Raw genomic sequence first — 288,358 nt, forward strand, 5'->3', positions numbered from 1 at the left:
TAAAATGCGACATATAACTGCAAGTATCTATTTCGCCACCTCTACAGCAATTGATTTTTGCTACTTATTACATCAACAACCAACCAGGTCTGACTTATGTTTGCCCACATAATCATTTGCTTGGTTGATGGCTAAAATTTACAGGAACAAAAAAATAAGAGATATTGCACTTTTAGTGATTGGTTGTACTATAGCCGTGATGGTGAACCAATGGCACATGTGTCAGAAGTGGCACGCAGAGCCATATCTCCAGACACACTAGCCATTGCCCATTGCTCTTCCGGGTTCCAGCACGCACATGCCAACTGGTCTTCGCGTGCGCAGGAGCACCAGAAACTGGAAGAGCAGCTTCCTGGTGTGCATGCGCATGCCTGGAAGCTGAGCTTCCGGTTTCTGGTGTGCGCAGACCAGCTGGTCTTTGCACACAATGTACAACAGAAACTGGAAGACATGCATGTTGGAAACTGGGAACTCAGTTTTCCGGGACGCACATGTGCGTCAGAAACTGCTGTTCCAGTTTCCTGTGCTCCTGCACACGCGCGCAAAGGATCTGCTCTTCCGGTTTCTGGTTCTCCCCTGTGCACGCTCCCATTTCAGCATTCGGTGCCAAAAAGGTTCGCCAACGCTGTACTATATTATAAAATCCAAGTTTTAAAACCACTAACCATGTAGTGCAACTGTTCTTAGAACTAGAACAGGCCTGGTCTTCAACAAAGAAAGGCCTAAAGCCACTGAAATTTAAAAGTCTAATTTTATTATACAGCAGCATTTTATAACAGATATTATATCTAAGTTTGTCTTCTTAGCAAACTGAGAGATTGAATTCGCCATGATTCTTCTCAGTTTTTTAAGTACAAAACATACATTATTTGATCTACATAATGCATGTATTTTCCCACAGTGCTTATACCGTATTGAAGATACACCTAGAATACTGTGTGTTTCCATTTAAATGGAGTGTTAGATTAAGGATCCATGAAAATGCACACTGAATACAGAGAAGATCTAACTGTAGCTGGAGAGACTGAACAATGGATTCTACAGAAGTGCTCAGTTGTAACTGCCTCTGCATATCAATTACAATTACTTGAAGTCCACGCACAAATATTTATATGCCAAGAAGTAGAATTCCATACGGAGTGATCATTGAAAGATGGTGTTCCACAACTATTCTCCAGTAGAATCAGAGAATAGCTACTCTTTTAAAAAAAAGAGCAGAGAACAGATACAGCACATTATAAACAAGATCAAAATCAACAACATAAAATTCTTATTCCCATTTTACAGATGCTTAGTTAGCTTCTTCTGCTTGGATTGGAGGAATCTTGTTAGACACCAAAGTATAAACATAGGGCCAGATTTTGTTGGTCTCTGTTCCAGAGAATGAGTGAAGAATCCCTCTGTTTCTGAAATAGAGATTAGACATTCGTGTTAGCAAATGAATAAGTTTAAGGAAACCAGTATTGCAGGTTCTACTGGGTTCTTTAGTAAAAGCCAAAAGGATTAGATAACAATATAAAACAGGACTGAATGTTTTATATTTGTCAGTGTGCATACCTTTATTGATAAGTAATTTTACTTATGACTTTAGGCAACTAGTTCTGAATTCCAGGAATCATAGCTATCAATAGAATGCCAATAAACAGGCTCATTAAAAGGACATTTATTTAATAACCAAGTTGCAATTTGCTTTATTAAATAAACAGAAAAAGTAATATATGCATAAACATCTTTTAAATCAATTGGTCAACCAAACTTACATTAATTTTAATATGTAGTAATTGTAATATCTCTTCCATTAGTTCATTGTCATATGCAGATTATATCTAAGCCTAAAATCACACATCTCTCAGGATAATTTTAAAAACCAGTCCCTTTCCTGCAGCTTGATGCTTACAGACTGAGAAGCCATCAAAAACAGAATGAGAGACTAACTGATAGAAAAGAAAATGCATCAGTAAAGGCATCTCATCTATTTTTGACTCTGCCCCCTGTTGCATTCTTTAGCTTTCTCTACCATATAGCAGTATCTTTATTCTGGTCATCAATCACCCTAAAATATCACTCAATGATAAAACTACCGCAATCCCATTGTGATAGAAATGCAGTCTTATGCATTGTGAGAAATGTACAAGCCAAAATATAAAATCATTATAAGGAAGGTGCACTATGGGGTTATGTTATTTAAACATCAACATATAAAACTATGGAATAAAGAAAAAAACAATTAAAAATAGTTAACCAAATGTAAAATCACTACTCACTAAAATATAAGTAAAACTGTGTTTAGTATTTATATTGTAACCTCACAATTGAATGTAAAATCAGGTAATACATGGAAAGGGATATGAGCTATGGTGGCGCAGGGGTTAGAATGCAGTATTGCAGGCTAACTCAGTGCTCACTGCCAGGAGTTTGGACCTGACTGGCTCAAGGTTGACTCAGTCATCCATCCTTCCAAGGTTGATAAAAAGAGGAGCCATCTTGTTGTGGGTACTGACTCGGTAAACTGCTTAGACAGGGCTGTAAAGCACTACAAAGTGATACATAAGTCTATTGCTAGTATCATTAAGAGGCTAAAGAATTAAAAATAACCAACAGAAAAAAATGTATGAGTATAGTCTTTGTCAATCTGTGTTTTAATTGCATATGTTATGTCTGAATTCCTTACTGAAATTCCTTACAGATGATGATGATGAACCAGGCTTTTGAAGCAGTGGTGAAATTATTTTATTTTACTACCATTCTGTGGGCATGGCTTGGTGGGTGTTGCAGAGGAAGGATGCTGCAAAATCTCAATTCCCACCTCAATCGAGGGGAAGGATACTGCAAAATCCCCATTCTGTCCCCACTCCTGGGGGAAGGATATTGCAAAATCTCCATTCCCACCCCACTCTGGGACCAGCCAGAGGTAGTATTTGCTGGTTCTCTGGACTACTCAAAATTTCCACTACCGGTTCTCCAGAACCTGTCAGAACCTGCTGAAATTCACTCCTGACCTGGCGGTTCAGAAATATTAATATATTAAACAAAATTGCAAAGAATTAGAATGCATCAATTTGTGAAGAACTCTGAATAAAGTCTGACTACTGTTGTAAAGAAAGTGATACTGTCCCCCAGGAAATATGCCTGTGCACTAGTTTCTTGTTATTTACTAATTTATTGGTTCTATTATACTGGTCAACTCTGTTTTGCAATTAGTTTTGTTTCAGCAGAGAGTCAAGTTCTAACAATATGATTTTATTATCTAAGTTTAGCTTAGTGTTTAAGATATGAATAGTAATCATTTAAATAAATTCATAAAATCTTTACATTGGACAAGTAGTCATATTTCAAACCTTATTTTTTGTTTTTTTAAATTTCTATCTTTTTTCAGTTAGTTTTGCTTAGATTTTTTCTTTTATGATACATGCCATTTCCAACTTTACATATAAGTTTGTGTTATAAATTTTAATATTTTTACAAACCTAAAAATAGGTAATAAAAAAGACACTACACACTAAACTGTTAATTCGTATTTCCTTTATCTTCTCAGATACTTAACTTGATCGTCAAAAAAATCTTGCATTACTTACACCATTTTAAATCAGCAAAAGTTATATGGTAGGATTTGAGAATACGGTAGATACTTAGGATCAATCTCAATCTATTAGGAGGACCGCAAAAGATATCCAGGCTAATTTTTATTCCACTTCCTTTAAAATGTGGTAATACACATTACTGTATACTCTAAAGACGGAACATGGAAGCAATCAATCCAGAATCTTAAAACTGCATTAACTGAAACTTTTATTTAAGTACTTCAATTAGCACAAGATCACATTTTAGAATCAATTGAAATATAGTTGAATGATCAACTGCTAATTTTCATTTTAGTTGTATTAATTATGTAAGTCATTTAGCAATTGTTGGATACAAATCGTGTGTAATCATGATTAAGCCATTAGCTATATTCCCAGAGGTTTTTTAGATTGTGAAAGGGATACTTCAGTTTGTAACTGAACGAAGAAAATAAAAGGCATGTCTAATAAGATACTTTATGCCCCATCTGGGCATACATTCACATGTCAATTGGTGTAGGATAACAGAACAGAGGGAAAATATTCAGTAAAGTTTGTGTTATCCAAAACTATTTGTATTGTATCCCATGATTTTCATCATTTGAACTTTTAATTTTACTTTTATATTTTTCTAAGATGATGTCAGTTTTTTATATCTATATCTGTAAAACTTTAATAAAATATCATTTAAAAAATAAAAGACTATTGACACATTCCATTTTCTTGTATTGCTTTAAAAATAGCTAGTATGGTGTTTGGATTCCAACTCACTTGTATAATTCCATTACAGGCTTTGCAGCATCTTTGTATTTTCTTAGTCTAGCAGCAACAGCTTCGGGTATATCATCTTCCCGTTGAATTAATGGTTCACCAGTAATGTCATCAATACCCTGTTTAAAATATGGTGTGAATTACACTGTGTGGGAAACAGTAAATTTTAAAAGCCTGCAAGTTGAAAAATTTCTTGAAATACCTTTCAAGAAAAAAAACACCATATCCTAATTTACACCATTTGCTAGGCTGCAATATGATTAATAGCTCATCTCCCCAGATGTGAAGGTCACAATTCCCTATATATTTTTGACTGAAATGTTATCCTGTTTTTCTGCATTTGAGTCTATGGGGATGACATGTATAGATATTCTTGAATGTAAGTTTTGGAATCTCTTTTTAACTCTATCAAAGGCAAGCTGTTTAGGAAATATATAAAGGTAAAGCTTCCCATTGCAGATATGTGTTAGTCAGGGGGTGGTGCTCATCTCCGTTTCAAAGCCAAAGAGCCGAAGATATCTCTGTGATTATGTGGCCAGCATGACTAAGTGGTAAAGGTGCACAGATCGCTGTTACCTTCTCACCAAAGTGGTCCTATTTTTCTACTTGCATTTTTTACATGCTTTCGAACTACTAGGTTGACAGAAGCTGGGACAAGTAACGGGAGCTCACTCTGTTACGCGGTGCTAGGGATTTGAACTGCTGAACTGCCAACCTTTCTGATCGACAAGCTCAGCTATCTTAGCCACTGAGCCACCGTGTCCCTTTGACGGATGCAGTCAAAGGAATTATATGTAGGAAATACATACAGGGATTCAAACCATTTCCAATGATTAGAATTTATATTTGGCTGACTTGTGTGGCTTTGGGTAAAGATAGTCCTAGAATAGCCTGCTGAAACCAACAATGTAGTCCCATAAGACAGTCTTTAGGATCTAGGCATCCAAGGGTGCACAGATAGATAAATTCAGTTAACCTGCTACCCATCAACAGGCTGTGGCAGTCAGTACTTCCTGAGTGCTGCTGAAGTCTGAGGTCTCTTTTCTATCACCAGGATGATTTATGTCTCTTGTAATCTAAGAGTCTTTGATCCAAGGCTGAATGTTCGTCTGCATAATAGAAATCAGCAGCATACTGCCAGCTAATCATTAAGTAGTACAGATTGTCCTTGCTTAATTCACTGGCAATTCCCTCACTAAATAACATGGAAAGACTGGTGATCATTAAACAAATCATCCATCGGCATTAAGTAAGACATCATGTGACCACAACTTGTGATTTTTATAGTATTGCTGGCTAGTCCCTTAAATCTGCTTGACATTAGCTGGATATGAAGCATAAAAATGGCAACCATGTGACTGTGGAATGTTGCGACAATTATAAATGCACACTGGTTACTAAGCATCCAAATCATGATCATGTGACTGTGGGGATGCTATGATGGTCATAAGTGTGTGGACCTGTCATAAAATTATTTTTAAGTAACTAGCTAACTTTAAACGGTTGCTAAACAGAACAGTAATTAAGTAAAGAACTGCCTGTATTTCAAAATCATTTCTGGGAAAGAGCTGGACATTCAGCCAGCCATACTTATTCTCCCTGCTCTCCCTTCCTCCCGCAGTTGAGTTTCCCATTGTTTTTGCTCCTCTTTCATTTCCCCAATATCAGTGTGAGTCTATCTAGAAAATACAAGTTATAGGATACTGAATTATCTGCATGCCTACCCTTCCTCTTATCAAATCACAGTTCATTATCTTACATGGGTTTGAGGTGGATTGAATTCCATATTATATACTCTGCCACTTGCTGGGTGAATCCAACGAGCACTAAGTCGGTCTTTAAGAGTCTCAAATGGGATATTCAAACTTATCACTAGATCCAGTTCACATATCCTGTCAAGTGCTTCAGCTTGACCCAATGTCCTTGGAAAACCTATATGAAAAAGTGAATAAAAAATAAAAAATTGTGGAATGAACTCAGAATGTTAACAAAAAAAACCCTTATTTTATAGCCTTAAAATAGCAATTCCAGTTATTTATTACCATGTATTTACAATGTTTATATATCACACACAAAGCTGCTCCAAAATGGCCACAGCATAAATACACCCAATAAAACCTACAATAAAATATATAAAATAACAATTTAAATAATCACAGAAGCAAAGGAGGAGGAGGGGGGAGGAGAAGAAGAAGAAGAAAGAAGACGAATGGAAACTGAGAAATAGTTATGGAGAACCTATCAAGAGATCGTTTCAGTCTCCTTTACGGAAGTTCCTTTAAAGAAGCAAGAAAGTATTAACAATCTCATGGATTCAATTCATCACTTCTCCACCCACTTCTTGGCAGCAGCCTGCATGAGTAAAATCCAAACTGCATGTGGAAGAGAACAACCTAGATTGTACCTGTTCTACTTCCCTCAAAGTTCCCAAGGCAGAAAGATCCCCACATAAGATGACAAAATGATGATCAAATTACCACAAAAGAATCAGTAGTCAGAAGTTCAACAAATCTGAGCACTTCTGACAGCCACATGCTTTACAAATTGATCACAATGGCCAAGTAGTTAAATATTTGCAATGACACCTCCCTAAAAATAGTCAATTGCTTTAGGCTCTTCATTCTTCAGAGAAAGGGCAAAAATAACTTATGGTTCTGCATTCAATCAAGCAAATTGTGTTGCATAAATTCAAAGGTTGTAATCTTACACTGGCTTATATTTTATGTTGAATTTAGTGACATGTTTTTGAGTTCTAGAACATCCAGAATCCAGATATTTTAGAGCATACACAGCCAGAAGATTGCCTTTTTTTCTATGAGTGTAAAATGGCCCATTCATCTACGTACACATAAAGAAGGCAACTATTGAAAGAACCAGGATGGCAAAAAAATATGAAACAGAATAAACATGTTTTTTTTCTCCTATAAATACACAAAACAGATTTCTTTTTCTGTAAGCTTGTTTAACTCATTAATGCCTTTTCTTAAAACGGTGAGAATTACTATATAGAGAAATTGTGTATTAATCTAAGTCATTCATAAGGAAACAACACCTCCTTTCACAAAAATGCCACAAACCATGTACATCAGTTCCCAGGGCCTCAACCCCACACTAGTTTCATTATATAGCAAGGTGGCACCATGGGAACATTTCCCATCCCATCAGATACTATATTTCCCTGATGGCAGGATGATTCAAGCCAAATATTATTTTAATATTTTATTTCAATCTGCTTAAGATTTATAATTTTCATATGAATTTATGTGTTGTTTCAATGCCTGATTGAGAGCCACCCAAAGTTGGTTGAAAGTTGAGTGGCAATGTTTTAAATAAAATAAATAATCTGTATTTTAATTTTAAAAAATGGGAAAGGCAGCTGCTTATTAACCATAAGCATGCACAAAACATATTAATGCTCATAGCTTTCTCTCATTTATAAGCCACTTCGATAGAAGTATCATTTCACCAGCTGATATTAGTTTTAAAGTCAAGAACCAACTCTTACTTGGATACCTGTTTCCAGGTCTCTGCTTATATTTTTAAAACTATTTCTTTAGGGCAGTTGGGAACCTCACTCTTGCTTACAAGTCTCCTCATTATCCATTAATTATCCTGAGCTTCACATGGTAATTTCTACTGTCTTTCCCAGAAATGAAAGAAAATCAACTATTTTCTCCAAACCGCACTCTGAAGCTATTATTACCCATGTCTTAGTTAAAGAGTGCACAGGTTTCTTTAACAGTACCAGATAGCCTTTCATTAATATTTTAAAGTGCTATGAGGACTTACCATTTGAGAATGAATTGGTATTACATCAGCTCATTTGATTGAATCGAGTGAGAATCTGCTTCATATACCTGTGAAGATTTTCCTTCTACATGACAAGCAGCTCTTATACCCCTTCTCTAAATATGTATGGAAGGAATCTTCCCATTAAGACACCAGGGGTTCTCATTTTTAATTGGCTTAGGTAGCCTGAGACAGCAAAAGTTATTCAACTTACTTTTTTTTAATTTAAAGTTGCTTCTATTCTATACAAGGGCAAATACTACTCTTCAAAAATAAATTTATTCCATTATTTTAGAACTCTTTTTAAACAAAGACAGAATCAGGATTCTGAAATCCAGTTTGTCCAATTTTCCTACAGCCATTTATGGAAGCTTCAAATTATCTATACTCAAATAAGGTTGTGTTGTTGTTGTTTTTTTAAAGAAAATACAATACAATAGCAGAGTTGGAAGGGACATTGGAAGTCATCTAGTCCAACCCCCTGCCTAGGCAGGAAACCTTATACCGTTTCAGACAAATGGCTGTCCAACATCTCCTTAAAGACTTCCAGTGTTGGGGCAATCACAACATCTGGAGGCAAGCTGTTCCACTGATTAATTGTTCTAACTGTCAGGAAATTTCTCCTCAATTCTAAATTGCTTCTCTCCTTGATTAGTTTCCACCCATTGCTTCTTGTTCTACCCTCAGGTGCCTTGGAGAATAGCTTGACTTCCTCTTCTTTGTGGCAACCCCTGAGATATTGAAACATTGCTATCATGCCTCCCCTAGTCCTTCTTTTCATTAAACTAGACATCCCCAGTTCCTGCAACCTTTCTTCATGTTTTAGTCTCCAGTCCCCTAATCATCTTTGTTGCTCTTCTCTGCACACTTTCTAGAGTCTCCACCTCTTTTCTACATCGTGGCGACCAAAAATGGGTGAGGCTTCTTTTTTTTAAAGTTTAATATGCAAATTAGCCAAAATGAGCTATCACTAACAATGTTGATAGCATAAAATGATATAATTATGAGCAATGCATCTTGGCTCTGTTCTCTCCTCCCACCTACCAGTTGCTACTTGTCACGCTCTAGGAACACATTAAGGGTGCACTGTTTCATGTTACAGAAGGCAGATCAAGGAATTTGACAGCTTACAGTAGTCACATTCCCAAGCACTGGGGATAAACAAGATACTGATATACCACTTCTGGGTGGAAGAGAAGACAGCTAACATGATTTAGTGGTTAAAAACACTAGGACAGTGTTTTTCAAAATGTGATCTGGGGACACTTGGGGGTCCGTAAGAGTCTTTCAGAGTCTCCACAAAATCAAATATTTAAAAATTTCTCAATTTAATTTATAATAAGGTGCCATAAATATCAATAGATATGGTTTACATAAACCAAAGCACTTTGGAGTCAAAAGCCAAACTATTAATCTTTGGTTCCTAGACACTCTCAATATGTTTTTGTCTATTTTATTACCAGCTACTAAAAATATTGGTTCAATCTAATTCTGTATCAGTGTAGTATCAACTATTGGCACTACGTGAAGATATAGATATAGATATAGATATAGAGATAGAGATAGAGATAGAGAGATAGAGAGATAGAGAGATAGAGAGAGAGATAGAGATAGAGATAGAGATAGAGATAGATATAGATATAGATATATAGATATATAGATATATAGATATATAGATATAATTTATCAGCACAAATAAAACACACACACACACATACACACACACACACACACATATACACACATATACTATATATATATATATATATATATATATATATATATATATATATATATATATATATATATATATATATATATATATATATATATATATATATATATATATATATATATATATATATATATATACTATATATATGAAATGTTTAAGGATTTGTTGCAGAAAAAGGATTTTTTTCTTTTAACCTTAAAAATTAAACAAGATAATCACTTACCATCTAGTAACCAAGGCTGAGTTTGCATTTTTTCCAGTTCTGTCATCATTACGCGTGTAATTACATGATCTGGTACCAAAAGACCTTTCTCAAGATACTGCTTTGCCATTAAACCGATATCTGTTTGTGGGTGGAAAAAAGCCTATGAGCATTTAACCAAAGTATTTTAATGATCCTTTTGCATTTGAATAGGATATTCTCTCCTATTCTCTCCAATATCATCTCTTACCTATTAAAAAAATCTATAAAACTTCCCTCATTTCAAATCCAACGTCATCAAAGCAATCCAGCAAGATTGTCACCAGAGATAACATACCTATTTAGCCTTGTTCAAATAAACCAACTTAATTTCCCCCCCTTTTGTTAATCTTGACATTTACTTCCTTCAAGTAATGTTGTAAATCTTGATTTCACTTTTTTAATTCCTTCCTACAAAATTCTTCAAAGCTTCAACAAGCCTCTTTTGTAAACCCAACACAGGAAAATTATCTAAGTCACTCTCTTGGTTTATTTGTTTCCATATCCTTTTTAGTTAATTAATTAATGCTTAATTACATTTAAGACATCAGCCAATTAATTTTGTATGTCTAGTACAACATTTTCCTATGTCATTCTTGTAGTCATTTTAAAATCCATTTTCAATGCAGTCTCAATCTTGTCAGGTAGGGTATTGTTCCCCCTCAATAACATCATTTAGACATAGTCTATCTACAGAGTCAGACACTATTAAAATAAACTTCTGGGACCACTGTTCAAAGATATTCAATATGTCCAATGTTAAAACATTTTGCTTCATTTTGTAACTTTAAGTCAAGTTTGAATGTTCTTCTCTTTTAATTGTAATCTTTCTAGTTCCCTCTAGCCTTCAATTTTTAAAATCTTGTTTTTTAAAATAAATAAATAAATAAATAAATGAATGAATGAATGAATGAATGAATGAATGAATGAATGAATAAATAAATAAATAAATAAATAAATAAATAAATAAATAAATAAATAAGCAAGCATTTTCCCACAGGAAAGATTCTTTATAATTAATTCCAAAATCTTATTTCTGGGCCCTTAGACCAGTGGTTCCCAAACTTGGCAACTTTAAGACTTGTGGACTTCAACTCAGAAGAGCTGGCTGGAGAATTCTGGAAGTTGAAGTCCACAAGTCTTAAAGTTGCCAAGTTTGGGAACCACTGCCTTAGACCATTTGTTACTTTCTAAAAACAACCATCCCCATCCCCACATAAGGCAAGTATAATTGCTGCTTTTCTTAACGCTAGGAGAGACATTACAGTGGGCCTTGTTTCAGGCCATAATTATGACCGGCAACTTGGTCATTAACTGAACTGGTTGTTAAGTGGAAAATCATACGACCATGACCGTGCTTACAATTTTACTTCAGTTTTCCTTTGCTTTACAGCATCAGAAGGATACGATCCCAACCGCCTGAATGAATCCAAACAGCAAGAAAGGTTTCTGGAAATTGACTCAGGAGGAAGACAGCTAAAAGCCCCCCCCCAAAAAAAATCCCCATTGCCTTCCTAAGTATGTCTAGTTTAATGAAAGAAGGACTAGGGGAGACATGATAGCAGTGTTCCAATATTTCAGAGGTTGCCACAAAGAAGAGGGAGTCAAGCTATTCTCCAAAGCACCTGAGGCAATGGTGTGATTTAATTTTTTTTACTACTGGTTCTGTGGGCGTGGCTTGGTGGGCGTGGCAGGGGAAGGATATTGTATGGAAATCCCCATTTTCTCCCAATCAGCTGGGACTCGGGAGGCAGAGAATAGATGGGGGCGGGGCCAGTCAGAGGTGGTATTTACTGCTTCTCCGAACTACTCAAAATTTCCAGTTATCCAGAAGTGGTCAGAACCTGCTGAATACCACCTCTGACCGGAGGGTAGGACAAGAAGTAATGGGTGGAAACTAATCAAGGAGAGAAGCAATTTAGAATTAAGGAGAAATTTCCTGACAGTTAGAACAATTAATCTGTGGAACATCTTGCCTCCAGAACTTGTGAATGCTCCAACACTGGAAGTTTTTAAGAAGAGATTGGATAACCATTTGTCTGAAGTGGTGTAGGCCAGTGACTGCTAACCTTTTTGTTGAGGCGTGCCAAAAGTGGGGGGTTTCAGGTTGCCCATTGGGCCGTTTTTCTCCCTCAGGAGGCTTCCCTGAAGCCTCTGGAGAGCGAAAAACAGCCAAAAATCAAAGGTGAAAATCTGCTGGCCAGCGCACGCAGGCGCGCTGGAGCTGACAGGGCAACGCCTCGCATGCCCTCAGAAATGGCTCTGCGTGGCACCTGTGGCAAGCGTGTCATAGATTCACTATCACGGATATAGGGTTTCCTGCCTAAGCAGGGATTTGGAATAGAACTCTGTTATTCTATTCCATTTCTATTCCATTTCTATTCTTATTCTAATTCTATTCCCCACTGCCCTCCTTAGAATCCTCACCATAGTGCTAAGATAACTAGCAAGAAAAAAATTGTTTATATTTGCATTCACTGGAAAAGATAGGATTACAAAAAAGTAAAGCAGGCACACAATTGAGGATGCACATCAGAAAGAATGTGACATCATCAGCTGCTTGCTTAGCATACTGACACATGAAGGAGGCAAAAGAAAGTATTTAGTATGAAACTGATTAGGATCTTGTCAAATGCTGCCAGCAGCTGCCAATAGACTGGAGGGTTCTAATCAACTCATTAAAGTCACCGAGCCCAGACTGTTAACTTGCTGTTAGCACTTGTGCTACAGAGGGGTAAAACTCAGGAAGAGATAGCTTGTTTAGGCAATCTCTCCATTCTGTGAAGAGGGAAAGGGGGTGGGGAATGAGGGAGGTGGGAAGGGACAAGTTACTTTTTCACCATTGTCATAACTGCGAACAGTTACTATCCAAGCATTTGCTAAAAGGGTACTACTTGTACAAGGTGTCTTAGAATTGAAACCTTTGCTGACCAGAAAATTAGCAGGAGTGCCACAGAGAAGAAATAATCAGGGAGCGCCAATCAGACCTAAGGGGGAAAACCCCCCAAATCTTCCACAATTCTTTCAATATTAACCCCTGTTCCTTAGCTGTCAGAACAGAGAATTCTGGGATAAACTGAATATTTTACATCGGTCTGTGGACGTGCACCAGGCCACAGCATGCCAGAAACCAGGCCACACAAACAAGTGAAGCCATCTGCATTGGGGAGAGAGATAAATTGATATATGTGCCTAAGATCTGAAATTTATTTTATACTGTTTATCAGCTATTCTTTTAAATGCAACTGCTACATTTCTTGCATCATATTGGAACTATATTGTGGTTCCTGGAACTGCAGATTTTATGTTTCTTTGCCCATTTAATATTAATATTTCAAAAGCACCAATATTATCAGAAAATAAATGCATCCTTTCTTGTAGTAGTTCAGGCAATCGGATCTTCCAAAACAGACAGCTCTAACCTTGAGAAGCTAGATAAATTAAATATATTCTTATTTTACCGTAAGTAAGCCTGGGTTCCAGACAATATCTAAAATCCTCAAATAAAATAACAGTCCTAAAACAGCATTCACACTAGTCATGGATTGGATTATTTATTTACAGTATAAACTGGCAGTCTGATTCTGGATGACATGCAAATGCAACAATTAAAATGGAATGTTATACAGAACTGGACATTAAAAAAAAAGAAAGAAACATCCTACACGGGATCCACCAGTTTTCAAGTTACACATTACAAATTATACATAAAAGCTTTGAATAGAAAGTTATCAAAGTACACATCCAGAACGTACATCCAGAATGTTTTAGCAAGTCTTTTCCTGCAAAACGTAGCAGCCTATGAGCAACAAACCCACATAATTTATTATACATGTTAATTTGATGAGGGGGGGAATCATTTGATGAAAGGGAAACTTTAAGACAACATCTTATCTCCTACCAAGTCTACCTTTGTTAACATATAGGCAAAAAAGTGAATTACTGAATGTATTTGCAGCTAGACTAAACTTTGATTTCCGAGAAAAGATTTAATATGTTTTATAGCAAGAATAATGTACAAATGGGTAAACATGGTATTTTATTTATTGATCACGTCACCCATCTTACAAAAAGCAACTCCGCTCAGCATAATATGCAGGAAATACATTAAAACAGAGTTTTGCAAGGGGAACAAATCGTTTATTGCCAACAGCTTTTTCAAGTAACTTATGGACATCACTAGATGAACAGCATCACACACAAAAAAGGAAAATGGATTATATAATAGCAAAAAGAAGGTACACAACCCAATCAGTAGATTGTAGAACAGACTGCAATGTAGTGATATCGAATGTACAAGTGTTCAATTTAGAAAATTAAAAGAGAGTAAGCGTGACAAGGCAATTTCACCTGGAGTGTTTTTTTTTCCAGAAACTGGCAAAAAAATATCACAAATCATGGTCATGTAATCAAAAGATGCCACATCCAACCATAAAGGTGAACTATTTGCCCAGCTCCTGACATTTTATGATGGCCAGAAGTATATTCTTGGCTGTAAAGCACTTGTTCCAGGCCCACTGTAATTTTGAACACTTGTTAAGTAGGTCCTAAGTTGAGGACTATACCTGTATTAATTTATGAAAAAATATTGAAAAATACTTCATTTATGGAAACAAGGGCCTAGTTTGCTATTGGAAAACCACTATGGGCCACTATGAAGACCCAACAAAAAATATTATTTCCAAATTCCAAAAAGGAAAAGAAAGATGGAGGCCTCGGCAATGAGGACACTCAACTGATTGCAGACTTTCAGTGTAAAGCATGAAAAGAGGAAGCTGTAGGATTCAAGGGTAGCAACAAACAAAAAAAGGAATACAAAAATGAGAATGAGAATGCATCCATAACAGAATGTGACATGGATTAATGCTAATGGGTGTGTCAGAACATCTGATTAATCTTCTGAGAAACCTTTGTAATGAACAAGGAGCTACTGTAAGAACTCAGTTTGGAGAAAGTGGCTCAGAAGAGGGACAGATAGGAGTTATTTAACTCAAGCAGTGAATAAATTATAATACATCATAATATTATGCACACACACAAATACACACACACATATTACATATATATTACACACACACACGTGTGTGTTTGTGTGTATATAAATAATAAAATGCAAATGTAATATAATGGATCTAAGGGAGACAAAGCATGAATCAAAATTGGAGCATGAAATTCTAACAATCTAAGATAACAAAGCAGTGGCAGTTTGTTGGCTGAAAGATTCAGAATCGCTCATTAGTAAAGTAAAATGGAAAGGGAAAAATCTGGGTTAATATTAAACAGGCAGATGACAAAGATTTATCAACTAGAAAGCTTAATGAATTCACAGTTAATGGTGAAGAAAAGAATGTGGTAGATGGTTTTGTTCTTGTGAGGTCAAGAAAAGACACAGATTGTCAGTGGGCTAGAGAGGAGATTAACTCTATAAAGGAAGGAAATGAAACTTGGGCAGAGTCCTGAAGGACAGGATTATTTCTGACACCAATGAGCAGTCTGGTCATTAAATATTCTGTGAAAGAAACAGTTGCATATTCATTTTGGGATTCTGACAGCCTCCTTTATGAGTAGTTCTCACTCTCCTTTAAGAGTGGAGTAGTTCTCACTCTCCTTTATGAGTACGGTAGTTCTATTTATTCCTCTTTTAGCACCTTAATCCTTTGGGAAAACAATTATTCCAGTTTTCCATGATAGGCCCCCTGTTAAAAACTGCCCCCTTGTTACTGAAATAAAGGGAACTTGAGACTGCTCCAGAGACCCTGGGCTGTGGCCTGTTTTCAAAGTTTAACCAGCATGCTTAACATGTAGCCTTTAAGCATGGTTGGGGTTTGTTTTCAATACACAAACACAAAAAAGTAGATTTCAGTTCAACACCCCCTCTGCATTCATTTTTAATATAAGACATCCAAGTAAATGTTCTGAACTAGGCTTCCCAAAAGCATGAAACAAAGTCCTGGTCCCCCCCCAAAAAAACACCTTTTATTAATTTACTGTGAATTTTGCTCATTCACATACAGCAAAGTTTTTAAAGGGAGGATTTACAGTAAGGTGACCAGATTTTCAGATTGGAAAAGAGGGACGCCTTTGACCAGGAGGGGGGGGGGGGGCTCTTGATTTAAAAAAAAATTTTTTGTCAAAAGGTCACCCCAGGACACTGAAACCACTGAATCTGTTGCCAAACAAAATTTTGATCACGTGACCATGAGGATGCTGCAACGGTCGCTAAGTGTGAAAAATGGTCGCAACGGTCGCTAAGTGTGAAAAATGGTCATCAGTCACTTTTTTCAATGCCATTGTAACTTTGGTCACTAAATGTTTTCCCCCTCCTCGAGACTCCTCACTTCTTCCTTCATTCCTCTTGCTTATCTACCTTCACCTTATCTGTCTTCTGCTCTTTCCCTCTCTTCCTTCCTTTCTCCTTCCATCCTCTCTTCTTTCCTCACTCACTCCCTTCCTCCTTTTTTCTCTTCCTTCCTCCTTCCATTCTTTCAGCTTCATTTCTTTTGCCTATCTACCTTCTCTGTCTTTCTGCTCTTTCCATTTCTCTCTTCCTCTTCGCTTCTGTTCCTTCCTCCTTCCCTCCTTTCCTATTTCTTCCTTCCTTCTGCCTATCTACCTTCACCTTCTCTGTCTTTCTGCTCTTTCCCTGTCTTCCCCTTTCCTCCCTCCCTCCCTTCTTTCCTTTCTAATTCCATCTTTTCTTCTTTCCTCTCTCCCTCTTTTTCTTTTTTCCTTCCTTCCTCCTTCCTCTTGCCTATCAACTTCATCCTCTTTGTCTTTCTGCTCTTTCCCTCTCTTCCCCTTTTCTTCCTACCTCCTTCCCTCTTTTCTCCCTCCCTTCTTCTTTTTCTTCCTTTCTTCTTCCATCTTCCTCCTTCTCCTTCCATTCTTTCTCCTTCCATCCATCTTTTCTCCTTCCACCTTCTCCCCCCTCCCTTCTTCTTTTCCTTCCCCCCTCCCTCCTTCCTTCCCCTCCTTCCATTTCTCACACACAGGAAGGGGAGGGGGGCTTTCTAGTCGCTTTCACAGCATAATTTCTTTATCTAACTTTTAAAAAACAGTGTGCAAATCAAACTTGAGATTTTCGTAACCTGTGAAGCACCAAGTTAATCTTCTGTTGTTGTTACAAATTCGAAGCTACTCCATTCTTTCCGATAGGGAACTGCATTTCCCAAGATGCCTCAGGTCCTCAAAGCGCTGAACGCGGTTTTGCAATTGACTCCAGCGAGGCCCGGTAGCTGCCGGCTGGGGTGGCTGTCAAGGGGCTGACAGCGGAGCAGACGCGCCGTTTGTTACTGCTTCCAGCAACCGAGACAGACGAGGGAAGCGGCAGTGGCGGACGTCAGCAGTGACTGTAACGACCGCGCGGGCGAGGTGCGGAGGAAGAACGGAAGGTCCCTCCCGCCGCGATGACAGCTCCAGCCATGGACGAGCAGGCTGGCCCCGGCGTCTTCTTCTTCAACAACAACAACGCGCTGCTCTTGCCGCCACCTCCGGGTGGGAAGCAACCACGCCTTGCAGACTCGCTTCCCACCGCAGCACATGGGCCGCACAGGCGTGGTTGCTTGCCATCCGGCGGTGGCGGCAAGAGCAGTGCATTGTTGTTGTTGGGGCCAGCCTGCTCGTCCATGGCTGGAGCCGTCGTTGCGGGCGGGAGGGACCTTCGGTTCTTCCTCCGCACCTCGCCCAAGCAGTCGTTACAGTCGCTGCCGACGTCCGCCACTGCCGCTTCTAATTAATATAATTATTTCTCCCTCTCTTTTTCACTCTCTCTCCAGCACACAAATGCAAATGTATAGGGCAGCCCACCTCACACACAGGTAATTCCGGGCGGCTTACATTATGATGCACGTCTCCCCATAGGAGAGGAGATGGGGAAGCCGGGCGCCCGGAGATCACCCGGGGGATGCCGAGGATGCCTTAACCAATCGAAAGCCGGGGTACCTTGTCATAATGGGGGATGGATTTCTTGCCAGGAAACGTGAGGGTTGGACAACGGTGGAGGCTCGGGTTTGTTTTTTTCCCCGGGAATAAAAGTGAACATAAGACTTCTAAATCCCCAGCAAGAAAAGAAATGCAACTGTAGTGGTCTCCCCCCCCCCTTCCTCTAAAGAACAAACGTTATCCTGCCGCAGAAGCGAAGAAATCTCAGATTTCGCCCTTCTGCAACAGCCTCCCTCGGGATCCCGCTCCTCCGCTACAGATGCATCGCGTCCCAACAGTGGAACTTCACAGCCCCAAACCCAGTTTCGGGGTGACCCGTCGAGAGACTAATCACTTCTTCTCCCCACCCCAAAGACTGTATTTCCCCGCCGCTCCCTCCCCCCGCCCCGCAAAGCTCTCCACAGCCCTTCCGAGCCTACCCAGCACCAAGTCCTCCTCTCCAGCAAATCCTACACGCGCCCGACGCTCCTCAGTCACACGTCCCTTGCCAGCTCCGGGAGAGCTTTTTGGAAATGCCCGCATCTTGACAGCGTTGTTGGGATCTGCGGGTAAAATTACTTTAATCACTGGGGTAAAGTCCTTTCTCCCACCACCCCCCCAGCTCTGATGCGGGCGTAAGGAAAGTCCTCTCTTTCCCCCTCATCAGAGCTCGGGCGAGCGAAAGAAAGAACTTTACCCCATTGATTAAAGTAATTTCACCCGCAGATCTCTTGAATTAAATTCCGGCTGAGGGGCTGCGCTGGCGGGGACGGGCGGAGGGGATGGGACTTTGAGTCCTACGATCTTAGTGAGTGGGGAGTCCCATCCCCCCCGCCCGTCCCCGCCAGCGCAGCCCCTGCCGCATCAGCTGGAATCTAATTTGAGAGATTTGGGGGCGTTCTGCCGGGCGGCGGGAGCCCCGGAAGCGAGAGGAAGTTGTGTGCGGGCTGCTGCCAGCGCCCCAACCTCTCCTCCTGCCGCGGTGATCCATTTTGATTCACAAACGGACTCCGCGGCAGGAAAGCTGGGGGCGCTGGCTGGTAGCCGCCCGCAGACAACTTCCAAGTGGTTCAGGGGCTTCTGCCGCCTGGCAGAAGCCCCTGAACCGCTTGGAAGTTGTCTGCGGGCTGCTGCCAGCGCCCCAACCTCTCCTCCTGCTGCGGCGATCCATTTTGATTCACGAACGGACTCCGCGGCAGGAGAGCTGGGGGCGCTGGCTGGCAGCCGCCCGCAGACAACTTCCAAGCGGTTCAGGGGCTTCTGCCGCCCGGCAGAAGCCCCTGAACCGCTTGGAAGTTGTCTGCGGGCGGCTGCCAGCGCCCCCAGCTCTCCTCCTGCCACGGCGAGTGGAAAATTCGATTAGAATTAGATTACTCACCAGTCAGCGCAGCTGCAACCTCTTTCGTCTTTTGGCGAAAGGAAATGGAGACTCGCGCAGGCGTGCTAAAAATTTCCCATCCCAGCCAGCTCACTGATTGGCTGGAGTCCAGGCCAATCCAATCAGTGAGCGGCAGGCTGGGCTGGCTTAAATTTGTAGGTAGTAGGTAAAAGGCTAAAAGCACGCTTTTTTTGGCGCTCGCAGCTCCCGCCCATCAGCTGCTAGCTTGCTGGGCTGGCTCATCTGGTAGGATAGAGAACAGAACGATGAGCCAGCCCAGCAAGCTAGCAGCTGATGGGCGGGAGCTGCGAGCGCCAAAAAAAGCGTGCTTTTTAAAAAAGCGTGCGGGACGCGGGAAAACGCATTGGAAAGCGGGGGTGTCCCGCCAAAAGCGGGACGTCTGGTCACCTTAATTTACAGTCACAGATCTTATTTGGCTAGAGCAGTGGTTCCCAAACTTGGCAACTTTAAGACTTGTGGACTTCAACTCCCAGAGTTCTCCAGCCAGAAGAGCTAGCTGGAGAATTCTGGGAGTTGAAGTCCACAAGTCTTAAAGTTGCCAAGTTTGGGAACCACTGGGCTAGAGAGCTGACAGGCCAATATCTGCAGAACTTGGCAAGGAGTCTTGGAGAGTCACGAGCCAATTAAGCAAAGTAATTGTCTCCTGCAAACTCCATTCCCCTTTCGCTCCTCTTTTATTTCCTCTGGGAGGGGCCATTCATCAGCCACCTGTGCCTTGCTCCCAATTCGGCCCCTGTTCTTTATCTGGCAACTCTGCGCATGTGCACACTGGGAACAGGCTCCAGCTGTTTGTCTGCCTCACTGATGTCTGACTCTGAAGACATTTGATAACTGGCATATGGCTCCCTCTCTGCGTCCGACACAGAGCTCTTATCAGAGACTTCCCCAGACTCCAGGACTGGCCCATGTTCCTCCCCCCAATCTCCTCACTGTCTGAATCTGCTGCCAGCTCTGCTGACCACTGGCGGGCCACAACAGTAGAATCTCTGCCACTAAACCCACTCTTCCCAGTTATAGCTGGTTGTGTAACAGCAACTTAAACCTAGCAGGGATAACCTAGCTTGGTTAACCAGAGCCAATCAAAGTTCCTAAGGGATTTCTACAGTGTACCATACATGGAGCTACTCTTGTAAAAGAATTCGAACCTTCAACTCATACAAAAAGAGGGCTGCCAGAGTTGTTAACTGTAAATGAATCTGATCTGTTCATATCTTTTTGTTTTGGAAGCCTGAACTGGTTGTCTATGGTTTTTTATTCAATCCTTTCTTTCAAATCCCTAAATGGCTTGAGGCCTATGTAATCTCAAGGCCACTTAGTCCTATGCAAAATTGCTTATGTTTTTGAAAGGTTCTCATTATGGTTTTTTCCAAAGGCACCTTGCCAGGAAGTTGAGGTAAATTAAATCTAAGAAGGCTTTTAGACTCTTAAATTCTACTAAATAGAAGTATGAATACTATATATTCACGCTTCCCTTACAATGTTCAGGGAGAAGGTGCCTTAACATATTTATCAATCTATACATTTAATTATTAGTTTAGTTTTATTTGAACCGTTTATAGCCCCCCCCCCCACCCTTCCAGTATCTCTGGGCATCTTACAATTAAAATAGAGTAAAATATTACAAAAAGCAAAGAAGTAATCATGAACATTCCCCCAATCAATATATTAAATGAAACTTGTCTAACAAGAATGGCTCTTCATCCTGATCCAGAGCTTCTGAACTTCAATCTACATCTTCAATGATTGTTTTATGGCTGCATTCTAATTTATTATAAACATTATTGTTGTGGATGTCTTAGGAACTCATTTTAGTTACTATTTGAATAATAAAGAGTAAAGCCCAAATTTAAGACTGATAACAGTGATTAGGTTCTTTTATTAAGCACTAGTTTGTTTAAACACAGTTTGTTTTGGTTTATCTAACATGTTGACGCAACACAACACAGTAAGCAAGCAAGCCCCATTATAACCTACTGTGTTGTGTGAGCCGAACTAAAAGTGAGATGTGTGTTAACAGCATATTGGTAAGTCTTGTAAGAAGGTTCCCTTTAAAAAGAAGACACTTCAGAACATAAGGCAATCATTTGAAAGCAGTAACCACGACAACCAAATGAAGAAAAGTCACAAATCATTAATGTTAGTAACAATAAAAAGGCAGAAGCCACACACACACACACACACACACACACACTGAAAATACTATATTTCTTATTTGGAATTCTTATTTTAATACTTGTTGGATATAGGCAGGGATAAGAAATTAGGAGGAGGGAAATCAAGAATCCTATCAGTAAGCTTTAAAAAAATCAGTTCAGATCACTCTAAAATTACACTGTTTATGTGGGAAATGATATATCAGGAAAACTGGTAGCCAAGTGAATAACAGAAGAGTTAGTCATAGGTTAAATAAATAGGAGTGTCATTAAAATCAGGCCAAGAGGTGAGAGTGTATATTTTGTCACTGAAGAGCTATAGAGATTTTTTTAAAAAAAATAAAGAGCTAAATCCACACATTTGCACACATGCTTTAGCCTGTTTCTTATGGCAATCCAGGCCCTTCTTTGTAATCTTCCTACAAAGCTTGACTCAGATCACTAGAAATAACAAACAAAATACAGTTATGCAACAAGCGACTGCAATTGACCTATAGCAACACTTTGCACATGCATATTTTTTTCACAACAATGTATGTTGCAAGCCTGTTTTAAAATAGAATATGCATATGTTTATATATATATATACCCACAGACTTAAGTCTGGGAAATAGCTATGATCTGCTCACTGAGATCAAGTATTGCTTTCTTATTAAAATAAATACATCATAGTAATTATTTCTGATATTTTATTATGAAGGCCTTAGAGTTTATATATACATTTGATTATTTACTTCAAAGCACTTGGTCATAGCAATAGCAATAGCAATAGCAGTCATCACCTATTAGAGTATAATATCAGTCCTACTTCTATAGGGAAAAAAACTTTTACCTACATCCTAAAGACTTGGTTAAAAACAATGAGGTTGGAATAAGATCTCACCATGTTCATCTCACTATAAGCCTGGTAGGGGAAGCGAAGTGATTTTATTAAGAATGTAGGTTTTTTTTTAATACAGATTTCTTAACTATATTTATATGCGTAATGATTTTACAAAAGCAGAATGCACAGAACATAAATACATTTCATTCATTTAAAAAATAATTCAGCTCATCTCTTTGAGCAACTAAAAAATAGGGGTGGATATAATAGATTTGAAGACAGCCTGATGCTGTAGAGTATGATCAATGAATATGATAACCAAAGCGTAGGATTAAAAATGAACAAAAGGACTAAAATTACATCAGAAAGTAGTTTGCTGGGGGTGAATGACAGTTCAGAACAGACATGTTTCAAATTTCAATCCATTTTCAGATTGGAACAAAACATATATGTCTCAGCCTGGTCATAGACTCGCTAAAAGTATCCGTTTCTATTCATTCATGAGTTTGTGCATAAAATTTTCATAGTTCTTGTGGGCCTAAGAAAGTAGGTATTCAAAAGCGGTGGCAGTTCAGAGGTGGGGTGCTGCCGGTTCGGCAGAACCAGTAGTGGCGCCGGTGGTAGGCTCTACCTACCCACCTGGATGCTTCTGCACAAGCGAACCAGTAGTAAATGGCAGTTGCATGTTTCATTCTAGTGAATAGTGATAATGAAAATTTATAAATTCTTAGTAAAATGTTCTGTACAAATGTGATCAAGTAAAAAAGCTATGTCAGGTGATAAAAACAGATCCCTAGGTGAAAGCAGCAATCAGGTCATTTGGAAGTCCAAGAATGAATCACAATAACTGATGAGTATCTGCTTAGAAACAGTTCTGTTTAATGCATGGTTGAAGTATAAGTCTATTCATGCATAGCCATGGCAAAGGAATTAACGTACATCTAAAAACATGCTTGACTTTATTGTTTACAGTAAAGACTGAAGGATTTGGTGAAGGATTCAAGGGTCAGGAGAAGTTCTTGGCTTGAGGCGGACTATCAAAAGCAAAATTGGAGGAAAACAAACAAGAAAAGAGAAAAAGGAAAGAAATGCAACTGAAAGTAGAATGACTGTGAGAAGATAAAAGTCTGAGGCCTTAATGAAAAAGTATTAAGGGTAGATTAACACACATATATTCAGCAAATATATATATATATATATATATATATATATATATATATATATATATATATATATATATATATATATATATATATATATATATATATATATGGAGGGAGGGAGGGAGGGAGGGAGGGAGGGAGGGAGGGAGGGAGAGAGAGAGAGAGAGAGAGAGAGAGAGAGAGAGAGGGAGGGAGGGAGGGAGGGAGGGAGGGAGGGAGGGAGGGAGACAGACTAGTATAGATCTATTTCAAGCTATTTAGCTCTCATCAGCTAGCCATACCCTTACTGGGATTTGAACCGGGATTATATTACATATTAGGCAGACATCTTAGCCATTAGGCCACAGGCTTTTATCCGTTATCAGCCAGGTCAGGGTGAAAGGTATCTATTAGATTCTAATCTAAAGGTATCTTATTAGGTTTCTGCCTGGATGGTCTCTTGTGACGAGCCGAAGGACAGAGAATGGAAGTAGTGATCTTCCTCCCATATTTGGGCATACCGGGGGTTGTAAAATCTAATAGATACCTTTCACCCTGGCTTGGCTGATAATGGATAAGAGCCTGTGCCCTAATGGCTAAGATGTCTGCCTAACATGTAATATAGCCCAGGTTCAAATCCCAGTAAGGGTATGGCTAGCTGATGAGAGCTAAATAGCTTGAAATAGATCTATATATATTCACAATATTTATTTATCAGCACAAATGCAACACATACACATATATATACACACACACATACACACATACATACATACATACATACATATAAAAGGGAATGTAAGCTGTATGGAACAGAATAAAAGAGGATGATGATACAGTTTCACAGATATAGGCAGAGCAGTTTTTCTAAAACCTCTGGGAAATTCTGGGATTTAAAGTCCACCCATCTTAAAGCCACTGAAATTGGAAACGCTGCTGCTCTAAATACATCTATGGCCTATGAATAAAAATGCTCAGGAAGAAATAGTGAACTTGGTAGATTTACTTAATTTCCTTTTTTGCCATTTATCCTGTTTTTCTCTAAAGGTAAATGATGTGACAGATTCATCTTTAGATAAGAATGTAGTTCTTATACAATAACAACTATGTCTCTACTATGATGAGCAAAACAGCATTTCAGACAACTGCTATTTTAAAATAAAGTTAAAAACATTGTTACCAATTCTAGTTTTTTGTTTTAAATATATAATACAGTTTTGTCTCCATTGTGAAGTAGTCTAAAATCTTCAAGCTAAAACATCTTATTTCCTTTGGGAGATAGTTGATACTACACTGTACCAGGGGAAAGGTACCACTGTACCTTGGGGGGAAAAACTAGAGCAAGCTACTGATTTAACAAGCTTGTACATTAATAACCATACATGCACATTTGTTTTGGTTAATTCAATACCAGCCAAATTAAATAATGCACTAAGAATGTTATAGCTCAACTATCAAAATCAGCCACTCCTCCTGGAAGTCACAATAAAGATTCTTGATGATGTTTACCTGTAATGTTCTTTTGGGAGTAAAAGAAAATATTTTATAATGGTCATTTTAGATCTTACAATTTCAAAATGGTTTCATAATAAATCATTACTAGATGAGAATTTAAACACACACACACACACACACACAGACTGAAACTGCTTTTTTTTCCATTATGGTCACAAACCAGCAAAGAAATTACTAGTAGTCACCTTCTCTACATAGATGACATCTAGCTGTATGTTAAGAGTGAACAAGACATTGAGGGACTCGCTGATCCACTGACACAGATCAATAGTAAGGATATTTGGATGTGATTTGGACTAGAAAATGTGGTTGGAGGATAATGATGATGATGATGATGTTTGTCCATCATGTTCGAAGAGAACCTTGACATCTAATTGGTTGTGGGCCGGCCATGATGTGTCCGCAGGTGGCTGGTAAGGCCTATACGGGCACAAAATGTTCTGCCACAGAGATGTGTGGGCACCATTGCTGCAGCATTTTCAGCTCTGGTCGGATGATAGTATAGAGAAGAAAGGTAATTAAGACTATGGGGCAGATCTACCAGTGCACCAAATGTCTATGGAGATTCTCAGTCATCCAGGTCATGGTTGTCCCAAAGGAGCTTTTTCAAAAGGCAATTGGACTTTCTGATAAAAAAGAAAGAAAGTTCAGTTGCCTCTTGGATAAAACAGCTTTGAGACTACCATAAGCAGACATACAGACTAGCTACAAGTACCTTGGTATCCCACTGTCATATGTGAACCCCAATGAAGAGTCAATGAAGATAGCAACATCCAAGAACCACCAAAGAGTAAAACAGATCAAGAAAAAACACGTTTTTCCTCCCTAAGATCAGGCAGCAAACAACACAAAATACAAAACACTATCTCTAAGAAGTAGCTCCTTTCCAAAATAAATAATAAAAAAAGCCATATTAATCTCTTGTAGCAAGAGCAGCACCTTTATTCTAGCATCAATTTTTGTGTATCATAGCATACTGCCTCACTATATGAACTATAATCTTAAAAGTATAGATATACATAGCCAATGCTGAAAAGAGGAAAGGGGGGAATGAAAATGGAGAAATGAGAGACAGGACTACTGTATTGAAGGAGTTCACTAATTGAACATTAGATCTCCTTGATTTAAGCAGTTTTCCAAGTTTGCAAATACTTTGGCTATTAAATGGCACCGATGTTGAGATATATTCCATTTTATTATTGTGCTTATAGGACATCTTTAAACACAGATTTATAATGCATATATGTCCATATGCATGGACGTAGAAGAAATCAAGATTGAGCTTGGTATTATTATAAAATACCAAATGTCACTGCAACCAAAAGATAAAAATCAAATCATTTGCACACAGAGAGAAAGCGATTTATATCTTTTAGTTACAGTGACATTTGCTCTTTTACAATAATTTTTATATACAAAAAGAGAAAGAGAGAAGTCTACACAAATTTGGTTTGAGCAGAGAGGTATAATAAATCAAACAGCAGAGGCTATTCAGTCTCAACTTTTGGCTCTTTGGAAAAGGTCAAAAAGCCATGACATTAAAACTTTGGATGTTTTTATTAAATGAAGTCTGAATTTATTACCTCTCACTTCTATAATTCAAGGCCAACAATGTTCAACTATAGAATATTGGTATATGAAAAATTATGTAAAGTTTAAAAACAAATAGATCTCCTTCCAAGATACCTCACTGGTGGAAGGAATTTCAAGGAGAATCAAGTTATAATAGCAGCCCTGTCTGTCAGAATAGAAAATGGGATAGAATTATGGCTACTGAGGATGGTGTTAAAAGCAGTAGTAAAAGATTATCCTTTATTTAACCAGAGAAAATAATATATAGCATAACTTCTTGGTGTCTCAATGTCAATGTTTTATTTATTTCTAGTCCCAGTTCAATGAGAATTCTAGCATGCTTTTTTTCTGTTCCAGAAAGAATAGATGATAATGCAGCTTTCTATAAGTTGGGTGCACGATGTGATCTGAACGGCTGTGGTTTGTGTGTGAATTTGACCATTAAGACTTGAAAACTACCAGTTATAAACTTGGTGCAAAACCGGCCAATCGTGGTTTCTTCCAGTTTCAAGCAGGTCACCAGTTGGCCATGTGCAATAAGAATCTCTTCAAATATACATGATCATCCAAGTTCTCTGTATCACACAAATGCTTTTATCTGACCGATATAGCCAACACAGCTGGCTGGGGAATTCTGGGAGTTGAAGTCCACAGGACTTAAAGTTGCCAAGGTTGAGAAACACTGCTATAGACAGTCAAAATTACAGCAGTTGCAAGCCTAACAAAGCTTTGGGTGCAAAGCACAATTTTAGAAATACAGGTAGTCCTTGACTCAACAACAGTTCACATAGTGAATGTTCAAAATGACAACAGCACTGAAAAAAGTGACTTAAGACCACTTTTCACACTTATGAACCTGTGTAGCATCCCCATGGTCATGTTTACATTTGTATGCTTGACAACTGACTCACATCTATGACGACTGTCTGTGACCCCCTTTTGCAACCTCCTGACAAGCAAAGTCAATGGAAAAACCAGATTCACTTAACAACAGTGTTACTAATTTAACAACTGCAGTGATTCACTTAACAACTATGGCAAGAAAAGTTGTAAAATGGGGCAAAACTCACTTAACTAATGTCTCACATAGCAACATAAATTTTGGGCTCAATTGTGGCCATAAGTTGAAGACTACATGTACACATCACCATCACTGTATATAATTCTATATAATTCCATAGCAGTGGTTAAATGCAGCACTGCAGGCTACTTCAGCTGACTGCAGTTCTGCAGTTCGGCTGTTCAAATCTCACCGGCTCAGGGTTGACTCAGCCTTCCATCCTTCCGAGGTGGGTAAAATGAGGACCCGGATTGTTGTTGGGGGCAATATGCTGACTCTGTAAACCACTTAGAGAGGGCTGAAAGCCCTATGAAGCGGTATATAAGTCTAACTGCTATTGCTATTTCCAACAGAAGAAAGTGTCAAAATAATAGCTTCTTACAAACTAAATTAAATCTGTTGCCCAAGCAGCAAATCAAGGCTTGCATGAAGCTCTAAGGTAGTTATAAAATGCACAGTCATAATTATTTGTAACACAAGGACAGAAAAATGATTCATCACCCAGAGACTAATCATGTTAACTATATTAAATCAATTTGTTTCTGATTTAATCCAATACAGTGTTTCCCTTGTCCACCTATTTTCTTGAACACAATTTTTAAGATGGAACATAAAAAGCCAAGTAAGACTCCAGATTCCAAAGGGCTCTTTAACCAGATATTTGCAATAAGCACCTATATTTGCTTGTTGTATGGCTAATGCTACAGTGTTGCATAAATCCAAATTCCAAAGAAGAGCAGACACAAATCTGACAACTTTGACAGCCTGAAATATAACCCTACCCTTCACTAAAGGTAAAGGTTCCCCTCGCACATATGTGCTAGTTGTTCCCAACTCTAGGGGGCGGTGCTCATCTCCGGTTCAAAGCCGAAGAACCAGCACTGTCCCAAGACACCTCTGTGATCATACCTTCCTACCAAAGTGGTCCTTATTTTTCTACTTGCATTTTTACATGCTTCCAAACTGCTAGGTTGGCAGAAGCTGGGACAAGTAAGGCGCTAGGGATTGCCGAACTGCCAACCTTTCTAATCGACAAGCTCAGCATCTTAGCCACTGAGACACCACATCCCTTAACTATTCTCACTACTCAATAGTAAATCTTGCTGAAACAGTAGGGTCTACAGTAGTCCTCTCTAAATCACAACTGGGACCAACAACTTGGTCATTAAGTGAAGTGATCACTAAGTGAAATCATGACAGTACTTACAATCCTACTTCAACTTTACTTTACTTTATGCACCTACAAAGATTATAAACAGAATGATGGCCATAAAGTTACTTTTTTATATCAACAGTTGTTCAATGAGAACAACCTGTTGTTCTAACTCCTAGTTATTAGAAATACTAAATGCCTAATGCTAAATTTGCTGGAGTAACTACTGGATTACTCAGATTATTTCTTTCAAATTTCAAAAATACTTTGAGAAATATGCATATAGCATTATCTATTTTCAAAAAAAGTTCTTAAACTTACTTCATTTACACCACAATCTTACATGTGCATATACTAAGCTGTAGTATATGCACATGTACTGTACTAAGCCCTATTAAGTTTAGCGAAGTTCACTTTCAGAGAAATGGTGAAGGATTGTAGCTAATTCTAACAGTCCAATAACTTAAAAGCTCTCTGGAGATACTTACAAATTTATTTAAAAGACTGAAAGGATCAAGTAACACTGTGTTAGCAAGAAACACAGAACGCGTTGTTTTATTAGCCTATTACTAGATATACATGAATCAAATGCATCTGTATGAAGGAACAGATATATAACACACAATACAACTGATTCTACCCTGCTGTAAGGCAGGCACTTCGGATCAAAGCGTTTCAAAATGGACAGTCCAAGTGTTATTCCATTCCCCTTTACAAGTCCTTAAGAGTACCGTTTTTTAATCTTTATCTTGCCTGACTGGTATATTTGCCAATAGTCCTAATTTGTCAATACTCAAAAACACAGACCGTAAATAGCAGGCTCAAAACTCTTTAAAAACGGCACATGCCCGCGACTTCCCACCCCACATCCAAAAAAATAAACAGGCCAATCCGTTCACCCCTTCCAAGGGCTACAGATCCACACGCATTTTTTTAAAGAAGTCCGTGCAGATTCCATCTACCACTGGGGAGCCGATCTGGCCGAGATTCGCCTGCATGCAAAGAGACACGTACTGGAATATCTAAATAAATAAATAAAAGGCGAAAAGAAGCCCTCCCTCTCCCCCCCTCCCCGACTTACTTACCACTGTTCGCCCCGATATTCTCCCGCAAAAACTGCCCGCTGGAAAGATGCTTGAGGCCAAAGCTCTTGGCGATCCTCTCGCACACGGTCCCTTTGCCGGATCCCGGGGGACCCAAGACGACGGCTCGTAGAAGCTTGGAAGCCATTGCAATTCTACCTAAGGAGAGAAGAGTCCAAAGTCAAAGCGTCGGGATTCCGGTTAGAAAGGAAGACGGGGACCCCGCACCCGTGCCGACGGCGAGAGAAAAGCAGGACCCCTCTCTCCCACCCACCCCTCAAGACTCAGTTTCCCTAACTTCCCCCTTTATTCCAAGTCAGGGAGCCGTAAGACCACCCCGGCGGGTTTTAAGTCACCGCAAGGACTGGCATAGAAAGGAATCCGGATCGGAGCCCGCGGCGGATTGCTCCCGCGAGTATTATTTCGATGGCGTTGATGAAGCGAAAGTTTTCTTAACTCGCCACCTCCCTGTGTCACCCCTGGACACCGAAGAGGAATGCTTGCCCCTCAGCGGCGGGAGCGCGGAAGGCTGAATGGTGGGTTGTCACTTCCTCCGGATCCCTTTTCCCTCTCCAAAAGCCCAGCAAGATGCGAGTCTGGGAAAGGGCGAAGAACGAGATGGGAAAACGTTGCAAAGTTTAGGCAGAAGGGACCGCCGGGCACTTTCTCTTGAGTTGCACGTGAGCGAGGTCCCCCCCCCCCTTCCTTTCCCCAAAACGCCTCTGAGCGATCAGACGGGTTCCCTGGAATTCATAAGAAAACTTTATTCAGGCTGATTAAAAAAAAGTTAAAACGCCGAAGTTACAAGCATCGGGCTTCTTAAGTATCTCCGGACCGAGATGGTCAGATTTACGGCTCCTGTGCAAAACTTTTAATGACCGATTGCCATCTCATGGACTCGGCTCAGCCCTTCGGCAAAGGCACACACCCGATTGAAAGAGCTCTTCTGTTAAGCAGAAGTAACAAGCGACTCACCCCAGCTTCTCCGAACAACAGAAAGCAAGCGCACAAATCCTAAAGGAAGGGACGGGGGGGGGGGTATAAAAGAATAAGTCCGCAAAATGGCGTTTTTTAAAATAGTCGTCCGATTGTTTCACATATTCGCGATCTTCGTTCGATCCGAAAAGAAAATGCGAGACTCCACAGTTCCTCCTGCGCCTTTAAGAGAAGCGAGAGAGGAGAGAGTGTCTTCGCAAAGGCAAACCGTTTCCAAATTACTCTGCCCAATTGCGCACAGCACCAGCAGGAGCTTCGCTACATCGTAAGGAGGGGAGGAAATCCCACCAGTTGGAGTCAAGAGCCAAACCAACTCCGCCCCCTTCTAAAGCGAGGTGTCTTGGGTTTTGTAGTCCTGAACGGCGCTTTGTCGGGCGCCTTTCAATAAAACTTACCACTTCGTTCGACTACCAGTTCCAGAAAGCCTAACCTAGCTGAATCGCGATCCACCCTTTTCATCCACCTTGCCATAGGACTGGATAGAGAGACTGGAATGTAGGTGTAGTTGGGCCGTGCGGGAAGGGTGGGGCGGCGTCAAGATAGGTGCTGCTGTTTTATAATGTTGCAAACGTTGGAGGAGATGCGTATGTGGGAAGGGGAGAGGGGTTAGCCAGGCAGAATTGAATCAGACGTAACCCTCGTATTTTTTTAAAAAAACATATATATATTTAAAAACTTAACCCTAAAATGTTCTTCCTCAAATAGTTTTTTTTCCCTCCCTTCGTCATTTTTTCCCCTTTTTGGGTAGTCTCTGAAATACATTACTGTCCTGGCAAGGAAATGGAAGGAAGTGATGTTTAATAAGAATGAATAGGGAGTCCAGGATGATTGGTGGAAGCGTGTTTCTTAAGCGTGTTTCTTTAGAAGCCTGTTTAAACCTGTTTGCTTTTTCTGTAAGGTGATTTCCAAAGTTTGCAAAGGAATAAAAATGCAGGTGCTTGCTAGAGAATGTGAAGAAACTGTTTAACACTTTTATAGGCCAACCTCCAAATTTGTCTCTGAAAATACAATCCAGATTGGTTGTTCACCTCACCTTTATTAGTTTATAAGTAACTCAAGGCAGCAAACATGCATAAAATCTCTTCCTCCTTTTTTCCTCACACCAACACCCTAAGGTGGGTTGGGCTGAGATAAAGTAACTGGCCCAAAGTCACCTACCTGGCTTTCATGCCTAAAATGGGACTAGAACTCGGTCTCCTGGGTTCTAGGCCAGCACCTTAACCACCACACTAAATTTGTGCAAAAGAGAGATGTGTAACACTTGGTGGCCCAAAGTCTTTCAGAAAACAATAGGATGCCATGTCTAAAAAAAACCAATAGTGGCTAAATTGGCCCCACGATGTAAGAACAGATAAATTATTCTATGTAATAATTTCCATACACTATCATTAAAATCAGATTTTTAAAAACATGTTAGACTGAAGGGGTTTTTTGTTTCTGCAACTTTTACAGAAATAGTACTTATCCATTGCATGAAAATCTAACTCTCTTGAAAAATCTATAATGTGTGGGAGGGAGACACAGGGCAGAGAGCAGCATCTCTGGTCAGTGCAGGGGGCGTGGCCAACACTGACGTCTCGTGTACAGACACAGAGCTGCTCTCTCCTGCATGCCACACTTGTGCACAATTCATCATCAGGTTCTTGGTTCTAGGCTGTTCATACTTTTTCATTGCAATTCATGTTAGCTCGTCATTCTTCAACCGTTATGTTATGGCTCCGCGAAAGTGCATTAATTCGCCAGACAGTTTCTGTTTCATCTGTGGTGAATATACAGTGTTGAAGCAACAGCAGAATATTACAGAAAAAAGTATACTTTGCATACTTTGGACTAAAAATTGGAGATCAAGATAAAGTTTGGGCACCTCATAAAGTGTGCAAACGGTATGTTGATGACCTCTGAAACTGGTTCAAGGGTAAGAAAAAATCTTTCCGTTATGGAATTCCTATGGTATGGCGAGAGCAAAAGAACCATAGTGATGACTGTTACTTTTGTTCATGTGATGTGAAAGGGTTTAATTCCAAATGGAAGTATTCCATTTTATACCCCAATCTTCACTCAGCAATTCATCCCATCCCCCATGGTACAAGTATACCAGTACCCAAGCCCGCTGCTATCTTGGAAGAGATACCTAGCTCCAATGAAGGTGAAGTCATACCTGAACCAGATGACGAATCAAGTTCTGACTTTGAAGATGATACAAGACCAAAATTGTTTTCTCAGGAGGAGATGAATGATTTGGTAAGAGACTTGAATCTTCCCAAAGATGCCGCTGAGTTACTTGGATCAAGGCTGAAAAGCAGGAATTTATTGTTGCCAGGAGTGTCATCTTCATGATTCAGATATCGTGAAAAGGAGTTTGTTCCTTACTTCGCCCAGGAAGACAAGTTGGTTTATTGCATCGATGTTGAAGGTCTGATGGGTCAATTTAAAATCTAATATGATTCAGAGCAATGGCATCTTTTTATAGATTCTTCAAAAAGAAGTCTCAAAGCAGTTTTACTCCACAACAGTTTTTACACTCCCATACATGTAGGTCATTCCGTACACTTGAAGGAAACCTACAAGAACTTGGAATTGGTTCTTCATAAACTTAAATATGAAGACCATGGTTGGCAAGTGTGTGGGGACTTGAAGATCTTGTGCATGCTGCTCGGGCAACAAGCTGGGTATAACAAATACCCTTGTTTTCTGAGTCTATGGGACAGCCGAGACCTACAAAATCACTGGACCAAAAAGAATTGGCAGCCGAGGGTGCTAACAGTCGGTAAAAAAAATGTCCTCCAAGAAACTTTGGTACCTTCCCATAAAGTTATTCTACCATCTCTCCACATAAAATTGGGATTGATGAAGCAATTAGTAAAATCACTTCCAAGAGATGGAGAATGCTTCAAATATTTGGTCACCAAGTTTCCATGCCTGTCGGAGGCAAAATTGAAGGAAGGTGTCTTCGTCGGACCAGACATTAGAAGGCTTATAGTTGATCAAGAGTTTGTCAATACCATGACGGATCCTCAAAAAGAAGGATGGATTGCATTTAAAGAAGTCATACAGAAACTTTTAGGCAATAACAAAGATCCTCACTACAAAAAGATCGTTGGAAGAATGCTGAAAGCATTTCAAGCTTTAGGTTGCCTGATGAGTTTGAAAGTACATTTCCTCCAGTTACACCTTGACTACTTTCCTGAAAATTTGGGAGCTGTGAGTGAGGAACAAGGTGAACAATTCCACCAAGACATTAAAGAGATGGAAAGGAGATACCAGGGAAAATGGAGCATTACAATGATGGATGCTTCAGAGAGACATTCCAGATGCTACTCACAAGCGTAAATACACCAAGAGGAGCCTCACAAGGAAGAAGAGTTGAGTTTAGTGTGTGCAAGTGAGTTCATTTCAGTTCAAAAAAGGATTTTCATGAAAATATTGTAATAAAACTTTAATTTTATAAGTCTATTTCCATTTATTTTGAGGTATTGCCTTATTTAACATAGTTACCTAAATTGTCAGGAAACGTGATGTCCTATGACAAAATGGAGGTCATTTTCGGATTCAGCGCACCAAAAAACAAAGATTACATGGAATAACCAAAACAGCTCTCGAAAATTTTTTTTTTGCAGACCTGTCAATTAACTTTGACTACTCTTGAATTTAGGATGAAGTTCTTAGGTGCTGAGAGTTTTATTTCTGTAGTGACTGAACAGAGTCAAACCCAATGTATTAAAGGAAGAGCAAAAAGTTTTAAGATGCTTATCCTTGAAAACAACCATATGACTTCATGTTCAATCTTGTAGAACTATTGGTCATGTAAAAATGCGAGATTTTTTTCTATTTTTTAATTACTCTGAACAAAACAAAGGATTGCAGCCTTTTAAAAAGCGTTTATGTTTTTGTTATACAGGTAGTCCAACATTTCTGTTAATTGAGGCACATATTAAGTGAGTTTTGCACCACTTTACGACCTTTCTTGTCACAGTTGTTAAGTGCATCACTGCAGTTGATAAGTTAGTAACCCAATTGTTAAGTGAATCTGGCTTCCCCATTGACTTTCCTTGTTCGAAAGTGGCAAAAGGTGATTACATGACCTTGTAACAAGGCAACGGTCATAAATATGAACCAGTTGGCCAAGCATCTGAATTTTGATTGCATGATTATGGGGAAACTGCAAAGATCATAAGTGAAAAATGGTCATAAGTCACTTTTTTCTGGGTCATTGTAACTTTGAACAGTCATTAAATGGACTACCTGTAAATATAGTGTTTTTGATAAAGAGAATTTGGGCCTTGGAATGTAGGATTCACTCACGTATATTGTTCATAAAATAAACTTTGATAGTAAATAATGGTAGACCATGGAGCTGGAGCTGTAAACTGACAATCACAGTGGATATAGTGGGTTGATGATGCACACAAGTAGGGATGTAACTGAAGCTAAATTATAAAACCTCAGTTGTTCTTTTTTAATTCCACCTTTGTTATTTTTATGAATAATTCAAGGAGGCAAACACACACCTTTCACCTATTTTACCCACAACAACAACAACCCTCAATGTGAATTGAGTTGGACTAAGAGAGAGAGGGAGAGAGAGACTGGCCTAAAGTCACCTAACCAGCTTTCATGCCTAGGGCAGGATTTAGTCTCCTGGTTCCTAGTCCATAGCCGTAAATACAAAACCAAACTTATTCCAGAAATCATACTCACTTCATTTCTAGTCTGGTGACATAACCACTAGACCAAAGTGGCACTCTACAGTTCTTACTGTTGCTCTTTTCCTGTTACAATTCTTACTAGAAAGGTAGCACTTATAAGAGTTTATTGCTTTATGAACTTCTCTCATAAATTGATTATAAACATTTGGCAAGCTGACAAATGTCAAGTAGATTGCTGTCTAAACTTCCATTCATAAAATAAAAGAAAGTTCCATTAAGCCAAACAGGGTAGCCCTATGCGTGTTTGTTCCAATCAGAGCAGAACAGAATAACAAATTTGGAAGGGACCTTGGAGGTCTTATAATCCAACCTGCTACTCAAGCAGGAAATCCTATACCCATGATCCTATACCTGTGGCACGCAGAGCCCTCTCGGTGGGCTCATGAGCCATCGCCCCAGCTCACCTCCACTGCACATGCAGTGGAGCGCCTCCTGCCAGCCAGCTGGTTTTCGGGTCTCTGCTGTGCATGCACGGGGGAGGAGCACATGCGGGAGATGTGCCGCATGCATGGGGGTGCATGTACGGGGGTAATGCATGCGTGTGGTCGTGTGTGCATGTGCTGGGGATCCCACATGCATGCTTATGGAAGGGTTGCGCACGCATGCATGAGGGGCAGGAGGCATGGATGCAATGCATGCACGCTTTCAGCACACAGCAACAAAAAGCTTAGCCATCACTGTCCTATGCTGTGTCAGACAAATGGCTGTCCAATCTCCTTTTAAAACTCTCCAGTGATGGTGCACCCATAACTTCTGAAGTTCCCACATAATTCCCACTGATTGATTGATTCTTCCTAGAGACATGTACATTTGATACACTTCCATGTTTCTGATTTTTAAAAAGGCCCATTTGCTAAAGGTCTTATTCAATTTTTAAAAATATATGCTGCATTTATGAGTCTTTTTTTAAAGAAAATAGTTTAATAGTTTAAGTCCTGAGACCTAATGTTGAAACACTGCCCATTTCTGAGCTGGATATATAACAAAAAATATATAAAAATATTTTATAGCACCATAAACGTGCATGGTATTTCCCATTCACTCCAAAATATGTGTTTTTGCACTGAGAAGCTTATAGCTGAATTGTGGACTCTCCAAAGAAGAAACGTCAGTGAGCATGTCGGAATGAATTTTTCGTGCGTATGAAAGTTTTTTATACGTGTTAAAACAAGTGCTGGGCTGACCAATGTCTGTGATTTTTGTGTGAATAACCACTCGCGAAGAGCTTTCTATCTTCTGCCCTGTTGCTATGCTTTCTAGTAGCAACCATCCACTCTTCGGAGTATCCTATTGACAAACGCAGCGTATAACGCCAACCGGTTCAATATCTTCAAGATGCGAAGAAAAAGAAAACCCATTTTCTCTCTCAGGATCTGCAATTCAGAAAAACTGGCTTTTCGATATCACTCCCTCAATACGGTCCTGCTCCCAACACCGTGCGGGCGATTTCCCAACCAAGTCTCTTCTTCGATCGTCCGAATTCGTTACAAGTTTGCAGAACTCGCTCCGGATCGGAATGGGAACAAACAAAACAAAACGTCGGGTCAAGTCGAACCGGTTCTATTTCGAGGCCATCAGAAAACTGTCAAGCATCCGTGACAGTCACTGGGGGCAGAGGATGCAGACGATACCCTCCACGCGCGTTCTCTCCGCCGTCATCCGAAACTCTCCCGCTTGGGGAAAAGGAAAGCGAGACTTAAAGACGCGCCGTCTGCCTCGCCCAGAAGTTACTTCGCTCGCCCCCGCTCTCCGGCTTTCCTCTTTCTTTTATTCCCCCCCACACACCCCTCCCACAGTCACGGAACCCGGAAGTTTGTGTGTGAGCGCGTCTTTCTGCGTGGTGGTTGGCGTTTCGTTTCGTTTCTCTTTTTTTTTAATTTCTATCACATGGCAGCGTGCGAGAGAGATACAATAAAAACAGAAAAATGGCGACAGTCACGTTGTGGCGACTCTGTGCTGCGTCATTAGATAATCTTCGCGCAAAGAAAGCTAAAGAACAAAGACGAGAGAGAGCGCGAGGGGGGTGGAAAGCAGCGCATCTGGAAAGGTGGGTGGGCGAGAGGCAGAGGCTTGCCCAGAGCGCGCGGGGAGCCGACGGGCGGGCGGGAGCGCGCGGGGGGAGGGAGACGATTAGGGAGGGAGGGGGGAGGTGAGCGAGCGCGTTTATTGCAGGGCACCGGGGTTGGCATCCCAACTCTTTTATTTTTTTTCCCCCCCTCCATCCGCCCGCTCGCGAATTCGGCTTCACGGAGCCTCGGGGGAAAGTCCTGCGAGAGGTTGGTGGGTTTTGACGCGAGGGGGGCAAAAAGCTTGTATTTGTCTCGGGGAGGAGGGGCGGCGGCGGCAAGCTCCGGCGCGAGGTGTCGATGCCTGTCCCTCCTTTCCCCCCATCCTTCTGCTTTAATAAACGCGACCCGCAGCTGAGCGAGCAAGCGGGTTTTTGGCGAGCTGAGCGTTTCCCTTCGCAGTTGAGGATTCTGCGCTCTAACTACTAGGCGTCCGGGCGACCGCCGGCGCGCTTTGGCTAAAGGGAGCCCATGTTCGGTTTTTGCCTTTTCTTGGGATCGCGAATGGGGGGGGGGGTGTTAAAAGACCGAAGAGAGGCTCGGGCCCGGGACTGGAGGGGGACCCGTCCCATCCCTGGCATATGATATAACCCCTCGTCCTCGAATGGATGCTTCTGAGGAGAGAGGTTTGCTCGGCGACCGCTTGACCGGCGGGCTGGAGCGAGCGAGGAAAGGGAGGGCAGTGCGGGGAAAGGAAGGCGTCCACTCCGGAGGGCGTCGTGGTGCCTCTTAAAATGTGGCGCACTATTATTTTCCCTCAGATTCCTGGCCCGGTTCCTTTCCAAGTCAAGTGATTGTAAATATAGCCCGGGTGTTGTTTACATGAAACCATCCAGGGGGAGGAGCGCAGAGAGGAGGAAGAGGAAGGCGGAGGAGGCTTCCCAGGCTGGCAGGGGTGAGTTATCCCTAAAAGGAGGAGCTACCAGTTAACACTGAGGGCCGGAGGCTCGGACCATTGGTGTCGGTATGCGCGCTGGTGGCGAGCGCCTCCTTCGCCACTGGTGGCTGCCCTCCGCGCTCCTGCTGTGGTCGAAGTGCCTGCCTGGCGGGCGACTCCAGTTGCTGTGTCCGGGCTTGGCTTGTCCTCCAAAATGATCTCGGCCTTTTCTTTTTTTTTCCCCCCTCTAAGTCCGCTCATTTCGGTTTTGAACTGCTGAGGTATGGAATGGCTTAGCCGGGGCTTCCCACCAATAAAGCAGCTGCACCTGCCGGGTCTCTGGGTGTGATCAAATAGCAATAGCACTTAGACTTGTGTACCGCTTGGTAGTTTTTACAGCCCTCTCTAAGCGGTTTACAGAGTCAGCCTATTGCCCCCAACAGCCTGGGTCCTCATTTTCTCCCTTGGACCTTTCCAGATTTATGGACCTGCGGATTCCTGTGTTCCCAGCCAGCATGGTTTTCCCTAGTGCAGTGGTTGCCAACCAGTGGTCCGTGTACCACTGGTGGTCAAAAAATTTAGTGGTCCGCAGAAAAAATATGTGCATTTTGCACTAAACACTGTTTATCTTTTTTTAAAATTTCTATTAGTGGTCCACGGGATTTAAAATTATGAATTTAGTGGTCCCTGAGGTCCAAAAGGTTAGTGAGCCCTGCTCATAACAATTAAAATTTCCCAATGCATTCCTTTGGAAAAGGGCATGATTTTAGACTTTTACTGGTTGTTCCATCTTAAAATCCTTTCCCGCCTCCTTCCTGGCCTCATGACCCCAAAGTGAATGAAAAGAATTGGAATTGGCTTGGAAAGAATTACAGAAGTTGTGTTCTACATGGGTTCCCTACCTTGTTATTCTTTCCAGTCCAGCAAAATCCAGGAAAGAGATTACATAAAGAGACTAGGGACTTTGTTTATCAACAGGATAATATTTGGAAAACAAACTGGATTGGCAGGAAATTCCAATAGAAGAACTGAGAGTTTGAATAGGGACTGGATCTGGACAAGAACTGCAAATCCCTAATATATCCCAATGGAAGTAGTAGTTGGGCGCTGGGCTCAGAATGTGGTTGGCTCCTCATTCTAAGCCCCCTCCTTCCCAAAGTGTAGCTGTAATTTAAGGCCTTGGGAAGAATTCCAGAAGCCATGCTTTTCATGTTTCTCATAAATTTTGCCTTCGCAATACATTTTTACCATTAGCCTATCCTAGCAACCTAGTGAATGCATGATTGGGCTGTAATAAGTATCATTATGTCTCAGTAACTTTTTTTTTTCTGTATCGCACTTTCCTCACAATTGAGATGAAGTGCTAACTCACCCATTTTGGAATCCTCAAAGGGCTCTGTACAATAAGCATTAAAAACTACTATCCCCATACAGATCTCTAGCCTCATTGCCTGTGATTAAAATCATTGCCAATCATCTAACTTCCTGTAAGGAACTATGCAAGTTTTATATACCTTGAGACAGTCCTAGCTGATGTTAGAATGAGTGGAAATCTACTACTTAATCTACTACAGCTAATTTGCCTCACTCATGGGCAGAAATGAAGCGAAAGTGATATAACAAAAATGTAGCAAGCAAAGTGACTTTTGTCACTTACTCAGTTAACTATAAGTAGAGAAAGGACATAAAGTCTTGGCATGTTACAGAAAAAAACCTGACATGCTGACTGATCCTAGGTATATTTGCTCAGATTTCAATACAATAAGAGACCTATTTTTGTGTTTACAATTGCAGGCTTAACCCTAAACTTGTTTTAATCTGCGGCATCCCTGTAGTATCTTTCCATCACCCACTGATTTGGCATTGGTTTTTAGGCCTGAGCTGCTGCACCTTCTAGAAATCAACTACTATATCTAAACAAGTCTGAATTAATTAATACTTGTCGTTCTGATGTTAAAAAGTAAGGGATGTAAGTAGTCCCCAGAAATATTAACTCAAAAATCCAGTTGACATTTCCATTTTCTCTTACTATTCTGTTGCAGTTCATACTTCTATGCCTGACAACTTGCATCTCACTATCTTATGCATCTCATCTCTGTTATCTCTTCTGGTTACGTTTTGCTTTATAACATGGTTTTTAAAAAATAAATCTAGCAAAGAGAAGGATTGTCCAGGGCCTCCCTTGTTCATATCTCAAAGCAGAAGTGCTGGGATTGTAATGCTGGGATTGTTAGATCCAATTTTTCGCTTCACAATGATGGAATAGGTTATATTTTAACAAAATATAGGAGTGTTTGTTCTCTCTGGCCGGTAAGTAACAAAAGTCCAGGTCTATGACCTTGATTCTTTTATTGCAGCATCTGTGGTTTTGATGGAACTTTTTTGTAAATACAGAGAAGTTCTAAATGTATTTGCGAATAGAATTTGACTTCTCTATTAGTCTTATTTCTCCCTCCCTCTCTCTGTTACCCCCAATAGGCAGTGAAGAAGTAAAGATGCCTTATGCCTTTTTCTGAGGAATACAGCTCCTACTGTTGCCAGCGTCAAATCTGTAAGCATTTCTCTGTGGGCTTGTTTGTTTGGGCTATGAGGCTTTGATGGAAAAGAAACTAGGATTGCATGTCAGCTATGACTGACAGTAATAAGATGCTTGTGAGATGAATGTGTTGAATTATATATGTTTAGTAGTCTTGACAAGACAAGTATCATTTGGGGTAGATGAGACTTCTGTCTCTCACAGAATTCTTAAGCAAATATTAAAAATAATATAGTTGAAGACAGTGGTATTTTTAAAAGCAGAGTCTAGCAAGAAATATGTACAACATTTTGCAGATAGATGGTGCAGTTGAGATTTAGGATGTGAATATGATTTTGTGATTTATCCGTTTCCGTATGTTTTGCTCTTTATCTGCAAACAGTGGTCTTTTTAATTCTGCAGTCTAATGTGTACTTAACTTAAAGTATTTCTAAGTAAACATGCTAGGCTTGGCTTGTATGTTGTGGATCTTGAATGGGTAAGATGTAATCCATAGCTTGGTTACAGTCTTTCAAAAAAACACTTTTTATCTCCTTCAGCATCTATTGCCTAGAAAGAGAAGAGTGGAAATCAGATATGGGAAATCAGAGCAAACAAAAGACAACTAAGTAAAAATATAACAATATGTAAATATTTAGGTAAATATTTATAATTTAGATAAAATATTTATGTAAAAATATAGTAATAAGTAAATATTTAAAGGGACTTGGGGGCTCAGTAGCTAAGACGCTAAGCTTGCCGATCAGAAAGGTTGGCAGTTCAGTGGTTTGAATCCCTAGCACTGTGTAACAGGGTGAACTCCCATTCGAAGGCATGTAAAAATGCAAGTAGAAAAATAGGAACCACCATTGGTGGGAAGGTAACAGCGTTCTGTGCACCTTCGGCACTTAGTCATGACCACGGAGACGTCTTCGGACAGAGCTGGCTCTTCAGCTTTGAAACAGAGATGAGCACTACCCCCTGGAGTCGGAAACGACTAACACATATGTGTGAGGGGAACCTTTACCTTTACCTAAATATGAGAGCCATTTTGATCTAGTGGTTAAGGCACAAGGCTAGAAAGTGAGAGATGGTGAGTTCAAGTCCTGCCTCCACTGCACAGAGAGGTTGGTGTTCACCAGCTTGAGTTATTTGTAAAAATAATAAAGGTAGAATTGTGTGTGTGTGTGTAATGAAAATAAAAAATGTAGAATAAAGAAATCTTAATGACTGACTTATTTTAAGATGGAAATTTTTCAGAAATTAAATTGGCCAAAAGGATTTAATTTTTTTTTTGTAAACAGAAAACAATGGGAGAGATCTAGCTAATTAAGTTTATAGAAAAATGCATTGGCTTTGATTATGCTTACTTAATGCCTGTTCTTAAAACAATAATGTTGCAATGTGTACATCTGTATTTTTCACCCCTAATTAATTTACCAGCTTCAGATCTATAGATTTTCTTTTTCTTTTCTCTTTTCATAGCATCTACAGTGCTTTCAGGCCTTAATAATACTAAATAGCATAGGCATAGATGGTTAAATTACATAGCACAGGCATAGATGGTTAAATTGAGAACACCTTCTGCTCAAACTTCCCTGAAATGAGTCAATTATTTTAGTAGAGCTTGTACTCAAGTTCACAGTGGATAATGTTTCATATTTTGGTCAAGGTTACAGGGAATTCTTTCTAATCACACTCTAATGCATTTCCATCAATTTAAAAGTGGTTAAGTATAAAGATTGAAAAAGTTCATGCTGCTATGCAGAAGGTAAGACCTGTACTTCAGTGGAAATTTAAAAGAAAGATAAATTATGTATTTAAAGGCAGACATGGAATGTTTATTCAGTCGTATTATTGACACCTTTTGCAGCAGTTGAGGAAGAGACTATAGAATTTTAGTAGTATAAAGATTGCCTATCATAGCTTTTTTTGCATATAAATTTAGTCAGAGTAAACTACTTTACATTTCAGTGAGGCAGGACAAAGAGTTTAGGCAAAAGACGCAGTAAGATTTTCACCAAACTTTTTAAAAAATGTTTCCCAAATATACCAAATTAAATTGTTTGGCGGGGGGGGGAGGCGACCTTCAGGGCATTTTAACATTTGTTATTGTGGTTACTTTTTAATCTCTTAGAATCACTGTAGCAACCATATCAATGAATGCTACTCAAATATTTGAAGGACTTAGATTTGTCTTTGGCACGTGCCTCCAAATTTGCTTATTTATCTGTCTATCATAATAACACCCTTTGGGTACCTAGCTAGCAAAGATAGGAGGAACTTCTGGGAACTGAAGTCTTAAAGTTGCCAGGATTGAGAAACTGTTATACAGAGGAATGTGTGGTTTATAACTTGAGAAAGAAGAGGAAGCTTAGCTGCCCTTAAACTGTTTTCCTTAGGTAAGTTCCAGACATAACTACCACATACGCCATTGAGTCAGTCTTGACTTCTATGTCCCTGGGTGCCTTTGGACTAGCTCAGTTTAAACCTACCTCACAGGGTTGTTATGGTGACAGAATGGGGAAAAGGAGCACAGGGAATGTACCCACGAGCTTCTGAATGGAAAGCTGGGAATTAACTCACAAATAAAAATAGATCTAAGGCACACCCCAGGTTGTTGTGTCTGGGAATTCTGGCAGTTGCTCTCCTAAAACAACAGAGAGGTTACTGTGTTCAGAAAGCTTGCACTGAGCCATGATTTAATGTTATATGAATGAGTTCTCCAGTCCTTCATCATGACTAAATTGAAGACATCACCAGTTTTCAATTACATTTTTTAAATCAGAAACTATTTAATGATACATCCACACCTTAAATAAACTAGGTATATTAATGTTTGAACTTAAAATGCAAAATAATACTTTCATTTTTTATGCAGCCATGCTAAAGGAGGGTTAAGTAAACACATTCAAATCTGAGTGTGCTTTACATGATGTTGATCCATAATGTATCAGCATATTATTATAATATTATTAAGGCTAAGGTATATAAAGGAATGTAGCAAATTTCTTTACACCAAATAGATTACTAGTCTATTTATTCTAGCATTGTTTTGAATAGAATTTTCCAGGAACCTCCTTCAGTTCCATCTGAAGATCCACCACCAACTGGATATGGAATTAATGCATCTAAAAAAAGTAGGTTACAATGATATGTTTCATTGTAGATCAAAAATCTGCATCCGGTCCAAATGCTACAGTCTATTTTAAACTTTGGAATGCTATTTCTGAGCAGAGGAAAATAATAATCTCATCTTGTTATAATTATTTCCCCAACATGTCAGCATCGTCTGAAGAATTCAGAATTTATATGCACATCCTTAAGCAATAACACTTATTCATTTGGATGGTGGGGAATGGCCAGCTGTCTGCAAGGAATATAAATCCTTCCATTCCCCACCATCCTGTCAGAGCTGAAGAAGCTTCTTGCTTGAGAAGGAAATGTCTTCAAAAGAAAAAACAAAGTCCAGTTGCCTCTTGAAAAAGCACCTTTGGGACATCCGTGATCTGGATGACTGAGAATCTTCATAGACGTTTAGCTATGCATTTTGGGATGAACACCCTTCGAATAATAATAATACTCAAGAATGGATTTCCAGAAAAATTGCAGACTACATGAGCCATTTGCATTTCAGTTTGAGATGCAGACAATACAGATTCATCCCTAACAGCCTGCGCCTGTCCTCAAGAGTGAAGGGACACAGGGCAGAAAACATCCTGCAGCCAAGAAGGCTCCACAGCCATTTGCACTACTCAGCTGACCCTGAGGACACAGATAAACAAAAAAAGAATGTGAATGCGAAAGAATGCAAATGGCCAGCTGTCTACAAGGAATATAAATCTTTCCCTTCCCCACCATCTTGTCAAAGCTGAAGACGTTTCTTGAATGAGAAACAAAATGTCTTCAAAAGAAAAAAATAAGTTGCTTCCTGTAAAAGAACTTTTGGGACAACTGAATAAGTAAAGACAGCCTTTTATCAATAGTAGACTGTTGCTTCAGACTATCCCATAATCTCTTAAATGTGCTTTTTCCAAAAGGCAACTGGACTTCTTGGGGTTTTTTTTTCTTTGAAAATGTTTCTCCTCTTATCCAAGAAGCTTCTTCAGTAAACTGAAACATTTTTAAAGAAAAAAAACAAGGAAATCCAGTTGCCTTTTGGAAAAAAAAACATCTTTGAGACAACAATGACCTGGATGATTGATAATCCCCATAGATACAGTCTTCCTTGGTCTTAGGTGAAAAGCTGACTTAAAATCAACAAAAGTTATAAAAAATATAGTTTAGGGTTAGGCACAGATTGGCACAATAATAATTCCATTCCTGTGTAGAAGATACATTAAAGATCTTACAAAGATACTATATTCATTCAAGTAAACACGATTATACAGTTGATTCTATCTGTCTCTCTACAGCTACTGGTTGTCAAATGTCAGAGAAATCTTAGGTTCTAGGTATATTTACATATGTTTTAGTGAGGGCATCAGGCTAGTGAAATCAGTCTTTGTGCCGCACAGCGCAAATATAATTCCTAATGATTTGTAAATAATCCATAGATTATTTACTATAGAGACTCCTTGACCTTTACTTGAGTGTTTTGCCCACAGATTGTATGGGAATACAATAAGGGAAATCTCTGGCTCTAGTTTATTTACACATGTTGATTTTGTTTGAGCCCTTTACATGTCTGTCTCTGTTTGCACTAATATAGGTTTTGGGGAAGATACAGATAGATACAGATTAAAAGAGTTGGAAGGGACCTTGTAGGACCCTACAGCATTTCTGACAGATGGCAGTCCAGTCTCTTCTTGAAAGCCTCCAGTGATGAAGCTCCCACAACTTCTAAAGGCAACTTCTGTTCCATTGCTTGATTGTTCCCACTGCCAGGAAACGTCTCCATATTTCCAGGTTGAATATCTCCTTGATCAGTTTCCATCCATTATTCCTTGTCTGGCCTTCAGGTACTTTGGAAAATAGCTTGACCCTTCTCTTCTCTGTGGCAGCCCTTAAATATTGGAACATTGCTATCATGACTCCCCTGGTCCTTCTCTTCACTAGACTAGCCATGCCCAGTTCCTGTAACCATTCTTCATATGTTTTAGTCTCCAATCCCCTAATCATCCAGGTTGCTCTTCTCTGAACTTTTTCTAGAGTCTATATATTATTCTATATATTATTACTATTATTATATTATATAATATATAAGATGCACATGAGTTTACACAAATAAAATACAGATAATTCTCAACTCACACAAGTGAGACCAGAATCATCCTTCCTGAAATCCAAGCAGGATTTTGGCAGGGAGTATTTGCAGCATGGAGTGGCGGCAGCCAGCCCCCCCCAATCCCCCCTCAAAAAACCCTCAAAGAAGACTCATTTCTGGAGGCATGCTGTAAATGTCCCGTGCTGTAAAAACTTACTTTTGAATGGTCGCTGAATGAATGGTTGTAAAGGGAGGTTTTGAAGAGGCATTTTTTTAAAAAAAGTAGGTAGGTAGATAAAGGGAGAGAGAAATACAGTAGGTAGGTAGGGGGAGAGAGAGAGTAGGTAGGTAGGTAGATAAAGGGAGAGAAAGAGAAATACAGTAGATAGGTAGGGGGGAGAGAGAGAGAGTAGGTAGGTAGGTAGATAAAGGGATAGAGAGAAAGAACTAGAGATAGAGAAATACAATAGGTCGATAGAGAGTGTAGGTAGAGAGAGAAATAGAGAGAAATACAGTAGGTAGGAAGAGAGAGAGTAGGTAGGTAGGTAGGTAGATGCTTCCAGGTGTATTTATCCATGTGCTGGAGAAGGAAATCACTGACAATCTGCAGCACTTAAGACTTTGTTTCTGCTGGCACAGCACTTGATCAATCTAATTCTCATCAATCAGTTAAAGAGCTTTCCAAAAGGGAAAAAAAAGTGTTTGCAAACCTCCCAAAAATGGCCCGTTTTTTTTTCTTTTTCCAAAAAGCATGAATAGCCTTGCGGGGACCAAAAATGAGCAAAAAAACATTTTTCACAAAAATGGGTCCATTTTTGTCAAAAAAATTGCATGCATAGCTTATAGAGTGCTGCTGGGGGGCAAAAAATGGCCCTTTTTTGCTCATTTCTGCCCTCCCCAGCCCCCAGGAGCTCCTCCATAAGGGTATGCATGGCTATTTTGGTGAAGGGGGGCAAAAATGCTGTATTCGATGTGTAAGACACACCCAGATTTTCAGCCTCTTTTGAGGGAAAAAAGGTTCATCTTATACTCCGAAAAATACAATAATCAATTCAGTGGGTTGTCTCTGCTTTTTGTCCTAACTTTTTTTAAAGGGTTGAGCATTTATTGGATAGGTTTTCATCTCATTAGTGCCCTCTTGTGGTTTTCTTTAAAAAAATGTTTCTTTTCAGGTGTGCATCACATGGCAGCTTTCAGTCAGAACTCGAGAGGAGAGGTGAGTTTCCTGGACTCTGTCAAAAAGTCCAGTCCTGACAGCATAACTGGCCATAAAAATTATTTACTTTATAGCAGATAATTAGGAAAACCTTATGGATAATAAGAGCAGGTGTATGCAGTCTTTTGCTGTGTGGAACTGCACTCAAAACCATTAAGATACCACAGTAGAGTACCTACTGATGTAAGTAAGTGGTGGTGTCAGGCTTAGGGGAACCGTTTGACAGATAAAGTGTCTTTTTTTTCAACTTGGTAAACCTGTTTTAGCTTTTGGCAGGCTTCTGAGCTAAAAATCATAGGAGCCCCAAGTTTAGCACTAAACTGTATTTTTATTTGTAATGTGCCCTGGGGATTTCTTTTATGGGAAACCCTATACATCTGTTTTGTAAAACACAGGTCTGAGCAGAAGCCGCATGTGGCTCTTTCATCCCTCTGCTGCAGCTCCCTGTCGCTGGTCGGCTCCACAATTGATAGGGCTTTCGGTTAGGACAGATAGAGGAAAAAGGACGTCATGCTAGGAGGAGACTCCAGTCAGCTCCAGAAATGAACAGGGGGCTTGCGGTTAGAAGCTCTTTGTGGCTCTTTGAGTATTTAAGGTTGCCAATCCCTGAGTTAGTGCATCCTTAAGGGCACTAACTTTGCATCAATTTGAACAAAGTTGTGAAAAAAATATCTAGGGCCTATGTTATTGATATGGGTGGCCCAAAAATATAAGTTCCAGAGATATTTTCCTTTTTTCTCATCAGAAATCTATGTTGCAAGCACTAATTTGCATGCTTCAGTTATCATTTTATCAATAAATATACAAACAATATTTTGTTTAATAATTTTGTCTTTAGTTATGGATAATTAACTATAGTATATTCATTTGTTCAGCACAGTGAGCGAATGGATATACTATTCAGGCAAGGCTTCTGCTTATATGTATTTAATTGTCAGGTATGTCTGAAACAGCAACATAAAGCTTTCAGGAAGTTTGGAGTTCATCATAGTCTACTTTTTTTGAACCCACAGCTATGGATCAACTGATGGAACCTGACCTTGGGGTTATCTGATGGTATGAAGTCAGGCAATGATTGACAGGCTGCCCTGGCTCAGTTATCACTGTGCTGATGCTGTCTATACTAAAGGTACAGTACTGTGATAACTGAAGGATGGTAGCCATCTTAGCTTCAGAGGAATTCAACATGTGGCGATCAAAGTCATTACTTTATTCTGTAACACTTGTGATGTTTTATAGATGAAGATTAAAGAGAACACATCTGGATGCTGGAAAAACACATTTACAGTTAAATAAATAAAGTCCTAAGTACCATAAATTGTACTTAGGACTATTTTATGTTATATTTTTGAATTAATAATTAGCCCCATATTAAGCATTAATTGGTTTATCTTAACCACAGTTAAGGCTTGTAAATCCAGAGAGAATGACCCAAAAGAAAAACCCAGTATATGTTTGTTCTGCCTGCTAAGCTTTCCTTTGTGTATTTCAGAAGAAACATGGAAAGACAAGGCACTTTTCAAATCCCTGTTTAAAGGTGGGAGGGGGGAGTCTAAAACTGTTACCGGGTGCATATATATGAACTTTCTAAAAGGGTTTTTTTTTGGCCATCCAAACCTGTAGTGTTAAAAATGGACCACAAGAGGGGGTCCGAGCATTTGTGTTTCAACAAATTTACATTTTCCTCCGAAGAATCTGAAGAATGTTTAGCAGCTCCAGGGGACCACCAGCATGCTCCAGACACAAATAAAAACTCAAAACAGATATAACATTTCCATTCAATTATTATTTTATAAAGGGGCATAAACATAGGAAAGATGTTTTGTGGAGCTTAAGAGACATTCTTGAAATTTAACTTTAAAAATATGGGAAGATACTTGGTGAAAACTACAGGTGCATTACTCATAATTTGCAGGGTACACGAATTCCAGGCAGAAACTGGAAAGAAGCAAAAAAATGAAAACAGTGACTTTTACTACCTGACCTCAAGGATGCTTGTGCTCTCTGGCCAAAACATTCTACTCTAACCCCCTACCACTACCATCACCAATTTCAGAAGGAGCACTGTTTCAATTAATTTTCTATCCGCCTGAATGTAGTGTTATTCATTTTATGTATAGTTAGTCTATTAAATAAGATAGGGAATTTGGTCAGTTGCTTTGATGAAACTAATACACAGACAGAATTGCTATATACCACTAAGCTAGGATTCCAATTGAAAGAAGGCATATAGTAATGTTAGCACATTTACTCTTGTTTTCCTGCTGTTTACAAGGAGATACTTTATAAATTGTGATATAATGTTCTACATACAGATCAAATGGATTGAGTCTTTGATTTAGTCAAATGAATTTTATATAAAGAGCTTCTGTTTCCAATTAAAAGAAATTAAAAACAAGTTATTCCAAAAGGCATTCCAGGCCAATATATGTACTGATGAGTGTTGATCTTTCTGGGAGTATGCAGTAAACAAATACAATATATTAAAACATTAGCTTTATAGCACCTTAAACTAATGACTTCTTTATCACAGATAAGAGATTCAAAGCATTTATTGGGGAAATTGCTGATTCCAAAAATCAATATGATGAATTTTTTAGCTATTGCCATGACGGTTTCATTAGCAAGCTCATTAAGTATGGCTTGGATTGCAGGAGAGGTAAGTAGATTATAACTGGCAGAAAAATAATAAGAGTGCTCACATTGAAGAAAGTTGCCAAATGGAGTGCCCCCAGGAACCACCCTTGTGCAATTTTTATTTATTAATTTTATATCCAAATTCTTGGAGACGTGGGAGAATGTTAGGAATATGGAAACATAAAAGAAATGTGTGCTAATGGGTCTAACCTTGAAATCCTCAGTTCTCAGTACCTTTATCAAAATTGCTATGGCAACGGACATGATTTGTTCTCTCTTTACTAAGTAATAACTTCCTTGAGGATAGTCACAGTAGATATGTGGGAAAGCAAACTTGAAGTTTACTAATTATGAATATGTGTGCTTATATCATCTGTTATCCATGCACATATACAATTAGTATTTATCCTTATATGAAAAGTATAAATATGAGTGCATCCTTTTGTCTGTAGCAATGTTATTTTCTGGAGGGAATTCCTCCAATGTGTACTGAATAATTACTGCAGATTATTGATTATGGGTCTTGCATTTGATTTCACACTGTCAGGCAATTCTGGGTAACTATCCAATTTTTAAATATTTTAATACATGAATGGGGAGATGGAATGCTTAATTAATTTGTAGGTAACACAAAACTAGTACTACTAATACTTTGGAAGACAGAAATAGCAGAACAAAATTTAACAGAAACAAATGGAAAGTTGCATGGTTTGTCATCAGTACTTCTGTCAAAACCAATAGTCAATACTGTGAACATAACTACAAGTTGGCAAGTGCAATTTTAGGCTATTTCAACCAAAGTACCTTTTCTGGATAAGTGGAAATAACAATTTCACTTCATTGTACTTAACACTAGTCAGACTTCCTTAATTATTGTATCCAGCATTACACTTTAAGAAAAATTCAGACAAATGAAAACATTTACAGAGAGGAACAGCAACTATGAGGGTACTAAAAGATCAAGACAGCCTATGAAAACATCATTTAGCCGTGACCAAAAAAAAAAAAAAAAAAAAAGCTGCTGTCATTCCTTTCCAATTTTCAGTTACTTTAAAGTTCTTTTTCCAATTCTGTGGTCCTTTCAATTGAAGACAAAATTCAATTTCAAATTCTAAAGTGCTCCTCTCCTCATTTTTATATAAATAATAAAAATGAAAGCACAAAGAATTTACTACGTCTTGTGCAACTTTACCGAGACACTGTCTCGAGTTTCCTTTCTGCAATGAAGCACTTCCTTCCTGCTATGCTTCCTTTAAAACAAATAACATGATAAGAGTAAATTTGTTTCCATACTAAATTAAAGCAGTATCATAAAATCTTGCACTTTTTTTTGGCTAGAAAAACGCGGCCTCCATGTTGAAAACAGCTGACGTCCTTTACTTTTACAGTTGCTTTTAAGCATGGGAGGAGAATGTTTTAAAACTAAGCCATCAAAATACATTATTATTACTACTGAAAGCCAGAAATGGACTAAGCTACTGTACATGAAAGCTAATAAACTAAAGCTGAATCCTGATAAAATGGAGGAACTGCAGATTAGTGGCTTTCAGGAACTAGGGAGACAACCTGTTTAGCAACTGTAATACTCCCTGTAAGGGACCTGGGGAAAGCAGAACTGTTCAGGTGACACCCAACTATGACTTATTTTTAGTAGCTTTGTCAGGCCATGTCCTAATAATCTCACAATAGTGTTATTCCAATACATTCTGCGTGTATATACATATCTTATGCAGAATGCCTGAAGTACAGTTAGTCCTTGACTTATGACTGCAATTGAGCCCAACATTTCTGTTGTTAAGTGAAACAATTATGTGAATTTTTCCCCATTTTACGACCTTTCTTGCTACAGTTGTTAAGTGAATCTCTGTAGTTAGGAAATTAGTAATGCTGTTGTTAAATGAATCTGGCTTTCCAGTTGACTTTGCTTGTCAGAAGATCACAAAAGGTGATCACATGACCCTGTGCAGCTGCAACATATATGAGTCAGTTGTCAAATGCCTAAATTTTGGTCACATGACCATGGGGATGTTGCAACGGTTGTGTCAAAAATGGTCATAAGTCATTTTTTTCAGTGCCGTGTAGCTTTGAATGGTCACTAAATGAACTGTTGTAAATTGAGGGCCAGCTGTATGAAAATAGAATTACCCAGCCTGGATTAAGGCCAACTGATGTCCTAAACACAGGGTACTCCTAGGTTCTTCCATTGCTTTAGCTAAGTCTCAATAAGTGCTGAAAACTAAGGTTGACTGATTATGGTAGTAAAAGAATTAAGGCATGATCACTAGGGGAAAAACATTCTGGCTTCCCACTCCCTTGTTTGTCCCAAAGACATTTTTAATTTGCTTAATTGTTAATGCAGAACTGGAATTATCTAGCTAATTATTTCTGAAAGCACAGAATGGCTACCAGTTCAATTCAAGTGTTGATTCTAGTATATATTCTGTAGACTAGATTCACATATTTAAATGCATACTTGCCAGGGTTAGTCAAACTCCACTTTAAGTTTAGCTTGGTTGTAGCCTTTGTAATATGACTTTAAAGAAAATGCTTCCTAAAGACTGGTGAATCATTGACAAAACTTCTACTGTATGTGGTTAGTTCTGACTCCTTTTTCAATGCCACATGAAAATGCACTTATTTGCATTCCTGCCATACATTTATCCATGCTACTCTGTTTTTTTATGTTTGAATGCCTTATAGGCATTCTACTGTTATTGTATTATGGATTAGAAATCACTCTGGAAAGTGGTTAGAAAATTGTCTGGCACATCCATCTGCATATAAGACATCTGGAATGTTAATGTGTTGCATTTTTTTTTCAAGTTGAACCCTCTGGGTGACCACAGAAAATATTTGCTTATTTTTCCCATTTATTACTACATGCCTTTAAAGAACACATAAATGTAATACATGGTATGCTATTTCTTTTCAGGGTGAAAAATGCTATATAAAATACCAAAAAGGAACATGAAATATCAAACCAACAAAATTGAAATTGAGATGCAATCAAAAACAGGAGAAGTAAACATAACTCAGAATAGTCTTCTTTCTCCCCTTCTGTTCATGCATGTCAGATTCTGAGACTGCCTGGACAAATATTGGCAATTTTCCTGGCAAGGTTTTCCAGAAGTGGTTGCCATTGCCTCTTTCCTAGGGCTGAGAGAAAGTAATCAGCCCAAGATCACCCAGCTGGCTTTGTGCCTAATCTGGGACTAAAATTTACCGACTCCAGGATTCTAGCCCAATACCTTAACCATTATAACAGCCTGGCTCTTGTAAATGTAGTTTACACCAAGCCTATTCACCATATACAGTATCTTCATAGCTTTTGTCCTTCTATTTATAGCGCTTAGCAATAGACTTATATACTGCTTCATAATGCTTTACATCCCTCTCTAAGCAGCTTGCAGAGTCAGCATATTGCCCTCAACAACCTGGGTCCTCATTTTACCCACCTCAGAAGGATGGAAGGCTGAGTCAATTTCAATTTCAATTTCAATTTACTTTATTTGTATGCCGCCCTTTTCCCTGAGGGGACTCAGGGCGGCTCACAGTTCAAGGGGGGTTGGAAACAGACAAGTTACAAACATGAAAACCATACACCGTTAAAAAAACACAACAGTCATACCATTCGAGTGGGGTTGCAAGTCTTTTAGCCCCAGGCCTGTCGGAACAGCCAGGTTTTAAGGGCTATGCGGAAGGTCTGGAGGGTGGTGAGGGTACGAATCTCCACGGGGAGTTCGTTCCAGAGGGTTGGAGCAGCCACCGAGAAGGCTCTCCTCCTTGAGTCAACCTTGAGCCTGGTCAGATTCGATCTGCCAAGCTGCAGACAGCCGGTGATCAGCAGACATAGCCTGCAGTACTGCACTCTAACCACTGCACCACTGCGTCTCAATTTATGATATTTAGCATAAATATACAAAACTAAGTTTTAAAAAAATCACATCACAGAAATAAAGTGCATTTATTTCTGTGATGTGTGAATTAATAATAATATGTATTTTCTTCTATTTATTGTAATCTGGTATTTTTTGTTTGGCCATTCACTTCTACCGCTATGTCTCTTCATATGAGCTTAATCTGCAAACAATTTTGCTGATAACTATGCTATAATTTTTATTATTTTTTTTTGCAGTTCAACTGAAAAATACAGGAGCAAATAAATCCTCTTGTGTTGGAGAGAGGGATTAGAAATCCTCACCTGATTATCCCATTGGATTTATTCTTTTAAGTCAATATTCTTAACTTCTTAGAAGGAATGTCTAGAGGGAAGAAAGAATGGCCTTAAGAGATAGAAGGAAAAGCAACTACTAAGACAATAGCCAGATACAATTGGACTGATTATGGGGCAGAGATGTAACCTGACTAAACATCTCAGACAAGACTAATCTCTGTTTCTCATGAAGATTAAGGATAGGAGGAGGGAAGCATAATTAAATCAGCAAGACTATCCTATAGCTTTATCATGAAAGTAGTCAACCTATAGGACATTGGATTCCTAGTCTGATCTAGAAAAAAGACAAAAAGAGACATTTCCGAAGGAGATCCTGGTTACTATGTGCTATGTACAGTATTATATCAGATTGCATCCCTATGCTCACAATATCTTTGCATTAAGACATACTTATTATATTTGGTAGATGCTTGAAAGAGCCTATCAGTTATAGTACATCTTATTTCAAGCACAGGAAGTAAAAGTTGTTGGTTTTTAATTGCTTTTTTCCCCAGGATGGCCATATTGCTTTGCTCCTTATTGGCTACTCTTCAGCTTTAACTGAGTGTAAGCATGAGGGACACGTTAAATAATTCAAAACAGACAGAGGAAATAGAGGGTTATAAACATTTATACACAGCCAGATCCATTTAGATTTCATTTAAGCACAAAAGGGCAGGGTTCACAACAGACTCTATTTTACACTTCATAGGTTTCCCCATTTTCAATTTTTGAAATGATTTTATTAAAAACGTTTAAAATGAAGATTAAAACTAATAGAAAGTAAAGTAAAATAAAAAAGAACAAAAAAAAAGAAAATAGAAAAAGAAAGAAAAGAGATACAAAGTAGATTCTAATTTCCCTTATAGCAGTAAGAATGTAATTATAAATTTATATCTCTTTCTAATGTTACAACATATCTGTCTTCTTCCTCTAAACTGTCCTGTCCAGACATCAAAAACATTGTAAGGAGTTTCCAGTCAGCAATAAATGTAGATACCGACTTTTTTCTAATCAAATAAGTCGATTTGTTTTATATCAATAAATTTCATCATGTTTACTAACCATTCTTCAATTGCTAGTACTGTCAAATCTTTCTTCATACAATAATCTCACTGTATTTGTCACATACTAAAACAAAATTCCATTACTCCCCTGCCCCACTGTTTTGTCCATCAATCCTAAAAGAAAAATCTCTGGTCTCAATTGTATATCTGTATGCTGCTACAATTCTCATATTTGTCAATTTGTAATCTTCAATTTGATGAAATAATGCACCATAGGGCAACAATTTTTGAACGAAAGTATTTCAAATGGGCTAACTTACAGACTGCATACAAAATCTGGGACCCCGATTGTCCTGTGCAATTGAAATTTAGTAAAATTATGACTCTTTTAGCTCTGCTTGGCTGCTAAACCACTGAGGTTATATGATTGTCATTTCTAACACTCCCTGGCAATTTCCTCCAAGTCAATGAGAAAGCTAGCAGGACGTCTACACTTGATTGTCATCCTCAACACTGCCTTGTAGTGTCAATCAAACCAATCCATTACCCTCCATTTAAGGACAAACAACCTACTCTATAACAAGCAGTTTGGTTTCAGGAAAAAATTGTCCTGTCATCTGCAACTCCTACACTGCACAAAAACATATGGACTACACAACTTGACCAGGGTAAAGCAATAGACGCAATTTACATTGGCTTCTGCAAAGCCTTCGATTCAGTGGTTCATGACAAACTGCTGTTAAAACTAAACTATTACGGCATTTCCGGATCCATAAGTGGATAGCTGTGTTCTTGTCTAATAGACAACAACTAGTCAAAATATGGAACACTTCATCAAACCCTGCACCAGTTAACAGCGGTGTCCTCCAAGGCAGCGTTTTAGGACCCACACTCTTTATACTTTACATAAACCACCTTTGCAATCATATTATAAGCAGCTGCGTCCTCTTCACTGATGATGTAAAACTATTCAACACCACCGACAATGCTGTTGCCATACAAAGCAACTTTGACTAAGTGTCAGAATGGTCAAACAATTGGCAATCCCAAATCTCAACCAACAAATGCTCTGTCATACATTGGCAAAAACACCAAATACAGAACACCAAATACAAGCTGGGCGGATATGACCTCATAGACGGTCCTCACTCTGTCGAGGACCTTGGAGTACTCATCTCAAACAATTTAAGTGCCAGTACTCACTGAAACAGCATTGCCAAAAAGGCATTAAGAGTTATCAACCTAATCTTGCCTGAGAGATTCAATGGGGAGTGAGTCAGGAAGGGTGCTAGACAGTGCAGTTCAAATAGGGGAGGATGCATGAGGTGTAGGCTTGGGGAAGGTATGTGGGGATAGAGCATGGGCTGGGGAGGGTGCTTGTAAGTGTGTTGCATAGATCTGGGAGAGTGTATGGGGGTATGCAAATGGGCAGTGCAGTGCAACCACAGAAGGGCTGGGTTAGGATGAGTGACTTATGAAGATTTTAGCTAAGCAACACAATCTTACTTGCTTTTCTTACTTTGCAAGCTCCCCACAAGAAAAGTCAATGGGAAAGGCATCAGCAAGTCAGAAGTTCTTCTGTTTTTTGCCCACTTATGATCTATCAGTTGATCTGATTAGATGAGTAACTATCTCTAAATGGTGACATAAATGAAACAGCGATCCAATGAGTCAAAGATTAATTAATCTTTAAGATTCTCTGACCACTGTATCCATAATGTCTTTTCTTATTCACATTTCTAATATGAACTTGAAGTGCCTTTATACATTCAGGGGTGTCAAACAGGTGGCCGGTGGGTCGGATGCATCACATGCAGGCCACGCCCACCCCAACTCTGTGAATGGGAAAATCATTGCAAAACATCATGTGACAGCAATGTGACACCGCAAATTTGACACCCATGTTCTAGACAATTTTTCTGGTGACATAGATCAATGGTACATCATTTTATAAAAATTCTCTTTAAAATTATAACAATGTACATTCCAGTCCTTTCAACCATATCTTTTCACATTGATCCATCCCTATATTATAGAGATTTTAGCTCACTTCATCATAAACTATAAACTTTTAATCAAATCTGAAACACAAAAGCAAGTGAAGGTATTTTCACTTGTTTTTCTGTTTCAAATTTTATTAAAAGTTTCATTTGTATATAATTCCATTGTCAACTTAGACTTGGTTCAAAACCACATACCATTTTGTCTACTTTAAATCTTTCCAATAACTCTAAATTAAAAAAAAACTGGCACTATGTCCCCCTGCCAGTTCTTCTCTTGATTTTATTTTATATTTCCCTTAACAAAATTCTAATGTTTTATGATATCTTTGTATTTGCCTATTGTTTCTCCTCTATAAAATGTTTCTTGCTCTGAAAGCCACAAAAGTGTTTTTGTGTATAACCTGGATTTATATCTATTCTATATTTTCAATATGCTACAACTAACGTGATTATTTTTAAAACCCTCATTAACCATGACTGTGTCATATTGCAAATATCCACGCCACATAAATGTTCTTTTAAATGTACTTCTAGCTCTAAAAGCCTTCTGTTTCCCCAGCATCACCCACTCTTTCATCTGAACCAAACAAACTGCAAAACACAATTTTAAATCAGGTAAACCTAATCATCCTCTTTCATCTGCATCCTGTATCATCTTATATTTTATGGTTTTTTCCCTGCCACACACATTTAGATATACCCTTTTGCCACTGACTAAATGGTGTATCAGTTGTAAAAAAGACATTGTCTGACACAAACACATCATTCTAGGCAGTGGTGGTTTCCGGATCCTGGTGCAACTGTTACGGTGCAACGGGGCCCAGCATCCACCACATGAACGCGTGCAGCACACCCGCACACGTGCACAGCGTGTGCATGCATACTTACTGCCTGTGATGCTCCGCCACACCTCTGTGATGCTCCAGCTGCTCGGCAGAGTGTTGCGCTGGCACCGTACGCTCCGTGCACATGCGCGGAAGCCCCAAATAATTCAAATACCGGTAAGGAGCATGGGCAGATGGGCCATCTGGAGCACTATACCGGAACTGTACCCGGTGCTCCTGGCAGGCAATGGTACCCCCGTATTGGCATACCGGTCGTAACCCACCACTGATTCTAGGCCAGATGTTCATTTTTAATCACAGAAAGTCTTCCCAACAGTTTTAGTTTTTTCCCCATCTTAAACTATCCTTTTTAATTTCATTCCATGTCTTAACATGGTTGATCTGAAATAACCTAGAGTTCATATTTGTCATAATGATATCCAGATATTTCACTTTAATTTCATTCTTAAAACCAATTCTGATTCAATTCACCAATTCTGTTTGTGTTCTGTTTTTATATTCTTTGTTAACATCTTCACCTTCTGTTTGTTGATCTTAAAACCTGCTCTTACACACTATTCAGCTGAATCATAACCAGTTCTGAGTAACTAACTGAATAGTACAGGAAATCCTTCTTCACTGTTATAGCAAATGGTTTTCACAACTGCAACATACATTGCTGTATAGAAACAATTCCAACCATTTGAACACAATCTGAACAATTCTTCCTTAGAATTTGCTTTGGTTTTTGATATGTTTTGAGTAAAATTTGCACAATTCTGTCTTTCCTTGTAGTTCTTTGAATCAAGCATGATGGAAAACTTAGTAGTATATGCATTTTTTTCTTCATTTTCAATAAATGCTAGTTGAAATAACCTATTTAAACAGCCATTTAAATAACTGTTCTAGTAAATAAATATTATCAGAAACATTCTCCCGGCACAGTATAAATCCTGTTATCTTTACATTAACAATATATGTTAAGCAATTAGGTTTTACATTAGCCAGAGATACCCAATAAGAAGTTAATTAACCACTGTTAGTTTTTTTCTTAACTTATTAAATAATTATCAAACCACTCCAGTAGTTAAGAACTTTGTAGATTGAAAAACCCTGTTGATAAATGCTAAGGTGGAGTTTTATATCCTGGACTTTTATATTTTCATGCAAAATGCTGCCTGGATAATTTCTCATTTACCAAATGGCTTTAGGGAAAGAAACAAATCATAAGATAATTGTTTTGCAGAAAGCCACTTCCTCAGTTGCTACTTTAGGCAAGAGATCCTCTACTACCCTTGCTTCGTTCTGTCCTTGTTTCGGAACAGGTGAGCAAATCTTCAGACATAATTCTGGAACTCATCAACATTTTTGCAAATTAAGATGGTGATGGTAAGAGCAATTTTATAAATAAAAGCCAAGTGAACAAAGCATTCTGTGAGAATACAGCACTTCCAGGCATCACATAGAGTCATGTACTCACTCCCTTAAACATTTCTGTAGAATTTAAAAAGCTAAACAAAACAATGAAAGCAGAAGGAAAAACTTATGGTATTATGTCCCAAAGGTTCTTTTTTTCAAAAGGCAAGTGGACTTTCTTTGGTTTTCCTTGAAGGTGTTTCGCTTCTAATTCATGAAGGTTTTTCAGTTCTGACTGAATGGTGGAGGATGGAAGGATTTATATTCCTTGTAGTCCTCCGGTTGTTAGCACTCTTTCTGAGAGTCATTGAGACCATTTGGAGATTTATTTGTGCCCCTCAGGGTCACCAGTGCAAATGATTTCTTCTTAGAACTACTGAAAGTTACAAAGTTTCAACAGTTTCAAGAGAGTTCCACAATCTTTTGAATAAGCACCTTTGGGACAGCCCACTTCCTGACTGAGAATCTCATAGACATTGTGGCATTGTGAATGCTAGGCACATAAATTGTTCAGAATTATTGTTTAATATTTCCAGTCAGAAAACTCTAGAGTAGAAAGGCTAAAAAATATTCACCTGAGAGATTAAATACAACATATATTGTTAATATCAAGTGAGTTTTATTAGCTGAAGTTCTTTTCCTCCAGAGAATAGAAAATATGTCTTAGTGATCACATGGATTATTTGGTAGCCATCATCTTTATAGGAGTTATTAATCACCTGCAATGGCTACTTCTCATCTGATTTCCCAGTTTTGGGCTTCTTTGGGCTATTTTCCCGATTTTGGGCTTTTTTCAGGCTACAGGAGATGTACCTTAGATTCATGTTGCACTAAGCCATAGTGTGGCTTGTTTTGCTTCAGCTTTATGCCTTAAATGACTTCTTAGATTTATTTGCTTATTTATTTATTATCCCACTTATTACTTTGCAAGTAACTCAAGGCAGCAAACATATACTGTATAATACTTCTTTTTCCTCCTATTTTTCCTACAACAACCCTGTGAGGTGAGTTGGGCTGAGAGAGTGTGAATGTGAATGTCATGTCTAAGATGGAACTAGAACTCACAGGCTCCTGGTTTCTAGATCAGCACCTTAACCACTACATTAAACTCGCTCCCACACCAAATCTCTGACTTCTTCAAAGAATGAATGGCAATATAGTGTCCTCTGAGCAGAGGCTATGAATATAGAACTTGTAACTCTTTTGGGTTCCACCACAAAACCGCGATGCCCTTATCCGCGCCGACATAAGTGCGGAGGCAAATCCGCGGCGTCCGAAGCGCTAAGAAAAAAACGACCCTACCGCCGCGACAACAGCGCGGTGACAGAAGGGCGTTCTACATGCTTCGTTCTTTGCCTCCAAAGGTAACCCTCCTCCTCCAGCTGACAGCGGCAGCGGGCACGGGGCAAAGCGGGCTGCCCAGCAGCAGCAGCCCGTGGGAAGGGTCCAGCTCAGCCGCGGGGGGCAGCAGGAAGCGGAGGAGGACGCGGCAGCGGTGGCGGCTGAGGCTCTCCCGGGCCGGCGAAGCGGGCTTGCCCGGCGGAGGCAGGCTGCCCTCTTCTTCCTCAACAACATCTCCTTGGATGGGCGGCCTCCGCCGCCGGCGCCTCCCCCGGAGGAAGAGGCAGGGCGGGCGGCGGCAGCGGCTGAGGCTCTCCCGGGGCCGGCGAAGCAGGCTTGCCCGGTGGCGGCGGCCGCCCATCCAAGGAGATGTTGTTGAGGAAGAAGAGGGCGGCCTGCCTCTGCCGGGCAAGCCCGCTTCGCCGGCCCCGGGAGAGCCTCAGCCGCCGCCGCTGCTGCGTCCTCCTCCGCCGCCAACGTCGGCGGCCCTGCTCGGGGCCCCCGCAGGCTTCCTGCTGCCCCCCGTGGCTGTGCTGGACCCTTCCCGCAGGCTGCTGCTGCTGGGCAGCCCACTTTGCCCCGTGCCCGCTGCCGCTGTCATCTGGAGGAGGAGGGCTACCTTTGGAGGGAAAGAACGAAGTATGTAGAACGCCCTTCTGTCGCCATGCTGTTGTCCCCGCGGTGATGACGCGCGGTGATGACGTCGCGACTTTAGCAACGCGATTTAATCTCCGCTATTTTGCGTAGGGCGGTTTTGTCGTGCCATGACTCTTTTGAGGCATTCATGGCTATTCTTATCTGGGTCTGGTTTGAAAATCTACCTGATCATTTCAGATACTTCCATGGTGGTTTATGAATGTAGTAATCTGATACTTTCTACATCACTTTTTCTGTTTTCAAATAATTACATTTTTCAAAAAAAAAGTGGAAATAAATTGGTGGTGGTGGTGGGGGGAATAGTTTAATTGATCTTCAGATTGAACAAATTACTTCAATACCATATACCGTAACTGAAACATGCATTATCTTTAGAGGCCTGCAAATTGCAGAGCAGAGCTGCTGTGTTCATAGTTCTTTTAAAAGCTTCATGTTCCTCAAGGAATAGAGAACCATAAGCATATTCTTACCAGAAAGTACATTTTCTGTAAAAATGATATATATTGCAACTTGATGTATTTCCTTGCTGTATTCCAGTAATAACTGCATTGGTTATGTGTGGGAAGGAACATTTTCTGCAGAGAAATTACCTCTTGATCCTGTTAACTTATGTATAAGAAACGATTGATGCTCCTGCTGTGCTTACTGAGCCATTAAACTGTTTTTCCCTGCCCAGCCCCATTTTTATAAGACAAAGATTCAAGATGAATATGACTTTCTGAAGATCTCCTTGCTTAGTAAAATGAACTTAATGGATTACTAATTCTACTGAACATTTAACAACAAGACAATGCAGAACACCAAAATAATGCATGAATTATTTACCAAAGTGTAGGAAAACTGATCTTCATCATAGAACAGCATTGTGAATAGGAAACAAGTAACAGCATCACTGATAAGAGGGAAAGTTTATTTTAATCAGCAACTGTCTCTTGCAGTGTTCTTATCAGTAGGGGATTGTATTGCATAGGTCTTCCCAGAAAATGTCTATCATTGTAATATACACACAGATAGTTGTGAATAGATACTTGATATCCACCTACTGCTCACGGAAACAGAAAAATATTAAACTACTTTCACATCACAGAGAAATCCAATTTATGATAGTTTGCAGTGTGTCACAAGTTCTAGCTGAACTACTACATTTTTGCACACTCCTAGAAATTATGTTTATTAGATAAAAATATATAGTGTCTGTATGTCCATTTCTTCCTTAACACGTTCACTGAAGTTGCCATTTCTTAGGGTTGGTGTTAGTGAGACAATTCTTAATTTTCCTGCTTAGCTCCATAGGAGATGGAGAATTAAATTCAAATTACATTCAAACTTGACACATATTGCAGGGGCAGGTTTGAAAGTGCTTCCCATCTTAAACGATAACAGGTTTAGAGAATATTAAAAGTCAGCTGTGACCAGGGGGGCATTTGCCCAGGTTCGCCTGGTACACCAGTTGCGTCCCTACCTGAACCGGGAGGCCCTCACAACAGTCACTCGTGCCCTTGTGACCTCTAGGCTGGAATACTGCAATGTGCTCTACATGGGTCTGCCCTTGAAGAGCATTCGGCGACTTCAGCTAGTCCAGAATGCGGCCGCGCGAGCGATTGTGGGTGCACCTCGCTTCACCCACGTAACACCTATCCTCCGCGAGCTGCACTGGCTACCTGTTGATCTCCGGGTGCGCTTCAAGGTGCTACTTATCACCTATAAAGCCCTTCATGGTAGTGGGCCTGGGTACTTGAGAGACTGCCTACTGCCAATTACCTCCACTAGACCGATACGATCGCATCGATTAGGCCTCCTCCGAATTCCATCTTCCAGCCAGTGCAGACTGGCAACTACCCGGAGGAGAGCCTTCTCGGTGGCTGCTCCGACCCTTTGGAACGAACTCCCCGTGGAGATTCGGACCCTCACCACCCTCCAGTCCTTTAAAGATCTGGCTGTCCCGGCTGGCCTGGGGTTAAGATTGTAGCCCCACCCGAACTGTGTGACTGTTGTGCTCTTTTTTTTTTAACATGTTGTATTGTCTACTGTTTGTCTTCCCCCCCCCCTTTTTTTGAATTGTGAGCCACCCTGAGTCCCCCCAGGGAAAAGGGCGGCATACAAATAAAGGAAACAAAGGAAACAAAAGTCTCCTTCTAATTGTACATGACTTTTGATGCATTTATGGACACATCCAGATGGTTACATCCAGATGGAAATTGCCTTCCTTCCTTGCCCAACCCTCTTTGATCATTTACATCTTAGTGTATCCTACTGCATTTCCCCTTCTAGAACTATGTAGGTCCAAGCATTCTTAGCTCAATCAATGTTGATTAACTCTTGCCATCATTAAGATATGGATTCTCTATTGTTTCATATTTTCAGGTAGCTAATGTTTCCAATTTTACTTACAATAGCAGAGTTGGAAGGGACCTTGGAGGTCTTCTAGACCAACCCCCTGCCTAGGTAGGAAACCCTATACCGTTTCAGACAAATGACTATCCAACATCTTCTTAAAGACTTGCAGTGTTGGTGCATTCACAACTTCTGGAGGCAAGCTGTTCCACTGATTAATTGTTCTAACTGTCGGGAAATTACTCCTCAGTTCAGTTGCTTCTCTCCTTGATTAATTTCCACACATTGCTTCTTGTTCTACCCTCAAGTGCCTTGGAGAATAGTTTGACCACCTCTTTTTTGCGGCAATGCCTGAAATATTGGAACACTGCTATCATGTCTCCCCTAGTCTTTCTTTTCATAAGACTAGACATATCCAGTTCCTCATATGTTTTAGTCTCCAGTCCCCTAATCATCTTTGTTGCTCTTCTCGTAACTTACATTACAATGGTTCTCATATAGCAACTAATTAAATCCATTATTAAGAAGGAAAATGTGGAAAGGTTTTATTTATTTAAACAATTCCAATAAACTATAGACCTATAAAATAAAAGTTCTGTACTTATCATAGGCATAAATGTCGTAAGTATTTTTCTATTCTTATACCCTGATTTGAATAAGGCATAAAAAAAATCCTTATGAACTCTATTGTAGAAAACCCTCTATGGATGCTGATACTTGGAAAATTATAAAATGGTAAGTTCCTTTTGTTGGAATTGTCCTATTCTTTCCATCCTTGTGTTTTTTTTTCTTCCTAACATTTTTCTGCAAGTGCAGGGTCCACTTTTATTCAGATCAACCAGAGGTGGGTTCCTACCAGTATAAGACGGTTCGGCTGAATCAGTAGTAACTCCAGCAGACACATTACCGTACTGGTTCTAGCCTCGGTGGTGCCATCTTGATTTTCTGTTTTGCACATGCACAGAATAATATTCATTGAAAAAATGTAATTCTCCCCCCTTTTTAATGTTGTGTGCATGGGCAAACTCTTTTAAGTGCAAATGTGCATACATGCGGAGTGCAAAATGTTTCAGTCACCGAACCGGTAGTAATGGTAGCAGGAACCAACCCCTGAGATCAACCAATATTAATCCATTGGTTGTGACAGAAATTGACTAACCAACTTGTCATCTGAGCTTGATGTCATAGGCTGAGAGAGAATTGAAATTGAAATTTGAAATTTAATAAAATTTGTATGCCGCCCAATCCCGTAGGACTCTGGGCGGCTTACAGAAACGAGATAAAATTTTTTTAAAAATTAAAATTAAAAATACAGTTATTAAAATTACACACCATCCATTCTATCTAGGTGGGGCTGCCCCAGGCCTGCCGGAACAGCCAGGTTTTGGTGGCTTTTCGGAAGGCCGAGAGAGTGGAAAGGGTCCGGATCTCGACGGGTAGATCGTTCCACAGGGCCGGCGCAGCTACAGAGAAGGCCCTCCCCCGAGGGGCCGCCAGCCGGCATTGTCCAGTTGATGGCACCCGGAGGAGGCCCAACCTGTGAGATCTTGTTTGTCATTGGGAGGTATGTGGCAGGAGGCAGTCTCTCAGGTAACCAGGTCCTAAACCATGTAGGGCTTTAAAAGTAATGACTAGCACTTTGAAGCGTGTTCGGAGACCAATAGGGAGCCAGTGCAGCTCGCGGAGGATGGGTGTAACATGGCTGTATCTAGGTACACCCAGTATCGCTTGCGCAGCTGCATTCTAGACCAATTGTAGTCTTCAAACACTCTTCAGGGGCAGCCCCATGTAGAGCGCATTACAGTAATCCAGCCTTGAGGTGACGAGGGCATGAGTGACCATTCGAAGTGCCTCCTGGCCCAGGTAGGGCCGCAGCTGGTGCACCAGGCGAACCTGGGCCCCCCTGGTCACAGCTGACAGATGGTGTTCTAACATCAGCTGCGGGTCCAGGAGGACACCTAGGTTGCGGGCCCTCTCTGAGGGGTGTATAATTTCACCCCCCATGCTAAGAGATGGAATGTCTGGACTATCCTTGGGAGGCAACATCAATAGCCACTCGGTCTTGTCTGGATTGAGTGCAAGCTTGTTCGCTCCCATCCAGACCCTGACAGCCTCCAGGCACTGGCACATCACTTCCACTGCTTCGCTGAGTTGGCACGGGGCGGACAGATACAATTGAGTATCGTCCGCATATTGATGATATTTGATCCCGTGCCGGCGTATGATCTCACCCAGCGGCTAGAATGATTAGCCCAAAGTCACCAGTTGGATTCATGCCGAAGGTGGAACTCGAACTCACTATCTCCTGGTTTCTAACTTGATGCTTTAACCACTAGACTAGATAATGGGTGTTAAACTCGCAGAGTTACGTTATTGTCACATGATGTTTAATGGCTTTTCCCTTCGTGGAGCTGGGGTGGGAGTCACTTGCACATGACACATTCGGTCCGTGGGCCAACAGTTTGACACCCCTGCACTAGCCAATCTGGCTTTCATTTCTATTCTTATATACTTATTGCTATATCCTTGGCTATAGCTTCAGAGCATGTGACACAACAGTAACTAAGTAGTTTATGAAGATTGCAATATCTGGCACACATGTTGAATCAATTCTATTACAAAAGGTAGGAGAGAAATGAATTAGAAATTGAAATTTGCAAATTGAAGATGAAAATATTAATCACTAAGCAGTGTGATTCTAGATATTCATTCATTCCAAATTCAGTTCTATCCAGTTCAGTGGAGATTATTGATAATTCTGCATTGCCATGATCCAGGTCTCTAGCATTGGCCCAATGTTATTCAACCAGATTTATGATCTATCAAATAAAAAGATTGTTATTAAATTTGCTGATGACACTATGCTACAGAGATTGGCTAACAAATCTCACAAAGAAAAGGGGGCCAACCTATTTTCCAAAGCACCAAAAGGTAAAACAAGAAACAAGTATGGAAACTCACAAAGAAGAGAAGCAACCTAGAACTAAGGAGAAATTTCCTGACAGTGAGAACAATCAACCAATGGAACAGTTTGCCTTCAGAACATGTGGGTGCTCTTTTAAGAAGAGACTGGACAGCCATTTGTCTGAAATGGTATAGACTAGAATCTCCTGCTTGAGCAGGAGTTTGGAGAAGAAGACATCCAAGGTCCCTTCCAACTCTGTTCTATGTTTTAACAGTTTGAAGAACAAAAGGACAATTCAAACTGATTCTTACAAGCTTAAAAATTGATGTTTAATCATGATATGCATACAATCTAGGGTATGGATGGTAACATCAAATGTAAAGGTTGAGAACTAGGAATTCCTGGCTTGTCAAAAATGCAGTACTGTACTATAAGAATTAGCTAACCATGAACATGCAGTATTATGCAGCAACTGAAAGAGTAAATGAAATCTTGGCTGCATTAACTGCATTATTATCATAAAAGGTGATCCTTCCATCTGTACTGATTAAATGTCTTACTCTGTAGACTAAAAGATATATGGAAAAACTGGATTTGATTCAGTTACAGTAATGACAAGGATACTAGAAACCATAAGGCATAACTAAATAAATTTACTTGCAAAACAGAAGCCTAACAAGATACATAGTATAAAAAGCTCTGACACACAAGGAGTTGCTCTTATTAAAACCGAGGACAGAATGAAAATCAGTAGATTGATATTAAAAGGAACTTCATTTTTAATATTGGGAGGAATAAGTGCTATTAAATAGTTGAAAAGTCTGTGCAGAACCATCGGACACTTGTTTTTGGAAATTGTACAACTTGAGTTGGATGTAGCAAAGATAAGTTTAGTAAATTCTTGCAGTGAATGGGGGATTGGACTAGGTGACTTTTAGGTCCCTTTCCAATTCACACTTTCGCTGATATCACTTTCAGAACTGCAGAAAAAAACAATTACTACCAACCTGCCTTCCATTGAGGACTTGTACACTGCAAAAGTCAAAAGGAGGGCCATGAAAATATTTACAGAGCCTTTGCATCCTGGATATAAATTGTTTCAACTCCTACCCTCAAAATGACACTATAGAGCACTGCACATCAAGCTAATTAGATACAAGAGCAGTTTTTCCCGAACGACATCACTCTGCTAAACAAATAATTCCCTCACCACTGTCAAACTATTCACTAAGGCTGCATTACTAATCGTTCCTATCACCCAACTGCTTCCACTTATGACTGCATGACTGTAACTTTGTTGCTTGTATCCTTACGATTTATATTGATATTGTTTCCTGATTGCTTATTTGTACCCTGTGACTATCATTAAGTGTTGTACCTTACGATTCTTGACCAATGTATCTTCTTTTTATGTACACAGAGAACATATACACCAAAGACAAATTCCTTGTGTGTCCAATCACACTTGCCCATAAAGAATTCTTTTCTATTCTTCTATATATGTAATTGATCATAAACTGTCATAAAGGGAGGTGGGAGAATAAGAATCCTGCTTTATAAACAAATGAAAGATTTTTCTATGCTACAAAGATAAATAAAATATAATCTCTTTCATTCTAAATCATCACCAGCTATCCTGCCAAGTCCCACTTGTTCAATATTTATTCATTTTAAAACATGTTTTCCAATCAAGTTTTTCTTCATTCATTACATTTCTTTTGATTTCTACTCTAGGATGACTAACAGGCAAATACAGGGATTCTCGTTCGTTCGCCGAAGTTTTCTTCTGCATCATTATTCCTATAATGTTTACTTTCCTGGAAGAGCCGTGAGTAATTTTACTCTTCCTCTCACCCCAGACGATTGCAGGATTAAATCTTGGCGAAAGTTATCAGCCACGGATTGATCGCCTCTTCTGCTGAAACCGGGCAAAAGAATCGCAGAGCGAGAATGTCATTGGTATGCATGAAACCTGATCTGCTCATCTCAAAACCAAATCGATATCTGATGGGAATTCCAGGATATCATATTTAAACCCAGCCAAAAGGATCCCACTTTCGGTAAAGCCCCTTTTCTACTTAGCAGATACTCCCGCCCATTTCCCATTTTCTGGCAGTGACGCATCTGTACACGTCACGCCGGGTACTGTAAGACTCCACCCTTCTCCTCCAGACTGCGGTAGCTACTGGGTCCTAGCAGGTGCCCTGGTTCGTTCCAACGGCCGTTTGTGAGGATTTTTTGCAAGGCAATAGCAAAGAAATAAAAGAGCTGTCAGGAAGCAAATGTTACGATTTTTAAAAAATGCATTATCTCTCGCACGATTTTTATATGGTGGACCGCCCAAAGACACAACCCCTTTGCGAATCATCACATCCAATATGCAAAGAATCACTAGTAAACCATTACCATCATAGTTCTAACTATGTTGTAGGATAGAAAGTGGAACCAGGATCAGGACACAGAGTTTTGTATTTTATATGGGAACTTTTTTGCACTTTGTGTGAAAACCAATGGCAGTTATTATCAAAGCAGACCATATTTGTCTGCAAAGCCATGAAGTATGATTATTTCTTACTATTTACAGATTTTATTTCTGGTGCCACCATGGATAAGGATGCTAGGTGTAAATTCTAATGATTTCCTGTAGAAATCACATTGAAAACTTAGATCATATTTAGTTACACAAAGTAAGCAATTCAAACCATTATTAGAAAAAAGAACACCCCCAAAATTGGCCCATGGCTTGAATCCTTGTGATTTTGCATGATAGCCGCCTGCTTTATTATTAAAACACAAAACACATCCAGTGGCACCCAGAATAAGCCATTAGAACTACAATACATTTTCCAGCTACGGTATGGAGGACAAGTAGCAGAATTGCTAGTCAGAATTCCCATATAATTCAGAAAACATCAAGTGTGGAGCAGGTTGTTATCAGTCTAGAATACGGTTTTGAAATCTACAAACAAGCTTAGTTCTAGCTTAGACAGCTTAGTTCTAAATCCAATATTCTGAAAATAAAAGAATTAAATGTATGTGGGTGATTACATTTTAATAAAGGAAAAGTGAAACAGGAAAGAACAACAGTAGAGATGATCAAAGGATTGGGAACAAATGTCTGAAAAGGTGTCACAAATTATCTGTGTAACTCTTTTTACTTCAGGCTGCCTTTGAAGACTTCTGGGAAACTGCAGATAATACAGATCAAGATTTTGCATTGGATGCCACTATCTTTGATGATTGATCCCTAGAGAGTTGCACAATTGTCTCCTTTGAACTGACTTTACCTGTCCTGTGATTTAATCAAGATAAGTTGCTTAAGAACTAAGAGGGGAAATGATTTAGACCAAGAATGTCAAACTCATGTCATCATGGCAGTGTCACATGACGTATCAGAACTCCCCCTCCCTTGCTAAACCAGGCGTGGGCGTGGCCAGGATGTGATGCATCTGGCCCGCAGGCCAGAAGTTTAACAGCACTGATCTAGACCTTTTAAATGGCTATCTCTGTCCTGAATTTCAGATTACATTCATCTCCCCGTCGAGATACGCACCCTCACCACTGTCCAGGCCTTCCGCGCAGCCCTTAAGACCTGGCTATCCCAACAGGCCTGGGGATAAGTCTCTAATTTGCCCCACCCGAGTGTTGAATGTTGAATGCAAGTTGTGTTTTTATTACTTTATTTATTTTGTTCACATATTGTTTGTTTTGAATTGCACCCCCTCCCTAACTATTGTAAGCCGCCCTGAGTCCCCTCAGGGAAAAGGGCGGCCTATAAATCCGAATAAAATACAAAAAAAAAAACCCACCAAAAAAATGATGGACATCTTGAGAAAAACTGTCCAAAATGAAAATTTTATTTTCCATAAAATAAAAGGGTTCAAATGGAATATCACTGTGCATACATCATACAAACCATTTTTATGCTCTTCTATTGTTTTTTAAACAAAAATATTTATATGGTAAGGTAAACAAATTTTAATAAAGACGGAGCACATTCCCTGTAACTAATAACAATTACTTTTAGAGGAATTATATTACATTCATTCTTCATATTTTAATAAACAGCTTGATGTATATGGTTTCTTTAAAAAACATGTTAATTTTGTACTGGCAATTTACCTAAAACTAATCCTTTTGTCACTTTTCAGGCCATCTAGTTGACTATTGCTGCTCCTGAGAACTATAATGAAGTCCTCTGAAAATTTGAAAGGGCTATATTGAATTATAAGTATACTTTAGTCCATAAACATGTATTTTGCTATGTTGAGTAAATTTGATATGCTTTGGGATGGGTAGAACAGAAATCATCTCTAGAATTATGCTGAGTGAAATGCAGGATGTTGGAAGAACAGAAATGGCATCTCCTAGCTATACCTCCCATTCTGACTCCAGTAAATTATCCTGCTATCTTAGGAATCATAGCAAATACAACTGTATCTCATTGTTAAATAAGATTCAATTATCAGTCCAGTGCAAGGGTCTGGAGCAGCATGTGGCTCTTTCATCCCTCTGCTGTGGCTCCACAACTGATAGGGCTTTCGGTTAGAACAGGTAGAGGAAAAAGGACACCGCACTAGAAAGAGACGCTATGGTGGTAAGACCGGATTTCTAGTCGGCTCCAGAATTGAACAGGTGGCTTCCGGTTAGGACCTTTGTATGAAAGTCGAGCCAGTCACTATCTCTCTGTCCAACCTATTTCACAGGACTGTTTGTGTAAGGGGGGGATAGAGAAAGGCGTATTTAGGTATGTTCACTGCCTTGAGTTACTTAGACAAAATTATAAAATCGGGATGTAAACAAACAAACAAGATCGAAGCCGCAGTGGCAACAATTTGAAAAAAAACAAAAACATTTTATAAGCCACATTGCAATTCTTCATTAGGTTTCTAATGCGCCACTGCCTGGCGATGCGGTAAAAAAAAAAGGCTGACGTCGGGTCAGTCACCTTCCGTTGCAGTCTTGGAACAGATATCCGTTTAAGAAATAGAATATCCCGGGGTTAAAAAAAACAACAACACCTGAAGTCCCTAAGCTTCGCTTCGTAGTGTTCAGTGCGCCTGCTCCGGGGCAATCCCCGGCGCATGCGCAGAGCTCCGCAGCAGTGGCGTCTTCGTAGGGACCGAAGAACGCTGGCGGCTCGACGGGTCAGTCAGCATCCAGCGGGGGTGTCGTCGATTTCGGATGTAAACGCGTGGGCTGCAAGAACGATTTAGAAACTCCCTCCGTCAAGGCTGGAGGAGAAGAGGGCATATGCCGGACAGGGAGTGAGAGCGGGGTGCTGGTGGTGTCCCGCACCCGCTTTTCTTCGGGGAGACGTCGGAAGGGGTGAGTGCGGAGTGGGGGTGGGGGAAGCGGAGCTGTGCCTTCGTTTCAGCTGGTGGATTCCGGAAGGGGGGGGAGAGAAAAAAAGGGGGGCGCTCGGGGAGTCCGGGAAAGAAGTGGGGCAGCGGGGAGGAGGCAGCCCCCTCTTCTCTCCCCCACCCCGGGCCAAAGGCTGGAGCTGCCTTCCCACGACACCCTCCGCCCTCCGGGCAGGAGCGAGGCTTAATCGGACCTCCCTTCTCCCCCGTTCGCCTTCCCTACGCGGCGCGGGCATTCGCCTGCCTGGCAAGCCCTTCCACCCTTCCGCTCCATTTTGCTTCTCCACCCCCGTCCCCCATATCCTCCCGCGGGAGGGCAGGGCTGTCTTGTTTTCCGAAGGCGGTAGCTTGATCCCGGGTTAGGGAAGAGCCAGGTGAACTGAGGAGGGGGGGGGGCGTGATGATATTGGCGTGATAAGAAGTTTAGTAGCGAAAGGAAAGAAGAAGAGCGAGAGAGAGAAAAAGGAAGCGAAGCCGCTTCCTTCCCTTTTTGCGTGTAAACTTCTCCTCCTGTTAGCTGTAAACAGCCCCTCCAGTGGCTCTGGCAGACATCCTGTTTATAAAAGTTATTCTTTGGATTGCTGCTGCTTCCAAGTGTATCTCCCTCTGCTCCCTCCTTCCCCCTTGACTTCAATTTCTTCGTGTCTTCTGGACTTTGCCGCAAGAGGATCAATTCTGATCATGGTTTCAGGTTGTCAGTCCCCCCCCCCGCTCCCCCCTTCCTATTCCTGATCGGTGACCATCACGATGTTGATAAAATGAGGTCTTCACTAACTGACAACATGGGGGATTTAGGAAACCTATTTAGCTTTTGCAACCACTTTCCCTCTTGGTTGCATGTTTTTAACTGGGTTTTGTTTCCTGAAGATTGGTCGGCTTTATGTGCTCAGAAACCAACCATGTTTGCTATAGGTAGTAGCTTAGCACTTGGACTTATATACTGCTTCCCAGTGCTTTACAGCCCTCTCTAAGTGTTTTCAGAGTCAGCATATTGCCCCCAACAATCTTACCAACCAGCAGCGAGACTCAAACTGCTGACAGTCAGCAAAAGTAGCCTGCAGTACTGCATTCTAACCACTGTGCCACCACGGCTCTAGTAATTAAAGGGATAAATTAGAGCAAATATGGTGCAGGTAGTCCTTGATTTATGACCACAATTGAGCCCCAAATTTCTGTTGGTAAGTGAAACACTTGTTAAGTGGGTTTTGCCCCATTTTACAACCTTTTTTTGATGCAATTAAGTGAATCACTGCAGTTATTAAAATAGAAATAGTTAAGTGAATCCAGCTTCCGCATTGACTTTGCTTGTCAGGTCATAAAAAGTGAACACATGACCCCCTAGAACACTACAAATGTCATAAATATGAAGTAGTTGGCAAGCATCTGAATTCTGGCCGTGTGACCATGCAACGGTCATAAGTGTGAAAAATGGTCATAAGTCACTTTTTTCAATGCTGTAACTTCAAACAGTCATTAAATGAACTGTTGAGGTTTACCTACATATCAAATGCTCCTGCCACCATGTTCAGTTAGCCTAGCTGCCTTTAAAGTTCTGTGGGGTTTTTCGCCCAAGTATTGAGTGTGGGAGTAAATGAGCTGATGGGTAAATGGGGTTTTAGGTTTTTTCTTCTTCCAGCATTTATGTGTTTCTATATAGCCTTGCATTCTGATTTTTACACTTTGTTTTATTATGTAGTATTGATTTGTGCTGTTATTTATGATGTATACTCCCTAAATTATGTGCAAAGTCTCTTTAATAATTTAAAAAAAACTGGAAAATTCCTTAATTGGGAGTAAGAAAAGATATCATCAGTCCAGGACAAATAGAGGGGAACAAATAAGGAAAAAGAACCAATGTCATCTCAATCTGGCAGACTAGGAATTTTGTCATGGAAAAAAGGCTCCATAGTAACTTTGCCCCAAAATAAAAGGCATCAATTGTCTTATGTAGAAAATGATGCACAAATGGTACATTCAACTCTAGGATGCCTTTTGCAATTAGTAAAACTTGGCTTGGGGACAGGAGATTGGTCAGTCTGATTTACTGACTGAAAAAAAAGATGTGGGCAAGTGAAAAAATACCTCTGACGTAAACACCTGCTCCATATGTACTTATATGTAAGGCCATGACACAAATCCAAAGCATGGGGTTTGTGTTGTGACATTACACTATACTTCATCATTGTGGGGTTGCCACGGCTATCTGCAAATGCTAGTGTTAAAATTAGATAATATTAAAATAGTGTTGCTAACAGGTAGAAAATGGCAGAAATGTGTAACTATTAGTTTAAAAACCTAGCTCTTTTCTGTCTCTTTAAAAAAATTTCCAGTATAAATTATTATAAAATTAAATGATTGAATATAGAAATCAGGAACTCTTCATGTAGACATCTACTAAAAAAGTTTAGACTTTATTTCTATTTCTCTTAAAATATGTGGAGCTTCTTTTCTTGCATACTTCGTGCTTTTCTTTAAGTCAGTATTGACTCCTAGTGACTGCCAGGACAAGTCCCTGCAGTTTTCTTGGCAAGATTTTTGGAAAGTGTTTTGCCATTGCCTAGGGCTGAGGAAGAGTCAACCCAAACTGGCTTTGCCTCAAGGGGGACTAGAACCATGGTCTCCTGGTTTCTAGCTTGATTCTTTAACTAGTACACCAAATGTATTTATAATTGACCATAAAAGTATCACCCACATCCTGTGAGTTTTCTGTCTGTTCAAGTATGTATGTACAATTTATATCCATATGAAGAATGGGTGTGTGTCACTAGCCGTGTTTCTCTGAAAATAAGACCAGGTCTTATATTAATTTTTACTCAAAAGATGCATCAGGGTTTATTTTCAAAATAGGTCTTATTTTGGGGGAATCACTAAATGCATCTGGCTGACAATCTAACTGGGGCTTATTTGGGAGTAGGGCTTATAACAGTGATGGTTAACCTTTTCAGCATCGAGTGCTGAAACTGAAGTGCATGCATGCGCCGGAACCAAGAATAGAGCAGCTGTCCGGTGCAAATGCGCACAGCATTTCTGGGTTCCAGCTGCACTCTTCCGGGTTCTCTTCCAGTTCCGGCACACACACGCCAGATCCCGGAAGAGAGCAGCTGGCTGGAGCACATGCGCATGACGGAACCCAGAAGAACAGCTGGCAACAGCGGATGTGTCCACAGATGTGTGCCACCTCTGGCATGTGTGCTATAGGTTCGCCATAACGGGCTTATATTATGAGCATCCTGAAAAATCATGCTAGGCCTTATTTTCTGGTTGGGTCTTATTTTGGGGAAAATGTGTGTGTAGTGTGTACATCAGCACCCTCCCACATGCACTCTGCAGCATCCATCCACATGCACTCATGCCACATCAGACACCTGTGTGCTCTCCCATATTAAGCAGCAGCCACTCCCCTACACCTAGTGCAATTGTACCATGACATCCATTGGCGTGCCTTCCTGCAGTTGGCAGCAGCTCATCCCGCCCAACCACATTCATGCTTTGCTGCAGGAATTGCTTACCTACCAGCCTGCTTGTGAGCCAAGGACTATTTGAAAGTTATTTCTACTTTGTCTGCATTTAATCTCAATTAATTAAAAGCTAGGTAAAAGTTATTGCATTTCCTGCAGACTGCTTTAAAAGCAGACATGACAAAAAATAAATCTGTCATCACCAGTAGTAATAATGCATTGAGGAATTCTGCATAATGTTTCCCAGCAGTTTCAAGGAGATGCTAAAAGACTCAAGTCAGATGTCTGAAGACCTTTCTAAGTTGAAGATGATAATTCTAAACTCGATAAAGTTATTGTAAGAGACTTGATTTTAGCAAAATTTAGAACCCTCACAAAATGATACTTTAAAACTACTTTGTGAGAAGATAAGGATAAAATAGTTAACAGCCTCCAAAGTCATTGACAATTCCAATAAAATACAATTTAGTTCCCATGGATATGAAACATTCTTATTTATGAACCAAATGTTTCACAAAGAGCTACTCTGGACAGCGTACAACAATCAAAACAACAAATATGTAAAAAATGTAAAAATCACATTAAAAGCTAATTTATAAAAAATAATATAAAAACCTTAGGCAGAGAGATAATAAAAATGGCTACCTCAGCAATAAAGCCATCAAGGTATGCCTTCAGAGCCACAGATCTGATAACATAAACAAGTCTTGAAGGATTTCTGGGATGTCAACAGATGGAGCCAATCTAGTCTTAGAGGAAAAACGTTCCATAAGGCAGCCAGCAAAGCAGAGAAGACATATCTCCTGGAACCTGTGTAGGCTCCTAGCTGATGATTCACGTAGCATGCCTTGCCTGGCAGATCTCCTGTGATAAGCTGATATAATGAGGGAGAGGCTGTCCCTCAGTCATGCCATGAAGGGCTTTAAAGGTTAAACCCAGCACCTTGGATTGGATCTGGGAATAAACTGACAACCAATGCAGCTTGTGGAACAGAGGTGTAGCATGCACTGTTCTTGGCGTGCATATAACCTTGCATTTCACTGTCAGCTTTGACGTTTCCAAGCATTCTTCTGTATCTACTTTATGTCCATTGTTTATAAGACATTGGAAAACAGTCTGCCTCCTTACTCCTCTTCCTCTTTTGTTTCAAAATCTGGCCTCCTGCTGTTCCATGTGACTATATTCCCCACCCCACCTCCCCATAGCAATACAGATCCAAGCACAAGAATTGCAACTGCAGCTGAAAATAATCAAGCGCAATTCACACACTCATTCTTATTTTTTCTTTTCTTTTATTTATTTATTTTGTCAACATGCATAAGGTAACAGGTATTAGTATAGACATGGACATTATTGCATGAGATTGGTACAAATAAATGGATATAAAGAAGTATAACATGGCCATGAACACATAAAATGAGTACATATCAATGGGGACAGTAGGACAGGGACAGTAGGCATATTTTTTACCTCAGAGAAACCTGATCCCATGTCAGGAAGGCCTTTGAAAGTCAAAAACAGCACCTTGGATTTTACCCAGATGTAAATTGGCAACCAATGCAGCACTCAGAGGTGAAGTATGTACCTTCCTAGGGGACCATGTAACCCTCTGCCCAGTTACATTCCAAACCAGCTGAAGCCTCCAGATTTATTTGTTTCATACTTCTTAACAGCCCATTCCCCTCAGATGCTTTTCAAGAGTAGCCTCATGTACAGCACATTAGAGTATTCCATTCTGGAGATAATCAGGGCATGTGTGACTGAAAGTAGAGCCTCACTGTCCAGCAAGGGGCCCAACTGGCACACATAACAGGAAACTGTACAAGGGCCCTCCTAGCTAAGACTGCTACTCTAGCAGGAGTGCCAAGTCCAAAAGGATCCCCAGGTTGCACACCAGATTGGCCTGGAGCAGTGCCACTGCATCCAGTACCAAATATGGTAAAAAGAACCAGAGGTTCCTGCCCCCCTCCCCCCCAAAAAAGAAAAAGACCACCTCTCTTTCTTGCCAGTATTCACTTGAAGTCATCTAAAACCCTACTGTTATTAATGCACAGGGACAATACTTCAACCGCATCACATAATTTGTTATTTAGTCATTTTTGTGTTTCTCTTCACCTTTATGATATCTTTTTTTATCAGTCTCTTTTTAGAATAGAATAGAATTCTTTATTGGCCACATGTGATTGGACACACAAGGAATTTGTCTTTGGTGCATATGCTCCCAGTGTGCATAAAAAGACAAGATACACTCATCAAGAATCATAAGGTACAACACTTAATGATAGTCATAGGGTGCAAATAAGCAATCAGGAAACGATCAATGTAAATCATAAGGATACAAGCAACAAAGTTACAGTCCTGCAGTCATAAGTGGGAGGAGATGGGTCATGGGAACTGTGAGAAGACTAATAGTAATAGTAATGCAGCCTTAGTGAATGGTTTGATAGTGGTGAGGGAATTATTTGTTTAGCAGAGTGATGGCATTCGGAAAAAAATGTTCTTGTGTCTAGTTGTCTTGGTGTGCAGTGCCCTATAGCATCATTTTGAGGGTAGGAGCTGAAACAAATTATGTCCAGGATGCGAGGGGTCTTTTTTAGGTTTCTGTCACAATTTAACCAGCTTTTCTAAATTATCAGTCTTCTTTATAAAACTGCCCGTATCCTTCTTGCTTGTAAATTAACCTCTTAAAATATATTATCATTACCTGTTTAAATTTTTCCTTTGATAGTCTCTAATAATATACAATTTCAGTTAAAACATTATGTTATGCATAACAAATCTATTCCATATTGTCTGTTTTTCCTGCTTCATTCCTACAATGAGGGGTCCTTGGTGCTCTTTGAGCTTAGTTGTTTTCTTGCAGACATTTCATTACCCAAACTTGCTACAAATATTTCAGACATCAAATGACATACATAAGAATGTTTTATTTTAGTATCCTATGAATGGCAAAGCAGTATAACTATTAGTATATATTAATCAATTTTAGCATATTGTGGGATCAATCTGAGGTGGTCATTGGAACCAGATGTTTATTCTTCCCAACTTTTGGATACATGCTGGAGCTCATCCTCAGGGAGCTTCTGTCTCTCTACATGTGTGTATATTCTGGAGAGAGAGAAGTTCCCAGCATGAGTCTGAAAGCTTGGAAGAATAAACCTTTGGTCTCTGTGGCTGACTCAGATTGGATCTGCAACATTATAGCAATAGACTTCACAGTGCTTTACAACGGTTTACAGAGTCAGTCTATTGCCCCCAACAATCTGGGTCCTCATTTTACCGACTTCAGAAGGATGGAAGGCTGAGTCAACCTTGAGCCTGGTGAGAATTGAACTGCCAAACTGCTGGCAGTCAGCAGAAGTAGCCTGTGGTGCTGCATTGTAACCACTGCGCGGCACCACATTATCCTAGGGGACATATATTTGCCTTCATTTGCAATATTAGGATATGACATAAATTGGGATACTCAAACTTACAAAAAAAAATTGTAAAAGTTACTGTAGTAAGTTTACATGGAAACTTGTTATTTATAGCAACATGTTGTTCATATAGTAACACTGTTATCCATCGGTTATTAGGAACCCTTTAAACATGTCCTGATTCATTATCCTAAGACAGAATTGTTTACATAAAGCTTTTCCACTGAAGCCCATAATCTAAACCATATATTGTAGTATAATTTAAGGTTCAGCAAAAGCATAACAAGTCTTCTGTTTTACAATAACATTTAAAGGGCTTCAGCTTGAAGTCTGCTTTTCTACATTTCTCCTTTAAAAGAAGAAGCATCTATTTTTCACAGAAAGGCAGCTGTAAGTTCACATACTGTGTTTCCCCCAAAATAAGACCCAACTGGAAAATAAGCCTTAGCATGATTTTTTGGGATACTTGTAATATAAGTCCTACCTCCAAAATAAACCCCAGTTAAGATTGTCAGTCAGGCAGATACATTTATTACCCTATTTTCCCCAAAATAAGACCTGTCTGGAAAATAAGCCCTAATGTGCCATTTGGAGTAAAAATTAATATAAGACCTGGTCTTATTTTCAGGGAAACATGGGTACAAGATTCCTGGAATCATCTTCCTCTATAGCCAAACTATTTGGGAGAAGCAATGGCAGGAGCAACATATGACTTTCCCTGTTGGTTTCCCCATTGATTTTGCTTGTGGGAAGCTGGCCGGGAATGATGATCATGTGATTGTGAGATGCAAGCTGGTTCCCCAGCACCTGGATATGCCCATGAGATTGCTGGGATGAAGATCAGTTATAAGCACCACTCGCTTAGCCCAATGTAACTTCAGACCGTTTTTGAATGAGAGATCGCTAACAGAGGATTATTGATCCTAATCTTATATTACTTTTTTTTTAAATTTAAATTTATCTCTGTTAATTCAGTTAATTTCAAAATCCATTTTTCAACAGTTGGCATCTCTTTTTCTTTCTAGTGTTTGGCAAGTACAATCCTCACAGTCAATACCATGTGAAGGAATAGCACCCCAAATTGTTTTTCAATTGACTTGTCCATCATACCTAAAAGAAAAGCTTCAGGTTTCATTAAAATTTATATCTTAAATATTTTTGGCATTGGCATTGTTATATTTATCCAGTATATTTTCACATATATGCAAGACATCACATATGATAAAATGAACCTGGATTTTGACTACATTTCCAAGACTTATTTTAATTGAATTTTTCTAATAGCTAACATTGACGGTCATTATCTGATCAACCCTCTTTTGTATGGCTCAATAGTGCCTCCTAAAATGTCTGGTTTAGGATCCCCACCCTAACAAAACAGAATAAAATGGAATTTAATTTCTTCCAAAGAATGCCTTTTCATGTAATCCCATTTATATACTGATATAAACACATGTGCATACATCTGCACTTTTTATCTTAATGCCAGGGTCATGATAAAGTTTAGCCACTGGATAATACAATTTGCACAAATTTGCTCGATAGAACCAGGAGATTGGGGATGGAGCATTTTTCTTCATTTGGCAAAGCAACAGTCAGTCTCACCAAACATTTGGCTTTTAGTTATCCTTGTTTTTTTTCCTATAAAATGAGGATTATGTTCAAAATTAAGAATAAAAAGGGCCTGTGGGCAACAATAATCCAGAAGCCTCAGATAATCTTTCTTTAACCATTGTTATCTAATAAACTTTGAACATGTGCTGAAACAGAATACCGTATTTTTTGGACTATAAGATGCTCGGGACTATAAGACACATCTAGCTTTTGGGGAGGAAAACAAGGGAGAAAAATAATCTGCCTCTGCCTCCCAGCATCCATCCAGTATTCATCTGGCAGCCTGGTTCACTGCCGCCACTGCCCGTTCAACGCGGCCCATTTGCCATGGCCTGTTTGCCGCTGCCCGTTTGGCTCAGCCCATTCGCCATGGACCATTCACTGCTGCCTTTTCACCATGGCCAGTTCACTGCAGCCCGTTCACTGCCACCACCCGCTGGTGATCAGCTGATCGGTGCCACACCAACCTCCCTCCCCCCACCACAATATTTGGAGTATAAGTCACAGAGACATTTCTACCCACTTTTGGGGGGAGGAAAAGTGCATCTTATACTCCCCAAAATATGATAGCTCTGCTCTACATTTTGCATGATAATTTTTCAAATGTTTGACATTACCACATGTCCCTCTAGTCATCTCCAAATGACTAATTATTCTTCTGCTTTCCTATCTATTCTAGACTGTTAAAATGTAGATATCTAGGCTAACCATCTTCAGCTGTTGGAGAAAAGGAGGGGTATGATTGTGTTTTATATTGGTTTGGTGAAAATGAGCACTTTTGGGTTAAAATATTTTCAAGATTCCCCCCCCCCCTAATTTGGAGGTTCTCTTGTACTTGCATCTCCTACTTGAGCAAGTGGCAGTTGTGACCAAGAAAGTCTTTGCCGTGTTGTGCGCGAACTATCCCCTTCCTGGACTAACAGTCTCCCATGCTGTTGTGGATCGCCAGCAGAGCTGATGGCAGATTCGGACGGTGAGGAGGTTGGGGAGGAACATGGGCCAGTCCTGGAGTCTGGGGAAGGCTCTGATGAGGGCTCTGTGTCGGAGGCAGAGAGGGGGTGGGCAAAGCCATATGCCAGTTATCAGCTGCCTTCAGATTCAGACAATCACAGAGTTGCCAGATGAAGGGAACAGCTAAAGGACAGGGGTCAATTTGGGAGTAAAGCACAGGTGGACGATGAATGGCCCTTCCCAGAGGAAATAAAAGAGTGAAAGGGGATTGGAGTTGCAGGAGACAATTAGCTTGCTTAATTGGTTTGTAACTCTCCTGGACTGCCAAGGTTTGCAGATATCAGCCTGGCAGTTTTCCAAGCCAGATAAGGTCTGTGACTGTAAATCCTCCCTTGAAAGACTTTTCTGGATGTGGATGAGCAGAATTCACAGTAAATTAATAAAATGAGTTTTTGTCAGGACCAGGAGCTTGCTTCATGCTCTTCAGAAGCTAGGTCAGAACACATGCCCTGATCACCTCCCAGTTGAACTATTGTAATGCACTGTGCGTGGGTCTGCTCTTGAAGAGTATCTGGAAACTTCAGTTGGTCCAAAATGTAGTGGCTTGCAAAAAATATGCTTTTATAAATTATATAAACTACCAGAAAAAAGTAACATTAAAACTTGGCTTTCTTATGTTACCTTGATCTTATTCGTCTTACAGCAAAATCAGTGTAATGTTGTGTTGCTGGAAGCGGTTGGTGTTTTTAACTTGGTTGTAAAAGAAGAGCCTCAAATTGCTAGAGTCTCAGATGATTTGCTATGTTTGTTCCCCACTTCCCTCCCACTGCAGACTAGAAGACTAAAAATAGTGTTCAAAGTTCTCTTTCAAAGATTTTTGTGTAGGCTGACCAGTCTTTAAGTTTGTATCCTGAGGTCTGTCATAATAAGTAAACTCAAACAGGAAGACTGTTGTTAACATGATACTGCTTCAGAGCTGCAGAATAAATCTTTTGGTTTGCTAAAAGAATATCCGCTGCAGACTCTAGGGTAAATTTCATAATGTGTGCATGTTATTAAGTAACAGATTTATTCATCAAATAAAATAACTATTGTTGGACAAGATAGATATGCATATTTCATCCCCCCCCCAAAAACAACTACTACTACAAACTGCACATGATTTGTACCAGAGGAGCCTTCCTCCAACGAAGTAAGTTAATAGGTGAAATTTACTCATGTAACAGTTGACAGTCAATTATACTGATGCAATTAGTGTTATAATTGCATCAGTAATATTGCAATATAAACCAATTAAATGAAAGGCAGACAATAACTGTTTTTTCTTTAAATGTGCACATGGGCACACCTATGTATCCATACTGTGTGTACAATTTTGATCACTTTAGCTCAGACATTATATTGTAAACTGTCAAAAGTGGAGAAAAGAGTAATCAAATTAATCAGGAGTGCTAAGGAAAAATCCAAAGGAATCTGGTACATCTTTTCCAACCAACACATTTTATTAAACATTTTGTTGAAACTTTTGGCTTTAGGCAATCTTAAATCATCTCAAATAAAATTGGTTTTTAACACACTGCAATTTTTATTGCATACAATATTTAATTTATATGTAACCTGCATCTGCTTAAGCAATGTTTTCCCCTTTCTTATCCCTGCTTCATTCTGGTTTAAATCCTACATCAGTGATTCTGTGGATCTGATGAGGTGACCTGAAGCCCTAAAATAAAAATAAAATTAAAAATTGCTCCCCTACCCTTTCATGATATCATTCTGTGCCTGGCCACCCAAAGGATGTGCCTCCAGGTTATGAAAGAAGGAGAGTTTCCCTAGATCAAATTATAGCAGATCTTGGCATATTGTCCCTGTGCTAACAGAATAGATAATCTGCTTTCAGTGGATTTTAAACAAATGACAAATTAGGAATTTAGATTAAGACATAATTGGATGGTCAATTTCCTAATTAATTTTGTTTATCCTTTCTGCACATCCAGACTATAATTCTTTGGTATGCTGATTAGAGACACACAACTCTGTAATCCTGTATTTTACACTGAAAGTCAACATTGTTTAGCTATTTCTGCTGATGGCCCCATTTATAAATGCTAAATCAGAATTACTTGCAACTCTTATTATGTCTATGAAGATTCTCAATCATCCAGGTCATGATTGTCCCAAAGGTGTTTTTTCAAGAGTTTCTGTTTTTTCTTGAAGACGTTTTGCTTCTCACCCAAGAAGCAACTTCAGCTCTCTTATTATGACATCTAAATGTGACCATTTTTGTTCTATCCAAGCTGCACTGATTCAAAAGGAAATATTTGCAATGATTTTTTTTTAATTAGACAGTCTGGACTGAGGTCAAAGTTCCGCTTCAACATGGTTTGCACCAGTAAATTATGCTACTGGTGAAAAGCAAACTAAAATGAGATTAAAGCTATTTCAAATTTATGAAAGAAAGGAGGACAGGATTAGAATTTAAATGTAAAAGACAGTGAGTGACCCGTTTGCTAATTCTAGAACAAAGTGGTAAGTAGGAGTAATATTTGGCCATTTTTGGAGTCAAAGTTAACTTTATTTGCAAGTCTTCTTGCTTGGAAATATATAGTATATCTAATAGGTATCTCTTGTTTATCTGCCCAGTATCAAAATAAATTGTTTTGCCTTCTCTTATTTCTATAGTGCAAGAAATATTGACAGGAGAAAAATAGCTTGCCATGTCCTCCAGTTGTTTACTTGTAATGCAGGATTAGTTCTCATGTGTAATACTAAGCACAGATTAATTCTGACGATAGTTGTTGACCTATGACTAGTTGCGACTTGGCAACTGGTCCAGATTTGCGGCTGTTTGCAGTGGTGGATCAGGACCTCCATAAACAGGGGAGGGGCTGGAATCTCCTCCTTGTTCGTTGCCATGGCAGAAAACATTGCCATGTCAGGATCCCTAGGTGGAGGCACTGAAGGGTCCCTAGTCCCCACCTTGGTGGTTTTCCTTGCCTTGCCCAAGAGAATCTTGAACATGGCTGGGACAAAGAGGCCCGAAGAAGAGGAGGCATCTTTGTCCTCCGAGAAACCCATGTCCTGGAGATTTTCCTCCCCCATGACCGAAGCTTCGCTAACCATGGAAGGAGAGGAAGCATGATACTGGGTCCGGCCCAGACCCCCATGTCTGGAAGAAAAAGAGCTCTTATCCCGCTAGGCAATGCCTCGCAAAATGGCTGCAGAAATAAGCCTTTTAAGACCTTCAGGGAGTTGATCCAAATCCTCTATATCGCCATAAGCAGAACTAGGCCCCTGGGGAGCCAACCTGCACGAAGGGAAGGGTCCCCTAGACGTACCCTCCAAAGGATCACCTGAGGGAGAGGGGGATCCCCTCCTCCTGGTGTAGGCATGAGGCCTGTCAGGAGAGACTGAGGGAAAAGAAGGGCTAAACCCCCTAGGGGAGGAACGGCTAGAAATAGGCCCGAGAGGAGATCGGGACCTGTCCCGGGATGAGGGCACAGCTGACTTGGCCTGCCTCTCTGCCCTGGCAAACATTTTCTCAATTGCCCTTTGTCGCCTGGCCTTCTCCCTGGTGGAGGACCTAGACGGGCACTGGGCAGCCAAGGAACCCGGGGAGAACCCCTTGCCCCACCCCCTGCTCAAGGTCTTCTCCACCCCTGATTGGGCCCACCACCTGGCCCTGGGGAATCTCTGCCCCCTCGTCCATAGCCTACTCACATGTCTGACAAAGGAAGCAGGAAACACAGGCCTCTGTAGGCCCCGCTGGGATCTGGACCTGGCAGACTATGGAAAAACTAGGCCAAAAACCCCCTTGGCTAGGCCTCACGAAACATAGCAGGGAGAATCAGAGGCCTTGCGCACGTGGCGGCAGCCAAAATGGCCACCGGAGCTCTGTGCATGGGCGAGGAGTCGCAGGCAACCCGCGCGGCTCAGCCTGGCTTCTAGGAGCCGGTACCGCTGAAATCGATGTTGGGGGGAGCCACACAGCATCCAGGCCCGCACTCCTCACCCCCAATCGCCCCTTGCAATGCAAAGCAATAAACCTGGCAAAGCAGCAGCTGCCCGGATCAATCGATGGCTCCGCGGGTGGCTTGTGCGCTCCAGAAGCCGCTTTCGCTGCTGTTCCCTTAAAGGAGAGCTGCCTCCTCCGCAGCTGAATCCTGGAGCTGGCACCCCCGCAATCCTGGGGATAGGGCTGAGGCTCCAGGCCCATGGGGGGGAGGCAAAATGCCCCACAGGGCCCTTCCCAACCGCCCGAGGCAGAGAACTGTCCCTTGGGGCCGCAGTTGCACAATTTAGAATTTAGGAAAAACTTTTAAAATGCCCAATTAAACCAAATGAGAGATCAGATTGAAATAAATAGAAATCCTACCAGGAATATTCTCAACAGTACTTGGACCAAGAAAGACTGAGAGGAAACTGGGCTAGGATTGGAAAGCACCAGTATTTAAGAGTTTGCTCTCAGTCTTTGGACCCATCAGGCTTTGAGAATACCACACGTGTCCACTCCCCCTCTTCCTCTTAAAAGACACGTTCAAGTAAGACCAATGTTCTATCTCATTTGATTTATAGTACTTTTAACTGTGGTAAAATACTGTGCCCATAGTAGTAATAGGCCAAACTAAGGTCTCAAAATGCAAAATAGCTTTAATAGATTTGGTCACTATCCAATAAAAGTTATGTTATAGCCATTTTGAAATATACAAAAATCAAGGACAATCTCAAGTGGAGCTCAACTCCTAGTTACTGTAGTTATGCAGTTGGCTTGGAAATCTTACAGAACATGTTTGCTGCTGCATTGTTCACTCTTTAGCCAAGTGGCCCCCAATCTTTTGGGTACCAGGGACCGGTTCCGCGGAGAAAAGTTTTTCCATGGACCAGAGGTTTTGTGTGCTACCTGCATTCAGTGGGTGGGGCTTTGCTTGTTTACGCAGCCTGTTGCTGACATGCCACAGACCACGGACCCCCAGGGGTTAGAGACCCCTGCTCCAGCGTACATTTCTGGGAGGTCCAGATTCTCTCATATCAAGTACTCATCAGAAATTACCTTTTTAGCTTCATAGGACAATCAGTGTCATCTAAGTGATGTCATCTGCTGAACTTTGAGAGTAATTACTCATCATTATAAATATTTCCCTTACATCATTAGTAATGTGAAAATGTAAAGTGGGAAAGATATTGAACTTTAAAACTAAACTTTGTGACTTACTAGGCTGGTAAATAAATGGCCAAATTAAGTTATCTGAGGAGAATATCTCCATAGAGATATTAACACAGTCATAAATTTAGAGACGAGTACTGGATATATGAAATTCATCTGACTGGGGATTCAGTGAAATTGAAAATTGCTAATTTCATAAGATGTTATATTATCTTGAAACAATTACTTATGAGATGATCAATGTAAGGTAACCTATATAATTAAATGATCTCATAATAATATTAAGAGAATATACTTTCTCATGTATCAGAAATATTCAGAAGCTTTCAGTTCTAGGTATGCATAATTCTTATTAGGCTTTCTTGAGCAACAACATCATATAAGATGCATATAATTGCCCTAAATTTTAAGAAAACAATGTTCTACTGTAAAAACTCACTGCTGCTTTCTTGACATATCATGACGTATTGATCATTTTCAAATTAAACTCAAACACACTTTTCAAATAAAATATCCAGGTCAGGGGTGGTATTCACTTACCTTCCCTACCGGTTCGCAAATACACAGCCTTTCATGCATGCATTTTTGACGAAAAAGGGCCTAAATGGGATGCCGTAGAACTGGGTTGGTGGGCAGGGCCACCCACTATTTCCACTAGTGGTTCGAGTGACTCGGTCTGAACTGGTAGAATACCATCTCTGATCCAGGTGAATAAAGACAATTTCACAGATCTGAGTCCAGCCTAGGGAAATGCGGTTATGGGAAAGACTGCAATCTTCAGGTCTGGCACTATTAAGCAGCTTCAGTGCTAACTTTCTATTCTATTTTCCTATTGAATAAATTTCAAGTGCTTTTCAGCTGTAGAGCTGGGGATACATCTTTGTTTCTATGTTACATTTAGGAAATTTTGTTCTTAAAAGTGGTTTTAACTTTCCCAGCTCAAATAACATTTTAATGCTACTGTAGCATAAATGTTACTACTATTCTTATATACAAGGTTGATAGAAAATTATGAAGCAACTGTATCATGGAATCATTTTGGGGTTGTCAAAATGGTAAAGTTAGTTTCATGTTTTCCAGAAAGATTACGGCAACTTTTCATATTTGTTCCTGGATTTTACAGTTTTGGTAGCTAAAACAGGGATTTTGAGAAACAGTCTTTTCATTAGATTAACCAATCGGTCTGGCATTGATTTCATAACTTCGGGTTGCATAATATGAAATTACATAATATTACTTAGAATAATCTTGTTTCTGTGTGTGTGGGCCTTCCTATTCAGTTCTAATGCAATTACATGTTTAAAAAGCTGTTTGTAGACTTTGAAAGGCCAGAAGCCATAATCTGGGTATTGATTATTATTTTAAGTTTAGATGAAAGGAGGAATCTGTCATAAAATATAGATAGTAGAATTTTGGGCTTTATTTTTAATGAAATAAATTAAAAAAAAAACAGTGTCAGATTTCTTCCTCCATTTGTGCCTCTCCTACACTTCCCTAAACCTTTTCCCTCTGAGAATCCTCCAGTTCTGAAAAGTACTGCAGAAATAGACATTCTTGGAAAAAGAAAGAGTAAATATTTCTAGCTGACACTGTATAACCTAATTGTTACAACCGTTCTCTCAAAAGAGTTGATCTTAACAATTGTGAACAAGTTCCATTTTTAGCAGAACTTTAAAGTTCACTGATCTTATTATTCATCCCGAGTTTAACTGTTTATTTTGTATTTTGGTTTTTTATATTTTGGGGGAGGGGGGGGTTGGTGGCTATGTAACAAATGTTTTTGCTATTAATTTAAACTGTTTTAATTGCTGAAAATGTATAGATCAGGAGTGTCCAATCTTGGTAAGTTTAAGACTTATGGACTTCAGCTCCTAGAATTCCCTAGCCAGCTTCCTATTATTCTTCTCGGATACCAGCTTTGCCCCTATCACTATAATGATTGTATTAATTACAGCATACCCATCTCACTTTTCCTCTAACTTCTTCCCAGTGCCTGTTTTACCATTAGCTACCTTTTGGGAGGGCTTGATAAGCACACTAAAACCAGCCATCAACAAGGTCACTAGGAACTGAGCCTGTATTGAAGGAAGCTGCTGATTCTCCCAGAAAATGAGGTTAATGCCTATTTGCCCCTACATAGTTTTTTTTAAAGGGCAAATGGAGAACATTTATTATTTTTATTTTTACCTAGATACATAAAAAGGAGGGGAAATCCCACAAAATATCCCAACACTCATCACAAATATATTACATTACAGTTTTAAAAATACGCTGCTTGCCACCCTGCAGACTCAGACATGCAAAACACATTCCCATGTTGTTTGTCACGTACTGTTGGTTATCTTACTTCCTCCCTCTGCTGGTGATACCGAAAGCTTCAGCAGAACTCCAGATACATCTGTGAAGATGATGATTTGAGGGTTTGGTTTTTTTCTCCCTAGTCTCTGAGTAAAAGATGAAATTTCCAAGAAGCTGGGGCTTTCTAGAAATATTCTAGGTTCCTTTGCTCCAAAACTATGCTATTTCTAGCCAGGAATTGTGCTTTTCCTGTTTCAATTCACTCTTCCAACATACTGTGCCAATGTCAGTCCATACAAATCGCGAAATATTCCTTCCAGCTTTTCTTGAATTCAGTTTTATTTATTTATTCAGTTTCAGTTTGCTGTATTAAGTTTTGTATTCTCCATCTCTCTCAATAAATTATAAAACTAAATGGATGGATGGATCTTCTTTGAGATTTTTCTTTTTTTAATAAATTGTCAGGGTTGAATATAATTGATATTTACCACTGAATATTTGTGTTTTGATGCTTAAAATTACACTAAAATATTTGAATGTTAAAAAGGTTCGTTATGGGTTACTCTCTCTTTTTTAATATAAAGTTGATTTTGTTTGTTTCCAGTAAAATTAGATTATCTACCAAATGGAAGAGTGGAGAACTAAATTCCCTAGTTTTAGTGACTCTATGCTGTATAGTTAGGAAGTAGCATTTTTGAGATTATCTCAGTGTTTGCATTTTAATAGCCAGAAAGCCAGATGGTCTGTAATACTCTTGAATTGGGTAGATGCCAATTAGATGCTCATTAGGACATAGTAATATGGTAACAGTGGAATCTACTAAGCCACTACTCCAAAGTAGGAGGTGGAAACAGGGCATGAACATGCAAAAAAGCTTCCGGGAAAGGAAGGTTGGTACTTCCAGCCTTCCATCATGCAGAATATTCTGCTTAATTTTTAAATACATTAACATTTGGTTTTATGGCTTAATATTGATATAGATAGTCCTAGGGTTACCATGGAGCCTGCCCATTATGATCACAAGTGGTAATAATCATTGAGATAATCTTGTTTAACATCCCCTCTCCCCACAACTCTGCTCTTCCCGATGTGGTGGTTACACTTTCTCTGTTTTTAGATACATTCCTAATTAAATTGCTGCTAAAAAGTGACAATGTCCAGAAATGATTTTTGCAATTCCTGGAAAGAAGGACTAGTCTTTGCTGTGAAACACTGTAGAATGACACATTGTGATACACCTGTGCTTCATGAGTAATAATCATGAGAAAATGTAATAAGTCTGTAATCTGTTCTCCATTTTACCTTGTGACATTGCCTGTCTCCTTGGTTTCCAGATGGCTTAGAATCAACAGAAACAAAATGTAAATGGATGGACATCAGAAAAATCTGATGTAAGCTTCTTTAATTAGGACCCTTTCTGCATTTAGAGGAGACTCTAATGTCTCAAAGTCAAGCCAGTAAGTGTTGTTTACATTATAATTTCTCATAACCTTCTTCAGCAGATATATAACAATATATTTGTTATATTAGTTATAATATATATTATTAGCAATATATTATGACTTAATATTTTGTGTTTAGATGTTCTTTTCTATGTCTAAATGTGAGATCCTATCTTGCCAGTAGGTGTTCTGAAACACTTGTTAGGTGAAGAAACGAGAGGGAACACATGAAATTGCAAAATTCAGAAATATAATACAGTGTTTCCCCGAAAATAAGACAGCGTCTTATTTTCTTTTGACCCCCGAAATAAGTGCTTGGCCTTATTTTCAGGGAGGTCTTATTATTTTTGAGGTGCAGGAGGCAGTGAGTCTGGTCACCTCATGACTGCTGCTGTGTTGCAATATTTTTGGGGAGGGTTTATTTTTTAGTGCATGCACTCAAAAGCCCGATTGGGCTTATTATCCAGGGAGGTCTTATTTTTGGGGAAACAAGGCAGATCTTTTGAAGTTATCTTGTCCTATATGAATGAATGTTAGACAAGGTTTAAGTATCATTTTTGCTGCTACTCAGATGTACTTCACTTATATTAAACCATGATTTACTTAATCACATTTTGTTGTACAAGCCCCACTTAGTTAGATTCACCCATGCTGTGAAGACATAACCATATACATTTTAGGGGCTATGTATATACAATATGCTAAGTAAAACCCAAAATATATGACATCAAGTTCGTATTTTTAGCTTTCATCTTACAGTTTTGAGATTTCTCCATTTTATTTGAACCCACTACAGGCTGAAAGGAGATCGTTTAGTACTTTGTTTTGTTAATACTTGACTTGAAGTGGATCTCTGCTTTTCCAAAATATTCAGTCAGAAGACCACCCTCTAATCTTAGTTTCTGTACATTATTTTGTGAATTGATTCTATATTTCCTTTGTTTTTAATCAGATTCTCTGATATTTTGAAAAGACACACATTTTCTTGTTGGGAAGTCACAAATCCATATAAATGCAGGTATGTTCTTTTTCCTAAAATTACTTCTGAAGCAGTAATTGATACAAAAAGTGTAAAACTTTGTATCTTTGTATTTGACTATTGTTGTATTGTTATTTTGCTGTATCTGTCAATATGGGAACATATCCTTTTGCCGTCTATGCACCATATTATAGAGCATCTACATAGATGGCTTAGTAAGTGGCAGAAGTAGGGTGTGGAACTGCAAAAACAGAAGAGAATCTGGTACTTTTTAAAATCAAGATAACGAAATAGATGTTTATCTCTTTAACAGAATCTTTATACTAGTCATAGATCATAACACACATATGGAGCCTTCAGTCTTCTGCCAACGCCCCACGTTCTTGAATTGCTCGTAGACTTTATATCTCAGGTTTTACTACAATGTTACTAAATTACTCTGCAGGGTTTTGTTTTTCACACTGTTGAAAACACTGTTACAGTGTTTAAGACAGTGTTACTAAATTATTTTGCATAGAGATGGATAATACACCCTGATAGGCTCTGCTATATATCAGTGATGGCGAACCTTTTCAGCACCAAGTGCCCAAACTGGAATGTGCGTGAATGTGTGCTCCGGAGGACCGGAAACCCGATGACTAGATGGCTGGCATGTACATGCCTGTTTTTTGGCCATTTTGAGGGCTGTTTTCAGGCTGTTTTTTGGGCCATTTTTGCCAGAAAAAAACAACCTGAAAAACAGCCCCAAAATGGCTTGAAAAGTGGCCCAAAAATGGCCCAAACAACAACCAGGTTTTTTGGCCAATTTTTTGCCGTTTTCAGGCCATTTTCCAGCACTCCAGCACCTGCCAAGACCAGCTGGACAGTGCACATGTGCCACCTTTGGCACACTTGCCATAGGTTCACCATCATGGCTGTTTATCCTAAACAGGTCCAGTTGACATTATTTTGTTGTAAAATAAAGATAAGAAAAATTAATTTTACTCTTGGTTTATTGCTTCCTGGCGTGTTTTTCACTGTTGAATTTATGTCATAATCCATTTGCTAATTCTTTTAAGATGCCTCAAGAAATGTAATATTAATGGAAAGTATTTGATAGTTTGTCTATTTTGTTGTGATATTTTTCTTTCTGTGTATGTAGTATATGTATGTAAAAGAGGACTGTAAAGCGATGGCTTTCTGTGCAAAAATGAGAAGTTCAAAGAAAAATGAAGTCAAGCCAGAAGTTCCGGAGCAAATGCTGGAAATAGTGTTCTACTTACAAGACAAACCTTCCCTTCCTTATACAAGTGGCAAGTACACAGCAGAAGAACTTTGCATTGAAGCGGCAAAAAAATGCTGTGAGTTTCAGCAGTATCTTTTATTATTTAGCTTGTTTAAAACAAACAATAATGATTTTTAGACGGGTGAATTTAAAGGGAGTTAATGAATTCCCCGAATAAAGGCTTCATGACTTCTAATTACCGTGTTTCCCTGAAAATAAGACAGGGTCTTATTTTCTTTTTACACACAAAATATGGCTTGGATCTTATTATGAGGGGAGGGTTTATTATTTTGGGGTTGCCGGGCAGCTGCTCTTTTGATAGCGGGCTCCCAAAGAGCCAGGCACAGCCATGAAGCAACCACGCTCATGAGCAGCCACCCGGAAAACCCCCTTTCCAGCTGGGCACAGCGCCATTCACTGACCTAGGGGTATCACCAAGCCGCGTGAGCGCCTGTTCACCACCACCTGGCTCCCATGGCTTGGTGCCTTCAAAATGCCAGTGAATGGTGCTCTGCACGGCTGGAGAGGGGGGGTTGCGTGAGCAGCTGTTCAGCTCTCTCTCACATGCCTCCCGGCCTCACAATGCCCTGGCCTAGCTCTCCCTGCAGAGCCAGGGCACCTCCGCTTCTACTGCCGGTGCCACCCCAGCATGGCTTTTTCGGTGGCTTCCAAACCGATTCTTCTGGCAGTGGCCGCTCTGGGCGTACACTCTATGGTTGTATGCTCTGCCGACAGCCAGCCCACAACCATAGAGCATACGCCCAGAGTGGCCACTGCTAGAAGACTCAGTTTGGAAGCTGCTGAAAAAGCCATGCTAGGATGGCAGCGGCAGCGGAGGTGCCCTGGCTCTGCAGGGAGAGCTGGGCCAGGGCATCATGTGGCTGGGAGGTGCTGGAGCGGGAGCAGAACAGCTGCTCATGCAACTCCCTTCTCCAGCTGTGCAGAGCACCATTCACTGGCATTTTGAAGGTGCCAAGCCACGAGAGCCAGGTGGCGGCGAACAGGCCTTCACTCGGCTTGGCGATACTCCTAGGTCAGTGAATGGCACTCTGCATGGCTGGAAAGAGGGTTTGCTGCTGTGCCCGGCTTTTTGGGAGCCTGCTCGCAAGAGAGCAGCCACCAGGCAACCCCCCTCTTCAACTGGCACAGCGCTGCCCACCAACCTAGCAGTATCCTGAAGGCACCAAGCAATGCGATCACCTTTCCCCCTCCCCCCAGTTCCCGTGGCTTGGCACCTTTGGGATACCGCTAGGTTGGTGAGCGGGGCTTTGCCTGGTTGGAGGTGGGGAGTTGTCCAGAGGGCTTATTTGTGGGCTAGGGCTTATATTTTTGCCCACCAGAAAAATGTGGCATGGCCTTATTATCAGGACATGTCGTATTTTGGGGGAAACACAGTATCAAGTTATCTACCATGGTCACGCTGCACTATAATTTTGCAGTAGATTATGTTGAAAAGATAACATTAGAAGACAGGTAGTCCTTGATTTACAAGCACAGTTGGGACTGCAGGTTCCATCTCTAAGTGATATGGTTTTTAAATGAGTCACACCTGATTTTATTGCTATGATCTTTAAGTGAATCACCACAGCTGTTAAGTGAATTGTATTGTTGTTAAATGAATCCATTATTCCCCATTGACTGCTGATTGGAAGCCAGCTGGAAAGATTGCAGATAGCAGTCATGTGACCCTGCGATTTACAACTATTGTAAATACATGCGGGTTACCAAAGATCTGAATTTTTATCACTTGACTGCAGGGAGATGGCGGCATTGCAAATGTGAGGACTGATTGTAAGTCAGTTTTTTTCAGTGCCATCATAACTTTGAACAGTTGTTAAAGGAATGGTTGTAAGTTGAGGACCATTTGCAAAATATATTAAAATAGCCCTCAAAAATTAAATTGCCTCCAGGATCAGAGTCTAACCTTGATTGATCTAAATAAAAAATAGAATACATTTTTAACACACACGCGCACACACCAAAAGAAAAAGAAAAACCAAGCAGGGCCAGGTTAGTAGTTGAATGGGATACCTCCATGAAGTCTAACAGCTAGATGAAGAAGTGAAAAGAAAATCATGGAAGAAAATAATAGTAAACCATTTCCATGCTGTTGCTAAGACAACTACAAGGATAGGACCATGAAGTCACCAAGACTTAAGCTTGACCCCTAATTAGTAAGTAGAAGATAGCAAGGGGCACTGTTGATGGATTGCAAATATGGCCTTGCCTTGTGAATTCTGCTACTGACAGGAACCATGTTGCCTTTGTTTCTGACTCAGTTTGTCACTGTTTCTTTTCCTGTGGACTTAAATCTTTGGAATAGCTGTGTCCAATTGAGGGTATCAGGACAGTGCTTTTCACACAAGCCTCTCATGGAGAGTTGTGCATGTAGAATTATGAGAAAAGGTCCCATAGGATAATATTTGAAAAAGTGCCCAAAACACACACATGTGAATTACAGACAAGGCAAAGAACGTATGTAAATTAACTAGTTTCTTTCAGAGTTCAGAATGCTTCATTTACTATCTTAACATTCTCAACCTTGACCTAAACATCTTTACTGTACATTATTACATCATTGTTTTACAGAAACAAGATGACTCTCTTTAAGATACATACTTTCTGCTAGTAGATACTCTGTTTTAATATTTCACATGTATGTATGTATGTATGTATGTGTGTGTGTGTATGTACTTGTACTTGACGCCTCTTCACCCATCGTGGGTATAGGCGACTTCCATGGAAATTTGACGCCACTGTTTTCAGTCCTGTGCTAGGGTTGTAATGTTTGCACATTGAGGCAACCGATATTGTTTAGCCCTAAAAAGGGCTGATTGGAATGGATACGGCGATCCATGGAAGCTGTTTCGGCTGGATATACCCAAGGGGGCGCCAGTCCCAAGGGTCGACAGAGCCCGATTGGTGGGAACGGGGGGCACCACGTAAAGGCCGGGTTGTCGTTTGATAGCTGAGAGGCTTTGCAATAAGCGTATTTTGCGCATCAGCTATCCTTGCCCGCCCTTGTGTGTATGTATATATATATATGTATGTATGTATGTATGTATGTATGTATGTATGTATATGTGTGTGTGTGTGTGTGTGTGTATGTATGTATGTATGTATGTATGTATGTATGTATGTATGTATATATATATAAGATTTTTTACAACCCCTGGTAAGCCCCAATTATGGGAGGAAGCTAACTGCTTCCATCATCTGTCAATTGGCTCGTCACAAGAGTCCATCACGACAGAAACCCAATATTTTTACTGTTGCCTTTGTTATATTTGTGTTTTTTTAAAATAAAACACACACACACACATACACATACACATACACATACACATACACATATATATATATTCCTTCCTTCCTTCCTTCCTTCCTGTAATTACAGTTTCAATTAATGTGTTTATCACTGCTTTTCTGTGAATGTTACTCATTAATGTGGCCCCACTCCTTCAGTACATTCTCTTCCTTTTTGCTTATTGTTTGTGGACAGAACAAAAATCACTTGGATGGACTTCAAGAATTCATGTACTGTACTTATTCTGAGTAACTTTTTTTTATTATAAACTGCAGTGAATGTTTGAAAAGCCCATATATTATTGATACTAATTGAGTTTAAAAGCTGTGTGTAGCACAGTAGCCAATAATGCAAGCATATAAGGCAATTGCTTCCAAATTGTTTAAAAACTTAAAAGTATGGTGGAAGTCATTTGAAAAATCACCTTTTTTGATTCCTTGCTAGTTTATACAGATTAGAGTCTGACTGTATTTAACTGAAAATTATACGTTAGTTTTCCAGTTTTTAAAAGTGATTTAAGATCTTAAGTCAATCTTTGGTGCAATAAATTGTGAATAAGTTTTGGTTAATTTCAAGCAGGATTTTCTTAGTTTGTCCTTAGAACCAAAGATACTATTTCTCTCTATGTTTGATTGAGAGTAGAAACTCTGGAAAAATGCCCAGAACACGCCCTGAGTCTTGCTTTAGGAATGTTTGGAAACAGTTCTTAGCTTCTCGATATTAGTTTTTCTAAATTTGTTTGTGTATGTATGTGTACTGTGGATTGTTGCCAAACTGCAGTACTGATTGTAAATCACATGCAAACATTGTTGTGATGCTTTTTGCAAATGGACATTTATTGAAGCAGAAGTACAATAATTAATGGGGGAAGGAGAGAAAATAAATATATTTTAAGATCTCATTGCCCCACCCAAAACTCTTAAGAGTTATTATTTACCTGATACTTTTTCCTCTTCTCTATTTTTCCCCAATAGTGCATTATATTAGTCATTGAAGAGAGGGATTACTTTATTGGCTCCACCAATGTTTGCCTTTTCTTTCCTGCTATATATACACTGATGGCTCCTTTGTGTTTACTGTGCCAATTGCCACTTTCTTCCTCCAGTTCCTTCTAACCTTTGCCACACATTTCTTATACCAAAGTCTTCAATTGACCTTTACCTGCTGTAATAGACCCAAGCAAATAAGCTAACATTTACAAAGTTATACAATAAAGATAACTAAAATGATGATTCTGCTTTATAGTCTCATTGAATAAAGGCAAACAATAACAGCTATAATAATCCTTATTGAACATTTTTATATTAACAAGCAGCTACTGTGTAATTAAAAGGACAAAGTATGGTAATTTTAACAGTATAGTTTTATATTGCATTTAGCTATTCATTGAACTATTGTTTTATTCTTTTTCTTTCTTTCTTTTTTCTTTTACCAGCTATTTCTCCTCTGTGCCATAATTTGTTTGCCCTTTTTGATGAAAGTAGAAAGATCTGGTATGCACCAAATCACATCTTCTACGTTGATGAGAAAACATCACTCCGTGTTCATTATCGCATGAGGTAACAATGACAATACAATTGGTGAGATAGTAACTTTGTGGCCTGCTTCAGCATGAAGCCTTCACCTTCTTTCCAGAAACCACAGCTAAAAGGCATTTCACATTAGAGCCATTTTGAAAGATGGCAATTTTACTCTTCATGACACAGATTAGAAAAAAGCAGGTCTAAATTGAATAAACCGCGGCACGACATAACCGCGAACGTCAAAAGCGCGCCGACAACACCGCGGCGCTAAAACCGCGATGTCAAAAGCGCGCCGACAACAGCGCGCTGACAGAAGCGCGATTTAACTTAAGGTAAGGTTTAGGGTTAGGTTTAGGGTAGGTTTAGGGTAGGTTTAGGGTTAGGTTTAGGGTTAGGTTTAGGGTTATTTTTAGGGTTATGTTACAGCGCGCTTCTGTCGGCGCGCTGTTGTCAGCGCGCTGTTGTCACGCGGTTTTGATGGCGCGGTTTTGTCACCGCACTTTAGTCACACGCGCATTAGTCTACCGCGGTTTTGTGGTGGAACCGAATAAACTCCCCAATTCTTTCTATTGTCTTATCCAGGGGTGGGCTGCTGGGGCTTCACACAGGTTCAGGCGATTCTCTAGCTAGGATACTGCCCAGTTCAGCGAACCACCAAATGCCACCCCTGGCTGGCCACGCCCACCCTGCCTCTCCCAGGAGTCTCCATGCGGCCCATTCATCATGCCAGTTAAGTGCAGGGCCCATGCGGCGGCTCAGGAAGGGGGAAAATGGGCCTACCAGAGGTTCCAGAAGTCCGGGAATGGGCCTGTTTCTGGCGTCCAGAGGGCCTCCAGAGTCTGGGGGAGGTCATTTTTCACCCTCCCAGAGGCTCAAGGAAAGCCTCCAGAGCCTAGAATCCTGCTACAGGAGGCCGATAGGCCACACCCACCATAACCACACCCACCCAGCAACGGGGCAGTGAACCCATTGCTGCAATTTTTGAAGCCTACCCCTGGTCTTACCCCAGCCAACCAGAGGCGCATGCCCTTAGCTGGTGAGTCCCAGGAGTGAAGCCTTTTCAGGTATGGTGCCTGTCCTCAGAAATATCATCCCTCCAGAATTACACTGGCCATGTCCTCCATTGGCCTTCCATAGAGGTGGCTCTATGCTCATATTTGGGGTTCCAGATGTGTGACAGAGATTATACTTGGTTGTGTAAAATGTTTGATTGTGGCTTTTACGGGGGTTTTTTCCAGCTGCTATGGGTTTTATGTTTTCTGTGTTTTTAAAAAAAATATTGTTAACTACCCAGAGATATGTATTTGTGATGAGCAGCCAGATAAGTCTATTAAATAATTACATATAAATAAATAAAATAGGTCAGTTAAATTGATTTAGTACGAAAATAAAGCTAAGCTTATGACTAGTGTTTTATAATCACTATCCATACAGGAGAATATGAAGGGGATTTTTGAAATGTTAAGAAGGTCTCTTAAAACATCTTCAATGTTCAATGTTTATTACACTTGTATGCCGCCCTATTCCCGAGGGACTCAGGGCGGCTAACAAACAAGGTGGGGAGGGGGAAAATACAAAAAACAAACAAAGACAAAACAAATAAAAAAACCCAGCTTAAAAACAACGCAACAGTTGCAACAATTCAAGTGGGGCTGGGAACTCATCAGCCCCAGGCCTGCCGGAACAGCCAGGTCTTGATAGCTTTGCAGAAAGCCTGAAGGGTGGTGAGGGTCCGAATCTCCACGGGGAGATCGTTCCAGAGGGCCGGAGCAGCCACAGAGAAGGCCCTCCCCCGAGGGGTCGACAGTCGACATTGGCTAGCTGATGGTATTCAGAGGAAGCCTAATCTGTGGGATCTAATTGGTCGTAGGGAGGTAATTGGCAGGAGGCGGTCTCTTCGAATACTGAATATATTTTAGTAGGATGTAGGCTGATATGGTATGTTGACTCACAGGTAGCCTCAAGATTAGAGATCTTAGTTTGCATTAAGTAGCATAAAAGAGCGTGTTGCAAAAATAAAATGAATGTGAGAACAACGTATGATGTATTTAATAAGAAAAAGATATTCAAAGAATATCATTGAAAAGAGCAAGGATCAGTGAAGATTAATTAAGATAGGACAAACTCGCATCGTCACTGCATTGTCATGTGATGTATCGTGAACTTTTCACTCTTTGCTAAACCGGGCATGGGCATGGCCAGCTTGTGATGCGTCTGGCTTGCGGGTCATGAGTTTGACACCCCTGAGTTAGGGAAAGCATAAGGGCATTAGCCCCTTTACTTAATTTCTTTCTGGCATTCTGTTGGGTTGTAAAGATTAAAAAATAGAAAATGCAGAGCGAGTTTGATGGGAAGGGGTGGGGGGAAAGGGTTAAATCAGGAGCCTCTAGTAGACTAAATGGAATTTAAAATGGAAATAATCAAATGACTCAAATAAAACTGAATTCAAGAAAAGCTGGAAGGAATATTTTGCAATTTGCCTGAACTGAGATTGGCACAGTATGTTGGAAGAGGACAAAAAAAGAAATAATAAGTGGTTTGAGAATGTTGAAAACCAGTAAGACTATCAGTATAGATGGAGTGACCGAAGATCCCCAGAGAGAGGTGAGAAATTTATAGAACAAAATGTAATGTATGAAGTAGTATATAGACATGAGAGAAGATGGCTTTTAAGAATAGAAAGATATGGAGAAATATAGGAAATGGTGTTGGTATATACAGTATTTTTTTCTTTCTTATGTCCTTATTGTCTTTGTTTTAATATTTCTTACGCCCTTTGTTCTGCATAATGTTGCTTATCCCAAAAGTAAATAATATGATTGCTATGCATGTATGTGCATTCACATCTCTCTCATTATGCTGCAGTTGCTCTGTTTAACTCTGAGCAGAAAGAACCACTTATTCATTTAAATAAGCATTTATTATTTTCTTAATAACACTTTATTGCATTTGTAGAAATATTGTTCCAGTAAAAGGTATGAGGACTTCCTGAACAATCTGTACTTAATATTCAGAGCCAAACTCAGATATACTATAGTAGCTATTAAATAAATTGCCCTTGGAAAAAAAATAAGCAATTTGACTTTCAGTAAATATCTACAGCAAGTGAACCATATAATGATTGTATCAATTAGTCATTTGGACTCTGATGAATATTTAGTCAAGTATAGATTTATGAAAGGAAAAAGTACTTATATAGCCTTTAAAGGCTATATAGAATCCTGAGCTGAGATTTTATTATAATATACTTTAGGGGGTCTGCTCAGAAAGCTCCCTTAAGAAATCATTTATAAAAACATTTCGACAACTGAGATCCCATACATCAGGCAGGAAGATTAACTGAAGAATACCTTGTTTTCAACTTGATTCAATAGCAAGTTATGCCCACTGATAGGATGGTCTAGGGCGGGGGTGTCCAAACTTGGGAATTTTAAGACTTGTGGACTTCAACGCCCTGGTCTATGGGCATTTGAAAGCAATAGATCTCAGTAGAATTTCTTTCTACTGCAGTACCAATGAAATCCTACTTTTTTCAGTACCTGGGAAGAAATCTGATGAGAAATGGTACTTTAGTACAAAATTTTAAAACTTTCAAAACCCATTGAACTTGAAATATTAAATATGTGCTGAACAAGGCATATTTTTGAATAGCACCAAAATGGCTATGTATGATAGATTACTTTCAGCTACTCTATTGCATTTACTGCCAAATTACTATATTTTACGTAGTATAAAATGCACCTTTTTCCCTCAAAAAAGAGGGTGAAAATCTGGGTGCTTCTTATACACTGAATACAGCATTTTTTGCCTCCCAAATCCCCGCCCCCTTTGCAAAAATGGTTGTGCCTTGCCTTTAGAAGGCTTCTAGAGTGCTCCTGGGGGCTGGGGAGAGCAAAAATGAGTGAAAAACAGGCTGTTTTTTGCTCATTTTGCCCCCCAGCCCCCAGGAGCACTCTAGAAGCCTCCTAAAGGCTATGCATGCCCTTTTTTTTTTTTTACAAAAAACAGGCACTTTCTCATGAAAAGCAGGCTGTATTTGGCAGGTCTGCAGAGTGCAAAAACGTTTTTTTTTAAATTTGCCTCTTCAAAGTCTTGGTGTGTCTTATACTCCGGTGTGTCTTTTACTCCGAAAATATGGTACCGGTATTCCTTGTGTGACTTTTACTCTGATCAGCACTATCTCAGGGAAGCACATGTATCCAATGGGAAATCCTGTGTTAGAAAAGCTGTGTGCCTCACTTTGTTAACTAGGCAAAAATGCTTGAAAGCTTGAAAGGGCCCTGTAAGGACTAGTTGTTCTTGGCCTTGCTATTCTTAGTGGATATGACTGAGTAGACTTGAAAAAAAAATAGCAATAACGTGTTTGAAAAATTGTTGGAATTTCTGGTTTCTTGTTATCTAGCTATATAAAGTCCATTTATGCATATTGTACCTAATTTAAATCTTTATAATTATTTGCTCCAGGTTTTACTTTACTAATTGGCATGGAACAAATGAGAATGAGCCATCTGTCTGGAGGCATTCTCCAAAGAGGAAGAATTCTTACGAAAAGAGAGCAGTACAAGAAGGAACACCTCTCCTTGATGCAAATTCATTAGAATATCTCTTTGCTCAGGCAAGTACTTTATAAAAGAATTCAGTCTCATTTTATGTTCAGTATTGTAGTAGTAGTTATATTTCGTTATCTTTAGGAAGCACTGTTACTGATATTTGTATCAGATGGAGTATGGATGATTATGATTATTATTTTCAAAAAAGATATGTATAAACTCTAATTGAAGATCAATATTTATAAAAGAAATACATTGTGAATGCTGTCCCAAATATTCATCAGTGTTGTTTTTCTATTGGTTAGTTAGTAGTACCATGAATGCATATTTACAGAATAGTAGTCTGTCAGCTTTGGAAGCCATATTAACACCGAAAGCTTCCATGCTGCCACATTCTTGTGCTTGGGAAATTAGGAGGGAGGATTTAGTAGAGGGAATGCAGTTAGACATAATAGCATTTTTCTTTTGGTCAATGGTATTCCTGCACCTGGAGGAGGAGTGGTTGAAGTGATGTCTCGAGTTGGGACAGATTGTGATTGGACCATGTGATGGAGTGATGAGTGCAGGGACTGGCTTTGGGTTTTTGATTTACTGAGGGAAAACCCAGAACTCTCTGATTTGGGTTTTCCCAGATGTGCCAGTATGACTTCTCAAATAAAAGGGAACTTTGAGAAAATGCCTGTCTCAGAGTTTTTAACTGCAGTTGAGTTTTTCTGAAACACTGACATAATCTTTAATAAGATAAAAATCAAAAATGTATTGTTTTGAAAACTCTCTTGCATAATACTTTTACACTGAGGTATTATTCTGTGGCACTATCTCAATTTATGTTATATGTTTGCAGGAGGAAAAAAAGCAATATTCTTCTGCATTTTAATATGTTCATTGACTTTTATATGGAAGGCTTTGATTTTTGGGGGGTATTCAGTGAATGAAGTGAAATAACCATTGATTGCTTACAATCAATTTATCTCACTGTCTAATCTAGGGTCAAAATGACTTAGTAAAAGGTCTTGCACCTCTTCGGGAAGCTAAGAATGATCCAGAATCACATGAAATTGAAAATGAATGTTTGGGTATGGCTGTACTTGCAATATCCCACTATGCAATTAAAAAAAACCTGAGGTTACCAGAACTTCCCCGAGATATCAGGTGAGTCTGAATTATTTGTCTATTGTATTTCTTCTGACCAGTTGGTAAACATGGGGGTGAACTATGGAACATCATTTGGGACAAATGGGGGTGAACTGTGGAAAGATTGCTTCCACAATTTCTAATGTACAAATGGCCTAGTTTGGGGGGGTGGGGATGTGTAAGGCAAAATAGAGCGTGACCCGTCAAAAGCACGAACGTCATAAGTGCGCCGACAACACCGCGGCGCTAAAACCGCAATTTCAAAAGCGCGCCGACAACAGCGTGCCGACAACAGCGCGCCGACAGAAGCGCAATTTCATTTAAGGTAAGATTTACAGTTAGGTTTAGGGTTAGGTTTAGGGTTAGGTTTAGGGTTAGGTTGAGGGTTACGTTACAGCGCGCTTCTGTCGGCGCGCTTTAGGGCTAATTAGTTGCTCATTCGTCGTGCGGTTTTGTCACAGCGCTTTAGACACCGCGGTTTAGTCAGGCGCGTTTTTGTTGTGCGCGCATTTGTGGTGGAACCAAATAGAGAGTTGACTGATTTTCTTGTACACAGAAAAATGGTGTCATGGCTTCTAGGATTGCTAAAGGTAGTGGCTCCTCTGACCATATCAATCACATACCTATTCTTTGGAGATGTATAAACTGTGACTCAAGACACATGTCCGATTCTTATTATTTACAAGTAAGCCTTGACATACAATCACAATTGGGACCAGAATCTTGGTCATCTCAGAGAAGTATTTGTTATGTGACCAACATCTGCAAACAGGCTTCCCTTTCCTTCTGCAAGCCCTCATAATGTAAAGAAGGAAAGGTGTGACTTGGGGAATGACCCTTTTGAAGCAACACGAAAACAGGATTCCTGTTGTTCTCCAAACTGCATATCCCATTCCTTTGAGACCTGGCGAAGACAACCATTTTCCAGTGTAATGCTGTCTGGCTTGCAGAAGGAAAGGAAAGGAATACAGAGGGAAAAGAAAGTGGAGGTCAGCAGGAACAACTGGGGCTGTCACTACTAAGCAGCTTATCTTTGAAGTTACAGCTTGACCAGGTAAGAAAGGGAAAGTTGAAGGGCAGTATGAAAACTGTCTGGCACCATCAAATTCAGCAATGGCTTCTTGAGTTAGATTACTACCTCCTTAATTGTTGGCAGATCTACCTCTTCACTCAAAGTTAAGTGATTCTGCTCTTGCAACCATTCAGTGATGCTCACATGTTCCAAAGCACCAAATCAGGCATTTCTGAATCACTAGCCCTGTTGCCACTCTGCTGGGAGATCAGCATTTGCGGAATACACTTTTGCAGTCACAACCAAGTTAGGCTACGCTACCATTTTTGTGGACACTACTGCTGGCTATTCAGCAGCTGATTAGCATATTGCTAGCCCTTAGCCCAACATAACGATTATTGCCACTCTCCCACTGGCTCTCTAAGTGACCCGTTTAGTTGCACAATCTCAGGTGACTCTCAGTACGTCACACACCACCAAGTGTGCCTTCCTCTTTGGCCACCCAGGAGATCAGTTTGAAGATGATTGTCTTTCCACAATCACCGCTGATCTCTATAGTACCAGCCAGTAGCTCAAAGAAGATCCATTAAAAAAAACAAAAACCTTTTATAGCCACTCCAACATGAATATGGTATCTCTAACCTACTTCATAAGCACATTGCTATGGGTTGTTACTAGCACTCATCTGGCATTAGTGCCTCTATGGAGAGAAAAAACAGAGAGAAAAGTTGGCAATTGAAATTGTTGCCAGAGGGACTTTTTAATTGCACTTGATACAATTGGTTGATGCTGTTTCCAAACAGTAAACACTGGTTTTGCTGCAACTAAAATAATAAGGCAGTCTCTAATTTTCCACCATGTTGTTATATAATTTGTTTAGTACTTCTTTTTCACTGCAAAATATTCCCTGACCAGTTTTAGAATTTTAAACATTAAATAGTCACTTATAACGCCTATTGTAAGAGAAGTTGCATTTAGTCAGAGAAAGAAATATTAATAGAAGAGAGTTGCATATTATCCATGTATATATCACAGTCTACATTTTCAAGTAAGGGACGCTGAGCTTGTCGATCAGAAAGGTCGGCAGTTCGAATCCCTAGAACCGCGTAACGGAGTGAGCGCCCGTTACTTGTCCCAGCTTCTGCCAACCTAGCACTTCAAAAGCATGTAAAAATGCAAGTAGAAAAATAGGGACCACCTTTGGTGGGAAGGTAACAGCGTTCCATGCACTTTCGGCATTTAATCATGCCAGCCACATGACCACGGAGATGTTTTTGGACAGCGCTGGCTCTTCGGCTTTGAAACGGAGATGAGCACTGCCCCCTAGAATTGGGAACGACTAGCGAGGGGAACCATTATCTTTACATTTTCAAGTATGTTTTTTTTTCTCTGTGTGTTTATTTTTAAATGAAATATACCTGCTGTAATTTATATCAGGCTATTGAAAATAAATGTGTATCTTTTTGTGTCCTATCTCATTTCAGCTATAAGCGGTATATTCCAGAAACACTGAACAAGAAAATTAGACAAAGGAACATCTTAACAAGAATACGAATTAATAATGTTTTCAGGGACTTTCTCAAGGAATTTAACAACAAGACCATTTCTGACAGCAGTGTTTCTCCACATGATCTGAAAGTGAAATACTTAGCAACAATGGAGACATTGACAAAGAATTATGGAGCTGAAATATTTGAGACATCCACACTGCTAATTTCATCAGAAAATGAGAACTTTAACTTGAATGCTTCTGAAAAAATGCAAAGTTATGAAGTGATGGTAACAGGCAATCTTGGAATCCAGTGGCGGCGTAAACCAATTGTGAGTATCACAAGTTCTTTGTTTACTAATAAGATTAACTTAGAGTCATTTGAATAGAATAGTATTTGGTTTTTTTTTAAAAAAAATATGAAAGTGAAATGAAAATATTATGAAAATATGAAAATTGAGGAAATCTCAGACCTCTAGATAGATTGCACAATGTAAAAAAAAAATAGCCTGAAAAAAAACCCAACAAGAAATTACCGTATTTTTCGGAGTATAAGATGCACCTTCCCCCCCAAAAAAAGAGGGTGAAAATCTAGGTGCGTCTTATACTCTGAATGTATCTCCACCCAACACTCCGTGTGTCACATTTTTGAGTGGTTCCATACAGCAGGGATCCTCACTTTCACATGGAGCCTGATTCCTGAAGCAGCCTGGAGAATTACGTTCAAAGCCTTTTCAACAAAAGCGTTTTTGGGCTGTAGCGCCACAATCCCCTCCCTGACTCCAAAAAGGGCGCGTACAGAGGCCAAAAAAATGCATTGTGTTTCAGGTGGCCACCTGAAATTGCTTCCCCCCACCCTGTTCCCCGGTGCACATCGCAGAGCCACACGCCCTCCTCCTCTACAGACTCTCCTTCTGCTTTCTCCTGGCCAGCACTATTGGCCGGGGGACACAGGGAGAAAAGCAAGAGGGCAGTGCGGTCGGGCGAGGGCGCAGGAGCTGGGTGTGAACACAGGGCAGGAAGATCAGAGGCAGCCGGCTGATTGACAGAGTGTGCAGGCAGCAAAGGAAACCCGTGTCGTGGCCTCCGCTGCCTCCTGCCTACGTGCATTGAGGAGGCCAAGCAGCAGCAGCAGCAGCAAGAAGAGCGCAGATCTCCTGAGCATGTGGGAAGCAGCTGCCAGCGATGCCCTCAGGGCCAAGACATTGTGAGCGGGGAGGGCTCAACCCCCTCAGGAGCTGACACCTGTCAAGCCTCCTCCCACCGCAGACTCGCATTATCTTTTCAGCTGGCCAGATCTGCCTCCTGAAACCATCTGCGGAGGACGAAAGAGCCACGGACCCTTCTCCTTCTTTCTACCATTTTAAGGGAGTCTGTGAGCAGACCAGGGACTTCTCCCAAAGACCTCACCACATCTGTCTTTCAGGCCCTTCCTTCGCTGTGGTCCCCAGAGAAAGCAGCGATGTCAGCATGGGCCCCGCTCCAGCTAGCAAGCCTCAAGCCTGACACTCCTCCCCGAAAGGCCACGTCACCTGGACTCGCTAACTTGGCATGCCATTCAGGTGCTGCAGGCCCAAAGTGACCTCAGCAGTGTGCGGCCCGGGTGCTGATCTTGCCTCTGGGGAAGGGGCATGGCGGAACTCGGCCATCAATGTGGGGCAAGGAGGGTCCCAGGCAGCCACTTCTTGGAGTCCACTGCCCACGCCCCTAAGTGTCAGCGACCATGGTTTTGCGCCCCTTCTCCCAGATAACAGCTGACAGGAAAGCAGAGGCCGTGCACCGGGTTTTTCCTGCCAGGTCCCAGGTCTGGAAGGCACCTTCAATACCCCCACCCCAACGAGCGAGGGGAGAGTCCGGCAGTGCCCGGGGCACTTCTTTGCCCCTGGCAGGGATGCCGGGCACCCCATCCCCTGCCCCACCTGCCACTCCTAAACTGTGCCCGATCACGAAATGCGCATCTTATTAGAGTCTGGTAGCTCTGTTGCCTCTCGGCCAGTCTTTGCAGGGAAAACCTTTCACAGTAAGTTTTTCTTTACTATGCAAGATGGTTCCCTGCACAGAGCGGCTGAGAGAGAGAAGCAGTGGAGCTGCCAGACTCAAGTAAGATGCGCGCCCCACCCCGCCCCATCCCTTGCCCCACCTGTCACCCCCATGGCAGTTCCCCGGGCCATTTCACCTTTCATTGCATTTTCTTGGGCTGCTTTGGGAATCGGGCTCTGACTGAGGCAGCAAAGACATTAGCCAGATGAATACTGATTGATGCTGCTGGGAAAGAGGCAGAAAGGTTTTTTTTCCTGATTTCCTCCCCCAAAATTAAGGTGCGTCTTATACTCTGGTGCGTCTTATACTCTAAAAAAATGGTAGTTCTATATTGTTGCCAAAACACTACATGGACACATCCATGAAGTTAGCAGGAGTCAAAGCTACTGGCAGAAGTTTCAAGTTGGGTAATACTACTTCATTAGGTTCTTTCAGATGCAGCAGAAACTATGTTGAGAGCAGGAATATAGCAAAGGAAAGATACGTTTCTTGCTGAAAATTCTGTAAGGCGAATAAAAGAAAGAGCAGGGATGAGAAACTGCAGTTTAGGGAGCACAGCTAGCATCCTTAAAATGTGGTGTGGTTCCTGGAGCTGCCTGATCTTTAGTAGTGAACTGATTGGGAATTGTATCTGGTGATTGAGAAAAAAATAAGATTAGAAGAAGGAAGTGACTGATAAAATATCCAGTATAGATGCAGTATATATTATTTAGTAACATACTGTGAATATTTCGTTTGCAATACTGAAGTTTTAAAAAATACTGCAAAGTTACAAAGATATAAAATAGAAAAAAAAGACTGTCGGCATTGTAGTGGGAGGGGATGTGTGTATGTGAGCCAATGTAATGTAGTAGATAAAATATTGGATTCAAACCTGAAAATGCATATTCTAGTTCCCCTTTGTTCACAAAATCTCATTGGGCATCTATGGAATAGCCATTATCTCAGTCTAACCCATTTTCTAGGAAAGTTATAGTAGACAAAAATGGGAGAAGGTAATTTGTATGCTGCTGAGGAAGGGTGACTCCTGAAGGAAAGTCAGGAGATTAATCCAGGGGTTGGATTCAGCCAGTTTGGAGTGGTCTGGGTGAAATGAATGTTAATTTTAATCTGGTTTGCTGAACTGGTAGTTGCAAGGAATGCCTGACCCTGCTTCTCCCAGGACTCTCCACACGGCCTGTTTTGGATGCTAGGTAAGGCCCATGTGGAAGCTCTGGGAGGGCAAAAAATGGGCCTACTGGAAGTCCGGAAAAGGGCCCTCCGGAGCCTGGGGGGGAGACCATTTTTACCCTTCCGGAGCCTCGACAGAAGCCTCCGGAGCTGAGGAAGGGTGAAAACGACCCCCCTTCCTGTGGTGCAGGAAGCTAACAAGGCCACACATCCATGGCCACACCCACCCAGCAACCAGGCGGAGAACCGGTTGCTAAAAATTTTCAATCCCACCCCTGGATAAATCTAACATAAATATATGCATACATGTACTAATTGGAAACACATGTATTTGATCTGAGGAATAGAAGTATTTTAGCCATCCCTATTCAATTTTTCAGTCCAAAATTAATTTGTATAACCAAGAGTGTTTTTTTAAGAAAAATATTATCTTTATTTATATAAGATGATACAATTTTATCCTTATTGAAGGATTTTTCATAATGCTTTGTGCTGGTTAAATAGTCTGATATAATGAAAGGTGCATTTTAGTTTTCCAGTGTTTTACAATAATGTAACAATAACAAATCTTAACAACTACTACAAATAACTGAATCTGAAGTTTTTAATATATAACTTCTGCCTGTGTGTTTATGAGTGTGTGTGTGTGTGTGTGAGAGAGAGAGAGAGAGAGAGAGAGAGAGAGAAAGAGAGAGAGAGAGAGAGATTGGGAGTGAGAGAGAGAGAGAGAGAGGGAGATTGGGAGAGAGAGATTGGGAGAAAGATTGGAGAAGAAGACTGGACATGAGATGAATCAAATTATTCAGGGTTCATGATGTTATTCATCAGATTACACAGAGTGAAAAAGAAAAACCGAAAATTAAGAAAAAAAAATCTGACAAAGTTGAAAAAAAGGAAGAAAAAAACAAAAGGGAGGAATGGATCAGTTTTTCTTACTTTCCTGAAATAACTCATCTTGTGATCAAGGAATCTGCAGTCTGCATCTATAAACAAGATAACAAGAGAATGGTAAGCAACCAATAAAGCCAGTTATATGCTACCAGAATTAACAATGCCCCAAAGTAGCATCCCCTTGATTTTGTAGCCTCAATCACTGGCACAATTGAAAATCTACTGTTAATGTTGACAGAAGAAATGTTCTCTTTATGTATATCAGCATTTTGCTTATTTATTATATACGTGGACTAAAATTCTTACCAACTTCTATTTTATAACAACTTTTATAATAAAAAAACTAGGGTTTTTTTTAATTTGAGTTTGAGGTTTCCCTAGCACCTCGTTACCTGCAGCAAAAAGTGTGTGTGGCATAAATGGAATTTCTTAAGAGATTATTATATATTTTATGGGTCTCATGAGATTCTGTAATGGAATGTTGAATGACTTTGGGGAATGAGGGGAAAGGTTGCTGCCTAGGAAACAATCAACAAGAGAGGTAGGAACCCCCAGTGGCTTAACTGTCAGAGAAAGAAACCTAGGAAAGACCTAATGGATTAAGTAGTCAAAAGTGGCAGTCGGAAGTTTATACTTGCAGATTTGCAAGATTGATGTCAGCTCTCTCAGATAAACCAGACAAGAAATATGACTAGATGAATTCTATTTATTGTAAAGATTAATGGAATCTTGCAACGTTATCCATACATTCCATTACTAATACCAGGCAAAAATACTGAAATTTTCATGAGCAGTCATTTAAAAACAACAACAACCTGCGTTGGTTACCTGTATTAGTACACTTAAAAAAAGACAAATATACTTAGAAACAGGTAAAGTTAGAAAAGAGGGCACACCTATTATTTCAGCATGATATAGATAAAATGTCATTCCTGCTTTCTTGCTTATATTGTATTTTTTCCCAAGTTTTTAGAAGTTAAAAGATGTACATTTAGTAAACTGAAGTTAAATCCCTGCCCTTAGAGTAGTGTTTCCCAACCTTAGCAACAAGATGAGTGGACTTCAACTTCCAGGATTCCCCAACATCATGGGAGTCATCTTAAAGTTCCTTAAATTGAGAAACACCATTTTAGAGAACAGGTAATCCTCGACTTACAACACCATTCATTTAGTGACCATTCAAAGTTACAATGGCACTGAAAAATGTGACATGACTTTCACACTTATGACCATTGTATAAGTGTGAAAGTCAGAGTCATATGATCAAAATCCAGTTGCTTGGCAACTGGTTCATATTTATGACGGTTGCAGTGTCCCAGGGTCAGGTGATCAGTTTTTGTGACCTTCTGACAAGCAGAGTCAATGAAGAATCCAGAGTCACTTAACTACCATGGCAAGAAAGGTTGTAAAAGGGGGAAACTCACTTAACAAATGTTACACTTAGCAACATCAAGTTTGGATCAATTGTGGTCATAACTCGAGGACTACCTGTACCTCATTGTCAACCATGGTATAGACTTAACTGCCATTCTAGGTTAATTTCTGTACTTGGATAGAGCATGCCCGCCTCTTCGTTTCAGCAGCCCAATGTTTTTGACTATCCCTGTAGGTGGAGTTATAGTAGTTGATTATTGTATCTTACCTGAAGTGGAAGAACTATTCAGACTTTTTTTTTTTACTCTAGGAATTTAAACTGCCTTCATGTGAAGAAGCTTTGTCGTTTTCTGCTTTGGTGGATGGATACTTCAGGTTGACTGCTGATGCCCATCACTTTCTTTGCACAGATATCGCACCACCTCTGATAGAACACAATATTAAAAATGGCTGCCATGGCCCAATTTGGTTAGTTACTAAACAATATATATATATTATATATTGGCTTGTTATTTGTGTATCACTTTTAATTACTAAGACATCAACTGTTTTTGTATATCCAGTATAGCATCGTTTTCCATATCATTCTTGTTGCATATCATTTTTAAATCCACTTTCAGATCAGTTTCACTCTTGTCTGGTAAACATGCTTGTCTTCCATAATATTTTCCAAACATTATCTATAGAGATGGACACTGTTAAAATATTTATTCCGTTCTGTATTAGTCAAATTAGTTAAATTTAAGAATTTTTTCCCTTTAATTACAATCTTTAATTCCTCCTCATTCTTTCTAGTGTCCAGCCTTAAAGATCTCATCCGATCATGTTTTTTAAAAAGAGAATTGATAACAAAAGCATTTTCCCACCAGAAGGATTCTAAATTAATCCCAAAATCTTACTTCAAACTCATATGGATCCTAAGTCCATTTGCAACTTTCCAAAATCAAACTTTAATAGTCCTTTTACTGTTTATTCAAAAATATGTTTAAGTCCTTAAACTTGTATTTAAAAGTTATTTTGCTAAAGATTGAAAGAAACTCACCTGATGCTGCAAAACTTGTTAGTCCAATGGCTCGTAATTGCTAAAGAGCAATTAATGAGCAATTTCCAAAAGCAATTATAAAAGGAAGCATGTGAACCTAGTGTTCTTTTGAAAGGCACTGACTGCAGTTCGAGCAATGATGGTTAATTCCTCAACTCCAAGAGCTATCTTGCTATCTCCTTGTGAAAAGGAACTGTCTGAAACACTTTTGGGTGATCTCAAGTCGTCTCCTTGTCTGTAGAGAAATTACAAAGAGGTGGTCTACTTTTTGGCTCTTCATTCCACCTTCAATGGAGCTATCTGTAGTTTGCCATTCTCCCCCCTTTTCCCCAAGATATTATAAAGCTTCAGAAGCAGATATTATGTTTTTTTTTTAGTAAGCAAAATTAAGTTCATTCAAAAACTAAGGGGCACCAATTGTCATTTCCTGAAACAGCTATCTCTCTTCAGAAACTGGTCTAAAAAAATATTTTTTGTAACCAGTCATAATTTGTAAAACACTTGCTTTAAAAAATATTTTATTGTTTTATTATTTTTATTTTAGCTTCCCTCTTGAGCCTCTCAATCTTTGGGTTCATGAAAACCAAACTACTGTGCTCATTTGGCTATGGAAGAGCCATTTTATAACTTGTAACAAACTCTCAACATTTCAACTATATTATTCCCCTGCCATTATATTTCTAACAACAAAGAACAGTTTAAAGATTCATTATAATTATTTTATTATTACATTTATTTGTCTCCCATCTCACTATGAAGTGATTCTGGGCTGCTTACAGCATAAAAACATTAAAACAATTAACTATAAATATTCCGAATCCAATAAAATGACAATGCCATCAAGGTAAAATCATGATCATAGGATGGGGGAGGGGCAGCTGAATGCATGTGGAGGGGGGGAGGGGGGATTAACTCTTAAATCAACCACCTCCTGGGCCTGTTTTCAAGGAAATGGTCAACTGTTCCCATTTAGTAAGCTTTAATCACTTTTCTCAAACATCTTTCAGCACAGAATATGCTATTAATAAGTTGAAACAGGAAGGCAATGAAGAAGGGACGTATGTTTTGAGATGGAGCTGTACAGACTTCAACAACATTCTCTTGACTGTGATATGTACTGAACATTCAGAGGTATGATGGGGCCCAGTAATTTTCTCTTTAAATATCTTTGATCTAGGCCAGGGGTCAGCAAACTGCGGCTCTGGAGCTGCATGTGGCTCTTTCCTCCCTCTGCTGCGGCTCCATCACCAATCGGTGCCACAGTTTTGAGAGGAGCTTATTGTGGGGTGGGGGAGAGAAGCACAGTGTGCAGGGAGAAAACTCTATGGCAAGGGGAGGGTTTTCAAGTTGTCTCCACAATTGATAGGGCTTTTGATTATGGACAGGTAGAGGAAAAAGTACGCTGTGCTAGGAGAGACTCTATGGTGGGGGAACTGAACTTCTGGTCAGCTCCAGAATTGAACAGGAGGCTTCCGTTTAGGACCTTTGTGGCTCCCAGTGTTTTCTTTTCTGTGGGAAACGGGTCCAAATGTCTCTTTGAGTGTTTAAGTTTGCCGACCCCTTATCTAAGCAATATAACTTTTGAAGAATTGGCTTGAGAAGTGATACACTTACCATTAATGATTCAAAAAAAGGAGTGTGAAATTTCTTTCTTACAAACTGGAATACCTAAGCTTCCTATCAGTTTCTATGGTGGTAACTGGCAATTTTAAACAGATTTTAAGCTCTGTTACTTATTTTTTCATTAGGGTATAAATATTGACAGGGATTCCCAATGTTAGTCTTTTTATGGATTTTATTTATTCTTACTGGAATGAAAGTATATATTGTTAATATATTAATTGGAGATTTGGTAACTATTTATTTGAATAAAGCTCTCTGGGGCAGGTTGCAATAAAACATTTTTTTAAAAGAAGTGATATATAATATTTTTTTAAAAAATTAAGAATAAAAATACCACAAAATACCTCTTCATTATATGATTTCAAGATCTGAGTAGGTGCACAAGGAAGAAAGTATGTAGATACTTAAACCATTGAAGTATTAAAAGTCAAATCCAGCATGTTGAATTGTGCTAGAAATGGACTAGCAACAATGTCATAGCAAAGAACTGGTATAATATATATGTATTGGCTAGTCCCAACAATTAGTTTAACTTCCCTGTTTTGAACAAACTGAAATTTCCACTAATGAATCATATATTCTCTGACATCCATAGTAATCTGGAACCTTAATTTATGATTTATATTAAAACTACTGGTGGGCTTGATATTTGATTACAAAAAACCCATTTGTAAATTACCTGGATTCAAATGTGAGGCAAACATAGGCATTTGTGTAATATCTGTTGGGAGCACATTAAATATGTCTGTCTTGTCTATGTCTAAGCTGTTTGAGTTTTGAAAGACAAAAAAGTTAAGTATAAAAAGTGGAAAGAGGGAGACATAACTAAGGCAGAATATCAGCAAATAGCCCAAGCCTGTAAAGATGAAGTAAGGAAAACTAAGACTCACAATGAAGAAAGGCTTGCCACAAAAATAAAAAATAACAAAAAAGCTTCTTCCAACATGTTAAAAACAAGAAAAAGGTTAAGGAAACAATTGGTCCATTGCTGGGAGAAAGTGGCAAGAAGGTGACAAGCAACAGGGAGAAAGCAGAATTATTTAACTCATTTTTTGCATCTGTCTTTACACAAAGGGATAAAACAGTCCAACCTATCAAAAACAGCACCACAAAAATCAAATTAGGAACACAAATTGAAATAGGGAAGAAAATGCTAAGTTAGCACCTGCCTACCCTAGACGGGTTCAAATCACCAGGACTAGACGGATTACACCCCAGGGTTCTGAAGGAACTGGCAGATGAGATATCAGAACCACTGAACTATATCTTTCAGAGATCCCGGAGCACCGGGGAACTGCCAGAGGACTGGAAAAGAGCTGATGTGGTTTCCATCTTCAAAAAAGGAAAAAAATAGATCCAGGAAACTATAGATCTATCAGCCTGACCTCAATACCAGGAAAGATTCTAAAAAAGATAATCAAGCAACGAATTAGCGAACACCTAGAAGTAAACAAAGTAATAGCCAAAAGTCAACATGGGTTTGTCAAAAATAGATCATACCAGACTAATCTTATTGCATTCTTTGACAAAGTAACAAAATTAGCGGACCAGAGGAATGCCGTTGATATAGTTTACTTGGACTTCAGTAAGGCATTTGATAAGGTAGACCATAACCTACTACTAGATAAAGTAGAAGAACGTGGGTTGGATAGCATCACCACCAGATGGATTCGTAACTGGCTGACCAACCGCACTCAATGTGTAGTCCTCAATGGAGCTGCATCTACATGGAGGGAAGTATGCAGTGGAGTACCCCAAGGCTCTGTTTTAAGCCCAGTACTCTTCAACATCTTCAACAATGATTTGGATGAGGGAATAAATGGGGAACCTATCAAATTTGCAGATGACACCAAGCTGGCAGGAATAGTCAACACTCCAGAAGACAGGCTTAAGATACAGAAGGGTCTTGACAAACATGAACATTGGGCACTATCTAATAACATGAAATTCAATGGTGAAAAGAGTAAGATTCTACATTTAGGCAAGAAAAATGAAATGCACAGGTACAGTATAGGTAGAACCTTGCTCAATAATAGTAACTATGAGAGGGATCTTGGAGACCTAATGGACAACCATTTAAATAGGAGCCAGGCATGTGCAGCAGCTGCCAAAAAAGCCAACACAATTCTAGGCTACATAAACAGAGGGATAGAACCAAGATCACGTGAAGTCTTAATACCACTTTATAATGCCTTGCTAAGGCATTATAAGGCATTCCACACTTGGAATACTGCATTCAGGTTTGGTCACCACGATGTAGAAAAGATGTGCAGACTCTAGAAAGAGTGCAGAGAAGAGCAACAAAGATGATTAGGGACTGGAGACTAAAACATATGAAGAACAGTTGCAAGAACTGGGTATGTCTAGTTTAATGAAAAGAAGGACTAGGGGAGACATGATAGCAGTGTTCCAATATCTCAGGGGTTGCCACAAAGAAGAGGGAGTCAAACTATTCTCCAAGGAACCTGAAGGTAGAACAAGAAGCAATGGGTGGAAACTAATCAAGGAGAGAAGCAACTTAGAACTGAGAGGAAATTTCCTGACCGAACAATTAATCAGTGGAACAGCTTGCCTCCAGACGTTGTGAATGCCCCAACTGCAAGTCTTTAAGAAGATGTTGGATAGCCATTTGTCTGGAATGGTATAGGGTTTCCTGCCTAGGCAGGGGGTTGGACTAGAAGACCTCCAAGGTCCCTTCCAACTCTGCTATTGTATTGTATTGTATTGTATTGTATTGAGTTTCATCAAGGTTTCCAGTATGGTCAGTATGATTTCACCAGATGGTACTGCAAATGTTTGCTTGATCAGTCTCAAGTTGGATTTTATTTCATTCACTACATTCTCTTCAGACACAAGCATGTTACCTGAATTCATTTAGTGATTTATTTTCTTTTTCTTTTCCTTCATTCTCCAAAGCTCTCAATGAATCTCCCCAAACAGTATAAGAACTTCCAGATAGAAATGAAGAAGGAAGGATGTCTCCTGCATGGATCTGATAAGTTCTTCCAATCACTTAAAGAGTTGATGGACCACTTAAAAGGACAGATCCTGAGAACAGATGAGATAGTCTTCACTCTCAAGAGATGTGTTCAGCCAAAACCAAGAGGTAATGTTTTTAAGTTAGCTTTATGTATTCATATTAACATTTTTTTCACCAAAATATATTATTCCACCTGGATCCTATATTTTGCAACTATATAGATATTATAAATAATATAGATGCCTTTGTATTCTTAGAATAAGGTTATTCGATCCCAAGCAAATCAGTCCTCTTTAAAATAATTGAGGTTTGCTCAGAGCTAAAGGTCAGGATTGGATACTAAGAATGTACTTAATATAGAAAAGAGGAATTACATGTTATACATAGGTAATCATCCTGTAGGTGATATGCTTGGCATAAAATTAATTAATTAAATAAATATTGGTTTTGCAGCTGGAGCTAATAATCCCAAAAGTGCCTAAACTTCTGTGCCTTAATATTAATTAGCATGTTAAATTGATATTAACAGACAGAATAATGATCCCAGTAAAATTCAGATCCTTCTAGACATCTCAAGTTTTAGGAGATATTCTTAGGAAAGACACAATAATTCAGCCACACATATTTTACATTGTGTTCAGTGAAGCTAAACACCAATTCTGGTATTGTTTAGACAAGGATAGACTATACATTCAGCAGAACAGTAAAGGCTTGTATGAGTGCAGTTGAATGAAGGGAATCTTCTGTGTGAAATATTTCAGTAAAAACCAGCTATTCTATGGTAGAAGTGTTCTGGTTAGCAACTGCAGATTTAAATTCACGTAGATTTGTTTTGGACATGACATTTAATGCACTGATCCGACAACTGCCTTGAGATATGAAGTTGCGCTGAAGGAGACAGTGACTTACACCAAACTATTTAGTAAAATTTGTAACTAAAAGTTGATTTTCATAATAAAAATCAAATTCAACATCTACCTTCTGTGGGATAGATTTGATCCTAAGACATATTGGTATTTCTTTACTTGGAAAATATCCAATGCTGGCAATCATTTGAAGGATGGTTAAGAATTATTAAGGATTATTTTGTTCTGCAATAAATCTGGATGACAATCTGCTTCAAATTTATGTGAGAGGTTTTCTTCTTCTTTCTAGAAATTTCCAATTTGCTAGTAGCTACAAAAAAGTCCCAAGAGTGGCAGCCAATTTGTCCTTTAGGTCAACTGAGTTTTCATCGAATACTTAAAGAAGGAATAAAGCAAGTAAGTGATTATGAAACCTTTTAGGTTTAAACCCTTTATAAATGCATTCTTTCACAAAGACTTGCAGTGATGTCTAAGAAAATGTAGAAAAACTCAGTTCATAATCTGTTTATTCCTATTAATTATGAAAGTGTGTTTTGTAGCAAAACCAAAAAAATATTGAATTCATATTAAAAAAAGTATATACTATGAGATTCACGCTATTGCTAAGTACAGATAAGATATACAGGGATGTTTTGCAGCTTTCAATTTCTGTTACAGTTAACTGCTTATATCTTGATAATGCCAACCTATCATTGTCTTTTTGGCTAGTTCATGCTTCAGAAATTTCCCAGAGTTAGCATAACTGTTAGCATAAATATTTATGACATTTGCAAAACAAATGTTTAATCCCACCCCCCTTTGCAGGACTAGCAGTCAAAAATCAAACCTGCATATTCAATACGGATTGCAGTTTTGGGGTTTATCTTGTATTTTAGGGTGAACATCTGGGCAGAGGAACTAGAACGCAGATTTACTCTGGGATTCTTAGCTACAACGACGATGAAAGTTATCAGGGAGAAGCACAAATTAAAGTTCTGCTGAAAGTCTTGGATCCAAGCCACAGAGACATTTCCCTGGTAAGTTTCTCTAAGGTTACTATGTAAAAATATTACTGATATTATTGACGCCTCTATTTTGTATGATACTTTTAATGTGGGGTTTGAAACAAAAAAGCTATAAATATAAACTGAAAACTGTTTCAAGCATTTTGTCCTTGACATGTGTAACCATATATTCAGTTGAGTTGTGCAGCTAGCCAGCTCTGAAGAGGAAAAGGTGACTCAGAAGGTGGGTGAGGGAGAGAGAGTTAGACATGGAGCACCTGTTGCTGTGACTTTTTGTGGGATTGCACAGCTATCCATAATTTGTGAGAACCTTTCAGTGCAGAACAAAATGTTCCTCTTCCATTAGATGCCTTTGTGCTAGAAATCCTACCTTTTAGTAGTATAGACGGGGCTGTCTCCTGTTACAATAGCTAAGTATGAGCTTTCCCAAATTGTTAGGGGCTGATAAAGGTATTGGAGAAATGATAAATCTGTTTGTATCATTCTTTCAATTTTGTTGATGTCACCCCTGAAACATGTGTGTTTTAACAGGCATTTTTTGAGACAGCCAGTATGATGAGGCAGATATCCCATAAGCATATTGTCCTGCTTCATGGAGTTTGTGTACGTGATGTGGAAAGTAAGTAAATTCTCCAAATACAATCTTTCAAATACAAATAGTGACTTAATTAGGTATATATATTTAGTGCCGCGGTGGTGCAGTAGTTAGAGTACCGTACTGCAGGTTGCTTCTGCTGATCACCGGCTGCCAGCAGTTTGGCAGATTGAATCTCACCAGGGTCAAGGTTGACTCAGCCTTCCATCCTTCCGAGGTGGGTAAAATGAGGACCCAGATTGTTGGGGGCAATAGGCTGACTCTGTAAACCGCTTAGAGAGGGCTCTAAAGTACTGTGAAGTGGTATATAAGTCTTAAGTGCTATTGCTATATGAAACAGTGATAGTTTATGACTGCAAAAGGTCATCAATTTAATTTTGCCCCTTCCCAATGATTAGTATTTGGCACCCACTCAGGTTTGTGGAGGCAAGGGGGTCTCCAAAAGACATAGGTGGTATTGGAATCCCCACTTAACCTTGGGATCAAGTTAGCCTACTGACTACAATCCTAATTCTGCCTTGAAATTTCCCACTCATCTTTCCCAAATATTTAAACAAAAATGTTTACTCACTGAGTCATATATTTTAGAAAGAAACTTTCCGGAGGGTTCACTTTCATGTGATTTCTCTCCGTAACCAAAATGCACTGAAGATGAATGACATGAACCCTATTTTTATCTATTCTTTTTCTTGTGGCTGTAGACATTATGGTGGAAGAATTAGTTGAGTTTGGACCTCTGGATCTTTTTATGCACCGTAAGAGTGATTCTCTTACAACACCTTGGAAATTCAATGTAGCAAAACAGCTGGCAAGTGCCTTGAGCTACCTGGTAAGTCCTAGATATCATCTAACAATAGTTGTTCCTACTCCTGGTTTTGGATCATGCATTACCCATTTACAGTTGCTAAGCAAGCCTTGTCAGGTTTTAGCAACTTACATTTAGTAAGTCATGAAATAGTAAGTTGTGTTTTGTGTTTAATGTTGATACGAAGACAAGGTGGTCACATTTTGCCTTTTCTCCCCCCAAGATTTTTAGACATTCTGTTCCCCTCCTTTCTTATGCTTGCCCTGCCATATTTAACCAACATTCTGGGCTCACTGATCATGCTCAGTCCTTGTCTAGAAATGTCAAGATGGAATTTTTAATACCTCTGCAAATGTTGGAGACATTGCATATGAATGGGGGAATTCTGGCTGCAGAAGGAATGGCTGTTGATGTGCTTGAGTTCAAAACTAGAATATAAATCTTTAGTACCTTTAGTCAACTTTTTGCATTCATAGTGTAGTTTGGTGTTTCTGGTGGTGTACCATGTTGAAAAAGGGATTGTTTGCTTGGATCCTAAAATAAATTAAAGTTGTGAGAAAGATAGCTTCGTATATCTTTTGCCTACTCCTTACTGGCACTTTTGATTCTCCCAAAGTTTTTCAATAGAGGCTTGAACATTGAAATCATCAGCAGTGAAAGAAGAAAATAGGAAACATTCCTTCTTTGAATTGTGATTAGATAACTTCTCTTAGGATTCAAGCCATTGTGTTTTGTGAACGTGTTACTTTCAGCACCTTTTCATGCTGTCTAATAGTATTTAACATGTGATTGAAATATTGATTAATCTCTCTGTAATGCAGGAGGACAAAAACTTAGTACATGGAAATGTATGCACAAAAAATATACTGTTAGCAAGAGAAGGAATTGGAAATGAACATGGACCTTTCATAAAGCTAAGTGATCCAGGAATTCCAGTTACAGTGCTCTCTAGACAAGGTAAAGCTACTTGTGCATATGGCGATACTAAAGAAAAATACCCTCTAATTTTATTGAAATACAAATACTACTTCTACATATCAGTGCTAACTGGTTCAGCCTTTACCTTAGCTAACTTTTATTATTCCTCACTGACACTAGTTGAATCATGTTCCAACTGGGGAAAGTGGGCAGAATTTCCCAGCAACCTGCTCTAAATTGGCAGGACAAGTGGAATTCAGTGAACTTTTAATAGATTTTACTAGTGTGCATTACAATAGAGTTGTAGCAAGAGGAATGGTATTCTCCTGGGCCCTGGTAAGATGTGGCTACTACGAATGTTTCTGTAATAAAGGCACTGGAGAAGCACATGCTCTGTTGTTTCTGTGTGCCAGAATCGCAGAGATTTTGTCCCTTCCTATATCAGCCTAGCACTGCATAACGGAGTGAGCCCCTGTTACTTGTTCCAGCTTCTGGTAACCTAGCAGTTCGAAAGCATGTAAAAATGCAAGTAGAAAAATAGGGACCACCTTTGGTGGGAAGGTAACAGCGTTCTGTGCACCTTTGGCATTTAGTTATGCCAGCCACATGACCACAGAGACGTCTTCCGACAGCGCTGGTTCTTTGTCTTTGAAACAGAGATAAGCACTGCTCCCTAGAGTCAGGAACTACTAAAACATATATGCGAGGGAACCTTTATATTTACCTTTATATTAGCCTTAAAGGACAGCTGAGGGGTGGGTTGGCATCGTGCCAGAGCAAGGCCCCTCCAGTGTTCAGGTACATCAGATTTATGGGAGGCAGAGTACCACTAGATAAAAATTCATTTCAAAATTTCTCTTACTCTTTCCTTTAAGAATGTGTGGAGCGCATTCCTTGGCTGGCTCCAGAATGTGTGGAAGATTCCAAAAATCTAAGTGTGGCAGCAGATAAATGGAGTTTTGGGACCACTTTATGGGAAATTTGCTACAATGGAGAAGTACCACTCAAGGACAAAACCTTAGCAGAGGTGAGGTTCTGGGAAAGTCAAGCAGGCATTCTTTTCTTAGTGACTTGCTGCCATCGAAATAAAAAAAAGAAACTCTTTTCCTGTTTGTCTTTAGTGAGTGGAAACACCTTTTAGTTCTCCCACCAAAAATCGGCAACACAAGTGGAAAAGTGAACTTTTCCTAGAATGTAATAGATTTTACAATCTCACAGCATTAGTTAATATGTCCAATATCTCTGTCAATAATAGCATTCGCCAACATTGAAAAATGAGTATTCATTGGCAACTTTAGAAGGGAGCTTTACTTAGTCATTTGTGGGTAATTACAGTGAAAAATATATTCAATGCTGTGATAGGAGTTAAGCTTCAGAAAACATTACTTGTAGATATTTTTTGTGAAATTTTTATTTAGAGGTTTATTTCCTAGTTCTATGAATAATGCCATTGCTTTCATTTCATTTTTGCAGAAGGAAAGGTTTTATGAAGGTCACTTCATACTTCCAGCCCCATCGTGCAAGGAGCTGGCTGACCTGATGAAGCAGTGCATGCACTATGATCCCAGTCAGAGGCCGTTCTTTAGAGCAATTATGCGGGATATCAATAAACTAGAAGAGCAAAGTAAGGACTCTTCCTTTTCCTCCCATTAATGATGGGCAAATAATATTTCCTGGGCTCAGTAGTAGTCTGTAACATAGCTAAATGTGCAAATGTCATCTCAGAATTCAAAGAAAAAAATAAAAATTCTTATCGTAGAGTTATTTAGAGCCAGAGAAAGCACTACATGTCGACAAGTATAAGTATAATAGTCCCTTATATTAAGGGTAATATCAAGACTTGGATTTTATTTCCCATGGAGTAAATTCCTACATTTTAACAGTTCTGGAAGCAACTTGCAGAAATTTAAAAATAAACACTTCCGATAAGCTTTGCCTGAATATAGTAATTCCCTTTGTTACTCTCTTTTGCCAGTGCTTGAAACATTGAAATGTTTCTACTACAATTACACTTAATATGTCTTATCTACTAACTTTGTTGCGATTCTGCTGACTTGCTGCAACAAATTTGACTGTTAATTCTGGAAAAAGAACACAAAGTTTAACCTACCAGGCCAGATAGGAGCTGATGGTTTCTGATCACTAGCTTGCTTCTAATTTTACTTTCCCACTTGAAACTATCTGCCTTCCTTCTGAAAACAGTTTTCCATCACATAAGAAAACCTGGTAGCTGTGGTTGTCTGGGAGTATCAAAAGGTGTCAGTAAAGTAAATGTGGTACATCTAGCTAGCAGCCTATGGGATATGGAGTAATTTTTGAAATCTGAGTGATTATATATGTAGACACATTTCTTTCTGTGTCAGATCCTGATATTGTCTCAGAGAAGAAGCCTAATGCAGAGATTGATCCTACAATATTTGAAAAGCGTTTCTTGAAGCGGATCCGTGATTTAGGAGAGGTATTATTATTATTATTACTATATACTTTATTCATTAAACATGAAACTCGGTCAACTGAGCATTTAAAAATGTATGACAAATACCATTGACTGGTGCTAATGGTTGATATGGGTTGCTGCCAGCATCGTAAGTATCAACCAAGTATCTTCTTAAAATATATGATGTTCCGAGTAGTGCAGTTTTTTGCAGTTCCGCTGGTGTTATTGCAGAAAATTGCAATTTATTGATGTGTTTTATAAAATTCTTGGACATGGTACCAAGTGCCCTGATGACAATGGGTATCACTGTTTTTATTTTATATTTTATATTATGTTATATAATTTTTAAATGTAATGTAATTTTATTTATTGTATTGATTTTATTTTGGAATTTTTGTTAAAACTAATAGTATGTGAGCAGTAATACGAAACAGCAAGGATAGTCTGTTCCTTTGAGCTTGTAACAGGTATTTGAAAAAAAAAAGCTACATTTTACTTTTACTATAATTAGTATGCTATATGAGTTCCTACTACTTCCAAAAAGTCTTCTCTAATAGAATCAATCTTGTTTGGAAATGACTTGTCTACATCTTTTATGAGTAGGCCAAGTACAGAACGTTCCCTGTGACAAATGTGATTATAAATAATATAGATAGTTCTTGTAAAGGTTTGTGAGAGCAAAGAAGAATATTATTGGAGATGGTTATGGAGGGCTCAAAAGTCTCTGAACATTTTACCATCTACTTATTGATAAGTAAGGGAACTGTTATATTGCAAAGCAGTTTTGTGAAAATAAACCATGGTATGAAATGCCCAGAAGGATTTATTAGATAGAAAACCAGAAAGGATTGGGCAAGTTACAACATCCACATGGAGTAAAGGGGGTAATTTTTATATGACTATTTTAAATAACAAAGGCTATTTATGGACTATTGTCACAATAACTTGTAACTTGTAACTATCTTGAACAGATGGGCATAAAATATATTCCGAATCAATATTTATTTCCCTTGTGAAACCAGGGCCATTTTGGCAAAGTTGAACTCTGCAGGTATGACCCTGAAGGTGATAACACAGGAGAACAAGTAGCTGTAAAATCACTGAAACCTGATTGCGGCGGGAATCATATTGCTGATCTTAAGAAGGAAATTGAAATTCTAAGGAACCTTTATCATGAAAACATTGTGAAATACAAAGGAATCTGCACCGAAGATGGTAAGGTCTAGAAATTATTTTATTCACTTCTAGTTTTATAAAATGTTCCTTTTCCAAATTAGAAGATGGCCTAACTGTTGATGAGAGAAATCCTCCTTCCATCTCAATTAAGCAGTGATTCAAAATAAATTATTTTCAATAAATGGTACCTGCATCATTGCAAAACTCATATTCTTCAAAAATAATGAAATCTCCATGATTGTCATTAAATCTGTAACTTAAGTTACCACTGAGATTGTAACCGAATACCAGTACCAACCTTCCTTTATGCTCCAGAATTCTTTTTTAGGAGTGCTCAGAAATATTACTTGTACCTGAAATTACATGTACTAAATTATTCAGGAAACCGTCAACAAAATACTTGTTGACTCAGGCTTCTTCTTGAATTTCACAGAAAAGTAAATTGCATTGCCTGTACGTAAGAGAGAGCTTCATGGTTGAAAACATACAATAAATATGCAATATTTGATTCAAGGCTTACTTGGAATATATTTTAATGGGCATCATCCCTTCACTTGTTTAGAGAAACTGTTGGAAAATGTGATAAACAGACAAACACTTTCTTCTTTCTGTAATCACTTTTTGTAATTCTAATGGATATTCCTGTCCTGTTTTAATTATGTATTATCTAGAGTTGCTTTGACAAGTAAGGTATCTAATACAGGTAGTCCTTGAGTTATAGTCATTACGGATGCAGACTGCCATTACAGTCATAATTTGTAACTATCATAACATGAGTCAGTCATGTAACCAACCTGATTTTACTATGTTTTTTTCTGGTGTTTATAAGTGCAAAAGCATTGTTCAATATGATGCAGTTTTGTCAAAAATCAAAGTGCTAGTTTTCAGCAAAACCATCATAAAAAATCTGGTCACAGGACCACAGGATGTTGCAAACCGTTGTAAATGTGACCATGTTGCTAAGTGCTGAAGGGTGGTCATGTGATCCCGGGGGGGAGGGGAGGAGAATGACAGTTGGAATTTAGGATCCTGATCGTAAGTCCCTTTTTTCAGGTAGGTTTTAACTTCAAACAGTTGCTAAGCAACCAGTCATAAATCAAGGGCCACGTGTAGATTGATTAGCTAAGTGACAGAACATCAAGAAGAACATTTAAAATAGGCAGTGGTATTAATTCCTACACTTGGTTGAAATAATTTGTGTCTGTGTGTTTTAAATACAAGGTGGTAACGGAATTAAGCTTATCATGGAGTTTCTTCCTTCTGGGAGCCTGAAAGAATATCTCCCTCGAAACAAAAGTAAAATCTCCCTGAAACAACAACTGAAATATGCTGTGCAAATCTGCAAGGTAGGTATTTAATAGCAAACACCAAGGCATTTTAATTTCCAATTAGCATATTTAGTAGGTGTTTGAAATAATTAGTCATAAAAAACACTTTCGCTTCTCCTAGAATATTTATTTAGCATATTCCCCCTTTTAGAGTAAGCCCCCATGAGGCCATTTAAAGTATAATCTTATAAAAAAATAAATCAAGTTAAAGAACCACAACTATGTTAAACCATATATGGAGGCAGCATTAAGATTAATAAAAGATTGGGTTAGAGAAAAACCAGCGACTGTTAAAAGCCCACCAGAGTAAGAGGCTTCAAAGTTATAGAGAGAAATACTTGTGTCACCGGTGTGTGTGTGTGTGTGTGTGTGTGTGTGTTCTCATACCTCCCAGATACTTCTTGTTAGTAATAGACTAAATATGGAATACAGATTTTGGACCTTTACTCTTTCTCTGCTCTCAGTTTTTCATTGCATGGTACTTTTATTATACAAAACACATTAACTTCCTTTTATGCAGAAACTTGGCATTCTGTGATAAGGGAGGAGTTCTTATGCACGCTTGCATTAAAAGAACATTTGCATACATAGCAAGGGTCTCTTTGACCAATATACTTTTCACTTCTATAAAACATTGATTCTTTAAACAATCTACCTAATGCAGGGGTCAGCAAACTGCAGCTCTGGAGCCACATGTGGCTCTTTCCTCCCTCTGCTGCAGCTCCGTCACCGGTCAGCGCCACAATTTTGAGAGGAGCTTTTGGGGTGGGGGGAAGAAGCACAGTATGCCAGGAGAAGACTCTATGGCAAGGGGAGGGTTTTCCAGTTGTCTCCACAATTGATAGGGCTTTTGGTTATGACAGGTAGAGGAAAAGGTACACCACGCTAGGAGGAGACTCTATGGTGGGGGAAACTGAACTTCCGTCAGCTCCAGAATTGAACAGGGGGCTTCCGGTTAGGACCTTTGAGACTCTCGGTGTTTTCTTTTCTGTGGGAAATGGGTCCAAATGGCTCTTTGATTGTTTAAGTTTGCTGACCCCTGACCTAATGAAACTAAAGGAATTTGGCATAGCCCTTTAAAGAAAAATGTCCTAAAATCAGTGGTTCTCAACCTGTGGTCTTCAGACCCCTGGAGAGCTGCAATGTTGTCACAGGGGTTCCAGTAAGTCTTGAAGAAATGTTTAGGCCTTGAGTTAAGTCTTAGCCATGCTCCGTGGCCACAAAAGGCATTTGAAAGGGGATCTATGATGAAGAAAAGGTTGGGAACCACTATTCTAAGGGGTTGGTCTGTGGCCAGAAGAAAATAAAATTGACTTCAAACGTTTGTTTCTTCATTCAGGGAATGGATTATCTTGGATCTCGACAGTATGTTCATCGAGACTTAGCAGCCAGAAATGTTCTGGTTGAAAATGAGCAGAGAGTAAAGATTGGTGACTTTGGGCTGACTAAAGTGATTGAAACTGATAAGGAATATTACAAAGTGAATGATGATCGAGACAGCCCTGTGTTCTGGTAAGAGCTGGCCAGTAGGAACCTAAGCAATTATGTTTCCTTCAAGAAAGGAGTTGACTAAAGTGAATGAATCTCTTCTGGGTCACTGTGGACTATTCTGTTGTATAGTCCTAGGCTTCCTGGTCCAATGTGATACCTTCGTAATATTCTGTAATTGAAATGTTCCTGAGAATGGAGTAGAGCAGGTGGTCCCCAACCTCCAGGCCTTGGCCTATTGGGAACTAGCCTGTGCAAGCTGCATTTGTACAAGTGGCGCACATATGCGCAAAACCATCCCCCTCCCCCCACTGCTGCTGCCAGTTCACAGAACTGGAAAGGTTGGGGACCATTGGAATAGAGTAAGCAGGGAAAATATCTCTCGTTGTACAAGTAGTCTTCAACTTACAACCACAATTGAGTCCAAAATTTATGTTGTTAAGTGAGCTTTGCCCCATTTTACAACTTTTCATACCACATTTTGTTAAGCGAACCCCTGCAGCTATTAAATTAATAACATGGTTGTTAAGTGAATCTGGTTTCCTCATTGACTTTGCTTGTCAGAAGGTCACAAAACACGATTACATGACTCCTGGACACTGCAACTGTCATAAATGTGAGTCAGTTGTCAAGCATTTGAATGTCAATCATGTGACCAAGGGGGATGCTACAATGGTTGTAAGTGTGAAAAACGGTCATAAGTCACCTTTTTCAGTGGTGATATAACTTTGAATGGTTACTAAATGAAATCTTGTAAGTTAAGGACTACCTGTAACTGGAAGACATGATTGGTTAAAATATCACTTGAGTTAATTATATGGGTTTGGCCTAAAATGAGAGTATTGTATCATCTATTACAGTCTCAAGATTACTGTTACATGAACATAAGTACAAATAAAGGCATAGTATTTGCTTCCATTAATGTTTAGATGGAGGCAAGCGTCTTCCTCCCCCCACCCCAAATGGCTACAAAACCAACTTTGAAAGTGATTGTTGTGCCAGAGCTGTTGGGAGAGCATCAAATTACTTACCTACTTTTTGCCTAAGCACATGAATTGTTAAGGAAACCGCTGAATTGGCCCTTAGTTTCATCTCCTAAAAACTTTTTTTTCTTTTCTGCTGTAACAATTGCTTATTTTCAGTAACTGATTGCTTACATTTCAGTTTGTTTTGTTTCTGTTTTCTCTTCAACTGATGCATAACACTTGTGTTTGTTCTTCAACTCTTTGTTCTGGATTAACTTAATGCACGCACATTGTGATGACTTTATTTGTACAGCCCAGAAAACAAACATTTTCCCAGTATTAATTGGGTAAATGCTGGGCAACAATATTAAATAATACCAGTTAAATAATAATAACTAACAAATCTCCTATGTTTGCAGGTATGCCCCTGAATGCCTGTTACAGAGCAAATTCTATATTGCTTCTGACGTCTGGTCTTTTGGAGTGACCCTGTATGAACTTTTAACTTACTGTGATTCTGAGTGCAGTCCAATGGCAGTAAGTAGCAGTGAATTTTTTCCCCCCCTAGTGCAGTGTTTCTCAACCTTGGCGACTTTAAGTCCTGTGGACTTCAACTCCCAGAATTCCCCAGCCAGCTGTGCTGGCTGGGGAATTCTGGGAGTTGAAGTCCACAGGACTTAAAGTCGCCAAGGTTGAGAAACACTGCCCTAGTGTAATGCTCATGATCCCACAGGGGATTCTTCCTTGCTGGCAGTTTTTGAGATGCTGCATTGCCCATAATTAGTTTAAAAAGAGGGATGGCATAAATATTCAGGGCATTTTTCTGGAACTCTTACTTTACCTACCAAATATATTCTTAAACGTTTGAACTGAATAGGCTGGACTGTCCGCAGTTCTAGACCTTTTAAGCCAATTGGTATTTGTAACAATATTTGTCAATTTATTGGGGGAAGGAACAGCAGTGCACTAAGTTATCAATAAAAAAGTTTTGCTAATATTAATGCCCGTCTTACTGGACCTTTCATTGGGAGGAATGCTGCTTACTATATATTTTTGTAACCTACAGGAATTCCTGAATATGATTGGCCCAACACAAGGCCAGATGACAGTCACGCGGCTGGTACGCGTATTAGCAGAGGGGAAACGCTTGCCTTGTCCTAAAAACTGTCCAGAAGAGGTAAACCAGCTTTTGCTTTTGTTCTCCAATGTGTAAAGTATTTTTTAACTGCCATCAAAATGACAACACTTAGAATAGAGTAGAATAATTTTTTTTAAATTTAATTTATTAATGCTTATAGGCCGCCCTTTTCCCTGAGGGGACTCAGGGCGGCTTACATAAAATAAGGGGGGGGGGTATACAGACAATAGACACAACAATACACAGAAGTAAAATAGTAAGCAACATTCATTCATCATTCGGGTGGGGACAGTTATCTTTGTCCCCAGGCCTGATGGGCTAGCCAGGTCTTAAGGGCTGTGCGGAAGGTCTGGACGGTGGTGAGGGTACGAATCTCCACGGGGAGCTCGTTCCAAAGGGTCGGAGCTACTACTGAAAAGGCTCTCCTCCGTGTGGTTGCCAGTCGGCACTGACTGGCAGATGGAACTCTGAGGAGGCCTAATCTATGCAATCTAATTGGTCGCAGGGAGGTAATTGGCAGGAGGCGGTCTCTCAAGTACGCAGACCCACTACCATGAAGGGCTTTATGAGTGATAAGTAGCACCTTGAAGCGCACCCGGAGATCGACAGGTAGAATAACAGTTGGAAGAGACCTTGGAGATCTTCTAGTCTCACCCCCTGCTTAGGCAGGAAACCCTACACCACTTCAGACAAATGGTTATCTAACATCATCTTAAAAACTTCCAATGTTAGAGCATTCACAACTTCTGGAGGCAAGTTGTTCCATTGATTAATTGTTCTAACTGTCAGGAAATTTCTCCTTAGTTCTTAGTTTCTTCCCTCCTTGATTAGTTTCCACCCATTGCTTCTTGTCCTACCCTCAAGTGCTTTGGGGAATAGCTTGACTCCCTCTTCTTTGTGGCACCCCTGAGATATTGGAACACTACTATCATGTGTCTCCTAGTCCTTCTTTTCATTAAACTAGACATACCCAGTTCCTGCAACCGTTCTTCATGTTTTGACCTCCAGTCCTCTAATCATCACTTTTAAGCACTAAACCATAACAGATTTACACAATTCTAAGTCTAATTAACAAGGTTCTCTCAGGCATAGGTACACTCCCTCTTTATATGCTGTCTGAAAGTTCCTGCCCTGGGTCACAGGAAAATCCCTCACGTGTCCAAATTTGAATTAGTTTCAGGATAAGGCTGTATTAACTCCTCTCATTGTAATTGAAGTATTGATTTGACTCACTGTAAATGTCCCCCTTTCCACTTTAATTATCCAAACGATCATCTTCCTTTTCCCAAGAATTTCTGAAGAACTTGGGCTGAGTTGTAATTTGCCTCCAGGGTTTGGGTGCGGGGATAGAATGACATTTAAATCCATTGATCACAAATAAGTAGGATCTCATTACTTTATAGAGAAGACACTTGGAGAAAAACAATACTCTCTTTATAATATACTGGGGCATTCCAGCCTTGATAACTATTCGCCAAACATTTTTTTGCAATCATTGTATTGGAAGTTTTAGATACAACTTTTACAGCCTTGCTAATAGCATATCTGGCTTTTTAAGGGTACCATTTATGTATATCTTGAAAAGTTCCTCCTTAGCTGAACTTCAACAGATAAGGCTCCAGAAAGTGTACATGATGTATTTCTGTTGAAAAAACAACTAACCATCTCCCTACATTAAAGATCTAAAAGCAACTATACACACTTAAATGGGGCTTGGTTCAAAAAAGCAGCCTCAAAAAATTAGGCCACAAGGCCTCACGTGTTTACATGAAAACTGGCTGATTATCCTAGGCTGGATGATTTTATAGCATGTTGTTTCCTGCTCTTTGTTCCACTGATATACTGTGATTTCTCCTACCTTATTTTCTTTTAAAAAGGCAACAAAAATCATGATTTGCTATTACATCTCTAGAAGTTGTGCATGTTCCAACACTGGAAGTTTTTAAGAAGAGATTGTATAACCATTTGTCTAAAATGGTGTAGGAGTTTCCTGCTAGAGCAAGGGATTGGAGTAGAAGACCTCCAAGGTCCCTTCTGTTACCTTTGAACTAGAACTTCAAGCAGTTGTTCAGCTGCTGGTGACTAAAGCCCCACTATATAGATAGAACAGAGATAGGAAGGGGACTGTGATACAATATGAGGCTATACGTTTGGAAATCAAAGGAAACCTAACATAGCATCACTCAAATTTTATAGTCCAATCCTGAGGTGGGTTGTGGCCGGGTTGGCCTGGATCAGCCAAACCAGTAGTAGCCACAGTGGGAGGCTCTGCCCACCCACCTGGATGCTTCTGCGCATGCGCAGAAACATGCTTGTGCGCCCAGAGGGAGCGGACTTGTGGCGTACTGTGAAGCTGTTACCATGGCAATTCCACTGCGCAGTAGAGTAAAAGCCATTTTATGGCAGTACAGTAGAAGCCATTGTAAGGCACAACAGGGTGTAGCTTAACAGAACACACACACCGAGGGGTATTAGGGGTGTCTTAACCCTATAGTATTTTTCTCCCGAGAATAAGTCATCTGTGTACCAAGTTTGGTTGAAATTGCTCAAGGCATTCTAGAGTTATGCTGGAACACACACACACACACACACACACACACACACACACACACACACACAGCCATTGTCACAGTCTCAGGAAGCAAATGCCGTGGTAAGAACCTTTGTGCCTTTTATTTTCTAGGTTAACCAACTGATGAGAAAGTGTTGGGTACAGGATCCTGGTGAGAGGACAACTTTTCACAATCTGATTCAAGGCTTTGAAACACTCATTACGAAGTTATAATCCAACATTTTTATAGTTGTTGAATATTTTTAAAAAGACAGCCTGTTGCTACATTTTTGTAATTTTGCAATTCAGCAATTCCTTTTTGCTTGGAAATAAGAGTTTGCTACTCAGTCAACCTTGTGAGTACTTGGCAATCACCCTCTCTGTGATGGCCAGAACTGTTGTATTCCATTCATTTAGGTCCTAACTGGTGAAAATGGTGATTGGCTTGTGCAATCACGATGTTATCAAAATGTTTAAAAGAAAACAGAAGTTTTGTCAGAATAATGGCCTTGAGGTATGCAGCATGTTACATTGCTTCTTCATGAAAGCCTTAGAAAATGTACATTATGCAAAATACTAATGCTGTTTTTGCAGGAAGAGCCATACAAATATGTTCACTGAGAAGGCTTAATTATGTATCTGTAACCTTCAAATTCAGTTACCCGCCTACCTGAGTAGGATACTTTTGAACTCATCTTAAAAGTGAAAACTTTATGTCACATTATTGATACTTGGTATTCATAGTAAGAAATTACTATGAAGCATATTGTTGTCGAATTCACTAGTTCTTTACATCCCAGCCTATTTCTTTTTGTATATTGTGTATTTTGTAAACTTGTCTCCTATATGCTTGGTGCCTCCTAGCCTCCATCACATGTATAGAGCCGAGACTTCTGCTAGTCATTCATCCCTAGCACGTTATTTGATGTTTTCGTTTATTGACCTCCCCTTAAATGGAAAGCTAAGGAAATCGTCTGTTTAAATTTGTTATTTTTGGTTGGGGGAAGAATGTTGAATTAGGATATTTGGGCCATGGTCAAATGCCAATGGTCGCTCCTTTTACTATGAAGGGAAATTTGAATTTTTTTATATATAGTAGGTGTTCTGACTCTTATGCAGAATGCAGGATTTTTATACACCGATCTTTTATATGCGAGGCAAATAATAGGTAAATGGAAAAGCATTATGTCAATATTGAAGTGACACACCTCATGCCTGATAATATTTTTAGCAAATGTCATAAGACATACCAACAAATTAAGCAGCTAGCCAGAGAAGTGACCTGTGTGCATCTTTTATTCTGAACTGCAACACCCCTTCTGCACAAGGATGTTGCCACAGATCAAATATGATACAATACATTATTCAACAATAATGTATGTATTTTACCTGCAGTTTATAAAGAAAATAGTCAGAATTTTACAGATTTGGAAAGCTTGTGAGCTGGATCCAGATTTAATCACGGTTAAAGAAAGACTTTTGATTTCATTGGTCAATTCTAAGTAGATCTAACCCAATCCGTTTAATCTAAATAAACCAGATCCCTTCTATACTTTTAGTTGAAGGAAAATGGCAATATACATGTACATGGAAAAGAGCCATGATACTGGATTTACCAGATTGTCCTTTTCGCTATCAGTTCATAAATCTTTTTTAGATTAAAAAAAATAAAGTAAGGGGCATTCTTCTTTAAAAGGAAACTTCTTTCCTAAAATAAAATATTGCATTTACATAGTAATTCAGGATTTGCAATAATGTAAAATGTAATTTTAATGCTAACCCATCTTTCAAATTGCTTGTTCTTTTATGTAATCTATAAATATTCTATATGCACTTTGTTATTCTTTATTAAACAAAACCCTCTTGATTTTATTCAGAAATGTTCATCCATTTTTTAAAAAAAGGTTCCAAATAAAGACTTCGCGCTGAAGCCTATACTCGGTGTGCTTTGAAGGGATTAATCCATCTCAGTTGGCCATTTTTGTGTTTTGTCATCTTCATGTCCATTTCCCTGATTGCTGTCCATTTTATTCATTTATTTGTTATTTATTATTTATAGGGGCTCCCAATCATGACTCACTGGGCTATGTGTAATAAGATCAGAAAGAACGCAAAAAAATATATGCTTATTCATGCATATCAACTTGAATGCCTGCAATTGTTAATTTTGACAAAAAGCAGCGTAGGGATTTGTTAAAATAAAAGTTTTCATAGAAGCCACTGGTGTAAGGGTGCTGCATATACTATTTCATAAAGAACTGTTGGATATTATCTACTGGATACATGCTGGAAATTCAGTCTAGTTCTACTGAATTACTTTTACAGTATGATGGCTCAGCGACTAAGACACTGGGCTTGTGGATGAGCATCTGTCCTTGCACTATCTCCTGTCAACCTAGCAGTTTGAAAACATGCAAATGTGAGATGAACAGGGTTCATCTTCCGGGGGTGGGTGGGTGGGTGGAGGTAGCAAAGTGGACTAAACTATATAGACGTATAAGAACATTTACATGTCCGTTTATTTATCAAGAGCTTGATTGGTCGAAAGGTATTGGAAATGTAATGAAACCAATACATAAATATAGAAGTGGTGTCATCCTTTCAGAAGTGGCTTCCTTTTTCCAGGAGCATACAACCAAAACCCATGGCTTAGTGTCAAAATATGACAGGTCTAATTCTACAGAACAGCAGCTTGCAGCAATTAAGCTGCTATTGAACTCAGTGACACAACCCTAATAAATATTTCAATCAGATTTAAACACATTTAGTTTTTATGGTAAAGCCATATTACAGTCATATTACAGTTCTCAAGACTGTGAGCACACTGGGGTAAATAAGCCTGTTTCAAGCACATTTTCACTCACAAGTAGACCAGTTAGAAATAAAAGATAGCATATCAACAGAAGTGTTTCAAGTATGTACAGAATATTACTTCTGGGGAGCATCTCCAGAATTTCCAAGTTGGCAGTGAGATAAATCAGGTGTTTGCAAGAACCATCTGGAAAGCATATTCTTTTAATTAAATGCAAGTGACTGTAATAAATTCAGCTCCAATAGGATATATATATATATGTGTGTGTGTGTGTATGTATTCATACACACTATATTTGAAAATGTGTTTAAATATTGTCTCTAGGTTTAGAACTTGTAATTCTAAAGGCCAACATCTACAAACATAAATCTAGTTTCAGTCCTTCAGTTCCACAGAAAGTTTGTCATAACATACTTTATATTTCAACAATGTTATTTTCAATAAGACATGTGTATCTTGACATTTTCCTAACTTACTGCTAGGAGAGTTGCTTAATTTTATTTACATTTGAAAGTTGCAAATCTAAACCCAATCATCTCAATAAGAGTGTATTATTATTGTGAAACAGACAAAAGAATTATACACGAATCTTATTCAATCAAGGACTAAGTAATCAGAGACTTCTTGTAATATCACTGACCAGCATTATTGCTTTTTAAGGGTATGAATGCAGTTTCTCAGCAAGACATTTGGAAAATTCCATTATTTCATTGTTTTGAGAGTAGCTCTCACACCATAGCATTGCTGTTCTTCTAAACACGTTACTGTCAGCCCAAACAACAACAAAAATTAATCCAGAAGACAAGAGCTTCTTCCCCATACCATTTTTCCTTATCAAAACTAATTTCTGCAATACTATTGCACATGTTATCTACAATATATTTATATATATATTAAAAGAGAACAGTGGCAAGAATGCCACAAAAAGTGATTTTGATTTCAATTAGATAGAAATCTTAATAGACACGCTTTCTTTTAAGGTACAGTTCTGTATAATGCATTCCGGAGCCCTGAGTATGTGGGCCAACATATTCCACTGGATTGTCTTCTGGATTTGTGATGAGGTATGAAGAGCTCCGCTTTTCATTTTTCATTGGCGTCATCTAAGGATCATAAAAAGTCAATTATAGTAATGTGCAGCACCTAAAGAATGCTGAATTTGACATTTGATAAACTCTAACCATGATTCACACAAGAAAGTGATCTTGACAGATATAAATAGTTGGTTCCAGAGCTTTATCCAGTGGTGGGATTCAGCCAGTTTGTATCTATTCGGGAGAACTGGTTGTTAACTTTCTAAGCAGTTCGGAGAACCGGTTGCAGGAAGACATCTCATTTTGTTTTTTTCCACTTCACAGGGCTAATCCTGTAAGGAAGGCAGGAAGGAAACATTCTGGTGGTTTCTAGCCTAATCTTTATTGCCCTGCTTACAGAAACTGCCTCTCCGGTTAACCCTCATTACATTGTAACAGCTAAGGTGAAGCGCCCATTGACGTGAGTGACATTAAGTTGGCCACGCCCACACAGTCACAAGACCATTGAGCCACACTTACCCAGCTGGTCATTAGGGCAGAAAACTGGTTGTTAAATTATTTGAATCCCACCACTGGCTTTCCCTGAATTATGTATTCCTGGATGGAATTGTATAAACTATTCCTGCTGGTGGAAAAGGAATTATATGCAGCTTCCAATGCTGCCCTTCGAGAACACTGCTCTTCAAGGATCTGCAATTTTTTCAGAGCAGGACTAAAGTAAAAATCTAATGTAGGATTTTGCTGACTACAGGAGATCTAAGTTGGTTCCAATTTCATAGTTATTCTGAAAAATTCCATTACCAAAATAATGAAGACAAATAGCATTCACAGCAACTCTAATGAAATGGCACTATCTCAGAACTCTTAATGGTAGTACAAGATCTCAACTGAGAATACACATCTGTTCAAAATGTAGTAACGAAAAAAACAAATTACAGATGTTATTTGCTATTTATCCCTCAATGCATCTTAACATGATATAGGACTTCGGAAGCTCTGGTTTGTAGCTACTGGTACTTAAATATTGGTTATGTTTGATGTATTCTGTAGTTTTAGGCTCCAGCAGAAGTATTTTTACCTTCAGGGGATTTTGAGGTGTAAACGGCAAGACGCTTGGATGGAAGAATCCTTGAGCTGCAGCATAATATGAAGGCATAACCTGTAAATAGGTACCATAATCACCATAAACTCCTCCATTGGATTCCTATAGAACAAAACAGAAAAATAAAAATGTGTGTTAAGAAGCTGATAACCAATTAAGAAATTTAAATTACTGCAAGAAATTAATAACATACATTTTCAGAAAGAGTATAGCTCTGGTAGAATACTTAAAAGAATGGAGTAGAAGAGATTGTAGTCTTAATTTTCTCTAGATTCTAGTTAACCTGGCTCCCATTGCTACAGCCTAATTTGTTATAGCACTGTTGTAAAAATAAGGTAACTACATATAGTAGGCACTACCTTATATTCCCACTTGATAACTTGTGATCTTTGTCTTCATTGGGGCCGCCTTCTTTCTATAGACACCATAAGCGTGTACCATTTCCTCTCCCTTCACAACCGGAGGGGAGAGTCCTGGTGAAGCCGCCTCATCTTCCTCAGCTGATCTATTCCTATGGAACTGCCTACCACTTTGCTGGAGGTGGGGGAACAAAGGGAACTGTGAACCCCATGGAAACCTGCATCTCTGCTCCATATTCCTTCTCCTTCCACTGAGGAATAGAGTTCACCTTTTACCAGCACAATCCAGCCAACCCTGCCTCACCAGCAGGCATCTCAGTCACTTCCTCATCCTTCTTCTTTCCACATATAATATAGATTTGTGTCATTTCCCCTCCCCTCAGGAGAGTCCCAAAAAGGAAGCTTCCTCCTTCTCCTCCTCACCATGGAACTGCCTACATTTTGCTGGGGAGTGGGGGGGGGAGGCAACTGTGGACCACGAGAAAACCCTTTCACCTCACTCTGTCCCCCAAAGGCACCTTCACTCCAGGGAGGAATAGGACTTATCCATCAGCATCCCTTAGCCAACTCTTATCTTGCCAGCAGGCATCCGAATCACTCACTTGTTTTTTCCTCGAAGATTTTAAGCTTTAGTTCCAAAGCAGCCAATGGCTTCTCACCTATTCAGCCTTGCTGACAGCTGATTGGGTACAAAGGCCAGAGGAAGGCAGGAAACTGGGCGGACATACATTTATCCCATTTTCCCTTGCACCATGGAACCTATGGCTTTCTGGGAAGTACAATCAAAAAGCAGCTGCAACCTTGCCAAATTTCAGTCCCAGAGGAGCCAAGGATCCTGGATTTTGGATGCATTCTGTAAGTTAGCCCATTCGAGGTACATTGATTCAGAAAATGTTTGTTTCTCAAGCATGAACTGTTTCACCCAAATGAAGGGGTGTAAAGTATGAGAATTTTAATGATGTATAGCTAAGAAAACCACAATACAAAATAAAGTCTAGGTAACAGAAATATATTGCACGTAATCTCCAAAAGCAAAGCTTTTCCAAGAATCTGTCACAACACGTTTCACTAGAAATCTATTTATTCTTAATTACCCCCCCAACTTTGGAATTTCAATTCACTCAGCGAGAGATTAGTCTTGAGTTTCTGGAAGCTGCAAGTCATGCAAAATTGGCACAGAAGCAACTAACTGGTTCCTGGTATCTGATCCCTGATCAACATTGTGAAAGTAGAATAAGCTCAAACTCTGGATATGTACACTTCATCCCATCCCTACTGCAAAAACATTCCCTAGAGACTCTACTGTGCTACTATTTGCACAATCCCTTACAAGAAGACGGGAAATGTGGCCCAGGGCAGAGCTGTTGGTGCTGCTGCTTCATAGGACAAAAACAGAGGTTTAATTCCTTGATTAAAGGGCTGGGGAAAGGTCCAGTCTGAAACCCTGTAGAGTAGTGACTGTAGACAACATAGAGCTAAATGGACACTGTGATGTAAGGCAGTTTTCTGATAAATCATGTTAAAAATTCAATGATGCATGAAAAAGGATTACTGAAAAGACCTAACAGTAGACATAAACGAGAAAATGAAAAAACAGGTTTGCAACTGGAAGTGTTATTTATGCATAAATTATAATAGTACATAGCTTTGCTTCCCACCTCACACCCTGGGGAAAAACTCCTCTGAATTAAATTTCTTTCTAGACTAGAAGAAAAATTATACAGTTGGCAGAAGCAATGAATTTACTCTTGCTTCCCAACCAAATTCTAAAGCCAATTCTGAACAATTTCCTGTCAACCGAAGAGAAGCAGGTTGGAACTATTGATTACCCTCTAACACCACTGGATGACATCACCAGGCCTCGCTGTTTCAGCAGAGTAAGGAAGATATTTAGGGATGATTCACACTCTGGCCAGTGTCTCTCTCCACTTTTACTTTTACCATCGGGCAGAAGACACAGAAATATAGCCAGCTGGACAAACAGGTTTAAAAACAGCTTCTACCCATGGGCTGTCAGACTCCTAAACACCAAGAGCCGAGGTTGCACAGTGGTTAAATGCAGCACTGCAGGCTACTTCAGCTGACTGCAGTTCAGCAGTTCGGCTATTCAAATCTTACCAGCTCAGGATTGACTCAGACTTCCATCCTTCTGAGGTGGGTAAAATGAGAACCCGGATTGTTGTTGGGGGCAATATGCTGACTCTGTAAACCGCTTAGAGAGGGCTGAAAGCCCTATGAAGCGGTATATAAGTCTAACTGCTATTGCTATTGCTATTGCTACAATATAGCACCAGAAACAGATTAAAATGATGAATTTCACTGGTGGCAGTGTAGTATGTAATATGTATATACCATGATATAAGATCATATACCAGAGTAATATACGTGTTGCACAGAATATGACGTATATATGGAAACGTATGACTAGCTTTTTTCCTAACTACTTATATAAGGATTATTCTTTATATTATTCATGTACAGTTTTCTTTGGACTGTACCAGTAGAGGCTAAACCAATTTTGTTGTATACATGATATACAATGACAATAAAGGCTTTGAACTTTGAAATGAGGCAAGGGACATACTGCTAGACTCCCAACGGTTGTTCACTCCTATGGAATATTTGGTCCAGATGAATTTGGTTGTAATAGGAAGTAAAAAAATAACAATGGGCTTTTTCTTTGAGCATATATAAAATCAGAAAATGAAAATAATAAAACTATATTTTTAAAAGTAAGATACTATAATTGGCAAATTGTTACTTATATACCTTTCATTAATAAATTCATTAATAAATTATCAGCACATAAAATCCTGCTGAGTCACATGACTGGAATTGTCTTTTTTTTTTCTTTCTAAAAATTCAAGTCAGCAAAAAATCGCCAAATTTGCAAACTGGCATTTCTTGGCATATATATGTCCTTAGGGTGCTGAAATACTTTTTCAATGATGTAATAAAATGATAAACAATAAGTTTCCTGGATGCACTCCAGAAATATCATTTATTTTCATGTGCTAGATATAAATTCTGATCCAAACCCATTGAAGACATGAATACCTTAATAAGATAACTGTAAAAGAGAAAAGCATCATCTAAAATAAAAAGCAGGATATTAACCCAGCAAATAAACAAACAAACTTACGTCTGAGCCACTGTTTTCTAAGTCTCCTACTTTAGTTTGAATGCTATGGTATGCCTGAGCATATTGTTGATACCACTGCTGGACTGAATCCTACAAAAGGTAAAAGCATTTTTAAAAACATTTTCATAATTATTTTGCCAATGTTTGACACCAAGTGTCAAACAGCTACCCCAATTTTTATAACTTCAGTCTTGTTTCACTTAAAACAAAAAGCAATATTTAAATTACATTTCATATAATACAATACATAATTAAACTGTACCACAAATTTCTTTTTTTGACAAATGACATCAAACTTCCAATATAACTTTCAAGTCTGCCAGGTTATTTGCAGGCCATTCTCTAGGGCAGTGATTCTCTAGGTGCCGCAGGTGGCAGGCGGAGCCATTTGTCAGGGCACGCGAGGAGTTCACCCTTTTTTAAAGCCATTTTTTGCCCTTTCCAGGCTCCAGAGGCTTTATAGGAGCCTGGGGAGGGTGAAAAGAGCTCCCCCCCCCCCCCGAGGCCCTCTGGATGCTTCATGAGCTTCCCTGAAGCCTCCGGAGCGCAAAAAAACAACCCTCCGAGCAAGTGACTTCCGGTTTACTCGGGAGGGTCATTTTGACTGCTCTAGAGGCTTCAGGGAAGCTTCCTGAAGGTCCCTAAAGCCTCCAGAGGGCTTCCAGCAGGGTGGGGAGGCTGTTTCACCCTCCCCAGGTTGATATAAAGCCTCTGGAGCCTGGGGAGGACGAAAAAAGCATGCAAAAATGGGGGGGAGCATCTGTAGTGCACGCATGGGGGGTAGCGCATTGCATTATGGGTGCAGCACGCCCGCACACGTCCTCCTGCGCTCCCCCCACTTATGGCACGTGAGCCAAAAAAGGTTTGCCATCACTGCTCTAGATGCTTTGCTAACTAGAGAATACTAGCTTCAATTTACAGTACAGAATAGTGATTAAGATTAGAAATTGGGGGATCAATGCCTTCTAGTCCTGCCTTGATGTCTGTGGGTCAGTCTCTATCTCTCAGCCCAGAAAGGAGGTGATGGCAAATCACTTCTGAAAAATCTTGCCAAGATTTATCCAAGAGGTCTCTGAGAACCAGACCCTATTGAATGGGGGGGGGGGGGAACAAACAACTTTTCCACTAAGAAAGAGTTTGCTTGATCTATTTTTATGGTTAATGTTATTCCTTTTGTAACCTGTATTAAAATCGTGCCTTAATACAATGTTCTATTTGATTCATTATACCAGTTTTTCCCTAAGTGGCATGTTTTAGAGTCAGTAATTAGTGCTTTTTTCATAATACCAATGCCAATGCCTGTTGTTTGTTTGAGACGTGGTTCGGAAATCTTGGCTAGCCCATAGTTCAAAGGAGAAGGCTCCCCCACAAATTTAAAATATCAAGAATCTGAACTCAGTGGCCTAGATTAAATAAAAGTGTCCTTCCCTGGGTTTCTCTTGTGATTAGAATAAAATAATTTCAAATATCATCCTGCCAAATCAGCTTCTTCTTGTTCAGGAGAGTCTTGAACATGGCTGGTGAAAACAGGCCCGAGGAAGAAGGAGGATTGGGAGGGGCCGCATCCTCGTCTTCCGAAAATCCCATATCATGAGGATTCTCCTCCTCCATGACAGAGGCTTTGTTAACCATGGATGGGGAGGAAGCCCTATACTGGTGCCGGCCTGGCCCCCCTTGTAACCTAGCAGAATGGGAGCTCCTGTCCCGCTGGGCAATGCCCCGCGAAATGGCTGCAGAAATAAGCCATTTAATACCTTCAGGAAGGTGTTCCAGACCCTCCATGTCACCATAAGATAAGATAAGATAAGATAAGATACTTTATTTGTATGCCGCCCTTTTCCCTGGGGGGACTCAGGGCGGCTCACAGTTCAGGGGGGGGGAGGACAAACCAAGTTACATATAAGACAATACATCATTAAAAGCACAACATTCATACTATTCGGGCAGGGTTAAGGTCTTTAGCCCCAGGCCTGTCGGGACAGCCAGGTTTTAAGGGCTATGCGGAAGGTCTGGAGGGTGGTGAGGGTACGAATCTCCACGGGGAGTTCGTTCCATAGGGTCGGAGCTGCCACAGAGAAGGCTCTCCTCCGCGTGGTTGCCAGTCGACATTGACTGGCTGATGGAACTCGGAGGAGGCCTAATCTGTGGGATCTAATTGGTCGAGTGGAGGTGATTGGCAGTAGGCGGTCTCTCAAGTACCCAGATTCAATACCATGAAGGACTTTGTAGGTGGCAACTAGCACCTTGAAGCGTACCCGGAGATCAACAGGTAGCCAGTGCAGCTCGCAGAGGATAGGTGTTATGTGGGTGAAACGAGGTGCACCCACGATCGCTCACGCGGCCGCATTCTGGACTAGCTGAAGTCGCCGAATACTCTTCAAGGGCAGCCCCATGTAGAGCACATTGCAGTACTCCAGCCTAGAGGTCACAAGGGCACGAGTGACTGTTGTGAGAGCCTCCCGGTTCAGGTAGGGACGCAACTGGTGCACCAGGCGAACCTGGGCTAATGCCCCCCTGGTCACAGCTGACAAATGGTGTTCAAAAGTCAGCTGTGGGTCCAGGAGGACTCCCAAGTTGCGGACCCTGTCTGAGGGGCGTAGTATTTGACCCCCCCAGCCTGAGAGATGGAACACTTGGCCAATTAGTGGGAGGGAAGCACAGCAGCCACTCGGTCTTATCCGGATTGAGCACAAGCTTGTTAACCCCCATCCAGTCTCTAACAGCCTCAAGGCCCTGGCTCATCACGTCCATCGCTTCATTGAGTTGGCACAGGGCGGACAGATACAACTGTGTATCGTCCGCATACTGGTAGTATTTTATCCTGTGCTGTCGAATGATCTCGCCCAGCGGTTTCATGTAGATATTAAAAAGTAGGGGGGACAGGACCGAACCCTGCGGCACCCCATATGTTAGGGGCCTAGGGGTCGATCTCTGCCCTCCGACTAACACCGACTGCGACCTGTCCAAGAGGTAAGAGGAGAACCACAGTAGAACAGTGCCTCCCACCCCTACCTCCCGCAGTCGTCGCAGAAGGATACCATGGTCGATGGTATCGAAAGCCGCAGAGAGGTCCAGGAGTACCAGGATAGAGGCATAGCCTCCATCCCTGGCTCTCCAGAGATCATCGGTCAATGCGACCAAAGCGGTTTCTGTGCTGTAGCCAGGCCTGAAGCCAGACTGGAATGGATCAAGATAAGTGCTAGAAGTGCTAGGCCCCTGAGGTGCCATCCTGCACGAAGAACGAGGCCCCTTAGACATCCCCTCTAAGGGGTCTGCATAGCTGTACCTTGCCAGATGCAGGGAAGCTGCAGGGGAAGGGGAAGGAGACCCCTTTCACCTGGAGTAGCTGTGGGATCTGGCCTGGGAGCCCGAGGAAGAAGGGCTGAAACCTCGAGACGAAGAATGCCCAGAAGGAGGCCTGATTGGTGACCTTGACCTGCTAGTAGAGACAGGCCTAGCAGACTTGGTCTGCCTCTCAGCCCTGGCGAAAGTCTTTTCAAGCGCCTTGTGCCTCCTGGCCTCCTCCCTCATGGAGGCCCTAGAGGAACGCTGGGCTGCCAGGGGCCTTGCCAGGGGCTCCCCCCGCTCTGCCCCCCTACTCCTCCCAACGGGCCTTCTGCCTGGCCCTGGGGAATACCCGATCCCTCCTCCATACCCCCCACTTACGTGTCCTGGAAGGTGTGGAGGGAGAGCAGGCCTCTGTAGGCCCCACCAGAGCCTGGGCCCCCAAAGATAAGCAGTCATGATAGGCCGATCACCCCTGGCCTGGACTTCCCAATGGTCGCACGAGCGAGGAAGGCCTTGCGCACGTGGCGGCAGCAAAAATGGCCATCGGAGCTCACTAATGACTGGCGCAGCAACAAGCAGGGGCCGAAATAAAAAATAACTGACTATACGAGCCATGTGATGTGCGCTCCGCAATTCAGGGGGCCCCACGGCACAAAGGCTCGCACCCCCCCGAAACTTTGGCTGTGCTGGCTCTTTAAGCGCAGCGCGCAGCAGCCACCTGAATGCAAACGCCGGCTCCGCAAATCTCGTGAGCACCTCATGGCGCTAGGAGAGCTTTCTGCTGGCCCTGCCGAAGAACCACGGCCCCCACGACAGCTGCGCTGGAGCACAGCACCCCCGCAATCCCGGGGATAGGTCTGAGGCTCCGTGCCTGCAGATGGGAGAGCCAGAACGCCCCACAGCGCCCCCCACCGCTGGAGGCAGAAAAGACTGACCCCCTGGGCTGCAGCTATAAGGGAAATTTAAAGTAAATTTGGTTAAATTTAAAGTGTCCAATTGAATCGAATACAGCAAGCCAATTGATCAGATTAAGGAAAAAAATACACACTATCTCTCTACTCACAACTCAAGCAGTGCTTGGACCAAGAGACTGAGAGGAAACTGGGCTAGAAAGGCAGGAAGGAGCATTTAAGAAGTTTTACTTTCAGTCTTGGACCAATCAGGCTTTGAGAATACCCACACGTGACCACTCCCTCTCTTCCACTGGAAAATTATAGCTGTTGGCAATGGGATTCCAAATCTGCATAAATTACCTGCACACTTTCTTTCTTCTTCTCTACAACCTACTGTGCTGTTAAATTAACAGCTAATAGCTCTTGACTACTAAAAGAAATAAGCACAGTAAACCAAGTATGACCTCTAATTTGCAGGTCATTTCATTTCTTATTTGCATGAATTCACTATCAGAACTCTTCTGAATCTTAGTACCATATGGTTACAGTAAGTTTTTTCCCGGAACAATATCACTATTTGCTTGTATTCCAGTCCTTAGCACTGGGAATCTGACTTGTTCTGCAAATCTTGCTGATTGATGGTTCTCATTTATCATCAGTCTGGAGAACTAATGCTAGCCTTCATAAGAAGAGGGCATTGTCACCAGCTGCAATGATATTATATCTCTCTCACGTACCTGTGTGTAATCATTATACTGCCGTGCATAGTTAAAAGAGTTTTCCACTGCATGCTGTGCTGTGTTTCCCTGAGCATTTACACTGTTGATTGAGTTACTTGCAGCTACAGATTGCGACTTAGTATTATTAGCTTTGTTGGGGACTGCTCCTAAAAGAAGAAATTATACTTTATTAATAATTATAACAAGGTATAAGTAGTTTTACACCCATTTGCTTCCCCCAAAGTCCCTTAGAATGGTACACATTTTCTACATGTACACAGTACAATATTAAATACATTCATAACAAAACATAGACCTATTCTTTTTAAAGCAAAATAAAATAAGGCACTATTTAGCATACAGTGATACCTTGGTACTTGACTGCTTCAAAACCAGTCAAATTTGGTATTCAGTGCATTTTGAAGCACAAATGTTGGTCCAGTATTCATTGTTTGTTTGGTATAATTAGAAAAGGGGACAGCTGTGGAGAATGGACAGGAAGTCAGCCATGCCGGGAAGGTTGCTGCAAAAGGAAGAGGGTGATAGTGCAAGAGAGGGAGGACAGGAAGTCGGTCATGCTGGAAAGATTGCTGACGTAGGAAAAGATACAGACAGGAAGTGAACAAAGGGTCACATGGTCAATCACATGGTTAGTTTGGTGCACATCATTTTTTTGTACTCATTGAGTCTTCTGGAACCAATTAACAATGAGTATCGAGGTACCACTGTAATTTAAAGGACTTAATCTTAGCTACACTCTCTCCGTCATATTCTGGGAATTGTAAAACAGACATCTACCAATCCACACTGCACATATATGGTAGATTATGATCCATGCTCTTCAATAAGAAACCATCCTTAATGAGTCATGGAGGCACAGTGGTTAGAGTGAAGTACTACAGGCTACTTCTGCTGACTGTAGTTTGGCAGTTCAAATCTCACTGGCTGAAGGTTGACTCAGATTGTTGGGGCAATATGCTGACTCTGTAAACCGCTTAAAGAGGACTGTAAAGCACTGTGAAGCAGTATATAAGTCTAAGTGCTATTGCTATTCTGCAGTAGATTGTATGATAATTAGCAGCAGAAGAAACAACAGCAGATCTTTTTATTGTAAACTCTGCTTAAAGGCAAGTTCCAGATTTAAATTATACCAAACAATATATCTGTATTATCTGCAAATATTACTTTGTGCCCTCCCTGCTTACCTGAAAGACACACAGAAGGCAGAACACTTGCCAAGTTCAAGTAGGGATTTGTGCTGAGGTGTATTTCCTTAGGAGGTTCTCCAAGTAGAGAGGTTTGATTTTTGGAACAACTCTATAAAATAGATATATTTCATCACATAACTGCAGCTGAAGTTCAAAGTGATTTCCCATTAGAAAACTTCTCACGTTACTAACTAGAAGTGTCATTACAATTTTTAACTCTTATTTATTTATCTATAAATTTATCCACTCTTTTTAAAGGACAACACTATAATTACCACTTCAGACACACACAAAAACCTTATCTGTCCTATAAAGTTATTACCGTATTTTTCAGAGTATAAGATGCACCCTTTTCCCTCAAAAAAGAGGCTGAAAATCTGGGTGCATCTTATACACTGAATACAGCATTTTTTTTGCCTCCTGAAACTCCACCCCTTCACCAAAATGGCTGTGCATAGCTTGTAGGAAACTTTCAGAGAGCTCCTGGGGGCTAAAGAGGGCAGAAATGAGCAAAATGTGGGCCATTCTTTTGCTCAAATTTGCCCCCCCCCAGCCCCCAGGAGCACTCTATAAGCTTCCTAATGCCCTCCCCTTTTTTTTAAAACAAAAAATGGGCTGTTTTTTGCTCATCCCCCCCCGAACGCACTACAAGCCTCCTAAGGGCTATTCATGCCCTTTTTTGGAAAAAAAAACAAAAACAGGCCCGTTTTCACGAAAAACAGCCCGTTTTTGGGAGGTTTACAGAGTGCAAAAACTTTTTTTTTAATTTGCTTCTTCAAACCCTTGGCATGTCTTACTCTGAAAAGTACGGGTATATGCGTTGTTCAAACTCTCGCTTAAGTATATGAGATAGAAATAAAAGGCAAACAAAAATAAAGCATATCTAGAAAAAACATAACACTGTTTTGGCTATTCTCACATATAATACAAATGCCTGTTGGATTTTTGTGATTTTTTTTCTAAGTCTTCATCAAACTTTAAAAGCTTGAAAGCCAGAAGGATAAGCTGAATTGTCGCTATGCAACAATCAACAAATGTCTCTTTCTTTTAGACAGCAAAAATGTAGCATTCTTTTCTGTTCTACTGAATAGCAGGGTGGATATTTTCAACTGAAGGAAATAGTCTAGGAGCCAATACAGAATATAATCCTTCCTTCTTAAAGATAGAACGAATGGGTATATAATTATCTTTACTTTAAACAACCCTAAACCAGACTGGTAAAACCAGATTAGCTAGTTAACCTATAGGCTGGGAGACCAATCTTTGTCCACCAAACTACTAAAAGGAAAACAGGGAAGTATATTAACTGTACTCTCTTCTGAGCTATATCAAAGCAACGTCTCTATGTACAGGAAGAGGGAGATAACACAAATTTGATATGGCACTAAGGCTAAGTCATGTCACATGAAAAAAAGCAGAATAGGAAAGAGAAAATGGAAGCGGCCTCAAACAGCTTACATTACAAAAACTGTGTGAAGTTATGATAATGGAAAGTATTAAAAAGTTTGCTAAATAAAATAAGATAGGGAAAATTGATATAAGAGAATAACTGCTGCTGCAAAAAAATGATGCAATGCTGTAAAATAGAGGTGTGTACAAAAGAAAATCAACTGCAATAAACTTGGTTGCATTAGGTGTCATGGTAGGTGATGGTTCATTTCACTAAGGTAGACTGAGTAAACCTTAACTCACTTTTTTCAATTGCACCTAAGACATATGGTTTGCAAACCATAATCCCATTATGGTTTAGCATGATAAGCAAATTTCATCTTCCTGATATTTAACTATACTGAATGCAAATAGAGCAATTAACTGCAAATGACAGAAAACACTTTTCATTATATTTCTACATTTTAATAAGATCCATTAGTCTTTCACTGTAATTTAGAAGTAATAATCTCTTTGAAAATGCTTTTTGCAATTAAGATTTGAACGCTGATAAAACAATTGTAAAACGTCTCACTGACTCAACACTAATGAACGGTCAGTAAGTACAAGAGAGAAAGTGGCGGGGGGGGGGGAAGCTGAATCCAGTTTCCTTACACCAATGCTTGAGTCAGTATTCTTTGGCTGGTTCTGTGATTGCAGTTGTCCTCCCTGAAGGCTTCCTAAACTCTGCAGATATCCTTGTGATGCAGAGCCGGTGCCTTCTGTCAGTCCCAGTGAAGATGGCAACTTCTCTTGGGTGTTAGTTTGCCTTGGCACTGCTTGCCCAATTACATGCTGGTTAGGGAAGAATGGCAGTAAGCCCATCCCTGCTGCCATCGCTGTTGAACCTGGAGTCTGATGAGATACTGTAGAATCGGCCATAAATAGAAAAAAACTGTTATAGAACAGAACACTGGGTTTATTACATAAAAAGCACTAAGGTTCATGTTGATATTTGCAACACATTATTGAAATATACCTACTTACTACATACTGTACAAGCCTATTGAATACATATGTACACCACATGGTTCCCCTTTTATACACCAACTTTTGTAAAAAAATTCTGCTTGTAATTTCCGTATGTTGTAATGATTTAAAATGTTTTTATGATTGTTCACCACCCAGAATCACTGGTTATACAAATTGAATAAATGTATAAAGTATAAAGTTAGAGCCACTGTTTCTCTCACTCGGCAAAAATAATCAAGTCACATATCTGGCTATTAAAATATTTAATATTGAATTATGTCCCTAAAATTGGGTCACTAAAATTATCACATGACCATTGAGTGCTGTGACAGTTTTAAATATGAGCATTTTTTATAATGTTGTAACTTTAAATGGTTCTTAAATGAGGCTGTCAGTAAGCGAAGACAACCTATATTTTCAAAATGAATTTCTGCTACTATAATAGGAAACAAAATGTCACTTGCATGGTTCCCCTTGGCTCCCCATGTCCGTGGCAACTTGTGGTAAAGGTCCCATCCCTAACATTGTTTGAAGCAACATAGCTGGAGGCTCTCCAAGCAAACTTGGTTTCTACAAAGAAAAAAAAGTATAGATTAATTTTTTTAATGTATTTGAATAAAACCGTTCCAAAGATTTTCAATGCACACACTCTGTTTTACCATATTAGCTGATAACAGAAGACAAAGAAAAAGGAAATAATACTACTGCTACTATTACAAACAAAGATATGAATTAGAAGATATTTCCATTCTTCATTTTATCCAGGTGTTTGGCCTAAATTACAAGTACAAGCATATTTAACTCACACTATTAGGTTGTATATTCTCAATCTTTGATAGTGGTGCCATATGTAGATGTGATAAATTTTGTAGCAACAAATTTGATGCATTTCCAAAAACAGGACCCTGTAAGATTGAAAGGAATAGAATTATGTATGAGTTACATACATATAAAACAAATATTATTCCAAACAACATAAAGAGATAAAGGTAAACATTAATTTCATATATATTTCACCAATTATATGATTCAATCTTCAAAATATAGAATTCCTTTCAATATTAAAGATGTATCACATATTTGTGAAATGACAACTGCATATGTCTTTGGGATAGCTACTAATTTTTTATTCTGAGAACTAATATGCATACCCCTATTTTTCATTTTACTCTTCTAAAAGATGGTAAAATGTAGGAGCCATGGTAGCATAGTGGTTGGAATGCAGTATTGTTGGCTAATTCTGCCAGCTGCCAGTTGACAGCCAGCAATTCGATTCTCACCAGCTTAAGATTGACTCAGCCTTCCAACCTTCCAAGGTTGATAAAATGAGGACCAGATTGTTGGGGGCAATATGTTGACTCTGTAAACCGTTTAGAGAGGGCTCTAAAGCACTGTGAAATGGTATATAAGTCTAAGTGCTATTACTATTACTATAATATGTAACCTCTAAGTGAAGTTTTTAAAAAAATGTAAACACATTCCTCTTAATGGAAACAATCATATTATGCTATTTAAATTTTCCACTACAAATATGATCTTGGTTATTTTCCATTATTAAGAAGAAGTAATATTACAGATGTGCCTTCCTATTTCAAAAGATGGTTATAAATGTAAATAACTGAACATCAAATAGTTGTTTTTCAACAAGTAGCAGCAGATCTTGTCCATTGATAAGAAGTTAAATAGGGTTAGTCCTAGTTTTTATTTAGATGGCAGTCTACCAATAAATAACAGATTTGTAAGCTAGACTGGGCAGTTGAGAAAATCAACCAGAAGGTGGCCAGGCAAACCACTTCTAAATTACAGATAGTCCTCAACTTACAACCATTCATTTAATCACCAATCAAAGTTACAATGGCCCGAAAAAAATGACTTATGACCATTTTTCATACTTATGACCATTGCAGCATCCCCATGGTCATGTGATCATATGATTCTGCATGTATGTATGACAGTTGCATTATTTCCAACAAGCAAAGTCAATAGGTGAAATCAGATTCACTTAACAATTGCACGATACACTCAAACACCAACAGTGATGTGCTTAATAACTGTGCCAAAAAAGTTATAAAATGAGGCACAACTCACTTAACAAAGGCCTTGCTTCGTAATGGAAATTTTGGGCTCAATTGTGGTCGTAAGTCAAGGTCTACCTGTATTGCTAAGAAAACAATAAGGGCCTAATTTGAGAGGAACTACTTTTAAGATAGTTATTCTATCTACCGCATTTTTCGGAGTATAAGACGCACCAAGGTTTTGAAGAGGCAAATTTTAAGAAAAGTAGGTAGGTAGATAGAGGGGTATAGAGGGAGAGAAAGAAAGAGAAATACAGTAGGTAGGTAGAGAGAGAGAGAGTAGTTAGGTAGGTAGATAAAGGGATATATATAGAGAGAAATAGAGAGAGAGAGAAATACAGTAGGTAGGTAGGTAGGGAGAGAGTGTGTGTATGTAGGTAGGTAGAGGGATAGAGAGAGAGAAATAGAAAGAGAGAGAGAGAGAGAGAGAGAGAAATACAGTAGATAGGTAGGGAGAGAGAGAGAGTAGGTAGGTAGAGGGATAGAGAGAGAGAAATAGAAATAGAGAGAGAGAGAGAGAGTAGGTAGGTAGGTAGAGGGATGTGCTGGAGAAGGAAATCGCTGACAAACCTTAAGACTTTGTTTCTGCTGGCACAGCACTTGATCAATGTAATTCTCATCAGTTAAAGAGCTTTCCAAAAGGAGAAAAAAAGTTTTTGCTCTGCAAAACTCCCAAAAATGTTTTTTCAAATAAAAGGCATGAATAGCCTTGGGGAGGCTATTTTTTCAAATAAAAGGCATGAATAGCCTTGGGGAGGCTTGCAGAGTGCTTCTGGGGGGGGGGAAAGGGGGAAAATGGCCCGTTTTTCACAAAAACGTGCTTGTTTTTTGTCAAACAAAAATTGCATGCATAGCCTTATGGAGGCTTATAGAGTGCTGCTGGGGACTGGGGTGGGGCAATAAACGGCTCATTTTTGCTCATTTCTGCCCTCAGGAGCTTTCTGAAAGCCTTCATAAGACTATACACAGCCATTTTGGTGAAGGGGCAGGGCTTCAGGAGGCAAAAAATGCTGTATTCGATGTATAAGACGTACCCAGATTTTCAGCCTCTTTTTTTAGGAAAAAAGGTGTGTCTTATACTCTGAAAAATACGGTATCCCCAAATATATGCAACTCAAACTCTTCCAGGGTCTACCCTGGTACCTTAGTCACGAGACCAAACGGGCTCGTATTATTCTACATCTTGCTTAATAAGAAAATAGATGTTATCTGGAAAATAGATGTTTCTTATATTTGTTACTTTGATAAAAAAATCAAGACCATGTTTTGTCTCTTTGTTCTCTAGTGAGCAAATTCTAGAAATTAAATTTCAGAATACATAAAACAGATGTTTCAATTAAGAAGTCAAGATAAATACTGTCATAATTTAGCATAATTTGCTAATATGATGATAATACACTAACATTCTAACTCTTATCATACATCTACTTCACCAATATATGTTATCTATAAACATACCTGATGAATTTTATTCAAATGCAAAAAGGCTGGACCGACTGATGGATTTACAAGGTGAGGCACATTCATGGGAGCTCCTAGGACTATTTTAGAAAAAATATATAATCAAATTTATCATAAATTTATTTATAATACCTATGTTAAGATAATTACAAAATTCATGTACACAATAATGCTGAAATAATGTACACAGTTTTATAAGAAACTTTGGTATAATTTAGGTTTGGCTTTTGCCAGGGAGATAAGGTATCATATTTTTCTATATTCCCAAATCTTCAAGGATATACATATTAAAAGCTGGAGAGATGGATATAATTATGTACTATTTATTGCTTCCCTCCTTGCCCAAAGAAGCAGAAAAGCTTTTTTTTAACTGAAACAGAAGAGAGAATTTTGCAAGCTTTGCTCATATTTATAGCTTCAGCAATGTATGTGATAATTTATCTTCTGTATCTATATAGCTAATTTCTAAGGCCCAACTGACAGCTTCGTTTTTAATTTTTAAACTTTGTAAAAGTGTATTATTTCTGTATAGTTTCTTATTCCAGGAATAACTCAGAGCTTCACACATCATTTGCAAGAAGCAAGAAGTGCGTATGAGACAAAGGATGTTCACTCCTTGTTCGGAGCAAAAAAACAGGGCTCAGGTCTGCCTATATTTCATCTGAAGTCCCCTTCAATATCATTTGAAATAAGTTCAGGTTTTCCTCACTCAATCAGTGGGAATTTCAAGTTATTTGAGATCAATGCTAAATATATAGATTTTTTTTAAAGTACAGAAAGAGAAAAGGTGTGTAATTGCTCTGGTTCCTTCCCACCCAATGCTGTTGCTTTATGAAATTAATGTACATGTAAATTCTAAATTATTTCAGAGTACATATTATCAAATCTTACCAAATTTATTAGCACATCCATGCATCTGATGCCGTAACAACATCTGCAACATGCCTGGAGTATTTAAGCTGTTCATGATTTGCACAGCATTTGGTTCTGGAAGTAATCCTTTTTGATTGTTTTTCATCTTGAATAAAGGAGAAATTGAAAAGAAACTGAGTTTCACAATAAAAGAAGGATATTCATATCTATTCATTTCAAGTGGTTTCATTGTGCATAAAGAGCACAAAATTAGCAATGAGAAAATCCAAACTCAACAGTGGCAAAAAGTATATATATCTTAAAATAGATGAAACTTTATAGAATCCTTGAAGCTTTCAAGTTTCAACATTTCATTACACAAATAGGTTTTTTGGGGAAAAAAAGACATAAAACTGACATGGCTAATTGCATAACCACTTTCTGTAATGTTTGCAAAATCCTGGAGAAAGGCAAGATCCTAGAAGACTAGAAAAGGGCTAACCTTCCTTATTTTCAGAAAAGGGAAGAAGAATCTGGACCTGGGAACATAACATTGACATTTATTAACAGAAGTCTTGCAATACTAAATTGCTCTCCTTAGATTGGTTGATTAGGGCAATGCTCTGGGTATAATACATCTTGACTTTAGCAAGGCTTTTCACAAAGTTTTTCATTGGATCCTTACCAACAAAATGGACAAATATTGGTTTGTGATTAGATGTGTCTACAATTGGCTCAATGATTGTAGTCAAATGATAGTTATAAATAGCACATTTACTTGGAGAACATCTTGAATTGGGGTTCCAAAGGACTCTGGCATGGGCCCAGTACTCTTTGATGTTTTTTATAAACAATATGGATGAGAGAGTTGAAGGAATGCTTACCAAATTTGCAGATGATGCAAAGCTAGGATTGGCTAATACTTGTCAGGAGAAAGAGAGAATTCAAAAATACAGGCTAGAACAGTAGGCAAAAACAAATAACAATGGCATTTAATAGGGAGAAATTTAAAGTCATGCCATTAGTAAGAAAAAGAAAAGGAATGTATGTATGTATGTATGTATGTATGTATGTATGTATGTATGTATGTATGTATATGAGAACAATACATGTGAGAATGACTTGGACATATTGTGGTTCACTAGATCAACATGTCCCTACCATGTAATGTAGCTGCAAAGAAAGCCAACACATCTTGAAGAGCATTAAGAAGAGCAAGAGTCCAGATTGCAGGAAGCAATTTTTCTCTGCCTTAATCACTACACCAAATTGGATCTCATGTTTATTTATTTTTATTAAATTTATAGGCCACCCATCTATCTAAAATGATTCTGGGTAGCATAATAAATAAATAAATAAAATAATATGGACAAAGTCAGTGATGGGATTCAGCCAGTTCACACCTATTCGGAAGAACTGGTTGTTAACTTTCTAAGCAGTTTGGGGAACCAGTTGTTGGACGAAATCTCATTTTGGTTTTTTCCACTTTACAAGGCTAATCCTGTAAGGAAGCAGGAAGGAAACATTCTGGTGTTGTTTCTAGCCTAATTTTTATTGCCCTGCTTACAGAAACTGCCTCTCTGGGTAACCCTTATTACTCTGTAACAGGTGAAGGTGAAGCGCCCATCGAAGTGAGTGACCATACCCACCCAGTCACATGCCCACCGAGCCACACCTACCCAGCTGGTCACTAGGGCAGAGAACCAGTTGTTAAATTATTTGAATCCCACCACTGGACAAAATATAATGATAATTGCAGCTAAACCCAGACCAGAAAGGCAAACATTGTCAGGATATTTTGCCTTTCACTCAATTTGCAGGAGCAGTTCATAGATCTAAAAGAAAAAGAATGTTATGCATACACAGAGCAAATCTTACATTCACAGAGACCATCAAACAGAGAAAAGTCACAAGTCTACATGGAAACAAAACCTGAATCACAGATCCATTAACTTTGGGCTACACAATATGCAATTAATGTAATAAATGTTCTGTGTTTGCTTTTACACTACAAACGTTTTTACCATTCGTTGTGCTGCTATAAGTGTAGCAAGAGTACTGCGGCCAGGAGCTCCAGGAGCACAATAAGACACGTGGACTCTTTTTTCGTTGATAGTCAAACCATCTGTGCTTTCCTGCACTTCCTCTGTTTGTTCTGCTGTCTCATACTCAATTACTGCAAAGCCACCAACGGAGCTGTCTTCATCCTGAGCAAGCTAGAAGGACATTTCACAACACCATGAAAAGAGGTCTGTTCTCTTTCAGCTGTTCCAAAAACCATTACATTATTCTAACTGTATAACCTGTATGTCTTAGATGAGATTAATCAACATGCAGATCATTCCTCGATTCAAAGTTAATCTAATACACAAATATCTGCGGAAATTCACCCCCAATAAATACTAAATATAATAAAATATAAATAAAAACAATAGATACTGAATAACCTAAGCTATAATTTTTTGTGGCAGTTATGTAAGTAAAATTTAGTTGTAATGTACAACTAAAAATGTACTCATGAAGAAACAGAATTAGGAACAAAACTTTGCAATCATGAGCATATATTTCCTTGAGTTTTTATTCTTACTATGAAATACACACTGACTTTTAAACATAATTATATTGACACACTTTCTTATTTAAAAGCATGAAATGCAATTACATTTTGATTAGTTTTAATATCTACATATGTTTTTGTACAAGGTATAGGTTTTGTTATTTCTTTTGTAGCATTACAGAAGATGTATCTCCCCAACAGTTACCAGAATTGAAGTACTGAAATAATAAAAAAAGTTTGAATTCAGTAGGGAAGATAATTTATCTTGCCAGAGCACAATAAATCTATATAGAGCAAATGTTTCCCTGGAGATGGTGCCTGGATGCACCACTGAGTGATCATGTCAAACTGCGATCTTTTTAAGATCAGCCTCAGTTGCATTTGCTTTATGAACTTTGAAATGAACACAGATGACCAAGTAGTTTAATATTTATGTTCTCATTTTTTTCTGGGTGTACAGACCATTCCAATTACAAATGACTTTGAGTTGTATATATTCCAATTTAGGTCATCATTCTCAAGATGGCAATGTAGACAGGACCTCCTTATGTGCTCACCGTCCATTTCTTCTCTTCCCCTTCTCCACACTGGTTTGGAGATAGGTGAAGAGGGAGTTTATCGTTACAAGTTAGGGATTTTAAGGAATCTGCACCCTGAAATAATGAGACAAATGTTTTTATTCTTTTAAGGGAAACGCAGAAGGGCAGCTGACTGAAAATGATAAAAGCCTAAACCAATGCCATTAAAACAAAGTCAGCTAATAAATACATACATCTCAGTGGTAGGATTTAAAAAAAAATTACTACCAGTTCTGTGGGCATAGCTTGGTGGGCATAGCTTGGTGGGCATGGCATGGCTTGGTGGGCATGGCAGGGGAAGTATACTGTAAAATCTCCATTCCCTCCCCACTCCAGGGGAAGGTTACTGCAGCTGACATATGGGAGGCAGAGAATAGATGGGGGTGGAGCCAGTCAGAGGTGGTATGACAGTTGGTCTTACCAGAACTGCTATTTTCGGGGCTCGGACAGGAGGGTCCAGTGGATGGTATTGACACGCCCATTTGGCCACGAGACTGGGATGAAGCTGTTCCACCCTTCCTTCTCCACTTCATCGAAGTGAGCTCCCCTCAGACCTGAAAACAAGGTACAAAGGAGAACTCGCACCACCCCAGCTATCATACTACCTAGGGCGGGAACTGGAGCCTCCTGTCCAAGCCCCGAAAATAGCAGTTCAGGTAAGACCAGCTGCCATTTTCCGGAGCGAGGGACAGGAGGCTCCAGTGGATGGGACCTACCAAAGCTAAGTCCCATGGGCGGGGAACTCATGCTCTGCAATAACCTGCTGTAGCACCCTGCATCCAAACGCTGCATCAGCTGATGTGAACGCGTCCAACCTGTAATGTCAGATAAAACAGCGATGGGGATGCCCATGTAGCGCTCTGCAAATGTCTTCTATGGGGGCCTGGGATGCCCAAGCCACCGAGGTAGCAGCGCTCCTTGTTGAATGTGCCGTGATACCGGCCGGCACCGGCAACCTCTGGGATTCATATGCTAGGGATATGGCTAAGCGGATCCACCGGCTAATGGTGGAAGGCGTTACCCTACTACCCAGAGACAATGGTTGCAAAGATAGGAAGAGTGCCTCTGACCTCCGGAAGGAGGCTGTCCACTTCAGGTAAATACGCACGGCCCGTCTGACATCCAATCGGTGCCACTGCTCCTTCCGGTTCCCTAGCCAGATTAGGGCAGAAATCGGGGAGAACAAGCTCCTAAAACAGTGGAATATGGAATTCACCTTATGAAGGAAGGCTGGGTCCAACCTCAACATGACCCTGTTGTTGTGGAACATGCACAAGTCCTCCCTAGAGGAGAGTGCTCCTAGCTCTGACACCCTTCTAGCTGGTAGGAATGCCACCTTAAGGGTTAGGTGTTTCAGGTTAACCATTCTCAACAGCTCAAATGTCTCCTACATGAGAGCCTGTAGCATGGTGGGAAGATTCCACATGGAACGCCGAAGCTATTTCCAGTAGATTGGTGTGGTGGTGGTGGGCTCTGGACTGGGAATCTCTAGCCTCCTGATCGCATAAAAAAACCCAGGGATCGGCGCCACATGCTTAGCAAAGCCGGAAATGGCTGTCGCAACCTCAGTGCTCTCTCTGATCCCAAGGATACAAAGTAACACTCCCTGGTGGTTAGAAAGGAAAACCACGTAGAGCTACTTACAGGCTGGAGCAGAGAGCTAGCTACAGTAGCTGCAGAGGCAAGGAGTTTCCAGTAGAGATAGAAATTGCAGAAGAAGTTAAAAATATGTCTTATCTTTAGCCGGACTGAGATGAAGTGGAGAAGGAAGGGTGGAGCACAGAGGCATGTCTTCAGCTTCATCCCAGTCTTGTGGCCAAATGGGCGTGTCAATACCATCCATTGGAGCCTCCTGTCTTTAATGGATCGAGGGTAGAGACGACACGAGAGCCAGGACTTCACAACAAGAACAGGTTTATTCAAGAGAATGATGACAGCGATTCAAAAGTATCTTTTCTGCGCCAAGGTATTTATATACACTAGTTAGAATAGAAGGACCAATGGGCGGCCTAGAAGCGTCTAGCAACTGCTGACACAGTACCCTGGCCAATCAGGTTGGCTTGGCTGGCTAGCAACAGGCTATGCTGCGCCTCAGCCAATCAGGGCGCAGCCTAGACTGTTGCTGGCCTCCCGGTCGTAACTGGAGGATTTACTGAATCCTCAACACTGTCCCTCGCTCCAGAAAATTTACCGGTTCTCCGAACTACTCAAAATTTCCACTACCAGTTTTCCAGAACTGGTCAGAACCTGCTGAATACCACCTCTGATGCATATTGAGAACCTTAAACAAGTTAATCGATTCAGTCAGCCAAAAAGGAAACCTTCTGCAGCCAGAAAGCTCACAATTTTCAAACCTTCCAGATCTAATGGAAGAACCACATTTAATGGCCTTTAGGAAAACCAACTGGAAAACGGGCATTCTGATAGGTAGAAGGAGTCCTCTTCCACAGATGGTGAGCAACAATTGAGAAAACATGTATCTATGAGTCCCTGGAGGTGTCATTCCTTGAATAAAGAGAATTGGAGAGACCCCAAAATACCTGATCTTATCAGTGGCAGATACTATTAGGGTAAGCAATCCCATAGATATTCTTATAAGGTTTATATTTATATATTTATTTATTTATTTATTTATTTATTTATTTATTTATTTATTTATTTGACTTCTATACCGCTTAATAGGGCTTTCAGCCTTCTCTAAGCGGTTTACAATTTTTTTTAGCAAATTGAGTCAGCAACTTGCCCCCACAGTCTGGGTCCTCATTTCACCCACCTCGGAAGGATGGAAGGCTGAGTCGACCTTGAGCCGGTGAGATTTGAACCACTGAACTGCAGATCACAGTCAGCTGAAGTGGCCTGCAGTACTGCACCCTAACCACTGCGCCACTTCGGCTCTTCTTATAGTTTGTTAAGCAGCAGAATCATATGATTGCCTGAATAATTAAGTATCCTGCCTATTCGTTACAGAAGATGGGTGGATGGGTAAAGCAAAGCAACAGCAAATAAATAGCAGATGCAGCTTTTGGGAAGAAAAAAGACAGTAAAAACAAATTAAATTCTGTGGGGTTATGTGGCCGGCTTCTTGGTTATCTCTAACTGCACTCCTTCCCTTTTCTGCCCCTCACAAGTCAGTGTGTGCTGATAAGACGCATAATATTGAGAAATAGTATCCTTTTGAACCAGAGGGAAGACTCAGAATGCAAGAGCTACTCATACTTCTTATTCTCTCTTAGATATAGGAGTAAGTTTAATTTCTCTCCTGGTCAAAGACTGATTTGCAATAAAGCTGCGTCTGCGCTTTCTGTTCTCCAGAGGTAATTCTCATTGTTCTTTCATCTTTTCTAAGGCATACATGCACAATTAATGAAAATATATTTTATTTCTTTCTCAAGGTGGGAAAAGAATAACATCTAGCAAATTCATATGGCAGGGTGGAAAAAAGCAAGAATAAAACGCAAAGTGTTGCAAGATGCTAAATCAAGAGGAGGGTTCGGATTACCTGATTGGGAACTATACTACCAGGCAGCTAGTCTGACGTGGATCAAGGAATAGATAATGTTAAGAAAGAGTAGGCTATTGAATCTAGAGAGGCACGACTTGTTGTTGGGATGGCATGCTTATTTATGGTATAAGGGAACTAAAGCACATGGTTATTTTAGGAGGCACCATATAATAGAGGCTTTGTTATTAAACTGGGAGAAGGTTAAGAGGCTACATTATTTAAAAATTCCAGTCTGGATATCAACCATTGAAGCCTTTTCATATTCACTAATATACAAGAAGGAACAGTTAGATATGCTGAGCTATTAAAGACAGAGGGTGAACTCAAATCTATACAAGACTTGAAACAGGAAGGTATTGAAGTTAATTGGTATTCATATGTGCAAATACATTCTAGGTATAATGAAGATCAAAAAAAGGAGGGTTTTTATGATAAAATGACTGAATTAGATAAAATCTTAACAGGTACCGATGAAATGGTAATTAAAAAACTTTATGGCTACTTACTAGAGGTGAAACCTCATGAGGAACAAGTCAAAGAAACTATGTTAGCTTGGGGGGAAAACTTTGGGCGTGGGATTGAATTAGAGAAATGGCAAAAACTATGGACTCAAAACTATAAAATGACAATGTCAATTGCATATAAAGAAAACTTGTATAAGATGTTTTACAGGTGGCATCTATCCCCATCGAGAATTGCAAGAATGTCCAAGAACAAATCTGAAAAATGTTGGAAATGTCATCAGACGCCGGGCACATACTACCACATGTGGTGGACTTGTACTGAAGCAAAAAAATATTGGACTAAAATCCACATGTGGTTGGAGAAAATGATACATAAACATATAGATTTAAAACCGGAACTCTTTTTATTGGGAATAATACCAGAAACATACAACAAGGACTTGAAATATCTAATTGTGAATGTTTTAGCAGCTGCTAGAATTGTATTTACCAAAAATTGAAAAAATGAGAAAGTACCATCACAGGAGGAAACTATTCGGAAAATAATGGAATGTGCCGAAATGAGTAAGCTTACATTTGAAATTAGAGAACAAGAGGATGAGCAATATTATAAAGTGTGGGACTTGTTTTACCAATGGTTAGATAAAAAAAACCTGGGAATGAAACTGTCTACTTATGTTGTAGTAGTTTTTTGTCTTTTGTCTTTTTTTATTCTTTCTGTTATGTTATAGAGTACTACTTATATGATATATAAAGGACAATAATGATTTTAATGTATAAGAGTGGGATGATTTGAATACCTTGGTATAATTGTATGTAGTGACCATTTTATATTAGAAAGATCTTTGTATATTAAACGGATCAATGATGATGTAAGGAATAATTGATATATACATGAATTGAAATACTTAACCACTATATGGTTTAATAATTAATAATGGGAAACTATTTTTGGAATTTTGGATGATTGGTGACACTATGGTTAATTGAAAATATGAATGTATATTATAAACCAATGGGAATTCTTTGTTCCAATCTTCGCTTTTTCTCCTTAGAGATAGGTGATACTATAATGCTTCAAAGACTCATTGTTATTTGATAGATAATTATGAACTCAAGGAAATAAGGATTGTTACAAATGAAAGAATATTAATGGTAATCTGAACACATAATGCTCAAAGACAATGAAACATTCAGTTATGTTTAATGTAAACCAGTGATGTTAATCCTAAATTTAAGAATTGATGCACAAAAACCTATAACCAAACGACATGCTTGATGAAATGGAGGAAAGTTGTTCTTTCTTCTTCTCTTGCTTTGTTTTGTATGTGTTGTTTTGTTTAAAAAGAATAAAAATATATCTAAAAAAAAGAATAACATCTAGGAATGTGGTTGGGAGTAATATCCACATCATTTCACGCCCTTTCCCCGTTTCATATTCACCTCACTACTCCTTGCTGATGCTTTTGTTTTTTTCGCTGGGCATCCCCACACTTGAAAACAATTAGAAATTCAGTCTGTCTCCCATCCCTATGTACAGGAAAGAGTGGAAATACCAAAGAAGCAAGGCATGCATATTTATTCTCCCAATTTCTTCTCCCTCCCTTTGATGTTAAATATGCTCACTTTGGAGGTTCAATTCTTGAAAAGCCCCATAATCCTCCACTTGGAAAAAAGACTGATTGATCTGAGAAAGAACAACAGAAGACTAATCAAAAGCTCTTTGAGGTTCATTTATGATTTTTTTAAAAGCACAACAAAAAAGATCATGGTCTTTGAGAAATTGCTCATTATTGTCAAACAGCAGGTGGACAGCAGACTGTACTTGATCTTGTTATAATGGTTGTTTTGTAAAGTAAAGCTAAAGGTTTCCCCTATCCAGTCAGTTCTGACTCTAGGGAGTGGTGCTCATCTCTATTTCTTAGCCCAGGGAGCCAGCACTGCCCAAAGACATTTCTGTGGTCATGTGGCCAGCATAACTATGCAGCGAGGCATTGTTACCTTCCCTTTGAAATTGTACCTTTTTATCTGTTCATATTTGCATCAGCGGTGGGATTCACTTACCTTCCCTAGTGGTTCGCAAATGCTCACACATACCTCGTCTGCACATGCGTACCACCTTTGCAGTGCTCGCACATTACATCAGGGCAGGTGGGCTGAGCCTCCTGCAACTGCCGCTACTGGTTCGCCCCAACTGGAGAGAACCAGCTGAACACCACCTCTGATTTGCATTCTTTCAAACTGGTCTTGAACCTGAACTGCAAGCTTTCCAGTTGACAAGCTCAGGATCTTTAACCACAGAGCCATCATTTGTACGTAAATGTATAAATATGTTTGCAACATGCATATAGACTTAATTATAGTTAATTTTTCCTCATGGAAGGTGTAAATACTCTTTTGGATTTTTTTCTCTTCCATTCTGTTTCCAAAGAAAGTATGAATGGCATCGTTTTTATGTAATTAACTAATAAAGCCAGACATTGTTCAAAAGTGTGTTTCCCCCCTCCTGTTTCAGTATTTAGCAAGAGAATTAAAACATCTTTAATAAAAATAACCGGGGGGGGGGGAATGAAAAGTGTCAATATTTGCACTGTTACTGCCAGTCCATGATTGATAATGTCACAACAATTTATTTATCCATCACTTTCAAAAGGTCTTAAAGGATCTTCATCCGCTCAACCCCCACAGGAAATATAGAGCTCGGCAGTACTCATTTCATGCCAACTGAGAACTTTTCCCCTTTGATAAACAGGTAGCAGCTGTTCATGCTGTCCTATAAACTCTCTCTAGAACAATATAAAAACATAAATAGGTATAATCCACCTGTGCAAACCTTGTCAAAGTGGATGAAAGTTCCTAGAAAACAATGCCAGCCACTAGGATTGTTCCAAAATAGATTCACAAGTAAAACATTACTGGGAAAATGCAAAATATATCCTCAGATAATAACATTCTGCCACAAAACAAAAACACTATCTATAAACAAAATCAGAATAACGTTTAGAAAAATAACAACTGTGAAATAACACAGCCTGCAGCTGAAAGGACAGTTACGATAAATATCTTTGCAACATGCCAGAAGAAGAGCAAAGACAGCTGGATCACATGTAAGTCTATCTAGCCTAATATTTTGTTCCCACGGTTGCCAAGTAGATGTCTCTGGAAAGAACACAAGCAGAACATGAGTGCAGGCACATCTTTCTACACTTTTCCCCAACAATTGGCACCAAGAGTTACATTGCCCTCCATTTCTGGAAGGCAAGATATAGACATTAAAACTAGCAACTATCAGTATCTTATCTTCCACAAATATTTCTATCACTATCTTTGTAATTGTAAATAGATATGATAACCTTTATTGTCATTTTTTTTCTGTGGGACTCTGGCACACATTAAAAATGAAATTCTGTTGCTTGCTCTAGAAAATGTACATATATATAACACACACAGATATGCTATATACATACATACGTATATACCTACACCCTAACATATAAATACATATAAGTATTAATCACTTTCCAACTTGAATACATAGCGAAAAAGGAAGTTTGAGAGTTCACAAGGTTGATTCTATATGGAACAAAATCGTGGAGGAAGCTGGATGTTCTGCTTCTGATACTACAAAGTTTTCTCCAAGAAGGTAGCAAGGAATGGCACTATTTCTAACTTATCCTGATCAAGGCGCCCTTCTCCATATTTATCCTGCGTTTCCTAGGTTTCAGTGAAGCATTCGATTTCTTTGGACAGCACTCATTTATTTTATGGTATGATTAAGTTCCTTATTCTTTTTTCTTCAAAGGGCCCTTAATTTCACATTTTTGTGTTGTAGTTAGTCTTGTAGTTAGTCTTGATTCCAGTGGTGGGATTCAGCCAGTTTGCCCCATTTTGGGAGAACCCATTGTTAACTTTTTGAGCAGTTTGGTGAACTGGTTGTTGAAAGAAATCATTAGGGCAGAGAACCTGTTTTTAAATTATTTAAATCCCACCACTGCTTGATTCCTTATGTTTAACATTTAGCCCCCTTCTGTATTATATTGCTTTTGAAGAAAAGTTTCTGAGTCATGGTAATGGAACATTATGTGGTATTCCCAGTGGTTATACAGTAAATAGCATTGTTTTTTTCTGGTAAATCAAAGCCAGGTCACATCCAACCTGTTTATAAATGGGAGTTTGATTTGTTACTTCACTTGTTAACCCTTAATATTGAACTGCAATTAATAGAATAACATTTATACCCCTTCAATTCCAATTGTTTGTTCCTAACCATATAATTTATTAACAAAATAAATAGCACTAGCTGCAATAAAAAAATTATTTTGTTGGAAGAACTGAGAAAATATCACATGGTCTAAATTGGGGAGAAAATGGTTATTGTAAGAACTGCCTTAAATAGACATAAAAGATTGGTTTTTCTAATGTCGCATTTCTCATCACTCATTTTGGATAGAAAAACTTCCAGCTATGATTCCCAGTATATTTTTAATGGAAATTCATACTGTACCTTAAGAAAGGAATCAATAACATTTTAGGAATAAGATATTATTGTACAATTTTGTGCAGTGCTGTGAGTGCCAAAAAATAATTTTAAAAAATAAATATTAAAAAATTTAAAAATCAAAATAAAGTACAAGTTTTGTAAATATAATATTGTGATATAATGAAGAAGATTTTTTCTTACTCCATCCTTCAGAACTTTAGATTTCCCTAAGACTTAATTTTTTAAAATTCCTAACATTTCTCTTGAATAGCAATTTTATATATGTTTAAATAAGTTACTATTATGTCAATGACATATTAGCTGAGATATTCATTTATGTAATTTCCAGGTGACTTATAGATGGCAATCATTGTCAAATCTAATCAATAGAGCTACAATATATAATTACTCATTAATGTGACCATAGTAATCTGCAAATCAAGGAAAAGTTCATGCTACGTCATTAAATCATAACATCTGTGAAGACAGCTTTCATTTTGAAGAAAAAGCATTTCACTTACTTGGTAGAACACAGGCTTATAATTAGTTGAGAAATTTTGCAAGAGGTCATCACCAGTATAGTCTATAGGAAGGTTTTCCACACAAAGGCATTTTGAATGTATGAGTTCTGCAGTTATTTGATTAGCATCCATCCATTGTGCAAAAAGGACATTTTCACCTAATGGTTTGCCAAGAAGGTCCAACCTAGCCTTTGCTGCAGAATCCTTTTTCATGTATTCCACAAAACCATAGCCCTTGGAATAGCCCGTGACTTCACTGTATACCAAGAAGTGTCTCTCAACATTCCCATAAGGTCGCACTAGCTCTTCAAACTCTTGCAACGTATAGAAAGGGGGCAAATTGGTAATGCAGAGCAGGGCATCGGTTGGCTGAAGCTGCAGTGATATTTCTTTTCCTCGGAGGGAATGTTGGTGAAATAGCCGTATTGCACTCTGAGCTTGGTCCCCATTCAACAGAGTAACAAAAGCTGAAAGACAGCAAATCAGACAAAACTTTTATGTAAACTCCATGACCGGGTTGGGCAGGTTTTAAGCTCTTGGGAACTATCAAGCCTTGTGGTTTCTAAGTCCAAGGTGTCTTGAAACTGATATTATTTCACAACCCTTTCACACACAAAAACATTTCCCTGCACTCTCCATTTCAGCAATTATGATTTAGGAAAGATAGTGTTATTTTCTTCTGTTTTTTTACCCTCAACTGTGCTGACACAACTCTTTTGTTTGCTCCTGAACTAAGAAAAGCCCAATAATTTCTTAAAGATTAGTTGAGTAACTTTTGTTAAACTCCAATATATGCAGAAGGCATAACATATAGTAATAGTATTTTTTTCTTAATTTAAAATCAATATTACAAATTCACGATATTAGCCATTTTCTTTCACTTGGCTCAGATAGATCCTCTCCTTTGGACTTTTTCAGGATTTGCTATTCTTCCCATCATTTTCTGGCAATCCACCAGAAGATCAAGAGGTGGAACCACCTCGAGATATAATTCATGGGAGGTATACATGGGATACGGGGTGGGGCACAGTAGGAAAGAAGGAAAGAAAATATTTTTATATAACTGTTGCATTGGCCAAAAACGTACAATTTGCAGTTTTATGACATGACATTTTTACAATCAAAGTATAAAACAATGCTGATTTTTAAAATAAAATTATATTCATATGTATTAATACTGTCAAGCAAATTCTAGGAATAAACCAAATTCTAAACTAACATTAAAGTCTGTTCATTCTTCCCAGGTATACATTCCTCCTTATTACGTTTGGTTAAAAACTGGCATGATGTCATTAGAAGGTAAAAGTGTTGCCTGGCACATATAACCTTTTAAAGTTATTGCCGACATATCATATTTCGATCAGACTTTTCCTGAAATTTAATTCCAGGAAGCTCTGGTTGCAGGATTATTGTTTAAAACCAAAAACATCTTTTATTTCTGCATGCCTATTAATCATCTGTTTCTACTGAACACTAAAACTCAACTGGAAGCAAAATAGAATGGTAAGAAGATACTACTGAGAATCAGGAATGTTAACATCTTCTTTCAAGCCTGAATAATCAAAGGTTATACTATCCTCTAGTCTACTCAAGAGGTTTACTAAATAAAATATAAATGGAAGTCTCGTAGAGGAACTGGTTACAATGAAAGGCAAGTTTCTTATATCAGAGCTATGCAACCGACCCCTCTGAGTCCTTTCAAAGTTATAGCTAAAATGACTTCTGAATATAGCATAAGAACATTTTAAAAACGTAGGAAGTACTTCTTTTAATAAAGGTTCATAGCAGCTATGTGTGCACTTCCATATTTTTTTTTGACAGCAATACACAATTCATTCAACTTCCTAGTCTAGATTACTACCTTTGAATTCTGGAGATCTTCTAAGTTCTAATCACGTCTTAATGTTTTAAGAACAGCTAACAAACAATCATATGACTATTACTTAATTTGAATTTTTTTATCCTTTTCACATTCTTGTTGGAATTCATTCCCAATACGTCAAAGACCAAACACAGTCGTCATCCTGGAAAACATTTTTTTCTTTCTATTTAATTTAATTTTCGGAGATTGTCTGGACAAGTCTCTACAGTTTTCTTGGCAAAGTTTTTCAGAAGTGGCTTGCTGTTGCCACCTTTGTAGGCTTGAGAGAAAGTGACTGACCCAAGGTCAGTCTCTGTGCCTAAAGTGGAACTCAAACTCATAGTGTCTTGGCTTCTAGCATTAATTACTATATAACTGTATACCATTTTATATACAATCCTGATTTATTTGAGATAAAGAGAATGGAATAGATTATGGAAAGAAGAATCACTCCAAATCAGGCAGCATATTTTGGATTGTAGACAAGGTTTTCAGTGTCAAACAATTCTTCAATTCCATTACATCCCTATAAAATACCATCCCTGCTATCTATTATGTCCCCTGGAGAGGAGTTAAAAAAAGTCTGGCAGAGGAGAAGGGAGTAGGATTCTTGTAGAGGTTGGCCTTGACACCAAATATCATCCTATTATAGATTTAAATTATTTTTTACTCATAGTATTATACAAAAAGTTAAGAAGGGCAGTTTTTAAAAATAGTGTTAATGTTGATAGTTAAGTTACCCACCATAATTGTCCAACAGTAACAATGATAGCCAGTAAATTGCACTTCAGAAGTTCTGGACTACAACTCCGCTTAGTTTCAACTAGTTGTTGCCTCCAAACTGTAAAAGGCCTTTTAACCATCATTGAATTCTACCCTCATGTATCAATAATGCAAAAGCACTCTAAAATGGATTGCCACTCATTAATTTTTTTAACAAAGATTAAAATCCATTGATGGTACGCACTAATAGACTAATAATTACAAAATTCAATGTGACGTTAATTTAGAGGAAAGATTTGCCTTTGGTGAGGTGGGAAACTATATAAATTTGATGAATAATAATTTGCTAGTAGCATTTCCTTTTCAGTGGTCACTTTGCGCACCCAAGTTATTGATACTGAACAATTAAATTATGAGTATGCATTTCTCAAGTGATCCCTAGTAGAATAAATACTAATTGCCCTTAATTAAAAAAATATACGGTTTCTAATGTTACCTAATTATAAATTTTTTCATTGTAGTGTTTATGTAAGAGTATAACTTCAGATTTAATCATGTTAGACTGATTCAAATATTTTTTTTCAGTTTGCCATTGTTTGTTATTCAAACAAACTAGTACAATATGATTTGTGCATATAAAGAAAAGAATCTGTACAAGGAAGTAATCTCTCTCTCTCTCTCTCTCTCTCTCTCTCACACACACACACACACACACTGAAGCAACAATTTAATTAAATTTATTAAATTAAATTGTTATTAAATTGTGAAATTTAATCAAAATAGCTAAATCTATTAGCATAACTATTATACTGCAAGTTTTTACCTGTTCTTTTATGTTTGTCCACATAGCAATACTTCAGCTCAAAGTCTTTTAATAACTCATGGATTTCCTAAAAGAAAAACAATGCATGATTAAATACAAACTCAATGGAATGATCTTTTTTATTTCAGCTTAAGAGACTTGAAAACATTCCAGGTAAAAATTATTCTGGAGACATGCTGCCAGAAAATATTAGTTAAGTATCAATATCAGCATGATGCAATTCAGCAGTAAGCAGGACCCTCTGAAAAACAGAATTCACTTCATCTTATTTAAAAAAATATTTAAAATATTTGCCAAAGATTAGCTTTCAAACACAATTTTGAAGTTGAAAGGCATTTCCTCACAGTGATATTTTCTGTCAGCTATATTACATGTTCTTTGTAGAAAGAGAATACCAGAAATACCAATCCTCAAAATCTAAACTTAACCACTCGTGTTTCATGAAATGTATGAAATTAAACCTCAGGCCAATTAACTGCCACAACATCTGCGACCAGAATTTAACATCGTTTGACATTTTGAAAACCTGCTTTTTATTATTGTGAAATAAGGCTGCATAGGAGTAGAAAATTTTCCCCTATTTCTATCAACTTTCTCTTCTGCTGTAAAGTATTTTTCCTCCTCTATAATTAGTTGTATTGTGCAAATCCTCATGGAATACAATGACTAGCATCTGCATCCTGTTCCTCTAGTGTATTGATAAGAAAAGGACCAGCAGAGGAAAACATTTGAATGCTGCAGTTTCCAGGGTTAGGCTTCCAGCTAAATATTGATTTTATACTGAGTCCATAATTCATATCAGTCACACTTATACCATTATGAATTACCACTGTTATTGTTATATAGACTGAAATTTATGTGATTAGCATTGTCATGTTGATAATATTAAGATAGTTCTAGAAGGAATATTATTTTTTAAATTACTTTTTTATTGGAGTTACATTCTACCCTTTCTCCAGACAGACAACTGGGGTATGTTCTTTCATTTTACCGACATTAGAAGTTTTGGAAGACTGGGCTGAAAAAGAATGACTAATGCAAATTCACCAGATGAGTTTCCATGGTTTAATGTGCTTGGGTTCTCTCTAGTGTTTATCCATCATCTTAATCATTAAAACATCTGTCTTTTTTATGTGGGTTGGGCTGGAGCTTTAAAGTCTTTGCTTGACAAATTATGTGCCATCAGGTCAGTGTCACCTTTTAGCAAACATATAGATTTTCTTCATGGTGAGCCTGGTTCTTCATGTTTTCCAATGGTGTACCCACACTCTCTAACTGAGTTTATCCAGTTAATCTCTAAAGATAAACAATACTGGAGAAGACTCCTGCGAGTCCCTTGGATTGCAAGGCGATCAAACCTGTCAGTCCTAGAGGAGATCAACCCTGACTGCTCTTTAGAAGGCCAGATTATGAAGATGCAAATACTTTGGCCACCTAATGAGAAGGAAGGACTCACTGGAGAAGAGCCTAATGCTGGGAACAATTGAGGGCAAAAAAAGAATGGGACAACAGAGAATGAGGTGCTTGGATGGAGTCACCGAAGCAGTAGGCGTGAGCTTGAATGGACCCCAGAGGATGGTAGACGACAGAAAGGCCCAGAGGAATGTTGTTCATGGGGTCATGATGGGTCAGACAAGACTTTACAACTAACAACAGTCAAAACTGACTTTGATACTCAGCTTCCACTGATGTGCAACAAAGAGCCAATACAAAATTTCAAATGTTACAGTCATTTCAAAATTTGTATCTTTCTTATATTTGTTAGTTTGTATGATTAAGAATTGGAGGAGATCCAACATATATCTGAAGTTCAGGAAGGAAAAAATAGTAAACTGTAGAGCAGCCTTACTTGATAGTTTGATTATACCATCTTATAAATAATTGGACCCCATCCTTTAGTCAAAAGAAGCAATAAATATGTGCTTGGATTTTATCACATGTCATCAGTGTTGTAGAGGATTGGAAGTTTTGACTCTTATTCGCTTTCTGCTATTAAATTACAGTGCTGAAAACTTCTGCTTTTGCTACAGAGCAATCTGTGGCTGTTCTGGGTGTTGCAAAATGGAGGAATTTCAATTGGCTACCACCTCTTTGTATACCTTATAGGTATGTCTTTACTGAATTAAGAATTTATGTTATATATTCTGTTTTAATAGAGGTCAATACACAAATGGCTTGGTTAATAAATGGTGACTTATTTTTGTAAAGTTATATGGCTCAGTAAGCTGTTTAGTGTTCTTTGATGAAATTCCATCAGAATAAATTATCATTATCATTCACCAAATACTTTTCATGCCAACAAAAATGTAAGTTGTTTGATACTCTATGTTTCTTGATTTGTTTTAGCAACTAGAAACCCTAAAGTCAGTTGCTATGTAGTTGTGGTTTCTTGATGTTATATGCTGTTTTGGTCATGTTTGCTTTTGTAGATTGCAGAGATGGACCATTGGTCTTACCTGAAGGGTCGTTTTCAGGGCGCTGCAAAGGAGAGTCCAAGCAAAGGTTAAATACAACCAAACTGCCCAGAACTGAATTGAAACATTAAGCCACGCCTCTGGTGCTGATTATCTTCAGATTTTTTCAATGAAGACATGGAACTGTTGTGCGCTGAGAAGTCCAACAATGGAATCCAATAATCACAACAATAAACAAGTCCAACCGGCACAACCAAACTTAACTTGATAACAGCAGAGCTAGACCCCCGGGTGGGGTGGACTCTCCTTCGCAGCGCCCTGAAAATGACCCTTCAGGTAAGACCAATGGTCCTTTTCCAGAGCGCTGCTCAGGAGAGTCCAAGCAAAGGACATACCCAAGCTAAATGTCACTAGGGCGGAAGCAGTAGCAGTCAGGGTCTCTCCGCTGGAATGAATGCCCTGCAGCACACGCCTCCCAAAGGCCCCTTCCGCTGAAGCAAATTTGTCTAGCTTATAATTCTGCACAAACAGAGACAAAGAAGTCCAGGTGGCCGCTCTGCAAATTTCCTCAATCGGAGCCGAGTCGCCCAGGCTGCCGTGATGGCAGCGCTCCTAGTAGAATGTGCCATGATGCGACTGGACACCGGTTTGGACTGCAGGACATGAGCGAGGGCAATGCAGGCCCTAAGCCACCCACCAATGGTAGACGAAGACACCTTCCTGCCCTGAGATGACGGCTGGAAGGAAACAAATAGTGACTCAGAATGACGAAAACAGGCAGTACACTTGATGTATCTGCGGAGCGTCCTGCGTACATCCAGCTTGTGCCAGCATTTCTCACGGGGATGTCTGGGATGCGGACAGAACTCAGGGAGGATGACCTCCTGAGCTCGGTGGAACCAGAAATTAATCTTAGGGATGAATGATGGATCCAGTCTGAGGATCACTCTGTCTTGTTGAATCGGGCACAAGTCCTCACAGACAGACAAGGCAGCCAACTCAGAAATACACCTAGCAGAAGTAATGGCAATGAGAAAGGCGGTTTTAAACGTCAAATGCTTCATGCTGGCTGTCCGGAGGGGCTCAAATGGAGACTCGACAAGGGCACGCAAGATCCCAAGTCAGGTATCTGTGAACTGCCGGAGGACTCAGGTTAGCAGCTCCCCAGAGAAAACTGAAAAACTACGGATGGTGGGATGATGGCCGAGGGAAGACAGACCGTCAGGAGCCAGGATGGTGGAAAGCGCCACCACCTGATGGCGGAGAGTGTTAGGCGCCAAGCCCTTGTCAAGGCCGTCTTGCAGGAAGTCCAGAATGATAGGAACCGAAGCTGAGGGAGCCGAAACGCCATGAGTAGAACACCAGCGGACGGAACTTTCTAAAGCCTTTTAAAACTGCCGCCAAGTCTAGGAAGAGCCCTGAGGAGCTGCACCGCACCGCACGCTGTCCTCCAGAAGGCACAGACAGCAGCCACAGAAACCTCAGCGGGAAAATTCCCCCCCCACAGTGGGGGTTGCAGCAGTGCTGGTGTCGGCACTCCGACCCACGCGCTTCCCCAACAGCTGCCTGTGTCCCTGATAACGCCTGGGTAGCAAGCAGGACGCCAGGGGGGACAAGGGGTGAGAGAGAAACCTAATTACTGGGAGAAGTCGATAAAGCTCACCAAGCTTGCTCACACCTTAAATCCAATCCGTTCTTAAATTAAGCTCAATGGAGAGTCCATTGAGTCCATTTCTAACCATAAGCAATATGGTTAGAATTGAAGACAAACTCTAAGCGCGTCCACTGGGCTAGCTGAATTGAAAAAAAACCTGAAGATAATCAGCACCAGAGGCGTGGCTTAAAGTTTCAATTCAGTTCTGGGCAGTTTGGCTGTATTTAACCCTTGCTTGGACTCTCCTTGGAAAATGCAACTTGACTGAAATGACACAGAAGTATCTGTAATACATGAATTAGTAATCTTGAGGTTTAAAGGAAACAGAGTCTGTACATCTTACACTTAAGATAGGCCATTTGGAAAAGTTGGGGAACAATTTCCAGAAGAAAAAATGACAGGAAATATCTAAAAAGTCTGTAGAAATTCTATCATCCAGGTCATGGTTATCCCAAAGGTGCTTTTTAAAGAGACAAATGGACTTTCTTGTTTTTTCTTTGAAGATGTTTCACTTCTCATCCAAGAAGCTTCTTCAGCTCTGACAAAATAGTGGGGAATGTATTCTTCCATTCCCCACTATCTAGAGGTAATAGTACCTGGTAATAGTAGTTGCAGTTTCCAGAATGCAAATAAACGTATTTGTTTTTTTATTCAACAGTGTTATCAAAATAAATTGTATTTTGGTTAGATTGGATTTGGATTGGATGAGATTAGGATAGGTGAGTTGAGAATAGGTTTTCACATGGAAAAATATGACTGTGTGTGGGAACTGTGATAGAATACTAAAGTAAAAGAATGGGCAGCATTAGTTCAGATTTAGAAGCACATTTAAATTTTATCAAATGCAAGAGTTATGCTAGATTTCTATTGTTAGGATTTTTTAAATTTGAGATGTTTCAAAAAATGTGCCCCCTTGTGGTCCGTATTTAAGTACCAGTATGTACAGATTTATTTGTTTGTTTGTTTGTTATTAATTTTGCACCATGTCTTTTTTCTTATATATGCATTCAGAGCAGTTTTATAATATTTCAGCCACTTAAGAAGAAAAATCAGTACAAACAACATCAATAACAAAAGTTTGATAAAAGAAATAAATTTCTGCCATTTGATCATTTCCTAGATATTGGGAGTATGAGAGCTAAATGCACCTCTCTGGAAAGAACATTTTATAGCTTGGAAGTCACAGACATAATGGCCTCTCCTATACTGAGATGCTGGACACGAGGGTGTCTTCAGAAGGGACTCTTCTGCTAATCTAACTATCGTAACCGGGCAGGTTTCTAACAAGAAATAGTTCGACCTGAAGTCATTTTAAAAATAAATAATCAACTAATTAAGCAACCAAACAAGTTCATCTGCAATAGTTTGAGATTCTTTGTTTATAAAAATAAGCCAAATGTTGTACATAGTTTCTAATTTGGATATATATATAAAGAACTGTTTATGTTCGTTTCAATCAGAATACGTATTTTACTGCATATCATGGACACAATACAGAAATCACATCAGACAAAAATGGAAAGGAGACAAGCTGTATATTATCCATCAAAGAGCAGTTCTAAAGTTAGTATACATACCTCAATATACAATTTTGGAGAAGTACAAGTAATTCTGGATTTACAGTCATTCATTTAGTGCCCAAATTTAGAAAGGCACTGAAAAAAATAATCAATGACTGTTTTTTACGCTTACACCATTGTAGCATCCGCACGGCCACATGATCACAGTTTAGACACTTGGCAATTGGCATGTATTTTATGAGGATTTATGAGGATTGCAGCTTCTCGGGGTCAAAAGTCACCTTTTGTGACTTTCTGACAAGCAACTCAACGGGGAAGCCAGATTTACTTAACAAATATGTTACTAACTTAATAACTGAAGTGATTCACTTAACAACTGTGGCAAGAAAGGTCATAAAATGGGGCAAAACTTACTTAACAAGTGTCTCAGTAATGAAAAGTTTGGGCTTAATTGTGATCATAAGTCGAAGACTACCTGTAACAACTTAATGACATTATTTTTGGGAGGAAAACTGATGCAACTAAAAGAGTAATGTATCTTACAATTTTTCATCTATCACATCCTAGTAGAGAGAGAGCTCTTAGAGCCTACATAACCAGTTTTATGTATACTAACTAAGTCCCTTTGATGCCAACAATAGTATATGGTCTACACATATGCACATCTTCAAGGTCATATGCATATGCCTCCAGACACAGGTCTAATAAATGAACGACCTGAGTCCAAGATCATAATGCACTCTTGTTTTGCCAATCTGCTAATTCAATATATGTAGTTTAATGGCAGGATCAAGTATCTTCTTTTTAGTCAAATTGAACACCGGTCTCTTATTTCGTCGGTTAACAGCTGTCAAATGCCATATTAATAAAACATGATGCTGCTTTTTGGAGGCTCTACGCAATGAAACTATGTTACTGCTGTTATTCAGTAATCAACCAGACCTACCCAATTTCTTATGAGGAAGCAGAATTTTAAAAGAGAAAGGGAAATCTTATTTGTAAGGATAGCAGTTAAAAGTGCTTTCCATGAAAGGCAATTACAGAACAGCTTCTTGATGCTGTGATGAACTATTTACTATTTAAAGACATGCCTGAAACTTGCATAATGGACAACTGCTTTTGTTACCATGCATCATTATTCTGAGAATAGTCCATCAAATAAAATAATATCCAGCTGACATCTATAAAATCAAATTTTAAAAAGGGATTAACAAAGTACATTACACTTATATGCTAAGTTTATTTTTAGATCATGGAAAATATGCTATGCTATTCAGCAACTCTCAATGTAGTTAAATCATGTTGTACAGCTTGGTAGTCATTGTGTTTTTACAAATATAGCTGTCAGAATCTCCAACTCTTGAACTGCAGATTGCCTGTGTTATTTCAACAGTTCCAAATAAGGGACCATAAGAAATCAGGGATTATATCTCAGTGTGATATGCTTGTAGAAAAATACATATAAAGTTCTCATTCTTTGAAACAACCCGGGATATTAACTAATGGATGATGGAGAAACACCACAAATGTCAAATTATTTATTAAAGTTTATTAATACATTCAGAATTTATACTTGCACAGAGCGACCTACGTTTTATACTTCCTTTTTTATTCTACTTTTATATCTACTTTTTTATTCTCATGAGCTATTACGAACAAGGAGAAGAAAATTTCCAAAGTTACTTAGGAATGAGGATGTTGACTCTATTCCCTTCAGTTCAAGTCCAGCTCTACCAATTTTACAGTCTCAGCTGTGATTTATTTATGTATTTGCTTGTTTAAATTATTAACATATTGCTTTTCATTTATACATAGATGAAGGTTATTGTAGTGGTATAAAAGAAAAGAAATCCACAAAATGTGGCCTCTGAGTGTGTATAAATAAGGAGCAATTAATCAGCTACTCAACCAGGCATTTGGGATAATATTATATTATATTAAATATGTTATATGCTAATAGGAAAAAACTTACAGGAAAAAGACAGGAACACTTTTTTTCATTTGAAAGCCAAACCATTTAAGTATTACAAATGGAAATATTGCATGTATAAAATAATTATTATTATCCTACACAAAGAGCCTTGGAGTGCTACTTATTGCTGTACTATGTGCAGTTCCTCAGTGCCCTAGGAAAATAACAGGATAAGCAATATCAAAATTACTGCCTTTTGTGAACCAAAACAAGGAATCATTTAAAGAAATGCAGCTGGGCATTTCTGACCATCCTTTGCATTTTTTAAGCAAATATTTTAATTATTTTTTTAAAAAACCAATAATGAAAATGAGCAAAGATATAAAATAATATAAATACTGTATTTCAGCAACTCATAAAGTATTACAATATTCTTTTCTGAATTTTTTGTTTATATTTGTTTCTATAATAATTAAGAGCAACCAAAATAAAACCCTATATTAAAACATAACATTTTCCAAACATTTCTTAAATGCATATTTAGCAATATATAGATATTTATGGTAACTCAAATTCTAATATTCTAAAAATACAACTGCCTATCTCTATTATCTGCCATTGATGCTTCAATAGTAAGACTGTATACAAGACAAGGGGATACACTGGCTGTGTCAATATTGTATTTTTTGTACTGCAGAAAAGAGAATTGAGAGACAATAATTTCCTTGAGACCATTAGCAACCTTTTCAGATTACAGGTGACTATTTCATAATCTTGCAAGGTAGCAAGAATAACCATCTTTCTATGAGAGATTCAGATAATATATCTGGAATCTTCTTAAATGTATCTATACAACAATAGAATGGCCAGAGAGAAAATAAATTATTCAAAGTCATCCATCAAGCTTCAAGTTCAAAGGATACTTAGACTTGGATTAGGAAATCCAGGTTCAGCACTTTTAGTTATAACACTACACTAACTGTAAACTGTCTTACATTTTTGTAATCAGCTATGAGAATTTATACAAGAATCTGGTAAAACATTTAGCATTGTTTTGCATTCTGAGAATCCAAGTAGTCATTTAGACATATTTCAGAGGTCTTTCCCTTTCTTGCTCTCTCTCTCTACCTATCCATTCATATCTGTGCCTGCCTGCCTGCCTGCCTGCCTGCCTGCCTGCCTACCTACCTACCTATCATCTATCTATCTATCTATCTATCTATCTATCTATCTATCTATCTATCTATCTATCTATTAATCTAATCTAATCTATCATTTACCATTTATTTTGCTACCCATCTCATGGTTCAGTAGACTCTTTATTTATTCATCAGTTTATATTCTGCCTCAATCAACAAGTAATCATGAATTTTTAATAAAGATTATGTTAGAACTGGAACTTCCTGGGTTTTGCTACAAATTCTCAGAAAGAGTCCTTTCCTTGAATTATACAATTTCAGCATAAAATGTAAGGATATGTTTAATTTCTGACTCTTCAGAACTAGAAAAATACTTTACTGAAGATGTAACGTCAAATTGTTGCAATCATTATTATTTAAGTTAATAGGGCCAGATAGTGCAGTTGATGGGGGTTTGTCCTTTTTGGCCCATTTCTGTTGCTTCAGCCTGTTCCCTGCCCTTATATGTTTTTTAGACTTAGGTGACATTTTCCATCTAGGAGTTTAACTGGAATAAATATCATTTCTTCCATTTATGCACATAACAAACTTACAACACTGGTTGTATCAAGACTGGGCCAAAGTCATCTAGAGTGTTTGAGAGAGAAAAACGGATTTGAGCCTGCCCTATTCCAACCCAACATCTTAACCATTAAACAGACCAATTTTCCCACATAAGTGTCAAATTCTTGTGTCTTTCTGGGCCACTGTGTCCTTAAAAGAGCTTCTGGACAGTTCTATCCATAGGGAGGCAAGTGGTGATTTCTCTACGAGTACTCCCCCACCCCCATACATTTCATTAAAGCAGAGGAATTCTCAAATGAAAAACATATACAAACCAGCCACAAAGTGTACCTTTGGGAAACTCTTAAAACAAGATAGCATCAGAATTCAATCTAATCCTATGCATACCTATTTGAATTGTCATGATTTCAATAGAAATTGGCTTGCCTTATTTGTTTATGTACAATGAGATTATAGTTACAGAGTTTGTTTTAAAAACCCTGTCCACTTCCTTGTTCAAAAACTGCTAAAGGAAAACGGCCAATCATGCAATATACACAAGAGGAAAAACATTTCCTTTTTGTCTTATATGCACATTATTCACACATACAACTTCAGCACTTTTGGGGAAGGCAGCAATTTTCTCACAATATCTAATTGTGAGTGGCTTCCTCTTGCTTTATTCATATACACGCATGTGCACAAAATATATTAATTTTATATGATGGACTCAAATATCTTTTGAAATAACAGGAAACAACAGTTTTCAGTATTTGCCATAACTATGTATTCAATAAAATTTCATTTTATATGTATGCTGCTTAGTGTACATTTAAAGTGACAATAAAGTTATTCTATCATCTGAAGTGGTGTAGTAATAGTGCAAGATTTAGTTTGCTGTGAATTATTTGTTCTTATTTCTAGTCAATGTTTCAATGCATATTCAGGAAAACAATCCTGATAAATAATACACTACAGTGCCATATGAGTGTTTTCAGACCTCACAGGTAATATACAAAGGCAAACATCTGGCAAATAACTCTTCTCTTTTTACAATTTCCAATCTAAAACCCATTTCACAGGAAAATTGTTGTGTAAAATTATATTTTAAAACAGCTACTAAGTAGCTCCAGTCAATGATGAAATTCTGCTTCAACCAGTGGCTGCAACAGGTGTTTGCCATGGGCCCCAGAGATTCAGCCACATCCTTTCCCTTTCCATCAGCTGTGCTCCAGATTTCTGTCTTCTCCCTACCATTAGCAGCAGGAAGACAAGGCTTTTAAAGAGGATTATTGAAAGAAATGTGGGTTCACTGCCTCCCCTTCTCAAACAGTGATCTGGAAAGCAGTGATCCTAAAAAGATTCTTTGGATGTGGAATCTTTGTCCTCCTCTTTCCAAGGGATTATTCTAAAAATGTGTTGATTCTTCACTGTTATTATCATCTGATTATTTGGGCTTTGAGAGGAAGCAGAGAGTATTCTGGGTCATATCAATAGTGGCTAGGATTTTTTTATACAGACAAAACATCATAGTTTGTTTTGCTGCTCTTAATTTTAAGTCTACTTAAAAAAACCTGATTAGTTCAAAGAAGGGAACATACTTAATACCCCCCCTGCCTCCATTTCCCCATGACAATCATCCTATAAGATGGGTTAGGTGAGACAGTTACAGGCTCAAAGTTTCCCAGCTTTTTCCCAAAGTTTTATCGGAGGCTTAAAATTTAGGGTTAAAAAAAAACATTATTATTTCTATGCAGTATGTTTAACATCCTGCCAGGCTAACTCTTTTATTGGTTCCCATTTCTGAGGTAGTATTTTGAAATTGTTTTCCTATAAGTGTCAGCAGTGATAAAGCAGAAAACATAAAACTTTAAAGTGAAATTTAGATGTTCCAGTTTGTTTCATGAGCCTAAGCACCTGAGATCAGCAGGGAACTGCGTGCTTCCTCTTCAGAACGTGCAATATTGTCATTCTGTGTAGAGCTAAAAATGAAGTTCTTTTCCAAGTCTTCTAAACCTAATTGACCAATTTTAGTAGCATTGGCATCTATATTTTACTAAATAATATTTAAACTATAGTGATCAACACATGAGGGAATATAGAACAGTTTATTGTGAAATAAAATTTTAATGGAAATTTTAAAATTCAAATAAGATATTTTTATAATTATTTTACCAATATTAAAAAGTCAGGCAAAAAAAGCTAATTGAATTAGTGTTCACAATAAATGAAAGTCATTGGAAATATTTCTTATGTTGAACATATCTCTACAGATATACTCCACTGGTACTTAATGGAAAAAGATATAAAACCTTATATCCACACTTTCCATCCTAGGTGCTTGCAATGTCACAATAAAATATAGTACTGTGTAAAATACTAGGCAAAATACTTTATTGTCCTTCACAATGAAAGACAGTACTACGTTAAAAAAAAAGAACCATAAGGTCTGGAAAAAGTGAACAATTAACTGCAATTTTTGTCTTAATTAACCTTCAGGATAAATCTTATTTATTAAAACCAGAATTTTTTCTTCATTTTTATCCTGGATATCCTATACAACTATTTCCACACTTCAGGCTTAAGTTTTTTAAACATCTCACAATCTTTTCTAAAACAAGAGATTTTTAAAAAGCCATTTGCTATATAGGATAAAAGTTTGCAAAATTAAATACCACTCAAGGTTTTAACTATGCAAGCACTTCATATTGCGAAGGAAAATGTTTTGGATTAACATCCTTAGTACAACCTACACAGACTATTTTTAAAAACAAAAACAAAACAGATTTGCTCCAACTGCTCATGGAGATGATGAATCTTCTCTAAACATAAGGCAAATATTTTTTTTACATCTGAGAAGATGAACCACCAATTACAAACATATGTTTAGATACACAAAAATAGCAAAATGTTTGTTCATTGGTAATTCAATTACCTTTATAAAGACAAATAAGGCATTAGTGCCAAGATTCTCTGCACGCTTAATTTTTAGCTATAACAGAGTTAGAAGAAAGTTAAAATTTCAAATTGTAATGTGATAGCACCTGTCAAGTCTGAAATTCTTTTACACAGCTAGGCCCCATAGGTTTGAATATTTTTCTATTACCAATATATTTTACAATCACATAGAAGCAAAATGACATTTAGGAGCTAGAAACTTGATCAATGTTTGCAATGGGAAGTTATAAGAAGTCTATAAATTCACTCATGAAAAATAAAATAAATAGAAGTCTTTTGAGAGTTTGAATCTCTAATGTGAATTAGAAAAAAAAGAGATGGTCTCAGACAGCATAAATAATGCTTTATTTGGAGAGAAGGAGTACATGCAAGATGTATTTCCAAAGACTCGATAAGATGAAGTTCAGATATAAGTTACATCCAGACAAGAGAACAAAAGTATTTCCTTTTGCATCTTTTTTTTTTACTACTCTAGCAGTCATGAATCCTGACTGCACTTCCATTTATGGGATATCTGTCTCAATCTAAAGGGAGTGGGACTCCTGTATGATTTATTCAACAAAATATACAGCATAAGCCTCCAAACACAGAAATTATTATTATTTTAAAAAAGAAAAATGGCAACTATATTTGGAACACCTTACATCCTGCAAGGATAGCTTTAATGCTACCAAACAACAACATCTGCCTATCCTTGGGAAGGAGTTGAGAGCGATAAAAATGCCAAATCCAGCCTGAACACAGGGCTGGCTATGCCATCAGCCACAGTAATAATGCTTCACGCTTGCTCTTCTATTGCCAGAGAATTCTATAGTTACAGAGAGAGCAGGCAAGAGCTTTGTACATTTTGCTGCCACTAAAGCAGACAGTTTCTTTGGCACACCACAGTTCTGTTACAAAGAACTATGAAGTGCAGCCTGCCTACAGGACTACTTTGCCCTATCTATGACTTCCAGAGTTAGCTCTTTTCCTAACTGTCCTCATGAGTCCTATTCACACTGCTATCTTAATCTCCCCTGATCTTTTCTTCCAGAGATTCAAGGTCTTCTTCAATGTCTATGGGGGTGTCCTGGATAAGGTGCTTTTTTTTTTTCAAGAGTCAGCTGGACTTTCTGGTTTTTCTTGGAAGATGTTTTGCTTCTCATCCAAGAAGCTTCTTCAGCTTCTTCAACTCCCGCCCCCATCCAGTCCGAGCTGAAGAAGCTTCTTGCACGAGAAGCCAAACGTCTTCCAAGAAAAACAAGAAAGTCCAGTTGCCTCTTGAAAAAATTCACCTTTAGGACAAAGGTTTCCTCCTTTCCTTGCAGGAACTTGGGCATCTACGACTCTTCTATGAAGGACACTTGCCCCACTGACTAGCTGGGTTTAACAGGGATCAATGAACCGGTTCCGCTAACCTGGGAGAGTCTGAATGTCGTCTCTCCCCTAACCTGGGAGAGTCTGAATGTCGTCTCTCCCCATAGAAAACTCTCCCTTTCCCGACTCAGTATGGAAAGTGCTCAAGGTTTCTTTTTCAATACTGGGACGATCTGGATCTTTGAACTATCGGTCATAATTCCCAAACATCACAGTGGAAACTTGAGGGAATGGTAGTGCAATTGTAGTTCTGGGGGGACACCAAGTTGTTCCCCGAGATCTCCGTCGCGGTTCCCGCCACCCCTCCGACTCCCGGTGTGGCCCCCCCGCCTCTCCCGCACTGCCGGGGCTCCGCGCCTTGCTCTGCCCCGCCGCGGCTTCTGCTTTTTCTCCACCCACCTGGCTGCTACTTTCGGCGGGCAGGTTCCTCAGCAGTATCTTGCGCCTGTTACTCAGTTCCCGCCTTGTGCTCTGCAGCCGGCGGGCGATCTCCTCCGGGGAGAGAGCGCGGGGCTCCCCACTCGCCCCCAGGTCGGGCTCCCCGGGGCCGCCGGACCCCACCGATGCCGCCATCTTGACGGCCCAGAGGCGAACACGTTCTCCCTCCGCCAGGGCAGGGGAAGCCGGTGGGCGGGAGGGGAGCCAGGGCGGGCTGGTCGGAGCGGGAGGGGCAAGGAAAGCTCCGCAGCCGGCGGTGGTCAGCCGCCGCCGCCTGGGACACAAAGGAAGCGCGAGGAGGACTGGGCTCGCGCGCCCTCTCTGCCCGGGTTTTGAAGTTCCTGGGCGCGCTTTCGTTTCTAGCTCTTGCCCGGGAGGGATGCTTGAGGGGCGAAGGGATCCCGCGCGTCGGTCGCTGCGAAAAGGATGAAGCTCTTCCCGCCTCCCTTTAGAAATCCCGCTAGCCAGCTCTTGAGTTATCCGGGGACTTTGGATTCGTAGGCTAGGGAGGGGAAGGGCTGCTATCCTGTCGGCAGACCAATAAGCTTTACGCCTTTCTCTCTTTAAGAGCTGCGTGACAAGGCAATTGAGGGAAGTGGCCATTGAGATGGCCACGATAAGGGGAAACACGTTGCTCTCGGAATGGCGTGGAGCGGCTAACGCCTTGAAGCCAAAGTGGGTTAATGTTTCACCACAACTAGGCTATATTATACAGAGTTATTCCTGAGTCTTTTTTCCCTAATGCCCTGCGAGACCTAAGAGAGCATCTGGAGTTTTTAAACACTTAAAAAAAGAAAGTGTTAAAAATGGAGAGCGAACTTCTTCACAAACTTATAAACTTTGACCTTCCCTCTCTTTTTTGTTATTTAATTTGCGGGAGAGGGGGAAAATCAGGTTTCTGGGGAACCAAAAACAGATTTTAGCAAATTCTGTAAAAGCTCAGGGATAAATGTGTTCCTCTAAGCTCTTGGTAAAGAAATGTAGTGTTTTATATTACCCTAACTGTGAAGCGATCCCTCTGCCTGCATTGTTAGGTTTTAATGTAGTAACAAACGCACATGTTAGAACTTCTGGGTAATATCAGGTGACAGGTTGAATTAAAACTGACCTTCAACATCTCCCTCTTATTCATCATAACTAATGAAATCCTCTTGTATTTCATGAGCTGTCCTAGGAGAGGAAGATGGAAATAAACAGTTCCTGGCAAACAGGCATTTTCAGTGGTGGCCCAAAAGGCCTTACCACTTGCCTCTAGCCATGAGACAACTACAGGTAGTCCTTGACTTTCAATAGTTCGCTTAGTGACCATTTAAAGTTACATGAAAATAGTGACTTAGGACCATTTTTTTACATTTACAACCCCAGGGTCATCTGATCAAACTACAGATGCTTGGCAACTGATTCATAGCTATGACGGTTGCAATGTCCTGGGGTCAAGTGATCATTTTTTGCAATCTTTTGATAAGCAAAGTCAATGGGGAAGCTAGATTAATTTAACAACTATTACGCTACCTTAAAAACTGCAATAATTCACTTAGGGTCAGAACTAGGGTCAGAACTAGGGTCAGAAAGGTCATAAAATTGGGAAATATTGGACTTCCGGGGCTGACATCACTACAACACAACATGCAATCTTGGAGCTCCAGGATTGCTGTTGATATTTCTGTTGCTGGACAGTCCTTTTGGACCTAAACCGTCTTGAAGAGACAGTGATAGAGACGAGTAAGTCCTGCTGATCTTAGGGGCATTGCAAAGCCCCTGATAGATCCAGGAGAAGCTTTTTTTTTTTCAGCTACAAGAGAAGCAGCTGGAGCTGCATAAGGTTGGGACAGCCCCCCTGCAACAGAATAGAGCAGGAGAGTATATCGAAATTGGTGAGATAAATTTTATAATTAGAGAAGAGAACACCCAAAAGAATTAGAGTAAAAGGAGCCGAGGTGGCGCAGTGGTTAAATGCAGCACTGCAGGCTACTTCAGCTGACTGCAGTTCAGCAGTTCGGCTATTCAAATCTCACGGGCTCAGGGTTGACTCAGCCTTCCATCCTTCCCAGGTGGGTAAAATGAGGACCCGGATTGTTGGGGGCAATATGCTGACTCTGTAAACCGCTTAGAGAGGGCTGAAAGCCCTATGAAGCGGTATATAAGTCTAACTGCTATTGCTAAAACTAAAATTGAACATGGAAGAGAGACTAGCTTGAATTAAAACCATTTTGTTATCTTTTTTTCTTTAATTTTGTTTCTTTTCTATGGATGGAATTTTTACAAATGCCTCTTACTTTTAAATTGGACTGGTCCTTTTTCTCCTTCTTCTATTTTTTTTCCCATTATTTGTATTTGTGGATTAAGAATCCCTTTCCTCTAAATGCTTAGCTGGATCAGAACTTTTAAACACTTTTTTTTCTATTCTGAAACTCGGAGCTTAAAGAGGGAGCTAAAAGTGGAGAAAAAGCAGTAACACTGCCATCTAGAGGCTGGCGGCTTGGTTACATCTGTTATCTTAAGGGTATTGGCTTGGATTATTGAAAGGGACAGAGAGAAAACATGTCTTGTTTATATAGGTGTTCTTTTGGAGTAAAGAGAAATCCCTGACTTGAAGATTATACTGAATCTATTTGAAACCTAGCAAAAAGTCATGTATGTCCTACTGGCAGTGTTTACTACTTGGAAAGATGGCACAACATGAAGAAGAAGAGCAGTTAACATTGCAAAGAATTATGTTAGAAATTAAAAAAATCTTAATAAGCACAGAAAGAATAGAAAAGAATCTGGAGTTTATAGAGCAAAGAACAGAAGGAATGGAGGGAAGAGTTGAGAATATTGATGAAACAATGATGAAATTTGAAGATAGAGTTCAAAAAATTGCAGTAAAACAAGAACAAAGTGATGAGAAAATTGTTGATGCTGACAGTAAACCGAGAGAGGAGGGAAAGGATACATGTGGAACACTAAAAGGAGTGGTAGACGAACTGGAACTCTATCTCATGCTTCAAAACATAGATGAAGAAAGGGGAGAAAATTTGGCAGAAACAATAAGAGTATTTTTGGCAGAAGCACCAGTGATAACCAAAGCCCAACTGATGAAAGGATCAGATGGAGGGTCTCGAGTCTACAAAATATACAATGAACAATAAGTTGTCAAGAGAAGTTCACATAAGACATCAAGAAAACATTTAGAATACAGATTCTACAAATGGCAAGAGATATTGGACTGCACTACTACTGGAAGGATACAGGATGATGAAATGAAATGCCACAATAAAATTAAGCTAAACGTAGTTAAATTTTGAATATTATGTATAAGACAAAGTAATAATAGTTATAGTTAAACAAATGATTAATAATGATAATAATGCATTTATATATACTAGCTTGACAATATGGAATTTTATATAAGCCGTAAGTGAAGATCATGGAGATGATGTGGAAAAACGTTTTTTAAAATAAAACAATTGTATATAGAATAGAATATAAATATCATTGGATGAGTCCAGGATGATGTAATGAAATGTCATAATGTAAATTTACTTTAAATTTAGTATGTAATAATAGCTATATTCAATGAATTTTTAATAATCATAATAATTATATACATATATATTAGATTGATTATATGAGCAATGGAATGTGCTGAAATGCGTAAGCTGACATGATATTAGAGAAATTATTATAATATAATAATAATGTATATCAATATACTTGATTGATAATATGTGACTTTATATAAAATTTAAGGGATGACTATGGAAAGGATATACAAAAACCTTGTAACCAATCGACACACTATATGGAATGGAAGATGTTTTTATGTTAGGTGTTGTGTTTGTTTATATTTGTTTACAATTGAAAGTGAGGACTATGGAAATGATGCACAAAAACTTTGCAACCAAACGACATGCTGTATGTGATTGAAGAAGGTTCTATGTGTTACGTGTTGTCTGTCTTTGTCCAAAAAAGAAAAAAGAGAGAAGGAAAAGGAACAAGAAATGATATTCAATGATTTTGGGGTTTGCGAAAATACCACCCCAAGAAAATATAAATTAAGAGCTGGAAGAGACACCTGCAACAATAGAAAAAGAAAGGAAGAGAGGAAATGAGAGGAAAGGGAGGGAAAGAAGAGAGAGTTGAGGAGAGGAAGATGGAAAGGAGAAAGAGAGAGGGTAGGAAGGGGAAGGGGTAGAGAGAAGTAGGGGAGAGGTAAGGGAAGAAGGAAGAGAAAGGAGATTAGGAAAGAAGAAAGTAGAGAAGGGAGGGAGAGAGAGGAAGAGAGGAGATGAGAGGAAGAGGAGGGAAGGAAGATAGGAGGAGAGGAACAGGAAAGGGAGAAAGAAACAGAGAAGGGTAGGAAGGAGAAGAGGAAGAGAGGAGGAGGGGAGAGGTAATGGAAGAAGGAAGGGAAAGGAGGAAGGAAGGAAGTAGGGAAGGGAGGGAGGGAGAAAAGAAAGGGAGAAGAAGGTGGTGTCAAAACAGGTGAGGGATGGTAAACAAAGCAATCCAAATGGAATATTATTCTATAAATGGAATGACAAATGTATAAGAACCATGAATGTAACGAAAGAATAATAACTATGTGAATGTATACCTATAATTGTATATAGAGAACAAAAAATAAAAAAAACTATATTTAAATAAGAAAGGTCATAAAATGGGGCAAAATTCATTTAACAAATATTTCACTTAGGAATAGAAATGTTGGGCTCAATTGTGGTTGTAAGTTGAGGAGTACCTGTACAGGTAGTCCTTGATATACAACCACAAATGGGACTAGAATTTCTGTTGTTAAGCAAGATGGTTAAGTGAATTTTTGTTGTTCGGTCATTAAGTCATGTCTGACTCTTTGCCAGGCCCTCACTGTCCTCCTTCTGGACTTTGCCCAAATTCACGTTCATTGCATTGATGATTGCTGTGGCCACTAGTGGCCAGCGAAGCTGGTGGCAGACTCAGACAGTGAGGAGGTTGGGGAGGAACATGGGCCAATCCTGGAGTCTGGGGAAGGCTCTAATGAGCGCTCTGTGTCAGAGGCAGAGCTGGGGCCAGGGCCGTCCAACAGTTATCAGTTGCCTTCAAAGACGGAGATCAGAGGGGCAGAAGAACAGCTGGAGACTGTTCCCGATGTGCGCATGCACAGAGCTGCCAGGAGAAGGGAACAGTTAAGAAACAAGGGCTATTGTTATTAAATGAATGGTTGTAAATTGAGGGAGCGTTTATGTCTTGGCACCTTTTTTCTTGTCTCTGACCCTGCCTTCATCTCATTCCCAGGCCATGAGTAAAAGATTTAAAGTATCCTTAGCCTAACAGGTGGCAAAAGAATATTTTTCTCCCTTGTTTTAACAACAGCCATGGCAACCTCAAACTGTTTAAAATCTGTTATGTTTTATCACCACTACTTTGGAAGAGGTTACGTGAGATAGGAAATCAGCAGTGTAGTTTCTGCCTACTCTGAGTTGGTGTACTGTATTGTGTTTCAACTGAGCAATGGAGAAGAGCCTACGGCACAATTGGCTGACTGGCTTTAGATTTAAGTATCTTGTGAGAACCTAGACACTTATTTAACAAATTATGGTGGAAACAAATAATGAATTAGCCATTTGTACTGCACTTCAACACAAAAGCACAGAACGTTGTAGTTCAAATAGTGTTAAATAAAATTGGATCCCTTTTATGTACCAAGATGCTTGTTGGTAACTAATATTAATATTTGGGATTCTTCATATGAACAGAAGTTGGCACTGGTATTTTGGTTCCACCACAAAACCGCGATGCCCTTATCCGCGCCGACATAAGTGCGGAGGCAAATCCGCGGCGTCCGAAGCGCTAATAAAAAAACGACCCTACCGCCGCGACAACAGCGCGGTGACAGAAGGGCGTTCTACATGCTTCGTTCTTTGCCTCCAAAGGTAGCCCTCCTCCTCCAGCTGACAGCGGCAGCGGGCACGGGGCAAAGCAGGCTGCCCAGCAGCAGCAGCCCGCGGGAAGGGTCCAGCACAGCCGCGGGGGGCTTCAGGAAGCGGAGGAGGACGCGGCAGTGGCGGCGGCTAAGGCTCTCCCGGGCCGGCGAAACGGGCTTGCCCGGCGGAGGCAGGCTGCCCTCTTCTTCCTCAACAACATCTCCTTGGACGGGCGGCCTCTGCCGCCGGCGCCTCCCCCGGAGGAAGAGGCAGGGCGGGCGGCGGCGGCGGCTCTCCCGGGGCCGGCGAAGCGGGCTTGCCCGGTGGCGGCGGCCGCCCATCCAAGGAGATGTTGTTGAGGAAGAAGAGGGCGGCCTGCCTCTGCCGGGCAAGCCCGCTTCGCCGGCCCCGGGAGAGCCTCAGCCGCTGCCGCTGCTGCATCCTCCTCCACCGCCAGCGTCGGCGGCCCTGCTCGGGCCCCCGCGGGCTTCCTGCTGCCCCCCGCGGCTGAGCTGGACCCTTCCCGCGGGCTGCTGCTGCTGCTGGGCAGCCCGCTTTTCCCCGTGCCCGCTGCCGCTGTCAGCTGGAGGAGGAGGGCTACCTTTGGAGGCAAAGAACGAAGCATGTAGAACGCCCTTCTGTCACCGCGCTGTTGTCCCCGCGGTGATGACGTGCGATGATGACGTCGCGACTTTAGTGACGCGATTTAATCTCCGCTATTTTGCGTAGCGCGGTTTTGTCGTGCCACGGGTATTTTGGGAGTCAGTCATTGAGTGTGGCTGTATTAGCTAAAGATTGCTGAATCCTTTCTACAGGAATTGCTATAATAAGTTTGATTGCATTAATCCATTCCGAAATCAAAGAAAAATCTGTAACATTCCTAAATAAACAGGTTCCTTGTCTAATTAGTTACCACAGCTGCAAATTGTACACGACCTGTATTGTTATAGATATCTAATTATCTTAGTATTCCTTCAGTTTAGACCAGCATGTCTACAGGCAGTCCTTTGACTTATAACCATTCTTTTAGTGACCAAAACTGCAATGGTACTGATGACTGTTTTTTGCATTTATGATGGTTGCAGTGTCTTGGGTCATTTGATCACCTTTTGATTAAACCGATTAATTAAAGCAGTACTGATTAAATTATTTTTATATAATAAATGTTTGGAGATTGATAAAGAATCTGAAACTTCATGAAGGGATTGATGAGCAGAAAAAAAATGGGGACTCCTGGTTTACTTAGTACTTCTCTAGGATTTCCACCGAAGCAGATTTTTCCATGCAGGACAGAGAAAGCAAAAGAAAATCGTATCTACCAACTACAAGTTTTTTCTCACACATCCAATGTGCTTTCACACAATCCTCAAAATATGGGAAAAAAGGACGCTGCTGTTCTGACCCAGTCTTAGCAGAAGTAAGAAAGAGACTCCTTGTCATGAAAACCCCCTCTTTATTTACTTCTTGTGAATTAATTGCATTCACCCACTGAAAAGTCCAGGTAATAGTCCTTCAAAGAGTTAACTGCAATGCAAGACCTTATCAGTTCCTTGAGATAATTGTGCTCCCAGCCCAAAGGCTGCAAGCATGCTCTGTGGCACAAAACACAATGAGCAAAATCTTCAGAAATAAAAATTGTTGTCTCCTACAACAACCACTCCTCTTTCCTTCTATTTATTCCCCAGCCAGGGGTAGGGCAGTCAGCGTCCATGTGTGCTTTGCTTCCTGAAGCAACTCCTTGTCCTCCATTGTTCATCTCTCCTAACAGCTGTGCACATATGTGCACCCGGAACAGGCCCCACTCATATCAGCCTCCAAAGGCAGCTGGCTCTCTGGTGGCTGGGAAATGTTGGACAGCCCTGGCTCTATATCTGCGTCCTCACAGAGCATCCATCAGAACCTTACCCAGACTCCAGAACTGACTCAAGTTCCTCCCCAACCTCCTTGTCCGAGTCTGCCGCCAGCTCTGCTGGCTGCTGGCAGGCCACAGAGTGGCTTTGAAAATGTGTTGGTCATGAAGTGAGAAATGTAGAGGAAATAGCATATGCAGAAATGGTTAAAGAACAAGAAGAGGGAAAGATTCCTATTCCCCCACCTTTTCCCACTTCCCAACCAACAATATGAAGGGGATTGAGCTGAAAAATCCAGAGAACTTCCATGGCTGAGGAAGTCTAACCACCTTAACCATTGTGCCACATAGACATTATTGTTAGGTTGGACCTCAAGACACAGGAATGCAAAAGTAATGATTTATTCATATCAACAAGAACTTAGATAGCCCAATCATAAGCATGATGGGAAAATATAACTCTTACAAGTTACCAAAAAAATCCATACAGGAATGTTTGATGCACAGAACAACTTGCATTGGGTAGTCCATGCCCAACCCAAACTATGGTAAATATCTATTTCAAATGCTTTGATTTATTAAAACAACACTGGTATACACTGAAATGTTTGTTTAAATTAATACATTCATTCAATCAATTTGTATAGCTATTCAGTTCAGGCAACTGATTTTGGAGTAGAAGCAAAATGAGGAGTTTGTAAGACTAGAAAAAAATCATGTTTGGTGGGGTTTTTTGGGTGACACCAGCTTTGCCTTATTATTCATAGAATAACACAAATTCTTATGGATTTTGTTTCAGCTGAAACCTTAAATATTCAAAATGCTCCAGATTTTGTTTCTGCCAAGCTCTGATCCAAAATGGTTCAGCATAACTTTCATTATTTTCTACTTTGAAACAGAATATATATTCTCATTAATGTCATTATCATTAATTGTATTTTTATAAGAGTATGTATGTATGTATGTATGTATGTATGTATATGTGTATGTGTATGTATGTATATATATAGTGTCACAACCCCTGGTATGCCCCAATTATGGGAGGAAGCTGCTTCCATTATCTGTCTATCGGCTCGTCACAAGAGACCATCACGACAGAAACCCAATATTTTACTGTTGCCTTTTGCCACATTTGTGTTGTATTTGTGCTGATAAACAGTCTCCCTTTATTTATTTATCAGCACAAATACAACACACAGACACACACACAAAAATATATTATATTATATTATATTATATTTGTGTGTGTGTGTGTGTGTGTGTGTGTATTTGCTTGAACAGCAGATGGAGGCTGTGGCTAGGAATGCCTCCAGAAAATTACATCTTACCTGCCAGTTGTGGTCATTCACATAACAGGTAGTTCACTATAATTTCATCTATTAGGTTGCAGTTGAAGTGGTTTAGCATTTAGCAGTTCAAATAGTTATGGAAGAAACTAGAATGACCGTTTCAATGGCAGTTACACTGACTGACAGCTTCAGCACGCAATTCTAATTACTGGCTAGGGTCTCCATCACTTGGAGAACTCTTCTTCCGAACCCAATCTGCCCAACCAATGAGATTTAGCAGGGAAGGCTTTCAGAGGGTCTCAACTTTGAGAACGCCATCTACAGTAACTCCATACTCAAGCTTTTCTAGTGTGGATTCTCCTTCCAGAATGTCTACCTCAGTGGTGGGATTCAAATTTTTTTACTGCCGGTTCGGTGGGAGTGGCTTGGTGGCCGTGGCAGGGGAAGGATACTGTAAAATCTCCATTTCCTCCCGATCAGCTGAGACCCGAGAGGCAGAGAATAGATGGGGGAGGGGCCAGTCAGAGGTGGTACTTACTGGTTCGCCAAACTACTCAAAATTTCCACTACCGGGTCTCCAGAACTGGTCAAAACCTGCTGAATTCCACCTCTGATCTACCTCCAGATATTTGGATTACCAGCTCCCAATTATATTTGCAGAAAGTCTAGGGAACATAGCTCTTCAGACAGGTATTTTGGGAATGCTTGAAGATCCTGCTGCTTCAACAGAATCATGTATCAGGGTCTTGTTGTGTATATTACTTTGGCATTGTTGGTTATTAACAATTACTTGCAATTAGTAATTGTTAACATCTTTGTAACTGTTTATATTTTACTTTTACAGTATTGTTATTTGTAAGCTGCTTGAAGCCTTTGGAAATGGAACAGTATATAAGTTAAATTAAAATACACCTATACACACATTTTTTTCTTTAACTGTAAAATCACCTTTGTCCATTGCTGGCTTAGGTCCCTTGTTACATGAAGCCATAGTTTGCTATTCTTGTTAAATTATAAAGGGCTGATAGGAATCAAAAAGTGGCATTTGGGACAGATCTAGCAACAGATACTTTAAACCAGTGGTTCTCAACCTTCCTAATGCCGCAACCCTTTAATACAGTTCCTCATGTTGTGGTGACCCCCAACCATAAAATTATTTTATGTTTTCCATATTTTTTTGAAAATGTGTTTTCTGATGGTCTTAGGCAACCCCTGTGAAAGGGTCGTTCGACCCCCAAAATGGTCCCGACCCACAGGTTGAGTACCACTGCTTTAAACCCTAACCCTACCAAATAAAAATGAATTATTTTAAAATTTCCATTAAACGTGTTTAATGAAATAAAATTTTATGAAATTTTAACTGGGTCTGCAAACATATGGAATCCTGTACCAAAACTATTTTTACATTTATACCTTGACATTCTACTCAAGCAAACAATCAAAAGTGTATGTCTGTGGCATGAATGGTGCTACTATTTTACTTTAGGTGTTATTGTACAGTAAATGCCTAGTTTTGACCATGAAGCAGTAAGGAATCCATGTAGATGAAAATGGTGTTTGCCTTTGAGTTAAAACTGATTGATGCAGGATATCTGCATCAAATAAATTCTCATTATCTCACAAGAATTTTGTAATAACTCATCCTGGCCACCTAACACATGGTGGCAAACTGGCGGCCTGCAGGTCAGATGCGTCACATGCAGGCCATGCCCACCCCGGCTCTGCAAACGCAAAAAAGTCACAATATGTCATGTGACACAATCGACACATTAAAAACTGAATTTAAAATGATCTCTGTTCTTTCCAACTGTGGAAGATCACCAATTAAAGGCTTTTTGTCAATGTCAATTGAAAAGATCTGATTCTTCATTATAATAGAGAAATAGGAAATTCCTGATTCCATTCCTGATTTTGGCAGGTCTAGCATCAGCATTCAATACTGTAGCTTAGTTGGGGGTTGGAGCCACAACTAACTATGAACATTTCACACAAAATCCTAGAATTATAGTCTCTGTTGCGGGATTTGGGAATAACATAAAATGAAAATGGTAGCTGGAACAATATAGAATTACTTTGGAAAATTCAAAAGTTTATTATTTCTGTTACTTTAAAAACCAGAATCCCATCAATATATGAGAGTGTGAGGTAAAGCCAGAACATACCTGGATTTTCATGGAGAGATTTTAAGAATAATACAACTTCAAACTATATTTATGAGTTAAGTCTCTGTTCCTTTATATATTTAAATATGACATGCTGGAGCTTCTAGTATAAAACCCATTAAATATAAAAAGGGAAATGTGAAAAATAATATAGTATTGTATATCATTGGATAGATAAAGCCAGATTTAATGAAGCATTACTAGCACGTGAAAGAGCATCTAAGCATAGAAGGAAATGGTGAATTAAACATTGCTGTTTTAAATAGCACTATTTCTCTTAAGTAACCTTGAAAAATATACTTATTTACGCATATTTCTGCTTTTGGAGGGAGTTGATCTGAAACAACTTGTGCAATGACACTTAAATTCCTAAGATCCTGCATGAAACTTCTCCCCCACCAACCCCCTCCTATTTCCTTAGATAATAGGTTCAGATATGTGGGTGAATATAAGGGAACAACTTAGATCTTTTTTCCTTGGGACTGCTTCTTGTTAGGCAAGCACATGGAAATGACAGTTCACAAAAGACCAATTTTGGGTGGTCTCCATATCTTGGTTCTGGCCAACATCTGCACAACTGCATGCAAGTCTCCCCCACCCCCAAAAACTCATTTGCCATTTTTTTAAAGGGCTGGGAGAAACTAGCCCGAAGACACCCAGTTGGTTTAAGGCAAGACAGTCACCAGATATCCAGTCCAGGCCTTTAACCACTACACAAAACTAGCTGTCAAGACAGACCAGGGGGTTAGACTAAATATTAGAGTTCCATTATTCTGGTCAGATGCCTTTAAAATCCAAGTGAAAACAGTAACACAATATAGTTAGAATGCAAAAACTTTATGACTATTTCATTCAACAGAAAATGTTCAAGGTTATGCTTCTAGGTAGGGTATAGTATTTAAAAAAAACATACTCAAGATCAGTAAATGTTATAATTAATGGAGCCGTTTTCATTTATCCATTTTCAAAATGACAATTGCAAATTAAAATCTTTGAAATCTGTATTATCCAATTTCCATGTACGGTATGCAGATGTAGTTCATTTTCTATTACAGTTACTTCCAGCCATTATTAAATCCTGGGAATTTTAACAATTTCCCAGTATTTGATTAATTTCTGCAGGAATTGAATTTTAACATTATCAATTTTTTAAAGGTATCATAACACAGCAACTGTAGTATTATAAGAGTGTATTCATGCTGTGTATGGACTCTTTAAGAGTCTTTTGTTTAATTCTAAGGACTAACAATCAAATGATAACATCACAAAGACATGGGACGAGAAGCTTTCTAATCAATTCCATTAAGACCATATCCTGTTCACACAAAGATTCCTACAGTGAGTACAGATTATCTCTCCATTTATATCAGAAGACCATGGAATTCACACACAGCTCCCCACTGCTATTCTCAAAGTATCTGTGAGCTTGAATATTTAGAAATGAAGATAGCATCTGGGAGAGAATATCTAATGCTGAAGAAATTTATATAACCGAGTTCCAAGTTAATATAAAACATTTTTATGCCAAATTACATTTGGACCTGTCAAAAGCAATTCATAAATCCATACTTTACATAATTTTATTCCACTAGAAATTGTGATTTTATACGTAGTATAAAGGGCATCATGATAGCACACACATACTTTACCATACTGTTAAAAACCATTTACATAACTATTAAGTACCCTATTATTAAAGCAATATTCAGATACCTTTTTAAAAACTACATACAGATGAATGTTTATCATATGCATGGTGCGAAGATGTGCCCATAATATTTTAGTCACTTTAAAAACAAAACACGGCAACTTAAAACTAGCTTAAAATTATATGGTCCATGTGCCATCAAGTCAGATGTTATGAATCTTCAATGAAGAACTAAAACAGTGTCAGACGCCAGATAAATCGGAAGAGATCTTTTATCATTACATTCTGAAAAATTTCCATTGTGTGAAATGGAAACAATTAGCATTTTGAATTTATCAATCATGAATGGCACTGAACACTTTACTATATTAAATGGAATTTTGCCCCCAAGTTGGAAGATAAGTAAGATGGGAGAATGAGAGAAGAATAGGATTCTTCAATGCTTATAGGAGGCATAGACATGGTATCACATTTCTACACAATTTTAGTCATATATATAAATTGTGGAGAAGGGTGATACTAGATATATAAACACAACAAGCCATGTTTATAGTGTACAAAATGACCATGGAAACGAACCTTTAATTATGTAAACAAATCAGCACACAATTTCTTCATTTTCCCTTTATAGCCTGGTGCAGAAGGGGGTTGAATATCAAGTCTCTTAAGAACCACAGTGTCACCAACACAAATAAAACTTTAGGCTGTATTCACGGAAAGTCTGTGATGCCTTTATTCCCTCCCTTTCCTTTCTCTCAGAGTTCATGAGTGTTTTGAGTTCAATAAATAGTACAAAAATAATCCTTTATTTAAAAATCTCCAGATGCATTGTCCTAGAGCCTATACAATAATTTGTAAGAGCAATGAACTTTTTTTTTTTTTTTTTTTTAAAGGAGCCCACACAAATGAAAACCTTGTGGCAATGGCTATTTTTAGATCTGGCACCTTCTTTGTCTCTGGCTTTCTGTTCTTCCCGTTAAGGAAAGCAAAATCTTCTTTGCCTTCATCTGAGCTCTTTTCTTGGCTCAGATTAACAGAGTTCAAAATGCTCAGCTAATTGCGTAAACCTTTCTTCTAGTGCTTGGAGGCCGAACATTCCTACTATTCCATTTTACTGAGTGTTATGGCAGCTTCATTCATCACCTTAACTTCTCCACTCCTGGGCCAGCTTTATGTTTTAGAAGGAAAACGTTTGTGTCTGAAATGAGTCTCGTGATAGTCACCAAAACCAAAGCCTGGCACCAAGGATGAACATGAGTTGGGCTCTTGCTGTCTGTGTCATGAGATGCAATTCTTCCCCCGAGGTCAAAGTCATTAGCATTCTGCATCTACCGTATGTACCGTCACTGCAGCCTGTAAGTGGTGACTATGATGGGGGGCAGGATGGTGCAATCTGTAATGGTGGAACTTGTGACTCAAAAGGGCAGCAGTCTGAGGGGGAGTCTCCAGGTCTAAATCTTCGTCATGATTTCCCACATCTACGCCAGCTGATAATGGGTCGTTATTGCAGGGAGGGTTTTCGCTGTCTTCCTGAGGACTCATAGTACTGTAGCCTGAAAAACAAAGCCACATGAACCAAGAGGGGTGAGTTTGAATGATGATGTTCATAATACTTAGCAATTATCATTTATGTTCATCATGTAACACACTGCAGGAAAGAAAAATCATCACCTCACAATGCTGACTGTTGCATGAACGTTAAGTTATATTTAAACAGAGTTTGATTTCCTTTTCTTTTGTATTTTTTCTTTGAGGTTTCCTATTTTGTACAAAAAAAAAATATCTCAGAGCATTATGGAAAGAATGCTGTTGCAAATTTATTATTCAATTCTTCTGCCTGCGATAATTTGAGTGATGTAATTTCAGTCACTCTCTCAGACCAGACCAACCCGCAGGGTTGTTGTTGTGGGGAAAATAGAAGGAAAAAGGAGTATTAGGTTTGTCCGCTGCCTTGAGTTGCTTTAACTGATAAAAGGCAGACTAAAAATCTAATAAATAAATAAACTAGATAAATATTCAGCAAACCTTGTATATGTTGAAAACAATACATAAAACATACCAAATAGTTGTCTACACTGTTTGGTATTTTGCGATTTTTATTAGATAAAGAAAAGCTTCAAATAATTTCCTTTATGATAATACAAATTATCTAACTTCAATAGCTTCATTTACTGCAACAAGGTGTAGGTAATATTGAGCAACCTCCTCAAACTCCTCAATGTCAATTTGGTGGACTAACACAGAGTGAACAGAATTGGCCTACCATTTTAGGTGTGCTGTTTGTAAATCTGTTCTCTCCCACGCACATTGAATTCCTCCAGTGGGAATTTGCCTAAAATATGAGCTCCAATCATGAATTCCACCTGAGGAGTTTCTTTCCACACATGGAGGGGAGCTGAACTCCTTTGGCAGGCAATTCTTTCAGCCAGTCCCAGAGATGAGAAGGAACTGAAATACCAGCAAAGAGCACAAATGCAGCAGGAAAGGAATGTGGAGTATCTCGGGTGTTTTGGGAGGCACCTGGCACAGGCCTTGCACAAATGCCTCTTGCCACTAGCTTTCAGCTATTCATGGGCTGAAAATCCTGCCTGCATTTTGGCATGGAGGATTTTCAGTTCCTGAGCAGTGTTTTCCAAGGTGTCCCCCTACCCCACGAGGCATCCTGTGCGCCTTGCCTGGGACTCCATCTGTCTAATGATGTGCAAGATTGATTAACAACCACAATTGAGAGTGTCAGGATTGTGGTAGTTGAATGAAACACTCATGCAATTCCTCACTTAACAACCATGTTGCTCAACAACCAAGATTCCAGTCCCAATTGTAGGTGTGAGTCTCTCTCTCAGCCCAACTACCACACAGGGTTTATTATTGTGGGGAAAATAGAAGGGTGGTGTATTGGATATGTTCACTGACTTGAGTAATTTTTAAAAATAAATAAAGGTTACAAAGGATACAAATAAAGAAATAGATTTATGGTCCCACTAAATATAGCTTGACAATTGCATACTACTGATACAGACCCTATTTAGATGATTACTTTTATTTTACTTATTTGTCATAGTTAAGAACTGTTCAATAGATATTATTGAGTTGGTAAAGTAGTTTCCTAATATAGACATTTATTTCCTTTGTAAAGATATTGTTAATCAGTGGGATTTTTCTCTTTTTCACTCTGCAATTTTAACCTAGTTCTACAGGATGGGCTGTTCTAAATCACAGCGATGGTTGACTTGCAACAAGCAAAATAATCAGAAACAAATAAAGCCAAATCTGGCTTCTTCGCTAAATTTTGCACTTAGCAATCTATGAAAAAGAAGCCACATTGGAGCATACCTATCTGAATCAATATCATGAACAGAGTTTCTCTTTGATAAGATAAATTGTTCTGCATCTGCTGAACAATTTGTTCAATATTGTAATTGAGATAGTGATGTTATAACGGAGAAAACAAAACCAAAATAAATAGTAATTTAAACTCCTCTAGGAGAACTTATTTGAGCTTCCTTAGCTGATGCTGTAAAGCCTTAACCTGCCTTAGTTATTGGTAACATTGACTGGAAAACGCACCATTAAAATCCAGAATTCTAAAGTGTATTTCAGCCAATTGTATCTCTATTTTGTGAGGTTTTCAGCTACCCCTGCAAGGAGTGCAAAAAAATAAATGCCCTGAATATGTAAAATCCAGAATGTTCCCATCATGCTGAACTTTACCATAAAAATCTACGTGCTACTACGACTCTCCTATACATAAACTTCAATTAGCCCAAAAGGTGCATTATAGCACAAAAATCTTTGAGTCAAGTTACCCGAAATCTACTAACTTAAATAATATTTACAAAATCTTGGATCCTGTCTAACTGAAATTTCAAGGATCTTCACAATAGTTGTATTTGCAAGATTGTGGCGCTGCAGCATTGATGTAGTCAGCCACGGTCACATGATCATGATTCCTGACACTCCCTGCACAAAGTCAATGGGGAAGGATTTTGACTCTGGCAGGAAGTCAGAAGATGCTCCCATTCCCACTGCTTCCCCGCCCCCAAGGTGGTCAATCTGCTTATCTGTTTAGGTTAAAGAATGATCTCTGAAACAATGACCCAACGGTTCATGGGTTGTTTATTATTATTTTTAACCCTTTGAAGGAGAAAGGTGTTTGAGAAATGTGAAACATAAGTAAATAAATATTTTTGTGTACTTAGTAAAATTAAGAAAGAGTAAATAGATTTTCAAAATAAAAATAAAAAATAAAAATCACACTACAAAATGTAAAAAATGCTAATTTAGAAGTCTACAAAATTCAATTGGATATGTGCAATTAGCTAGATTGGATAAGTTCAGCAAATTTGTAAGTATGGAAACACAGAGTCTTGTATTAAATATACGCAATTAACAATATCTTGGCTGGAGAATTCTGGGGATTAAAGTCCACGTATCTTCAAGTTGCCTAGTTTGAAAAAAACTTAGTCCTGTGAATTGACATTAACAGCTATATTTACTTTTATGCAACAGAACTCTTTGCAGTTGTTGCCTCTAGATTTAATAGATTTGATTTCTCCCAAATGATGACAATTTAAAAAAAAAGTGTGATAGGAAAACAAGTTGCATTACACCTAAAGTTAATTCAACAAAAATTTTGAAACAATTTTACACCTGTTATATTATTAAATGCAAAGTAATTATGGCAAAGCAGAAAGAATTCTAGTAACAGCAGTTAATGAACATTTTAACCTTTGTATAATGATTCAACCACAGTGTCCAATTCTCTGCAAATAAAAGGAAGTTAGCGAAAGAAAAATAATCACAATGCCAACGGCCCTAAGAGGCATTCAAAGAGACGTTCCAATGTTAGCACAGTCCGAATCTCTGGCTATTGTTTAAACTCTCTGCTTCTCTATGTTACTTGGAGAGAAATACTGAGGAAAGGAAATTATGCAATGCATTAGGCTATTTCAGATAATAATGTTACAATCATGTATAATGTACAGGAAAATTTGTCAAGGAAATATTATTGTCTAAGCTTCCGGTGAAAAGTGTTTGTTGGAAACCAACCAACCAAGGTTTGACCAGTGGTTATTAGGAACCAAGTGCCAATATTTATGTGATTTAGTTTTTTTTTTTAATATACAGGTAGTCCTCACCTTAGAACAGTTCATTTAGTGACCAAAGTTACAATGGCATTGAAAATTGTGTTTTATGACTATTTTTCACACAACCTTGCACCATCCCCATAGTCATCTGATCCGGGGGTGGGTTCTGGCAGTCACTACTGCCGGTTCGCTCATGGGCACTTTGTGTGTGCTCATGCGCATCATGTGCGCTCTGCGCACATGCACAGTACAATAAAAACTGTTCTGCACATATATAGAAGCAAAAAACAAGATGGTGGCACCTACAGCACCTCCTGGAAAACCGGGGACGTGGCAGGCCTGGGTCGCTGCTGGTTCCAGCGACTCAGGCTGCCAAACTACTACCGGTTAGGGTGAACTGATCCGAACCGGTAGGAACCCACCACTGATCTGATCAAAATTCAGATCTTTGGCAACTGACTCATATTTATGATAGTTGCAGTGTCCCGGGATCACGTGGGGTCCCGGGGTCATGTGATTGTTGCAACCTTTTGACAAGCAAAGTCAATGGGGAAGCCAGATTCACTTAACAACTGTGACAGTACATTAATAACTGTAGCAATTCACTTAACAACAGTGGCAAGAACGGTCACCAAATGAGGCAAAACTCACTTAACAAATATCTTGGGCTCAACTGCGGTCATAGGTCAGGGACTATCTGTACTCGTATGGCCTAAAACATGATACTTTTTATTCAATGTTGCCACAGAAGCAAAATATAGCATTTCCATGTTTGTTTGTTTTTATTTTTAATGGTTCTATTGAACAAAATTCTGTATCTCAATAATAGATGATGGCATTCAAGTCTGCCTAGGGTTGAGCTGTCATTTTTCTCTTTAAAATTATAGCACATTTCAGTCAGGGATCACTGCCACATACAGAGTGAACCGGGGATGTGCAGTCAGGGGAGGCAGAGCCTCACCACTGTCATCATGAAAAGAAAAAAAAATGTAAAAGGAAAAAGGCTGAGGTAGTTGCTGCCAGAGTCACAGTGGATGACTCTGCTTAGTGCTTAACTGTTTAAAAAAGTCTCTTTAAAAAGTGCCCTTTACAGGAGGAGGCGGGAGAACCATGTGCCTCATTTAGTCTATCTTTATGATCACACGAGAAGAGTTAAGCAAGGGTTAAAAGCCGAAAAATTCTTTATGTAGATGAGGCACATGGTTCTCTCGCCTCCTCCTGTAGAGGGCACGTTTTAGAAGCTTTTTTTAAACAGTTAAGCAGAGTCATCCATGGAGGCTCTGACAACAGCTAACCCAGCCTGACCTCAGCAGCTCTTGCCTTTTTCCTTTTACATTTTCATCATGGCAGGCAAGAGCAGAGTTGAAATCCTCTGTGATTGTGAAACAGATGGAAAAGGTATGTGGGTCAGAGGGAGGGGGATGAGTTCAAAATTAATGTAATTTGTAAATAATTTTTTATTGTAAGTAATTTGTGTGTGTGTGTGTTTCTTTCTTTTTGCCTCACCAGCCATAAACCTCACCGCACGTCACTGGAGTGAACATCTAGAAACATTCAAGGACTCCAGGAAATCAAATACAAACTTCTCATTCTGTCCTGGCTGTGCATTTAGTGTATCATACTGTATTTATAGTGAAAGTGATACGAAGATACAGCTGACAGCCCTGGCAAAAAAAATATGCCAACCTCACATTAATCCTCTTAGTGGACTCATCAATTTGATAGAGGATGGAAGATTTAGCAACAACTGTCTAGTGTGATTGGTCAATTATGTGGTAAAACAGTCATTCCCAGCCTGGATTGTAAGTTATTTTTTAATTTAGGAAGAATTGTCACAAAAGCCCAAATCCTTCTTCCTTAATCATTTTATTTCTATGTGAACCAAAGGAGAACTGTGTTTGCAGTAATTCTGTCTGTCACAAATCTTCTTATGAATCATCATGCATACCAGTAAGCCAAGAAGGCATTCAACCTTTTAAAATTTAACCCAGGCTTGATTTAACCTAGCAACAAGAAATAAACTCTTGGTATCTATGGGCTTAAAAGTAAACACTGTTTGGTTAAAAAAAGAAATAGTGTTATTCTTTATCAAATAGAACAAAGTTAAAGGGACAAGCATTAAAATGCATTTCAAATTACCCTACTGGGAAAAGAGGGAAAACTAATTTTTGTAACATGTTGCTTTTGTAAGGGTGCATATTCATATATCAGTGTTGATATATCAGTGATTAAGATGCTAATTGGAGGAATGAAATGAAAATAGCTTCAAAGTTGGCAAGGGACTCGTCCTGGAATGGATAGCATCAAATTTGTTTTAAATGAAGAACAGCCCTGGGATTACTTTCTTAGAAAATATGTTATATTGTAAGCAGAAGCAAGATGAATGGCCTCTTATGATCTTACCATGATCACTTTCTGTTCCTGATCGTCCCCAATAACGGCGTCTGCGTTCAGGACTATGGGCATGTCGCTCAATAACTGCTGCTATAAACCGAGTGTTACTGACTATGGTGAGCAGAACAAAAAGAGAAAGAGAGAGAGAGGAAACAAAGGATATCTTCACATACTCATAAGCAGATTACTTTGAAGACATTAAAAAACAGCTTTTTATTACATTGTTGTCAAATTCCAAAGCTGATCAAGCTTCTAAAGCAGTATGAAAGAACAGTAACTATTTTGCTTCCCCAACAGCATTGTAATAACTTAGAATCAATTGGGCAACAAAATGCACCTAACACATTTACAGTATACCTTTAATATACCTTAAATACCTCTTAAAATGCTTTTTTTTTTTGCAAAACTGCAGGAAATATTAGCAATAGTTAAAACCTGGTAAGGAAAATGCAGGAACATCTATAGAATAACAACTGTGGGTTTGATCACTACATTTCCCTACAGTTTTTAAACCAGCTACTTATTTTATCAAGAGGTGGGTGGGTGGATCTTATTTAACAATGGGCACATGCAGTTCTCGAAAGCAAAGTGAAAAAATCTGCAACTCAAAAGGCAACTAAATTTTATGAACTGTCATGTAAGAATCGACTAAGTCTGGACAACAAGAGTATTGATGTATGGCATATTTGTTCTTCAGAAGAAAACAGTAAGATAGAAGTGTTGGAGACAAATCATGGGCCAAAGGATAAAGCTCTGCTCACAAATCACTGAAGTAAAAACTCAGTGAATTGGGTATGAGCAAGCCAATATTTTTTTACAGTTACATTCAGTCTATGGAAAGGCAGTAATAGACAGCATCTCTTTAGAACTGACAAGGCCAAAACTGTAAAGCACTTTGCCCTCTTGAAATGATTACAGAGATGAATAATGTTACATGTCTATAGAAGGAAACTGCAGGGAAAATCCCCGCATGCAGCCTCTCCCCATGTTTTCCTGCCCAGCCGGAATGGGATTGCTGGTACTCACTGATTCCTCTGTCTTCATGACTGTCCTCATCCCTTTCATCTCTCTCATTCTCCAGGTTGGACATGCGGACTGACATTTCTGCACACCGTTACAAACAGAAAAATGCAACTATTAAGAGAGAGAAGTTGCATTGGCCTGTAAGAGTGCAATGTTTTGAAAATGGCCTTGGGTTACCCCTTTTTGAGAGACAAAGTACCGTGTTTCTATGAAAATAAGACAGGGTCTTATTTTCTTTTGCCCCACAAAATATGGCCTTGGGCTTATTATAGGGGGAGGGATTATTGTTTTGGGGTTGCCGGGCAGTTGAGGCTGTGCCCAGCTCTTCGGGAGCCCACTTGCAAGGGAGCAGCCGCCCGGCAACTCCCCCCTCTGGCCAGGCAGAATGCCATTCCCCAACCTAGCGGTATCCCGAAGGCAGCAAGCAACATGAACGCCTTTCTCCCTCCTCCCCCCCGCTTGGTGCCTTCGGGATACCACTAGGTCGGTGAGCGGTACTCTGCCTAGCCAGAAGGGTGGGTTGTCCAGGGGGTTTATTTTTGGGGGGTGGGCTTATATCTTTGCCCACATGAAAAATGTAGCAAGGCGTTAGTTTCAGGACAGGTTGTATTTTCGGGGAAACATGGTAGCAGAGGCTTGGAAACCATATAGCAATTATGGTAGAGGTTATAGCTTTCCTACCTCTCTCTTCTCTTTTAAGCCATATATATGTATGTGTGTGTGTGTGTGTGTGTACCATTTAAGTGTAACATACATACATATATACATAAATATTCATAAAATTCTGTGAAATAATAGCCACCCAAAGTCACTATAACAGTGAGACAGGCAGCATATAAATTTAATAAAAAAAGTAAGTGAGTGAGTGAGTAAGTAAATAAATAAATAAAAATAGTTCTATAATCTTTGATATTCTCTGAGTTTGGCTGTTTGCTTGCAGACCTTTTATTACCCAATTATTTAACATTATCAGTGCACAATCAAGTGCAACAACCAGTGCATAATAACCAAGCTCAGAGAGTACTAAGGATTCTTCAATTCGACACTGAGTACATATTCTCTTTTATAGCTCTTTTAGAAATGTTGGAAAGTGATGATCATGATTAAACATTTTCCTTGCACTAATGGCAACACTTTCATAACTCCTATTTTCCCAATTATTCGTACAAGGTCAGATAATATTTGCATGGAATTACATAGATCAATGCTAGAAAATGGTTAGAATTATAATCAGCAGGTAACATGCTCTCTTTTGAATTTTATTATTAAGAAGGCAAAATGCTAAACAGTGGGGTTATATATTGTGTTTATATAAAAGGATGTCCCTAGAAAATACTATTTTGTCTTTTGCACAACTGGAGCAAAAACATGGATTTAGAACTTTTTAAAAACTTCTTAAAAACTACTGAATGTATCAATAAAGGATCCATAAGGCATGCACATCTATCCTGGAAAGCTAACTACATATCTAACATGCTCTACAATCAGCAGAAGGAATAAATATTTACAAGATTCCAGAAGAGGATTAATAAAACAAGTGCAATTTTAACTTTTCTATCCAGCAGAGGTCAGTAGTGCCTATTCTATATTAGAATAGAGTAATGTGAACAAAACATATTCTATAGGGGATATGCTTATAATTCAATTTGAAATTATCAGAAGATTTGCACAAAATCAAAAGAGTCAGAGCCAGAAAACACTTGCAGTTCTATTCCATGAGAAAAAAAACACATTTGTTCAGCTTACCTTGGGCTGCAAGTGGAGACATATGCTGATGACTTCGGCGATGGATTTGATGACGATAGGCATAGACTGCGAGAACCAACACCATTATGCATCCCATAATACCTCCTGCTACAGGACCAACTGGAGCGCTTTTTATCATATTCAAAGTTATCACTTCATCTCCTTTCATTTCAGAGGGAGAGAAAAAATGAAAATAATGTGAAAATCTCCTAAAGAAGTTCAAATCCTATAAAATAATCTAGATAATTGCCAGATTATGGATGCTGCCTGAAGTCTAATTTGGGTGACAAAGACATTCCAGAGAGGAAATCATGCCAGTTTTCAAAACAATCCATGTGACCATTTCATTGGTCTATGTAAGAATATATTACAAATTGTAATGAATAGACTAAATCCCTATCCTAATCGATACACCACAATGGCATTTCACCTTACAGACTGCATGGACTAGAAAGCATCTGTTATACAGGATTCTGTATACATTCTGCTTCCACAGCCAAATTTCTGTTATGATAAAAAGAATCATGCAATTTCACCCTGCGTGATTCTCACAAAACCTATAATTGGGTTTTTTTTTTAATGTAGATCATCCAGACATTAAAAATGCAAATGAATCTTACCAATGGAGCCCATGTCATCCGTATAGGGGCTTTTGGCACCCACAATACCCCCAAAGCATTCCTTCTGAAGAGCACAATAGGATTTATCAAGGTGAGTCTTTCCATCACTGTCCACCATGCACCACTCACAGTCTAAGACACCAAAACAATCTCTGCAAGACAAGGAAATGGCTGTGAAAATTTACTTGTTACAAGATTACCGTAAGTGACTTGAAGCAAACATATTTGTGAAGTCAGTCTTTTATAGCTAGACCAACAGAGAGGTTAGTTAAGCTATCTCACCTTGCTATCTCTTTGAGGAAGTGCAAATGTACACTTCCAATGAGAAAACAAATCTGTCTTTTTACCAGCTAAGCTGTTCTATAAACAAAATAATGATTCTTTAGTGCTATATGTGAACCTGATATTTTACTTGTTGTTTAGTCAGAAATGACATTAATTTTCCTCCATCCTCCTTACTGTCCTTTTCTTCAAAGTGGAACAAGACAATTTATGTTCCTGTTATTATACCAGTGCTATCCTGATTTAAATATGAGACCTCAAGCAGCCATTTCCATAACACCCACCTAAGAATCCCCAAAGCAATGACTATTTAGCACTTTTTCAGGTTCTAGATTCAGGCAAGCTGCTCAAATTTAATTTCTTCAACATTATGCTATCATTTTAAAGGTTTTGTAACTTTCAAAGGGTAGAATCTGAATCTGCAAAGAAGAGGAGCTATATGTTATTAGGATAAATAAAGATAAAAGTAAATTTAACTGATTTTATAATAATTTTTATTTTAATTCTTCAAGCAGTTTAAAAAAAACTTTACTGATTTCTTTAAGGGAAAAAAGGTGTAACTTACCCACTCTCCATTCTTTGATTACACTGTGTATTGATACACTGAGGAAGAGCATCCTGTAGGCTGGAATCCACAGCAATAAAAGTCAGAGGTTCCTGATGGACTTCACAACTAGGATTTCTAAAATTTGGAAAGCAGTACGCAAAAACTAGATTTCAAAAACTCACTCAATTGTTATGTTACATTATCATCTGAATAATTACCCTTAAAACAATACAATGGCCCATTTAACACATTGAACAATATTATAATAACATTATTAATAAGTTGTGAGCTATGCATACCTGTTTTCTGCATTGGTAAGGTTGCCTGTACATTCATTGACTTCTAAAGGACACTCGCAAGGACATTCGCATTCATTCTGTTCCATTCTTCAGGGAAAAAATAAACAATACATATATTTATTATCTCTTACTCCCTGTACATATTGAATCTTGGGCTAAAAAACAATCTTAGTGTCAAATAGGGCCAATAGTGTTGTTTATGTTATATTAGGCTTATTACTAGAATAATTATTGGCAACATAGGTAGAGTCCTTTCAACATTTTACTAAGTTTTCAAAGTCCACAGTCATTACAATAATGTCAGCACAAATGCCATAAGGAGTATAACTCCTCTATAGCTATGGTGATTTCATGTGAAGTAGCATGTAACTACTGCAATTAGTAGGCATTAGTAGCTTCATTTTCAACAAATGTGGAAAAACATTCTTTAATGCCTCAAATAAGTAGTAGCAACAAAATCCAGAATTTAATTTAGCTTTCAGCCCTTGAGGCCATCTTTACTTTGGATCTTCCGGGCTGTCACATTTAGAGCTGTGGGAAACTGGGAGGGAGGATTTCATGGAGTGGTAGAGATATAACAACATTCTTTTCTCTGGGAGTTAAGGACATTTCAACCTGCACCTGGAGTGGTGTGACTGGGAGGCATCTCCAGTTGGGACGGTGGAGTGATTGGATCATGTGATGGACATGTGGGTCCAGGGGAAGGGGCTTTGACTTCCCTTTGGGTGGTGAAAACCTGGAAGCTTTCAGATTCGGGTTTCCCCAGATGTGACAATATGACATCTCTAATAAAGTGGAACTTTGAGGAACTTCTAGCTCAGATTCTTCTTTCATTGGGGCTGTTACTTGGAACCCTGACATTGGCTTCATCTACAATCTCTCATCATTCAGCTTCATAGATGTTGCTGAGTTTCAGTATAAGAGAAGATGGAAATTCTCTGCATCTTGTTTCTTCTCACCATGCCTATTTTCTTTATCAGGCTTTTCACTTTTTAAAATTAAACAAACATAAAGATGGTCTTTTCTATTCTTTTTTTCTCTGCAGTATCATTTTTGATACACGATGACCAAATATCACCACCAGAATAGTCCAAAGAGCTTACCCTGGTGGTAAGATGGACAGCCAATAAAATTTACAAATAAATAAACAAAAGATAGGCAGTGCCATACAGTATAAGCCATCTGGCCCACAATCTTGAGGGAAATGCATAAAATATGACCCCGAATCAGACTTAACCTGTCACCTAAACCAGATTGACTGAATTAATTCACTAGATTATTTATTCAGGAATACAGGTAATCCTTGATTTACAACAGTTAGTTTAGTGATCTTTCAAAGTTACAACCGCACTGAAAAAAGTGATTTATGACCGTTTTTCACAGTTATGACCTTTGCAGCACCCCCATGGTCCCATGATTAAAATTCAGATGCTTAGCAAGTAGTTCATATTTATGACCGTTGCTTTGTCCCAAGATCATGTGACTCATCTTTTCTGAACTTCTGACAAGCCCAAGTCAATGGGGAAGAAACTAGGTTCACTTAACAACTGGGTTACTAACTTATCAACTTCAGTGATTCATTTAATAACTGAAGCAAGAAAGATAATAAAATGGGGCAAAACTCACTTAGCAAATGCCTCACTAACAAAAGGAAGTTTGGGCTTAATTGTGGTCCTACGTTGAGGACTACCTGTAATATACAGACTGAAAGCATTTCTGAGAGGAGGCAGGTGGGAACTCCTTGTTGTCAAGAAACTATGTTGAGGTAACAAGCAACCACTAATTCAGCAATCTTTAACAAGTAATCTCTAACTCAGTCCTGCAAAATGGCCACGTTTTGCTGATTAACAAGCTGTACTTCAGACTGGTACTGCTACACACAGCTCATTCTCGGCCCACAGAAGCGCAGCTCTAGCCTGGCAATCCAATAGTTATCCAACAAGCAGGTGTGTGACACTCCTGCCCCATGAAAAGAAAGTATAGCCCTGTCTTCTAAGAGAGCTGCAACAAAAAAGAAACCAGTCTGTTAACTATACAACAGGTCTAGTGATTGAAGGTGCTGGCCTAGAATGCAGGAGGTTATAAATTCTAGTCTCGCTTTAGGCATGAAAGCCGGCTGGGTGACTTTGGACAATCACTCTCTCTTAGCCCAACTCACATCACAGGGTTGTTGTTGTAGGGAAAATATAAGGAAACTGTATCAGATACTGTATGTTCGTCACCTTGAGTTACTTATAAAATAATAAGGGTAGGATAAAAAATCTAATAAATAAATAAATAAAAATATGGCTACGCTTCTGGGAGAAAGCAAGAGAGTCTCCTGGAGCCCACAAATCAAATGTTTGGATGTCAAGATGACCCAAGTGTAGCTAGAAATGTTTTGCTTCTTCACACGGAATATGGAACTGTGCCTTGCATAGTAAATAAGCAACCTGCCTAGGCATTTTGTAAATAAGACTTAACATGCCTGTTGAGTCACATGCTGTTTCACTCAGCTAAAAACCAAATGCACATTATATAGAGGCCTTGCAATCCCTTCATTTTTAAAGAAGCACAATCCGAAGTATAATCCAATCATGTCTCATTTCAAATGTCCTCTTACCTGTGACAGTTTAGACAGAGCCTGTCTACCATACTGCAGGCACAGAAAGCAAGTGAGTCACAGGTTTCATTTACTATTCCAACAAAGGCATTGGTTCCAGGTATTCTTGTCAGCTTGTATTTAGAACAGTGGCTGCCGTGCACAAGATTTGTCAGATCACCCTAGGGGGAAGGAAAACAGATCAGACATGTGGCGGAAAACATGTTTCCCGGTGAAGTGAATTGTTCCTGTTACGACAAATGTTATCTGCTACACTGTAAGCTTACAGTGTCCAACTAAATGAACTCTCATCAGAAATCAATGCTTCAACATACAAAAGATCCCAACCAGATAAAAATGTAAATAAACTGCAAGCAATACATTTTTCTGACTAAAGCAATGTAATCTTGCTATGTAAAATTGCTATTGCTATTGCTATCTAACTGGATGTCAATTTTCTATGGTAGAGCAAGCATGGAATATACATATCTCATTTGTTACCTTACCTTTTGAAAATAATTTTTGCAAATCGGGGGTGGGGGGTGGGGGGAATCATGAGGCCCTATCACCATCTGGCTAGGAAGCTTCTGATTCAAAGAATAACGTTGAAACAGCAATTGTTCCTCTCATCTTTCCCAGTCATTAGAGAGTAAGAAGAGTACACTGTTCATTAATGCACTCAAATAATAATACTGTGATTACAGAATGTCCCACATTCCATTTCAGCTAGGCATCCAAGCACTCTGTTGGATCCCAGCAAAGCCTTATCTGATCCAGCAACCTTTTCTCCACAGTGGCCAACCTCCTGAGATGTTTATGTAAGGTCTACAACGCCCTCCCGCTGCTGTTTCCTTGCAACAGGTTATTAGCACGAGGTTCCTCTGATCTTGAAGAAGTAACTAGTACCTTTTTTTCATTTCAAGTTATAAAATCCTTAGTGCCTTTTCTCATAGGAAAAGTGTAACAATGTAATCTAACTGGATGTCAGTTTTCTATGGGCGAGCAAGCATGGAATATACATATCTCATTAATTTCAATTCACATATTTTTAAAAAAACCTTTTTTCTAGTTTTGGAACAATCTTTGAAATGCAGTGAAAAAAACTGTGCATGCTCTTTTAAATGTCGTTCCATTATAGATTTGCAGAGGTAACGAATATTATATTTGACCTCAAGTATCAAATCTATGGTTTTCCCTGCACTGCTAACTTAATGCCACTTTCCTAACTGAATGTCCTCTACATGAGTTTCATATTACCAGTCAGGCAGCCACTGTATGAAGTCATCCAATATAATTTCTATGTTCCCAAATGTGCATGGAAAGCATGCAAATTGATAACATTCTCAGGAATTTCTACTGAAAACTTGCATTTTTGCCCCATCCCTGAAGCAAAAAAAACCCACCTATGTTTCAGTACTGAAGCTGCAAAACCAATGCAAAAACCCAATTCATTGTAATTTGCTGATGATGTTTTTAAAATTTTGGTCACTGACTGGGATAAAGGTTTGGTCACTAAATGCCTAAAAGTTGACCCATAATACTCAAATATTTAAATGTACAGTATAAATAAACTGCCCCATGACCTACCATTCAGACTATCAGACCAATGCTGCAACATAGATTGTTATACCGTCTCTACTACAATCTAAATAATATCCTATTTGGATATAAACAGTTTAATGAATGGGTTACATTAAACAACGTACCGTAAGGCTAGTATTAAATTTATAAAATCTCTGGACGGTTCTGTCACTGAAACTGTTACATAAATTTTTCTTCACAAAGTTTGGATGATTTAGGATATCATTTGCCACAAGAGGTTCCTATAAATAAAAAGAAGATGGCTGTTAATGGTTTCATAATTTTACAAATATCAGCAGTGTATTTCTATTGTTAAATTGGCAGTTATAGCAATAGCAATAGCAGTTAGACTTATATACCGCTTCATAGGGCTTTCAGCCCTCTCTAAGCGGTTTACAGAGTCAGCATATCGCCCCCACAGTCTGGGTCCTCATTTTACCCACCTCGGAAGGATCGAAGGCTGAATCAACCTTGAGCCAGTGAGATTAGAACCGCTGAACTGCAGATGACAGTCAGCTGAAGTGGCCTGCAGTACTGCACCCTAACCACTGCGCCACCTCGGCTCTCAGTTATAGCTACAAACAAACAGTACTTGAATTACAATGGAAATTGGGAGTGGAACTTCCATCACTAAGCAATGTGGTTGTAAAGCACAATATCCACATGACTGTATCACTTAACAACAGCAATACTGGCAGTTCTGGTTGCCATCATAAACCCAGGACCACGTGGGGTTTTTGCAGGCAACCAGGTCAGTGAGTGAATGGAGGGGCAGGGGACACCATGAGCAGCTGCTTTGGGCTGCCATTTGATGTTATGGGGGAACAGGGTATGCAGATGGCAGGCACAATGGGCAGACAAAAAATATTGGGAGCAGGAGTGACTTCTAACTTCCAACTGGCTTCCCCATTCACTTTGCTTGTGGGAAGACAGCAAGGATAATGAGGAGCTTCCAGTGAACATTACTGGAATGGATGTTGAAGATGATGCAATTTGCTGAGATGGCCAAAGATAGTTTTGATTAGAAAAAAAGACATTATCTAAGTTTACTGCTGGCTGGAAATCCCTCATAGACTTTTTGCATGAAGAAGAACAAAAGCAACACCTATGACATTGATGATTAGAAAAAAATAGATTATACAAAAAAAAAATTAAAGCTATGATATAACCATAAAGCAAGAGGTAAATGTATACTTATAAAGAAAATTAGAAGCTATTTCTTTATATTTCCCATTTTCTTAAATTTTCATTTTATCTTTTATTTTCTTTAAATATTAGCTTTTGCTTGTCTTTATTACAATCTTAATAATACAATTGTATTTTTTAAAAAAGTGATCATGACTGTGATGTCATAACTGCAAGCTGGGCTCCAAGTGCCCAGATCACAACCATAACTGTGCGGATGCTACAGCAGTTGCAACATTGCAGAGTTGGTTGAAAGTCCCCCTCCTTTAGTGCTGTTGTAACTTTGAACAGCTGCTGAACATGTGGTTGTAACTCAAGGACTACTTATATATTGAAATACTGTGATGCAGGCAAACCTTGTGTGTAATATGTTGCTGTTCTACTGGAGCATGACCTTTAGGATCAATAAGAGTTGGATGTGCCACAAGATATCCTCTGTCTTCCATAATAAAGCACCTATCAAAAAGCAAACAGTAAAAGAAGTAATAGATCAGAATACATGTTTTCTTAGGTAGCCGGGTGTATAATTTGCCAAACAAATGTGTGCATGCAAAAAGACACATGTGTTTGTTTATTTATCTAGACCAGGTATGTCAAACCCGCATCATCATGGCATCATCACATGACGAATCATGACTTTTCTCCTTTTCGCTAAACCAGGCGTGGGCGTGGACAGTGCATAATGCATCTGGCTGCGAGTTTGACATTCCATTTGGATTCCACCCAACTCCAATCAATTCTTTTGAGACTCACAACAATAGAGCAACACAGAAACAACAAAATATAAAAACATAACCAAAAAATGGAATTAGGGATGGTAGGAATACATGAAAGATTGCAAGTTCTAAATGTCTGAAGCTTAGAACCTCTTTTCCAAGAGTTCCTAATTTAGTACAAATTATTTTGTTCTTAACTGAAACAAAATAGAGAATATTTCAGCAGTAGAACTTCATGTGTTACAAGAGCCTTAAGATTGACATAATGTTTTTTTAAAGACAGTTTCTAAAATGCAGTGTGCTGCCAAACTATAGTTGGCTTTCTGTTTTTGTCAGTTGTTGCAGCCAAGGCCAGTTTCAATATGGAAAAAGTAGACCTTACACTCACATATATTTAGAATAAAGTTCTTCCAATTCTACAGACATAGAGAGACATTATTTAAGTGAAGGGTATTGTTCATTGGTTATATTAAACTTAATTTCTGCTGGATTCAGTGTTATTCACATTCCAATAGTTCCCTGTAACACTCAAAATATGTTGGGGTCTTGTTGCACTGGAATATACAACACTTGAAGTATTTCAAATTTTATTCCAACAGAAGGTTCAGAATGAGGTTGCTTTTCACTAGGGTTGAGACAAAATAACCCCTAAAACAAATGCATGTAAATTACAGAATTTGGTGCCAAGCAGGAAAGTATTTCCCTTCTAAGATTAATCCTCCAAGAAGAACAAAAGATATCATAAAGTCATATCAACCAAGTTTCACTTATTCCAAGTAGCCTAGGAAGATATTCAGTGACATAGCAAAAATAGTTGAGAGATCCAATAATCACATCAACCCATTTTTTAGTCCAGCCATTAGTGAATATTGTATCACCAAAGTGTCCCAAACAGTTTCAGTCCCATAGTTACATCTAAATCCATATTGAAATATTCTATTTTATCCAAAAATGCCAGCAATCAGATAAGTCTATTCTAAATTGTGTAATTTTTCATTATCTTTCACTAAAGATGGAGGACAAGGGCAGAGTCTTCTTTCATTTCTTTTAACCAATCACCTGGTAACCATAAACTCACACAATTGTGGAAAAGATGCAGAAAAAGATCTTTGTATCTCTTTTATGTTCCATAATTTCATCCATAATTTCATCAATAAACTTGCAATCTTATACACTTACCATGGAAAGAAATGGTTAATATTTTTGAGTAAGCTGCACTGTGTAAGCTTAATTTTATCAGGAAAATACTGGGTTGTTTTTCAGGATTTAGTGGGGGTTAAAGGAGAGAGTTTGCCTCCCAACCTATTCCGATCTCTAATCTTATTTTGCAAAAGAAAATTAATAATCATGCCATGATTAAGAGCACAATCTCAAAGTACTGTGCTTGGGAAGATGGCAAATAATTTGTAGGCTGCCCCTTCCTACAATATAGGCTGCTACATGGTCTTTCATTCTAGCTTTCCTTGCTAGGTACTTGCATTCTCTATTCCTTTTTATACGATTTCTCTTGTCTTAAGCCACACTTTCCTCTCATTGCTCAGTGTACTTCCTTCTCCTCCAGTTCATTCTGAAGCTTAAGAATCAGGTAATAGTGGGCAGAAGGGAGATAATATTCCTACGGACAATAGGCTGGGACAGAGGGACCACTGAGAGTGGTTAATGTTGATCTTCACTGATGCAGAAAGAAAAGATCCCATCAAACTAGATACCAAGCACTTCTTCAGATCTGAATACAGGTCATCTCAACTTCTGTTTTTGTTCATTTATGCACGTCATTCTTCAGTACAGGTAGTCCTCAAGTGACTCCAAAATTTTTTGCTAAGTGAGAGATTTGTTGAGTGAGTTTGTTCCATTTTACGACTTTTCTCGCCACGTTTGTTAAATGAATCACTGCAGTTGTTAAATTAGTAACACAGTTGTTAAGTGAATCTGGCTTCCTCACTGACTTTGCTTGTTGGAAGGTTGCAAAAGCTGATCACATGACTCCAGGACACTACAACTGTCATAAATATGAGTCAGTTATCAAGCATCCAAATGTCAATCATGTGACCATGGGGATGGTGCAATGGTCATAAGTGTGAAAATGGTCATAAGTCACTTTTTTCAGTGCTGTTTTAACTTTGAACAGTCACTAAATGAACTATTGTATCTGTATTTAAGGCGTTTTCATCCTTTCATCCTCGTGCAATATTCATTTTTATCTTCTAATTTTACATGGTTATATACTTTATATACTTATCAAAGATACCCTTAAATATTCCATAAATCAAAAACCTCTTGAAAATAAAAGCAAATATCACTGTGAAGTAGTTGATTTCTAAATTGAACTGTAAACTATTCTCTTGTTGACCCAGATTAAAAGACTTTATTTCAGAATTAGGATTTTTTAATATTGTAATTTTTCTTCTCACATCTAAAAATTTTTTCGGTCTTAATGACAGCTGTAGTGAAGTAAACTGAAAGAACACAGACAAAGTATAAGATAAAAGCAAAGGGACTGCATATAATTTTACCTTATTTTATTGCCTCCGTCTTGATTACAAACTGGTAATAGGTCCATTAGTACTTTGTAGAAATACCGCAGAGTAAAATCAATGCCCATCACCGCAACAGAATGGCCAGAAGACATCTGTGAGCTACAAACAGAAAAAGCACAAGAGGACTTCTTGAGAGACATAGAATTAAGAAAATAACCAAAATATTGCTTAGAATCATGAATTTAAAGGAATAAGGATTCTCTCTCTGAGCAAATTATAGCCTTTTAACCTTGGATTTTCACAAACAATCAGAGCAAACATTTGTAACTTAATTCATCTCAGCAGATTCTCCTTCAGAGAACAAAAGAAAACAAAGAAAAACTTAACAGAAACAGTTTTGTCTGGGTCTATATTATCTGCACACGTGTCTTTCTGTTTGCATTCATGTTACTGTATACCATTCAAGTTGGCAAGTTAGACAAAACCAAAACAATAAAATAAAACCAGAGAAAAATCAAGAACAAGAGGAAAAAGCAATTGCAAAAGCGATACAGTAAAAAAAAAAAATAGAGACAGATACAACAGATGAGTCTTGCCCTGTAATGCTCTGGGTTTCTTGTAGAAGAGGTGTTTCAGAAAATATTGCACAGGAACAATCATATTCTGGATTGTTCCTTAAAGTTTCTGTGTTATCCTCCTGCCAGAACGATGCGGCGGCTGCGGGGAGAGTCATTCTCTAAAATTGCATGATCCCAGAAAAAAGATGCAGATGCTTTAAAGAGTTATATTGTGGCACTGTAGTTGCTCTCCTACGTATTATATTCTGAAACACCTCTTCCAAATTAAATCTGAAACCATACACAATCCTACAATCGATAACATGCTTATATCAGCAGTAAGCAAACGGAAACCTTTTAAGTAATCCATAAAAGACCTCCAGGGATGGTGCCAATATTTGAAGCAGAAAATTCATCAATTTGGCTGCAGTCGCAACATGTTGGTATGCAGTGGCTAATTTCACATGACAATCTAAGATAACAATCTGTTTAAATGTATTTTCAATTAACTAACCTGCTAGACTGTAAACTTAACATATTGCAGTAGTTTACCAACCACATTATGCTAAGCCAAAATCAAACAACTACTGGTAGCTTAGTGGGATGTATGAATGCATATATTTTTTGAACTAAAATTAAACTGATGGGTCAAGTTGGAAAATAGTAAATTAATCAATTGAGATGAAATTTTTAGTAGGGTTTCTTCACCTTTATTTCTTTCCTTCCATATCATAAAATATTATCTACATGAGAAGTCATGAGATATGTCACTAATTTTCTTTAAAACTGAATTAAAATTTCATGTGGCCAAATCTTTCTCAAGTGAATCAAGGAAATCATTTTATGATTAATGACGCTTGTCCTAATGCAAATTAGAATTTTACATGTCTCATCTCTTCAGTCTTATACATTTAACAATACATCAATATGTTGAACAGAATACTATTTTTTTTAATGGCTATTACACAGTTGTGCACTACATTTTTTAATTTAAATCAAATTCCTGGCCAAATTATTAGCAGAAAATGCTCAATTCACACATTACTTAATGAGAATAAAAGAAAAGAAAAATAAGATAAGACAAAACAAGGAAAGTGGAGATGTAATTTTAGGAATTCTCAGAAAACTGTATAAGCATGCATTTTCCAGAATGTTTGCTACAGCTAAGTGAAGAGTACATTTAATTTAACAAAAAGCCCCACTAAAAAATGATAGACAAACCCAACATTTGTATTTACTGGATTATCAAAATCCGACAGAAAAAGGCGTTCTGTACCACTTTTTTTTTAAAAAAAAAAACCTGTACAACATTTATCTATTATTCTCTGGCAACCCACAGACCTCTCATCTCAGATAACCTTGCTTTCAGCATTCATTTTTCTCTTGTATAAATAATTATATACACAAGAAGCAAAACAGAGTTCTGTTTACAGCATTTTTAATTTGAAACCTGATCTTTTTCTAAACCATATAAAAATACAGCACAACTGCTTTGTCGAAGTTGTACAGGCGACTGACTTTCGCTTTCCTGAAATTGATACTGGTCTTCATTAAAAAAGAGTGATGGCAGATAAACTTCAAAAAAAAAAAAAGAAGAAGAAGAAGAGCTGAAATGTAAACAAAAAACAAAGCAATAGATACAATCCCTGGGCTCAGGACAGCCTCCAGGTCCCTCACAGCGTTCCAACAGCTACAGAAATATAGACACCTTATGCAAGTAGATGCTGTTTAAAGAATCAGATTCTTTTCAGCTTGTGGGGAACTGCAAGGCCTTCAGACCTTCTGCCTATTAAAATTCTTCACAGCTTTTCACTTCCTCCCTTCACGAGAAAGGGAATATGAATTCCCTGCAAAGATACTAAAATTCCAAGTAGCTGAAAGGTCAAAAGCTCTGGTTTAGAAATGAATATGGACACCTAATTGCCCATCAAATTGGTTAGGAATTTTAGGTTTAGACCTGAAATCAGCTTATATTCAAATGTTCCTTTAGGGGATAAAATTCTGCTGGTGGAGAAAAATCTATTTTCTGAAAAGATAATTGTATCAGGACTGCCTTGTCAAACTAATTTTTTTTTCTTTGCAGTCGAGATTAAGGTTCTATGTGAGAATGCAAAAGAAAGGTCCTTTTCTGGCAAAAAGATCTAGTTTTTTTAATATGTTAACTCAAAATGCTGTTAACACAAATCTGATGCAATATTATGCATGCAGGCTTCTCTCCTAAGCTACCAGGGGGACCGGGAGGGGGGGGGCACACAAAAGTTATAATTGAAACTTAAAGGGAATACAGCTGCAATATGGACAGAAGCATCTCTAAATCAGTGGGAAGTAGCTATCCAAGCAAAAACCTTTACAGTCTTTATATACCTGTCAAACAGAAATGAAATATAAAATAAATAACAAGGTTGAAAAGACACACACACACACATTGTAGGCAAAAAATCAAGAGGTTCCGCTTTTTCAGACTACTACATTTTATCAAAGGCATAATAATCTTTTGTGATGCATCTAATGAAGTGAGCTGTTGCTAGTGACATCTTAGGGCTTTTGATAAAATGTTAATCTGAAAAAGTGCTATCAGACTCCTGGTTTTTGGTTACCATATATTAACAAGGCTCTGCTCCTTGTGTGTGTGTGTGTGTGTGTGTGTGTGTGTGTCTGTCTGTCTGTCTGTCTGTCTGTCTGTCTTCAATCACTGATAGCAACCACCAATTCCCATTCAGCCTTTTCTCAATTTGGATGGCATGTATACCATACACAATTTTACTTGGTTGTGCATTCTCAGCCTTTCTTCCTCCCCTCTCCTCTTTTGCCTGAGAAATGTATGGCACATTATATCAAATTGGAGCTCAGGTAGAGAATGGTAGCACAATATTTAAAGACTTTAAGAAAGTAAAGTATACATGCTTTTACTTTAAGACCCTGTTTTGTTGTAATGTTCTCCTTTTTGTTGTATTCTCTGTATTTTGTTTTGTTTTTTAATTAGGTAGCTTTTACATTGCATTTTTCCTATGTAAGCTACTAAATTGCTTAATTACAGAGGCAGAGAAATATGCTGGATAAGTGAATAAATTCCCTGCAGTGGGAGAACCACTTTCCTGAGGCCATTTTTACATGGCATAGTTTTCATTCCCCAATCCCTCCTAAGCATTTTGAAGCCAGCCATATGATTATCTTCATTCCCACCAATTTCAGGATGGCATGGGATACTTTGAGCCAAACCATATTCCCTCCAGCAACTAAAAGGATAATGCAAAAACCATCATCAATCAATTTCCCATCCCCTGAGCTATGGTAGTCCCTAGGTAACAAACATTCCCTAACAGAAAGGATAAAAATTAAATTGCTAGCCTCCATTTTCAATGCATTTAGTATGCATTTGTCTGACTGCTTGGCAAGAAATCTGAGTGGCTGTTACAATCTGCTTTGTCACTAAATGTCATTCTTCCTGCATATAAATTTCAAGTAAAATCTGTAGCAGTGCTAGGAATTCAAACTACGTTTTTTTTTCATACCATGAAATTAATCACAAGACTAAGATGTGCCCTCATATAAAATTGCCCAGACAAGCTATGGAATTCACATGGTGGCAGGAGTGATGAGACCTTACCTATCAGACCCAGCCCAATTTCCAGCACTGCTAGTATTATCAGAAAGTGATGCTCCAGAAAGGTATAACAGGAACTCAGTGGTACAATATCCGTGGTGATTTCCATAATTCATCCAATTTCAACTCTATCTACCAAACCAGGGTTTTTAAACTTATGTTGGCTTTGCAAGCTAATCTAGACAAGAACTATGCCCGGATGAACTAAATTTATTATAATTTTACATTAGCAGAATCTTGTAAATCTGAAAATACATTTCTGCCCGATAGCTACTACAGGTTTGAGAGGTTTGTCATGCCCATATTCCTGCTGTGGTCTAGGCTTATCCAATGGTTCCCCTGGATTCAGCTGTTTCTCTACTCCCAAGGTCATTCCCACATAGCCTTACATCTTGCCACCTCCTGGATGTGATTATTCCCACTTAACATTCTTGTATTATCATGACTAAGACTCCCTACCACCCAGCTACTAAACCCGGCACATCATGACAATCTAAACAACCCTTAGCAATACACAAACCCGACAACTGGACCTGGAGGCCCAGGTCCTTATAAAAGATTCTGTATATTGAAGCTTAAAAGATGTAGAAGTAGGAACAGCAGCTGTGAATAAATGATAATATCTTGCCCAGACGTGGAGGTCTGCTGATACCCATATTTTATTCCATAGCTCAAGATTGCATATTGTTGCCTTAGCAACTGACACATGAAACGGCCATAAAAGACTGTCTTCGAAAGCCTGTACTTGCATGTATTTACAACAATGTGCAGAAGGAAAAAAAGAATCTTCCTTCAGTCATCTGCTACTATTATAGTACATAAACAATTCTGGTGAAGGGATATACATGTACAATGCTGAAGTTTTCTCTCCAATATATTCGCAGTTTCACAAGAAATCATTAAGGGCAACAGCAACCCTTCCTTTGAAACTCTCTGGTTCAAGGACCTTATTTTGGCATGGAATTGCAGGAGGCTTCCTCCCTTTTGCATGCAAAGCCCAGATGGAGACTTTTTTTTATTCACATGCAGACAAATGCTTCTTCCCTCTAACCTGAAATTTGCTTAAGCATTCCAAATTCCACTTCACCAGCAATCACATCAGATATATACAAAATTCCATTCCTTCCACAAGAGCCAACCGTAGTTAAACATGCTAGTAAACTTACTTATCCAAAAGAAGTTCAAGGTGGCACACAGAAACAGGTTCAACCAGCCAATCTAGCATCCAGAAATGTAGGACTGCAAACCCCATGGCTCTCAGCTATCACACTCAAAGATCAAAGACTACTGAAGTAGTCTGAAAGATTTGGAGGGCTACAACTGCATGCTCTATCCTCTTAAGATATCATACATGCCATCCCTATAGTACTTACTCCACTCCACTCCACTCCAGTTCCCAGGAATCTACAGGCATTCTTACAAAATACAAAAGAAAACTTTCTTTGGCATACATGGCCAGGAGAAAAATGCTGGAGATCAGCTGAGATGATAAAGGACATTATTTAAGATCAGCAAGAGAGAGGAAGCAATTGGATATCACTACTTTGACTTCTGGTCAAAGAGTAATGTGAAAGAGACTGTTTTATAATTCATAAATTCAGCACTCCCAATCTTTTGTTGCTCCATCAAAGATAGGGGTGAAATGCTGATTTAGTTGATCTTTCCATAAATTAGTGAGCTAATTTATGGAGATCAAGATATGGTCATCACTGATGGACATATAGAGAATTTTTAAGATGATGAATAAAGTGAGATGTTTACCATTTGTTATTCTATATAATAGCTTAAGGGAACATTGAACAGCGAGGATTGCCATTTATACACAGTTAAGGGTAATCTAATCCAAGATATGGAAAAATGGAGAGGGAACATGAAATATACCTACAATGGGAAACTATTGAGATTTAAATACAGAATCACAAATTGGGGGCATGTAAGGATGTATAATTATATAAAGATAATGATGAGAATAGCTGGGAATTGTAACCAGGTCTACATCTTGGTCAAAACTAGGCTGGGGATGGTAGTGGTTTAAAAGCACAATGACTATATATGTATACTTTTTTGTTCTATTTTTTTTTAAAAAGGAGAATACATGTTAAAATTAAATATGTATATTGAAAAGGAATTATAAATACCATCAACATAAAATGGAGCTTGCTCAGAAACTGAAATACACCAAGTAAATGAGATGAAAAGTGGGAAGTAGAGGAGAGAGGTAAGGGAAGAAGAGAGGAATAGGAGAGAGGGCAAGGGGGGGGAGAGGAGGAGAGAAAGGAGGAGTGGAAAGGGGAGAGAGGAGAAGGAGAGAGGAAGGGGAAGGAGAGAAAGGAAGGATGACAGAGGGAAGAAAGGAGGTAGGAAGGGGGAGGAGAGGGAGAAAAAAGTGATGGATAAGGTACAAATATAGTGTATGGAGAGCAGAAGAGTCAATAATTGTTTTTGGGAGTTGGTAAGATGAATTGATGTAAACATTTAATAATACAATTTGATGTTGGCTATGTAATAATATGCATGTGATTATATGATATGAAAATGAAAAAATAAAAAACTTTATAAAAAAGATATGGTCATCACTGCTAAATACAAACATTACCTTGAGGAATGGACAGTATGACTGATGGTAACCACATAGCCCGCTCCACCAACATCTAAATATGGCCCCGTTAAAGTAATTAATCCTGGATTGGCCACTGCATGGAGGTACCTATCAGAAAACGAAATCATCACTTCTGATGTAACAGAATAATTTCACGACAAAAAGAACCTTGTAATATGCAAACCCGACAAATATGGAAAAATACATTAAATCATAGAAACACAGGCAATGTTTAAAATCAGTCAAAGTCATCTATCAAATCTATATCCCATATTTCATGTTTTTTTAAAGGCCAAATATTTTTAGGATTAGAATGTGTCAACAATATTAGGATGAATCCATAATTAAGACGACAGACATAAATTGGTGAGGCTCATTTCGGAGAACTGAATGTCCTAATGTACTGAAAATATGGATTTCATTTTTCCTATTTTGAGAATCATCTCTGGAAGTATCAAAGATATCAATTTCTTGCTAGTGTTGAGGCAACCCTTCTGTTCCTACCCTTCTGAATTTTTCTAATTTTAACAGAGTGTTTGTAGCTAGCTTCTTATAATTAAGTATGAATAAATATCTGAACTCTAAGGAAAGGAGTGGTAAAGAAATGGTTTTTTTTCCCAATTCTCCTACACTTTGCTATTCTAGAGGATTAAAAACAAGGAAGAGATAGATTGACAGGATTGGCAGAAAGGACTGACAGCATGAGAAGCTAGGGACAGGCATTCTGAATGCAGTTAAATTCATTGGCTTCTGCTTTGATTAGCAAAATGGCTTAGTTCTCAGAGAGCATGTGGAGTGGGATACATTTAGGAATTTCCTCATGGTTATTATCTCATTTACAGCGTATACAAAACATTTTCTTAAGCCACGTTTGTGCATAATTAAAATGGGATTACAACATGGGAAATCTACGGAAAAGAAGAACAACTCCTCAAAAATAGTGAGAAGCAATAATGCCATGGGGATCTGAAATTCATAAAGAGAACCCCAGAAGATAAGCGCTAATGCATTTTGTGAATAACAGATTTTAGTAGCCGTGTTTATTTGCTGTTCCATTGAAGGGCAAAGAAAAAGATTTTGCCTGCTAAAACACAAACAGCTGACCAAAATTTAATGCATTAACAGAAACTATATTATTACACTTGAAGATATTTCATCCGCCAGGGATTCCCCCCGCCTCCCATAAATCCATCATGGAATATTCACTCTCATTCAATATTATTAGCCTGAATGGGGTTCTTAAACCTCTTATAATGGGATCCTAAAACTCACCATTGTCTCCTAGTGGGATCAAATGCTTTGTCCATGAGGGAACCAGGATAAATTCTGAGCACCCCATTGGGCGTTGCTATGTAACGGCGGACAATGTAACTGTTCAAGCCACTCATTTCCATTTGTGTCATCCATTCATCTGTGACGTGACTGGTAGCCATTACTTCATTTCTGACAGAGAACTGCAAAACAAAGACAGAGCTAGCAGGATTCCTTTAAAACTTGACTGAAAAGATAATAAGCTGCTTGCAGAGTTTCTTACAGATTCATCGGAGATAATCTAAACCCAATTACTACTTTAAAATCTTCTCTCACCAGATGGATCTAGCATTTTTTTTAAAGTAAATCCTAACCCTAATGAAATACTGTTGGCACAATATTTAATGTTTTACTTTGAATCTAAATCCTTGTTGTATTTTTACTTTTCTACACTATCAAAATGAAGAGCATTGATTTTTTGTTGTGTTTGTAACATTGACCTGATTTTCATATTGTTCACACTGCTAACCAACAAAACTTTTTTTTTCTGCTACCAAAAACTAATGTCTGTTTTACTTAGATAAACAATTTGGGGACATGATCTTAAATCATTATTTTGGAAATCCATTTTGGAATACAGCTGGCTTAGATTCTTTTTTTCAAACGATCTTCGTGAATATTGTTCTTTCTACTTCAAGCAAGAAATATTCTAACTTTAAATGTGCTACATTTTTCATGTTGCCAAGAACGAAGTTTACCTGAGGTCAAAAAATAATTTAAAAAAAACACAGAACAAAGATTTAAAAAATGGTGCAACCCAAAGAACCATAAAAAGCAGTTATCTGATCAAACAAAATTCCAAAAACCTAGCCAAATATTCATCAGAGGTCTTCAAAACCCAGCTGCTCCTTTCAGATCTCACTTCAAAGAGTTTCAACAAATCAAAACAATATCCCCAAGGACAGAAGCGTCATAAAAAGTATGGAAGGTAAAATAGGCACAAAAATCATACTTTCAGCCCAGGGTTGGCAATGAGGCGGGTGTTGTCACTCAGATATGCTGTATAGTGTTCCACCATCCTCTTGGTCTCAGGTTGGCTTAGATGTTCATATGGAGATGAAAAACCACCTGCAGACAACATCACTGTAGGGCTTTCTGAAAAGGCAGCACAGATAAATGGTTTAAGTCACAAAATGTCCCCTAGTCTCCAGCTGTAGAAAATCCATTACCTAGCTGGCCAACCCACCTAAAACTGTAGTGTAAGAGCATGTGTAATTTAAGGAGGAGGGACCCTCAAATGAAGTACTATTGTGCTTGTCACCACCAGGGCGCACTGTTGTAATGAAACTGTACTACTTAATAACATTCTCTTAATTCCCTACCATTTCTATACAAGAAGAAGATTGAAACAGAAGAAACACCTATCATACTTCAAGATATTATAGGAAATGGAGTAGTTTGGGTGGATGAGTGGAAATGGTAGACAGCTACCTAGGCTGTAATAATGTGAAGTCCCTTCAATTCAATTTAAACTCCTGCTGACCTAGTGAACATGTCCATTCAATTTTCTTGGTGAAAATGTGAAGGTGATTTGCCTTTGACTTCTTCTGGAATATTAGTTTCAATCTCCAAGAGGTATCCCACTCAAATAATTATTCGCCATGCTTAGCACACAATGAAAATGTGTTTAAAGAAACATTCAATCATATACTAACACTTGCTGAGATGGTATTAATATACATAGATCACGTTATTTTAGGTCCCTTCTACAATCAGTCCACCTAATAGTAAATAATGACAAAGTATCCAGTCATGGAAAAACCGCTGTCAAAAGAAAACTGGATAGTCAGGAATAAGCCTGGATCTACAATGTAGAATGTTACTTCTGGTATATTGAAGATGCCTGCAAGTCCCTTAACCACTAATGCAGACAAAAGTCAGTGCTGATCAGCTAAGAACAACAGAAACAGTAATCTGGAGGCACTAGGATTTTTTGGTATATGCATCAACTTTCACCAATCTAGTGATATCCAGATTCTGCTCTCATAATTCTCAGTCAGCATCTGGAAGTCACCAAGTAGGAAAGTATTGGTATACACACTGTACAGGTAGTCCTTGACTTACAACAATTCGTTTAGTGACTGTTCAGAGTTACAACGGCAGTGAAAAATGTGACAGGACCATTTTTCAAAGTTACGATCTTTTCAGCATCCCCCATGATCATGTGATCAAAATTCAGATGTTTGGCAACTGGTTCATATTTATCATCTTTGCTTTTTGCGACCTTCTGACAAGCAAAGTCATTGGGGAAGCCAGATTCACTTAATAATCGGGTTACTAACTTATCAACTGCAGTGATTCACTTAACAAATGGATCAAGAAAGATCTTGGGGCAAAATGGGGCAAAACTCACTTAAAAACTGTCTTAGCAATAGCAATAGCAATAGCAGTTAGACTTATATACCGCTTCATAGGGCTTTCAGCCCCCTCTAAACTCGGTTTACAGAGTTAGCATATCGCCCCCACAGTCTGGGTCCTCATTTCACCCACCTCGGAAGGATGGAAGGCTGAGTTAACCTTGAGCCTGTGAGATTAGAACCACTGAACTGCAGATAACAGTCAGCTGAAGTGGCCTGCAGTAGTACTGCACCCTAACCACTGCGCCACCTCGGTCTTGTTTAGGAGCAGAAATTGTGGTAGTAAGTCGAGGACTATATTTAATATAACATGTTGTATGGGAAAAATAAGCTGAAAATCTTTTTTCCTCACCTTCATATTGTTTATTAATTTTCCTTAGTTCTTTAAATGGATAGCAATAATAATTACTATACAATAACCCATTTTTTTGTAAATAGTTTTCAAACAATGCACATTTTAGGGGATAATAGGAAAGAGATTGATAATGTCTTTACTGAGGAAAACAATTGTGGAACTATATGATGAAAAATCTTTTGTTTCAAAAACAACTTATTATTTCTCTAACTTTAAATTTCCTGTTACAGCATGACCTGGAGCAAGCTTCTAAAGTGAATCTGCCTGGTTTCACTGTATAAATTTATTCTGATTTCTTTAAAAAAAAAAAGACAATGCTTCACTAAATTCAAAAGTTTTGAACAGTTTTTAATATCTCTGAACTTGCCAATTAAAAATATTTCAAAGTCTATTCTCTCCAGAGTTCTAGCTTCTTTTTACAAAGATTGACAGTATTAAATATTTATAGCTTGGAATAAAATCTGCATAATTCCAAAATTACTAGGATACACCATGACTGGCATGAACTTCAATGTTTTCATGTTATTGCTAATGATTTATTTGACAGCCAGGAGAATCAAGCTCAGCTTTGAAATAGTGTAACGACACTACTCATACTTAACACATTCTGTTTTCTGGAAGGTAAGTTATGCAACTGTCTATTTCCAAGATATATTTATTTCAAAGTTTTTAAAAGCAAAGAAACAGACAATCCCAAGACACTTCATTTCACTTGTACATTTAACTAATTTGCAGCCAGGTCCATTTGGCCAACAGTTGCTAGAATTCACTGAAATAGTGTGACTGAAAGGAAGACAAACTTTATATTGAATTAGACCCTTTGACCTTCTGGCTTAGTGTTGTTGATACTGGCTGCCAGCAGTTCCCTAATGTTTCAAGCTTTTTCTAATCCTCTCTGAAGATGCCAAGGACTGAACCTAAGGTCTTCTACATACAAAAGAATGATCTGATTCTCCCTGTTACTCAATTATCCATTAAGAACATTTAATTATATGCCAGAGTAAGGCAATCCTCCTGAAAACAAAGGCATGAAGTCTATTACTCAAATAGTGGGATTAGAAGGAAAAGATGTATCAAGGTAAAATGTGCATGACTAAAGTCTTATCTGTTTATTTTTATTTCTTGCTGATGGGGAAAAAATCACTTTTCTATAGGCTTTCATTTTGACATCTCCCAGAACCTAATTCTCTGGCTCCTAAACTCTGTAATCTTTGAGCCAGCTAGGAAGCTTAGCAATGCTGTTTCTGCATTTGTCTGAATAACATTATGGAACCTCTCCCAACCAAATTGAATTACATTTTTGACAATTTCTCTTATTATGCTCTCCATAAATTTTCTACTGGGTTCCCACAGTTAGTAACAATTCTATCCTAATGCATAAACTAATAGTTCCAATGTGTGATCCCAAAAAGTTGTTGAATTATAACTCCCCAAACCAGTGAATATCAGAAATGACAGGTGCTACTACCTACTGATATCTGGAGACAGAAATTCAAGGTGGTTATTGGCTTAGTATTAGCTGGAAATTTCCTCAAAACTATGTAACACAAGCTCATAGCATTGATGGTTTCCTATCCCTTGTATTAACTAGGATACTTGGATGGATACTTTCTTTAATATGTTTTAATAAGCTTTTAGAGGTCTACAGGATTAGTGTTGGAGGGGAATCCCAGGATTAATGTCCAAGCTTTGATTAAAAGGCAAGAAGATGCTTATTATATTGCACAAGTACCAAAGAGACATAGGGAATAATTGGTTTCTACAGTTAGAAGAGAGGCCAAAATGATAGTTTTTGGGTTAAGATCAAGGGTAGTATTGAATGTAGATAACATGACCTCAATTCAGGAAAGTCTAGCATTATGATGATGCTATATTTCATTTCGTTAGGTCTCTTTATAATGTAGTTCATACTTTAAAAAACTATCTGGAAGTAACCTACAAGACAGTTTGATCCTAGAATAATCGTTATCCCGAAATGATTGAAATCTTACCTGAAAGAATTTCAAAAATGGATAAACAGGGATTCTGATAATTTATCAGAGCTAGTTGAACTTTCATAAGAAAGGGTGGGACAGATTTTAGAAAAAGAAATACTTTACCTAAGGTTGCCAGTTGTTTGAAATGCAGACAAGCATTGGGCTGGCCCAAGAGATCCAGACGATGATAAAGGAGTTTACTACTGGGTACAGTGTTGAGGTTTTTAAGTTGTCTAACAGGTATTTCTGGTTGTATTACAACTATACACAAAATGAAAGATGTGTCTTGGACCTAGAATATAAGTAAGCATGATTTAATAAGGAATGCATTTTCAAATTAAGAAGCAAAACTGAAAGCTTTATAAATGTTTTAATGTACAATATGTAAACATTTCTGGTCTACATTTTCAAAGATCGGCACTTTCTTTAAACATTCCTTTCTTTTGGGCTCTTTGAGATTTGTGATTTTCCAACTTATTTATAACGAGTAAGTTATCTAATATTCTCATCAATTCTCCAAATTAATTCATCCTATTAGATTTATAAAGGATTTCCATACATGTTGACTATTAAATCATGCCCAACATAGACTTAACATTCTTTTATCTGAGAATCAATTTAAATATTCAAAATTAACATGATCAATCCTTGCAGCAACCGTTCTTCATAGGAATGCATCCTATTAATTGCTGAAGATTGAGTGACACAGTAGTCATAAACAGGAATTAAGTTGAATTTTTTTTTAGATTTATGTGGCATAGGTCTTAAGCATTTACCAAGATACAACACTCAGCCACAGCAAACACTAGACTTAAATCTTGATTCTGACTGGCCTGGAGGCATGTAATAAGACTCCTATTGCTTGGAAATCTAAGAAAAAGAATGCCTGTTTTGCTGCAATTAAAAAATGCCTTCAGCTTCAATATATTATCATATCTTCAAGCGTCACTTACCATTTTCCAGGCATAACTCACATTGTAGGCATCTTTCCCAATTTCACGCAATTTGTTGACATGCCAAGACAGTGACGAATTCACAGGGACTGTAATAAGTTGACTGCCGAGGGGGAGGCTAAGTTGGCAACAAATAACATCCATCAACTACTCAAAATGGGAAACTAACTCAGTACTGTTTTTTTTTTTACTTTAAAGTGAGATCACTCAAGGAAGGGCTGCATGAAATTTATTTTTAATTAAAATAGAAATAGACTGCTTTGCTACATTCTATTTACTCTTCATACTCAAAGCCAAAATGCTGGTTCTGATCACATGAATTGGCTGCAGATGAAAAATTTCAGTGCCAATATACAGGGAATGAAACCACCAAAGGCATTGGTTGGAGAAGAAATGGTAAACAGTTGGTTGCTTAGTTATACACATCGCCAAATGATAAAACTGCCCCATATCTTGTAGATAACTAACTCTTTCAAGGGGTAGAGGCAGATGTAAGGTCTCCTCCTTTGGCAGGGGGTTGGACTAGATGACCTGCAAGGTCCTTTCCAACTCTGCTAATGTGTGTGTGAAAGGAAGACTCAAGAATCAAAAAGAGCCTCACTTCATGTATTTCCACTAGCCAAGCTCCATTCACATTAAAGGAACTGGAGAGTCAGGAAAGTAGAGCCACAAAATTTAGAGCCAGCAATTGGGGCTGGCAGAGGAAACTATCCATTTTGCAAGACTCCACCATCTCTCTGCTGGATGCAGGGAGGCAATGGAATCCTCCCCCTCTCTTCCACCAATCGTAATGCTTGTTCGCATGTGTTACTTAACATGCAAGGGAGGAGCGTAGTGTCCTCACTACACTCAAAAGAATATTGAAGTTTATTGTTCTTGCCTTCTCCAGGCTTCAAGTGCCAGAAAAGACATTTGCAGCCACAATAAGCAATACACAACTGAGACGGATGGTGTCCTGATGTCTTTTTTTAGCAGAGATGGAGGGAAAAGCAGGAGTCTTATTAAGAAATAACAGACAATCAACATTTGCAAGACTCCATAATATAGCCCGGGACTATGCAATTGAAATATCTTGACACCCTTGCTCTTAGCTTTTATAATCAATCTTTTCCATGGTAGCTCTATTCTGTGTGTCTGAAGCAGAAGATAAAGCCAACCATGCAAGATGTTATACAGCAGCAACAACAGAAATGATGACTTGCTTATCACATAAGGCATTAAGAATCCCAATCTAGCATTTCTAGAGCAGAGGTATCAAACTTGCGGTGTCATGGCAGTGTCACATGATGTATCTGGACTTTTTCCCCCTTTGCTAAAACGGGCATGGCCAGTGTGTGAAGCATCTGGCCCATGGGCCGGGAGTTTGACCGCTCTGGATTGAGAGGAAGTGTCTAGCCCAAGCTGGTTCTTGTGCCTAAAGCGGGACTAGAACTCACAGTCTTGTGGTTTCTAGTCTGATAGCTTCACCACTAAGGCTCTTAAGTATACACTAAGTTTATATAAAGCATCAATTCAAAATCTTACCTGAGGATATTCTGTCGGACCAGTTCAAATTTTGGAATATTCTCATAATGTATTATATCTGTGTGAAGCGGTGGTTCAGAAAGCAAATAGGGTCTGGTAAGAGAGGGGTGCATAAGCGTATACCCTAAAAATAAAAATAAAATAAAAACATGCGGTTTTGCATACACATTACATTGAAGTGATATTGGAAGGATGGTAAATATCAAATTAAATAGTTACTCCGACAATGAAATTGTATTCTCTTCCCATACAAAAATGAATTATTACCTTTATCATCAATCAGAAATGTGTAAGAAGCCAAAGAATCTTGGTAATAGGTTACATCTTCCAAAATATAAGCTAGATTAACATCCACTCCAACAATTCCTAACAACAGATTTCCAAAGTAACATGGTTTGCTGACAGTCATGATCAAACCTGTTTAAAAATATGCAAACATAAATAATTAGCCATAGGAAATCTGGAATATCTCAGAACAATCAGCTCATGATTCAACAGGAGTTTCAAAATAACTGTATATAGGCTTTTAGCTGTAATGGCTGAGGAAATCTACCAATGCTTTTCATTAACATTTATTAACAATCCACCAAGGTAGCACTGTTTGTCATTCTTGTTTGGGACCTGCAATGAGGGGTGCCCAACTTTCAACAGCAAACCTTTTGGCTGCTTCAAGGACAGACAGGACCGAATATGTATTTATAGTTATCACATCATATTTCAGTAAAAGAACACTTAGTATAACTAAGTTGCAAGTATAATTTTTTTCTTTATTTGTTGCAGCCAGGAAATCAGCAAAATCTCACATTATAGGCTCTGTTTTGACATTCTGTCATTATGTGTTGGACTGAATATGTGAACTTGGCCATTAGTAGTAGCCCTTAAAAACGTATGTGTAAGCTTACAACCTTAAATACTGTAACTTTTTTCTAAAATAATTTCTTTAATCCTCTTACTTATCAATTAAATTGGAATTTTCATGCCAATTGGGATGGTGGACCATGTCATGGGCCAATCTGATTCAATCTGTTCGTCATCACATAATTACAAGTATCAACAGCATTAAAAGTTTACATCTCTAAGCAAAATGGAATGAAAGGAATTAAACAGCATTTTCAAACAATTAAAATTGTTGGACATAATTAATTTTAAAGTAAGTTGAGAAAAATCATGGTCAATGATTCCAGTGGAAGTTGAAAACAGCCAAGAATTAGTATTATTTTGGGGGGAGCGGGGCAAATACTGCATAAGGATTTGTATTGCAAATGAATGTTTATATTCTCTGGGCATTCCTATAACATAATGGATATTCCCCTGTTCCCCTCCAAAGCAACAGTGAAACTGATACTTTACTTCCCAAATGACAGCAACAATTCTGAATAATATAAGGGTATCAAAAGAAAGAAAATTATAATAAATAATTATATGTAAATATCTACACCTCCCCTTCATCTCAAGTAGATCAAGATAGCATGCAGAGAGGTCTCAGACTAATCCAGGCACTCCCTGAACACATTTAAACCTTTTTAGCTTTAATAAAATCATTGCATCACATTTCCAGTTTTGGAAAACAAGCTGGTTCATTACATTCTTTTTGACAAAGTAAAATCCAATTTAGCAACTGATATGGAACTCTAAAATACAAGCGTATAAAAATTTTGGAAGTTCTTGACGGTTTGACCTACCTTCTCAACTAATATTGCCATGGTCCAGAAGGTATAAAAGAGTTTTCCAGACTATTCTTACTAATCTGTTCTGTTGCCACATCAGAAAAAAATCTAGAAGCAAGCTGCCATTTCTGATGGTACTTTGCTCTTTGTAGCAGAGAAATCGGATTATACTCAACAAATTCCTATAACTTTAACCCTAAACTGTCAACCCATTCCTAAAAGGTCTGTAAGGGGCGTGCACAAGCGCACCACCGTGCCTACTGTCCCTGTCCTACTGTCCCCGTTTATTTGTACCCATTTCATTCATACTCATGTTTATTCTTATACCTATTATTTTGTAAATGATTGACAAATAAAATAAATAGCAAACAGGTTTGAATGAAGTTGCATACATCCAGAAGGGACTTCAAAATTCTTGATTCCATTTACATTCCCTTTTTCTTGCAAGCGTGCATATCTTATAATGTAAATACACTGTGGAAGTTAGTTTTTGTAACTGTACAAAATGTATCTTCCACAATTATACACGGTGCCTCTGTGGTCCATGCTATCCACCAAACAACTATCTGTATTTCCCAACTAGAGCCTGCTTGCTAGCTCAGTGTCTTTCTCCCTGTGTCCACAGCAAAGACTTTTGCCACCTCAGTCTCTCATTCCCAATGTTTACTGTCACTGAGTTCCACTAATGTCACACACTTCCTCCAGGGCAGGGTTGTCAAACTCCCGGCCCATAGGCCACACCCACACCTGGTTTAGCAAAGGAGTGGAAAGTCCCAATACGTCACATAATGCCACCATGACGATGTGAGTTTGATATCCCTGCTCCAGGACAATGTCATACAACTTACACGCTCTCAAAAGATACCTCTCTCTGGAGATTTCTCCCACTGGTATGAAAGACTTATTATTCAAGGGTTTCAATCTAAGGATATTATAGATCACCAGCCAGTTTGTATGATGAGCTATCATTAATAAAGGTCTACTTTTCCATGTGGTACATACATAAAATAACTCAATTTTTTAAAAGATTTAAAATGTCTTAAATGTCAGTAAAATTATGGAATGCAAACTGTAATTATCTTATTGACTGAAAACCATACAGTCTCATATTCGTACATTTGAAGGTATAGGGAAAGGATCTTTGCTTTTTTATTTACCAAAGCTTCAATGCCACTAAATTCCCATAGGCTCTAAGTGGCTTGCAGAATGCCACAACTACAAATGTAGCCTTGAACTACAATTTTTTAAAAAAACCAACAAGTAACATGCCACAACTCATGACAGTGCCATCTTGAGAAGAGACTAAATCAACACATCCTGAAGCATTTTCAAAAAGACTTAAGACTTCACAGCTGTTTGGAAACCCAATAAAGCAGAAGAGACCTGGATATCTGGAAGTAAGCTGTTTCAAAGGACAAACAAAATGGCTCGCCCTCAGGGTATACCTTGAAAGGAAAGGACCCTCAGCAAGCCCCCTCTTCCTGATCTCACTGGGTGGTCAGTTTCCGTCTGGAGAAGCCAATCTAAGGGGTAGTATCCAAGTATCCAAGCCCCAAGCCATGAAGAGCTTTAAGGATGACAATCAGCACTTTGAATAGCATCCAGGTTTAACAGGGAGATTCCTGCATTTTCTGAATCCATGAGTGCAAAAGGTTTGAAAAATGCAGGCATACAGCCTTTGAAAATTAAGTCTTGAAATTTAAAGTTATGCATTCTGCATTTCCAAAGTTTCAAGATGTTTTCGAGCAGTATAAAAACTTTACCCATGAAAAATCAATACAAAAACAGCAATAGCTACAGAAACATTTAGCATTCCAGAAGAGAGATGTTTTACACCTTTTCTTTAAGTTATAAGTAGAATAGAATAACAGAGTTGGAAGGGAACTTAGAGGTCTTTTAGTCCAACCCCCTGCTCAGCAATGTTCCCTCTAATTTTTTTTCAGTGTGAGCAGAAAAGTATAGTGTTTGAGCAGCACATTTTCATGCCTGAGCACCTGAATTTTTTTCATAGATGTCACCCAAGACAACGAAATCAGTGTTATTTGAAACTCAATTCTACCATGTAAATATCCATTAAGTAAAGAAATCTCCCTATACAGGTAGTCCTCAATCTACGGACATAATTGAGCCCAAAGTTTCTATTGCTAAGTGAAACATTTGTTAAGTGAGTTTTGCCCCATTTTACAACCTTTCTTGCTACAGTTAAGTGAATCACTGCAGTTAAATCAGTAACCTGGTTGTTAAGTCAACCTGACTTTCCTGCTGACTTTCCTTGGCAGAAGGTTGCAAAAGGTGAGCCCAGGAGTCCTGCAACCCTCATAAATATGAGACAGTTGCCAAAGATCCAAATTTTGATCATGTGGCCATGGGGATGCTGCAATGGTCATAAGTGTGAAGAACAGCTATAATTCACTTTTTTCAGTGCTGATGTAGCTTTAGTCATTAAGTGAACTGTTGTAAGTTGAGGACTATACTTTCCCCTTACTATCCAACAGTCTGCAGTGATATTAGAAAGTTATGAATAAATTACCAACTGATGTAGATTAGCAATTGGGGCACTTAAAGAAACAAACAAAGAGGGGAGAGGATTGAAGGGAGGGAGGGAGGAAGGAAGGAAGGAAGGAAGGAAGGGAGAGGGAGAGAGAGACAGAGACAGAGACAGAAAGAGAGACATTCCAAAGCGTTATAAAGCTGAAGCAATCTCACCGTCATTACACGGAGTATTGTACAACTTAGATAAAACTAAGATATAGGCTTTCCTTTCTTGTCATTTTCACATTAAACCACATAATATTGCTGATGAATAGACTGGGCATGTTCCTACATTCTATTAACTGTTAAAAGTCAAGAGGCAATGATGGAAGCAGAAATGATTTAATTTTCTTATCTTGTGTGTTATATATTATTGATCTGGATCGGCAGCACTCCTGACTTACTTCTGAATAATGCATGACTACATAGAGCTACATACTACAAATTTAATGCAGCATGTAGTTTGACTTTAAGCTATCCTCATGGTGTCATTAAATATAAAGTTATAGTAGTCTGTGCTAGAAGTGTGACTCAGAATAATGATAAGCTTACTTTTTAAAAAAATGGGAATAGTTTTATGTTTCAGTTAAAAGTTCGTAAAAGATGTTCCCACCCATTGTCAATCAGAAACCTCTAGCAATCTGAACATTATAATATGTTTACCACAAGAAAAAATGTTTCTGGTCGATAGGAAGTTCTTCAGCTGGACAGACGTGGGGGGTGTAGGCTTTTAAGAGTCTCACATGAACCCTGTCTGACAAACCATCTCCGAGATCTTTTTTGGGTCAGAACCCCCACTGGAGGTGGGGGCGAAGAAGGGCAGTGTCTCATCAGACCCAGAGAGAGGCAACTGGTCCCTCACAGGTTGGAGATTTGCCTTATGAATCAGAGTTGGGGCGGCAGTCTGCAATATGGCTGATAAGATGCTGACTCTTTTGTCAAAGCAAATGTACAGGAGGGTACGGAAGAGATGAAAGACCGGTAAGAAAATTTATCTAACCCACAACTATAAATCAGACCTGGAAAAGGCAAAGAAATCTTGAGGACATAAATAATATTGATGGTCAGATCGGGATTTTTTCAAAAGAAAGAAAGAAAGAAAGATATAATGGAGGGTTGAAACACCAGCCCCCCTAAAAGTTATTTATTTGAAACAATTTCAGACAGCAGAGAAATGGCAAACCCACTCAAATATAAACTCTATACTTGGTTTTGGACTTGAAATAGAAACCAAACATTCTGAAGGAATTATTCTGTTTGAACTTTTTCCAATTAATATATCTTAACTCCAAAAAAAAGCACTTCTTCTTACTGATAAGTGACAACCTAACCTTGACTGTGTGGAAAGTTTTAATTAACCAACTGCCATAAATCAGAATTTGGAAAAAAGGAGGCAAAGAGAAATACCCGAATTTGACTGTTAGCAAGTTTGTTTCAAGTGATATATTCTGAGCAGCTACAATTGAACGGACCCGGAAGCTGACAAGGAAAGAATAATAACAGAATCAAGAACTGGGAAACATGAAGGCTTTTTTTTCTTGTTTTGTTTTCCTTTTCCACATCTTCTTTTCTCTCGGCAAAGGATTAAGATGGCCCCAGCTTCTCTTCTGGTTTGAATTAAATTTAAGGTGGGCCAGAATCTCAAATATAAGTCTTATATAACTAACTGCAATTTTGGAACTGGACATTAAGAAACAACAAAAGACTAAGATGGCCCCCATCATTCTCCCCCACAGCAACTGAAGCAGACAAATTTAAGGTGGAACTGAAATAAGAACTGTATAACTAACTATAACTTTGGAACTGGATATCATGGGAATTCTAAGAACTATGTGAAATTATAAAAGATATCCATAAATCATTAAAATCAGTAAAATCAAGCCTAAATAGAATTCTGAATCCAGAGAAGCAGATATCTAAAGAAGAATATCTAAAGAAGGGGGGCAAGACAATGAGGGAGTAGAAACGGAGGGAAATAAAAAACAGACAAAAAAAACCTCCATTGGTCCTGGCAGTGGTGTAGGGAAAATTGTGAAAAGGGGAGGTGTCCCAACAAAAGGAAGTAAAAAGCAGACAAAAGTGGTTTTGGAGGTTGTTAATGGCATAAGGAAAATTGAAGTAGGATATTATGCCCCAACAAAGAGAAATATAAAATATTCTTTTGATCTGGGGAAAATTGGAGACAGTGGATGTGTCAAAATAAAGAAAAGGGACAAGTCAGGAACAGAGAAGTGGGACAAAAGACTGACTAGGAAAAAATCAGATAATTAGAAACTATTATATGGGAAAATATAGTTAAGATAAGGGCTTTATTCCTAAACTATGACAATAAAATAGAGTTGCTAACTGGTTGAATATGATAATGGAAAGATAGCTAAATAAAGGTTAAAATATACGGAATATGGATAAATATGAAACTGATATGGGGAGGTGGTAAAGCAAAGGTTTGTGATCCAACTTTTTAACATGATAATTAAATTGAGTTGCAAAATGATTGAATATGACAATAGAAAGACAACTAAGCATGGATCAAAATATTTACTGCTCGGTATTTTATATAATAGATTAAGGGAAGTGTAACAAACATTGAACATTGAATTGTCATCTAGAGACGATTAAGGTTAATCCAATCCAAGATATGGAAAAATGGAGAGGGAACATGAAATACACCTACAATGGGAAACTATTGAGATAAAAAGACAGAATCACAAATTGGGAGCATGTAAGGATGTATAATTATATAAAGATAATGATGAGAATAGCAAGGAATTGTAACCAGGACTACATCTCGGACAAAATTAGGCTGGGGCGAGGGGGAGGGTGTTAAAAGCACAATGACTATATATGTATACTTTTCTGTTATATATTTTTTTACTAAAAAGGAGGAAAAAAATTAAATATGTACATCAAAAAGGAATTATAAATATCATCAACATAAAATGGATCTCGCTCGGAAGCTGAAATACACCAAGTAAATGAGATGAAGAGTGGGAACTAGAGGAAAAAGGTAAGGGAAGAAGAGAGAGATAGGAGAGAGGGCAAGGGGGGGGGAGAGGAGAAAGAAAGGAGGAGTGGAAAGGGGAGAGAGGAGAAGGGGAGAGGAAGAGGAAGTATAGAAGGGAAGGATGACAGAGGGAAGAAAGGAGGTAGGGAGGGGGAGGACAGAGGGAGTAGGAACTGATGGATAAAATACAAATATGGTGTATGGAGAGCAGAAGAGCCAATAATTGTTTTTGGAAGTTGATGGTAAGATGGAATTGATGTAAACATTTAATAATACAATATGATGTTGGCTATGTAATAGTATACATGTGATTATACGTTATGAAAATGAAAAAATAAAAAACTTTAATTAAAAAAAAGAAAAAATGTTTCTTATACAATTTTGGGAGCTGAACTTCTTTCCAAGCTGAACTCCATCTGATTTTAACTGCCCAATAGATTTGACACTGATTAAGAACCAAAGTGCTATTTTTAGGTTGTGACTGATAACCTCTAATATTAAAAGTTTAGATAAGCCTCTAAGCACCATATTAAAACACATCAAGAAAGGATCCAAAGGAATACAAGCTCGGCACTAGGCTTAATTTAATTGTTACATTTTGAGTAAAACCATCCAACAGCAAAATCCAGCTCCAATTTTAGATATTCAAGTCCTGTTATTAGAACCTCATTATTTTGATCTAAGAAGATATATTATTAAAATAATTTAATTTTGATCCTAGGAAAATATGTAGTCCCCTACAAGCTTCTCCTGGTGAAAACTGCCCCTTGTGACATGTTCAACAAAAGTATTATTGAGAATATAATTATATGCATGTCAGCACCAACTAGTTAGATAGCTTAGGTTTTGGGGTGAAATGATCAAAACAGAGAATTTCATTTTTGACACAAATACAAAAAACAGATGCCTTTTACATGTAACATCACTGCAATAGGCCTCCTATATGACTACTCCTATATGTAGTACCGTCATGAATGTGCGTAACTCATGATATTATATGTGTTTTTTTTTAAAAGGAGGAAGCTCTTACCATCTCCCATTTCATCAGAGAATGGCAAACTGAAGACTGCCTCATCAATCATATGGTTTGGGAGATTTGTATAAAACCGTCCAACAGTTGTTTCCAAATTACTCAGTTGGTTCAGGACCATCATACTGCCTTTAGTCACAGGAAAAGCTGTTCGATCTGGGACTCCATACTTCGCTGAGTTTTGTTCCGCTAGATCTCGAAGAAAGGCTAATTCTTTTAAGCCTGTCACACCCTCTGCAAAAATAGACATTGCACATAAACAGAAAGAAAAATTAAAGCACCTAGTTTAAGAAACCGTACTGAGAACTCAAACAGTGGAAATTATAAACTAGTCATTAAGCAACTTAATTCATATATGAAAAAAAAATCATGCCTTCTGGAAATTCAGAATACTGAATACATAACTGAAAGACGCTTAGTATTCCAAACACATCTTACCATTCATGAGAGCATAAGTAAGGACCATTACAGAGTTGTTAAGCAAACTATTTTCTTCATTGATGACACGAAGAGTAGTCTTTTTACTATCTTCGGATGAATCCCTTGATGTTATTCCAGCTGATAAGTAAATTATGACTGTATCTGTGTCTAAGAAATATAAGAAGATACCTGATGTGCATATAATCTAACATACTAGGAAGTATTTGCAATAGTAGATTCTCAATGTTAAAATTAGGGTTGTAATAAGTGGATTAGATTTCTCGTTGTCTTAAAAATACTCAAAACTTCTACTCCATTAATGTCTCTAGTTTTGGCATCCAATAAAAAAAACCTAACTAAGCCAATGTTGGCCAAATTTCACCACCAAATTATACAAAAACATTTTTTCATTAACAATTCCTTTCTATTTTTAGGCCTGGGCATTAAGATTTAGGATCTCAATAAGGAAGTTAAGCCAGAGAAAAAGCAGACTGTGTTCTCATCTTCTCTTTTTGATATAAAAAGACCACATTTCTACTTTATTTGTATATACACATGCATTTACTTTGACTTTGAAGATTCTCAGGGTTGTTGTATAGATTAAGCTAAAAAAAAAAAAAAAAATCCAGGTAATGTTTGTAGAATTTAAAACAATCTCTTCTCCTCTGCCATGTCAAAAAAAAAAATCAAATCCAAAAAGGAAGAAAAAGGTCGGGAGCAAAGATATTAATTTTGTGTAACAATATACTTACTTGCTTGAAGTTTAGTGCTATTGTTTGTATTTCGCATCAACTGAAATGCTTTCTGAAAGCCTGCTGCATGCTGGGTAGGGCTGTCAGATGATTTGATATTGCTAACAAAGGTGGACATTTCCCTTTTTGTCTCACTGGTAGCAGGAGACAGAAATGTCTTGTAGCACTGATCCAAAGAACAGGTTCTTACTGTGTCTGCCACAGTTAACACAGAAATCTGAAGAAGGATAAAAGAAAATTACCTCCTGTTTAGAGTTGTCTGCTTTTACACTGTGCTATAATAACAATAGGAAAGTCTATTTGATTTTAAAATCCCTATTGAATCAAAACTAAAGGTGTGTATCTATAAAACTTAAGGATAGTTAATTTATGAAAAATCATATCTTTTGATTTGTCAACAAACTATTATTTCTTATGTAAAATGTTTGCAATAATAATGAGAAACTGTCATTCAACTTTCAGAAATGAAAACATAGAGCAAATAGTATATTATTTTAGGAAACAGATTATTTTAGGGAACAAGAGCTGGGGACCCTACATTTCATGAGACCTTTGAATGAAATTCAAGATAACAATCTTATTTCTAGGCATCATGAAAGTAAGTTTGCTCATGAAAAAACAAATCAATATTTTTCTCCAGAATATGTACCAAGAAGCTATAAGTACACGTCATACTAAGAGTTTCCTCCAGTATCATTTCCAAAATTCAGAATGAAAGGGATAAAAGCTATCTCATCTTATTTTTTAGTCTTCTTTTCCTCTGAGATATTCAGATAATTTCCAAATCCGTTCAATTTCTCCCTTTTTCTTCCCTTCCCATATTTGAAGCTTGAGAAACAGAGTGAGGGAGCCACAAGTACTGATTCCTGAATAGTCTTTTAGCAATTCCATAGCAAAGTAATGAATTTTAATTAATTAATTAATTAATTAATTAATGTCAAGCTTCTGTTATAACAGTTGAGTGAAGAGGCAAATCATTTTCCATTTCTAAAGTCCCTTGGGTTAAGGATTTTCAGATCAGGTGGAATGTATTACTTACTTTTTACTTATTTGATCTCACTTGCTAGTTTCTATTTTTCTTTCCCATTGATAATAAAGGGATAGGCATTCTTTATGACAAACTGAGTTTTGGTAAATACCACCCTACAACTTCATAGGCAATGGAGATACTTTGATTCCTGCTCCTCCTTTCTGAATATTTGGGTTTTCAGGCAGAGGACTGGGTACTTTACAATTATCAATTATATATGATTCATCTGTCATACCTGCAAGCCATCTTTTCTTTTGGACTTCAGGCCTGCCACACTTTCTACTGTCTACTTTCTATTGTGGGGAAATGGAGGGGGGGTTATATGGAGTTGAGTGATATGTAGCCATAACAACATTCTTCCTAGAAACTCAAGGTCACCTTTGTCTCTGCACTTGGCCGGAACTGGATGGGAGGAATCTGTCTTCATGGTAGTGGAAGATTGGATCTTGTGATAAAACTTGTGGGTGTTGGGGCAGGATCTTGAACTTTCAACTGGATGGGAAAACTGGGAAGTTTTCAGATTTGGGTTTTCCCAGATGTGCCAATATGGCTCTTTTAATAAATTGGAACTTTGAGGATTCCTTTGCCTCGGACTCCAATTTAATTTTGGATGCTATTTGGAACCCTGACATCATCCCAATTCCAACCCCATTTCCAAAATTGCTCTTTCTCTCAAACTATTGGGAGAAATTAGGCAAACATCCGAAGGATCACAACTAAGTTCTGACTTATTATTTTGAGTTAACTCACCTTATCATGTTCATCTATTGAGTTCAGAATAACCTGGGCTGCATCTTTAGCAATCTGCAGTTGTGTTTCTGTAACTGAAGCTCCATGATCTATAATGACAGCTACATGCTTAGACTGAGGTCTAACTGTAGAGACGTAGACAGGTCTAAAAATAAAAGTTATATGTTAGATGCTGTGCTTTACACTCATTAACAGAATGACAACAGAAGAACTCAAGAAGTTTCTTGCATTGTCCAAAGGCATTATTTGAATTAACTGTGTGTTAAACTTATGTTTATAGATTTATTTTGGTTTCAGCAAATTGCAGATCAGCCAATGACTTCCTTATTTTTTTGAACATCTCATTTCCAAAAGCTACAATAATAGGGACATGTCCATATTTTTGAGAAGATAAAAATGGTGAAGAATTCAAATATTAGAAGCCAATGTTATGACTGGAATTAGCTGAACAGCAAATTGACTGACATGCCAATAGTGCAAACCTTTTTTTTTTTTTTTTACTCAGAAGTAAAGCTATAAAATCTCTGTAGCTCAGTATTGAAATGAGGAATCCTTGATGCTCTCTGAGATTGGTTGTTTACTTGCAGAGATTTTATTACTGAAACTAGGTAACATAAGTGCTAGTGATGATGTTACCTAGTTTGGGTAATGAAACATCTGCAAGAAAACAACCAAGCTCAGAGAGCACCAAGGTTCTCTCATAAAATCTCTGGACATTTTAAATAACTAAAAAAATGTTTTTTCCTGTTCTCCACTCTCAAAACTGGAAGTGTTGGGAGTAAAATATGGCCATTATTTTTAAAGCATTCTTTGTAAATAGCCACTTTGTTACTTCACAGCATATATTATGTTTGATAATTAAACCATTATTAATTTTCAGTTTTTATCTGAAGCAGAGTTACATTTTGGTGAACGGCAAGGAATATAGAATGCCTAGGCTTTGCATGCTCAAGGGATGCAGGCAACAAAATTAACCTGAAAACAGAAGAAACAATTGGCATTGTAGAAATCGCAAAAGATACAGAATGCATTAATTCTTGGAGAAAAGCCAAGAAGGAAAGGGAGGGTGAAAATGCATGTGTTTTTACCATGAAATCCCAACTAGTCTAATGTTTTAAATCCTAAGCACTAGTTTTCAGTTTTTACTTCTTTATTTTTATGATTTTATAAACTTTATAAGAGTTATGAAAACGGAAGTTTCACCTGCATTCAAACAATTGCCTCTATCTTTTCACATTTTAGTTTATTTCTAATTAGTGTATTTGCAAATACAAAACAATCATGTGTTGCCTATTTTATCATTTTAAAAAGAAAGTTTATTTTTCTCCCAAATGTTGGCCTTCGTATTTCTACTCAGAATCCTATTATATTCTATCCTTTTACTTCCATGTAAGTAGGTATCATATAGATACTATCTATAATCCATCACCTCAGCCTTTAATCCAACTATACCGGAATGGGTTATACTGATTATCCTAATACAGCCTTTAGTATTCACTTTAGTACTAGTACAACTAGTACAACTAATACTTTAGTACAACTAATTGTAGTGTTTGCCCTTTAGAAATATTTTTTTTACAAATAATCACTTTCATAAAATAGAATTGTAAGAGCCCTGATATGTATCTATGTCATATGATGCACTAAAAATATTAATTTTTTTAAGAGCAAAAATGTTTAAAATGTCATAAGGGAAAAGAGAACAATTGCCATTTATTTTCTCTTGGATTGAGAAAGCTAAGAGAAACTACTTTGTTTAATGGCCACTAATTTAGTGACCATTCAAAAGTTGCCAAGATCACTAAACACGTGGTACTTGAAGTTCCGCCATTGTACAACTTCCATGGCCATGTCATTGTGATCTGGTTGCTCAGCAATCAGTCCTGATTTCTGACGATGGCAGTATCCCACGGACACATGATCATGATTTGTGATCTTTGCTGCCATCCTGTCACAAGCAAAATCAATGGGGACACTGGCAAAAACTCAGGAGTCATGATCACACGAGGTCCTTGCTGAACAACCCATGCTTTTCTCACTTAATGACTCTAAAGGGATTGTCAGAATTACAGTTGCTAAGTGAAATGGTCAAATGATGTCATTCTTTATTAAAGCACTTAGAGACAAGAAATTACAGTCCCAATTACTTTTGTTAAGTGAAGGCTGCCTGTAATGTTAATGGATATAATTTTTTAAAAATCTATGTTTTGTAAATTGGAAGATACTGGAAGGCTACACTCTGAATGAGTTCATCATCCTAATCTTGTCATTTGACATCCCTGGAATCTAAATTCTCTACTGGAATGACATTACTAATAAAAGTATTTTTATCTCCAAAATGCTTATACTGAATTCATCAAAAACATACCTGCTGCGGTGTTCATAATTGCTTTTACATCGGAATTTGTGAGCTGGAAACACAGTAAAAATACCTTCTTCTGAACTAAAGTACTGCCATTTGATTCCAGGATTTGATTTCAAATTATCGGCAAGGACTATTAAAAATATAATAAAATAGAAAAGGAAATTAACAGTATTATAAGGACAGGAAAACATATCTTAAATGTTATTTGATTAAAAGTTTTCTTAGTATAGCGCCAGGCTATCTGAAATGATACCTCTAGATAACTTTCATAAGGAATGTACAGTATGTGAAAGCCCAATTGCCATTAACCATAAGCCTACTTTATTTTCATGGGTTTAATAATATTTTCATGGGTTTAATAGTGTTGTCCTCAATAAAATAGGTGCATAGCTCCTATTGTTATTCCTTTCAGCAAGTATTATGGTCCAGAGACTACATTCAAATCTGCAAGACACAATACTGAGACAAACCAACAAATATGCATGGGATAAAGAATAGAAGGGATTTTCTTGGAGGAAATTTTTTGATATACTGTATTTCAGATTTTATACCATTACAACAGAACATGTATTTTAAAATAACAGGAAGGTAATATATGCTAATATGTGAAGCATAGGAACTTTACAAACCTTTCTGAGAAATCCCCCCCCCTCACACAAAGAGACTGAGGAAATAAAATTTTAGGATTTGTGAATAACCATCTTGTACTCCCCCCGCTGAACTAGAATTAAAATGTTCACCCAAAGAGAGGTTATATCATCTGGTCTTATTTCAGTGCTGCTATTATAGAATTCAATTTGTTAGAATGCTAACAAGCAGACAGTTGTAAGGGAAATGGATTTGGTTGAGTTAAAAAGGAACAAGGAAGCTCTCCAGTCAAGACTATTTTAGAAATGGTTGAGGAACAGTAAAATGCTGGTGACCTCTGCAGCTCACATAGCCCTTGATCTGTCAATGCTGACAGTTACACATTTTCCTCCCTGTGGCTATGCAGATACTGATCATTTCATAGTCAGCCTTTCAAATAGACAACTTGGTGTCTTGCTGCTGAAAGAAGAGGCAAAGTAAGGAATCTAATAAGCAAGGGGCTAATTATCAGCGGACTTAAGGGGAGTTCTTCATAGATAGCAGAAAGGAAGGCCTTCTATTCCCAACAATTCATTCTAAAGGATACAGCCTTTTCCCCAGCAGCCCCAAATGAATGTTCAAGTGTTGATGTTGGCTGGAAAACAAGTTGACAGAGGAAGAATGAGGGAATCAATTTTGCTCGAAACCCTAATGGTTCGCGTCTGACTTCTAAAGAAACTTTGAATAGGAATACTCTAGTTGATATGGTAGGAATCCTCATCCTCACATTTTCTCTTGCTCCAACTCATAATCTCTCAGATCATACCTCTGCTAGTTTACCAAATGATAAAATGGAACTTCTTTGTAAACAACATTAAATGTACATTAAAGAATAGGTAATAATTCAAATCTATGTTCAAACCATAGCTATATATTTATATTATATCAAGTTTCTTATTCATTTCTCACTTTTGTCACATACTCATTTTTAAATGGTTATGTTTCTTCTCCCCCCCCCCCCAAGTATAACTCTTTCTCCAGGTGTCAAAAATCCATTAGAAACAGACGACATCTTTATACTTTCTACTAAAATAATTCCCACAAGGAAAAGATTCGGGTTTCCTTTGCTGAAATGAAAGAGGAATGTAGTTCCAGAAATTGGCTTTCTGACACGTTTTAAGATTTGCATTCTAGCTTCAAATTAACTGCACCTATTAAATATCATTCTTAAACAGAAAGATAAAAATGATGTTAGATATGATGAAGTTTTCTTCCCCTTTCAAGTAAATGCACATATTGCACACTTGGGACAATGTTATTCTCATTTTACAATTACAGAGTTAAGTACAGAAAAAATGTAGAGTAATTTATCCAAGGAAGCAAAGCAGCAGAGCAGGCAATATAAGCTTTAGGGAATTTCATCCTAAATTCAAGTTCAGGTTACTTCTCATTCTCACTTATTTTTGTAAATTGTGTTTTCTTAATTATTCAAACAGAATCTTTTCAAGGTTTGGTTTTTAATTTATTGAGACATGATTTTAGTTGATATTTGACCTTGGACAAGAAACAGCTGTTGGATACATTTTACCACTTAAGCACCAGCTTTATTCGTGTTTATTTATTTAGTCTTTCTTAGACTGAATGATAATAAAAGAAAACAAATTAGGTTTACAAACAGAACTGCTATTCAGTAAGTCTAGGGTTAAGACAAATTATTGATCCCAATAATAGGTGTTAAAAAAAACAAGTCTGTCAAAAGGGCCTTTAAATACTGACTTCTAAAAAAAGAAATCACAGATATTTAAAATACAGTGACTAAAATAGAAAATCACAAAACGCTTGATCTAGATACACCAGCACGTCTAAAAGTAGTAATTGCACCAAAGGTTTTCACACAATTCAGTATCATGCCTTTTTAGAGACAAAGCTTCTCAGTATCCATTAATTCCATATGCCTTTTTGCACATGCATTAAAGTATTTGTTGGGCCTTCGCCTCCTAATTTCTCAGTGGTCTGCCACCAGTCTTCCCATGAAACAAACTCTGATCTTCCTGCACATCCACCAATTTTCTCAGTGCCTTCCCATCAGCCCAAGATCTTCCTGCACACCCACCAATCTTCACAGCACCTTCCCTCCCTCCCATCCTTCAGTTGGCTCAACCTCAGTAATCTTTCATGTCCATGAGATTATCATTCTAAAATTGCCAGTTCTTTTGTGCTAATGGTTTCATCTCATCCCACTCCACTTCGGAATTACCCAGAAGCCAAACGTTCTCTCAAAGATGGCGATTATGATCTGGTAGCGAATGCCAAGAGACTGCAGTTGTCCGAGATGAAGAATACAAAATCACTATTATATCACTGCAGCAGAAAGCATTACCCACAAAGCTAAACTGACTTCGTAGTTAGTTAAACTTAAAGATTGTTTCATTAGAGCATGTATTGTCTGTTTATATACTTCTGCCCATTCCCTATGCTAAGCCTGCTAATAAAGGAAACATAGTTTATTTTATATTTCTACAGCAGGTTAACTACAACTATCGTAACAGTACTGCTGCTGCGACTTAGTGGAACTACTTAGTTCAGAGGTGGGAAACTAGGGCCCCTTTATGACTTCCTGAGAGTTCTGGGTTCAGAGTTCAAGTTGAGCATGGCTGGCTCAGGAATTCTGGGAGTACACAAGTCATAAAGGGGCCATAGTTCTCCACCCCTGGCTTAGTGGAACTGCAGCCAGTTAGTTCATTTTCAATGCTTAGCTACTTTACTCTTCACACTAGAGATGTCCAACATTGGCAACTTTAAGATCTGTCATCCTGCCTGCCTTGGGAATATTGGGAAACTCAAGTCCACAGGTCTTAAAATTAACAACGTTGCCCCCCCCCCCTTTATGTCATCAGAGAACATCAGAGGTTGAGAGAATTAATGACCTGCTCCTTACTGCTATGTACTATCAATAGTATAATCACCGGAAATCATACAACAACCCCACAGCCCAACCTAATCAGATGAGAAGCCATATTTGGCCTTCCTGACTTATAAAACAATGCTCTCCAAGAAATATGCCTGCTAGAGGAATTGCTTTGCTGAACCCTGACTAAAACTTCATCTTGATGACAGAGCTGCCTGCACTATTTCATTGCTAAGCTCAATAGCCTCCTAGCTAAAATTTAGTCATTCACTAGATCAACGCAAAATTTGCACTGCAGCAGATTGTTTTTAAGAATAAGCTGGAGAAAGGGAGGGGTTTGTAAAAACACATACACACCCAAAACGTCTTCCTTTCAATGACTTCTGAAAGATGAAAGAGTTTCTCATTTATAACAAAGGCAGGAAGTCTTGTCCTCGGTTTGAATTGGATTTGGTGCAGTGTTGTGCAACCAAATATAAATGACTACAAGGCCAAACTATGATGTTGCCCAAGTATTACATGAGCTGATCCTTGGTAACCTACTATCTCAACACAAAGGAACTCATGAAATATTATATACCAAAACATCTCATGTTTAATTGTGAGATAAATACAATAAAGTTAAGCAATATAATATTTCTCATAATAATTTAACTGGCTTTGCTTTTGTAAGACCAGTGATCCTCCTTGGCATAAGTAGAAATACTCAGAGGATGAAACACGTAAATTTAAATATGCATGAAGGTAAAGCCTAAATTACGACAATCCTATAAATTAGGCACTCTCAGAAAGAATTTGCACACCATTTTTTTTGGCTTGTTCTTGCTATAAGATTAAAGCTTCAGCAATGGAAGATCAGAGGTGAAAACTGAGTCTCAAATCTTATAACACAAGGGCAATGTTGAGACATATTTCAAAGCTGGAAAGAATCTATGGCAGTGTTAGATATAAAAGCTAATGGTATAAACCAATTTTGATCCAGACTTCCACTTTTGCAATAGATTTGGACAGAGAACATTAGGCAACAGATCACCCAAGGAATAAATCTTCCACCTCAATGATTTTTATATTTTTGATAGATTCATATTTATTAGAATATGAAATCCACTTGTACTGCAAAGCTGCTAATTACAAGATAACAGCATTGTTAACAGTGACGTGCAGTCAGGGGAGGCAGGGGAGGCAGGGCCTCACCACTGTCATCATGAAAAGAAAAAAAAATTAAAAGGAAAAAGGCTGAGCTAGTTGCTGCCAGAGTCACAGTCGATGACTCTGCTTAGTGCTTAACTGTTTAAAAAAGCCTCTAAAAAAGTGCCCTCTACAGGAGGAGGCGGGAGAACCACGTACCTCATTTAGTCTATCTTTATGATCACTCGAGCAGAGTTAAGCAAGGGTTAAAGAGCCGAGGTGGCGCAGTGGTTAAATGCAGAACTGCAGGCTACTTCAGCTGACTGCTAGATCAGCAGTTCAGCGGTTCAAATCTCACCGGCTCAGGGTTGACTCAGCCTTCCATCCTTCCGAGGTGGGTAAAATGAGGACCCGGATTGTTGTTGGGGGCAATATGCTGACTCTGTAAACCGCTTAGAGAGGGCTGAAAGCCCTATGAAGCGGTATATAAGTCTACTGCTATTGCTATTGCTATTAAAAGCCGAAAAATTCCTTATGTAGATGAGGCACTTGGTTCTCTTGCCTCCTCCTGTAGAGGGTGTTTTTTAGAGGCTTTTTTAAACAGTTAAGCAGAGCCATCAATTGGGGACTCTGGCAGCAGCTAACCCAGCCTGACCTCACCAGCTCTTGCCTTTTTCCTTTTACATTTTCATCATGGCAGACAAGAGCAGAGTTGAAATCCTCTGTGAATTAGCTGGAAAAGGTATGTGGGTCGGAGGGAGGGGGAGGAATTCAAAATTAATGTAATTTGTAAGTAATTGTATTATTGTAATTTGTGTGTGTGTGTGTGTGTTTTATCTGCCTCTGCTGGCGTGCTTTTGGACGCCCCGGTGCTGTGTCCACCATAGAGGTGGGACGCCTCTATGGCGGACACAGCGGCAGTGCTTTTGGATGCCCCGGCGCTATGTCCACCATAGAGGCGGGACACCTCTATGGCGGACATAGCAGCAGGGCGGTTTTTGCCTCTAGCACCGGGGTGGCAGGGCGGCTTTTGCCCACTTTCAAGAAAGCTTTCTTGAAAGTGGGCAAAAGCCACCCTGCCGCTCCGGCGCTAGAGGCAAAAGCTGCCCTACTGCTATGTCCAACATAGAGGCGTCCCGCCTCTATGTCGGACATAGCACCGGGGCGGCAGGGTGGCTTTTGCCCGCTTACCTCACCAGCCATAAACCTCACCGCACGTCACTGACTGTTAAATGTGCTCTTTGGCAACAGATTCAAATTTAAATCTGGTTGTTAAATCACTGTTTGACCATATCTGCATACTATTTCATTTCAGACAAAAATACATATGTAAATGCTTTTGTAAAAGCTATTTGCTTTTGAATTAAGCGTTTCCTGTTTCTGCTACCAGTATGGACTTTTTCTCCTAAAAGAACTATCTCTTTTTGATTGTTTCTAGAACACTGATCTAGAAATATGGTACAGGGATTGCTTTTTTCCATCCTATGTCACCCAACACCCATATTCAAGAGCAATTTATCAAAGTAACCTTGTGCAATAAATAAACTATGCTCTGTTTTTAGTACAGGTTAGCCCTGAAAATGAATTTTTAACTCTTTCAATATGTTTTGGTTCTTGGAAATATTATCCTTATGTTCTGAATGTTATTATTTTTATAAAACTGTCATTATGCATTCTTCACCTTTGGTTCTCTCTTCACACCAGGAATGAAATTTATAGCAAGCAAGAACTGCTATCATTTTATGCACAGTTTTGTCAATCTTTATTATGAGTTCAGAGGGAGTCCTGGTTATATACTTGCTCCTTCGTGGGAAGTGTCATCAAAGATTTAAACCCAAAACATGCTAGACAAACAGCAATTTCATCTCGCTTGGCTTAACTTCAGCCGGTTTTAAACCATCTAAATCCCAACAGCCCCAAGCTCATCCTCAGAGTTTCCAGAGTTAACAAGAGTTGTGTTTTTGTTCTTTGTTTTTCTTAATTCATATTCTTTTCAATCTTTTTGTTTTGTTTTATTTCTGTTAGTTTTTCTTTTGGATTTTAAAGAGTTGTATGGTCTAGTTTGTTTTGAACCTGAAGACTAGAATATGGTTGCCCAGATTTTTAGCTTCCCTGGGCTGCCCTGAATGAAAATGAATTGTCTTGGGCAGCATATAAAATATAGTATATAGTTAATATGCATGAATAACAAACCTTTTAAAAATATTTTTATTATCTTGTGGAGCCACATTAGTAGCTATCTAGGGTTAGCCACACCTGCTCTAGATGTTGTTGGATTCTGTTCCTGACCAAGATCTCTATTTCCTACAGATGGAGATATACTGCATATAATCTAGAAATCCAAATTGGTAGGCACTGTTTTTCACCAGAGTATCAATTAAATATATAATTCAGTATATACTGTACATGCACAAAACAACAAATATTTATGCATAATGAAGTAAGGAGAAACAAAATAAGCAAAAGATCAAAAACAATTATGAGAAACTTCTAATATTAGACATAAAACTATTTCCAAAGAAATCATTTCCACAGGATTTTTGTAAACTCTTTAACTTGTCATCGCAACTCTACAGCAGAGATACGGGTAAATCCTTTGGCATAATTTTTGGCTTTACATGCAAAATATATATTACTATGCTATATTGTTATATAACATCCAACAGAAAATCTGCTTTGCTAACCTCTGGCTTATTAATTATTACAAGACTCTCACATCATCTGGCATTAAAAAAAAATACCCTGAAAATCACAGCAGAGTTTTATCAGACATCATAATTAGTGATTTTTGAAGTAAAATGCAACCTGACAAACACAGTTACAACTTGCAAACACAGTTAGCTTGCAATACCTTTGTCTGTCTCTGGGGAGTATGGAACTCCAATCCTACCTCTAACCTAAAACTGGTTTTGTTGTAGATATTGTAAGATATTAAAGTGCAAGATTTCATTTTAAAGATTAAAGAAGGTGGAATGAAGAAAAATAGAGTCCTAAATTACATCTCTTAGGGTTTTCATCAAGAAAGAAAGAGAGACATCTCTGTGGGGAATTCTTGCAGTTTGAGGAGATGGGAGCTAAAATAAATGCACCTGAAGGGAGGAAGAAAGCATATTTTTTCAGTCCCTGCTTATCTCACAAAAGATTGTACATTGTGGTCATAGAAAAATCAGCACAGCTTTATAGCAAAATTGGTAGTTTTCCCCAAGGAGAGGCAAATGAACTAAACTAGCTGAAGGAAAGAGGGGGAATGGCGCACAATTTTCCAAAGATAAAGAAGAAAGCAAGCAATTAACTTTCTAAGACTGTTTAACTTTCAGAGACAATCTATCTTTTGAAAAGTGACCACATTATTCAAGAAGCAGATGGTTTCCCTACTGATGTCATGTATTAATCTTTTATCTTAATTGGGGGTGGGGGTGGTTTACTTTCTTGCCTTCTCAAAGGCAAAACATACAGAAAAGAATAAATTCCAAACATGAACAACAAAAAAGATGTGTTCTTACATCTTTTCTTCCTGATAACTAAAAACAGGTTCCTAGGAGCATAATGCTTTCTTTGAAGCTTCATTGAAACAAACTAAGGTACAACTCCCAAAACCAGGAATGTAAAAAAGTTGATGCCCTGGCAAAGATTTTACATCATGGAACTTCTACAATGAGATATTATAGGCTTTGGAAGTAGGTATTGGGGGCTGGGGACTTAGAGCAAAATGGATATACTTAACTCTGACTCATTGGGGATTTTATTTGCATGCAGATGTTGCAAACCTTTTTGAACTTTCTTTATGCAAGTGTTATTTGAGGGATATCCCTGGTGGGTAGGGCTTAATCAGTGGTTAAGCACATCTATTTTGGGAATGTTTCAAAAAGACTCATGTTAACCCAATAAGAACAGAATGCAAAGATGGAAGCAAGAATCTCAGTCTGTCTCTGACTCTCCTTCCTCCCCCACTCTCTCTTATCCATTCACATGCAGATGATCAGCAGTGATTTTCTAAAGTTTGGTGATGCTAGACAGATTGACAATTTACACCAGGCCACCACAGATGGAAGCAGAAATGTAAATATTAATATTGAATCATGAAAAAACAATGGAACTGACAGAGAGGTATATACCAGCAAACCATTTTCAATAATCAACTCCACGCCCTTCTCATGTTGTCAGTCAGTCACTACTGTTAATATAACCACTTCTGAAGCTAGTAAAGGGTAACAAAGCACTTTAAAGCCAGGCCATGACTTTACTGCAGTTTGATGTTTCCATATCAAAGAGTCTGCTGTAGGGTACCTTAATTTCCCTTCATTGAAGAAAGAAGTAAGGATAGTCCAGGAAGCAGGAAACAGAAAAGGAAAGAGAGCAAGATTGAAACACCATTTGATTTGCTAATGGGCCCATCTTCACAAGAATATATTTTTAAAAAATCCTAAATAAGGAATAAACATCCTTATCACTTGCAATAAAAGGAGGAATGTAAAAAAATTGGATTCCCTCAAATCTGATACATCTTAGCTTCAGCTTTGATCTGAGCAGCTCTTACCCCATCTTCTGCTTTATTTTCATTTATGAAAAAAAAAATTTTTAAATGAAAAGAAAGTTGCAACATGGTACAACTATCATCTAGAGTATTAGATGAAAAAGAGTGCCCCCTCTTCACAATACATTAAAACCCATTATTTACATTTGAAAGCAATGCCAAAAAGTAAAAACTACATTAACCAAAGGTTGAATCCCTTGTGAAAGTCTTACAGCCTTGGACAGAAAGATCACCCTTCCTCTTTTAAAAAGTAGCAAACAAATGGATCTGTTCTCATGACAGAAACTCCATGGTGCATCAAAGAAGTTTAAAAAAAAAGATTCAAGGCATCTTCAAACATCAAAATTAAAGGTGGTGACTGCAGAAGACTGCACATTAGATAGAATTTTCTGAGATCATAAGCATTTTGGACTCTTGCTATTGGGAATTAACATAACTGATGGCAGAACAGTCAGAGAAGATGGAACAGAGGGGGAAACAATCATCAACAGTTCTTACATAGAATGTTGAAATAAATCTATAACTAAAACCATTACTGTAGAAAATCTACTTTCTATCATTATATCTTAAGTGAAAAATAATGTAGCGGGTTCAGAGGGGAGTAAAACTGGGTTGCTATGACACTTGGTCTGAAGGTTTGGCAGTAAAATACAGCAACTTCTGCAAAACAGATGCTTTACATACCGGAATTTAAATCACGCCCAGGATTGAATGCTCTGCTATTCACGGTGGTGGACAATCTATCACAGCTAATGGTTCTAGACACGTTAGTGTTAAAATTGCCATCAAACCTGAAATGAGCCCAAGAGAAAAACAAATTAAGACAAATAAGCATGTATACTTGTTTCAATTTTTTATAGGGACACACAGGGTTTTTCTCCATCACCACCAACAAACAGCCTTAAATATCGAGAAGACTAGTCAACTTGATTTACAAACACAGAGGCATCTTGGAAACAGACATCAAATAAATGGCAGACAGCACCAAATTAGCCACATTTGAAGGAAGAAATGCTTTTGAGTTTTAGCAAATTTTACAATTCATCACTTTCACTTAAGTGGTATAATTGTTCTGCAGAAAGATGGGGATATTCCAGCTGTATGGGCTTCTTCACTTTGACTCCAATTTTCTTCTTCAGAGAAAGGTTTTTTAAAAAAACCTAGCAGAGATGTGTAGTAAGTTGCAACCAAAGCATCAAATCCATATTTAGGTCATAGTATGAGAGGTACAAGACATTTCAGCCTTTGGCATTTACAAAGACTCCTAGACTCCTTATCTACAAGTCTCTGTTGGGAAATGTCCTTCAAGTGAAAGTTGCAGCTATAGGAGAACAAGCAAATTGGAAAAATAAGGGTGGCTTTATTATTTCATCCCTGATCCAAAAAGAGCCAGTATCCATGCTTTGCCCCTGATCCAGATCAAACCCAAAATCTTATTTGGAGTGAAAAATTCCCCCGCCCCCCAAAATAGCAGGTTTATATCTTTTGGTGGGTATGGATGGAGAGCATGGTGGTTTTATGTGGTGTTATGACAACAGCACATACCAAAATGGAAGTGCAGAAATGATATGCATGAACATCTGGAACAGCAAGAAAGACATATATTATATGAGAAATGGAGAAAGAATATGCTGCCAACAGAATAAAATATGAAAGTTCAATAAATTAATGAGATTTTAAGAACATTAGAGTTTGACATTGCCTGTGTTCTCTGATAAGAGCCAGAAAATATGACATATCCCACTGCTTAATTTCTTCCCAAATCAATATTAGAGGCAGGCAGGGATGGATTCTCGCTAGTGTTACTGCCGGTTCTGAGATCAATTCAATGGAAATTGTTCAGTGCATGCACAGAACTAAAAAACAAGATGGTGGCAGTAATGGTGGCTACCGGGGAACTGGTTCTGAGAGGTATCCAGTCTGGGTTGCTGTCAGTTCTGCGACCCAGGCCGGCATACTACTACCGGTTCGGCCGAATCAGGTGGAACCGGTAGGAACCCACCTCTGGTAGCAGGATGGAAAGATGGTAGAATAAGAGTGGAGTTTTGGACATGTCATACAATCCAATCTTCAATAATTTGGTAATCAAATGTTGTTATGCACATTGAAAGATTAATTTTCCATTATTTATCTATTCAGAACCACAAGGATAATTATGGAATATAATTATGGAATAATAATTATGGAATAATAATTATGGAAGGATAATGTAGATAGGCTTTTATCGGGTTTGCAAAACAAAAACAAAAAATGTTGGCCACAAAATCAGAATTTCTCTGATCTGAACTATATTTATTATCGGATCAGATAAAAAAATCAGAAATATTTCCATTCTTTTATACATTTATACATCATTTGCAAATGATATTGCAAAGAAGGAAGGAAATGCTAAGTAAAATGCTAAGTAATATAAATTTAATAAATACATTTTCTTTTACAATATCGCTTAACAGATAATAAACCCTTAATGTTCTATTTGCACATTCCAATGTGTATTTTGGTTATATCCATGTAAGAACTGACTGAATAAAATGAGCCATGCATTCCTCAGTCTACTCAAATTTACTTAGAGTTAAATCAAATTTATCTTCTCGGGATTAAATGTTCCCCTAACAGCTAGCACGATTCCAATAGGAACTTTTTTGCATCCCCAAAACTGTCCTCACTAAAAGGAAATCAAGAGTGTAATTATTCAAACTGCTACATCGAATTGTTATTTCCAACACCTTTACTAAATTCTAAACCTGCTATCACAGTTAATAACTGACTAAAACCAGGATGAATAATTAAGTATCTTTTGTCCTGAAAGGTGTTTTATTTATAAACCCTAAAAAGTGTTTATATAATGATTGTATATTTATTGCACCAACATGCAATCAATTCTTAATCTACAGCATTTAAATGTAGAATTTAGACATAGAGGAGTTATTCTCTATACTACAGTATATGAAAACTCTTCCTTCTGGATTCACTTTAATGAACAACTGGTCGAAACTGCATCCCGAGGGGGGGAAACAGAACTGTGACTCCCCCTTTGATCTCTTCCCCATGGAGAAATTCGCTCCCTGCCTAGCTTGCAAGATGTTCATTTGATTGACGTTTGCTCTGATGTGCAAAGCGCTTTGAACTTCAGACATTTAATTCCCATCAGGCAGCAGTCATTTTTATTCTCCTTCAACAAGATTTACAAGCAGAAGATCAGCAAATGGAGAAGATAAAATAAATTTGCAGAAGCTTTGAATCTTACATCAAAATAGTGTTCGTGTAAGCGCCAACCGGATTTTATTCACTATTCACAAATAAATCAACTTGTGTGCAGTTTCAGTTTTATAAAATGAAGAAAGAGAAATGGGCATATAAAATGCTAGTCATCAGCTAAATGTGGTTACTATATTAAGCTCCCCTGTTATTTTGCCATATTTTCTGTCAATTTCTCATGAATACGCTTCATTCTCATGTTCCCCAATACCAGCTGCAGAACAAGGTCATTTAGAAACCACAGTTTTCTTTAAAGTGCTGAAACTAATATGTTTTATTAATGGCCAGTCCTGTTCTTGTAATCAATATTTTATTTGCATACTGCAGAACTAAAATATATAAAGCAAACAGCATTTTTGAAAAGTTCCAACTGAGTCTTAATCTAAGCTAATAATGGAGGCCTGCTTTGAAGGCACCTACAGTTAACCAAGATTCCTCAGACTAACTCATGGTCTATCCAAACACTAGATAAAAGAAATGCAGTTCTGTAGCATTATCCTGATACTGTATTCAGCATGAGAACATCTGATACTAGGAATTCTGTTGTATTATCAAATTCATTTAATAATTAGGAAGAGCTGAAAGAAAGGAATGCTAACACTGCAGTGCCAATCACATCCTTCCCTAAATTTTACATACTTCCATAAGTACCACCAAACATATTCAGTAGTTACCAATTACTATAATTTAATTTGTATCATTCATTCATTCATTCATTCATTCATTCACACACCCATGCACATACATACATACACCCTCCTATACAAGATCACCAGACTTTCCTAATCTTTGTAAGTATCTTTGCATACTGTTAGGATTATCCTGTACTAAAACCAAACCATTTTAGCATTCCTGACAATGTAACTGCACAAAGAACTTGAAAGATCAGTATAGGAATTTCCTTATCTCTCCATTTCACAGCCCAGGAGAGGACAGGTAAACAAAAGAAAGAGCAGCGATAAAGCTAAAGCTGCAATAGCAAATATTTAAGCAGCTATTTTATAAGAGTGAGCCAGGTCACTTTCTAAAGGAATTATCGTAAATGATCTTCAAAAATAGATCTATAGGTTTACCTATGTAAATATTACATGTAAATGTATTGAAGGCAGAGTGGCCAAGTAATAAGTTACAGAGGTAAATATTTCTCCAGTGCAATTTTTTCATTAAGTGAGATAAATAAAAGCAATCCGTAAGATGAATCTTTTTAAAAAAAAATACTAACATTAATTAAAATACAGAAAACAAAATTTAGGCACATGTAAGTTGAATGTATGAGTTACTAAGGATTTAATATGCTATCAATTTTTAAAGTTATCAATAATTATCTTAAGATATTTAACAGTTTTAAATAGATTTATAACTAAACATGATGACCCTTCTGAAGTAGTGGCTAAAAGTGCTGTGAAAATATCTATCATTTCTAGTGCTGCCTTAGGCCTAGAAGTCAGTTCTGGAATTCTGGGAGTTGAAGTCCAAAGGCCATAAAGGGGGCATAGTTATCTACCCCTGATGTAAGGATTGTAAAACATTTCTGAAAATGTTGTCAAGAAATGTGCATGAACTTAGCCATGCAGTTGCCAGGAGTCAACACTGGGTTTGATAAATAATAAAAAAACAGTGGCTGCTAAATGCACTGACCAGTAAAAATAAAATATCTATAAAGCATTCAGCACAGTTTTATCAATTTTCCTAGGGAGGAAAAACCCAGGCTCCACAGGATTATCCCAAAGTTATGTATCCTCTGCACACAATTCAAATATATTTTACTGTTGTGCACAATTCAAATGTATTTACTTACATACAGTTACTTCAAAGTCTTCAGTGAGTGTATCTAGACATGCCCCTGAATAATAGTTCCTTTAAGATTAGGCTCTGCTATTTTTCGCATTGCTCAAAATAAGTTGAGACAGGTAAAGTTTTGATCTTCTCAAAACTGCCATTATAAGCCAATTTAAGTTTATTGAAATATACAAATAATATAATCATTTGTAGTAATTTTGTATTTGTTGCAGTTTATCATTATAATTCTGGAAGTCTTAATAGAGTAAAACAGAAGCATGTTTTAAAAGGCTGCAAAAAAGCTGTTTGTTTATAGGAAAATCACTTGTGGGCTTTGACAGATGTCCACTCAGACACTAGCAATTAATGAAATATATAACTGCAATAAGAATTCCTCCTAATGCCTATTAATAATATTAAAACACGTGGAAACCACTTTTGGCACTAAATAATTTGCTTCAGCAGGGTAGGGCAAAACCTTTAGTGTAACCTATGATTCTAGTGAGTTTTTTTCATACAACTGAAAGTAGTAGTGCTTATGTCTAGCCTTCAAAGTTTCAGCTGTTGCAGTACCCCTGTAGTTGCATGGTCTCAATTTGGGCATTTGACAACCAGCTTGCACTTACAATAGTTGCAATATTGCACAGTGCCATGATTGCTATATGTGAGCTTCCCTGCCAGCTACCCATAAGCAAAGTTGTTCCCATAAATTGTTCCCATAAGTCATGCCACTTTTTTTCCTATAAAAAGCATATTGGAAAAAGGATTTCATACTTCTTGGCACATTCCCACCTGCCTGCATTCTGTATCATCTGCTCACGGCGTCTGGCAACCTGCCCACATTCCATAGCACCTGCCCACATGCCTTGCCTAGGATTCTGGCTTCTTCTCGTTTAAGAATCACACAATCCTGAGTAATCCTGACTGCCAGGATTGCTGTTGCTAAACAATTGAGTCATGTGACACCACCATTTATGACTGCATTCCTTGGGGAGAGAAATCCTATCCTAATTGTCACTGTGACTCGAGGACTACCTGCATAACCTGTTTATAGATGGTTTTTTTGTGGACTGACAAGTTTTCATCAGTCACTTTTATAACTGTTTTTTCCACGTTCAGGTTACCATTATTTTAAAATAAACAGCACTAATCATTATTCCTTAAACAACTGTATGTTATATATTAGGGCTTGTGACTGACTGATTGACTGGCAGACAGAAAGATAGATATTTCTATTCCTTGACAGCTACTGTGGTATAGTGATTAAAGTGCTGGACTGTGATTGGCGAGACCCAAATTATAATTCTCTTTTAGTCATAGAAGCCATATTGATGACTTTAGGAAAACAAACAAAAGGCTTTTCCCACCTCCAATAGAAAATATTTGAATACTTACTCCATCATAGATGGTGGAATGGTGCAACAGTCCTGAATTGCTGTGAGAGGAGATGTCAAATGAGCAGTGTATGAAGCTTCTACTACATGTTTGTTTCGATTTACCACATCCAAGTAGCGGTTAAACTTTTCCCGAATTTTTTTGGCTAGCTGGGAAATTTAAAGAGAAGAACAAAATCAAAACTGTGTTGAAACATTTATATTCTATATTCATAATGCAGAATATGCTCAAATTGCAAGAGAAAGCAATTGATTCTGAAATATATTTACATTCATATTTATATCTAATCAATAAAACTTAACAGCTTATAGATAAACCAACAAGTATGGGAACAACTGCAAGATTTACTGAAATTGTTTCACTTTCTGTTTCTGAGTGTTTTTAAGATCTCCAGATTTTTCACTTCAGCCGTGTTTTCTGACATAGAACTCAAACCAATCTCTCATTAAAATCAAAAAGGTATCACTCATAAATTAATTTTACTGAAATCTAAGTAATGAATTGATAAGCTGGAAAAATCTTAAATGAATATGCATATAAATAGGTGCATTCCACATTCGTTGATATGCTATATGTGATAGAAAAAAGTAATGGTAATAACCCTATAATATTCAAGTAGCATTAACAATTGAATCAGATCTCTTTTTAAAATGGTGGTAGATATATCTGATCTATAACATAGAAACTTGTCATAAAAAGCTGGAATTTTCCATGCTAATTCAGAATTTACTCGTCCTGATCGCCTAGAAAACAGACTTTTATTGGTTCTTTCCAAAGTCAAGAAATTCTAGCCTTAAAAAGACCTTCAAAGGTCCAGGAAGATAAGAACCTACTGCAAAATGGGAATCTACTGAATGGCTGGGCAATTAATTTTCCCAAGGGGAAATTTATGAGAAACTGGGAATAAGATAAATTTGAGGGCTTATGTCCCACCCACTGTACTTGCTGCCCTGCTCCTTCTGCTGTCCAACACCCCTCACTGCTGCTGCACCTGCCCCCCCTGATGTTCCAATGCTGATGCCCCACCCCTGCCAATATCCCATCCCCCACTACCAATACCATGGGCCGTACTGGGACTGTCTGTGGGCCAGATGTAGCTTGCAGGTCATAAAATGCCCAGGTCTGATCTACTGAATTCTCACCCCATTAGCCTAACACCCAGAAAATTTAGAATTCTGCTCTGCTAGCCTGCTCAGGATGGAAATGTTAAATCACTACAGAGCACACGCATGGAAGAACGTAGGTTTGCTTTGTAATATAGTTGACAGGTGGCATTGTGCAGATACACAATCACTGTCATTTATTCCAAATGCTACTATTGGTTGAATTGGATAAGCACAGTCAGAATGGATAATACAGCTATTACCACTGTACCACAATGAAAACAGTAGCTCTGCAGTATACGTGTCTTTTATTTCAATAGTTTTCTTTACACATCTTGTTCAGCACAAAAATACATCTGGAAGCAACTTGTTAAAACAAGAATATATTCTGTATGCACGGACACATACACACATGTATATGTAGAATTTTCTGCCCAGTTACTAACTAATCCCATTACACAACCGAGTGTTGAATATTATATGGTTTTCTCCAGTCCATTTGAAGTTTTCTTAATAATTCTTATTCTGAATCCTTAAGCTCCCTATAGTTTATGGTCTGAATGAAGAATAATCTTACAATAATTTACAGCTCAAAGCAAAATGTTCAAATGTTCAGCAACTTATTTTAAAAGTATTCTGCCTTCAGAAAAAAAAGACTAGATTTATTTAATTAGTGTTGGGTAATTAGATGATACTTTTTAATCCTCCTCATTCTATTTCTCCATATACCTAAATTTTACAAAAGGAAATGATTTAAAAATACAGCTCAATTTGTACATATAAATATGTAATTTATTTTTGTAGTATGTCTGCATTTGATAAATGTCTCCCCTAACTATTAATAACAGGCCATTTCATCATGATTTACCTTCTTATGTGAATAATTAGGCCTACAGTGATAAGTGCAGGGGCCCTGCCTCAATTGTTTCTATCAAATTCTACGACTCAATTAAGGCTCTCCAAGGACACCCTTTTAACAAAAATGTTCAAATAAAATTACTTGTAGCATTATATTTAATTGCCATTATAGAATGATTTATTGCTAATACTCCAGACGTTTATTGCCCAATCTAAGTTATGGATTTCTTTCAACTAGAATGCCACACATAGTTGAATGTTTCTGTGGGTTGAGAGTTTGTCAACTTCAATGTTGTCTCTATCATAAGTGGCTTACACATTAGGATTAAAATATCAACTAGCTGCTCAAAACAAGCAAGACAATCATGAAAAGAATGCATGGCACAGGTGGGGAGGATAGCAACATAAACCAGGGCCCCCCAATCTTTTGGGTACCAGGGACCGGTTCCCTGGAGAGAGGTTTTTCCACAGACTGAAGGGGGCGTGGTTTTGCATACTGCCTGCATCCCATGGATGGGGCTTTGCTGATTTGCATGCTTCACTTGTTTCTGGCAGGCCACGGACCGGTGCCTGTCCACAGACTGGGAGTTGGGGACACCGGACAAACAATACAAAATCCAATATAAAAAGAATAAAACCAATAACTCTCCCCTCCCCTGGGGAAAACAAGCAATCAAAGGAGCCACTTGATGAGATCCATCCCACTCTGGGTTCTCCAGGCCCATTTGGCAAAATCATGTCTTTGGAATCTTGTGAAAGAGTGTCCAATCAGGGGACAGTTTAATCTCTGCAAGGATGATGTCCCAAAGAGATGGAGCCATCATAGAGAAGGCCCTTTTTCTGGTTCCCACTTCAATGTTGCTTATGGTACTTCCTTAAGCAACATTCCCTGCCTCCCCGCTCTGATGGGTCAGGTGGATGTAAGAGGTCATTCAAAAGTACTGGTCCATGAAGGGCTTTAAGGACCACGGAGTCCTTTGAGAGTGGGCGGCATACAAGACCAATAAACTCAAACTCAAACTTTAAAGGTGACAATAATGTTTCACAGAGCAGGCACAGCTAACATAAAGTCAGGTATTCTAGGTCCCACAAAGTGACAGTGCTTTATAGTTGGAAGCTGGAGCACATTAACTCTCCCAGAGAATAAATAACAGTAGAAAGTTAGTTGGTTCCCAAAGTAATCAGTACCCATGAATGGCTTACTAGTAAAAAGGGTTAGAAAATACATAATCAGCATAAATTAACCCAACAATTGTTTATGACCACTTGATAGGATTCCTCAAAAAAGTTTTGCCATTTTGTTTTGTTTCAAAAAGCAACCTTCTGAAAGTTAGAATAAATTTTATATACTATACAACATACTCTTTCACAGCTACATGCAACACATGCAAAGCCATGATTATCATGTCTCCTATGGTTTACTGGTTCTAAATCTAAATTCTAAACTTAGTCTCTATTGTATGTACCGTAATTCAAACTGTTTTGATTGCTACGTACCAGCAATTTGAGAACAACTTCTCTAGGAAGCTTTTAATGTTATCTCTTAATTCCTAGGTGAATTAAAGAAGCAGCATCATTCCCTGAATCAGTGTTTATCGAGACATTTGAGGAATTCTGGGAGTTGAAGTCCATACATCTTAAAAGTTGCTGAAGTTTGAAGGTTGAAGAAACCTTCACCCAATTTGATGACAGATTTAATTACAATCAGGTGATCTATGGAAATGCCTGCTGTCTATCAGCTGTTTCTATAATGCTAACACTTTCCTCAGTGATGTTAATTGTTTACTCATTAGTGGCGTTTGCTTTCATAAGCATATTTAAACAAGTTATGTATAAAATTCCTAAAATTTATTTCTGTAATGTGTATTAAGTAATACATTCCCATCCATTTTTTTCCTCAGCATGCCTTGCATTGTCATAGATCATTGGTTTATGTTTGTATATAGGAAATGACCAATAAAACTAAAGAAAATAAAATTGTGTACCTCAAACCAACCAAACATCACTGTAAAGTTTTATACAGTTAGTTGACTTAACAACAGTGTCAGGCCTGCAGTCATATTCCTTTTAGGATCTTTGGCCTGCCACACTCTCTATTATTTTACTATGCTGTTTCATTAGTGGGGAAATTGGGAGGGGGAATAGTAAGGAGTAGAATTGTAGAATGTGTTGTTGTCAAAATAAAACATTCCTTTCTAGAAGCCCAAGGTCATTTTTTGTCTCCACACCTCTGAACCTGACCAGAACTGGATGGGTAGAATGGCTAGCGGGGCAAGATCTTGAACTTTCAACTGGGTGGAAAACCCAGGAAGCTTTCAGATTCGGGTTTCCCACAGATATACCAACATGTCTCTCTTAATAAATTGGAACTTTGAGGAAAGCTCTGCCTTGAACTCTGATTTAATTTCGGATGATATTTGGAACTCTGACAAACAGTTCATTTAATAGCAATAGCAGTTAGACATATACCGCTTCATAGGGCTTTCAGCCCTCTCTAAGCGGTTTACAGAGTCAGCATATTGCCCCCACAGTCTGGGTCCTCATTTCACCCACCTCGGAAGGATTGAAGGCTGAGTCAACCTTGAGCCAGTGAGATTTGAACCGCCGAACTGCAGATAGCAGTCAGCTGAAGTGGCCTGCAGTACTGCACTCTAACCACTGCGCCACCTCGGCTCTTCCCGACCATTCAAAGTGATAACAGCAGTAAAAATAAGTAACTTGTGACCATTTTTCACATGACCATTGCAGCATTCCCATGGTCACATAATCAAAATTCACACACTTGGTAACTGACTCATATTTATGATGGTTGTAGTATCCCAGTCCATGTGATCGCCTTTTGCGACCTTTCACAAGCAAAGTCAGTTGGGAAGCCAGATTCATTTAACAACCATTTTACTAACTTAACAACTGTAGTGATTCACTTAACAAAAATGGCAAGAAAGGTCATAAAATGGGAGAAAACACACTTAACAGAAATTTGTGGTTATAAGTCAAGGACTATCTATACATTGATTTTCTTTCCCCCCAAAACTCAAGAGCAACAAAAAGAAACAATTTTTACACATATAAATAAGAGTAATTAAACTAAGTGATGCAACTATTACTATAATTAATACTACAATGTAAATAATGCAAATGAGCATTTATAATAATAATTATAGTTATTTTATCAGAAAAGGCCTGCTGAATCAGAGGGTCCTTTCCTCTTTAACTGATTATAAGACTGCGGTATATCAAATTGAAATGTCTAATGCTGCAACAATTTTACTTTACTTTTAAAGGGACTATTGTTTATATTATTGGATAATTAATAGAATTAAAAGAATTTGAAATTTCAACTTTTTTGCATCAATCCAAACTGTAAAACAGATTTGCTTGAAACAAGTCAGGCTAATTCCTTAGGTTGTTTAAAAAAAAACCCTAAGCTTAAATAATGTACAATATAACTTTTTCATTTAGCTGTAATGCTAAACCAAAAATAAAACTTTGTGAGAATGTTTTACATAAAAATAAAAGCTTCTCTCCTGCTGGGACAGAAAAGCCTAGAGATTTGAAGCTCATGGGGTATTATTCTCATTCATCAAGCTGAAGAGCAACATCAGGAGCAAACACACAGAGAAAACCTTTAACAAAAGAATTGGAGTGAGTCAACAATCTGCCTAACCAACAAATTCAACAACCTACATTGCGTTTCAATCTCCTGGCTGGCCTTATGAAAATACGAAAACATTTTGCATAGAAGTTGCTCAAGATGCCTAGGGAATAATACAAATGTATTCTTTGCAATATAACCACCATAGTGAAATTAGTGGGCAAGGCCCCTCCCCACCTTCTTTGAGAGGCAGGCTCTCAGTTTCAATCAACATTCAAGCTGAGGAGGCCGAGTTGAGTTCACATATCAAGGAGATTACGCCCAACATTCTACCTTTTGTCTAGGCAGAAAAAGTGTTGGCCTTTTAAAATTAAAGAGATAAGCCGGAAGCTGAAGCTGAGAAAGAGAGACGGCCTTCATTCACTTCTTCCCAGCTACTTTAGAAATAATCAACTGGAGTGGATCTGGAAGGGGAAATCCGGGCATAATTTAAAACAGAGGGATATCTGTTTCTGTCTTTTTCTGAAAGTATAGGTAAAAAATATGTAGCTAAAAATGCTGCATGCAATTCATTTTTATGTGTGGGCTTAAGTCTAATATTTTGTGTTTGGTGCTTATATTCTACATACCAGCTCAGTAATTGGGTGTTTTTATTTATTTACAATGTTTTTAATACCATATTTTGATATTTTGCAGAGATAGATGCAATTTAGAGCCTTCTGATACAATGTTGGTCCTAAAATATGATTGGACCAAGCATCATCTTGCAGTTTGTCTAAAATCTTCTATTTCCTTTATACTTTGATGGAAGAACTTTTTAAATTGTGGCCTGCTCTTTAAATTGCACTATATTTCATCAGCCTTACCACCGAATGCTTCACATGTACTATAACCAATTAAAACTAAAAAGGGATTTTTTTTACATTCATTTTTTAAATTTTATTTTATTGCTTGCTTGCAAGAATGGTCTATTCCCAGCGCCCCCACCCCCAAAAGGGAAGGATTCTGCTGGCTATATGTCTCAGGAGATGGTGCTACATCATTGTTTTCTAATTAAAAAAAAAAATCCAAAAAGAGATCATAGGGTATAAAGCCCTATCTTTGCCATATATTGATAAAGATCAATAGGTGAAGACAACAGGAAATATCAAGCCAGAAAACAAGATGAAACATTAAGGTAGGAGGCTTTGTAGGAGTAGCAGCCTGATAATTTCAATCTTTCACCCTACCAGTCACCTGGGGAAACCGCAATATTTTATATATTTTTGACTACTGTCTAAAAACGATTTATCTATTTTTCTTCCTGATTATCCCTAAAAAGCGTTAGATCCATAATATCCAATGTTCATGTCCAGTTATTTTTCTGTTACAGAACTCCTCGAAGTTTTAACATTATGAACAGTCTACTGTTATCAAGACATCCAAGTTATTCTAAAAAAAAAAATCTCTTTGGTAAGGTTATGACATATTCTTTTATGTGAAGGAATTTAACTTTTAAGGAAAATGTTATCTCTAGTATACATTATAATATGGACCATTTTAGGATGCTGTTGGCATAGCAGCTCTCCTCCAGTCCTTAGCCCCTTCAGGGCACTATGCTTCACACATTGGGAGAGATGTTTGTTTCAAGCAAGTCTCTAGACTGCTTGAAGAGAGATAGTTTAGTGAGAACAGTGGTTGTAAAGAGTCAAGTCAAATTCATCACTCTATTACTTGTAAGTAAAGAAAAGAAGTTGCTTCTGGTTTTGTACTAAAGATCTGCTGTGAGGGCCAAATACAAAGGCAAACATTCAACCCAGTGTAAATGGCAATGTGGTCTTACTTAAAATGGTGGATGTCATTCTGTTTCCTTGAGCTAAAAAACTATTGAAGCTGCGCAACATTATCATAAGTATTACACAAACTCATGCATGCATTCATTGTTACAAATAATTAACTTAAAATTTTAATATGATAGGTTTTATGGCAACATGTTCATAAGTATTAGTTAGGAGCCGAGGTGGCGCAGTGGTTAAATGCAGCACTGCAGGCTACTGCTAGATCAGCAGTTCAGCGGTTCAAATCTCACCGGCTCAGGGTTGACTCAGCCTTCCATCCTTCCAAGGTGGGTAAAATGAGGACCCAGATTGTTGGGGGCAATATGCTGACTCTCTGTAAACCGCTTAGAGAGGGCTGAAAGCCCTATGAAGCGGTATATAAGTCTACTGCTATTAGTTGTCCCTAAATCAAATGTTCTTAACCTAGGGACTGCCTGTACAAATGAATGGCTAGCTAATGATAACAAACCCAAGGTTTTCAATGTAAATGTGAAAGGTATTATACGTAACTAAACAAGATATTATTTAAATGGGCATATTATTATTTATTTTGAAATATGAGGTTGGTCTTCCTAAATATGTTTTTCCATTTTCTAAGATTATAGCAATAGCAATAGCAGTAGACTTATATACCGCTTCATAGGCCTTTCAGGCCTCTCTAAGCGGTTTACAGAGAGTCAGCATATTGCCCCCAACAATCTGGGTCCTCATTTTACCCACCTCGGAAGGATGGAAGGCTGAGTCAACCCTGAGCCGGTGAGATTTGAACCGCTGACCTGCTGATCTTTATTTAAAGTGAATACTCTGTAATTGCTATTTTAAAAAGTTACCAATAAAATATTTTCTCTCGCTTTGAGGAGAGAAAATATTGATTTTTTTTGGTGTGTGTGTGTGCTCTATGTAGCAAAAAATGATTTCAGATGTTTTTTACTATTATGTGAGACCCATCTATGCTGCAGGCATTCTGTTTGAGGTTTTTTTTAAAAAAACATTCCATATTTCTTAAAATTCCATATGATTCTTATGGTATGAATTAATAAATAGTAAAGCCTTATGGAAATATTGTACCTAATGGCAAATAACCCCAATGTACTGGACAACAAATCACAGATTTTACCTCAAATATTTTCCTTGGTTGCCAGTGATATGAAATGTAATTATCATTTTTTCACAAGCCAACAGGTGTATTTCTTCACTGTTTTTGTTTTCAGAATTTTTTTTTTAAAACTATCAGAAATATTTTAGCTGCTGAACCAGCAACTTGTGCTTTTAGGGTGATGCGTCCAAAGACAAATGACCCACAAGAAGAGGAAAAGCTGATAGAGGATTAGGTCTGCTTACAATACACCCTCACAGTTGTTTTAATATGATCAATTTGTATACATTACCTTTACTCATAAAGCTCTAGTACTTGTGATTCATTAGTCCTAAAAAGACTTAGTTATTATTAAAACCAAAGTGCTCACTTACTCTTTCGATCTTTTCAATCCTGAGCTTTTAACCATTGTAGCTGTACTCTATGGGGCCTCATCTATCTTCTCTGACACCTAAGAATTCATCACAATACTAAGAATGTTTAGACATTTATTTATATCTAGTTAAGAGTTAATGTATGCATCTAGGGAGGTGATGTAAGTAATACCTATTGGAGGCTCTATCAGAAAACCCTTCCAAATGGGTCTCTTCTTCTAAAATCCCTTGTATAATTTAACCCATATGATTTTAAATAGTGTGCAGACCACCCACAAAATTGTAGTGAAAGGCATTATTCTTCAAAGAAAGCCAATGAAATGGTCTCTGGAAGGATCAAAATATTTCCAAAGAGCCTAGATTTTATAGCTACTTCAACAATAAGTCCTTTTAGCCCTCAATTTCACACAAAATTCTCACAAATTCACACATATGCACAAATGTGACATGTTCCCAATAAAGGATGGTTACCTTGACTACAATTTTCATTCCCACACAGGGCAGTCAGTGTATCTCAAGATGTTTTATAATTAGGTGTGTGACCATTAGATCTACTTATTTTATAGGCTTAAATGTAACCACTCACTGGCAGTACAAGGTGAGAAGGAAATGCATGCAGGTAAATCAGCAACCTGATAAAGCAGGAAAGCATCACAAAGCAATGCAGTAAAAGGAACAAATGTTCTGCTATAGAAGTATCAGATCAAATTTTTACTACAGTCATAGATCAGTATATAGTAAAAATCTATTTAGTAGCTTTACTTGTAAGAATTTATTAGTACAGTTTCTCAACCTCAGCAATTTTAAGATGTGTGGACTTTTTTAGCTAAAGAGGAAAACTTGCGTAAGAACAATTGCTGCTAGTTAAATTCATTGATACAGTTTTTAGATCATTTCAGATTTTCTGAAAAAGGAGAGAAAAAACTTGCTAATTTCAAATCCTGAACATAATTCAAATTCTTGAAATAATCATAAAAACTTTAAGTTAGATTACTATTTTCATATGTCTACCATAATTATCTATATTGGCTTTTTCTTAGGCTGTTTAGATATTATTTTATGATTGTCTTGGCATGTTCTTTAATCCTGTTGCCTGGATACATTTTTTGCAGTCCCAAATCTATGGTCTTTCATTCTTTTGCCAGTGCTGTGCCAGAAGTCCACTAGGCCAATAATTTGTAATTCTCATCCAGGACCAAACAAGCCAGCAAGAAAATAAAGCCCTTTAACTATCTGCAGATCAGGCAAAGAAATCAAGCTCTTGCAACACCAAAATGACCAGTGGATGTTTGGTGCAGAAAGAAAACATGGTAAATTATATTTAAAAGGCTTATAGTAGCTCTTAAAAACTGTCATTCTGTGGTGATCTTGGTCCCAATGTCACTGGCCATGTGTGTATGTATATATTGACTTCTTGCAACTCTCTGGACAAGTCCCTGCAGTTTTCTTGGCAAAGGTTTTGGAAGCAGTTTGCCATTCCCTCCTCCTCCTTTATACTGGAAAGAGTGACTGGCCTAAGGTCATCCAACTGGCTTTGTGTCTAAGGGGACTAGAACTCACAGTCTCCTGGCTTCTAGTCTGATGTCTTAACCTCCAGATAATGGTGAGATCCTCCCGGTTTAACAACCAGTTCGGTGATCATGCGATTTGCTGTGCGCACATGCTCAGTTTGAAGAAATCTTCACTTCTGGGTTTCTTCAGAGGAGTAACACAGCTGATTCGCATGGCAATCTGCTCTGCCACGTGAATCAGTTGAGAAGATAAAGGTAGGGAAATAGCACGGGCCGGCAGGTGGGCCCATCTGATCATCGGGGCGAACCAGTTCGTTCCCAGCTGATTGTCAGAGCTACCAGTTCGCCCAAGCCGGTCAGAACTGGTAGAATCCCACCCCTGCCTCCAGACCAAACTTCTTATATGCCTCAATTACTGTTTTCTTCATTACATCAGTGTTGTACAGCTAAAGATTAATAATGATACTTTAGTTTAGCTTAGAATATGATACATGTTTTTTTTTAATCAAGAATATGCACACACAAAATCCCTTTCCATTCTCTCACACAAATAATCCCTGGATCAAAATCATGTGGTAAAAAGAATAAAAGGTGAACATAATTGTTTAAGAAATTATCCTCTTCTTGCTATCCCTATTTGTAAATATGTCAGAGAAATGCATCCATTGGAGGGCTCCTACATTAGCCTTTTAAATGTCTAGCATTTGTCATTGTTAAGAGATGCACTGCTTGGGATGGAATAACAACTGTGATGAGAGTTTAAGAATTTGCTTGTACCAATGTCTCCAAGGTAAGTTGATCACAGCATGCTATCCCAATCTACACTAAGCAACAAGTGTTTTTGTTAATTTTTTTTCTATTGACAGAAGATGAACTGCCACATAAAAAGAACTGTATTCCCTGAGGCAAGCCTCAAACTTCTGAGGTTCTGTTCATATTTTCCTAGCCACCTTTCTGTCATGCAAACTTATTAGCACTACATTAAGCTGCTTTTTCTGGGAGGTACTGGCATTTTCCTTGGCAAAAAAAAAAAGTTATTTTTCCCAGGCTCTTGCCATCTCTTCTAATGCTCTGATTCCATTTTAGGCTCAAAATATTGCACATATCTGATTTATTTGATATTGGCTCTTAGAGTATTATGTGAACTTAACTATTGGTTTTACTCAATAAATCATAGTATAATCACACCTCAATCTAGAGCAGTGGTGGCAAACCTTTTTGGCAGTGAGTGCTGAAAAACCTGCATGGAAACGGGGCTCACATGTGCGCACGCTTCTCAGGGCCACACTCTGGAAAAGCCCAACTTCCGAGTTCCAGCGCGTATGCGCGCATGATGATCAACTGGGCAGCACTCATGCACAGGCTAGTTTTCAGCGATGATGTGTAAAAACGGGATCACACTCTGGAAAATCCAAGCTTCCGGGTTCTGGCTCACATGCGCATTCAACAATCAGCTGGCCAGCGTGCATGTGCACACCAGTTTTCAGCACTGCTGCACACACGAAGGACAGCTAATCGTCACCCACGCATGTGTGCCAGAAACCCAGAAGACAAACAGGCAAGGCCGCACATGTGCCAGGCAACATGGCTTCACATGCCACTTTGGACACGTGTGCCATAGGTTCGTCATCACGGGCCCAGAGTGATGCAAAGACCCACTTTACTGGCAATATTTGACATTAGCTGATTTAAAAAAGAACTCCTGTCTGTTTGCAAGAAGGAAAGTGTATCATCAAACAACAACTGGTGCTTTCAACAGATTAGTAGTATAACACATCTTCAGGGATGATGTTATAATTGCTAGGCAGCAATGTAATATTAAGGTTCGTACTTTATTCCCCTAAACCATTTTGTGGCTTAATCAATTTGTTGATCTGAAAGTATAATATCCTTAGTAGTTTTAATGGTTAAGTACAAATCTATTATACAAACTTCAGAATTGATATTTTTACACGAAGAATACTGTATATCCCAGCACTGTAATACAAGAACTGGGTAAAAAAAAATTTAAAATACATTTTTATCTACTTTATAGATAAGACCAACAGACAGAATGAATCTCAAATCATATCACAAAGCCCCCATCTGTCATATGAACAGATTTTGATGTCCAAAAATGTCACAATTTTTTTTAGTGGAAATCATGCTGAAACACAATCTCAAAAAGGATTTAGTCTTCGAAAGTGAATGAGCCACTCTTAATGAAGACATTGGGACAGTCTTCCAATGTAGTAAAGATGGAGAGTGAAGAAATAAGAAACTTCTCTGTCCTTGTTATGTAGGTGCAAATGTGAGGTCATTCTTGACTTGACCAAATTTTCTTCTGGTATTCCTCCACAGTGCTCCAGAATTGCTATGTCTGTTTCATGCCCCTGAACTATCGGTAGCAGCTCATCAAGAGCCTGAGTATCACTTTTGTATGGGTTCAGGTCTTCATGTCACTCCATTTAGGTCCTAATTGTACCCAATCCTGGATGGGAGACCCTGCTTGCAACCACTCATGCCTTAATCATTTCTTAGTTAGGGTATTGCAAAACTCTTTATCAGGATCTGCTCTTGAAAATCATCTGGAAACTACAATTTTTCAGAATGCAGCAGCATCGGTAGCTATGGGTAAATCTTGAAATATTTAATGTGAAATTGATATAAAATATTTTATAAACAGTATGGAACTCCATTACTAATTACCAAAAAGACAAATCATATAACACTAAATGTTGAAAATGTCCTAAAAATGTTGTGAACAAAGAAGGAACATTTAATCATATATAGTCCTAAAAATAAAATCTGAACTGAAACCATACATTTTTGTTAGATATAATTCCAGAAACCATAAATGTAAAATATCACAATTACTGTATGCTGACAACTGCAAGACCAAATTTGGTACATTAGAAAAGAGGAACCTTGCCAGTAATAATAGATTGATTGACCAGAGTGAGAAAAATATAGCAATGGCAAAATTGAGAGTGTATACCTATTATAGAGCTCTAACCAAATCTATGCAGGAATGGCTCCTTATATATTAGGGTTCTCCAATCCCTGGGCCGCAGACCAGTACCTGTCTGTGGCCCATTTGGAACTGGGTTGCGCAAGCAGCGGGAGAGTGTGCAAAGCTTTAGTTGTGATGCGCGAGATTGAGTTGCGCACAGGAAACCATCTCCTTCCTCCTGCTGCCACCACTGCCGATCCTTGAGTCAGAAAGGTTGAGGACTGCTGCTACACATTATACAGCAAGCCAAATTTAGGCAAATTTAGGCTAGTATCTGTTTGCAATTAAAAATATATTAAAACCACTTTTACTGAAACTAACCAAATAAACAAAAAACCCTGGCGCCATAGCTAAACTTCCAGATGCAGACCATAAGTTCATCTCATCAACCTTACCTTGTGCTTACAAGAAAAGCCAGATTTTAAGTGCTTTTTGGAAGATTAAAAAAGGGGCAGCTGCCAAATTTCAGGGGAAGGGGTGATCCACAGGGCAGTGGCTGACATGGAAAAGGCACACTTCCTAGATTCCATGAAATGGAACTTATAAAGGACTAGGAGCATGTCCAACCTGTTCCATCTGAGAAGATGGGCACATATCCTTAAGAAGAGGGAGGTCCCGCAGATAACCTGGTCCCATGTCATATACAGTTTTAAAGGTAAGCTTGAATTACATCTGGAAGGAAATTGTGAACCAATACAACTTGTGCCACTGGTATGGAATATGGGTAAATCTGAAGACACACATCACTAACCATGCCACTGCATTTTGACCAGTTGTAACTTCCAGGTAGTCTTAAAAAGCAGCCCAATGTACAGCATGTGGCAGGAAAGGGCATAGCTGACACAGATCTGTGCAAAGCTGTCAGAGTCAAAAATGAAATATCACTAGGCTGGGGGGGACCCAAAATCCAGAGTCACTCTGACTTGCCAGGGTTACCAGGATCAAATGAAAGTCACTCCATTCATCTCCTGACAGCATCCAGACACTCAGCTAGACTGCAACAGCATTCATATGTCCAGTTAGTGGTGGAAATGAATAATGGAATATCTTCAGCATTCTGATGATACTGAACGCCATGCCATTAGATTATTTCCCCCAGAAATTTCATGTAGGTATTAAAGAGGCGAGTAAAAAACCTGAAACCCAAAGAAACATCCTTCATTCACCTCTCCTTCTCCACCAACACTGACTGGAACCACAAAGTAGAAAATAGAACATTGCCACCACCCAAAGTGTCTCCCATTCTCAACTACTAAAAATGAGCAGCAACATGTATAGAAAGCTGATGTAGAACTTTCAATCTCCTTTTCTCCCATCTGCATTTAATTAGTGGGATTAGCAGGAGCCCCTGTGATGCACTGTTTAAAAGTGCAGTATCACAGACAAACTCTGCCCAGTCTGGAGTTCAATCCTCACGGGATTCATCCTTCCAAGGTCAGTAAAATAATGTTTTACATCAGTGGTTCTCAACCTACTTGGTCACATGGTGTCCACAAAGACTTGAAGAAAAATTATAATTTAATTTAAAAGTTGAGTCTTGGGGGTCTGTAGCCAAAAAAGGTATTTAAAGGGGTTCCATGGTGAAGAAAAGACTGAGAACCACTGCTCTACATTGTAAACCAGAATGTAAAGCATTATGGGGTGGTATATAAGTCTAAATGCCATTGATATTGCTATCAGAGCCTCATCTCATCTAAGTAGAAAGTAGAACACCACCACCACCACCACACAAAGTGTCTCCCACTCTCAGCTACCATAGCTGGTCCAGAACACCACCAAGGTCAATGGCATTGAAAGCTCCTAAGAGGCCAGAATGGTTGCATCACCCCCATCCCAAGCTCTCCTCTACTCATCTACAAGCATAAGGTTTTTAAAGAAAAAAGTTACCAGACCAATAAAAAAATAATAGATGAAAGGACTTAAAAGCAATCATCTTCCATGTTCAGTGTATAAATGTCCTGATTGTAAGAAATGGATGGAAGGGAAGGGAAAGGGAGAGTGTATCACTAGAAAGTTATCCTTTAATGTTTTTGTTCATGCTTCTTACTTGTTTCTCTGTTTTATATCACTGTTACTATCAAATTGGACTTTTCCTTCCCCTTTAATTGTTAGCAAACAATAAAAATATCTTTTTTTTTAAAAAAAAAGAAATAATAGTAGTCCACTCTCTTCAAATCTCCAGCTGTGCTAAATTACAAGTACAAGTACTATCTTACCTTATCCAGTTACAACAATCTGGCAAAGGACTGGATATGATGGGGTTAAACCTTATCCATAGAGTAGGTTAGAGCAAGATAGATGAGTGGCTACCTTAGACTGTTTCCTCGAATAGTTAATGTATTTTTTACAAATTCCTTTATTATCTTGTGTAAAGTCAATCGGGTAAAACAAATGGCAAAAAAAATACACTTGGCTAACATAATTATATCAAAAGCTTTACAATAAACCATTTAAATTGTCAGTTATGTGTCTAAAACATTTCTATTGCTCCTCAACAGGATATGAATATAAATCTCATAAATTCATATAAATGAATAAATAAATATAATGCCTTCTAAAAACCTTTTTTTAAATTCTTTTTTGTGTGGCAGTAACCCAGCTGAATTTGCTTTTAACAAAGTTACAGAGAAATTTTTGAAGATGTGTCTAATGGAAAATTAATAATACCAAACATGTGTCCTTCAATGTCAAACTCCACTGCCAATCTATACAAGAGAAGCAATGTTTGCAGAGTAAACTTTGACAGATAAGCACACCCAAAGTGGTCTTCTCCATATCCAATGAGTGTAGCAGTGGACTTTTACACTGAAGGACACATGCCTAGAATAAGTCCTATATGCTGCACAACTTACAGAAAATGTGGCATCTGTCTCAGAAAGCAGAATCCCAAGATAGTTCCATGTCTGTCCTAATCAGCATAGCCAGAGGACCATGTTACCATCCTCTGGTGTTGACTGGGGACAATTAAGTCAGTTGCTTCTTTGGGTTTTTTGGTTTTTTTCTGCAGACTTTTTGTTTCCAAACAGTCCTTCTCTGTGGGCTCACGTGGCCCTCCCCATCCTTGCCCTCTTTGATCCACTTTCCCCCCATGGCAAAAGAAAGGGAAAGTGTTTCCAGATGAACTTTCTTTGTTTGGCTTGGTCTTATTTACACTTCAGGGGGTTTGAATGCTCTTTTCTTGATGGAGAAAAACTTTACTAGAGAACTCTGAATTACTATAACCACCAGCATTAAAATGAAATGTTTTGCAACCATCAATGCTATTCAGTTAAGAAAAACACATTTTCAGTCTTAACATTCTCAGGAATCCATCACCATTTTCTAATGCAAAAATATGTTCAATTCTCAACAGAAACATTTATAAGTTAGCAATCTAAAACAATGAAGTGAAAAAAGCAAACAAACAAACAAGGGGAAAAACCCTGCTGAATATGTAGACCTGGGAGTGAACATTATGAAAAAAAACATTAGTATGTATTACTGTAGTAATTGGTGGTTAAACAACACTTTCCTACCTGTTGAACTTCACTTTCTCCATTTGAGATTTTTTCTGTGTACACAAAGGAGTTGAATATCCGCTGCAACAAAATTAAGAAAGACCACTTAGACATCAAGGAACAATTATCATGGTTTTAACATATTCAGAATAAAAAGCAGCTGGATTCAGTACAGGTATTATAAGGCAAAAGATTAAAGTTTAAAAGAATTATCATAATAGAGAATGAAAAACCACACCAGTTTCATTAGACACACATATGCTTCCTTAATTAAGTTAAACATATGTTTGTATTTTGGTGGAAAGAGACTAGGATATTGCATCCAGAGTGCCTGCTATTGTGTTCAAATGGTATAAATTTAAAAAAGCTATGCTTTACATCTGAAATCTGATTTTGCCCAAGTATAGGAATTGTTTACATATACATTTAATTCAATGCAGCTTTTAAAAAATGTCTCCCCACCCCCAATCTCTTTACTTTTTAAGCTTTTCTTCTCTGTTAATCTCAATTCATTAGGAACCAGTCTAGACTTCTAAACTGCTTTTATTTAATATCATGTAGAGGCCCCCGTGATGGGAAGGGATGGGCTTGTACTTCCTTCTCCCAGTGCTGATGTTCACATGGAGTACCGCCACAGGCATAATGCAACTCCCAAATTTGAAAGTATGCTTTTTTTTTTAACCAGTTCGATTCCTTTTACACTTTTCCTTTTTTTCTCTAGGTCAGTACCAGTGAGGAATACAAAGTAAAAATTTAAAAACGATTTTTATTATTAATCATTGCCCTTAAATTATTCCTCTGGGAGGTCAAGGCTGGCATTTGTAGTTTTCCCTCCTTTTATATACCCAGATCTGAAAGGTTAAGTTGGATTCAGGCCGAATGGGACTTGAAGCTGGATCTATCCAATAGCTTATATTAACCATTATAGCCACTTCATTTATATTTCATTGGAATAAAAGAAAGACTCCATCTTCTTTCTCTCTAATAAGACAAGGGCAAGAAATTGCTCACTGTTCAGGCACATCCTTGAACCAGAAACTTCCTAATATAACTCAGCAGCATCCAAATAACCCTGTAAAGATGAGGAGAAAGTTACCCTGAGGCCTACAGGAACCAGGAGCCTTATACTCTTGTTCCTTCTTTGCTGTATGCCTTCAACCAACCTAGGACCCAAAGGAAGGTATAGATGAGAAGCAGCATGTATAGAAAGCTGTGGAACCTTCAATCTCCTTTTCTTCCACCTGCATTTAATTGGTGGGGATTAGGAGGAGCTCCTGTGGTACACTGTTTAAAAGTGCAGAATTACAGGCAAACTCTGCCCACAGCCGGGAGTCTAATCCTCATGGGGCTCAAGGTTGACTTCCCTTCCGAGGTCAGTAAAAGGGTATTTTACATTAGTGGATCTCAACCTGCAAGGTCACAGGGGGTCCACGAAGACTTGAAGCAATATTATAATTTAAATCTTAAGTCTGGGGGGGGGGGTCTGTGGCCAAAAAAGGTATTTAAAGGGGTTCCATGGTTAAGAAAAGATTGAGAACCACTGCTCTACATTGTAAACCAGAGAGTGTTGAAAAACGTTATGGTATAGAAGTCTAAATGCCTTTGATATTGCTATCAGAACCTCATCTCATCTAGGAGGGTCCAGACAATAGTACCTAGGCCAAAAGGGGAATGCAGATACTTGCCCTTCAGTCTATGCTATTTAACAGTCTTTGCTAGCAACTTAAAAAGGGAGTGGCTGTTTACAAATTAAGAAAACAGCAGTGCCTTTTATTCGCGAGGGTGGGTGGGGACAAGAAGAAATCATATATTGGCACAAAACAGCTAATTCATTTTCTTCTTCCCTATAGGAAATAGGAAGGCTTTGTTATCTGCTGTCTGTTCTGTTCATAACCTCTTTCATGTTAATGGCTTGACTAAATCTAAGGTTTATGGCAATGCCAAAACGGGAGCACGAGCGCAATGAGCACCAGAAACCGGAAGAGCAGTTCCCTGGCGCGCACGTGCAGGAGCATTAGAAACCAGGAGAACACATGCGCGTGCCAGGAAGCTAAGCTTTCGGTTTCAGGTGTGTGCATGCTCACCAGTCACCTGGTCTTCCAGTTTCTGGCACGCATGCATGCATGAAGACCAGGTCCCAGAAATCAGAAGACCAACAGGTGATGGCTGGTTTGCCTGGAGAAATGGCTCTGCGTGTCACTTCTAGCACGTGTGCCATCATGAGTCTATGGGCAATTACAAAGAAAATATATACTTTGAAATTTTATATATACATTGAATAACAAGGAATTACTTTTAAATCTTGTTTTTCTAAGAGTTTTTGAAATGCAGAAATACTTATTCACTATGAAATAAGTAATTACTCTTCTTTCAATTCATTTTCTATCCTAAAGATGTACACCTGAATTTATTTTTATTCTTTATCATTCTATATCATGAAAGTGTTATCCTAGAACCAGTTCTAAAACAAGCATGGATTAAATATAAACTTACCAAAATCTTTAAATTCTTTTAGCATTAATAAACAAATAAATTACAAAGGAAAAATACAACTTCTGAGATTTATTATCCAAAATAGGTTGTATATTTTATTAAGTATAATTAATTTGAATTATTTACAATCATCAAGCTAATAGCAAAAGCTGTGGGGTTCTTGGTGCTCCTGGAACTTGGCTTTTTTCTCGCAAATGTTTCATTACCAAATTAGGTGACATCATCAGTGTTGTTCATAGCTTAACTCTGAGCTAGAAATATTCTCTTCAAAACAGCGTAAACACCTATATCTTATATTCCATCTTATGGAAAAACACACACTGACAGTGTTAATGGAATGCACATCTTAGTTAAACCATGTCCTTTCTTCTATTAAGTGAGTTTGCAGGTGTATATGAAAAAAAAATCTTAAGACCATCTAGCATTTAATTCTGTACAATAAAAATATATCTTCTGTCTCTAAAGTCAGAGGTTTAAAGTTAATTTTATGCAAAACATTAGAATACTTATTGAGAATGAACACATGCTCTTGTTCAGATGTACATCACTATTTAAAAAAAACACAATTAAAATATCAAGATAATAAAAATTAAAGAAGTATGGGATGGAAGAGCAGTGGAAAATAATATTTTGTAGGAAAATGGACATGGATCAAATCTCTGTAAAGATTTTGTTCTTTTCTATAGATGTCATTCTGACTGTCTTGATTAAGTTCGGCTCAGTCCTCTGACCTCCACATTGCACTCAAGGCAAGGAAGCAAGTGTTATATGTAACATCAAATCAAATGAAGATATAAAAAGCAGATTGGCAAGACAATTTTCCCCAGCAGTCTTTCAGCCATTATTCTACTGTGAAATAATCTTATATTTGTTCCACTGAGCTGATAATTGTCACTTTCCCTGATTTCTTTCCCTCTTGGGGATTTCAGGAATTTTAGAAATTTGAACTCTTGATTTCACAGCCACCCTTGAAGAGGGCACCAGTAAGTCTTCTGAGTTTTCAGGTTTCAGTGAGCTTAAAGGGATTAAAAAAGTAAAATACAACTATTTTAAATGAGCAACAGTCAAGTGCCCTTTCATTCTACAGCTTTATTAAAAGTTCTGATAAGTTACTAGCACTACAAATATTGTCCACCTCATCCTATTATGTTATGAACACAAATTTAATATCAGAAGAAAAGACATTAAAGGGGTATCATTTTGATGCAAAAATGATTTTCTTTTCTAATCGAATCTCTGGACATCAAAAGAAACAAAGGAAATAGTCCCAACTAACATTATGACTTCCATCTATAGTGCAAAGCTAGTCTTTTCTTGAGCTTTATATTTAAAAATGATAAAACTGTCCTTTATTAAAGAAGAAAAATTATATTCTTTTTATTTTCACTAGAAAGCCAAACAAAATATGAAGTTCAAAAGATGCGATCTTATTGAACAGAGAAAAGGCAGAATCAAATTATTGTTATGTAACAAGCAATGCAATAAAGTGATGAAGAAATGTTATTCTTAGACTTCCAAAACCTTCCATTGAATACTTTGAATATGGTTAATAACAACTATCATAGGTAATAATTCAATTTACAACAAGAAGCTAGCATTTCAAGAAGCAGCAGAGATGGCTTATTAGTATATCTGACACAAGTTTGTTCATGAAAGTCATCCATCAATTTTTCAAAAATTATGAAATAAAGTTAACATTTGGGGAAATCACCAGGAATAAAGATAGGATAACATAATTTTCTTACTGCTAATATTTCCTTTTCTTGGGAAAATTGTTGAGAAAAAAATTCTTGTCGTGTGTGTGTGTGTGTGTGTGTGTGTGTGTGTGTGTGTGTATCCATCCATCCATTCCTCAACTATATAATTAATGTTATTAAATATTTCATAAAGTGAATTTTGTATTTGATAGTAGATTTATCTTTTTATTGATCTTTACAATGTAAATCATTTTCTGAGCCCAATGGCACATAAATACTATATATAAACAAACAAAAATGCTTGCTACAGGACTGTAAAAACTAAGAGGAAATCAAATTGTCACCACAATAGATAAAGCATATTCATAAAACTTGTGCTGTTTGGCCTACTGTCCAAGAATTTGAACTGTCGAGGCCCAATTCTAACAAAAATAAATATTTGTTAAACCCAGTGAGACAGAGAATAATTGCTCCAAGTTAGACTAATATTGTAATGATAGACTTCCAGACTATAAAAATCAGAAAGAAGTCCCATCAGAGGCAGTGTATTTCTAGACATAACCTCTTGGAAACTCTTATTTACCCTCAATAAAGAAGAACTGGAAACGTACCAAATATTTCATCAAGGTACTTTTTTAAAGCCAAAAGAAGGGGGGAGCAAGAAAATTAGTTCCATATGCTAAAACAATTCAGCATTTAGTATATGTATGTAATTTGACTAATGTTATAGTCTTGACAATGTACATGGCAATCTTTCAGAAAACTAAAGCTGATGTTATGCAATCTTGAAATATAAAGCAGATGGTAGGGAACCCCTCCCCCAGATACACTATTATTTGTCATCATGTTAAGACTGGGAGTAGAGAATAAAGAACATTTATTATACTCTACAACAGAATAGTAATAATTTTCCAAAAAGATTCCTATATTCTCAGCAGAGACTAAGAATAGAGTCACATAATATATAAGAGTTTCTTAAACCACCAAAGTCCAAACATGATGTCAAAGAATATGGAAAATAAATCAAATTATTTAAATGGAAAAGGGACAAATACATTTCCAAAAGAAAATACTATTTTCACATAAATAATGTCATTTTGTCATGTTGCAGACTAACTGTGATGGCTGAATAATAAAGTTGAGTCTGTACCAACTTCTGTCTGTTCAGTGATAGCCAGGGTCCTGGATTCTGTGCTGAATTCAATTTTTCAATCATCAGTGTAATTATTTATAAGCCCATAGCCCCGTGATGGCAAACCTGTAGCACGCATGCCAGAGGTGGTACACAGAGCCCTCTCTGTGGGCACGAGCTGCTTTTCTGGTTTCCGGCATGTGCATGCGCACCGGCCAGTTGATCTTTGTATGGGCCAGAACCGTGGAAACCTGAAGACCAGCTGACTGGTATGCATGTGTGCACCAGCCACCTGGTCTTCAAGTTTCTGGTGCTGTGGAGCGCGCATGCACACTATCCAGCTGGTTGTTGCGTGCGCCGGAGCCCTGGAAACCCAAAGACCAGGTGACTGACACATGCAGTTTGGGCATTCGGTGCCAAAAAGGTTCACCATCACTGTCTTAGACCTTCCTCACCCCAGTTTCCAAGAGTCTTATAAAAATCAGTTAAGATACTCCGTTGTCAGATATCTAGCACATGACACAAAAGAATTACAGATGGGAGGGCAAGCATTTTCTTAGAAATAAATATATAAATAAAAATTATAATCATAAGGAGGATCAGCTATGAGAGGTAGAATGATGAAGATCAGATCCAGAGATCAGACAGGTTTATTGTAACACAAAAATGTCAATCCCTCCCTCCCACTGAGAAACAAATTCTCACTCCATTTAAGTTACACACATAGGAGACAATGATTAATAATGTTTATATCTTAAACACATTATAAACACACATATACTTAAAAGCTGTGTCCTTGAATCTCTACTTGCCCGGTAAATTTGAGCAATTATCTTAATTAAGCTTGACAGTAAACATGTTTTAGGAAAAAGGAACAAGAGTTAATAGTTTCTTGGATGAGTTTTGAAGGGAGCTTAAACAATGAGTATTGCTGGATGACACTTAAGAGTAAAAAATGATAGATCCAATAACTGGGCAGAATTAATATAAGGATCCTTTATGTCAACAAGGGGAGAGAAACATAACTTAACCATCTTAGATCAAGGATGAACAGTGCCTCCTATACAACCACTATCAGTTACTCACTGTACTCTCCAGAGTCTGTGAGCTCTCAGTCTCATACCCGTGGTGCGAACAAGGCTCCTCCATCTACCACAACCCTGCTTCCTCCACTGGGTCTAACAGTTTGCTTCCCCACTGGCCAGGCTTGGCATGTTCCCTTCAGCAAATGAGGCTCCACCATGCACATCCCAGGGCTGCACCCTCGCCTAGGGATGGATCTGGGCCAGCAACAGGAAAAAGACCATGAAGGTCAATGAGATTGGTGGCAGGAGGAAGCAGGGAATAGCAGTGCAGAAAAACCAAAAAAGCATCAAAGGAGGAGAGATCATGGAAAGGGGGAACTGAAGCAAAGGCAGTTTTGCACAGGGCATGACAACATGACCTGCTACATCAGTCATAAATGTGAACATGTTGCCAAGCACCCAAAGTTTGATGACTTGACTGCGAAGATACTGCAATGGACAGAACACTGAGGATTAATTGTAGCTATGATTCATTCATCACCATCATAACTTCATATGGTTTCTGAACAAATAGCTGTAATCCAAGAACAATCTGTACTCTTTCTCTTCTGTTTCTTCATACAACATTCAGATGCAACTACCATGAAATAGTAACACTAATTTAATTGTTGCAGCAGCACAAAAATGACTTTAAAATAACTCAGTTTTTTTCTGTTCCTTAAATATTAACCAGCTCCCATACTTCATTACAAGTTGCATTTTATTTGGTTATTTGTTTATTTATTATTAAATGTATTGGCCACACATCTTACTATGGGTATCTCAGAACTCTGTTCATGTCAGGAGATTCTGTCTCCTTTTTGGTGATTTTTCTCTACTCTCTAGGACAATCTATCACATGAGGGCATATACAGTACACAGCTGTCTGATGAATGAACTATTACAGCACAGTCTATGTAACTTAATACTCTGGCAAAAAAAAAATCTAATGTGTGCGTGACATTTTGTGTGTTGTTCTAACACTGATCAGCAAAATCAAGAACTAGAAGCACATAGTCTTTAAAAGCCCAAAGAAAAAGCCATTTAGCTGTTCTCATTTTTGTATCTATTATATAAGTAATATGAACTAACTTGAAAATACTTAATATATGCTAAGGCTGATATCAAATGAAAACACATACACATTTGAGGATCTGAACAAAGAATTGGTACAACTCTTCAGCACTATCCAGTGAGAAATATGCATTTTACACATTTCCAGAGACTAGCTTATCCTGTGCTGCTACTTTCCAGGTGCCCAGAATTCTGGCTTGCGACCTTAACAAAGCAATTGTAATTGCTGTAAAGGGTGTGTACTCCAGTTTTCTTCAGTTAATCAGGGAATATTATTTCTCGTTACCAGGTGCTAAAACATTTGTATAACGCACTGCTTAATTTTATTTTAAGGATCTAACCTAGGTTGGTTATTGGCCCAAGAGGTTTACATAACGGTTCATACATTCTGGTAGCAATAGCAATAGACTTACCGTATTTTTTGGAGTATAAGATGAACCTTTTTCCCTCAAAAAAGAGGCTGAAATCTGGGTGCATCTTATACACTGAATACAGCATATTTTTTTCCCCTGAAACCCTGCCCCCTTCACCAAAATGGCCGTGCATAGCCTTTAGGAGGCTTTCAGAGTACTCCTGGGGTCTGGGGAGGGCAGAAATGAGCGAAAAACAGGCTGTTTTTGCTCAATTTCCCCCCTCAACCCCCAGGAGCACTCTATAAGCCACCTAAAGCCTATTCATGCCTTTTGGGGGAAAAAGGGCCCATTTTGTGAAAAACGGGTCATTTTTGCTTGTTTGGGGGTGCCCCCGCCCCCAGGACTAGCCTCCTAAAGGTTAGTCATGCTCTTTTTTTGGAAAAAAACCAGACCTGTTTTTGCAAAAAAACGGACTGTTTTTGGGACATCTGCAGAGTACAAAAACTTTTTTTTTTAATTTGCCCTCTTCAAAATCTTGGTGCATCTTATACTCTAAAAATATGGTATATACTACTTTACAATGCTTTACATCCCTTTCTAAGTAGTTTACAGAATCAGCACATTGCCCACAACAATTTGGGGGCCTTATTTTACCCACCTCCGAAAGATTTGTAATTTGTAATTTTAATAGATTTGTATGCCGCCCAATCCTGAAGGACTCCGGGCTGCTTACATAAAAGCAATTAAAATGTAAGATGTAAGGCTGAGTCAACCTGATGGACTTGAGAACCACTTAAAAAGGATTATAAGGTTTGTTTTAAATTGCTTGGCAATGTGATCATAAAGTGTGACTTTTGAGGCTGCCACAAGTGTAAAGTGTGACTAGGGAAGTGCCACAAAGATAGCGGATCAATTTATTCTCCAAAGCACTTGAAGACAGAACAAGAAGATGGAAACTAATCAAGGAGAGAACCAACGTAGAACTAAGGAGAAATTTCCTGGGAGCTGCTTGGGAGTGAAGAAACCGTGGTGTGGGGTAGGCAGCAGTCTAAAAAAGTATGGAAGGGTCTTCTCAGCCCCATTTCTTTTTTTCTGGGGAGCTGGGGAGAAGACCGGAGCTTAAAAGTAGCCCAGATAATAATCAATGGAATGGCTTGTCTCCAGAAGTTGTGGGCTCCAACACTGGAGGTTTTTTAAGGAGAGATTGGAATAAGCTTTCCTGTTTGAGCAGGGTATTGGATTAGAAGATCTCCAAGGTCCCTTTCAACTCCATTATTTTGTTATTCTGTTTTACGATGGCAGATGACTGTTGCTGCATGACTGTGCTCCAGAACAACAATTACAACAGTCCCAGTTGCAGTCATTAGGTCAATCCCTATAGGAAAAGAGCAGATTGAGCTGGAAGACAAGAGTTAAATGAGTCACCAGTCACATTTAACTCTGCATTGCTACAACAGACCCAAGTCCAGACTCACCCCATGAATTCCACAGACCCTTATCTAGGGCCAATTTAACTTTGAACATTAGTTGACTAGTTTCTTGTGTATAAGTAATAATAATAAGCGTTTCTGTGCTTTAAACTCAATGAATGTCCCTGGCAATCCCATACAGTTGCATTATCACATGGTCACATGACCATTCACAACCTCTAGCCAGCTTCCCCATTGACTTTGCTTATCAGAAACCAACAGTGAAGATCACAAACAGAAATCATGTGACTGCAGAGATGCTGCAATCAAGAGGAACAATGATAACAGAGCTGTTAAAATTCTCTTCAAATTCTTAAAATTTTCATTGCCAAGTGGCCACTTTGGGCAGTGAAAGCCATCTCTCATCACTTTTATTTCATGAACAGATTTCATAAGCCATCTTGCCTTTTAGCTTAGTATTCAGACTGGGTAAGGCAGCAAATCATATTAATTTTTTAAAAAAATGTTCTTCATCCCTCCGCTTCATTCCCAAATAAGGCTATTAATCTATGTTCTGACTACATTTACAAATATTAAGAGTGCAATATTCTTTTTTCCAATGGACTTGGAAAAACTTGGAAAAAACATGGGGGGGAAAACAACCACCAAAAAGACATATTCCAAATCTTGGACACGTGCCACAATTGGTATAAATTGTACCTTTAAAAGGGAAGCTTCACCACTTAGAAAAAATATGTCTTTGAAAAGAAGGCATTCCCAGTCAAATTAAAATCAGTCTATGAAAGCAATGCTTTTAAACTTATAAATTAGTAAGAGAAAGCCTGAGAGGGCCATTTTCAATAATTATCAATTACATCCAACAGCTTCTTCTCTGACAGCTACCTTCAATTATATAACAACTGCTGCTTTTGACAAATTGCTACAATTAAATAATTTCAATTACAGATGGAAGAAGTATGGCACCTGTCACTTTGCCTGTCTAATGAACCAAATTAACAACAAAATAAAATAAATATACGAGTCTCTAGAGAATGCATAGCAATTTATTTAAAACAAATCCTTGCTGTTCAGCTATACCCTTGCTGATCACTAGTCCAATCTATTCTCAATTAAAAACAATTTAAGATTTCCCCAGCACGCATTTACTCAAATTCTGAAACTTCAGTGTATTCAGTGTGCAGCAAGGTTTGGTTATACTCATTCATATTTAATTTTTAAGGATGGTTCACTGCACATAAAATATTTATAACTCAGAAGGTTTTTGAAATTGGAATGCTAAAATGTCAGCCACACACTCAAACTAGGGTTCATTTTACAGATCAGCATGGCTCTCATTTTAACCACTTCCAAAGCAGGAATGACACCATAAAATCTAACTGTCCTGACTACAAAGCTAATTGCAAGGGAAATGAAATGCAAAAAGGAACATAATTTATATTTCTAAAGGCAAGCTGCAAGTCACTTTTCCCCCAAACCCACCCATTATGTTAAATGACTTATAGATGCTTGGTTCCTAAACTGGTCTTAGGCAAGTGATGAGAAACAATATGAATCTAACTAAAACCAGAA

At 38.5% G+C, this 288,358-nt stretch overlaps 4 protein-coding genes and 2 long non-coding RNA genes across 19 annotated transcripts in view; 3 read left to right on the forward strand and 3 right to left on the reverse strand.

Annotated features, from left to right (window-relative positions):
- Nucleotides 1-732: 732 nt before the first annotated feature.
- AK4 (adenylate kinase 4) lies at nt 733-140,712 on the reverse strand. Of its 7 annotated transcripts, XM_087719537.1 has the most exons (7): nt 140,704-140,712; nt 30,272-30,346; nt 29,919-30,074; nt 10,079-10,198; nt 6,091-6,263; nt 4,332-4,450; nt 733-1,406 (listed from the first exon to the last, which is right to left on the reverse strand). In XM_087719537.1, exons 3-7 carry the CDS (start codon nt 30,061-30,063, stop codon nt 1,292-1,294), a joined length of 672 nt encoding a protein of 223 aa, XP_087575663.1. In that variant the 5' UTR covers nt 30,064-30,074; nt 30,272-30,346; nt 140,704-140,712; the 3' UTR covers nt 733-1,291. The 7 variants fall into 7 exon arrangements, with proteins under 7 accessions (XP_087575663.1, XP_087575667.1, XP_087575662.1 ...); XM_087719541.1 differs by lacking the exons at nt 30,272-30,346; nt 140,704-140,712 and adding an exon at nt 30,891-31,176 and having other exon boundaries at nt 29,919-30,070; XM_087719536.1 differs by lacking the exons at nt 30,272-30,346; nt 140,704-140,712 and adding an exon at nt 30,891-31,175.
- LOC106553052 (uncharacterized) lies at nt 36,637-70,361 on the forward strand. Of its 6 annotated transcripts, XR_015697255.1 has the most exons (6): nt 36,637-37,664; nt 38,445-38,578; nt 41,039-41,734; nt 44,139-44,215; nt 68,694-68,894; nt 69,998-70,361. It is a non-coding gene; the product is annotated as an uncharacterized LOC106553052 (long non-coding RNA). The 6 variants fall into 6 exon arrangements; XR_015697257.1 differs by lacking the exons at nt 68,694-68,894; nt 69,998-70,361 and having other exon boundaries at nt 41,039-41,111; nt 41,636-41,734; nt 44,139-45,058; XR_001313831.2 differs by lacking the exons at nt 68,694-68,894; nt 69,998-70,361 and having other exon boundaries at nt 44,139-45,058.
- Nucleotides 47,211-50,649, forward strand: LOC148044573 (uncharacterized). The gene is made up of 2 exons (XR_015697259.1): nt 47,211-47,497; nt 48,511-50,649. It is a non-coding gene; the product is annotated as an uncharacterized LOC148044573 (long non-coding RNA).
- Nucleotides 71,924-134,061, forward strand: JAK1 (Janus kinase 1). Its single transcript, XM_087719526.1, has 26 exons — nt 71,924-72,162; nt 90,433-90,555; nt 91,493-91,558; nt 92,661-92,859; nt 97,526-97,649; nt 102,078-102,228; nt 103,152-103,315; nt 105,794-106,130; nt 109,837-110,016; nt 111,584-111,741; nt 113,323-113,446; nt 116,855-117,044; nt 118,074-118,180; nt 118,660-118,800; nt 119,320-119,407; nt 120,085-120,212; nt 121,010-121,145; nt 121,982-122,133; nt 122,580-122,730; nt 123,470-123,564; nt 124,566-124,758; nt 125,941-126,065; nt 127,387-127,559; nt 128,920-129,037; nt 129,567-129,677; nt 132,322-134,061. Exons 3-26 carry the CDS (start codon nt 91,553-91,555, stop codon nt 132,421-132,423), a joined length of 3,453 nt encoding a protein of 1,150 aa, XP_087575652.1. The 5' UTR covers nt 71,924-72,162; nt 90,433-90,555; nt 91,493-91,552; the 3' UTR covers nt 132,424-134,061.
- RAVER2 (ribonucleoprotein, PTB binding 2) lies at nt 134,943-183,351 on the reverse strand. 2 transcript variants are annotated; one of them, XM_087719533.1, is made up of 14 exons: nt 182,939-183,347; nt 169,044-169,110; nt 165,637-166,103; nt 155,559-155,750; nt 153,574-153,700; nt 152,680-152,762; nt 149,953-150,051; nt 149,611-149,716; nt 148,790-149,040; nt 146,744-146,855; nt 145,557-145,705; nt 140,639-140,728; nt 137,114-137,239; nt 134,943-136,104 (listed from the first exon to the last, which is right to left on the reverse strand). In XM_087719533.1, the coding sequence occupies exons 1-14, from the start codon at nt 183,110-183,112 to the stop codon at nt 135,958-135,960; spliced, it is 2,190 nt and encodes a 729-aa protein (XP_087575659.1). In that variant the 5' UTR covers nt 183,113-183,347; the 3' UTR covers nt 134,943-135,957. The 2 variants fall into 2 exon arrangements, with proteins under 2 accessions (XP_087575659.1, XP_087575660.1); XM_087719534.1 differs by lacking the exon at nt 134,943-136,104 and adding an exon at nt 136,143-136,367 and having other exon boundaries at nt 182,939-183,351.
- A 10,721-nt stretch (nt 183,352-194,072) lies between these two features.
- Nucleotides 194,073-288,358, reverse strand: part of CACHD1 (cache domain containing 1) — a 123,161-nt gene continuing 28,875 nt past the window's right edge. The window contains exons 2-27 of one of the 2 annotated variants that reach the window (XM_087719544.1): nt 277,565-277,627; nt 260,704-260,852; nt 254,956-255,062; nt 245,138-245,264; nt 242,770-242,914; nt 240,990-241,206; nt 240,256-240,405; nt 239,818-240,051; nt 231,852-232,001; nt 231,585-231,708; nt 230,061-230,178; nt 229,231-229,399; nt 225,372-225,514; nt 224,381-224,562; nt 223,106-223,216; nt 216,385-216,507; nt 213,512-213,611; nt 212,096-212,212; nt 210,411-210,571; nt 207,809-207,895; nt 207,528-207,644; nt 206,681-206,832; nt 206,061-206,222; nt 204,318-204,395; nt 203,301-203,402; nt 194,073-197,363 (exon numbers count right to left, since the gene is read on the reverse strand). In XM_087719544.1, coding sequence (XP_087575670.1) covers nt 197,125-197,363; nt 203,301-203,402; nt 204,318-204,395; nt 206,061-206,222; nt 206,681-206,832; nt 207,528-207,644; nt 207,809-207,895; nt 210,411-210,571; nt 212,096-212,212; nt 213,512-213,611; nt 216,385-216,507; nt 223,106-223,216; nt 224,381-224,562; nt 225,372-225,514; nt 229,231-229,399; nt 230,061-230,178; nt 231,585-231,708; nt 231,852-232,001; nt 239,818-240,051; nt 240,256-240,405; nt 240,990-241,206; nt 242,770-242,914; nt 245,138-245,264; nt 254,956-255,062; nt 260,704-260,852; nt 277,565-277,627 — 3,627 coding nt within the window. In that variant the 3' untranslated portion in view covers nt 194,073-197,124. The remainder of the gene's footprint in view (nt 197,364-203,300; nt 203,403-204,317; nt 204,396-206,060; nt 206,223-206,680; nt 206,833-207,527; nt 207,645-207,808; nt 207,896-210,410; nt 210,572-212,095; nt 212,213-213,511; nt 213,612-216,384; nt 216,508-223,105; nt 223,217-224,380; nt 224,563-225,371; nt 225,515-229,230; nt 229,400-230,060; nt 230,179-231,584; nt 231,709-231,851; nt 232,002-239,817; nt 240,052-240,255; nt 240,406-240,989; nt 241,207-242,769; nt 242,915-245,137; nt 245,265-254,955; nt 255,063-260,703; nt 260,853-277,564; nt 277,628-288,358) is intronic. The other variant, XM_087719545.1, reaches the window with a different exon arrangement.

The sequence above is a fragment of the Thamnophis sirtalis genome, unplaced genomic scaffold, assembly GCF_051295495.1.
Source record: "Thamnophis sirtalis isolate CommonGarterSnake01/CBP01778 unplaced genomic scaffold, rThaSir2_p1.2 scaffold_7, whole genome shotgun sequence".
In the NCBI taxonomy this organism is placed as follows: domain Eukaryota; kingdom Metazoa; phylum Chordata; class Lepidosauria; order Squamata; family Natricidae; genus Thamnophis; species Thamnophis sirtalis.

Coding starts and splice junctions, on each gene's coding strand:
- AK4 (XM_087719537.1), bottom strand. CDS start 30,063: ATGGCTTCCAAGCTTCTACGAGCCGTCGTCTTGGGTCCCCCGGGATCC. Junction 10,199..29,918: donor GAATATCGGGGCGAACAGTG/GTAAGTAAGTCG, acceptor ACCCACAAACAG/ATATCGGTTTAATGGCAAAG. Junction 4,451..6,090: donor TCAATCCACCTCAAACCCAT/GTAAGATAATGA, acceptor TATTTTAAACAG/GGTATTGATGACATTACTGG.
- JAK1 (XM_087719526.1), top strand. Junction 103,316..105,793: donor GAACTTCCCCGAGATATCAG/GTGAGTCTGAAT, acceptor ATCTCATTTCAG/CTATAAGCGGTATATTCCAG. Junction 118,181..118,659: donor TTAAAGAAGGAATAAAGCAA/GTAAGTGATTAT, acceptor CTTGTATTTTAG/GGTGAACATCTGGGCAGAGG.
- RAVER2 (XM_087719533.1), bottom strand. CDS start 183,112: ATGGCGGCATCGGTGGGGTCCGGCGGCCCCGGGGAGCCCGACCTGGGG. Junction 149,041..149,610: donor GGGGAGCCAAGGGGAACCAT/GCAAGTGACATT, acceptor CCGATTCTACAG/TATCTCATCAGACTCCAGGT. Junction 146,856..148,789: donor ATACTGACTCAAGCATTGGT/GTAAGGAAACTG, acceptor TCTATTTTATAG/AGTTGTTCCAAAAATCAAAC.